The sequence below is a fragment of the Oryctolagus cuniculus genome, chromosome 12, assembly GCF_051225735.1.
Source record: "Oryctolagus cuniculus isolate XC-2025 breed Fujian yellow rabbit chromosome 12, ASM5122573v1, whole genome shotgun sequence".
In the NCBI taxonomy this organism is placed as follows: Eukaryota; Metazoa; Chordata; class Mammalia; order Lagomorpha; family Leporidae; genus Oryctolagus; species Oryctolagus cuniculus.
The window spans coordinates 93507305-93795662 of NC_142878.1; the positions used below are offsets into that span (position 1 = coordinate 93507305).

Here is a 288358-nt window from a genome sequence, read left to right on the forward strand (position 1 = left end):
CATGAGCTGCCAAGGCTATGGGAGCCTTTTGAGTTCACTGACTCTGATCATATTTAGGCAAGGTCGTAGTCAGAAAGGAAGTTCTCTCCTCCCTTCAGAGAAAGGTACCTCCTTCTTTGATGACCTGTTCTTTCCACTGGGTACTCACTCATGAAGATCTTTCATTTAGGTCATTTTTTTGCTAGAGTGTCTTGGCTTTCCATGCCTGACATACTCTCATGGGCTTTTCAGCCAGATTCGCATGCTGTAAGGGCTGATTCTGAGGCCAGAGTGCTGTTTAGGACATCTGCCATTCTATGGGTCTGCTGTGTATCTCACTTTCCATGTTGGATCATTCTCTCCCTTTTTTATTCTATCAGCTAGTATTTGCAGTCACTAGTCTTGTTTATGTGATCCCTTGGGCTCTTAGTCCTATTATTATGATCAATTGTGAACAGAAATAATTGATCACTTGGAATAGTGAGATGGCATTGGTACATGCCACCTTGATGGGATTGAATTGAAATACCCTGGTATGTTTCTAACCCTACCGCTGAGGTATGTCAGCTTGAGCACATCCTGAATTGTACATCTCTTCCTTCTCTTATTCCCACTCTCATATTTAACAGTGATCACTTTTCAGTTAAGTTTCAACACTTAAGTATAACTGTGTATTGATTACAGTATTCAACCAAAAGTATTAAGTAGAACAAGCAAAAAAAATACTAAAAGGGATAACATATTAAGTTGCTCATCAACAGTCAGGGTGAGGGCTGATCAAGTCACCGTTTCTCATAGTGTTCATTTCACTTTAACACGTTTCCTTTTTGGCGCTCAGTTAGTTGTCACCTATCAAGGAGAACAAGTGGTATTTGTCCCTTTGGGATTGGCTTATTTCACTCAGCATAATGTTTTCCAAATTCCTAAAAGGGATCACTTTTCAGTTAAAATTTAAACACCTGAGAATAAATTGTGTGTTAATTACAGATTTCAGCCAATTGTACTAGAACAAAAAAAATACTAAAATGGATAAAGTATTACATTGTACATCAACAGTCAGGACAAGAGCTGATCAAGTCACTGTTGGTGCTCTTTCAAGGAGGTCTTCTTTGGCCCTTGTCATGTGTTACTACTGAGGGAAGATGATTGGTCTTTTTTTCTACAGCTAATGAATTTGGTATTTTGCATTCTCTTCTATCATGATATTGCTCTGAGTCTAGGAGCAAATCACACCAGTTGTCTCACATTTCCATTTTTCTTCTCATCCAGGTACAGTCCTAATGCCCACTACATGTTTCCAAGACCAAAGAAAATGAACACACCACCAGTAAGTTGTTTATTTTTGTTTACATTATATTGTGATATAGCAGCTTTATGAGTGTATTTTATTAAAATCATAAAATAAATATTTGACAACAAAATTGTCATGATCATAAAGCATTAGGAATATCAAACCTGATATCAAATTTGTTTCCAGTCTCTGTGATGCTATAACAGTAACATGCTTATCATGTTATTCACATTGGAACATAGAATGTCCTAAATTATTATAAAATATAAAGCCTGAATTTGTATTTATTGGTCTTATTGATGATATAGTAGAGGTGGTTTAGTACCAACATAGTAATATACACTGAACTAGTAAAAAGCTGGGGTCAGCACTGTGGCACAGTGGGTTATTGCCCTGGCCTGAAGTGCTGGCATCTCAAATGTGTGCCGGTTTGAGACCCAGCTGTTCCACTTCTTTTTGTTTATTTTTTGTTTGCTTGTTTGTTTTTTTAAACTTTTATTTAGTAAAAAAGTACAGCTTATGGATTACAATGGCTTCCCCCGCCATAACTTCACTCCCAACTTCACCCCTCCCATATCCTGCTCCCTCTCCCATTCCATTCACATCAAGATTCATTTTAATTTCTCTTTATATACAGGAGATCAATTTAGTATATATTAAGTAAAGATTTCAACAGTTTGCACCCACATAGAAACACAAAGTGAAAAATACTGTTTGAGTACTAGTTATAGCATTAAATCACAATGTACAGCCCATTAAGACAGAGATCCTACATGGGGAGTGAGTGCACAGTGATTCCTGTTGTTGACTTAACAAATTGACACTCTTGTTTATGGCATAGTAATCTCCCTAGGCCCTTGTCATGAGCTGCCAAGGTTATGGAAGCCTTTTGAGTTCAACAACTCCAATCTTATTTAGCAAGGTCATAGTCAAAGCGGAAGTTCACTCCTCCCTTAAAAGAAAGGCACCTCTTCTTTGATGGCCTGTTCTTTCTACTGCGATTGCACTGGCAGAGATCTTTCATTTATGCCCCCCCCCTTTTTTTTGCTAGATTGTCTTGGCTTTCCATGCCTAAAATACTCTCATGGGCTCTTCAGCCAGATCCAAATGTCTTATTGGTTGATTCTGAGGCCAGAGTTTTGTTTAGGACATCTGCCATTCTATAAGTCTCCTGTGTATCCCGCTTCCCATATAGGATCCTTCTCTCCCTTTTTTATTCTATCAGTTAGTATTAGCAGACATTAGTCTTTTTAACTTTTATTTAATGAATATAAATTTGTGAAGTTCAGCTTATGGAGTACAATGACTCCCCCCCCATAACTTCCCTCCCACCCACAACCCTCCCCTTTCCCGCTCCCTCTCCCCTGCCATTCACATCAAGATTGATTTTCAATTCTCTTTATATACAGAAGGTCAGTTTAGAATATATTAAGTAAAGGTTTCAACAATTTGCACCCACAGAAACACAAAGTGAAAAATACTCTTTGAGTACTAGTTATAGCATTAAATCACACTGTACAGCACATTAAGGACAGAGATCCTACATGATGAGTAAGTGCACGGTGACACCTGCTGCTGACTTAACAAATTAAAACTCTTGTTTATGGCATCAGTAATCACCCTAGGCTCTTGTCATGAGCTGCCAAGGCTATGGGAGCCTTTTGAGTTCACTGACTCTGATCATATTTAGGCAAGGTCGTAGTCAGAAAGGAAGTTCTCTCCTCCCTTCAGAGAAAGGTACCTCCTTCTTTGATGACCTGTTCTTTCCACTGGGTACTCACTCATGAAGATCTTTCATTTAGGTCATTTTTTTGCTAGAGTGTCTTGGCTTTCCATGCCTGACATACTCTCATGGGCTTTTCAGCCAGATTCGCATGCTGTAAGGGCTGATTCTGAGGCCAGAGTGCTGTTTAGGACATCTGCCATTCTATGAGTCTGCTGTGTATCTTGCCTCCCATGTTGGATCATTCTCTCCCTTTTTTATTCTATCAGCTTGTATTTGCAGACATTAGTCTTTTTTATGTGATCTCTTGGGCTTTAGTCCTATTATTATGATCAATTGTGAACAGAAATAATTGATCCCTTGGACTAGTGAGATGGCATTGGTACATGCCACCTTGATGGGACTGAATTGGAATCCCCTGGTATGTTTCTAACTCCACCTTTTGGGGGCAATTCAGCTTGAGCATGTCCCGAATTGCACATCTCTTCCCTCTCTTATTCCCACTCTTATATTTAACAGTAATCACTTTTCAGTTAAGTTTCAACACTTAAGTATAACTGTGTATTGATTACAGTATTCAAACAAAAATGTTAAGTAGAACAAACAAAAAATTACTAAGAGGGATAACGTATTAAGTTGTTCATCAACAGTCAGGGTGAGGGCGAATCAAGTCACCAATTCTCATAATGTTCATTTCACTTTAACAGGTTTCCTTTTTGGTGCTCAGTTAGTTGTCACCGATCAGGGAGAACATAAGATATTTGTCCCTTTGGGACTGGGTTATTTCACTTAGCATAATGTTTTCCAAATTCCTAACAGGGATCAATTTTCAGTTGAAATTGAAACACCTGAGAATAATTGTGTGTTAATTATAGAGTTCAACCAATTGTACTACAACAAAAAATACTAAAATGGATAAAGTATTACATTGTACATCAACAGTCAGGACAAAGCTGATCAAGTCACTGTTTCTCATAGTGTCCATTTAATTCAACAGGTTTCCCCTTTGCTGCTCAGTTGGTTCTCACCAATCAGGGAGAACATATGATATTTGTCCCTTTGGGACTGGCTTAATTCACTCAGCAGGATGTTTTCCAAATTCCTCCATCTTGTTGCAAATGACCAAGTTTCGTTGTTTTTGACTGCTGTATAGTATTCGAAAGAGTACATGTCCCATAATTTCTTTATCCAGTCTACTGTTGATGGGCATTTGGGTTGGTTCCAGGTCTTAGCTATTGTGAACTGAGCTGCAATAAACATTAGGGTGCAGACCGCTTTTTTGTTTGCCAATTTAAACTCCTTTGGATAAATTCCAAGGAGTGGGATGGCTGGGTTGAATGGTAGGGTTATCTTCAGGTTTCTGAGGAATCTCCAGACTGACTTCCATAGTGGCTTGACCTGTTTGCATTCCCACCAACAGTGGGTTAGTGTCCCTTTTTCCCCACATCCTCTCCAGCATCTATTGTTGGTAGATTTCTGAATGTGAACCATTCTAACCGGGGTGAAGTGAAACCTCATTGTGGTTTTGATTTGCATTTCCCTGATTGCTAGCGACCTTGAACATTTTTTCATGTGCCTGTTGGCCATTTGGATTTCCTCTTTTGAAAAATGTCTATTGAGGTCCTTGGCCCATCTCATAAGTGGGTTGTTTGTTTTGATGTTGTGGAGTTTCTGATCTCATTGTAGATTCTGGTTATCAACCTTTTATCTGTTGCATAGTTTGCAAATATATTTTCCCATTCTGTTGGTTGCCTCGTAATTCTGTTGACTGTTTCTTTTGCAGTACAGAAACTTCTCAATTTGATGCAATCCCAAATGTTAATTTTGGCTTTGACTGCCTGTGGTTCTCGGGTATTTTCCAGGAAGTCTTTTTTTTTAACTTTTATTTAATGAATATAAATTTCCAAAGTACAGCTTATGGATTACAATGGCCTCCCCCACATAACATCCCTCCCACCCGCAACCCTCCCCTTTCCCCCTCCCTCTCCCCTTCCATTCACATCAAGATTCATTTTCATTTCTCTTTATATACAGAAGATCAGTTTAGCATACATTAAGTAAAGATTTCAACAGTTTGCTCCCACACAGAAGCATAAAGTAAAAAATAATAGTGATTTTTTAAATGATGATGAAATCAGATCAGACCTATTGTCATGTTTAATCCCAGTGAGAGTCAAGTTGGGAATTGATAATTTCATTTTTTTTACAGAAAATATCTTTAGTATACATTAAGTAAAGATTTCAACAGTTTGCACCCCCATAGAAACACAAAGTGAAATATACTGTTTGAGTACTCGTTATAGCATTAAATCTCAATGTACAGCACACTAAGGACAGAGATCCTACATGAGGAGTAAGTGCACAGTGACTCCTGTTGTTGACTTTACCAATTGACACTCCTGTCTATGGCATCAGTAGTCTCCCTACGCTCCAGTCATGAGTTTCCAAGGCTATGGAAGCCCCTTGAGTTCTCCGACTCTTATCTTGTTTAGACAAGGTCATAGTCAAAGTGGAGGTTCTCTCTGACCTTCAGAGGAAGGTACCTCCTTCTTTGAAGACCTGTCCTTTCCACTGGGATCTCACTCACAGAGATCTTTCATTTAGGTCTTTTTTTTTTCCCAGAGTGTCTTGGCTTTCCATGCTTGAAATACTCTCATGGGCTTTTCAGCCAGATCGGAATGCCTTTAGGGCTGATTCTGAGGCCAGAGTGCTGCTTAGGACATCCGCCATTCTATGAGTCTGCTGAGTATCTCGCTTCCCATGTTGGATCACTCTCCCCTTTATTTATCCTATCGGTTAGTATTAGCAGGTACTAGACTTGTTTATGTGCTCCCTTTGACTCTTAGTCCTTTCATTATGATCAATTGTGAACTGAAATTGATCACTTGGAATAGTGAGATGGCATTGGTACATGCCACCTTGATGGGATTGAATTGGAGTCCCCTGGTATGTTTCTAACTCTACCATTTGGGGCAAGTCAGATTGAGCATCTCCAAAATTGTACATCTCTTCCCTCTCTTATTCCCACTCTTATGTTTAACAGGGATCACATTTCAGTTAAATTTCAACACTGAATAATAACTGTGTATTAATTGCAGAATTAAACCAGTCATATTAAGTAGAACAGACAAAAAAAACTACTAAGAGGGATAATGAATTAAGTTATTCATTAACAGTCAGGACTATGCTGATCAAGTCACCGATTCTCATAGTGCCCATTTCACTTCAACAGGTTTCCTTTTTGGTGTTCAGTCAGTTGTCACCGATCAGGGAGAACATATGGTATTTGTCCCTTTGGGACTGGCTTATTTCACTCAGCATGATGTGTTCCAGATTCCTCCATGTTGTTGCAAATGACTGGATTTCGTTGTTTCTTACTGCGGTATAGTATTCTAAAGAGTACATATCCCATAATTTCTTTATCCATTCTCCCGTTGATGGGCATTTAGGTTGGTTCCAGGTCTTAGCTATTATTGTGAATTGAGCTGCAATAAACATTACGATGCAGACAGCTTGTTTGTTTGCCAATTTCATTTCCTTTGGATAAATTCCATGGAGAGGGATGGCTGGGTTGAATGCTAGGGTTATAGTGAGGTTTCTGAGGAATCTCCAGACTGACTTCCATAGTGGCTTAACCAGTTTGCATTTCCACCAACAGTGGGTTAGTGTCCCTTTTTCCCCACATCCTCGCCAGCATCTGTTGTTGGTAGATGTCTGTATGTGAGCCATTCTCACCGGGGTGAGGTGAAAGCTCATTGTGGTTTTGATTTGCATTTCCCTGATTGCTAGTGATCTTGAACATTTTTTCATGTGCCTGTTGGCCATTTGGATTTCCTCTTTTGAAAAATGTCTATTGAGGTCCTTGGCCCATCTCTTAAGTGGGTTGTTTGTTTTGATGTTGTGGAGTTTCTTGATTTCTCTGTAGATTCTGGTTGTTGCATTCTATTGGCCAGAATTTTATTGAGGATTTTTGCATCTATGTTCATCAGGGATATTGGTCTGTAATTCTCTTTCAATGCTGCATCTTTTTCCGGCTTAGGAATTAAGGTGATGCTGGCTTCATAGAAAGAATTGGGAGGATTCCCTCTTTTTCGATTGTTCTGAATAGTTTGAGAAGAATTGGAGTCAGTTCTTCTTTAAATGTCTGGTAGAATTCAGCAGTGAATCCATCTGCTCCTGGGCTTTCCTTTGTTGGGAGGGCCTTTATTACTGTTTCAATTTCTGTCTCAGTTATGGGCCTGTTTTGGTTTTCTATGTCTTCCTGGTTCAATTTAGGTAGGTTGCATGTGTCCAGGAATCTATCCATTTCTGATAGGTTTCCCTGTTTGCTGGCGTACAAGTCCTTATAGTAATTTCTGATGATTCTTTTTATTTCTGTGGTGTCTATTGTTACGTTTCCTTTTTCACCTCATTTTATTGATTCGGGTCTTTTCTCTTCTTTTTTTAGTGACCTTCTGTATATAAAGAGAATTGAAAATGAATCTTGATGTGAATGGAAGGAGAGAGGGAGCGGGAAAGGGGAGGGTTGTGGGTGGGAGGGAAGTTACAGGGGGGGAAGTCATTGTACTCCATAAGCTGTACTTTGGAAATTTATATTCATTAAATAAAAGTTAAAAAAAAGAGCACCAACAATTATACTGATTGGCAGTGATAAGGCACAAGTAATCCTTATGTTAAAAGAAACATGTACTTGCTACTTAATTTGTTTAAAATGTTACTGCCAAGAAGCAATTGGTTATTTTAAGAATGCTTGTGAGTCAAGTTGCAAAATACCACAGAAAGAAATAAATGATGTCACTAACATCTACCCTATAGAAAAATACTTGGGTGATGTTAACTATTGTTCTGTTGCTACAAATATACTTCATGGTACTTCATATTGTTAGTTTCACTAGAACATATTTTGATGTTATACACTGAAAATTCTATAGAATATATTCTTCTTGTAACCAGGGCATTTGTGTCCACAGCTGTGTACAAAAATGGATATAATACACATTTATTATACTATATCTTTATAGTAATTATTGCAAAAGACACCTCCCAGTTTCCAAATATTCATGTAGTTCTTCCCTAAAATGCTTCTTGGCATTCAGTGAATATAACACCAACATGATTTGAAAAGTTTTATTATGAAGAAGCCTCAGAACTTCCTGTTGGAGATACAGGGCCCAGGCAAAATTTCATAGCAAACCATCAGACTTGGGAATGTTAAATGTTGTGATGCAAGTTAGTCTGCTGCTTGGGAAATACCATATTTATTACCAACATGCCCAGTTGCATGATTGATATTCTGCATATTCAAGGCAGCATCCTGGTAAGATGTCTATGAGGCAGTAGTTGGTGCATAAGCACGTGCATTCTTACCACCCACACATTAATAAAGGATGGAGTCCTGTACCTGAGCATATATGTTAATTTCTTCTGATTTACCTTTGCATGGAATTAAATTCTTCCCTTCTCATCAAGGTTACTAACATTTGATGTTGAACAAATCCACAGATACGTGTAAGCTCTCCTCCATTAGAAAACAATAATAGGGATCAGGGGCAAGATTGCAGAGTAGGGAGGGAGCTTGCTGCGCTATTCTTGGGGAAGATAGTTTTTAAAAAAATGGAAAGAGTGCAGATTCAGGCAAGAGTTCTGGATAAAAAAGCAGAGGAAGCTCTACACATTGGAGGGACAAAGTGGACCTACATGGAGGGATTCACAACTCAGAACTCCAGCAGCCAAGAGCCTCCACATCAGAGAGGAGAGTGTGGTGAGACCAGACTGCATAAGCCAAATCCATGGGTGAAAAAGCTGCAGGAATAGCCTAGAGAGGATCTGACTTGGAGCCAATTGGGGGATAATGTACCTGCCAAACTAGAGGAGAAAAAAAAAGAGGGGGCACATTTTCTCTGTCCATAGCACCCTGCAACTGCAACATGTAAGAAAGTGATATAGAACAAGTGCCATTTTGACACATATGACAGCTGTGCTAGCTTGTGTCAGCATCTTGAAAGCAGCCAAGCTGAGAATCCTGATCTGGTGGGGAGATCAGGCAGGGGGGTATGCTGCTTGAGACTGTGTGAGGCTTCTGTGCTAGGACTGTGTAAATACTGAGGTTGTGTGGGAGTATTCAGGGTGTCACCGGGACTTTGAGCAGTCACTGTGGGAGGCTCCACACAATCAGCATTCCCTGGTTACCAGGCAAGGGTCATTGCTGGAGAATCCAAACTTATACTGAAAATGGCACAGATCCTTTGTGTGGTCCTTGTGGCAGTGCCAACAAATAATATACCCTCCGGGGCTAGCACCCAGGCACTGGTCTCATTTGAGGAGAGGAGCTCAGATGAATCTACACCAACAGACAAGAAGAAACCTCCCCTCTAATAAAAAAAGAGATTTAAGATGCCAAAATTGGTGTGTCACTTCAGACACACCCTTCACTCTGAAGCAATGAACAGAGCTCCCTGGCTACAATCACCACATGCCTTTAGGTATTTCCTGAAAGCAGACAAACTGATAATGAACACAGACATTGTCCACAGATAAAAGCTGTCACAGCAAAAAACAAACAAACAAACAAAAACAATGAGTATCTCCACAAATACTAAATAACAAATGCACCAAACAAGAATAAGGAAGACAAAATGATGCCCCCCCCAAAGAACACAATACTACAATAATAGATTGTGAAGATGATGAGATTAAAAAATATCTGGAAATAGAATTCAAAATATTGATCACAGGATTGCTTAAAAGTAATCAGAAGAAAATGCATGAACTAATAAAATCTATACATGACATGAAAGAAATTTTCTCCCATGAAATGGAGAACTTAAGGAGAAATCAAAATGAAATCTTGGAAATGAAGAAGTCAATAGAGCAAATTAGAAAATGCAGTGGAAAGCCTTAACAAAAGAATCTGTGAATCAAAAGAAAGAATATCTGACTTAGAAGACAAAAAAAGGAAAGAGATCAAACATAAGAAGAAATTAGAATTTAAAACACACTGTTGGTAAATTTTAGATACTCTCAAATGACCCAACATAAAAGTTCTAGGAATTTCTGAAGTTTTGGAAAGATGGGATGGATTACAAGGCCTTTTCAGTGAAATAATAACAGAAAACTTCCCTAATTTGGAGAAATAAAGGGACATTTAAGTACTAGGAGCACATAGAACTCCTAAAATATATGACCAGAAACTGTATTCAACATGATAGATTATAATCAAACTTTCCACAGTAAAACATAAAGAAAAGATTCTAAAATCTTCACAAGAAAAACACTAGATTTATTTCAGGGATCTCCAGTTAGACTCAGAGTGGACTTCTCATCAGAAATCCTACAGGCTAGGAGGGTATATCACTATTATAAATGCATATGCACCTAATAACAGGGCACCTGACTATTTAACACAAACGTTAAAGGAACAAAAGGGAGACATAGATTCAAACATAATAGTAATGGGCGACTTCAATACCCCACATTCAGGAATGGACAGATCCACCAGACAGAAATTCAGCAAGGAAACAGCAGAGGTAATCAACACTATAGACCAAATGGATCTAATAGATATCTACAGAAATTTTCATCTTACAGTTCCAGAATACGTATTATTCTCAGGAGTGTATGGAACTTTTTCTAGGATTGACCACATACTAGGCCATAAAACAAACATCAGCAAATTCTAAAAAAAAAAAAATCAAAATCATACTACGCTTCTTCTCACATCACAGTGGAATGATGCTGGAAATCAGCAACTTAATCTCTGAAACATATGCAAACATATGGAGACTGAGCAACATGCTCCTGAATAAACAGTGGGTCACAGAAGAAATTAAAATTGAAATGAAACTTTCCTCTTAACACTGCTTTTGCTGTATCCCATAAGTTTTGGCATGTTGTGCTGTTATTCTCATTTACTTCCAGAAAAAAAATTTGATTTCTCTTTTAATTTCTTCTATGATCCATTGTTCATTCAGGAGCATGTTGTTCAATCTCCATGTGTTTGCGTATGCTCAAGGGATTTCTGAGTTTCTAATTTCCAACTTCATTCCACTGTGGTCTGAGAAGCTGCATGGTATGATTCTAATTCTTTTGAATTTGCTGAGACTTGCTTTATGGCCTAGTATGTGGTCAATCCTAGAGAAGGTTCCATGTACTGCTGAGAAGAATGTAAAATCTTTAGCTGTAGGATTGAAAGTTCTGTAGATATCTGTTAGATCCATTTGGCCCATAGTGTCATTTAAATCTACTGTATCCTTGTTGATCTTCTGTCCTGTTGATCTGTCTATTTCTGAGAGTGGAGTATTGAAGTCCCCCAGTACTATTGTATTGGGGTCTAAGTCTCCCTTTAAGTCCCTTAACAAATCTTTTAGATAAACCGGTGCCCTGTAGTTAGGTGCATATACATTGATAATTGTTATATCTTCCGGTTGAATTGATCCCTTAATCATCATATACTGCCCCTCTTTGTCTCTCTTAACATTTTTGTGGTAAAGTTTATGTTGTCCGATATTAAGATGGCTACGCCCGCTCTTTTTTCATTTCTGTTGGCATGGTATATCTTCTTCCAGCCTTTCACTTTCAGTCTGTATGGATCTTTGTTGGAAAGCTGTGTTTCTTGTAGGCAGCAAATAGATGCGTTTAATTAAAAAATTTCTGGAAACAAATGAAGCAAGAACAAAATATGAAAACTTATGGTGTACAGCAAAAGCAATGTTAAGAGGAAAGTTTGTAACAATTGGTGCCTATATCAAGAAACTGGAAATACACCAAATAAATGAGCTTCAATGCATCTCAAGGATCTAGAAAATGAGCAAACCAAACCCAAAACTAATAGGAGAAAATAAATATCAAAATTAGAGAGGAAATTTAAAAAATGAATCCAAAAACAATATAAAATATCAGCAAAATAAAGAGCTGTGGCCGGCACCGTGGCTCAATAGGCTAATCCTCAGCCTTGCAGTGCCAGCACACCAGGTTCTAGTCCCGGTCGGGGTGCTGGATACTGTCCCGATTACCCCTCTTCCAGGCCAGCTCTCTGCTGTGGCCAGGGAGTGCAGTGGAAGATGGCCCAAGTCCTTGGGCCCTGCACCCCATGGGAGACCAAGATAAGCACCTGGCTCCTGCCTTCGGATCAGCGCAGTGCGCCAGCTGCAGCACGCTGGCCACGGCGGCCATTGGAGGGCAAACCAACGGCAAAGGAAGACCTTTCTCTCTGTCTCTCTCTCTCACTGTCCACTCTACCTGTAAAAAAAAAAGAGTTGAATTTTTAAAAAATAAAATTGACACATAATTGGGCAACTAACCAAAAAAAGATGCAAATTAATAAAACTAGAGATGAAAAAGGAAATGTAACAAAAGACATCATAAAGTGAATAACAAGAAATTAATACAAAGAGCTGCATGTCAGCAAACTTAAATGAAACGGACAGGTTCCTGGAAACAAACAACCTAGCTACATTGAGCAATGAATACATAGAAAACCTAAACAGACAAATTTCCAAGATGAAAATTGAATCAGTAATAAAGACCCTCTCAATAAAGAAAAGCTGAGGTCCCGATGGCTTCACTGCTGAATTTTAACAGAAATTTAAAGAGAACTAATATCAATTCTTCTCAAGTTATTCAAAACAATTGAAAGAGAGGGAATTTTCACAAAATCTTTCCATGAAGCCAGCATCACCTTAATTTCTACACACGGAAAAAGACACAATAGAGAAAGAGAACTACACACCAATTTCCCTAAATCAAATAGATGCAAAAATCCTTAATAAAATTCTAGTCAATGGAATCCAACAACACATCTAAAGATCATTCACCCAGACCAAGTGGAATTTATCCTTGGTATGCATGGATGGTTCAATATTTGCAAATCAACTTCTAAGATCAATCCCATTCACAATAGCTACAAAAACAATCAAATACCTTGGAATAAACTTTACCAAAGACGTTAAAGATCTCTACGATGAAAATTACAAAACCTTAAAGAAAGAAATAGAAGAGGATACCAACAAATGGAAAAATCTTCCATGCTCATGGATTGGAAGAATCAATATCATCAAAATGTCCATTCTCCCAAAAGCAATTTATAAATTCAATGCAATACCAATCAAGATACCGAAGACCTTCTTCTCAGATCTGGAAAAAATGGTGCTGAAATTTATATGGAGGCACAAGAGACCTCGAATAGCTAAAGCAATCTTGTACAACAAAAACAAAGCCGGAGGCATCACAATACCAGATTTCAGGACATACTACAGGGCAGTTGTAATTAAAACAACATGGTACTGGTACAGAAACAGATGGATAGACCAATGGAACAGAATTGAAACACCAGAAATCAACCCAAACATCTACAGCCAACTTATATTTGACCAAGGATCTAAAACTAATTCCTGGAGCAAGGACAGTCTATTCAATAAATGGTGCTTGGAAAATTGGATTTCCACGTGCAGAATCATGAAGCAAGACCCCTACCTTACACCTTACACAAAAATCCACTCCACATGTATTAAAGACCTAAATCTACGACCTGACACCATCAAGTTACTAGAGAACATTGGAGAAACCCTTCAAGATATTGGCACAGGCAAAGAATTTCTGGAAAAGACCCGGGAGGCACAGGCAGTCAAAGCCAAAATCAACTATTGGGATTGCATCAAATTGAGAAGTTTCTGTACTGCAAAAGAAACAGTCAGGAGAGTGAAAAGACAACCGACAGAATGGGAAAAAATATTTGCAAACTATGCAACAGACAAAGGGTTAATAACCAGAATCTACAAAGAGATCAAGAAACTCCACAAAAACAAAACCAACAACCCACTTAAGAGATGGGCCAAGGACCTCAATAGACATTTTTCAAAAGAGGAAATCCAAATGGCCAACAGGCACATGAAAAAATGTTCAAGGTCATTGGCAATCAGGGAAATGCAAATCAAAACCACAATGAGGTTTCACCTCACCCCGGTTAGAATGGCTCACATGCAGAAATCTACCAACAACAGATGCTGGCGAGGATATGGGGAAAAAGGGACACTAACCCACTGTTGGTGGGAATGCAAACAGGTCAAGCCACTATGGAAGTCAGTCTGGAGATTCCTCAGAAACCTGAAGATAACCCTACCGTTCGACCCAGCCATCCCACTCCTTGGAATTTACCCAAAGGAATTTAAATTGGCAAACAAAAAAGAGGTCTGCACCCTAATGTTTATTGCAGCTCAATTCACAATAGCTAAGACCTGGAACCAACCTAAATGCCCATCAACGGGAGAATGGATAAAGAAATTATGGGATATGTACTCTTTAGAATACTATACCGCAGTAAGAAACAACGAAATCCAGTCATTTGCAACAAAATGGAGGAATCTGGAACACATCATGCTGAGTGAAATAAGCCAGTCCCAAAGGGACAAATACCATATGTTCTCCCTGATCGGTGACGACTGACTGAACACCAAGAGGGAAACCTGTTGGAGTGAGGTGGACACTATGGGAAATGGTGACTTGATCAGCATAGCCCTGACTGTTAATGAACAACTAAATACATTATCCCTCTTAGTAGTTTTTTTATCTGTTCTACTTAATATGACTGGTTTAGATCTGTAATTGATGCACAGTTATTCTTAAGTGTTGAAAATTAACTGAAATGTGATCCCTGTTGAACATGGTGGTGGGAATGGGAGAGGGAAGAGATGTATAATTTGGGACATGCTCAGGCTGACTTGCCCCAAGTGGTGGAGTTGGAAGCATACCAGGGGATTCCAATTCAATCCCATCAAGGTGGCATGTACCAATGCCATCTCACTATTCCAGGTGATCAGTTTCAGTTCACAGTTGGTCATGGTGAAGGGACTGGGAATCAAAGGGAGCACATAGACAAGTCTAGTATCTGCTAACACTAACTGATGGAGTAAATAAAGGGGAGAGTGATCCAACATGGGAAGTGAGATACTCAGCAGACTCATAGAATGGCAGATGTCCTAAATAGCACTCTGGCTTCAGAATCAGCCCTAAAGGCATTCGGAGCTGGCTGAAAAGCTCATGAGAGTATTTCAGGCATGGAAAGCCAAGACACTCTGGCAAAAGATCTCTGCGAGTGAGATCCCAGTGGAAAGAACAGGTCATCAAAGAAGGAGGTACCTTTCTCTGAAGGGAGGAGAGAACCTCCACTTTGACTATGACCTTGTCTAAACAAGATAAGAGTCGGAGAACTCAGAGGGCTTCCATAGCCTTGGAAACTCATGACTGGAGCATAGGGAGATTACTGATGCCATAGACAGGAGTGTCAATTGGTAAAGTCAACAAAAGGAGTCACTGTGCACTTACTCCTCATGTAGGATCTCTGTCCTTGATGTGCTGTACATTGAGATTTAATGCTATAACGAGTACTCAAACAATATATTTCACTTTGTGTTTCTATGGGGGTGCAAACTGTTGAAATCCTTACTTAATGCATACTAAACTGATCCTCTGTAAAAAAAAAAAAAAGAAAGAAAGAAATTATCAATTCCCAACTTGACTCTCACTGGGATTAAACATGACAATAGGTCTGCTCTGATTTCATCATCATTTAAAAAAATCATCTATTATTTTTCACTTTATGTTTCTGTGTGGGAGCAAACTGTTGAAATCCATACTTAATGTATACTAAGCTGATCTTCTGTATATTAAGATAATCGAAAATGAATCTTGATGTGAATGGAAGGGGAGAGGGAGTGGGAAAGGGGAGGGTTGTGGGTGGGAGGGACGGTATGGGGGGAAAGCCATTGTAATCCATAAGTCGTACTTTGGAAATTTATATGCATTAAATAAAAGTTTAAAAAAAAAGAACCATAAAAAAAATATTTGCAAATCAATCAATGTGATACATCACATTAACAAATTTAAGAACAAAAACCAAATGATTATCTCTATATGCAGAGAAAGCATTTGATAAAATACAACACCCTTTCATGATGAAAACTGAGCAAATTGAGTATAGAGGAAAAACTCTTGACACAATCAAGGAAATTTATGACAAAAATATAGTCAGCATCCCATTGAATGAGGAAAAGTTAGAAGCATTCCCACTAAGATCTGGAACTAGACAAGGATGCCCACGCTCAACATTGCTATTCAGTATAATCCTGGAAGATTTAACCAGAGACATTAGCCAGAAAAAGAAATCAAGGAGTTACAAATTGGTAAAGAGAAAGTCAAACTATCTCTATTTGCAGATGACATCTCTATTTGCAGATGGATCCAAAAAACTCGTCCAAGAGATTATGTGAACTCATGGAAGAGTTTGGTAATGTAGGAGGGTATACAACCAATACACAGAAATTAAAACAGCCTTTGTATACACAGATGGTATACACAATGGCATGTTTTAGAAAGAACTTCTCAGATCATTCCCATTCACAATAACATGGAGTAAATTTAACCAACAATGCCAAAGATCTTTATGATGTGAATTATAAAACATTAAAAAAGAAATAGAAGGTAAAAAATGGAAAAAAATCCATGTTCAGGAATTATAAGAAGCAATATCATCAAAATGTCCATTATTCTAAAAGCAATTTACAAATTCAATGTGATACCAATCAAAATAGCAAAGACATTCTTCTAAGATCTAGAAAAATGATGAAGAAACACAGGAGACCTTGCATAGCTAAAGCAATATTATAGAGCAAAAACAAAGTCAGAGGCATCACAATACAAGGTCTCAAGACATGCTTCAAGGCAGTTATAATAAAAGCAGCCTAGTAATGGTGAAAAAAAGATGGATAGACAAAATGAACAAACAAACAAACCAAAAAAACCACCAGAAGTCAATCCAAGCATCTTCAACCAACTTATATTCAACCAAAGAGCATAAACACATCCCTGGAGTAAGGACAGTCTCTTCAGCAAGTGATGCTGGGAAAACTAGATTTCCACATGCAAAAATATGAAGCAAAACCCCTACTTTACACCATACACAAAAATCCATTCAAAATGATCAAAGACATAAATCTATGAGCTGATAACACCATATTATTAAAGAACATTGGGAAAAGTCAGCAAGATAATTGGCTCAGGCAAAGAGTCCTTAGAAAAGAAACCAGGAGCACTGGCAATCAAAGCCATAATTAACAATGGGATTACACTCAGAAAGTGAAGAGACAACTTATAGAATGGGAGAAATTATTTGTAAACTATGCAGCTGATGGAAGATTTATAACCAGGATATATAAAGAGATCAAGAAACTCCACAACAATGAAAGAAACAACCCAGTGAAAAATGGGCCAAGCATTTAAATAGATATTTTTCAAAACAGGAATACAGATGGCCAAGAGACAAATAAAAAAAAATATCTGGAATCACTAGCCATCAAGGAAATGCAAATTAAAACCACAGTGATGTGGCTGGCACTGTGGTGCAGTGGGTTAAATCCCTGGCCTAAGTGCAGGCATCCCATGTGGGTGCCAGTTCTAGTCCCAGCTGCTCCTCTTCCTATACAGCTCTCTGCTATGGCCTGGGAAAAATAGAATATGGCCTAAGTCCTTGGGAACCTGCACCCATGTGGGAGACCCTGAAGAAGTTCCTGGCTTCGGATCAGCACAGCTCTAGGCATAGCAGCCATCTGGGGAGTGAACCATCAGGTGGAAGACCTCTATCTCTCTCTCTAACTCTCTCTGTAACTCTGTCTTTCAAATAAATTCAATAAATCTTTAAAAACACAGTGAGGTTTCACCTCATTCCATTTAGAATTGCTTTCATACATAAATCAACAAGCAGCAAATGCTGATGTGAATGTGAGGCAAAAGGTACCCCAACCCATTGCTGGTGGGAATGTAAACTTGTAAAGCCACTATGAAAGACTGTTTGGAGATACCTCAGAAATCTGAATATAGACCTACCATAGGACCCAGCCATTTCACTCCTGGAAATTTACCGAACAGAAATGAAATCAGCAAATGAAAAATGTTATCTGTACCTCAATGTTTATTAAAGCTGCATTCACAATAGCTAAGACATGGAATTGACGTAAATGCCCTTCAACTAAAGACTGGATAAGGAAATTATGGGATATATACTCTATTGTATACTACACAATGGACAAAAACAATGAAATCCATTCATTTGCAACAAAATGAATGAATCTGGAAGACATACTGAGTGAAATAAGACAGTCCCAATATACTAATACCATATTTTTCCTTGATCTGTGATAACTAACAGAGCACCTAAAAGAAAATGCGTAAAACTGAGATTGACACTTTGAGAAGCAATGACTTGAACAGCTTTGGTCTTGACTGTTGAGAGAGTTTTTGTTTTTTCTTCTATGCATCATACTATTTGTTGAACTCTTTCTTAACATTGAGTTAATCATGTGTTTTTTTATTTAATAAATGTGAATTTACAAAGTGCAACTTTTGTATTGTAGTGGCTTCCCCCCAAACTTCCCTCCCTCCTGTGACCCTCCCCTCTCCCACTTCCTCTCCCATCCTGCTCTTCATCGAGTTTCACTTTCAATTACCTTCATATAGAGAAATCAACTTAGTATATACTAAGCAAGGATTTCAACAGACTGCCTTCACACAATCACACAAAGTATAGGGTATTGTTCAACTAGTAATGTTGTCTTTAAGTTTCATAGTAAAACACATTAAGGACAGAGATCCTACATGAGGAGCTTGTACCCAGTGACTCCCATTGTTGATTTAATAACTGGCATTCTTATTTATGATGTCAGCAATCACCTGAGGATCTTGCCATGAGCTGTCTAGGCTATGGGAGCCCCTTGAGTTCACCAACTCTGAACTTGTTTAGTCAAGGCTATATCACAGTGGAGGTTTATAAAGTCAATTGAAAATAGACCTCATTAAGCATAATGTTTGGAATAACACAGGAAGGAGGAATTTTGTAACTGTGAAGCTCTATTGTCCAGTATACTTTCCTACAGATTACTTCTAAGGGTACAGTTTAAAATCTTGGTATGGGACCTCAAATCCCATCAAACTGGATAGTAAAAAATGTCATCTTAATTGTTAAAGTGAACATATTAAGTGGTAAATTGATAATATAGATAGGATTACATGTTAAATGGATCATATAAATAATATGAAATGTCTGGTAATAATAAGCAGAATTAAAAAGGAGAGAATATTCCAACATGGGAAGCAGTACACAGAGCAGACACATAGAATGAGAATCACATTAAATAACACTCTGTCCTCAGAATCATCCCATAAGGCATTCTGGTCAGGTTAAAGTCACATGAGAGCAATTCAAGCATCAAAAGCCAAGACAATGAGGTAAAAAAATTTCTACATGAAGGATCTCTGTGAGAGAGATCCCAGTGGAAAGAAGTGGCCATAAAAGAAGGATGCACTTTTGTCTGACAGGTGAAGAGTACTTCAACTTTGCTTGAGGACTTGTCTAGATACTGATACAGATTTTGGATACAACTATAGCCTTTGTAGCTTCTATAACGTAGACAGCTCATGACAAGAGTTTTGGGTGATCACTGATAGTGGTATTTGCTAAATTAACAACAGGAGTCACTGTGCACATACTCTCCATAAAGGACTTCTGTCTGCAATGAATTGTATTATGAGAATTAACTGTAAAACTAGTTCTCGGTTTGTGTGTGTGTTTGTCTGTGCTTGTTCGTATGTGTAAATTGTTGAAATCTACTTTGTAAAAGTTGGTCTTCTATGTATAAAGTTCAATAAAATGTATCTTAAAGGATAATGGAACTTGGAATGAGCAAGGGAGGAGGAGTGGGGTGAGAGTGGAGGAGGGAGGGCAGCATAGTGAGAAGAATCACTATATTCCTAAAGTTGTACTGATGAGATTTGTACTCATTAAATAAAATGTTTCTTTGAGATACAAAAAGAAACAAGAAGAGTGATTTGTATGTTTCCTGAGTAATCGCTTCACTCACAAGACAAAATGCATGATGCAAAAGAATTCATCTTCAACCACACACTAATGAAGTGGAACTCTAGTGGTTAAATTTTAGGGTTTCAAACTCATATTTGAAAGGCATGTGTTAAAAATAGATGAATTCTTATTTCAGCTCAATTCAGAATAGCTAGAACCTGGAATCAACCAAAATGCCCATCAACAGCAGACTGGATAAAGAAATTATGGGGCATGTCCTCTATAGAATACTATACAGCAGTAAAAAACAATGAACTGTGGTGATTTGCAGCAAAATGGAGGAATCTGGAAAACATCATGTTCAGTGAATTAAGCAAGTCCCAAAGGGACAAATATCATATGTTCTCCCTGATTGGTGACAACTAACCGAGCACCAAAAGGGAAACATGGTGAAGTGAAATGGATACTATAAGAAACAGTGACTTGATAAGCCCTTGTCCTTACTGTTGATCTGTAAGTTAAAACTTTATCACTTTTAGTATTTTTTTGTTCTACTTAAAACTATTGGTTGAACTCTGTAATTAACACACAACTATTCTTAGGTATTTAAATTCAACTGAAAAGTAATCTCTGTTAAATGTAAGAGTGGGAATAAGAGAGGTAGGAGATGTACAAATTGGGACATCCTCAATTGGATTTGCCTCAAATGGTGGAGTTAGAAACATTCCACAGGATTCCAATTCAATCCCATCAAGGTGACATGTACGAATGCCATCTCACTAGTCCAAGTAATCAACTTCAGTTTATAATTGATCATACTGATAGGCCTACGAGTCAAAAGTATCACAGAAACAAGACTAGAGTCTGCTAATAATAACTGATAGAATTAAAAAGGGAGAGAACGATCCAACATGAGAAGCGGGATACACAGCAGACTCATAGAAAGGCAGATGTCCTAAACAGCACCCTGGCCTCAGAATCAGCCCTTAAGGCATTCAGACCTGGCTGAAGAGCCCATGAGAGTATTTCAGGCATGGAAAACCAAGACACTCTGGCAAAAAAAAAACCCTAAAGGAAAGATCTCTGTGAGTGAGATCCCAGTGGAAAGAACGGGGCCATCAAAGAAGGAGGTACCTTTCTCTGAAGGGAGGAGAGAACCTCCACTTTGACTATGACCTTGTTGACATAAGATCGAAGTCAGTGAACTCAAAATGCTACCGTAGCCTTGGCAACTCATGACTAGAGCCTAGGGAGAGTACTGATGCCTTACACAAGAGTGTCCATTTGTTAAGTTAACAACAGGAGTCACTGTGTAGTTACTCCTCATGTAGATCTCTGTCCTTAATGTGTTGTTCAATGTGAATTAATGCTATAATTAGTACTCAAACAGTATTTTACACTTAATTGGTCTGTGTGGGTGCAAACTGTTGAAATCTTTAATTAATATAGACTAAATTGATCTGTACATAAAGATAATTGAAAATGAATCTTGATGTGAATGGAATGGGAGAGGCAGCAGGAGATGGGAGGGTTGTGGGTGGGTGGGAATTTATTAGGGGGGAGCCATTGTGATCCATAAACTGTACTTTAGAAATTTATATTTAATAAATAAAAGTTAAAAATGGATAAATTCAAATGTGGGAACAGGTTTTATGATGATTATTATTTGCTTTCCCTTTGTTTTCACTTCTGATAATTATACTGTATTTCTTTTTTTTATCTTTTATTTAATGAATATAAATTTCCAAAGTACGACTTATGGATTACAATGGCTTCCCCCCCATACTGTCCCTCCCACCCACAATCCTCCCCTTTCCCACTCCCTCTCCCCTTCCATTCACATCAAGATTCATTTTTGATTATCTTAATATACAGAAGATCAGCTTAGTATACATTAAGTAAGGATTTCAACAGTTTGTTCCCACACAGAAACATAAAGTGAAAAATAATAGATGATTTTTTTAAGTGATGATGAAATCAGATCAGACCTATTGTCATGTTTAATCCCAGTGAGAGTCAAGTTGGGAATTGATAATTTCTTTTTTTTCTACAGAAGATCAGTTTAGTATACATTAAAGATTTCAACAGTTTGCACCCCCACAGAAACACAAAGTGAAATATACTGTTTGAGTACTCATTATAGCATTAAGCCTCAATGTACAGCACATTAAGGACAGAGATCCTACATGAGGAGTAAGTGCACCGTGACTCCTGTTGTTGACTTTACAAATTGACACTCCTGTTTATGGCAACAGTAATCTCCCTATGCACCAGTCATGAGTTTCCAAGGCTATGGAAGCCCCTTGAGTTCTCTGACTCTTATCTTGTTTAGACAAGGTCATAGTCAAAGTGGAGGTTCTCTCCGACCTTCAGAGAAAGGTACCTCCTTCTTTGAAGACCTGTTCTTTCCACTGGGATCTCACTCACAGAGATCTTTTTGCCAGAGTGTCTTGGCTTTCCATGCCTGAAATACTCTCATGGGCTTTTCAGCCAGATCCGAGTGCCTTTAGGGCTGATTCTGAGACCAGAGTGCTGTTTAGGACATCTGCCATTCTATGAGTCTGCTGAGTATCTCACTTCCCATGTTGGATCACTCTCCCCTTTATTTATTCTATGGTTAGTGTTAGCAGGTACTAGACTTGTTTATGTGCTCCCTTTGACTCTTAGTCCTTTCATTATGATCAATTGTGAACTGAAGTTGATCACTTGGACTAGTGAGATGGCATTGGTACATGCCACCTTGATGGGATTGAATTGGAATCCCCTGGTATGTTTCTAACTCTACCATTTGGGGCAAGTCAGCTTGAGCATGTCCCAAATTATACATCTCTTCCCTCTCTTATTCCCACTCTTAAGTTTAACAGGGATCACATTTCAGTTAATTTTCAACACTTAAGAATAACTGTGTGATAATTACAGAATTAAACCAGTCATATTAAGTAGAACAGACAAAACAAACTACTAAGAGGGATAATGTATTAAGTTGTTCGTTTACAGTCAGGGCTATGCTGATCAAGTCACCATTTATCATAGTGTCCATTTCACTTCAGGAGGTTTCCTTTTTGGTGTTCAGTCAGCTGTCACTGATCAGGGAGAACATATGGTATTTGTCCCTTTGGGACTGGCTTACTTCACTCAGCATGATGTGTTCCAGATTCCTCCATTTTGTTGCAAATGACTGGATTTCGTTGTTTCTTACTGTAGTATACTATTCTAAAGAATAATTTCTTTATCCATTCTCCCGTTGATGGGCATTTAGGTTGGTTCCAGGTCTTGGCTATTGTGAATTGTGCTGCAATAAACATTAGGGTGCAGACCGCTTTTTTGTTTGCCAATTTAAACTCCTTTGGGTAAATTCCAAGGAGTGGGATGGCTGGATCAAACGGTAGGGTTATCTTCAGGTTTCTGAGGAATCTGCAGACTGACTTCCATAGTGGCTTGACCTGTTTGCATTCCCACCAACAGTGGGTTAGTGTCCCTTTTTCCCCACATCCTCACCAGCATCTGTTGTTGGTAGATTTCTGAATGTGAGCCATTCTAACCGGGGTGAGGTGAAAGCTCATTGTGGTTTTGATTTGCATTTCCCTGATTGCTAGTGATCTTGAACATTTTTTCATGTGCCTGTTGGCCATTTGGATTTCCTCTTTTGAAAAATGTCTATTGAGGTCCTTGGCCCATCTCTTAAGTGGGTTGTTGGTTTTGTTTTTGTGGAGTTTCTTGATCTCTTTGTAGATTCTGGTTATTAACCCTTTATCAGTTGCATAGTTTGCAAATATTTTTTCCCATTCTGTCGGTTGTCTCTTCACTCTCCTGACTGTTTCTTTTGCAGTACAGAAACTTCTCAATTTGATGCAATCCTGAATGTTAATTTTTGCTTTGACTGCCTGTGCCTCCCGGGTCTTTTCCAGAAATTCTTTGCCTGTGCCAATATCTTGAAGGGTTTCTCCAATGTTCTCTAATAACTTAACGATGTCAGGACGTAGATTTAGGTCTTTAATCCACGTTGAGTGCATTTTTGTGTAAGGTGTAAGGTAGGGGTCTTGCTTCATGCTTCTGCACATGGAAATCCAGTTTTCCCAGCACCATTTATTGAATAGACTGTCCTTGCTCCAGGAATTGGTTTTAGATCCTTGGTCAAATATAAGTTGGCTGTAGATGTTTGGGTTGATTTCTGGTGTTTCAATTCTGTGCCATTGGTCTATCCATCTGTTTCTGTACCAGTACCATGCTGTTTTGATTACAACTGCCCTGTAGTATGTCCTGAAATCTGGTATTGTGATGCCTCCGGCTTTGTTTTTGTTGTACAAGATTGGTTTAGGTATTCGAGGTCTCTTGTGCCTCCATATAAATTTCAGCATCATTTTTTCCAGATCTGAGAAGAAGGTCTTCGGTATCTTGATTAGTATTGTCTTGAATCTATAAATTGCTTTTGGGAGAATGGACATTTTGATGATATTGATTCTTCCAATCCATGAGCATGGAAGATTTTTCCATTTGTTGGTATCCTCTTCTATTTCTTTCTTTAAGGTTTTGTAATTCTCATCATAGAGATCTTTAACATCCTTTGTTAAGTTTATTCCAAGGTATTTGATTGTTTTTGTAGCTATTGTGAATGGGATTGATCTTAGCAGTTGTTTCTCAGCCATGGCATTGCTTGTGTATACAAAGGCTGTTGATTTTTGTGCATTGATTTTATATCCTGCCACTTTGCCAAACTCCTCTATGAGTTCCAATAGTCTCTTAGTAGAGCTCTTTGGATCCTCTAAGTACAGAATCATATCGTCTGCAAAGAGGGATAGTTTGACTTCTTCCTTCTCGATTTGTATTCCTTTGATTTCTTTTTCTTGTCTGATGGCTCTGGCTAAAACTTCCAGAACTATGTTAAATAGCAGTGGTGAGAGTGGGCATCCCTGCCTGGTGCCAGATTTCAGTGGAAATGCTTCCAAATTTTCCCCATTCAATAGGATGCTGGCTGTGGGTTTTTTATAAATTGCTTTGATTATATTGAGGAATGTTCCTTCTATACCCAATTTGCTTAGAGTTTTCATCATGAAAGGGTGTGGAATTTTATCAAATGCTTTCTCTGCATCAATTGAGATAATCATATGGTTTTTCTTTTGCAGTCTGTTAATGTGGTGAATCACATTGATTGATTTGCGAATGTTGAACCATCCCTGCATACCAGGGATGAATCCCACTTGGTCTGGGTGGATGATTTTCTTGATGTGTTGTTGTACTCTATTGGCCAGAATTTTATTGAGGATTTTTGCGTCTATGTTCATCAGGGATATTGGTCTGTAGTTTTCTTTCAGTGCTGCATCTTTCTCTGGCTTAGGGATTAAGGTGATGCTGGCTTCAGAGAAAGAATTTGGGAGGATTCCCTCTTTTTCGATTGTTCTGAATAGTTTGAGAAGAAATGGGATTAGTTCTTCTTTAAATGTCTGGTAGAATTCAGCAGTGAATCCATCTGGTCCTGGGCTTTTCTTTGTTGGGAGGGCCTTGATTACTGTTTCAATTTCTGTTTCAGTTATGGGTCTGTTTTGGTTTTCTATGTCTTCATGGTTCAATTTTGGTAGATTGCATGTGTCCAGGAATCTATCCATTTCTGATAGGTTTTCCTGTTTGCTGGCATACAGGTCCTTGTAGTAATTTCTGATGATTCTTTTTATTTCTGTGGTGTCTGTTGTTACGTTTCCTTTTTCATCTCTGATTTTATTGATTTGGGTCTTTTCTCTTCTTTTTTTAGTTAGTTGGGCCAATGGGGTGTCAATTTTGTTTATTTTTTCAAAAAACCAGCTTCTCGCTTGGCTGATTTTTTGTAGTGTTTTTTGATTCAATCCTGTTAATTTCTTCTCTGGTTTTAATTATTTCTCTTCTCCTACTAGATTTGGGTTTGGTTTGCTGCAGTTTTTCTAGGTTCTTGAGATGCGCTGAAAGCTCATTTATTTGGTACCTTTCCAATTTCTTGATATAGGCACCTATTGCTATAAATTTGCCTCTCAATACTGCTTTTGCTGTATCCCATAAGTTTTGATATGTTGTGTTGTTGTCTTCATTTACTTCCAGAAAAAAAATTTGATTTCTCTTTAAATTTCTTCTATGACCCATTGTTCATTCAGGAGCATGTTGTTCAATCTCCATGTGTTTGCATACTTTCTGGGGCTTCCTGAGTTGCTAATTTCCAGCTTCCTTCCGCTGTGGTCTGAGAAGCTGCATGGTATGATTCTAATTCTTTTAAATTTGCTGAGACTTGCTTTATGGCCTAGTATGTAATCAATCCTAGAGAAGGTTCCATGCACTGCTGAGAAGAATGTGAAGTCTGTAGATGTAGGGTTGAAAGTTCTGTAGATATCTGTTAGATCCATTTGGGCAATAGTGTCAATTAAATCTGCTGTTTCCTTGTTGATCTTCTGTCCTGTTGATCTGTCTATTTCTGAGAGTGGAGTATTGAAGTCCCCCAGTACTATTGTATTGGAATCTAAATCTCCCTTTAAGTCCCTTAACATATCTTTTAAATAGACCGGTGCCCTTATACTGTATTTCTAAACACACATCTGCTTGTTATAGATACATGTATAAATATGGAAAACATGATGCTGTTCTACTTTAAGATACTTAAACAAGAAGCTAATATTCCTATGGCAACTTATATCTAAATCATCAAAAGATATTTGCTGTGACCTAATCAAATAATTAGTGTGTTATTCATGGGTAATATTCCAGAATTCATAAAACTACTATAGTACATTTACCAGAATAAAATAATGAGTCTTACTGTGGGTGCATTTAAATTCATTGCACAAAACAAAAGTTCCAGTCTCTGGGAATTAATTCAAAACTCTTGAAATTCATTTCTCTATACATTCATTTGATGATCTATCAAATCTTTATTTATAGGTCTGAGAGTCAGATCTTAACTTTCTCTGTTCGCTAGTTTCTTCTATAACTCATGCAAGATATCAACACAAGAATTACATAGAGCCTCTACTGCCACTGTTGTTCTTGTCTAACAGGGAATGGCCATGGCTAATGTGAACTTCAGTGGGAGTAAGAGAGTGTACTGGTTTTAGGCCCACAGCCTCTCCCTGGTTTCCTTTATTGCACAGATATGATTTTCCCTGTTCAAATTCCTGTGTTTTTTCTATACTGCCATTGTCCTAAGTGATATTCTACAAATGTGGGAACCTTAAACTTGAGCTTCCAAGCCTAGGTTCCCTCATCTCAGAGCTCAGAAACTAGTACATGATGAAAAAATAGGTCCCAATTTCATATTGCTTGAGATAAAAATGAAATTTCAGGGATGAATGAGCTAGCTCAGCACCATGGACTTTGTGAGTTTATATGTCCTTTTCCTGGAATTGCTCTCTTTGTTCATCACACACCTCTGCCAATAGGAGTTGTTCCTTCTGGGAATGGACATATAGTTTCCAAGGGATACTCCAAAATGAGAAAAATTGTGAACATCATACTCACCAAAAAATTGGCTAATCATAAGCCACTCCTTTGACTCTTCTGAGTCAATAAGGAAGCTATAGTGATTAATTTGTCCTGAATACAGAAGATTATATAGTCCAAGTGGTATAAATAAAGGGAGTGATGAGCAAAGAGTGAGTCTAGCTAATTAAAATAACCTCAAGGATTATTAACTGAATTCAGCCTTTTCTTTTTAAATATTTAATTATTTGAAAGGCAGAGAAATGAAAGACAAAAACAGAGACACAGACACATGAAGCATCTTTTTCTTGGCTCACTTCCCAAGATGCTAAAATAAACAGGTTTTGGCGAGGACAGAGCCAGGAGCAAATAATTTTATTTACATCTGCTATATGGGCACATTCCAAAGCATTTGGGTCATGTTCCATTGCCTTCCCAGGTTCATTAATAGAATATACACAAAATAACACTACAACATAGGAGGCCAGCATTGCAAGCAGTGGCCAATCCCATTGCAAAATAATGTGTGCCACAAACACTAGTCATTTCAGATCCATCATTAAAAATATTTAGTCATATACCTCTGTTGCCTCATCATGTATTTTTCTATTAATTCAGTTTTTTTGTTTTTTTATTTTATTGTTTAAAAAGACAAACAATATACACCTTGAAGTTTTAGACATAACCATTTGATAAGAAGAGGAAATCAAAGGGATACAAATTAAAAAGTGGGAATTCAGATTATTCCTATTTGAAAATGACATGGTTCTCAATGTAGGGAAGCCAAAAGAGTCCACTAGTAGATGATTAGAATTCATAAAAAAACTTTGTTAAAGTAGCAGAATATAATATTAACACACAAAAGTCAATAGCCTTTCTATACACAGACATTGCCATGGCCAAACATCTAAACAGAAAGATTTCCAATCAACAACCTAAGTATCCATCTCAAGAGTCCTAGAAAACAAGAATAAGCCAAATACAAGATGAAATTAATAGCATAGGTCATAAATGGAATGTTAACATTAAAGATAAGCAAAATAAAGATTTTATTTTTAATAGAAGAAACAATCCTTTCGCTAGGTTTTAAAAACTAGGTTCAAGTAAATAAAATCAAAGAAGGGGAAACTATCACAGATATAATAGGCATCACTAATTTATATTAACAAGGATAAATGAAAAAATGTAAAAAATTGTTTATCTGTGGATACATATAACCTACCAAAACTGATCCAAGTAGATATAACATATCTGAGAATCCAGGTCTCCCATGGGGTTGCGGCTTTGGGTGATGATCATTGTGAATGTTGTTCTTTAGCCACAGCCAACATGCTCTCCATGCAGGATGTTGGTCATAGAGGAAGCCACCTGCTAGCAGGAGGTAGGAAGTACACAGTGACCTTACTTTCTGCTTGCTGTCGCTGCCAATCTACAAATGCCCTTTAGAAGAAGCCTATTGGCAAGCCAGTGGTGGTTACAAGATAGCAGAATAGGGAGGGAGCTTATTTCTCTAGCCCAGGGGAAAATAGTTTTAAAAAGGTGGTAGTCTTGGGGAAGAGTTATGAAAAAAAGGCAGAGGAAACTCTACTACTTGGAGGGCATGGGCACCCATGGCTCAGGACTCCGATATCCAAGAGCCTATGCACCATCGCTGCAAAGTGAGGTGAAACAAGATGGCAGAAGCCTGAGACTCTGGTGAAAAAGCAGAAGGAAGACCCTAGAGGAAGTGAGGTTTGAAGCTATGTGAGGGAAAGTGCACCAGCCTAACTAGAGGAGAGAAAAAAAAGAGGGTATGAACACATTTCTCTCTGATCACCTTACAAAGCCATACAAGCCAATAGAGCAGGCCAATTTGGACATACATAACAGCTGCACCAGCTCATTTCTGTGCCTGGCAATCAGCCGACTGGAGATTCCTGACTCCAGTGGGGAGAAATAACAGGAGGTTAGAAGCTTGTGAATGTGTGAAGCTTCAGAACCAGGACTGTGGAAAAAATGAGTGTGTGTGTGGAAGAACTCATGGTGTGGATGAGACTTTGAGCAGTCTCAGAGGGACACCACAAGCTCCAGAAGTCCTGGACACCTGGTGAGAGATTTGCTGGAAAATCTTAACTTATACTGAGGATTGCACAGATCCTTTGTGTGGTCCTTGGGACAGAGCAGAGGAATATTATATCCACTTTGGCTAGTGGTCAGGCACTGGACTCCATCAAGGAGAAGGGCTCAGCTGAGCAGAAATAATTCCCTTCTGATTAAAAAAAGAGAGTGAAGATTTACCATGTCAAACCGGAGAGTATCAACTTAGGCATGCCCTTAACTCTAGAGAACTGAACAGAGCTCTCTGGCTACATCCACTACAAGCCTCTAGACATTCACTGAAAGCAGACATTCCACTTATCTATAGAGTCATAGTACAATGATAAAAGCTGCCAAAGTGGGGGGAAAAAGAAGAAACCAACGAGTACCTCCACAAATGCTGAACAACAAATGCAACAACCCAAGAGACAAGAATAAGGAAGACAACATCATGCTCCCAAAAAAACAGAACACTTGAATACAAGATTATGAAGATGAGACAGAAGAAATGCAAGAAATAGAATTCCAAATATTGATGATAAGATTGTACAGAAGTAATCAAAAGCAAAAGCATGCACTACTAAAATCCATGGAGAACATGAAAGAAAATCTCTCATGAAATTAAAATCCTTTTTTTATTTTTTTATTTAGTAAATATAAATTACCAAAGTACAGATAATGGATTACATAGGCTTCCCCCCATAATTTCCCACCCACTCACACCCCTCCCATCTCCCGCTCCCTCTCCCATTCCATTCACATCAAGATTCACTTTCAATTATCTTTATATACAGAAGATCGATTCAGTATATATTAAGTAAAGATTTCATCAGTTTACACCCACACAGAAACACAAAGTGTAAAAATACAGTTTCAGCACTAGTTATAGCATTACTTCACATTGGACAACACACTAAGGACAGATCCCACATGAGAAGTAAGTACACAGTGACTCCTGTTGTTGACTTAACAATTTGACACTCTTGTTTATGGCGTCAGTAATCTCCCTAGGCTCTAGTCATGAGTTGCCAAGGCTATGGAAGCATTTTGGGTTCACCGACTTCGATCTTATTCTGACAGGGTCATAGTCAAAGTGGAAGTTCTCTCCTCCCTTCAGAGAAAGGTACCTCCTTCTTTGATGGCCCCGTTCTTTCCACTGGGATCTCACTCGAGCAGATCTTTCATTTCGGTCTTCTTTTTTTCCCAGAGTGTCTTGGCTTTCCATGCCTAAAATACTCTCATGGGCTCTTCAGCCAGGTCTGAATGCCTTAAGGGCTGATTTTGAGGCCAGAGTGCTGTTTAGGACATCTGCCATTCTATGCATCTGCTGTGTATCCCGCTTCTCATGTTGGATCGTTCTCTCCCTTTTTGATTCTGTCAGCTAGTATTAGCAGACACTAGTCTTGTTTGTGTTGTCCCTTTGACTCTTAGACCTATCAGTGTGATCAATTGTGAACTGAAGTTGATCATTTGGACTAGTGAGATGGCATTGGTACATGCCACCTTGATGGGATTGTACTGGAATCCCGTGGCATGTTTCTAACTCCACCATTTGGGGCAAATCCGATTGAGCATGTCCCAAATTGTACATCTCCTCCCTCTCTTATGCCCACTCTTATATTTAACAGAGATCACTTTTCAGTTAAAATTTAAACACCTAAGAATAGTTGTGTGTTAATTACAGAGTTCAACCAGTAGTACTAGAACAAAAAAAATACTAAAATGGATGAAGTATTACATTGTACATCAACAGTCAGGACAACAGCTGATCAAGTCACTGTTTCTCTGAGTGTCCATTTCACGTCAAGAGGTTTCCCCTTTGCTGCTCAGTTAGTTGTCGCCGATCAGGGAGAACATATGATATTTGTCCCTTTGGGCCTGGCTTAATTCACTCAGCATAATATTTTCCAGATTCCTCCATTTTGTTGCAAATGACCGGATTTCATTGTTTTTGACTGCTGTATAGTATTCAATAGAGTACATGACCCTTAATTTCTTTATCCAGTCTACTCTTGATGGGCGTTTGGGTTGGTTCCAGGTCTTGGCTATTGTGAATTGAGCTGCAATAAACATTAAGGTGCAGACAGCTTTTTTGTTTGCCTATTTACTTTATAAGGAGGAATAAAAATGAAATTAAAAACTCAATAGAACATGAAATCGAGATATTGAAGAGAAAACAAAATGAAAATGAAGAATTCAATGGAACAAATAAAAAATGCATTTGAGAACCTTAAAATCCAAATCAGGCAGAAGAGAGAATATCAGACTTAGAAGACAGAGCACAGAAAAGTATACAGTCTAGCTAAAGTCTGCAAGAGAAAATTAGAAATCTAAAACATATTGTTGAGAATCTATAGGGTACAATATAAAAAAAAAAAACAAGATCTTGTGTTCTACTAGTTTCTGAAGTTATGGAGAGGGAGAAAGTGTTAGAAGGCCTTTTATTAAGCAAAATATTAGCGAACTTCCAACAGACATGACCAGAAAAGATCATCAACACAACACATTGTAATCAAACTCACCACAGCGAAGTATAGGAAAAAGATTCTAAAATGTGCAAGAGAGAAATGCCTGATTACTTTCAAGGATCTCCAATTAGATTCACATCAGACTTCTAATCAGAAACCCTGCAAGCTGGGAGAGAATGGTGAGATATAGCCCAAGACTTAGAGAAAATACAGTCATCCTATTCTATTATACCCTGCAAAGGTCTCATTTGGGAATAAAGATGAAATAAAAGCCTTTCATAACAAACAGAATGAATTTGTCACCACTCATCCATCCCTGCAAAGGATGCTGAAGATGTTTTACAAACAGAAACACAGAAACACAATCATCAACAGAAAGAGGGTAAAGGAAGAAAACCTTGCAGTAAGGGATCACAGGAAGTTCAAACTATATATTAGAAATATCTTTGGGAACATGGCAGGGCAAAGTCACTACTTATCAGTAGCTGCACTGAAAGTAAATGGCCTCAACTCTCTAGAGATCCCAGTGGAAAGAACAGGTCATCAAAGAAGGAGGTACCTTTCTCTGAAGGGAGGAGAGAACTTCCACTTTGACTATGACCTTGTCTAAATAGTATCAGAGTCGGACAACTGAAAAGGCCTCCAGAGCCTTGCCAACTCATGACAAGAGCCTAGGGTGATTACTAATGCCATGAACAACAATTGCAATTTGTTAAGTCAACAACAGAAGTCACTGTGCACTTACTCATCATGTAGGATCTCTGTCCTAAATGTGCTGTACATTTTGATTTAATGCTATAACTAGTGCTCAAACAGTATTTTACACATTGTATTTCTGTGTGGGTGTAAACTGTTGAAATCTTTATTTAATATATGCTAAATTGATCTTCTGCATATAAAGATAATTGAAAATTAATCTTGATGTGAATGGAAGGGGAGAGGGAGTAGGGGAGAGGAGGGTTGCCGGTGGGAGGAAAGTTATGGGGGGTACCATTGTAATCCATAAGCTGTACTTCAGCAATTTATATTCATTAAATAAAAGTTTAAAATAAAAGACACAGACTGGCTGAATGGATTAAAAAACAAAACCCATCTATTTGCTGCTTAGAAGAAACACATCTTTCCAACAAAGATGCATGCAGACTGAAAGTGAAAGGTTGGAAAAAGATATTCCATGCCAAAAGAAACCAAAAAAGAGCTGATGTAGCCACCTTAATATCAGAAAAATAGAGTTTAACACAAAAAATGTTAAGAGAGACAAAGAGAGGCACTATATAATGATTAAGGTATCAATTCAACAGGAAGATGTAACTATTATAAATGTATATGCACCTAATTACAGGGCACCAGTTTATTTAAAAGATATGTTAAGGAACTTAAAGGGAGACTTAGACTCCAATACAATAATATTGGGGGGCTTCAATGCTCCACTTTTAGCAATGGACAGATCAACCAGACAGAAATCAACAAGGAAACAGCAGATTTACTTGACACTAGAGAACAAACAGATCTAAGAGATATGTACAGAAATATTCATCCTAATGTTACAGAATACACATTCTTCTCACTAGTGTATGGGACTTTCTCTAGGATAGACCCCATATTAGGCCATAAAGCAAGTCTCAGCAAATTTAAAACAAATCAAAATCAAACCATACATCTCAGACCACAATGGAATGAAGCTGGAAATCAGCAACTCAGGATTCTCTAGAGCATAAGTAAACACATGGAGAATGTCAGCATGCTCCTGAATGAACACTGGGTCATAGAAGAAATCAAAAGAGAAATCAAAAACCCTCAGGAAGCAAATGCAGATAACAACACAACATATCAAAACGTATGGGATACAGCAAAAGCAGTGTTAAGAGAAAAGTTTATAGCAATAGGTGCCTACATCAAGAAATTGGAAAGGCACCAAATAAATGAGCTATCAATGCATCTCAAAGATCTAGAAAAACTACAGCAAACCAAACCCAAAACTAGTAGGACAAAAGAAATAATTAAGATTAGAGAGAAAATCAACAAAATTGAATCCAAAAAATTACAAAAGAGAAGCAAAATGTTGAAAGGATTTTTTGAAAAATAAATAAACAAAATTGACTCACCATTGGCCCAACTAACCAAATAAAGGAGAGAGAAGACACAAATCAATAAAATTAGACATGAAAAGGAAATGTAACAACAGACACCACAGAAATGACAAGAGTCATTATGAATTACTGCAAAGAGTTGTATGCCAGCAATCAGGGAAATCTGTCAGGAATTGATAGATTCCTGGACATATACGATCTACAAAAATTGAAGCAAGAAACATAGAAAACCAAAAAAGACCCATAAAAAAGTCAGAAATTGATTCAGTAATAAAGGCCCTCCCAACAGAGAAAAGCCCAGGACAAGAGAGATTCACTGCTGAATTCTATCAGGCATTTACAGAAGAAATAACTCCAATTCTTCTCAAGCTATTCAAAACGATTGAAAGAGAGGGAATCCTCCCAAATTCTTTCTACAAAGCCAGTATCACTTAATTCCTAAACCTGAAAAAGATGTAGCAGAGAAAGAGAATTACACACCAATTTCTCTAAAGAACATACAACAAATACTCAACAAAATTCAAGCCAAAATAATCCAACAACAAATTAGAAAGATCATCCAACCCGACCAAGTGGGATTTATCCTTGTATGCAGGGATGGTTCAACATTCACAAATCAATCAATGTGATACACCACATTAACAAACTGCAGAAGAAACATCATATATCCTCCCAATAGATGCAGAAAATGCATTTGATAAATTACAAAACCATTTCATGATGAAAACTCTAACCAAATTGTGTATAGAAGGAAAATTCCTCAACACAATTAAGGCAATTTATGAAAAACCCGCGGCCAGCAACCTATTGAATGGGGAATAGTTGGAAGCATTTCCACTGAGATCCAGTTCCAGACAGGGATGCCAAATCTCACCATTGCTATTCAATATAGCACTAGAAGTTCTAGCCAAGCCATTAGTCAAGAAAAAGAAATTAAAAGGGGTACAAAAAGGGAAGGAAAATGTCAAACTATCCATCTTTGCAGACAACGTGACTCTTTATTTAAGGGATCCAAAGAACTCCACAAGAGACTGTTGGAACTCATAGACGAGTTTGGCAAAGTAGCAGGATATAAAATCAATACATAAAAATCAACAGTCTTTGTATACAGACACTGCCAGAACTGAGAAATAACTTCTAAGGTCAATCCCATTCACAACAGCTACCAGAAAAAACCAAATACCTTGGAAAAAACTTAACCAAGGATGTCAAATATTTCTATAATGAGAATTACAAAATCTTAAAGAACTAGAAGAGGATACCAAAAAATGGAAAAATATTCCATGCTCACTGATTGGAAGAATCAATATCATCAAAATGTCCATTCTTCTTCCAAAAGCAATTTACAGATTCAGTGTGATACCAATGAAAATATCAAACACATTCTTATCAGACCTAGAAAAAATGATGCTGATATTCATATAGAAACATATATTTAGGTGCAGAAGACCTCAAATAGATAAACGAGTCTTATACAACAAATACAGAGCTGGAGGCATCAGAATACCAGATTTCAAGACTTACTACAGGGCAATTATAATCGAAACAGCATGGTACTGTACAGAAACAGATGGATAGGCAATAGAACAGAATAGGAACACCAGGAATCAATCCAAACATCTACAACCAATTTATATTTGATCAAGGAGCTAAAACCAAGTCCTGGAGCAAGGAGAGTCTTTTAAACAAATATTGTTGGGGAAACAGGATTTCCACATGCAGAAGTATGAAGCAAGATACCTATGTTACACCTTACACAAAAATCCACCCAACATAGATCTAAATCTATGACTCAACATCATAAAATTATTACAGAACATTGGAGAAAGTCTGCAAGATATAGGCACAGGCAAGACTTCTTGGAAAAATCTCCAGTGGCATAGGCAGTCAAAGCCAAAATTAACAACAGGGATTACATCAAATTGAAAAGTTTCTGTACTGCAAAAAAAGTCAGCAAAGTGAAGAGGCAACTGAAAAAATGGGAGAAAATCTTTGCAAATTATGCAACTGATAAAGGATTAATAACCAAAATCTGGCAGGTACCTCAGCTCACTTGGCTAATCTTCTGCCTGTGGAGCTGGCATCCTGGGTTATAGTCCCTGTTGGGGTGCCGGGTACTGTCCCAGTTGCTCCTCTTCCAGTCCAGCTCCCTGCTGTGGCCTGGGAAGGCAGTGAAGGATGTCCCAAGTGGTTGGGCCCTGCACCCACATGGGGGACAAGGAGGAAGCATCTGGCTCCTTGCTTTGGATCGGCACAGTGCGCCAGTGTAGCAGCCATTTGGGGGGTGAACCGAAGGAAAAGGAAGACTTTTCTCTCTGTCTCTCTCTCTCTCACTGTCTAACTCTGCCTGTAAAAAAAATAACCAGAATCTACGAAGAGATCAAGAAACTTCACAACAGCAAAACAAACAACCCACTTAAGTGATGGGCCAAGAGCCTAAAAGACATTTTTCAAGAGGAAATCCAAATGGCCAACAGGCACATGAAAAAATGTTCAGGATCACTAGCCATCAGGGAAATGCAAATCAAAACCACAATGAGGTTTCACCTCACTCCTGTTAGAATGGCTTTCATACAGAAATCAACTAACAACAGATGATGGTGAGGTGGTGGGGGCAAAGGCACAATAACCCACTGTTGGTGGGAATGCAGACTGGTAAAGCCACTATGGATACAGTTTGGAGATACCTCAGAAATCTGAATGTATCCCTACCACATGACCCAGCAATTCCATTCTTTGGAATTTACCCAAGGATAATTAAATTGGCAAATAAAAGAGCTGTCTACACCTCAATGTTTATTGCAGCACAATTCAGAATGGCTAAGACATGGAAACAACCTAAATGCCCATCAACAGAAGACTGGATAAAGAAGTTAAGTGAGATGTATTCTACAGAATACTACACAGTGGTAAAAGAAATGAAATCTGGTCATTTGCAACAAAATGGAGGAATCTGGAAAACATCATACTGAGTGAAATAAGCCAGTTCCAAAGGGACAACTATCATATGTTCTCCCTGATATGTGACAACTGAGCGCCTAAAAGGAAAACTGTAGAAGTGAAACTGACACTATGAGAAGCAATGACTTGATCAGCCCTTGTGATGACTGTCAAGGAACAGCTTACTATTTTATTCATTGTAGTATTTTCTTCTTCTACTTAATACCATTGGTTGAGCTTTTTACTTAACACAGAATTATTCTTAGGTGCTTAAATCAAATTGAAATAAAAAATAAGAGTTGGAATAAGAGATGGAGGGGATATACAGTTTGGCACATGCTCCCAGGTATTTACCCCTAAGGGTAAAGCTTAAAACTTGCCATGGGACTCGAAATACTAAGAATTGGCATGTACCAATGCCACCTTACTAATGAAAGTGATCAGTTTAAGTCCATAACTGATCATAAAGAGGATTAAGTGTCAAGGGAGCACACAAATAAGACCAGTGTCTGCTAATAATTGCAGAATTAAAAAGGAGAGAACAATCCAGGATGGGAAGCAGGTCACAGAGCAGACTCTTAGAACGACAAATGCTGTAAACAGAACTCTGGCCTCAGAATCACACCTTAAAGCATTTGGATCTGGCTACAAAGCACATGAGAGTAGTTCAGGCATGGAAACACAGGACATTGTGGCAAAAATGACCTTAAAGAAAGACATCTGTGAGTGAGATTCCAGCAGAAAGAAGCGGACATTAAAGAATGAGGTACCTTTCTCTGAAGGGAGGAGAGAACTTCCAGTTTGATTATGACCTTGTATAAATAATGTTGGACTTTGTGAACTCAAGAGGCTTCCATAGCCTTGGCAGCTCATGAAAAGAGCCTCAGGTGATTACTGACATCATGAATAAAAGTCTGAACTGTTAAATCATCAACAGGAGTCACTGTGCACTTGCTCCCTATATTGGGACCTGTGTACTTAACGTTTTTTACTATCAGAATTAACACTATAACTAGTTCTCAAACCATGCTTTATACTTTGTCTTTCTGTGTGGGTGCAACCTGTTGAAATCTTTACTTAGTATAGAGTTGATCTTCTGTATATAAAGATATTTAAAATGAACCTTAATGAAGAATGGGATAGGAGAGGGAGTAGGAGATGGGATGGTTGTGGGTGGAAGGGTGGTTATAGAGCAAAGAATCACTATAATCCAAAAGCTGTACTTTTGAAATTTACATTTATTAAATAAAAGTTTTCTATAATTATAACATATCTGAATAGAGCAATACTGAGTAAGAACACTAATCAGGAATAATGTGTTCAAATGAAAGATTAGCAACAAATATCTTCATTAATAAAATCTACAAAATTAAAAAAAATAACACCAATCTTTTGAAAAGTTAGAGAGGTAACTTTTCCAAACTCATCATATGAGGCCAGCTGGTAAAGCCATTATGGAAGTCTGTTTGGAGATTCCTCAGAAACCTGAATATAACCCTACCATAAAACCCAGCCATCCCATCCCTTGGAATTTACCCAAAGGAAATTAAGTTGGCAAATAAAAGAGCTGTCTATATCTAATGTGTATTGCAGCTCAATTCACAATAGCTAAGACCTGGAATCAACCTAAATGCCCATCAACAAAAGACTGGATAAAGAAATTATGGGATATGCACTCTATAGAATACTATACAGCATTAAAAAATGAAATCTGTTCATTTGAAACAAAATGGAGGAATCTGGAATACATCATGCTGAGTGAACTAATCCAGTCCCAAAGGGACAAATATCATACGTTCTTGAACGGTGACAACTGACTGAGCACCTAAGAGGAAACCTGTTGAAGTGAAATGTACACTATGAGAAAAAATGACTTGATCAGCCCTTGTCCTGACTGTTGAAGAACAACTTACTATTTTGTTCCTTTTAGTATTTTTGTTCTACTTAATGCCAGTGGTTGAACTCATTAATTAACATGCAATTATTCTTAGGTGTTTAAATTTAACTGAAAAGTGATCTCTGTTAAATATAAGAGTGGAAATAAGAGGGTGGGGGGATGTACAGTATGGCCCATGCTCATCAGACATACCCCTAGTGGTAGAGTTAGAAACATGCCAGGGGATTCCAATTCAATCCCATTAAGGTGGCATGTACCAATGCCAGCTCACTAGTCAAAGTGATCAGTTTCAATTCATAATTGATCATAATGATAGGATTGAGAGTCAAAGGGATCACCTAAACAAGACTAGTATCTGTTAATACTAACTGATAGAATTAAAAAGGAGAGAACACCTAAGAATAATTGTGTGTTAATTACAGAGTTCAACCAATGGTACTAGAACAAAAAAATACTAAAATGGATAAAGTATTAGATTGTACATCAACCGTGTGGACAAGAGCTGATCAAGTCACTGTTTCTCATAGTGTCCATTTCACTTCAAGAGGTTTCCCCTTTGCTGCTCAGTTGGTTCTCACCAATCAGGGAGAACATATGATATTTGTCCCTTTGGGACTGGCTTAATTCACTCAGCAGGATGTTTTCCAAATTCCTGAATCTTGTTGCAAATGACTGAGTTTCATTGTTTTTGACTGCTGTATAGTATTCGAAAGAGTACATGTCCCATAATTTCTTTATCCAGTCTACTGTTGATGGGCATTTGGGTTGGTTTCAGGTCTTAGCTATTATTGTGAATTGAGCTGCAATAAACATTAAAGTGCAGACAGCTTGTTTGTTTGCCAATTTCATTTCCTTTGGATAAATTCCAAGGAGTGGGATGGCTGGGTTGAATGCTAGGGTTATCTTCAGGTTTCTGAGGAATCTGCAGACTGACTTCCATAGTGGCTTGACCTGTTTGCATTCCCACCAACAGTGGGTTAGTGTCCCTTTTTCCCCACATCCTCACCAGCATCTGTTGTTGGTAGATTTCTGAATGTGAGCCATTCTAACCGGGGTGAGGTGAAAGCTCATTGTGGTTTTGATTTGCATTTCCCTGATTGCTAGTGATCTTGAACATGGTTTCATGTGCCTGTTGGCCATTTGGATTTCCTCTTTTGAAAAATGTCTATTGAGGTCCTTGGCCCATCTCTTAAGGGGGTTGTTTGTTTTGTTTTTGTGGAGTTTCTTGATCTCTTTGTAGATTCTGGTTATTAACCCTTTATCAGTTGCATAGTTTGCAAATATATTTTCCCATTCTGTTGGTTGCCTCTTCACTTTCCTGATGTTTCTTTTGAAGTACAGAAACTTCTCAATTTGATGCAATCCCAAATGTTAATTTTGGCTTTGACTGGCTGTGCTTCTGGGGTGTTTTCCAAGAAGTCATTGCTGGTACCTATATCTTGCAGTGTTTTTCCAATGCTCTCTAATAATTTGATGGTGTCAGGTTGTAGATTTAAGTCTTTAATCCATGTTGAGTGAATTTTTGTGTATGGTGCAAGGTAGGGGTCTTGCTTCATGATTCTGCACATGGAAATCCAATTTTCCCAACACCATTTATTGAATAGACTGTCCTTACTCCAGGGATTGGTTTTGGATCCTTGATCAAATATGAGTTGGCTGTAGATGTTTGGGTTGATTTCTGGTGTTTCAATTCTGTTCCATTGGTCTATCCATCTGTTTCTGTACCAGTACCATGCTGTTTTGATAACAACTGCCCTGTAGTATGTCCTGAAATCTGGTATTGTCATGCCTCCAGCTTTGTTTTTGTTGTACAAGATTGCTTTAGCTATTCGAGCTGACTTACCTCAAACGGTAGAGATAGAAACATACCAGGGGATTCCAATTCAATCCCATCAAGGTGGCATATACCAATGCCTTCTCACTAGTCCCAGTGATCAATTTCTGTTCGCAATTGATCATAAGGATAGGACTAAGAACCAAAGGGATCACATAAACAAGAATAGTGTCTGCAAATACTAGCTGATAGAAAAAAAAGGGAGAGAATGATCCATCATGGGAAGTGAGATACACCACAGACCCACAGAATGGAAGATGTCCTAAACAGCACTCTGACCTCAGAATCAGCCCTTAAGGCATGCGGATCCGGCTGAAAAGCCCATGAGAGTATTTCAGGCATGGAAAGCCAAGACACTCTGGGGGGGGAACCTAAAAAAAAGATCTCCGCAAGTGAGATCCCAGTGGAAAGAACAGGTCATCAAAGAAGGAGGTACCTTTCTCTGAAGGGAGGAGAGAACTTCCACTTTGACCATGGCCTTGTCTAAATATGATCAGAGTCGGTGAAGTCAGGGGGCTTCCATAGCCTTGGCAGCTCATGACAAGAGCCTAGGGTGATTACTGAGGCCATAAACAAGAGTGTCAATTTGTTAAGTCAACAACAGGAGTACACTGTACACTTACTCCTCATGTTGGATCTCTGTCCTTAGTGTGCTGTACATTGAGATTGAATGCTATAACTAGTACTCAAACAGTATTTTTCACTTTATGTTTCTGTGTGGGAGCAAACTGTTGAAATCTTTACTTAATGTATGCTAAACTGATCTTCTGTATATAAAGAGAATCGAAAATGAATCTTGATGTGAATGGAAGGGGAGAGGGAGTGGATAAGGGGAGGGCTGCGGGTGGGAGGGATGTTATGGGGGGAAGCCATTGTAATCCATAAGCTGTACTTTGGAAATTTATATTCATTAAATAAAAGTTAAAAAGAAAAAGAAAAGCATGTATTTGATTTTCTGGCTCCAGTCAAAATTACGAAGTTATCCAGAGATCCCCTTTAAAGCTATCTTATTTGCATGAGCTTAGCTATGGCCTGAAATTTGTGTATTAGACAGAATCATAGCCACTCATATTGCCCATGAAATATCTGAGTCTTAAAATCAAAGGTACAGGAATTGAGGAGAAAAGAATTTTTTTCTTTTACCAGTCACAAATGAACTCTCAAATTTATAAACCATTTTATAGCCAGCAGAATCTGATATTCTGAGATATTCTCAAATGCTACAAGCTATCATTTGACTAAACCAAATTTGGATGCATAATGAAACTACTGTGTGTTCAACAGTTTATTTGATTCTCAGTTCTCACACCAGTTAGCTTGGGGTTGGGGAGTGAAGAATGATTGGCCTTTACAAAGATTTTACTCTCCACACAAGGGTGTGAAGGCATTTAATCCCAATTAGGAGAGATTAATCATTGGGAACAGGTGGGACCCTAATGACGTGATTAGGTTAAATCAATTCATGTGATTATTGAGTGACTGCTTATTCCCAGGTGTGTGCTATAGAAACTACTTCATATTTGAACCTCCTGCAATTTCATTATTTGGTCATATGGTCTCTGTGCCACCCAAACCTCTGCCAACAAGATGACCATCAACAGATACTGCCCTCCGACCTTGGACCCAACCCATGAGACAAATACCATTTCTTTCTAAATTACTGAGTCTGTACTATTCTGTTATTAGCATCAAACAAAACCTGACTCAGAACCTAGGAAGAGCCGTGCTGACAGGACTGAATTGTAAACTAGTGACCTCGTTTCTCAACCAAAGGATATCAGATCACATGTGGAAGTTCATTTCTCCATGTGGATTCTGTAATCACCATCAATTTGGAAAGCTGTGCGGCCCCACGGCTCACACAAACCCTTTTCCTTTAGACACAGGACAGGACACCAGGGTCCTGGCTACTGGCCCAGCTCACCTCCTGTGACCATAGAATACTGGTCTCTGACACTCACCACTTTCCAGCTTCCAACGAGTCCCAGCATCCTCCTGAGGGCTCCTGAGAGTGGTGAGGGAAGTTCACAGAGCAGCAATGGGTGAAACACCTGAGACCTCTCTCAGGAACAAACCCAGAAAGCCTAACATTGGGATGCCAGAAAAGAAGATGCTGTGTGGTTCAGCAGTGTTGCCTTTGAACACCTGATTTTAAAGTCTGCCCTAACAATGAGCATGCATAACATCAGAGAACACACAGCCAATCCAAATGCTCCTAGCTTGAGGGCCGTAGCTTGGGGTTGTGGCAGGTGGGGGCAGAGAGGAACTCTGCTTGGTCTCAGGTCTGAAACTGCCTCATCTTTGCAGCTTGATCCTCCCAACAGCAGGGGCCGCTCTCACCTCCCTGATGATCATGACATCAGAGCACTGTCCCTCCCTCCTTTTGCCAGGACCCTATTAAAATCTTGTGACCCTTGGACTTTCAATAATGGCCTCATGTGTAACAGAATGCTGAATCTTTCCGGTATTCTGGGTCTTTATCTGGGTTTTTATATTATTTATATTCTTGGCTCTTTTTTAAGGTCATTTGACTTTTTTTTTTAAAAAATTGACTCCAGGACTATTTTAAGATACTAAAAAAATACATTACATAGATTGACCTCTCTTTCTCTTGTTTCCATTACAGATATTCACTTGTAGTTCTGTATTCTGTAATTTAATATTGTTGTCTGTTTCATTCTTACTGGCATGTCATAACACATTGGGTTTATATATTGATCTTATACACAGTAATCCTGCATAATTCTCTGGTCAGTTTTTATTTGTTTTGAATTTTAAGGGATTATCTCCGTATATAATAGTTTAATTAACATTTATTGATGGTTTTGCTGCTTAAAAGCATATCCTTATACATAAAATTTTCTCTTTTTTAAATTTCCTAACTGCACATCTAGGACATTATTGAAGACAGAAAATAAAAGGAGAGCGTCTTGTACAGCTGTGTTCCAAGGGAAATAGCTTTCAGTGTTCTATGACAATTATGCTTTATATTATAGGTGCATTGCAGTCCATCTTAGTTATAATATGCAATAACTATTTTTACTGCTTTACTCACGGTTTATTTTTGTGATTAGATGCTTAATTTTATTCGAAACTTTTCATCTTTTAATTGCAGTTACCATGTGATTTTTTTGTGTTTCTCTTCCACATGAATTATTTACATGACTTATTTTGGAATGTTAAACACCTTGGCATCTTTGACTCTATCTTGCTTTTTTATTGATCTCTTGTGATTTCATATTTTGCTCTATATTAACATTTTGCTTAAAATATTTGTACCTCTTTTTATAAAGATATGTTCTTTTTTTTGAGGGTCTTAAACAACTAAAATTTATTTTCTCACTGCTCTGGAGGCTGAAAGTTCAAAATTGAAGTGTAGGCAGAGTTGGATTCCTCTGAGGCCTCTCTTTCCTTAGCTTGCAGAGGATGCCTCTCTCACTGCCTTCTTTTTTTTTTAACTTTTATTTAATGCGAGGAGTGCCTGTGGGGTTTCAGACCCAGTATGCCAGTGGGCCTATCACTGGTGACTATCTGGTGACTATATGGGTGGATGAGCCTCATCAGTGTCAAGGAAGGTCCAGAGGAACCCATGAGATTTCCCTGAAATCCATCAACTTAGGAGCCCCCTCAGCACAGCATCAAGTAGAGAGTATTCTGCTTTTGTTGTGGATGGCCAGATTGGGTACTAGCCGGTGGATAATGGATAAAGGGAAGTCAGGTAGAACATCACATGGTGGTACACTCAGTAGTGTGTCAGGAAGCTGCTGCTGTGCACGCTTCTTGGATGTTTGTGCTTGGGGATTTTCCAGGTCAGTTTGATAGTGAGAGCCTAATTTCAGGGGCTATTAGACATCAGAGCCAGGAGATTTGGTTTGACCTGAGGGTCAAATATATACTTATATTCAAAATCCAATATTTAAATAGGTTATATTTTGAATATCTATTCTGCACAGTTGTCTCATTCAATAATAAGTGGTTTCTGTTTCCTTGTTGCAGGGCAGGCATTGTTCATGGTTATGCCATTTGTGTGTAACATTAGCATTTTGTTTTGAAAAATCTGAAAGGACACTGCAGCTGTACTGATAGCGAATATCTGTGTGATTTCTCAACTGATTGATTGTGATATGAAATCACAAGAGATCAATAAAAAAGCAAGATAGAGTCAAAGATGCCAAGGTGTTTAACATTCCAAAATAAGTCATGTAAATAATTCATGTGGAAGAGAAACACAAAAAAATCACATGGTAACTGCAATTAAAAGATGAAAAGTTTCGAATAAAATTAAGCATCTAATCACAAAAATAAACCGTGAGTAAAGCAGTAAAAATAGTTATTGCATATTATAACTAAGATGGACTGCAATGCACCTATAATATAAAGCATAATTGTCATAGAACACTGAAAGCTATTTCCCTTGGAACACAGCTGTACAAGACGCTCTCCTTTTATTTTCTGTCTTCAATAATGTCCTAGATGTGCAGTTAGGAAATTTAAAAAAGAGAAAATTTTATGTATAAGGATATGCTTTTAAGCAGCAAAACCATCAATAAATGTTAATTAAACTATTATATACGGAGATAATCCCTTAAAATTCAAAACAAATAAAAACTGACCAGAGAATTATGCAGGATTACTGTGTATAAGATCAATATATAAACCCAATGTGTTATGACATGCCAGTAAGAATGAAACAGACAACAATATTAAATTACAGAATACAGAACTACAAGTGAATATCTGTAATGGAAACAAGAGAAAGAGAGGTCAATCTATGTAATGTATTTTTTTAGTATCTTAAAATAGTCCTGGAGTCAATTTTTTAAAAAAAAAAAGTCAAATGACCTTAAAAAAGAGCCAAGAATATAAATAATATAAAAACCCAGATAAAGACCCAGAATACCGGAAAGATTCAGCATTCTGTTACACATGAGGCCATTATTGAAAGTCCAAGGGTCACAAGATTTTAATAGGGTCCTGGCAAAAGGAGGGAGGGACAGTGCTCTGATGTCATGATCATCAGGGAGGTGAGAGCGGCCCCTGCTGTTGGGAGGATCAAGCTGCAAAGATGAGGCAGTTTCAGACCTGAGACCAAGCAGAGTTCCTCTCTGCCCCCACCTGCCACAACCCCAAGCTACGGCCCTCAAGCTAGGAGCATTTGGATTGGCTGTGTGTTCTCTGATGTTATGCATGCTCATTGTTAGGGCAGACTTTAAAATCAGGTGTTCAAAGGCAACACTGCTGAACCACACAGCATCTTCTTTTCTGGCATCCCAATGTTAGGCTTTCTGGGTTTGTTCCTGAGAGAGGTCTCAGGTGTTTCACCCATTGCTGCTCTGTGAACTTCCCTCACCACTCTCAGGAGCCCTCAGGAGGATGCTGGGACTCGTTGGAAGCTGGAAAGTGGTGAGTGTCAGAGACCAGTATTCTATGGTCACAGGAGGTGAGCTGGGCCAGTAGCCAGGACCCTGGTGTCCTGTCCTGTGTCTAAAGGAAAAGGGTTTGTGTGAGCCGTGGGGCCGCACAGCTTTCCAAATTGATGGTGATTACAGAATCCACATGGAGAAATGAACTTCCACATGTGATCTGATATCCTTTGGTTGAGAAACGAGGTCACTAGTTTACAATTCAGTCCTGTCAGCACGGCTCTTCCTAGGTTCTGAGTCAGGTTTTGTTTGATGCTAATAACAGAATAGTACAGACTCAGTAATTTAGAAAGAAATGGTATTTGTCTCATGGGTTGGGTCCAAGGTCGGAGGGCAGTATCTGTTGATGGTCATCTTGTTGGCAGAGGTTTGGGTGGCACAGAGACCATATGACCAAATAATGAAATTGCAGGAGGTTCAAATATGAAGTAGTTTCTATAGCACACACCTGGGAATAAGCAGTCACTCAATAATCACATGAATTGATTTAACCTAATCACGTCATTAGGGTCCCACCTGTTCCCAATGATTAATCTCTCCTAATTGGGATTAAATGCCTTCACACCCTTGTGTGGAGAGTAAAATCTTTGTAAAGGCCAATCATTCTTCACTCCCCAACCCCAAGCTAACTGGTGTGAGAACTGAGAATCAAATAAACTGTTGAACACACAGTAGTTTCATTATGCATCCAAATTTGGTTTAGTCAAATGATAGCTTGTAGCATTTGAGAATATCTCAGAATATCAGATTCTGCTGGCTATAAAATGGTTTATAAATTTGAGAGTTCATTTGTGACTGGTAAAAGAAAAAAATTCTTTTCTCCTCAATTCCTGTACCTTTGATTTTAAGACTCAGATATTTCATGGGCAATATGAGTGGCTATGATTCTGTCTAATACACAAATTTCAGGCCATAGCTAAGCTCATGCAAATAAGATAGCTTTAAAGGGGATCTCTGGATAACTTCGTAATTTTGACTGGAGCCAGAAAATCAAATACATGCTTTTCTTTTTCTTTTTAACTTTTATTTAATGAATATAAATTTCCAAAGTACAGCTTATGGATTACAATGGCTTCCCCCCATAACATCCCTCCCACCCGCAGCCCTCCCCTTATCCACTCCCTCTCCCCTTCCATTCACATCAAGATTCATTTTCGATTCTCTTTATATACAGAAGATCAGTTTAGCATACATTAAGTAAAGATTTCAACAGTTTGCTCCCACACAGAAACATAAAGTGAAAAATACTGTTTGAGTACTAACGCATTCAATCTCAATGTACAGCACACTAAGGACAGAGATCCTACATGAGGAGTAAGTGCACAGTGACTCCTGTTGTTGATTTAACAAATTGACACTCTTGTTTATGGCCTCAGTAATCACCCTAGGCTCTTGTCATGAGCTGCCAAGGCTATGGAAGCCCCCTGACTTCACCGACTCTGATCATATTTAGACAAGGCCATGGTCAAAGTGGAAGTTCTCTCCTCCCTTCAGAGAAAGGTACCTCCTTCTTTGATGACCCATTCTTTCCACTGGGATCTCACTCGTGGAGATCTTTCATTTAGGTTTTTTTTTCCCCCAGAGTGTCTTGGCTTTCCATGCCTGAAATACTCTCATGGGCATTTCAGCCGGATCCTCATGCCTTAAGGGCTGATTCTGAGGCCAGAGTGCTGTTAGGACATTTGCCATTCTATGGGTCTGCTGTGTATCTCACTTCCCATGTTGGATCATTCTCTCCCTTTTTGATTCTATCAGCTAGTATTTGCAGACACTAGTCTTGTTTATGTGATCCCTTTGGTTCTTAGTCCTATCATTACGATCAATTGTGAACAGAAATTGATCACTGGGACTAGTGAGATGGCATTGGTACATGTACAAATACATGCTTTTCATTGGTATATGCCTGGGATGTGTTGACGCTAAAATCGTCATCCATTATGTCTACTAACTCTATATAATGTCAGAATTGAACTGTTGGTAAGTCATAGGTGTTATAGATGTGTTGTTTGATATTAAGCAAACAACACACATTTGGTGTTAGTGATCACGAAAATGACTGCACAGGTCACAGACTTAAACTGATTTTAAGTGTTTGGTTTCTGGTGAGGATTAAGACCTTGGAGGAGGGAGCCAATGCAAACTGTTGGGAGGGAAAAGTAAAAAGTGTAGAACTCTCGGAATTAAATGTTCTGGCTGCTGAGGATTGTCTTAGTTCCTGAGAGTGAATCCCCTTAGTCTGCATCTCCTGAGAGTGATCCCCAAAGTCTGGGAACCTGAGTTTGGTGTCCCTTGATACTGTGGGATAAATAGGTTGCTTCCTTTCAATTGCACTTAGTACACCAGTTTAGAAATTATGTGCCATGATTTCATGTTAGACATATATACTCTTGCATAGATCCCTAATATACAGTAATAAAACCTGAAAGGAAGACAATTGTTGACATCTTTGTTTTCTGCTAAATTTGAATAAGAATGTTAACATCCATAGAACTAATATTCAGGAAAATATAGGGGCCTTGGTCAGTTCAGGTATTTTCCCAATCTCTTCTACTTCTGCCCCCAAGAGGGAAGTCCTGGTTCTTTGATGTTTTTGTTTGCTTACTTTCTGTTTCTCTAAACCATGAGTTTTGCTAGCTTTGTTTGGTATTTGTGACAATATCTTTCTTGATTTTTGTTCCTCATCTGCTAATTCTTGGCCTTTTTTGTTACATTATGGCAAAATGCTGTCATGTTATAGATTGTGTATAGACTGTGCTTCTGTAGGAAACATTGATAGTTAAAATGGATTGTCTATCTTTTCTTCCATTTGTACTGATTTTTGTGCTTTTTCAACACTTGAAGTGACCTTATTTATTTATTTTCTCCATCTAGTGTTAGCTGATGTACCTGCACAATGACATATGGATAACTATTAATTACCCCTGGTTGGGTATTTATGCCATTGTATTTATTTGTTCTGATAAACACTGGGCAATCCTTGCAGTTTTGTAAGCATTTTTCTTAAATATTCTGATGCTCTATCTATGAACACTGATATGAAACACTGTACTATCCTCATAGAAAATGATCTGCTCATCTCACTGTGTAACCCTTTTAAATTTTCTGACACAAATCCTGATTAACCTGAAGTGCATATTGCTTTTCCAGGCTTCAATGTAATGGTGTTATAATGGACCATGTTTCTGCATATTTTCTATTTAATCATTTTATATCTTCATTCTATTTTACTTTTGAAATCTGTACATATGTATCTTAAGTTCACAAAAATGTAATGTATTTAGCACATAAAATTGGTTTGGAACACTATTTCTTTGGAAGCTCAGATATCTTATAAAAGAATGTTCTCAACTCTTTACTCCTATTGTTTATATAATTTCTGTCATTATTTTTAATGATCAGAAACTGTAACAACACTGTTTATTGTTAAGCTTTTATTAAAATGATAATATTATCTGTTAGGTTACATTGGAATAAAGAATATAAATATTTTGCTATACCTCCATTTGCTTTCAGTCTTTTCTTTACTTGGATGACTTCCAAGACTATGTTGCTCTTTATGTCTAATGAATTATTTTCTAAAATTGACTTGATAGAAAACAAGAGACAATGAATGAGAGAAAGAGCTCCTATTCACAAGTTCACTTTGCAAATGTTCACATCTTCCAGGGAGGGATCAGATCTAAACCTGAGAGCAGGTAACTCACTTCAGGTTTTCCATGTGGGTGGCACAAACCACATGTCTTGAGACATCATCATGACTTCCCAGGGTCTGCTTTAATTGGAAGCTGGAGTTAGGATCAGAATCAGGAAATGCACCCGGGTCCTCAATTGTGGAATACAGTTTTATTAATCTTAACAGTTACCCTAAGCCTTTTTTTAAACTGAAATACACGGATCCAAGTTTGAACATCATGCCTGTAATTTGACAACAGTATTAAGAATGAATGAAACAGTATAAAGGGATGGGGTCATGAGCAGTGAGTTAAGCCATGACTTGGGATGCCCTCATCTCATATTTATCGTCCTCATTCAGGTCCTGGCCATTCCCCACTTCCAATCCAGATTCTTGCTACAATGTATCTGAGGGGCATTTGATGATGTCTTAAGTACTCATGTACCTTCTGCCTACATTGGAGATACAAAAGGTGTTCCTGGCTCCTAGATTAAACTGGAACCAGTCCCAGGTTTTGCAAACATTGACAAGTGAACTAGTGGATGGAAGATCTATCCACTACTGTCCCTCCTCCTTTCAAGTAAATAAATACATATTAAAACCTTACAACTATTCTTCCATTTAGGTTCAAGTTTAGCTTTGCAACAATGGCATTCATAGAATATCAGAAAGTCATGCAAGGGATGAGCAGAAAGTTCAATGGGAAAGGCAACCTTGATTTTTAGATTTTAAGATTATTTAAATAATCCTTAGCAGGACTGGAGATTATTGCCTTATTACTTCCTTATGCTTTGTAAATGATGTCGTTTGTTAAGCACATATTACAGATAGTTCATTGATAGAATATAGAGACAGTTCTGATTTTTAAAATTTTGCTCAGTCTTTGATTAACACTACTTGTATATTATTACAGGATACAGTGAAGCATTTGAGTACATACACAACATAATTTAATCAATCTAGAAAATGAGGATTTTCCTTGCTTATTTTGTGTTTAAGGCCTACAAGCTCCCCCATTCCAATTTCTTATACAGTGTATCTTATCATGAACTAAAGTCACAACACTGTATTATGGAACACTGCAACTGGTTCGTCCTTTCTAACTCTGTTTCTATATCTGTTATCATACCACCCAGTATCTCCAGTAATGAATCTTCCCATCCTAATTAAAAACATTTATATTTATATCCACCATTTTTTAGAAACCCATATATCAGAGAACATGTGAAATTTATTTCTTCCTATGCCAGTCTTACTTCACTTAAGGATCTCCAGTTCCACCCATTTTGAAGCAAATAATATTTCAATCCTTTTTAATCACTGAATTAGGATTGGAAAACCTGTAACACATTGATAGATTCCTAGGTTGGTTCCAAATATTTACTACTATGAATACTGCTGTAGTCAAAACAGAAAGCAGAAATCTCTTTTGCATGCAGATTGAATTTCCTTTTGATACATACACAATGGTTGGAGAGGTTTATCCATTCTCATTTTTTGAGGGATGGCCATACTAAGTCTTCATAATGCTCAGGCTAACTTGCATTCTTATCAATATCTTATATTTTAAAATATTTATTTATTTGAAAGTCATAGTTACAGATAGAAAGAGAGAGAGAGAGATCTTCCATCCACTGGTTCACTCCCCAAATGGCTGCAATGGCTAGAGCTGGGCCAAAACAAAGCCAGGAACCAGAAGCTTCCTCCTGGGTCTCCCATGTGGGAGCAGAGGCCTAAAGACTTGGGCCACCTTCCACTGATTTCCCAGGCCACAGAAGAGAGCTGGATCAGAAGTGGAGCAACTGGGACTCAAGTCCCCATACGGGATTTTGGCACTGCAGGTGGCGGCTTTAATTGCTACACAACAGTGCAGGCTCCAATAACTTATTAAAGTTTAATTTTCTTCATACCCCACTAGCATTTGTTAGTGAGGTGACACCTAGTGTCTTTTGATTTGCATTTTCCTATATAATAATTATATGGCATGTTTTCCCATTTTTGTTGACCATGGGTATTTCTTTACAGAAATGCCTGTTCAGATCCTTTCCCAATTCTTAGATGTATTTGTGCATAATTTCAGCAGTTTCATATGTATTCTGAATTTCAGTTCTTCATGAAATGCAGAATTGGCAAATACGTTATCCCAGTCTACTGGGGTATTAAAATAATTTTATTCATATAAGGTGAACAAATTTCATGTATTTCATATACACAGACTTAAGAGCATAATATTTCCCACCCTAACCTCCCTCCTGCCCATGCTCTGACCCTCTGTCCTCCTTCCTCTCTTATTGTTTCTTTTTATATCCATAATTGCATAATTTTGATTTATTTTATAATCACAAGCTTAACTCTGCACCAAATAAAGAATTGAATGGAACAAGTAGAAAAATCACTGTTTATCAAGAGTATAGACAAGGATTGTAAGCAATAACCAAAACTCAACATTGCATTTTTGTGCTTTGTTTCTTTGTGCTTTGTTTATTTGTTTATTTTGTGCTGGTTTATTTGACTGAGAATAATGGCTTCCATATGCATATACTTTGTTGTAAAAGACAAGATCTTATTAATTTATATAGCTGAGTAGTTTTACATAGTGTATATATACCACATTTTCTTTAACCATTATTCAGTTGATGAATCTCTAGGTTGATGTCAGATGTTAGCTATTGATCTGCAATAACCATAAGGTGCAGACAAGTCTTCCTTATGCTGATTTCATTCCATTTGGGTAAATTTTTAGGAGTGGGATGGCTGTGTATATGGTAGAACAATTTTCAGATTACTGAAAAATTACCAGACTGTGTTCCATAATGGTTGTACTCTTTTGCAATTTAACCAGCAGTGGATTATAGTATTTTATCACCCATGTATTTGCTAACATTTATTGTTTTATAATTTTTGAAAGATAGCCACTCTAATTGGGGAGAGGTTTCACCCTCATCATCCTTTTGATTTGCATTTCCTGATGGCTAATGATCCTGAGTATTTTTAAATGTTTCTGTTGACCATTTGAATGTCATCCTTCAAAAATATCTGTTTTGTCCTTTGCCCATTGCTTGACAGGATTTTTGTTGTTTTTGTTGTTCTGGATTACTTGAACTCTTTGTAGATTCTGGATATTAGACCTTTAACCATTGCAAGATTTGCAAATATTTTCTCCTGTTCTCTTGGATGCCTCTACAATATGTTGAGCAATTCTTTTGCAGTGCATAAGCATCTTAGCTTAATGCAATCCTATTTGTTTATTTTTGCTTTGATTGCCTATCATTCTGGGGTATTTAACAAGAATTCCGTGTGTATGCCAATGTCTTGCTGAGTTTCCCAATATTTTCATCTAGTAATTTGATGTTATCAGGCTATTGTTTTATATCATTGATCCATCTATAGTTCATTTCTGTATAAATTGTAAGGTGGTGGTCTTGTTTCATACTTCTACATGCAGAATCCAAGTTTTCCAGTAACATTTGTTGAAGAGTACCTTTTTTTCAGGCATTGATTTTGGCTCCTTTGTCAAAGATCGGTTGGTTGTACACGAGTGTATTACATTCTGGAATTTCTACTCCAGTCCATTGGTCTACATGTCTATTTTTGTGCCAGTATTAGGCTTTTTTTGATTCTAACTGACCTGTAGTTGTCATGAAATTTGATATTGCAGTGCCTCTGGCTTTGTTTTATTCTTTAAGTTTGCTCTAGCTATTCAGGATCTCTTGGGCTTCCATATGAATTTTAGCATCATTTTTTCTATCATTTTTTTTCAGAAGAATGTCATTGCTATTTTGATTGGGATCATATTGAACATGTAAATTGCTTTCAGTAGTATGGACATTTTGATTATATTAATTATTCTAATCCATGAACATGACAGATATTTCCGTTTTTATGTTCTCCTATTTATTTTAAAAATGTTTTGTAATTATCATTGTAGAGATATTTGACCTCTTTATTTAAATTTATTCCCATTTGTTTGGCTATTGTGAATTGAACTGATCTTGCATGTCCTTTCTCAGCCATAGCATTGTCTTTTTATACAAATGCTATTGGATTTTGTGTATTGATTTTATCTTGCAAATTTACCAACCTCTCTTGAGTTCCAATAGTCTCTTGGTGGAGTCTTTTGGCTTCCCTATATATAAAATCATATCTTCTGTCAACAGTAATAATTTGACTTCAACCTTTCCAATTTGTATCCCTTTGCTTGGATTTTGCTTGCTGGTGGCTCTCAGTAAGCCTTCTAGAACTATATTGAATAGCAATTATGGGGGTGAGCATCCTTGGAGATCTTAGTGGAAATGCTTCCAATTTACCCACACAATTTGATGGTGGCTCTGTGTTTGTCATAAACTACCTTGAATGTGTTCATGAATATTCCTTCTATTCCCAGTTCAAGGTTTTTATCAAGGACATATTTTATCTAGTGTATTCCCACTTGGTCTGGGTGAGTTATATTTCTAATGTGTTGTTATGTTTGATTAGCAAGTATTTTGAGGATTTTTTGCATCTGTATTTATCAAATATATTGGTCTTAGTTTGCTTTGTGCATATACCTGGTTTTAGAATTAAAGTGATGCTGGTTTTATAGGAGTTAAGAGGGGTTTTATCTTCACTCTGATGTCTTCTTTGTTTGTCTTCTTTGTCTTCTTTGTTGTGAATTATCTTCTTAGTTTGATATAAGGTTTCTCTATTAGTTTTTTATTGCCTGTTCTTAGGGTATCTTATCAAGAAGCCATTGCTTATGTCAATGCCTTATAGTTTTCTCTATATTTTGTAAGTTTGAGTTCTTACATTTACATCCATGACTCACTTTCAGTTGACTTTGTATAGGAAAAGAGGGGTGGTCATCTGGGTTTAGTCATGTCCATATGGATATCCCGTTGCCTCTGGACAATTTACTGAATAGACTATACCTTTTCTAGTGTATTTTTGTTAGCTTTGTAAAAGATCCATTGTCTGTATGTATCTGTATTTCTTTTTGGGAGCCTCTATCCTCTTACACTGGTCTATTCATCAGTTTTTATGCCAGGGTTTACCATACTTCTATGGTATGTATTGAACTCATTTGTTGTAACCCCAGACGTGTTCTGTTTCTCAAGAGTTACTTTTCTATGTGGAACATTTTTTAATATATGTGAAGATATGAGGTTTAGGTTTATTTTTCTAGATACATGATGAATTCCATTGATTTTGATGGAAAACATATTGTGTCTGTAAATTAACTTGGATAATATGGAAATATTAGAAAGTATTTCAATCTGTGAATATGAGCGGTCTTTTGATCTCAGATTCTTTATCATGGCTTTAGAATTGTGGCTGTAGAGGCATTTTACATCACAAGTCAAATTTATCCAGGGTATTTTATTTCTTATTGTGAATTTAATTTCTTCTTTAATTTATTTTTTCAGTGGGTTCACAATAGTATAGGTATATAAAACTTATTCTGATTTTTTGTGCTTACTTTGTATCCTACAAATCTACCAGTCCATTTACCAGTTCAGGTGGCCTGTTGTTGAACTCGTTGCATTTCCATATAAATAGAATAAAATCATCTGGAAAAATAAATAATTTCAATTTCTTCTTTTCTATATCTGTGTCTTTTATTTCCTTCCCTTTTCTTTTTGTTTTGCCTAGACCTTACATTGCAGTATTGAATATAGAAGTAAAAAATGAGCCGGCGCCGTGGCTCAATAGGCTAATCCTCCACCTTGCGGCGCCGGCACACCGGGTTCTAGTCCCGGTTGGGGCGCCGGATTCTGTCCCGGTTGCCCCTCTTCCAGGCCAGCTCTCTGCTATGGCCAGGGAGTGCAGTGGAGGATGGCCCAGGTGCTTGGGCCCTGCACCCCATGGGAGACCAGGAAAAGCACCTGGCTCCTGGCTCCTGCCAGGATCAGCGCGGTGCGCCGGCTGCAGCGGCGGCCATTGGAGGGTGAACCAACGGCAAAGGAAGACCTTTCTCTCTCTGTCTCTCTCTCTCTCACTGTCCACTCTGCCTGTAAAAAAAAAAAAAAAAAAAAAAAAAAAAAAAAAAAAAAAAAAAGAAGTAAAAAATGAAAAATGTGCATCATTTTATGGTTCCAATTATAGGGTAAATGCTTTCATTTTGTTGGCATTCAATAGAATCTGGCTCAGGTTCCTCAAATGCAAGGGTTTTGTAATTGAAGTATATGCAATCTCTAAGTGTTCTGCTCAATTTACTTCTCATAAGTGAATGTATAATTTTATACAAAATGTTTTCTGCATCTAGTTTATTATACTGATGTTTATTTTTGATTGATGTGAATTATTGGAATTATGAATTACATTCATATTTTCCCTGTTTCTATATTACATCTGACTTGATTATGATATCTGACCATTTTATTTATTTATTTATTTTTGGATTCCAAGCTGGATTCAATTACTGTCAAATTTTGCACAGATATTCTAATATAAATTCTATTAGGATGACAGTGTTGCATTATATTCAGCAGGAACTCTGCTTTGTAAGTTTTTATTTGAAAAAAGAGAATCAGAGATAAGCAGAGATCTTGCATCTATCAGGTCACTTTAGGAAAAACTGGCCTCATCTAATAAGTTTGGAAAAGTTGCTCCCTAACAATTTGTATAATAGTTTTCAAAAAATTGGATTTTTTTTGGATTCCAAACTGGATTCAATTACTATCAAATTTTGCACAGATATTCTAATATAAATTCTATTAGGATGACAGTGTTGCATTATATTCAGCAGGGACTCTGCTTTGTAAGTTTTTATTTGAAAAAAGAGAATCAGAGATAAACAGAGATCTTGCATCTAACAGGTCACTTTAGGAAAAACTGGCCTCATATAATGAGTTTGGAAAAGTTACCTCCCTAACAATTTGTATGATACTTTTCAAAAAATTGGTGTTTTTTTTTATTTTATAGATTTTAGCAATGAAGACGTTTGTTGCTGATCTTTCGTTTGAACACATTATTCCTCATTTAATGTTCTTCCTCAGTATTGCTCTATTCAGAGATGTTATTATTATTATAGAAAACTTTTTATAATTTCCTTAATTAAACTTAAGTTTATTTATTTATTTTTAACTTTTATTTCATAAATATAAATGTCCAAAGTACAACTTTTGGATTATAGAGGCTTTCCCTCCCACCCATAACCTCCCTCCCACCCACAACCATCCCATCTCCCACTCCCTCTCCCATTCCATTCACATCAAGATTCATTTTTTCAATTATTTTTATATACAGAAGATCAATTTAGTATATGCTAAGGAGAGATTTCAACAATTTGCACATACACAGAAACACAAAGTATAGAGTACTGTTTTAGTAGTAGTTTTACCATGAATTCACATAGTACAACACATTAAGGACAGAGATCCCACATGCAGAGTAAGTGCACAGTGAATCCTGTTGTTGACTTAACAATTGACAGTCTAATTTATGACGTCAGTAATCACCCGAGGCTCTTGCCATGAGCTGTCAAGGCTATGGAAGCCCCTTGAGTTCACCACCTCTGATTTTATTTAGACAAGGCCATAGTGAAAGTGGAAGTTCTCTCCTCCCTTCAGAGAAAGGTACCTCCTTCTTTGATGACCCCATTCTTTCCACTGGGATCTCACTCACAGAGATCTTTCATTTAGGTCTTTTTTTTTTTTTTGCCAGAGTGTCTTGGCTTTCCATGTCTGAAATACTCTCATGGGCTTTTTAGCCATATCTAAAACCTTAAGGGCTGAGTCTGAGGCCAGAGTGCTGTTTAGGACATCTGCCATTCTATGAGTCTGCTGTGTATCCCACTTCCCATCTTGGGTTGTTCTCTCCTTTTTATTTTATTTTTATTTTATTTTTATTTTTTTAACTTTTGTTTAATGAATATAAATTTCCAAAGTACAGCTTATAGATTACAATGGCTTACCCGCATAATGTCCCTCCCACCCGCATCCCTCCCCTTATCCACTCCCTCTCCCCTTCCATTCACATCAAGATTCATTTTCGATTCTCTTTATATACAGAAGATCAGTTTAGCATACATTAAGTAAAGATTTCAACAGTTTGCTCCCACACAGAAACATAAAGTGAAAAATACTGTTTGAGTACTAGTTATAGCATTCAATCTCAATGTACAGCACACTAAGGACAGAGATCCTACATGAGGAGTAAGTGTACAGTGTACTCCTGTTGTTGACTTAACAAATTGACACTCTTGTTTATGGCCTCAGTAATCACCCTAGGCTCTTGTCATGAGCTGCCAAGGCTATGGAAGCCCCCTGACTTCACCGACTCTGATCATATTTAGACAAGGCCATGGTCAAAGTGGAAGTTCTCTCCTCCCTTCAGAGAAAGGTACCTCCTTCTTTGATGACCTGTTCTTTCCACTGGGATCTCACTTGCGGAGATCTTTTTTTAGGTCCCCCCCCCCCCCAGAGTGTCTTGGCTTTCCATGCCTGAAATACTCTCATGGGCTTTTCAGCCGGATCCGCATGCCTTAAGGGCTGATTCTGAGGTCAGAGTGCTGTTTAGGACATCTTCCATTCTGTGGGTCTGTGGTGTATCTCACTTCCCATGATGGATCATTCTCTCCCTTTTTTTTCTATCAGCTAGTATTTGCAGACACTATTCTTGTTTATGTGATCCCTTTGGTTCTTAGTCCTATCCTTATGATCAATTGCGAACAGAAATTGATCACTGGGACTAGTGAGAAGGCATTGGTATATGCCACCTTGGTGGGATTGAATTGGAATCCCCTGGTATGTTTCTAACTCTACCGTTTGAGGTAAGTCAGCTCGAATAGCTAAAGCAATCTTGTACAACAAAAACAAAGCTGGAGGCATGACAATACCAGATTTCAGGACATACTACAGGGCAGTTGTTATCAAAACAGCATGGTACTGGTACAGAAACAGATGGATAGACCAATGGAACAGAATTGAAACACCAGAAATCAACCCAAACATCTACAGCCAACTCATATTTGATCAAGGATCCAAAACCAATCCCTGGAGTAAGGACAGTCTATTCAATAAATGGTGTTGGGAAAATTGGATTTCCATGTGCAGAATCATGAAGCAAGACCCCTACCTTGCACCATACACAAAAATTCACTCAACATGGATTAAAGACTTAAATCTACAACCTGACACCATCAAATTATTAGAGAGCATTGGAAAAACCCTGCAAGATATAGGTACCGGCAATGACTTCTTGGAAAACACCCCAGAAGCACAGCCAGTCAAAGCCAAAATTAACATTTGGGATTGCATCAAATTGAGAAGTTTCTGTACTTCAAAAGAAACATCAGGAAAGTGAAGAGGCAACCAACAGAATGGGAAAATATATTTGCAAACTATGCAACAGATAAAGGGTTAATAACCAGAATCTACAAAGAGATCAAGAAACTCCACAAAAACAAAACAAACAACCCACTTAAGAGATGGGCCAAGGACCTCAATAGACATTTTTCAAAAGAGGAAATCCAAATGGCCAACAGGCACATGAAAAAATGTTCAAGATCCCTAGCAATCAGGGAAATGCAAATCAAAACCACAATGAGGTTTCACCTCACCCCGGTTAGAATGGCTCACATACAGAAATCTACCAACAACAGATGCTGGTGAGGATGTGGGGAAAAAGGGACACTAACCCACTGTTGGTGGGAATGCAAACAGGTCAAGCCACTATGGAAGTCAGTCTGGAGATTCCTCAGAAACCTGAAGATAACCCTACCATTCAACCCAGCCATCCCACTCCTTGGAATTTATCCAAAGGAAATGAAATTGGCAAACAAACAAGCTGTCTGCACTTTAATGTTTATTGCAGCTCAATTCACAATAATAGCTAAGACCTGGAACCAACCCAAATGCCCATCAACAGTAGACTGGATAAAGAAATTATGGGACATGTACTCTTTCGAATACTATACAGCAGTCAAAAACAACGAAACTCAGTCATTTGCAACAAGATTCAGGAATTTGGAAAACATCCTGCTGAGTGAATTAAGCCAGTCCCAAAGGGACAAATATCATATGTTCTCCCTGATTGGTGAGAACCAACTGAGCAGCAAAGGGGAAACCTCTTGAAGTGAAATGGACACTATGAGAAACAGTGACTTGATCAGCTCTTGTCCACACGGTTGATGTACAATCTAATACTTTATCCATTTTAGTATTTTTTTGTTCTAGTACCATTGGTTGAACTCTGTAATTAACACACAATTATTCTTAGGTGTTCTCTCCTTTTTAATTCTATCAGTTAGTATTAACAGATACTAGTCTTGTTTAGGTGATCCCTTTGACTCTCAATCCTATCATTATGATCAATTATGAATTGAAACTGATCACTTTGACTAGTGAGCTGGCATTGGTACATGCCACCTTAATGGGATTGAATTGGAATCCCCTGGCATGTTTCTAACTCTACCACTAGGGGTATGTCTGATGAGCATGGGCCATACTGTACATCCCCCCACCCTCTTATTTCCACTCTTATATTTAACAGAGATCACTTTTCAGTTAAATTTAAACACCTAAGAATAATTGCATGTTAATTAATGAGTTCAACCACTGGCATTAAGTAGAACAAAAATACTAAAAGGAACAAAATAGTAAGTTGTTCTTCAACAGTCAGGACAAGGGCTGATCAAGTCATTTTTTCTCATAGTGTACATTTCACTTCAACAGGTTTCCTCTTAGGTGCTCAGTCAGTTGTCACCGTTCAAGAACGTATGATATTTGTCCCTTTGGGACTGGATTAGTTCACTCAGCATGATGTATTCCAGATTCCTCCATTTTGTTTCAAATGAACAGATTTCATTTTTTAATGCTGTATAGTATTCTATAGAGTGCATATCCCATAATTTCTTTATCCAGTCTTTTGTTGATGGGCATTTAGGTTGATTCCAGGTCTTAGCTATTGTGAATTGAGCTGCAATACACATTAGATATAGACAGCTCTTTTATTTGCCAACTTAATTTCCTTTGGGTAAATTCCAAGGGATGGGATGGCTGGGTTTTATGGTAGGGTTATATTCAGGTTTCTGAGGAATCTCCAAACAGACTTCCATAATGGCTTTACCAGCTGGCCTCATATGATGAGTTTGGAAAAGTTACCTCTCTAACTTTTCAAAAGATTGGTGTTATTTTTTTTAATTTTGTAGATTTTATTAATGAAGATATTTGTTGCTAATCTTTCATTTGAACACATTATTCCTGATTAGTGTTCTTACTCAGTATTGCTCTATTCAGATATGTTATAATTATAGAAAACTTTTATTTAATAAATGTAAATTTCAAAAGTACAGCTTTTGGATTATAGTGATTCTTTGCTCTATAACCACCCTTCCACCCACAACCATCCCATCTCCTACTCCCTCTCCTATCCCATTCTTCATTAAGGTTCATTTTAAATATCTTTATATACAGAAGATCAACTCTATACTAAGTAAAGATTTCAACAGGTTGCACCCACACAGAAAGACAAAGTATAAAGCATGGTTTGAGAACTAGTTATAGTGTTAATTCTGATAGTAAAAAACGTTAAGTACACAGGTCCCAATATAGGGAGCAAGTGCACAGTGACTCCTGTTGATGATTTAACAGTTCAGACTTTTATTCATGATGTCAGTAATCACCTGAGGCTCTTTTCATGAGCTGCCAAGGCTATGGAAGCCTCTTGAGTTCACAAAGTCCAACATTATTTATACAAGGTCATAATCAAACTGGAAGTTCTCTCCTCCCTTCAGAGAAAGGTACCTCATTCTTTAATGTCCGCTTCTTTCTGCTGGAATCTCACTCACAGATGTCTTTCTTTAAGGTCATTTTTGCCACAATGTCCTGTGTTTCCATGCCTGAACTACTCTCATGTGCTTTGTAGCCAGATCCAAATGCTTTAAGGTGTGATTCTGAGGCCAGAGTTCTGTTTACAGCATTTGTCGTTCTAAGAGTCTGCTCTGTGACCTGCTTCCCATCCTGGATTGTTCTCTCCTTTTTAATTCTGCAATTATTAGCAGACACTGGTCTTATTTGTGTGCTCCCTTGACACTTAATCCTCTTTATGATCAGTTATGGACTTAAACTGATCACTTTCATTAGTAAGGTGGCATTGGTACATGCCAATTCTTAGTATTTCGAGTCCCATGGCAAGTTTTAAGCTTTACCCTTAGGGGTAAATACCTGGGAGCATGTGCCAAACTGTATATCCCCTCCATCTCTTATTCCAACTCTTATTTTTATTTCAATTTGATTTAAGCACCTAAGAATAATTCTGTGTTAAGTAAAAAGCTCAACCAATGGTATTAAGTAGAAGAAGAAAATACTACAATGAATAAAATAGTAAGCTGTTCCTTGACAGTCATCACAAGGGCTGATCAAGTCATTGCTTCTCATAGTGTCAGTTTCACTTCTACAGTTTTCCTTTTAGGCGCTCAGTTGTCACATATCAGGGAGAACATATGATAGTTGTCCCTTTGGAACTGGCTTATTTCACTCAGTATGATGTTTTCCAGATTCCTCCATTTTGTTGCAAATGACCAGATTTCATTTCTTTTACCACTGTGTAGTATTCTGTAGAATACATCTCACTTAACTTCTTTATCCAGTCTTCTGTTGATGGGCATTTAGGTTGTTTCCATGTCTTAGCCATTCTGAATTGTGCTGCAATAAACATTGAGGTGTAGACAGCTCTTTTATTTGCCAATTTAATTATCCTTGGGTAAATTCCAAAGAATGGAATTGCTGGGTCATGTGGTAGGGATACATTCAGATTTCTGAGGTATCTCCAAACTGTATCCATAGTGGCTTTACCAGTCTGCATTCCCACCAACAGTGGGTTATTGTGCCTTTGCCCCCACCACCTCACCATCATCTGTTGTTAGTTGATTTCTGTATGAAAGCCATTCTAACAGGAGTGAGGTGAAACCTCATTGTGGTTTTGATTTGCATTTCCCTGATGGCTAGTGATCCTGAACATTTTTTCATGTGCCTGTTGGCCATTTGGATTTCCTCTTGAAAAATGTCTTTTAGGCTCTTGGCCCATCACTTAAGTGGGTTGTTTGTTTTGCTGTTGTGAAGTTTCTTGATCTCTTCGTAGATTCTGGTTATTTTTTTTACAGGCAGAGTTAGACAGTGAGAGAGAGAGAGACAGAGAGAAAAGTCTTCCTTTTCCTTCGGTTCACCCCCCAAATGGCTGCTACACTGGCGCACTGTGCCGATCCAAAGCAAGGAGCCAGATGCTTCCTCCTTGTCCCCCATGTGGGTGCAGGGCCCAACCACTTGGGACATCCTTCACTGCCTTCCCAGGCCACAGCAGGGAGCTGGACTGGAAGAGGAGCAACTGGGACAGTACCCGGCACCCCAACAGGGACTATAACCCAGGATGCCAGCTCCACAGGCAGAAGATTAGCCAAGTGAGCTGAGGTACCTGCCAGATTTTGGTTATTAATCCTTTATCAGTTGCATAATTTGCAAAGATTTTCTCCCATTTTTTCAGTTGCCTCTTCACTTTGCTGACTTTTTTTGCAGTACAGAAACTTTTCAATTTGATGTAATCCCTGTTGTTAATTTTGGCTTTGACTGCCTATGCCACTGGAGATTTTTCCAAGAAGTCTTGCCTGTGCCTATATCTTGCAGACTTTCTCCAATGTTCTGTAATAATTTTATGATGTTGAGTCATAGATTTAGATCTATGTTGGGTGGATTTTTGTGTAAGGTGTAACATAGGTATCTTGCTTCATACTTCTGCATGTGGAAATCCTGTTTCCCCAACAATATTTGTTTAAAAGACTCTCCTTGCTCCAGGACTTGGTTTTAGCTCCTTGATCAAATATAAATTGGTTGTAGATGTTTGGATTGATTCCTGGTGTTCCTATTCTGTTCTATTGCCTATCCATCTGTTTCTGTACAGTACCATGCTGTTTCGATTATAATTGCCCTGTAGTAAGTCTTGAAATCTGGTATTCTGATGCCTCCAGCTCTGTATTTGTTGTATAAGACTCGTTTATCTATTTGAGGTCTTCTGCACCTAAATATATGTTTCTATATGAATATCAGCATCATTTTTTCTAGGTCTGATAAGAATGTGTTTGATATTTTCATTGGTATCACACTGAATCTGTAAATTGCTTTTGGAAGAAGAATGGACATTTTGATGATATTGATTCTTCCAATCAGTGAGCATGGAATATTTTTCCATTTTTTGGTATCCTCTTCTAGTTCTTTAAGATTTTGTAATTCTCATTATAGAAATATTTGACATCCTTGGTTAAGTTTTTTCCAAGGTATTTGGTTTTTTCTGGTAGCTGTTGTGAATGGGATTGACCTTAGAAGTTATTTCTCAGTTCTGGCAGTGTCTGTATACAAAGACTGTTGATTTTTATGTATTGATTTTATATCCTGCTACTTTGCCAAACTCGTCTATGAGTTCCAACAGTCTCTTGTGGAGTTCTTTGGATCCCTTAAATAAAGAGTCACGTTGTCTGCAAAGATGGATAGTTTGACATTTTCCTTCCCTTTTTGTACCCCTTTTAATTTCTTTTTCTTGACTAATGGCTTGGCTAGAACTTCTAGTGCTATATTGAATAGCAATGGTGAGATTTGGTATCCCTGTCTGGAACTGGATCTCAGTGGAAATGCTTCCAACTATTCCCCATTCAATAGGTTGCTGGCCGCGGGTTTTTCATAAATTGCCTTAATTGTGTTGAGGAATTTTCCTTCTATACACAATTTGGTTAGAGTTTTCATCATGAAATGGTTTTGTAATTTATCAAATGCATTTTCTGCATCTATTGGGAGGATATATGATGTTTCTTCTGCAGTTTGTTAATGTGGTGTATCACATTGATTGATTTGTGAATGTTGAACCATCCCTGCATACAAGGATAAATCCCACTTGGTCGGGTTGGATGATCTTTCTAATTTGTTGTTGGATTATTTTGGCTTGAATTTTGTTGAGTATTTGTTGTATGTTCTTTAGAGAAATTGGTGTGTAATTCTCTTTCTCTGCTACATCTTTTTCAGGTTTAGGAATTAAGTGATACTGGCTTTGTAGAAAGAATTTGGGAGGATTCCCTCTCTTTCAATCGTTTTGAATAGCTTGAGAAGAATTGGAGTTATTTCTTCTGTAAATGCCTGATAGAATTCAGCAGTGAATCTCTCTTGTCCTGGGCTTTTCTCTGTTGGGAGGGCCTTTATTACTGAATCAATTTCTGACTTTTTTATGGGTCTTTTTTGGTTTTCTATGTTTCTTGCTTCAATTTTTGTAGATCGTATATGTCCAGGAATCTATCAATTCCTGACAGATTTCCCTGATTGCTGGCATACAACTCTTTGCAGTAATTCATAATGACTCTTGTCATTTCTGTGGTGTCTGTTGTTACATTTCCTTTTCATGTCTAATTTTATTGATTTGTGTCTTCTCTCTCCTTTATTTGGTTAGTTGGGCCAATGGTGAGTCAATTTTGTTTATTTATTTTTCAAAAAATCCTTTCAACATTTTGCTTCTCTTTTGTAATTTTTTGGATTCAATTTTGTTGATTTTCTCTCTAATCTTAATTATTTCTTTTGTCCTACTAGTTTTGGGTTTGGTTTGCTGTAGTTTTTCTAGATCTTTGAGATGCATTGATAGCTCATTTATTTGGTGCCTTTCCAATTTCTTGATGTAGGCACCTATTGCTATAAACTTTCCTCTTAACACTGCTTTTGCTGTATCCCATACGTTTTGATATGTTGTGTTGTTATCTGCATTTGCTTCCTGAGGGTTTTTGATTTCTCTTTTGATTTCTTCTATGACCCAGTGTTCATTCAGGAGCATGCTGACATTCTCCATGTGTTTACTTATGCTCTAGAGAATCCTGAGTTGCTGATTTCCAGCTTCATTCCATTGTGGTCTGAGATGTATGGTTTGATTTTGATTTGTTTTAAATTTGCTGAGACTTGCTTTATGGCCTAATATGGGGTCTATCCTAGAGAAAGTCCCATACACTAGTGAGAAGAATGTGTATTCTGTAACATTAGGATGAATATTTCTGTACATATCTCTTAGATCTGTTTGTTCTCTAGTGTCAAGTAAATCTGCTGTTTCCTTGTTGATTTCTGTCTGGTTGATCTGTCCATTGCTAAAAGTGGAGCATTGAAGCCCCCCAATATTATTGTATTGGAGTCTAAGTCTCCCTTTAAGTTCCTTAACATATCTTTTAAATAAACTGGTGCCCTGTAATTAGGTGCATATACATTTATAATAGTTACATCTTCCTGTTGAATTGATACCTTAATCATTATATAGTGCCTCTCTTTGTCTCTCTTAACATTTTTTGTGTTAAACTCTATTTTTCTGATATTAAGGTGGCTACATCAGCTCTTTTTTGGTTTCTTTTGGCATGGAATATCTTTTTCCAACCTTTCACTTTCAGTCTGCATGCATCTTTGTTGGAAAGATGTGTTTCTTCTAAGCAGCAAATAGATGGGTTTTGTTTTTTAATCCATTCAGCCAGTCTGTGTCTTTTATTTTAAACTTTTATTTAATGAATATAAATTGCTGAAGTACAGCTTATGGATTACAATGGTACCCCCCATAACTTTCCTCCCACCGGCAACCCTCCTCTCCCCTACTCCCTCTCCCCTTCCATTCACATCAAGATTCATTTTCAATTATCTTTATATGCAGAAGATCAATTTAGCATATATTAAATAAAGATTTCAACAGTTTACACCCACACAGAAATACAATGTGTAAAATACTGTTTGAGCACTAGTTATAGCATTAAATCAAAATGTACAGCACATTTAGGACAGAGATCCTACATGATGAGTAAGTGCACAGTGACTTCTGTTGTTGACTTAACAAATTGCAATTGTTGTTCATGGCATTAGTAATCACCCTAGGCTCTTGTCATGAGTTGGCAAGGCTCTGGAGGCCTTTTCAGTTGTCCGACTCTGATACTATTTAGACAAGGTCATAGTCAAAGTGGAAGTTCTCTCCTCCCTTCAGAGAAAGGTACCTCCTTCTTTGATGACCTGTTCTTTCCACTGGGATCTCTAGAGAGTTGAGGCCATTTACTTTCAGTGCAGCTACTGATAAGTAGTGACTTTGCCCTGCCATGTTCCCAAAGATATTTCTAATATATAGTTTGAACTTCCTGTGATCCCTTACTGCAAGGTTTTCTTCCTTTACCCTCTTTCTGTTGATGATTGTGTTTCTGTGTTTCTGTTTGTAAAACATCTTCAGCATCCTTTGCAGGGATGGATGAGTGGTGACAAATTCATTCTGTTTGTTATGAAAGGCTTTTATTTCATCTTTATTCCCAAATGAGACCTTTGCAGGGTATAATAGAATAGGATGACTGTATTTTCTCTAAGTCTTGGGCTATATCTCACCATTCTCTCCCAGCTTGCAGGGTTTCTGATTAGAAGTCTGATGTGAATCTAATTGGAGATCCTTGAAAGTAATCAGGCATTTCTCTCTTGCACATTTTAGAATCTTTTTCCTATACTTCGCTGTGGTGAGTTTGATTACAATGTGTTGTGTTGATGATCTTTTCTGGTCATGTCTGTTGGAAGTTCGCTAATATTTTGCTTAATAAAAGGCCTTCTAACACTTTCTCCCTCTCCATAACTTCAGAAACTAGTAGAACACAAGATCTTGTTTTTTTTTTTTATATTGTACCCTATAGATTCTCAACAATATGTTTTAGATTTCTAATTTTCTCTTGCAGACTTTAGCTAGACTGTATACTTTTCTGTGCTCTGTCTTCTAAGTCTGATATTCTCTCTTCTGCCTGATTTGGATTTTAAGGTTCTCAAATGCATTTTTTATTTGTTCCATTGAATTCTTCATTTTCATTTTGTTTTCTCTTCAATATCTCGATTTCATGTTCTATTGAGTTTTTAATTTCATTTTTATTCCTCCTTATAAATTAAATAGGCAAACAAAAAAGCTGTCTGCACCTTAATGTTTATTGCAGCTCAATTCACAATAGCCAAGACCTGGAACCAACCCAAATGCCCATCAAGAGTAGACTGGATAAAGAAATTAAGGGTCATGTACTCTATTGAATACTATACAGCAGTCAAAAACAATGAAATCCGGTCATTTGCAACAAAATGGAGGAATCTGGAAAATATTATGCTGAGTGAATTAAGCCAGGCCCAAAGGGACAAATATCATATGTTCTCCCTGATCGGCGACAACTAACTGAGCAGCAAAGGGGAAACCTCTTGACGTGAAATGGACACTCAGAGAAACAGTGACTTGATCAGCTGTTGTCCTGACTGTTGATGTACAATGTAATACTTCATCCATTTTAGTATTTTTTTTGTTCTAGTACTACTGGTTGAACTCTGTAATTAACACACAACTATTCTTAGGTGTTTAAATTTTAACTGAAAAGTGATCTCTGTTAAATATAAGAGTGGGCATAAGAGAGGGAGGAGATGTACAATTTGGGACATGCTCAATCGGATTTGCCCCAAATGGTGGAGTTAGAAACATGCCACGGGATTCCAGTACAATCCCATCAAGGTGGCATGTACCAATGCCATCTCACTAGTCCAAATGATCAACTTCAGTTCACAATTGATCACACTGATAGGTCTAAGAGTCAAAGGGACAACACAAACAAGACTAGTGTCTGCTAATACTAGCTGACAGAATCAAAAAGGGAGAGAACGATCCAACATGAGAAGCGGGATACACAGCAGATGCATAGAATGGCAGATGTCCTAAACAGCACTCTGGCCTCAAAATCAGCCCTTAAGGCATTCAGACCTGGCTGAAGAGCCCATGAGAGTATTTTAGGCATGGAAAGCCAAGACACTCTGGGAAAAAAAGAAGACCGAAATGAAAGATCTGCTCGAGTGAGATCCCAGTGGAAAGAACGGGGCCATCAAAGAAGGAGGTACCTTTCTCTGAAGGGAGGAGAGAACTTCCACTTTGACTATGACCCTGTCAGAATAAGATCGAAGTCGGTGAACCCAAAATGCTTCCATAGCCTTGGCAACTCATGACTAGAGCCTAGGGAGATTACTGACGCCATAAACAAGAGTGTCAAATTGTTAAGTCAACAACAGGAGTCACTGTGTACTTACTTCTCATGTGGGATCTGTCCTTAGTGTGTTGTCCAATGTGAAGTAATGCTATAACTAGTGCTGAAACTGTATTTTTACACTTTGTGTTTCTGTGTGGGTGTAAACTGATGAAATCTTTACTTAATATATACTGAATCGATCTTCTGTATATAAAGATAATTGAAAGTGAATCTTGATGTGAATGGAATGGGAGAGGGAGCGGGAGATGGGAGGGGTGTGAGTGGGTGGGAAATTATGGGGGGAAGCCTATGTAATCCATTATCTGTACTTTGGTAATTTATATTTACTAAATAAAAAAATAAAAAAAGGATTTTAATTTCATGAGAGATTTTCTTTCATGTTCTCCATGGATTTTAGTAGTGCATGCTTTTGCTTTTGATTACTTCTGTACAATCTTATCATCAATATTTGGAATTCTATTTCTTGCATTTCTTCTGTCTCATCTTCATAATCTTGTATTCAAGTGTTCTGTTTTTTTGGGAGCATGATGTTGTCTTCCTTATTCTTGTCTCTTGGGTTGTTGCATTTGTTGTTCAGCATTTGTGGAGGTACTCGTTGGTTTCTTCTTTTTCCCCCCACTTTGGCAGCTTTTATCATTGTACTATGACTCTATAGATAAGTGGAATGTCTGCTTTCAGTGAATGTCTAGAGGCTTGTAGTGGATGTAGCCAGAGAGCTCTGTTCAGTTCTCTAGAGTTAAGGGCATGCCTAAGTTGATACTCTCCGGTTTGACATGGTAAATCTTCACTCTCTTTTTTTAATCAGAAGGGAATTATTTCTGCTCAGCTGAGCCCTTCTCCTTGATGGAGTCCAGTGCCTGACCACTAGCCAAAGTGGATATAATATTCCTCTGCTCTGTCCCAAGGACCACACAAAGGATCTGTGCAATCCTCAGTATAAGTTAAGATTTTCCAGCAAATCTCTCACCAGGTGTCCAGGACTTCTGGAGCTTGTGGTGTCCCTCTGAGACTGCTCAAAGTCTCATCCACACCATGAGTTCTTCCACACACACACTCATTTTTTCCACAGTCCTGGTTCTGAAGCTTCACACATTCACAAGCTTCTAACCTCCTGTTATTTCTCCCCACTGGAGTCAGGAATCTCCAGTCGGCTGATTGCCAGGCACAGAAATGAGCTGGTGCAGCTGTTATGTATGTCCAAATTGGCCTGCTCTATTGGCTTGTATGGCTTTGTAAGGTGATCAGAGAGAAATGTGTTCATACCCTCTTTTTTTTCTCTCCTCTAGTTAGGCTGGTGCACTTTCCCTCACATAGCTTCAAACCTCACTTCCTCTAGGGTCTTCCTTCTGCTTTTTCACCAGAGTCTCAGGCTTCTGCCATCTTGTTTCACCTCACTTTGCAGCGATGGTGCATAGGCTCTTGGATATCGGAGTCCTGAGCCATGGGTGCCCATGCCCTCCAAGTAGTAGAGTTTCCTCTGCCTTTTTTTCATAACTCTTCCCCAAGACTACCACCTTTTTAAAACTATTTTCCCCTGGGCTAGAGAAATAAGCTCCCTCCCTATTCTGCTATCTTGTAACCACCACTGGCTTGCCAATAGGCTTCTTCTAAAGGGCATTTGTAGATTGGCAGCGACAGCAAGCAGAAAGTAAGGTCACTGTGTACTTCCTACCTCCTGCTAGCAGGTGGCTTCCTCTATGACCAACATCCTGCATGGAGAGCATGTTGGCTGTGGCTAAAGAACAACATTCACAATGATCATCACCCAAAGCCGCAACCCCATGGGAGACCTGGATTCTCAGATATGTTATATCTACTTGGATCAGTTTTGGTAGGTTATATGTATCCACAGATAAACAATTTTTTACATTTTTTCATTTATCCTTGTTAATATAAATTAGTGATGCCTATTATATCTGTGATATGCATTGTAGTTTCCCCTTCTTTGATTTTATTTACTTGAACCTAGTTTTTAAAACCTAGCGAAAGGATTGTTTCTTCTATTAAAAATAAAATCTTTATTTTGCTTATCTTTAATGTTAACATTCCATTTATGACCTATGCTATTAATTTCATCTTGTATTTGGCTTATTCTTGTTTTCTAGGACTCTTGAGATGGATACTTAGGTTGTTGATTGGAAATCTTTCTGTTTAGATGTTTGGCCATGGCAATGTCTGTGTATAGAAAGGCTATTGACTTTTGTGTGTTAATATTATATTCTGCTACTTTAACAAAATTTTTTTATGAATTCTAATCATCTACTAGTGGACTCTTTTGGCTTCCCTACATTGAGAACCATGTCATTTTCAAATAGGAATAATCTGAATTCCCACTTTTTAATTTGTATCCCTTTGATTTCCTCTTCTTATCAAATGGTTATGTCTAAAACTTCAAGGTGTATATTGTTTGTCTTTTTAAACAATAAAATAAAAAAACAAAAAAACTGAATTAATAGAAAAATACATGATGAGGCAACAGAGGTATATGACTAAATATTTTTAATGATGGATCTGAAATGACTAGTGTTTGTGGCACACATTATTTTGCAATGGGATTGGCCACTGCTTGCAATGCTGGCCTCCTATGTTGTAGTGTTATTTTGTGTATATTCTATTAATGAACCTGGGAAGGCAATGGAACATGACCCAAATGCTTTGGAATGTGCCCATATAGCAGATGTAAATAAAATTATTTGCTCCTGGCTCTGTCCTCGCCAAAACCTGTTTATTTTAGCATCTTGGGAAGTGAGCCAAGAAAAAGATGCTTCATGTGTCTGTGTCTCTGTTTTTGTCTTTCATTTCTCTGCCTTTCAAATAATTAAATATTTAAAAAGAAAAGGCTGAATTCAGTTAATAATCCTTGAGGTTATTTTAATTAGCTAGACTCACTCTTTGCTCATCACTCCCTTTATTTATACCACTTGGACTATATAATCTTCTGTATTCAGGACAAATTAATCACTATAGCTTCCTTATTGACTCAGAAGAGTCAAAGGAGTGGCTTATGATTAGCCAATTTTTTGGTGAGTATGATGTTCACAATTTTTCTCATTTTGGAGTATCCCTTGGAAACTATATGTCCATTCCCAGAAGGAACAACTCCTATTGGCAGAGGTGTGTGATGAACAAAGAGAGCAATTCCAGGAAAAGGACATATAAACTCACAAAGTCCATGGTGCTGAGCTAGCTCATTCATCCCTGAAATTTCATTTTTATCTCAAGCAATATGAAATTGGGACCTATTTTTTCATCATGTACTAGTTTCTGAGCTCTGAGATGAGGGAACCTAGGCTTGGAAGCTCAAGTTTAAGGTTCCCACATTTGTAGAATATCACTTAGGACAATGGCAGTATAGAAAAAACACAGGAATTTGAACAGGGAAAATCATATCTGTGCAATAAAGGAAACCAGGGAGAGGCTGTGGGCCTAAAACCAGTACACTCTCTTACTCCCACTGAAGTTCACATTAGCCATGGCCATTCCCTGTTAGACAAGAACAACAGTGGCAGTAGAGGCTCTATGTAATTCTTGTGTTGATATCTTGCATGAGTTATAGAAGAAACTAGCGAACAGAGAAAGTTAAGATCTGACTCTCAGACCTATAAATAAAGATTTGATAGATCATCAAATGAATGTATAGAGAAATGAATTTCAAGAGTTTTGAATTAATTCCCAGAGACTGGAACTTTTGTTTTGTGCAATGAATTTAAATGCACCCACAGTAAGACTCATTATTTTATTCTGGTAAATGTACTATAGTAGTTTTATGAATTCTGGAATATTACCCATGAATAACACACTAATTATTTGATTAGGTCACAGCAAATATCTTTTGATGATTTAGATATAAGTTGCCATAGGAATATTAGCTTCTTGGTTAAGTATCTTAAAGTAGAACAGCATCATGTTTTCCATATTTATACATGTATCTATAACAAGCAGATGTGTGTTTAGAAATACAGTATAAGGGCACCGGTCTATTTAAAAGATATGTTAAGGGACTTAAAGGGAGATTTAGATTCCAATACAATAGTACTGGGGGACTTCAATACTCCACTCTCAGAAATAGACAGATCATCCGGACAGAAGATCAACAAGGAAACAGCAGATTTAATTGACACTATTGCCCAAATGGATCTAACAGATATCTACAGAACTTTCAACCCTACATCTACAGACTTCACATTCTTCTCAGCAGTGCATGGAACCTTCTCTAGGATTGATCACATACTAGGCCATAAAGCAAGTCTCAGCAAATTTAAAAGAATTAGAATCATACCATGCAGCTTCTCAGACCACAGCGGAAGGAAGCTGGAAATTAGCAACTCAGGAAGCCCCAGAAAGTATGCAAACACATGGAGATTGAACAACATGCTCCTGAATGAACAATGGGTCATAGAAGAAATTTAAAGAGAAATCAAATTTTTTTTCTGGAAGTAAATGAAGACAACAACACAACATATCAAAACTTATGGGATACAGCAAAAGCAGTATTGAGAGGCAAATTTATAGCAATAGGTGCCTATATCAAGAAATTGGAAAGGTACCAAATAAATGAGCTTTCAGCGCATCTCAAGGACCTAGAAAAACTGCAGCAAACCAAACCCAAATCTAGTAGAAGAGAAATAATTAAAACCAGAGAAGAAATTAACAGGATTGAATCAAAAAACACTACAAAAAATCAGCCAAGCGAGAAGCTGGTTTTTTGAAAAAATAAACAAAATTGACACCCCATTGGCCCAACTAACTAAAAAAAGAAGAGAAAAGACCCAAATCAATAAAATCAGAGCTGAAAAAGGAAACGTAACAACAGACACCACAGAAATAAAAAGAATCATCAGAAATTACTACAAGGACCTGTATGCCAGCAAACAGGAAAACCTATCAGAAATGGATAGATTCCTGGACAATGCAATCTACCAAAATTGAACCATGAAGACATAGAAAACCAAAACAGACCCATAACTGAAACAGAAATTGAAACAGTAATCAAGGCCCTCCCAACAAAGAAAAGCCCAGGACCAGATGGATTCACTGCTGAATTCTACCAGACATTCTTTTTTGGGGGGGGGATTTTTTTTAAACTTTTATTTAATGCATATAAATTTCCAAAGTACGACTTATGGATTACAATGGCTTCCCCCCCATACCGTCCCTCCCACCCACAACCCTCCCCTTTCCCACTCTCTCTCCCCTTCCATTCACATCAAGATTCATTTTTGATTATCTTAATATACAGAAGATCAGCTTAGTATACATCAAGTATGGATTTCAACAGTTTGCTCCCACACAGAAACGTAAAGTGAAAAATAATAGATGATTTTTTTTAAGTGATGATGAAATCAGAGCAGACCTATTGTCATGTTTAATCCCAGTGAGAGTCAAGTTGGGAATTGATAATTTCTTTTTTTTTTTTTTACAGAGGATCAGTTTAGCATGCATTAAGTAAGGATTTCAACAGTTTGCACCCCCATAGAAACACAAAGTGAAATATATTGTTTGAGTACTCATTATAGCATTAAATCTCAATGTACAGCACATTAAGGATAGAGATCCTACATGAGGAGTAAGTGCACCGTGACCCTGTTGCTGACTTTACCAATTGACACTCCTGTCTATGGCATCAGTAATCTCCCTATGCTCCAGTCATGAGTTTCCAAGGCTATGGAAGCCCTCTGAGTTCTCCGACTCTTATCTTGTTTAGACAAGGTCATAGTCAAAGTGGAGGTTCTCTCCTCCCTTCAGAGAAAGGTACCTCCTTCTTTGATGACCTGTTCTTTCCACTGGGATCTCACTCGCAGAGATCTTTTGCCAGAGTGTCTTGGCTTTCCATGCCTGAAATACTCTCATGAGCTTTTCAACCAGCTCCGAATGCCTTTAGGGCTGATTCTGAGGCCAGAGTGCTGCTTAGGACATCCGCCATTCTATGAGTCTGCTGAGTATCTCACTTCCCATGTTGGATCACTCTCCCCTTTATTTATCCTATCGGTTAGCATTAGCAGGTACTAGACTTGTCTATGTGCTCCCTTTGACTCCCAGTCCCTCCACCATGACCAACTGTGAACTGAAACTGATCACCTGGAACAGTGAGATGGCATTGGTACATGCCACCTCGATGGGATTGAATTGGAATCCCCTGGTATGTTTCTAACTCTACCATTTGGGGCAAGTCAGCCTGAGCATGTCCCAAATTATACATCTCTTCCCTCTCCCATTCCCACTCTTAAGTTTAACAGGGATCACATTTCAGTTAATTTTCAACACTTAAGAATAACTGTGCATCAATTACAGATCTAAACCAGTCATATTAAGTAGAACAGACAAAAAAACTACTAAGAGGGATAATGTATTAAGTTGTTCATTAACAGTCAGGGCTATGCTGATCAAGCCACCGTTTCCCATAGTGTCCACCTCACTCCAACAGGTTTCCCTCTTGGTGTTCAGTCAGTCGTCACCGATCAGGGAGAACATATGGTATTTGTCCCTTTGGGACTGGCTTACTTCACTCAGCATGATGTGTTCCAGATTCCTCCATTTTGTGGCAAATGACTGGATTTCATTGTTTCTTACTGCGGTATAGTATTCTAAAGAGTACATATCCCATAATTTCTTTATCCAATCTGTCGTTGATGGGCATTTAGGTTGGTTCCAGGTCTTAGCTATTGTGAATTGAGCTGCAATAAACATTAGGGTGTAGACCTCTTTTTTGTTTGCCAATTTAAATTCCTTTGCGTAAATCCCAAGGAGTGGGATGGCTGGGTCGAACGGTAGGGTTATCTTCAGGTTTCTGAGGAATCTCCAGACTGACTTCCATAGTGGCTTGACCAGTTTGCATTCCCACCAACAGTGGGTTAGTGTCCCTTTTTCCCCACATCCTCACCAGCATCTGTTGTTGGTAGATTTCTGTATGTGAGCCATTCTAACCGGGGTGAGGTGAAACCTCATTGTGGTTTTGATTTGCATTTCCCTGATTGCTAGGGATCTTGAACATTTTTTCATGTGCCTGTTGGCCATTTGGATTTCCTCTTTCGAAAAATGTCTATTGAGGTCCTTGCCCATCTCTTAAGTGGGTTGTTGGTTTTGTTTTTGTGGAGTTTCTTGATCTCTTTGTAGATTCTGGTTATTAACCCTTTATCTGTTGCATAGTTTGCAAATATTTTTTCCCATTCTGTCGGTTGTCTTTTCACTCTCCTGACTGTTTCTTTTGCAGTACGGAAACTTGTCAATTTGATGCAATCCCAATAGTTGATTTTGGCTTTGACTGCCTGTGCCTCCCGGCTCTTTTCCAGAAATTCTTTGCCTGTGCCAATATCTTGAAGGGTTTCTCCAATGTTCTCTAGTAACTTGATGGTGTCAGGTCATAGATTTAGGTCTTTAATCCACGTTGAGTGGATTTTTGTGTAAGGTGTAAGGTAGGGGTCTTGCTTCATGCTTCTGCACGTGGAAATCCAATTTTCCCAGCACCATTTATTGAATAGACTGTCCTTGCTCCAGGAATTAGCTTTAGATCCTTGATCAAATATAAGTTGGCTGTAGATGTTTGGGTTGATTTCTGGTGTTTCAATTCTGTTCCATTGGTCTATCCATCTGTTTCTGTACCAGTACCATGCTGTTTTGATTACAACTGCCCTGTAGTATGTCCTGAAATCTGGTATTGTGATGCCTCCGGCTTTGTTTTTGTTGTACAAGATTGGTTTAGCTATTCGAGGTCTCTTGTGCCTCCATATAAATTTCAGCACCATTTTTTCCAGATCTGAGAAGGTCTTCGGTATCTTGATTGGTATTGCATTGAATCTGTAAATTGCTTTTGGGAGAATGGACATTTTGATGATATTGATTCTTCCAATCCATGAGCATGGAAGATTTTTCCATTTCTTGGTATCCTCTTCTATTTCTTTCTTTAAGGTTTTGTAATTTTCATTGTAGAGATCTTTAACGTCTTTGGTAAAGTTTATTCCAAGGTATTTGATTGTTTTTGTAGCTATTGTGAATGGGATTGATCTTAGAAGTTCTTCCTCAGCCATGGCATTGTCTGTGTATACAAAGGCTGTTGATTTTTGTGCATTGATTTTATACCCTGCTACTTTGCCAAACTCTTTTATGAGTTCCAATAGTCTCTTAGTAGAGTTCTTTGGGTCCCCTAAATACAGAATCATGTCATCTGCAAAGAGGGATAGTTCTGTGTTACACACAGAAACACAGAAACACGGTCATCAATATGAAAGAAGGTAAAGGAAGGAAACCAAGGAAGGAAACCTCACAGCAAAAGATCACAGGGAATTCAAAGCATATATTAGAACTTATCTTTGGCAAATGGCAGGGCAAAGTTACCACTTATCATTAGTCACTTTGAACGTGAATGGCCTGAACTGTCCAGTTAAAAGACACCGATTGGCTGATTGGGTTAAGGAACAAAACCCATCTATTTGCTGTTTACAAGAAACACAGCTTTCCAACAAAGATCCATACAGACTGAAAGTGAAAGCCTGGAAAAAGATATACCATGCCAACAGAAATGAAAAAAGAGCGGGCGTAGCCATCTTAATATCGGACAACATAAACTTTACCACAAAAACTGTTAAGAGAGACAAAGAGGGACACTATATCATGATTAAGGGATCAATTCAACAGGAAGATATAACAATTATCAATGTATATGCACCTAACTACAGGGCACCAGTTTATCTAAAAGATTTGTTAACGGACTTAAAGGGAGACTTAGACCCCAATACAGTAGTACTGGGGGACTTCAATACTCCACTCTCAGAAATAGACAGATCATCCGGTCAGAAGATCAACAAGGATACAGTAGATTTAAATGACACTATAGCCCAAATGGATCTAACAGATATCTACAGAACTTTCAATCCTACAGCTAAAGATTTTACATTCTTCTCAGCAGTACATGGAACCTTCTCTAGGATTGACCACATACTAGGCCATAAAGCAAGTCTCAGCAAATTCAAAAGAATTAGAATCATACCATGCAGCTTCTCAGACCATAAAGGAATGAAGTTGGAAATTAGCAACTCAGGAATGCCTAGAGCATACCAAACACATGGAGATTGAACAACATGCTCCTGAATGAACAATGGGTCATAGAAGAAATCAAAAGAGAAATCAATTTTTTTTTCTGGAAGTAAATGAGAATAACAGCACAACATACCAAAACTTATGGGACGCAGCAAAAGCAGTGTTAAGAGGAAAGTTTATATCAATAGGTGCCTACATCAAGAAATTGGAAAGACATCAAATAGATGAGCTTTCAATTCACCTCAAGGATCTAGAAAACCTACAGCAAACCAGACCCAAATCTAGTAGGAGAAGAGAAATAATTAAAATCAGAGAAGAAATCAACAGGATTGAATCAAGAAAAACATTACAAAAAATCAGCCAAACGAAGAGCTGGTTTTTTGAAAAAATAAACAAAATTGACACCCCATTGGCCCAACTAACTAAAAAAAGAAGAGAAAAGACCCAAATCAATAAAATCAGAGATGAAAAAGGAAATGTAACAACAGACACCACAGAAATAAAAAGAATCATCAGAAATTACTACAAGGACTTGTATGCCAGCAAACAGGGAAACCTATCAGAAATGGATAGATTCCTGGACACATGCAACCTGCCTAAATTGAACCAGGAAGACATCGAAAACCTAAACAGACCCATAACTGAGACAGAAATTGAAACAGTAATAAAGGCCCTCCCAACAAAGAAAAGCCCAGGACCAGATGGATTCACTGCTGAATTCTACCAGACGTTTAAAGAAGAACTAATCCCATTTCTTCTCAAACTCTTCAGAACAATCGAAGAAGAGGGAGTCCTCCCAAATTCTTTCTATGAAGCCAGCATCACCTTAATTCCTAAGCCAGAGAAAGATGCAGCACTGAAAGAGAATTACAGACCAATATCCCTGATGAACATAGATGCAAAAATCCTCAATAAAATTCTCGCCAATAGAATGCAACAACACATCAGGAAAATCATCCACCCAGACCAAGTGGGATTCATCCCTGGTATGCAGGGATGGTTCAACATTCGTAAATCAATCAATGTGATTCACCACATTAACAGACTGCAAAAGAAAAACCATATGATTATCTCAATTGATGCAGAGAAAGCATTTGATAAAATTCCACACCCTTTCATGATGAAAACTCTAAGCAAATTGGGTATAGAAGGAACATTCCTCAATATAATCAAAGCAATTTATAAAAAACCCACAGCCAGCATCCTATTGAATGGGGAAAATTTGGAAGCATTTCCACTGAAATCTGGCACCAGGCAGGGATGCCCACTCTCACCACTGCTATTTAACATAGTTCTGGAAGTTTTAGCCAGAGCCATCAGACAAGAAAAAGAAATCAAAGGAATACAAATCGAGAAGGAAGAAGTCAAACTATCCCTCTTTGCAGACGATATGATTCTGTACTTAGAGGATCCAAAGAGCTCTACTAAGAGACTATTGGAACTCATAGAGGAGTTTGGCAAAGTGGCAGGATATAAAATCAATGCACAAAAATCAACAGCCTTTGTATACACAAGCAATGCCATGGCTGAGAAACAACTGCTAAGATCAATCCCATTCACAATAGCTACAAAAACAATCAAATACCTTGGAATAAACTTAACAAAGGATGTTAAAGATCTCTATGATGAGAATTACAAAACCTTAAAGAAAGAAATAGAAGAGGATACCAACAAATGGAAAAATCTTCCATGCTCATGGATTGGAAGAATCAATATCATCAAAATGTCCATTCTCCCAAAAGCAATTTATAGATTCAAGACAATACTAATCAAGATACCGAAGACCTTCTTCTCAGATCTGGAAAAAATGATGCTGAAATTTATATGGAGGCACAAGAGACCTCGAATAGCTAAACCAATCTTGTACAACAAAAACAAAGCCGGAGGCATCACAATACCAGATTTCAGGACATACTACAGGGCAGTTGTAATCAAAACAGCATGGTACTGGTACAGAAACAGATGGATAGACCAATGGAACAGAATTGAAACACCAGAAATCAACCCAAACATCTACAGCCAACTTATATTTGACCAAGGATCTAAAACCAATTCCTGGAGCAAGGACAGTCTATTCAATAAATGGTGCTGGGAAAATTGGATTTCCACGTGCAGAAGCATGAAGCAAGACCCCTACCTTACACCTTACACAAAAATGCACTCAACGTGGATTAAAGACCTAAATCTACGTCCTGACATCATTAAGTTATTAGAGAACATTGGAGAAACCCTTCAAGATATTGGCACAGGCAAAGAATTTCTGGAAAAGACCCGGGAGGCACAGGCAGTCAAAGCCAAAATCAACTATTGGGATTGCATCAAATTGACAAGTTTCCGTACTGCAAAAGAAACAGTCAGGAGAGTGAAGAGACAACCGACAGAATGGGAAAAAATATTTGCAAACTATGCAACAGATAAAGGGTTAATAACCAGAATCTACAAAGAGATCAAGAAACTCCACAAAAACAAAACCAACAACCCACTTAAGAGATGGGCCAAGGACCTCAATAGACATTTTTCAAAAGAGGAAATCCAAATGGCCAACAGGCACATGAAAAAATGTTCAAGGTCGCTAGCAATCAGGGAATGCAAATCAAAACCACAATGAGGTTTCACCTCAGCCCAGTTAGAATGGCTCACATACAGAAATCTACCAACAACAGATGCTGGTGAGGATGTGGGGAAAAAGGGACACTAACCCACTGTTGGTGGGAATGCAAACAGGTCAAGCCACTATGGAAGTCAGTCTGCAGATTCCTCAGAAACCTGAAGATAACCCTACCATTTGATCCAGCCATCCCACTCCTTGGAATTTACCCAAAGGAATTTAAATTGGCAAACAAAAAAGAGGTCTGCACCCTAATGTTTATTGCAGCACAATTCACAATAGCCAAGACCTGGAACCAACCTAAATGCCCATCAACGGTAGACTGGATAAAGAAATTATGGGATATGTACTCTTTAGAATACTATACCGCAGTAAGAAACAACGAAATCCAGTCATTTGCAACAAAATGGAGGAATCTGGAACACATCATGCTGAGTGAAGTAAGCCAGTCCCAAAGGGACAAATACCATATGTTCTCCCTGATCGGTGACAACTGACTGAACACCAAAAAGGAAACCTCCTGAAGTGAAATGGACACTATGAGAAATGGTGACTTGATCAGCATAGCCCTGACTGTTAATGAACAACTTAATACATTATCCCACTTAGTAGTTTTTTTGTCTGTTCTACTTAATATGACTGGTTTAGATCTGTAATTGATGCACAGTTATTCTTAAGTGTTGAAAATTAACTGAAATGTGATCCCTGTTAAACTTAAGAGTGGGAATAAGAGAGGGAAGAGATGTATAATTTGGGACATTCTCAAGCTGACTTGCCCCAAATGGTAGAGTTAGAAACATACCAGGGGATTCCAATTCAATCCCATCAAGGTGGCATGTACCAATGCCATCTCACTAGTCCAAGTGATCAATTTCAGTTCACAATTGATCATAATGAAAGGACTGAGAGTCAAAGGGAGCACATAAACAAGTCTAGTACCTGCTAACACTAACCGATAGAATAAATAAAGGGGAGAGTGATCCAACATGGGAAGTGAGATACTCAGCAGACTCATAGAATGGCAGATGTCCTAAATAGCACTCTGGCCTCAGAATCAGTCCTAACAGCACTCGGATCTGGCTGAAAAGACCATGAGAGTATTTCAGGCATGGAAAGCCAAGACACTCTGGCAAAAAGATCTCTGTGAGTGAGATCCCAGTGGAAAGAACAGGTCTTCAAAGAAGGAGGTACCTTTCTCTGAAGGGAGGAGAGAACCTCCACTTTGACTATGACCTTGTCTAAACAAGATAAGAGTCAGAGAACTCAAGGGGCTTCCATAGCCTTGGAAACTCATGACTGGTGCATAGGGAGATTACTGTTGCCATAAACAGGAGTGTCAATTTGTAAAGTCAACAACAGGAGTCACGGTGCACTTACTCCTCATGTAGGATCTCTGTTCTTAATGTGCTGTACATTGAGGCTTAATGCTATAATGAGTACTCAAACAGTATATTTCACTTTGTGTTTCTGTGGGGGTGCAAACTGTTGAAATCTTTAATGTATACTAAACTGATCTTCTGTAGAAAAAAAAAAGAAATTATCAATTCCCAACTTGACTCTCACTGGGATTAAACATGACAATAGGTCTGATCTGATTTCATCATCACTTAAAAAAAATCATCTATTATTTTTCACTTTATGTTTCTGTGTGGGAGCAAACTGTTGAAATCCTTACTTAATGTATACTAAGCTGATCTTCTGTATATTAAGATAATCAAAAATTAATCTTGATGTGAATGGAAGGGGAGAGGGAGTGGGAAAGGGGAGGATTGTGGGTGGGAGGGACGGTATGGGGGGGAAACCATTGTAATCCATAAGTCGTACTTTGGAAATTTATATTCATTAAATAAAAGATAAAAAAAAGAAATACAGTATAATTATCAGAAGTGAAAACAAAGGGAAAGCAAATAATAATCATCATAAAACCTGTTCCCACATTTGAATTTATCCATTTTTAACTTTTATTTATTAAATATAAATTTCTAAAGTACAGTTTATGGATCACAATGGCTCCCCCCTAATAAATTCCCACCCACCCACAACCCTCCCATCTCCTGCTGCCTCTCCCATTCCATTCACATCAAGATTCATTTTCAATTATCTTTATGTACAGATCAATTTAGTCTATATTAAGTAAAGATTTCAACAGTTTGCACCCACACAGACCAATTAAGTGTAAAATACTGTTTGAGTACTAATTATAGCATTAATTCACATTGAACAACACATTAAGGACAGAGATCTACATGAGGAGTAACTACACAGTGACTCCTGTTGTTAACTTAACAAATGGACACTCTTGTGTAAGGCATCAGTACTCTCCCTAGGCTCTAGTCATGAGTTGCCAAGGCTATGGAAGCATTTTGAGTTCACTGACTTCAATCTTATGTCAACAAGGTCATAGTCAAAGTGGAAGTTCTCTCCTCCCTTCAGAGAAAGGTACCTCCTTCTTTGATGGCCCCGTTCTTTCCACTGGGATCTCACTCACAGAGATCTTTCCTTTAGGGTTTTTTTTTTTTTTGCCAGAGTGTCTTGACTTTCCATGCCTGAAATACTCTCATGGGCTCTTCAGCCAGGTCCGAATGCCTTAAGGGCTGATTCTGAGGCCAGGGTGCTGTTTAGGACATCTGCCTTTCTATGATTCTGCTGTGTATCCCGCTTCTCGTGTTGGATCGTTCTCTCCATTTTTAATTCTATCAGTTATTATTAGCAGACTCTAGTCTTGTTTCTGTGATACCTTTGACTCGTAGGCCTATCAGTATGATCAATTATAAACTGAAGTTGATTACTTGGACTAGTGAGATGGCATTCGTACATGTCACCTTGATGGGATTGAATTGGAATCCTGTGGAATGTTTCTAACTCCACCATTTGAGGCAAATCCAATTGAGGATGTCCCAATTTGTACATCTCCTACCTCTCTTACTCCCACTCTTACATTTAACAGAGATTACTTTTCAGTTGAATTTAAATACCTAAGAATAGTTGTGTGTTAATTACAGAGTTCAACCAATAGTTTTAAGTAGAACAAAAAAATACTAAAAGTGATAAAGTTTTAACTTACAGATCAACAGTAAGGACAAGGGCTTATCAAGTCACTGTTTCTTATAGTATCCATTTCACTTCACCATGTTTCCCTTTTGGTGCTCGGTTAGTTGTCACCAATCAGGGAGAACATATGATATTTGTCCCTTTGGGACTTGCTTAATTCACTGAACATGATGTTTTCCAGATTCCTCCATTTTGCTGCAAATCACCACAGTTCATTGTTTTTTACTGCTGTATAGTATTCTATGGAGGACATGCCCCATAATTTCTTTATCCAGTCTGCTGTTGATGGGCATTTTGGTTGATTCCAGGTTCTAGCTATTCTGAATTGAGCTGAAATAAGAATTCATCTATTTTTAACACATGCCTTTCAAATATGAGTTTGAAACCCTAAAATTTAACCACTAGAGTTCCACTTCATTAGTGTGTGGTTGAAGATGAATTCTTTTGCATCATGCATTTTGTCTTGCGAGTGAAGTGATTACTCAGGAAACATACAAATCACTCTTCTTGTTTCTTTTTGTATCTCAAAGAAACATTTTATTTAATGAGTACAAATCTCATCAGTACAACTTTAGGAATATAGTGATTCTTCTCACTATGCTGCACTCCCTCCTCCACTCTCACCCCACTCCTCCTCCCTTGCTCATTCCAAGTTCCCTTATCCTTTAAGATACATTTTATTGAACTTTACACATAGAAGACCAACTTTTACAAAGTAGATTTCAACAATTTACACATACGAACAAGCACAGACAAACACACACACAAACCGAGAACTAGTTTTACAGTTAATTCTCATAATACAATTCATTGCAGACAGAAGTCCTTTATGGAGAGTATGTGCACAGTGACTCCTGTTGTTAATTTAGCAAATACCACTCTTATGTATGATATCAGTGATCACCCAAAACTCTTGTCATGAGCTGTCTACGTTATAGAAGCTACAAAGGCTATAGTTGTATCCAAAATCTGTATCAGTATCTAGACAAGTCCTCAAGCAAAGTTGAAGCACTCTTCACCTGTCAGACAAAAGTGCATCCTTCTTTTATGGCCACTTCTTTCCACTGGGATCTCTCTCACAGAGATCCTTCATGTAGAAATTTTTTTACCACATTGTCTTGGCTTTTGATGCTTGAATTGCTCTCATGTGACTTTAACCTGACCAGAATGCCTTATGGGCTGATTCTGAGGACAGAGTGTTATTTAATGTGATTCTCATTCTATGTGTCTGCTCTGTGTACTGCTTCCCATGTTGGAATATTCTCTCCTTTTTAATTCTGTTTATTATTACCAGACATTTCATATTATTTATATGATCCATTTAACATGTAATCCTATCTATATTATCAATTTAACACTTAATATGTTCACTTTAACAATTAAGATGACATTTTTTACTATCCAGTTTGATGGGATTTGAGGTCCCATACCAAGATTTTAAACTGTACCCTTAGAAGTAATCTGTAGGAAAGTATACTGGACAATAGAGCTTCACAGTTACAAAATTCCTTCTTCCTGTGTTATTCCAAACATTATGCTTAATGAGATCTATTTTCAATTGACTTTATAAACCTCCACTGTGATATAGCCTTGACTAAACAAGTTCAGAGTTGGTGAACTCAAGGGGCTCCCATAGCCTAGACAGCTCATGGCAAGATCCTCAGGTGATTGCTGACATCATAAATAAGAGTGCCAGTTATTAAACCAACAATGGGAGTCACTGGGTACAGGCTCCTCATGTAGGATCTCTGTCCTCAACGTGTTTTACTATGAAACATAAAGACAACATTACTAGTTGAACAATACCCTATACTTTGTGTGATTGTGTGAAGGCAGTCTGTTGAAATCCTTGCTTAGTATATACTAAGTTGATTTCTCTATATGAAGGTAATTGAAAGTGAAACTCGATGAAGAGCAGGATGGGAGAGGAAGTGGGAGAGGGGAGGGTCACAGGAGGGAGGGAAGTTTGGGGGGAAGCCACAACAATACAAAAGTTGCACTTTGTAAATTCACATTTATTAAATTAAAAAAACACATGATTAACTCAATGTTAAGAAAGAGTTCAACAAATAGTATGATGCATAGGAAAAAAAAAAAAAAACTCTCTCTCAACAGTCAAGACCAAAGCTGTTCAAGTCATTGCTTCTCAAAGTGTCAATCTCAGTTTTACGCATTTTCTTTTAGGTGCTCTGTTAGTTATCACAGATCAAGGAAAAATATGGTATTAGTATATTGGGACTGTCTTATTTCACTCAGTATGTCTTCCAGATTCATTCATTTTGTTGCAAATGAATGGATTTCATTGTTTTTGTCCATTGTGTAGTATACAATAGAGTATATATCCCATAATTTCCTTATCCAGTCTTTAGTTGAAGGGCATTTACGTCAATTCCATGTCTTAGCTATTGTGAATGCAGCTTTAATAAACATTGAGGTACAGATAACATTTTTCATTTGCTGATTTCATTTCTGTTCGGTAAATTTCCAGGAGTGAAATGGCTGGGTCCTATGGTAGGTCTATATTCAGATTTCTGAGGTATCTCCAAACAGTCTTTCATAGTGGCTTTACAAGTTTACATTCCCACCAGCAATGGGTTGGGGTACCTTTTGCCTCACATTCACATCAGCATTTGCTGCTTGTTGATTTATGTATGAAAGCAATTCTAAATGGAATGAGGTGAAACCTCACTGTGTTTTTAAAGATTTATTGAATTTATTTGAAAGACAGAGTTACAGAGAGAGTTAGAGAGAGAGATAGAGGTCTTCCACCTGATGGTTCACTCCCCAGATGGCTGCTATGCCTAGAGCTGTGCTGATCCGAAGCCAGGAACTTCTTCAGGGTCTCCCACATGGGTGCAGGTTCCCAAGGACTTAGGCCATATTCTATTTTACCCAGGCCATAGCAGAGAGCTGTATAGGAAGAGGAGCAGCTGGGACTAGAACTGGCACCCACATGGGATGCCTGCACGTCAGGCCAGCGATTTAACCCACTGCACCACAGTGCCAGCCACATCACTGTGGTTTTAATTTGCATTTCCTTGATGGCTAGTGATTCCAGATATTTTTTTTTTATTTGTCTCTTGGCCATCTGTATTCCTGTTTTGAAAAATATCTATTTAAATGCTTGGCCCATTTTTCACTGGGTTGTTTCTTTCATTGTTGTGGAGTTTCTTGATCTCTTTATATATCCTGGTTATAAATCTTTCATCAGCTGCATAGTTTACAAATAATTTCTCCCATTCTATAAGTTGTCTCTTCACTTTCTGAGTGTAATCCCATTGTTAATTATGGCTTTGATTGCCAGTGCTCCTGGTTTCTTTTCTAAGGACTCTTTGCCTGAGCCAATTATCTTGCTGACTTTTCCCAATGTTCTTTAATAATATGGTGTTATCAGCTCATAGATTTATGTCTTTGATCATTTTGAATGGATTTTTGTGTATGGTGTAAAGTAGGGGTTTTGCTTCATATTTTTGCATGTGGAAATCTAGTTTTCCCAGCATCACTTGCTGAAGAGACTGTCCTTACTCCAGGGATGTGTTTATGCTCTTTGGTTGAATATAAGTTGGTTGAAGATGCTTGGATTGACTTCTGGTGGTTTTTTTGGTTTGTTTGTTTGTTCATTTTGTCTATCCATCTTTTTTTCACCATTACTAGGCTGCTTTTATTATAACTGCCTTGAAGCATGTCTTGAGACCTTGTATTGTGATGCCTCTGACTTTGTTTTTGCTCTATAATATTGCTTTAGCTATGCAAGGTCTCCTGTGTTTCTTCATCATTTTTCTAGATCTTAGAAGAATGTCTTTGCTATTTTGATTGGTATCACATTGAATTTGTAAATTGCTTTTAGAATAATGGACATTTTGATGATATTGCTTCTTATAATTCCTGAACATGGATTTTTTTCCATTTTTTACCTTCTATTTCTTTTTTAATGTTTTATAATTCACATCATAAAGATCTTTGGCATTGTTGGTTAAATTTACTCCATGTTATTGTGAATGGGAATGATCTGAGAAGTTCTTTCTAAAACATGCCATTGTGTATACCATCTGTGTATACAAAGGCTGTTTTAATTTCTGTGTATTGGTTGTATATCCTCCTACATTACCAAACTCTTCCATGAGTTCACATAATCTCTTGGACGAGTTTTTTGGATCCATCTGCAAATAGAGATGTCATCTGCAAATAGAGATAGTTTGACTTTCTCTTTACCAATTTGTAACTCCTTGATTTCTTTTTCTGGCTAATGTCTCTGGTTAAATCTTCCAGGATTATACTGAATAGCAATGTTGAGCGTGGGCATCCTTGTCTAGTTCCAGATCTTAGTGGGAATGCTTCTAACTTTTCCTCATTCAATGGGATGCTGACTATATTTTTGTCATAAATTTCCTTGATTGTGTCAAGAGTTTTTCCTCTATACTCAATTTGCTCAGTTTTCATCATGAAAGGGTGTTGTATTTTATCAAATGCTTTCTCTGCATATAGAGATAATCATTTGGTTTTTGTTCTTAAATTTGTTAATGTGATGTATCACATTGATTGATTTGCAAATATTGAACCATCCATGCATACCAAGGATAAATTCCACTTGGTCTGGGTGAATGATCTTTAGATGTGTTGTTGGATTCCATTGACTAGAATTTTATTAAGGATTTTTGCATCTATTTGATTTAGGGAAATTGGTGTGTAGTTCTCTTTCTCTATTGTGTCTTTTTCCGTGTGTAGAAATTAAGGTGATGCTGGCTTCATGGAAAGATTTTGTGAAAATTCCCTCTCTTTCAATTGTTTTGAATAACTTGAGAAGAATTGATATTAGTTCTCTTTAAATTTCTGTTAAAATTCAGCAGTGAAGCCATCGGGACCCCAGCTTTTCTTTAGTGAGAGGGTCTTTATTACTGATTCAATTTTCATCTTGGAAATTTGTCTGTTTAGGTTTTCTATGTATTCATTGCTCAATGTAGCTAGGTTGTTTGTTTCCAGGAACCTGTCCATTTCATTTAAGTTTGCTGACATGCAGCTCTTTGTATTAATTTCTTGTTATTCACTTTATGATGTCTTTTGTTACATTTCCTTTTTCATCTCTAGTTTTATTAATTTGCATCTTTTTTTTGGTTAGTTGCCCAACTATGTGTCAATTTTATTTTTTAAAAAATCAACTCTTTTTTTTTTACAGGTAGAGTGGACAGTGAGAGAGAGAGACAGAGAGAAAGAAGGTCTTCCTTTGCCGTTGGTTTGCCCTCCAATGGCCGCCGTGGCCAGCGTGCTGCAGCTGGCGCACTGCGCTGATCCGAAGGCAGGAGCCAGGTGCTTATCTTGGTCTCCCATGGGGTGCAGGGCCCAAGGACTTGGGCCATCTTCCACTGCACTCCCTGGCCACAGCAGAGAGCTGGCCTGGAAGAGGGGTAATCGGGACAGTATCCAGCACCCTGACCGGGACTAGAACCTGGTGTGCTGGCACTACAAGGCTGAGGATTAGCCTATTGAGCCACGGTGCCGGCCACAGCTCTTTATTTTGCTGATATTTTATATTGTTTTTGGATTCATTTTTTAAATTTCCTCTCTAATTTTGATATTTATTTTCTCCTATTAGTTTTGGGTTTGGTTTGCTCATTTTCTAGATCCTTGAGATGCATTGAAGCTCATTTATTTGGTGTATTTCCAGTTTCTTGATATAGGCACCAATTGTTACAAACTTTCCTCTTAACATTGCTTTTGCTGTACACCATAAGTTTTCTTTTTTTTTTTTTTTTTTTTGACAGGCAGAGTGGACAGTGAGAGAGAGAGACAGAGAGAAAGGTCTTCCTTTTGCCGCTGGTTCACCCTCCAATGGCCGCCGCTGCAGCCGGCGCACCGCGCTGATCCTGGCAGGAGCCAGGAGCCAGGTGCTTTTCCTGGTCTCCCATGGGGTGCAGGGCCCAAGCACCTGGGCCATCCTCCACTGCACTCCCTGGCCATAGCAGAGAGCTGGCCTGGAAGAGGGGCAACCGGGACAGAATCCGGCGCCCCAACCGGGACTAGAACCCGGTGTGCCGGCGCCGCAAGGTGGAGGATTAGCCTATTGAGCCACGGCGCCGGCACCATAAGTTTTCATATTTTGTTCTTGCTTCATTTGTTTCCAGAAATTTTTTAATTAAACGCATCTATTTGCTGCCTACAAGAAACACAGCTTTCCAACAAAGATCCATACAGACTGAAAGTGAAAGGCTGGAAGAAGATATACCATGCCAACAGAAATGAAAAAAGAGCGGGCGTAGCCATCTTAATATCGGACAACATAAACTTTACCACAAAAACTGTTAAGAGAGACAAAGAGGGGTAGTATATGATGATTAAGGGATCAATTCAACCGGAAGATATAACAATTATCAATGTATATGCACCTAACTACAGGGCACCGGTTTATCTAAAAGATTTGTTAAGGGACTTAAAGGGAGACTTAGACCCCAATACAATAGTACTGGGGGACTTCAATACTCCACTCTCAGAAATAGACAGATCAACAGGACAGAAGATCAACAAGGATACAGTAGATTTAAATGACACTATGGGCCAAATGGATCTAACAGATATCTACAGAACTTTCAATCCTACAGCTAAAGATTTTACATTCTTCTCAGCAGTACATGGAACCTTCTCTAGGATTGACCACATACTAGGCCATAAAGCAAGTCTCAGCAAATTCAAAAGAATTAAAATCATACCATGCAGCTTCTCAGACCATAAAGGAATGAAGTTGGAAATTAGCAACTCAGGAATGCCTAGAGCATACCAAACACATGGAGATTGAACAACATGCTCCTGAATGAACAATGGATCATAGAAGAAATTAAAAGAGAAATCAAATTTTTTTTCTGGAAGTAAATGAGAATAACAGCACAACATGCCAAACTTATGGGATACAGCAAAAGCAGTGTTAAGAGGAAAGTTTCATTTCAATTTTAATTTCTTCTGTGACCCACTGTTTATTCAGGAGCATGTTGTTCAGTCTCCATATGTTTGCATATGTTTCAGAGATTAAGTTGCTGATTTCCAGCATCATTCCACTGTGATGTGAGAAGAAGCGTAGTATGATTTTGATTTTTTTTTTTTTTAGAATTTGCTGATGTTTGTTTTATGGCCTAGTATGTGGTCAATCCTAGAAAAAGTTCCATACACTCCTGAGAATAATACGTATTCTGGAACTGTAAGATGAAAATTTCTGTAGATATCTATTAGATCCATTTGGTCTATAGTGTTGATTACCTCTGCTGTTTCCTTGCTGAATTTCTGTCTGGTGGATCTGTCCATTCCTGAATGTGGGGTATTGAAGTCGCCCATTACTATTATGTTTGAATCTATGTCTCCCTTTTGTTCCTTTAACGTTTGTGTTAAATAGTCAGGTGCCCTGTTATTAGGTGCATATGCATTTATAATAGTGATATACCCTCCTAGCCTGTAGGATTTCTGATGAGAAGTCCACTCTGAGTCTAACTGGAGATCCCTGAAATAAATCTAGTGTTTTTCTTGTGAAGATTTTAGAATCTTTTCTTTATGTTTTACTGTGGAAAGTTTGATTATAATCTATCATGTTGAATACAGTTTCTGGTCATATATTTTAGGAGTTCTATGTGCTCCTAGTACTTAAATGTCCCTTTATTTCTCCAAATTAGGGAAGTTTTCTGTTATTATTTCACTGAAAAGGCCTTGTAATCCATCCCATCTTTCCAAAACTTCAGAAATTCCTAGAACTTTTATGTTGGGTCATTTGAGAGTATCTAAAATTTACCAACAGTGTGTTTTAAATTCTAATTTCTTCTTATGTTTGATCTCTTTCCTTTTTTTTGTCTTCTAAGTCAGATATTCTTTCTTTTGATTCACAGATTCTTTTGTTAAGGCTTTCCACTGCATTTTCTAATTTGCTCTATTGACTTCTTCATTTCCAAGATTTCATTTTGATTTCTCCTTAAGTTCTCCATTTCATGGGAGAAAATTTCTTTCATGTCATGTATAGATTTTATTAGTTCATGCATTTTCTTCTGATTACTTTTAAGCAATCCTGTGATCAATATTTTGAATTCTATTTCCAGATATTTTTTAATCTCATCATCTTCACAATCTATTATTGTAGTATTGTGTTCTTTGGGGAGGGGCATCATTTTGTCTTCCTTATTCTTGTTTGGTGCATTTGTTATTTAGTATTTGTGGAGATACTCATTGTTTTTGTTTGTTTGTTTGTTTTTTGCTGTGACAGCTTTTATCTGTGGACAATGTCTGTGTTCATTATCAGTTTGTCTGCTTTCAGGAAATACCTAAAGGCATGTGGTGATTGTAGCCAGGGAGCTCTGTTCATTGCTTCAGAGTGAAGGGTGTGTCTGAAGTGACACACCAATTTTGGCATCTTAAATCTCTTTTTTTATTAGAGGGGAGGTTTCTTCTTGTCTGTTGGTGTAGATTCATCTGAGCTCCTCTCCTCAAATGAGACCAGTGCCTGGGTGCTAGCCCCGGAGGGTATATTATTTGTTGGCACTGCCACAAGGACCACACAAAGGATCTGTGCCATTTTCAGTATCAGTTTGGATTCTCCAGCAATGACCCTTGCCTGGTAACCAGGGAATGCTGATTGTGTGGAGCCTCCCACAGTGACTGCTCAAAGTCCCGGTGACACCCTGAATACTCCCACACAACCTCAGTATTTACACAGTCCTAGCACAGAAGCCTCACACAGTCTCAAGCAGCATACCCCCCTGCCTGATCTCCCCACCAGATCAGGATTCTCAGCTTGGCTGCTTTCAAGATGCTGACACAAGCTAGCACAGCTGTCATATGTGTCAAAATGGCACTTGTTCTATATCACTTTCTTACATGTTGCAGTTGCAGGGTGCTATGGACAGAGAAAATGTGCCCCCTCTTTTTTTTTCTCCACTAGTTTGGCAGGTACATTATCCCCCAATTGGCTCCAAGTCATATCCTCTCTAGGCTCTTCCTGCAGCTTTTTCACCCATGGATTTGGCTTATGCAGTCTGGTCTCACCACACTCTCCTCTCTGATGTGGAGGCTCTTGGCTGCTGGAGTTCTGAGTTGTGAATCCCTCCATGTAGGTCCACTTTGTCCCTCCAATGTGTAGAGCTTCCTCTGCTTTTTTATCCAAAACTCTTGCCTGAATCTGCACTCTTTCCATTTTTTTAAAAACTATCTTCCCCAAGAATAGAGCAGCAAGCTCCCTCCCTACTCTGCAATCTTGCCCCTGATCCCTATTATTGTTTTCTAATGGAGGAAAGCTTACACGTGTCTGTGGATTTGTTCAACATCAAATGTTAATAACCTTGATGAGTAGGGGAGAATTTAATTCCATGCAAAGGTAAATCAGAAGAAATTAACATATATGTTCAGGTACAGGACTCCATCCTTTATTAATGTGTGGGTGGTAGGAACCCAAGTGCTTACACACCAACTACTGCCTCATAGACATCTTACCAGGATGCTGCCTTGAATATGCAGAATATCAATCATGCAACTGGGCATGTTGGTATTAGATATGGTATTTCCCAAGCAGCAGACTAACTTGCATCACAACATTTAACATTCCCAAGTCTGATGGTTTGCTATGAAATTTTGCCTGGGCCCTGTATCTCCAACAGGAAGTTCTGAGGCTTCTTCATAATAAAACTTTTCAAATCATGTTGGTGTTATATTCACTGAATGCCAAGAAGCATTTTAGGGAAGAACTACATGAATATTTGGAAACTGGGAGGTGTTTTTTGCAATAATTACTATAAAGATATAGTATAATAAATGTGTATTATATTCATTTTTCTACACAGCTGTGGACAAAAATACCCTGGTTGCAAGAAGAATATATTCTATAGAACATCAGTGTATAAAATCAAAATATATTCTAGTGAAACTAACAATATGAAGTACCATGAAGTATATTTGTAGTAATAGAACAATAGTTAACATCACCCAAGTATTTTTTCTATAGGGTAGATTTTAGTTTAGTGACAGCATTTGTTTCTTTCTGTGGTATTTTGCAGCTTGACTCACAAGCATTCTTAAAATAACCAATTGCTTCTTGGCAGTAGCATTTTAAACAAATTAAGTAGCAAGTACATGTTTCTTTTAAGATAAGGATTACTTGTGCCTTATCACTGCCAATCAGTATAATTGTTGGTGCTCTTTGAAGGAGGTCTTCCTTGGCCCTTGTCATGTGTAAAGCACTGTTACTACTGAGGGAAGCTGACTTTTTTTCTACAGCTAATGAATTTGGTATTTTGTATTCATGATATTGTTATGAGTACAGGAGCAAATCATACCAGTTCTCTCACATTTCCATTTTTCTTCTCATCCAGGTACAGTCCTAATGCCCACTACATGTTTCCAAGGCCAAAGTAAATGAACACACACCAGTAAGTTGTTTATTTTTGTTTGCATTATATTGTGATATAGCAGCTTTATGAGTGTATTTTATTAAAATCATGAAATAAATATTTGACAACATAAAATTGTCATGATTATAAAGCATTAGAAATATCAAACCTGATATCAAATTTGTTTCCAATCTCTGTGATGCTATAACAGTAACATGCTTATCATGTTATTCAAATTGGAACATAGAATTTCCTAAATTATTGTAAAATATAAAGCCTGAATTTGTATTTATTGGTCTTATTGATGATATAGTAGAGGTGGTTTAGTACCAACATAGTAATATACACTGAACTAGTAAAAAGTTGGGGCCAGCACTGTGGCACAGTGGGTTAATGCCCTGGCCTGAAGTGCTGGCATCTCAAATGGGTGCCTGTTTGAGACCCGGCTGTTCCACTTCTTTTTTTGTTTGTTTGTTTATTTGTTTGACAGGCAGAGTTAGAAGTGAGAATGGTGCTCCAAAGCCAGGAGCCAGGTGCCTCTCCTGGTTTCCCATGCAGGTGCAGGGCCCAAGGACATGGGCCATCCTCCACTGCACTCTCCAGCCACAGCAGAGAGCTAGACAGAATCTGGCACCCTGACTGGGACTAGAACCCAGAGTGCCAGCACCGCAGGTGGAGCATTAGCCTATTGACTCGTGGCACCAGCCTTGGCTGTTCCACTTCTGATCCAGTTCTCTACTTTGTGCTGGGAAATCAGTAGAGTATGGCCCAAGTTCTAGGGCCCCTGCACCTGCGTGGGAGACCCGGAAGAATCTCCTGGCTCTTGGCTTGGGATTGGCACAGCTCCAGCCATTGTGGCCAATTGGGAAGTGAACCAATGGATGGAAGACCTTTCTCTCTCTCTCTCTCTATCTCTCCTTACTCTGTGTAACTCTCGCTTTCACATAAATAAATATTTTTACAAATTAAAAAAAAAAAACTAGGAAAAAGTTACCTAGTGTTAAGAAAACAAATGACTGAATATTATTTTTTTGTGGGTGAATTTCTTGAATAGTGTGGTTCCTAATAGTTTCTTGGAGGTTGAATGGAATTCATGGGCAGGAATAGGAATGTGTAGGGAACAGAATCTGCAGCAGTTAGGTGTTTTTTTAGGATTTATTGCTTTATTTTGAAGGGGACAGAGTTACAAAAATAAAAGAAGGGTAGAATGAATCTGAGAATCTTACATCTGGTGGTTCACTCCCCTAAGAGTCACAATGGCCAAAGTTAAGCAATATTAAAGCCAGGAGGCAAGAGATTCATCTGGGTCTCCCACCCAATGCAATGGCCCATCTCCCAATGCTTTCCCTGGCACATTTTCTAAAGCTTGGATTGTAAGTGGAGTTGCTAGGACTGAAAGCTCCATCCATATGAGATGCCAGCCTTGTGGGTGGTAGCTAAACATGTTATTTCTCAATGCCAGCTCCCATGGAAAGTCCTTAAAGAGCTCTCCATACAATTCTCTCAGCCTGTCTATAGATTCATGTTGCGTTGCTGCCTTTCCAAAATAATATCTTAAGGCAAATCATTCCTTTCTTCATGATTACTTTATGCTACTGAAAATGGTTTTTACTAAATTATTCATCAATACCATAAAGTGTAGTCAAAGAAAAGATTATTTTATATGTTTTCTGTAGTTGAATTTGTTGTGTTTTGTTTTATTATTTATTTGAAAGATAGATTTAGACAGTGAGAGAGAGGGAGAGACAGAGAGAAAGGTCTTCCTTCCCTTGGTTCACTCCTCAGATGGCTGCCACGGCTGACGCTGTGCCAATCTGAAGCTAGAAGCCAGGTACTTCCTCCTGGTCTCCCATGCAGGTGCAGGGGCCAAAGCACTTGGGCAACCCTCCACTGCCCTCCTGGGCCAGAGCAGAGAGCTGGACTGGAAGAGGAGCAACTGGGATTAGAACCCAGTGCCCATATGGGATGCCAGTGCTGCAGGTGGAGGATTAACCAAGTGAGCCTCAGTGCTGGCCCCTGTACTTGAATTTTTTATGCAATAAAGTAAATTATGTATTTGGCAGGTAGAAAGACACAAAGGGAGTAAAGTAAGCTAAGAAAGACAATAGTGGGGACAGCACTCTGGTATAATGGGTTATACCACTGCCTACAATGTGGACACTCCATATTTAGGCTGGTTCAAGTTCTTTCTGCTTTGCTTCCAAACCAGTTTCTTGCTAATATAATTCTACTTTCTTCTCAGTATTACACATCCAAGTATTCCATACACTCTCCCATTCACAACATCTTGTTTACAGATTTGACCCTCTTGGATATGGCATTCCTGCTTCCTTCCCACGGTAGCCTCTCCCACAGGTTTCAGAACATAGCTGCTATTCCCCATTGAATACTTATTTGTAGCTATCCAATGTGAATTTATGCTGAACACATCTAAAATGAAAACCTCATTATTCATTTCCTCATTTACATGTATAAGGTATTACTATGAGCTAGCCTTGGCCAATACATCAAAATGGTTTTTTTTTAAAGGTTCAAAAGCAAGATTTATTAGAGTCAGAGACCTCCAGCCAGAATGGCATGGATGGGGGCCCCAAGCAAAGCAAAATCTGAAGAGACCCATGGTACTGGAGTTTTTTTTTTTAACTTTTATTTAATGAATATAAATTTCCAAAGTACGATTTATGGATTACAATGGCTTCCCCCACATACCGTCCCTCCCACCCACTACCCTCCACTTTCCCACTCCCTCTCCCCTTCCATTCACATCAAGATTCATTTTCGATTATCTTAATATATATATAATGGTTTTTTTTTTCTAAACTCCTCCCACTTTCTCATTTTTAAAGTCATCTGGTTTAAAATCCTAGTACTTTTGCTTTTTTGTTTTGAAATATTTATTTTATATCTGAATATACTCTATAAAAATGGAAGTAATCATATATATATCCTTGTATTCTTAGAATTGTTTTTGAATTACAGTAAATCTATTCTCTTGATATTTGTAAAATAGAATATAAATAATAACTACTGCTTTCAGTTTAAAAATTGAGAATTATTAATTTGGCAAACATCTTGAAGAATGCATTAGCTCAGTGCTGAGCTTTTATCTCTCCTCAGATGGGATGACAGGCTTAGGAGTCAGTAGGGGAATACAATCAGTAGTTAGGACATGCAAGTGAACCAGACTCAAAATCAAGTACATAAATAAAGGAGACATAGAACATGAATAATTTCCTGGTTACTAAGATGGTGAGTGCTTGTCACTAACTTAAGTTGCCATTTTGAATACCCACATACCCTATCAGACTGCCTGATTTCGAGTCTCACTACTCTCCTTTTTCTCCATTTCCTGTGAATATGTGTCCTGAGAGGCAGTAGTTGATGGCTAAAATATTTGACTCCCTCCATGCCAAATGGGTGACCAAATTAAATTTCAGTATCCTGGTATATTTTTGGATGAAGTGATTTTTGGGGGAATTAATTGGAAAATGAAATATTCCCACTCTCCCTCTTCTCTCTCTCCATTTGAATCAAAATGAAAACAAATCAATAAAATTTTAGAAAATATTCCTCTGTCATCACCTGAATTCCATATAGATAGTGTGTGTTTATGTCATGAATCTGCTCCTAATTCCAGCTTCCTGCTAATACAGATGTTAGAAGACTGCAGGTGAGTCTCTGTCATCACCTGAAGATACTCAGCCTGACACAGCCTTCATTGTTTAGGCATTTGTGGAGTAAAGAAGATTATGGGATTTCTATGCTTCTTGTCTATTTCTCTCTCTCTCTCTCTCTCTCTCTCTCTCTCTCTCTCTCCTTCTCTCTTTCTTTCTTTATCTCTCCCTCGCTCTTTCTCTCTCTCTCTCTCCCTCTCTCTCTGTGCATGTGTATGTTTCAAATAAAAGTAAATGAATAAGGATACACTTTCAGATATGCCTTGTACATTTTGCATACACACATGTATATATATGATTCTTTCTGTAATTTGATATAATACAAAATTGTATATTTCTACCCTCTCCTGATAAAATGGCTTGCCATGTTTTCAAGCACTGTTAAATGTTATATCATCATATTTCATTGGTTACATCTAAATTTACATCTAAATTAGCATTAAAATATATGTATGTATGTATAATTGCAAAAGATTATGGAAGAGGACTTGGTTATTAGTTTGTTAAAATCAAGTATTATGTATGATAAAAGTATAACCTATCATTTGACATTTTAAAGTGTGAATGTCTATGTCAGTAAGCCCATACATATTCTTCTGCAATAATCAACACCATCCATCTATCTTTCTTTGATCTCCCCAGGTCAAACTTTGTGCCTCAGAAACTAAATCCCTATGCCCCTCCACCACAGACCATGGAAGTCAATTCTCTATATATCTATGAATTTGTCTCCTCTAGTAACCTCATAGAAGTTGAATCACAAAATAATTATCATTTTGTAATGGCTTATTTCATGTACCAGTATGCCTTTACAATCAGTCCATATTGTACTACATTGTACCATATACTTCAGTGTATGCTGAAATGGTTTGAATATGATTTACTGTGAATAAATCCAACTTGAGACATGAAAAAGGTGGAAATTTAATCTTACAATAGTGTTAAGAGTTAGAGCCTTATCTAGGTGAGTAACGATTAATTGGGGGTAATCCTGTTAGCTCTCAGAATTGCTTGGATATGGACATTTTTAAAAGAAGATGGAGGCCATCAAAACAATTCCACACACTTTCTTTCTGATGTCCTGCACTGCTTCTGAACTTTATGAGTGAGAAAGTGAACACCATCAGCAGGTCTTCAGTACTGTGGGCCATATTATCTGCATCACTTTACATTTGCACCAGTACTGCATGATTTGTTCATTTCTCTGATATTATGGGCACTTGTTTTATAATGGACATTGGATACAAAGTGGTATTTCACTATTATTACTACTAACATTCGCCTAATGATAAGCAATGTTGGCAATCTTGTGTGGTAATTGGCCATTTGTAAATCTTCTTTGTAAGAATGTCTATTTCTTTCTCCATTTTGGAATATGGTTTTATTACTTTTTATTTGTAGGATTTTCTTTCATATCATATATTGCCAATAATACTTTCCAAGCAATATAAATCTTTTTTATTATGTTGATTTCCTTTTTTCTCTTTTTGTGAGTCTTTTGATATACACAAGGTTTTAATTTCATAGTTACTCTTAACACTGTCTTTTGTTACCCATGCTATCTTAAATTCACAATCTACCTTTAGAACACAAAATATCAGTGGCTATTTATTTAAAAACTGATACAGAAATTAAATGTAGGATGTCTGGTAACTTACTATCCTTTGAGTGTAATGACTTTTTAATATTCGTAAAAGTGCCAAATGTTCTTGGATAAGTTCCTAGGACCATACTAAACTGAACTTGCCTTTAGATTCTACCTCAAAGGTGGGAACAGGAGAGAAGTTTGGATGATGACAAACTATCTAAAATGCCATTGTTATGGTACAATTTATCAAATATATTTTTAATTTCTCTTGATCTTTTTTTTTTCTTTCATGGATTCTTTAGGAGAATAGTTATCTCATTTTTAAATATTGAAAGCTCTTTTGTTAATTTAAAAAAGTCTGTACTTAATTCCATGTGTTCAGAGACTACATTATGATTTTAGTCTCTTTAAAAACATATTGTTGTTTCTATGTTATCTCTTGAAACATTACTCTTTTTTCTATATATTTATATATATTTTTGGAAGAGTTTCAGAAAGAGAGGGATAGAGAGAATTATTCCAACCACCAATTTACTTCCCAGATGCCTTTAATGGCCAGGGTTGGGCCAAACTGAAGCCAGGAGCCAGAATTTTTTTTTTCCATTCCTCCATATGGCTATCAGTGTCTCAAACCCTTGGTCCATCTTGTTTTGCCTTTTCAAGCCATTACCAGGGAGCTGGATCAATGCGGAACATCCACAGCATATACCAGAGCCTATATGGGAGGCTGGTGATGCAGGCAATTGATTGACAAACTAAGCAAAATTTCCAGCCCCCTGACTTTAGTCTTGGATGATGGATCAGCAGGTATTCTAACTTAGTTCTATAGAGTGGTGTACATATATTATTTAGATTATTATACTGAAATTTATGCTTATAATTGACTGATTTTTATCAATTCATTTCATCAATTACTATAAAATGAGTATAAATAGTCTAACATTATTTGTAATTTCTTTTAAGTGCCTTTTTTAGTTCTGTGCACTTCGCTTATTATCTTTTGAGACTTTTTTAAGGTACATTAACACTAATTGTATCATTCTGATGTATAATCTAAGCTGTATACACAACTCTTTGTAGGTATCTTTTTACGTCTTTTACTTTGTCTGTTTTTGTCTTGTTTTTTATATGTGGCACTTTCAGATAGCACACTGAGATCTCTTGTTTTGTGATCAAGTTTAAGAACGGCAGCCTTTATTTTTAGTCAGTTTACTTAGAAACAAACTGTTGATATAGCTGAATTTATTTATGCCAATTGCTGACTTATTTTTTGTTTGTTTCATCAGATTTGTTCCTCTGTTTCTCATTAATTACTTTAGTTTTCATTCATGAAAGATTATTAATGACCATTAAGCTATTATTTTATTTGTTCATTGGAATACAGATAAAATGAACCTCCAACAATTGGTTTACTTTCCAAATGTTTGCAATGGCTGGGTGTAGCCTGAGCCTTACTGGAGCTAAGAACTCAGAGCTCAATCCAAGTCTTTATCATAGGTAGCTGAAATCTGGTTTCCTGAGCCATCATCACTGCCTACCAGGGTCCATTCTTACAGGAAGCTTGTGTCAGGATGCAGACATGGGCATCAAATTTAGGTACAAAATTGTAGTACACAGGTATCTTAACTGATATCTTAAGTACTATAGTAAATGAATAAAATATTTTAAGTATTGAATAGTGGCTTTTCTATTGCCTGCTTAACTCAATGTCATAGACTAAATGTGTTCTCCCCAAAATACATATGTGGACACTAAATCCCAATTGACTGTATGTAGGCTAGGATCCTCTCATGGGTAATTAAGTTTAATTGAGGTCCTATATGTAAGCCCCTTCCCAGTTCAACTGGTATCCTTAAGAGAGACACTGGGATGGGAGCACAGAGAATAAAGGCCATGTGAGGACATGGTGAGAAGTTGGCCATCCTAAAACACAAACAAAAGATCACAGGAAAAACTAAACCTCCAAGCAGTTCTTGAACTTTCATTCTGCAGAATTATGAGAAAATAGGTTTATGTTTAAATTGTCCTATCTATAGCATTGCATCTCCATCAAACAATTATACTGCATTTTTCCATTAATTTCCTTTGATTTACAAACAATGATGTGCTTATTTCATTTCTAATTGCTAGAAAAACTTGCTGTATGTATAACATCACTGCACTGTTTCATATACATTATTGGGATTTTTCAATTGATAGTCCTATATATGATTCCTCTACACTGTTCTGTTATAAACTTACATTTAAATAATGATTGAATGTATGCATTTCTCACATAGTGTGATAAGTCTTGCTTCAAAAAGTCATATACCTTGAATAAACTAAGAAAATAAAAGTGTTTATAGTTCTTTATATTTACCTATATATGTGATTACCATTTTTAATGATAATGATTCATTCCTGCAAATGAGGGAGTCAAGGAAATCTAACAGGACTCTTTGATTTCCTTGGGTTTTTTTTCACATCTTTCCTCCTTATCATGGTTTATAATGAATTTTCTGATATGAGCTTTGGTTTTTAGGCTGGAATATGGAGTTCAGGGCACGGGAAGAATGGTCTTTTCCAATAAGGCCACAGATTTTGACTAGTTCCTATTCTTGCTTTCTGTCATTGTTTCGGGTGCCTCAGCCGAGTTTTGGTTTCTTCACCAGCAATTTCCTGAATTTTTTCTGGGTCTGAGTTTGTTTTGCCTTCTTCCTTCCAAAATTTTTATTCTGATGCAATACAAACAAGAATTTAGACAGAGTATCCATTGTGAAATAAAAAAAAAAAATACAACAAATTGGCGTTTCATGCTTAGAAATCTACAGACAACACGACCAAGATGAGTTTTTGTGTTTTGGAAAATGCAATGTAACCCTTTTTATGAGTGGACAGATATTAATTCCCTCCAAATGGAGTGTGACTGGGATTGTATGGTTAATTATATCAGAATTTCACAGCCAGTCGCCTGTGAGTTGTGGATGAATCCTGAAACATCCCATTTGCTTGTGACTAAATCAAGTCCAATATCACTAAGGACTCATTGATTTCTTTACATTTTTTCACATTTTTCTTCTTGATCATGGTTTGTAATGAATTTTCGGATGTGAGCTTTGGTTTTGAGGCTGGAATATGGAGTTCAGGGCTCAGGAGGAATGGTCTTTGTCAATCAGGGCACAGGTTTAGGCTTCCTCCAATTCTGGTTTCTGTCATTGTTTTGGGTGCCTCAGCCGATTTCTGGTTTCTTCAGGGGCAGTTGCCTAAATTTTGTTTGGGTCTGAGTTTGTTTTGCCTTCTTCCTTCCCAAAGTTTGTATTCTAACACAATAGGAACAAGATTTCACAGGGAGTATCCATTATGAAAAAAAAAAAAACTCAACATAATGGTTTTTCATGCTTAGAAATCTACAGGCAACAGGACCAAGATGAGTTTTTGTGTTTTCAAAAATGCAATGTAACCCTTTTGCTGAGGGGACAGATATTAATTCCCTCCAAATTGAGTGTGACTGGGATGTTCAGGTTAATTACATCAGAATTGCACAGCCAGTCAGCTGGGAGGGGTGGATGAATTTGGAAACAGCTGGTTTCCTTGTGACTAAATCAAGTCCAATATCACTAAGGACTCTTTGTTTTCTCTGGGTTTTTTCACATTTTTCTTCTTGATCATGGTTTGCAATGTATTTTCTGATGTGAGCTTTGGTTTTGAGGCTGGAATATGGAGTTCAGGGCATGGGAGGAATGGTCTTTTTCAAACAGGGAACAGGTTTTGCCATTCTACAATTCTGCTTTCTGTCCTTGTTTTGGGAGCCTCAGCTGACTTCTGGTTTCTTGATCTGCAATTTCCTAAATTTTGTCTGGGTCTGAGATTATTTCGCCTTCTTCCTTCCCGAATTTTGTATTCTGACACAATACAAACTGATTAGACAGAGTATCCTTTATAAAATAAAAAACACAACAAACTGGCGTTTCATGCTTAGAAATCTACAGGCAAAGTGACCAAGATGAGTTTTTGTGTTTTGGAAAATGCAATGCAACACTTTTGCTGAGGGGACAGATATTAATTCCCTCCAAATCGAGTGTGACTGGGATGTTTAGGTTAATGAGATCAGAATTTCACAGCCAGTCGGCTGGGAGGGGTGGATGAATCCGGAAACATCCCGTTCACTTGTGACTAAATCAAGCCCAATATCACTAAGGACTCTTTGATTTCTTTGGATTTTTTTCACATTTTTCTTATTGATCATGGTTTGTAATGAATTTTCGGATGTGAGCTTTGGTTTTGAGGCTGTAATATGGAGTTCAGGGCACGGGAGGAATGGTCTTTGTCACACAGGGCACAGGTTTTGGCTTGCTCCAATTCTGGTTTCTGTCCTTACTTTGGGTGCCTCAGCCAAATTCTGGTTTCGGGATCAGCAATTTCCTAAATTTTGTCTGGGTCTGAGTTTGTTTTGCCTTCTTCCTTCCCAAAGTTTGTATTCTAACACAATAGGAACAAGAGTTCAGACTGAGTATCCATTATGAAATAAAAAACTCAACATAATGGAGTTTCATGCTTAGAAATCTAAGGCAACACTACCAAGATGACTTTTGTGTATTGGAAAATGAAATACAACCCTTTTGTTGAGGGGACAGATATTAATTCCCTCCAAATAGAGTGTGACTGGGATGTTCAGGTAAATTCAATCAGAATTTCACAGCCAGTCGGCTGGGAGGGGTGGATGAATCCGGAAACATCCGGTTTACTTGTGACTAAATCAAGCCCAATATCACTAAGGACTCTGATTTCTTTGTTTATTTTTTCACTTTTTTTCTTGATCATGGAATTTAATGAGTTTTCTGATGTGACTTTTGGTTTTGAGGCTGGAATATGGACTTCAAGGCACGGGAGGAATGGTCTTTTTCAATCAGGGAACAGGTTTTGCCATGCTACAATTCTGGCTTTCTGTCATTGTTTGGGTGCCTCAGCTGATTTCTGGTTTCTTGATTGGAAGTTTCCTAAATTTTGTCTGGGTCTGAATTTGTTTTGCCTTCTTCCTTCCCAAATTTTTTTATTCTGACACAATACAAGCTGATTAGACAGAGTATCCGTTACGAAACATAAAACACAACAAATTGGTGATACATGCTTAGAAATCTAAAGGCAACCCGAGCAAGATGAGTTTTTGTGTTTTGGAAAATGCAATGTATCCCTTTTGCTGAGCGTATAGATATTAATGCCCTCCAAATCAAGTGTGACTGGGATTTGTGGTTAATTACATCAGAATTTCACAGCCGCTCAGCTAGGAGATGTGGATGAATCTGGAAACAACTGGTTTCCTTGTGACTACATCAAGTCCAATATCACTAAGGACTCTTTGTTTTCTTTAGATTTTTTTTCACATTTTTCTTCTTGATCATGGTTTGCAATGTATTTTCTGATGTGAGCTTTGGTTTTGAGGATGTAATGTGGAGTTCAGGGCACGGGAAGAATCGTCTTTTTCATTCAGGGCACAGGTTTTGGCTTACTCCAATTCTGGTTTCTTTCATTATTTTGGTTGCCTCAGCCAATTTCTGGTTTCTGGATCAGCAATTTCCTAAATTTTGTCTGGGTCTGGGTTTGTTTTTCTTTCTTGCATCACAAAGTTTGTATTCTGATGCAATACAAACGGATTAGACTGAGTATACCTTATGAAATAAAAAACACAACAAACTGGTGTTTCATGCTTAGAAATCTACAGGCAATGTAACCCTTTTGCTGAAGGGACAGATATTAATTCCCTCCAAATCGAGTGTGAATGGGATGTTCAGGTTAATTCCATGAGAATTCCACAACCATCAGCTGGGATGGTGGATGATTCCAAAAGAGCTGCTTACTTGTGACTAAATCAAGCACAATATCACGAAGGACTTTTGATTTCTTTTTTCACATTTTTCTTCTTGATCATGGTTTGTAATGAATTTTCTGATGTGACTTTTGGTTTTGAGGCTGTGATATGGAGTTCAGGGCACGGAAGGAATTGTCTTTGTCATTCAGGTCACAGGTTTTGGCTTGCTCCAATTCTGGCTTTCTGTCATTGTTTTGGGTGCCTCGGCTGATTTCTGGTTTCTGGGTCATCAATTTCCTAAATTTTGTCTGGGTCTGAGTTTGTTTTCCTTTCTTCCTTCCCAAATTTTGTATTCTGACGCAATACAAAGAAGAGTTCAGACCGAGTATCCCTTATGAAATAAAAAAACACAACAAATTGGCGTTTCATGCTTACAAGTCTGCAGGCAACATGACTAAGATGAGTTTTTGTGTTTTGGAAAATGCAATGTAACCCTTTTTATGAGTGGACAGATATTAATTCCTTCCATATCGAGTGTGACTGGGATTTTGTGGTTAATTACATGAGAATTTCACAGCCAGTCAGCTGGAAGGGGTGGATGAATCTGGAAACATCCCATGTACTTGTGGCTAAATCAAGCACAATATCATTAAGGACTCTTTGATTTCTTTGTATTTTTTTCACATTTTTCTTCTTGATCATGGTTTGTAATGAATTTTCGGATGTGACTTTCGGTTTTTAGAGTGGAATATGGAGTTCAGGGCATGGGAGGAATGGTCTTTTTTTTTATCAGGGCACAGCTTTTGGCTAACTACAATACGGGCTTTAAATCATTGTTTTGGGTGCCTCAGCCAACTTCTGGTTTCTTGATTGGCAATTTCCTAAATTTTATCTGGGTCTGGGTTTGTTTTGTCTTCTCCCTTACCAAAGTTTGTATTCTGACGCAATACAAACAGATTAGACCGAGTAACTCTTATGAAAAAAAAAAAACACCACAAACTGGTGTTTCATGCTTAAATATCTACAAGCAAGATGACCAAGATGAGTTTTTGTGTTTTCAAAAATGCAATGTAACCCTTTTGCTGAGGGGACAGATATTAATGCCCTCCAAATCGAATGTGACTGGGATGTTCAGGTCAATTAAATCAGAATTTCACAGCCAGTCGGCTGGGAGAGGTGGATGAATCTGGAAATAGCTGGTTTACTTGTGACTAAATCAAGCCCATTATCACTAAGGACTCTTTGATTTCTTTAGATTTTTTCACATTTTTTTCTTGATCATGGTATTTAATGAGTTTTCTGATGTGAATTTTGGTTTTGAGGCTGGAATATGGCGTACAGGGGATGGGAAGAATGGTCTTTTTCAATCAGGGCACAGGTTTTGGCTTGCTGCAGTTCTGGTTTCTGTCATTGTTTTCGGTGCCACAGCCGATGTTTTGTTTCTTTAGCAGCAATTTCTTAAATTGCCTCTGCGTCTCAGTTTGTTTTGCCTTCTTCCTTCCAAAATTTTTTATTCTGACGCAATCCAAACAAGAGTTCAGACAGAGTTACCATTAGTAAACAAAAAACACAACAAATTGGCGTTTCGTGCTTAGAAATCTACAGGCAACGCGACCAAGAGGAGTTTTTGTGTTTGGAACAAAGAAATGGAAACCTTTTGCTGAGGGGACAGATATTAATTCCCTCCAAATAGAGTGTGACTGGGATGTATAGATTAATTAATCAGAACTTCACAGCCAGTCAGCTGGGAGGGATGGATGAATCCTGAATCATCCCATTTACTTGTGCCTAAATCAAGACCAATATCACAAAGAACTCTTTGATTTCTTTGGATTTTTTCACATTTTCTTCTTGATCATGGTTTGTAATGAATTTTCTGATGTGACTTTTGGTTTTGAGGCTGTGATATGGAGTTCAGGGCACGGAAGGAATTGTCTTTGTCATTCAGGTCACAGGTTTTGGCTTGCTCCAATTCTGGCTTTCTGTCATTGTTTTGGGTGCCTTGGCTGATTTCTGGTTTCTGGGTCATCAATTTCCTAAATTTCGTCTGTGTCTGAGTTTGTTTTCCTTTCTTCCTTCCCAAATTTTGTATTCTGACGCAATACAAAGAAGAGTTCAGACCGAGTATCCCTTATGAAATAAAAAAAACACAACAAATTGGCGTTTTATGCTTACAAATCTGCAGGCAACATGACTAAGATGAGTTTTTGTGTTTTGGAAAATGCAATATAAACCTTTTTATGAGTGGACAGATATTAATTCCTTCCATATCGAGTGTGACTGGGATTTTGTGGTTAATTACATGAGAATTTCACAGCCAGTCAGCTGGAAGGGGTGGATGAATCTGGAAACATCCCATGTACTTGTGGCTAAATCAAGCACAATATCATTAAGGACTCTTTGATTTCTTTGTATTTTTTTCACATTTTTCTTCTTGATCATGGTTGTAATGAATTTTCGGATGTGACTTTTGGTTTTTAGAGTGGAATATGGAGTTCAGGGCATGGGAGGAATGGTCTTTTTTTAATCAGGGCACAGCTTTTGGCTAACTACAATACGGGCTTTAAATCATTGTTTTGGGTGCCTCAGCCAACTTCTGGTTTCTTGATTGGCAATTTCCTAAATTTTGTCTGGGTCTGGGTTTGTTTTGCCTTCTCCCTTACCAAAGTTTGTATTCTGACGCAATACAAACAGATTAGACCGAGTAACCCTTATAAAAAAAAAAACACAACAAACTGGTGTTTCATGCTTAAATATCTACAAGCAAGATGACCAAGATGAGTTTTTGTGTTTTCAAAAATGCAATGTAACCCTTTTGCTGAGGGGACAGATATTAATGCCCTCCAAATCGAATGTGACTGGGATGTTCAGGTCAATTAAATCAGAATTTCACAGCCAGTCGGCTGGGGGAGGTGGATGAATCTCTAAATAGCTGGTTTACTTGTGACTAAATCAAGCCCATTATCACTAAGGACTCTTTGATTTCTTTAGATTTTTTTTTCACATTTTTTTCTTGATCATGGTATTTAATGAGTTTTCTGATGTGAATTTTGGTTTTGAGGCTGGAATATGGCGTACAGGGGATGGGAAGAATGGTCTTTTTCAATCAGGGCACAGGTTTTGGCTTGCTCCAGTTCTGGCTTTCTGTCATTGTTTTCGGTGCCACAGCCGATGTTTTGTTTCTTTAGCAGCAATTTCTTAAATTGCCTCTGCGTCTCAGTTTGTTTTGCCTTCTTCCTTCCAAAATTTTTTATTCTGACGCAATACAAACAAGAGTTCAGACAGAGTTACCATTAGTAAACAAAAAACACAACAAATTGGCGTTTCGTGCTTAGAAATCTACAGGCAACGCGACCAAGAGGAGTTTTTGTGTTTGGAACAAAGAAATGGAAACCTTTTGCTGAGGGGACAGATATTAATTCCCTCCAAATAGAGTGTGACTGGGATGTATAGATTAATTAATCAGAATGTCACAGCCAGTCAGCTGGGAGGGGTGGATGAATCCTGAATCATCCCATTTGCTTGTGACTAAATCAAGCCCAATATCACTAAGGACTCTTGGTTTTCTTTGCATTTTTTCACATTTTCTTCTTGATCATGGTTTGTAATGAATTTTCTGATGTGACTTTTGGTTTTGAGGCTGTGATATGGAGTTCAGGGCATGGGAGTAATGATCTTTTTAAATCAGGGCACAGGTTTGGGCTAACTACAATACTGGCTTTCTATCATTGTTTTGGGTGCCTCAGCCAACTTCTGGTTTCTGGACTGGCAATTTTCTAAATTTTGTCTGGGTCTGGGTTTGTTTTGCCTTCTTCCTTCCCAAAGTTTGTATTCTGACGCAATACAAACAGATTAGACCGAGTAACCCTTATGAAAAAAAAAAAAAAACTGGTGTTTCATGCTTAAATATCTACAAGCACCACGACCAAGGTGAGTTTTTGTGTTTTGGAAAATGTCCCCCTTTTGCTGAGGGGACAGATGTTAATGCCCTCCAAATCGAATGTGACTGGGATGTTCAGGTAAATTAAATCAGAATTTCACAGCCCGTCTGCCTGGAGGGGTGGATGAATCCGGAAATAGCTGGTTGACTTGTGACTAAATCAAGCCCAATATCAGTAAGGACTCTTTGATTTCTTTAGATTTTTTCACATTTTTCAATCAGGTCACAGGTTTGGCTTGCTCCAATTTTGGATTTCTTTCATCGTTTTGGGTGCCTCAGCCGATTTTTGGTTTCTTGGTTGGCAATTTCCTAATTTTTGTCTGGGTCTGAGTTTGTTTTGCCTTCTTCCTTCCCATATTTTGTATTCTGACGCAATACATGCTGATTAGACTGAGTATCCATTATGAAACAAAAAACAAAACACATTGGTTTTTCATGCTTACAAATCTACAGGCAACACCAATAAGATTAGATTTTGCGTTTTGGAAAATGCAATGTAACCCTTTTGCTGAGGGGACAGATATTAATTCCCTCCAAACCAAGTGGGCCTGGGATGTTCAGCTTAATTCAATCAGATTTCCACAATCATTTGGCTGGGAGGGGTGCGTGAATCCAGAAACATCCCATTTACTTGTGCCTAAATCAAGCCCAATATCACAAAGAACTCTTTGATTTCTTTGGATTTTTTCACAATTTTCTTCTTGATCATGGGTTGTATTGAGTTTTCTGATGTGGCTTTTGGTTTTGAGGCTGGAATATGGAGTTCAGGGCATGGGAGGAATGGTCTTTGTCACACAGGGCACAGGTTTTGGCTTGCTCCAATTCTGGCTTTCTGTCATTATTTTGGGTGCCTCAGGCGATTTCTGGTTTCTTGATCAGCAATTTCCTAAATTTTGTCTGGGTCTGGGTTTGTTTTGCCTTTTTCCTTCCCAAATTTTGTATTCTGACTCAATACATGCTTATTACACAGAGTATCCATTATGAAACAAAAACACAACAAATTGGTGTTTCATCCTGGGAAATCTACAGGCAACACCACCAAGATGAGATTTTGCGTTTTGGAAAATGCAATGTAACCCTTTTGCTGAAGGGACAGATATTAATTCCTTTCAAATCGAGTGTGACTTGGATGTTCAGGTAATCACATCAGAATTTCACAGCAATTCGGCTAGGAGGGGTGCGTGAATCCGGAAACATCCCGTTGACTTGTAACTAAATCAAGCCCATATCACTAAGGACTCTGATTTCTTTAGATTTTTCACATTTTTCTTCTTGATCATGGTTTGTAATGAATTTTCTGATGTGACTTTTGGTTTTGAGGCTGTGATATGGAGTCCAGGGCACGGGAGGAATTGTCTTTGTCATTCAGGTCACAGGTTTTGGCTTGCTCCAATTCTGGCTTTCTGTCATTGTTTTGGGTGCCTCGGCTGATTTCTGGTTTCTGGGTCATCAATTTCCTAAATTTTGTCTGGGTCTGAGTTTGTTTTCCTTTCTTCCTTCCCAAATTTTGTATTCTGACGCAATACAAAGAAGAGTTCAGACCGAGTATCCCTTATGAAATAAAAAAACACAACAAATTGGCGTTTCATGCTTACAAGTCTGCAGGCAACATGACTAAGATGAGTTTCTGTGTTTTGGAAAATGCAATGTAACCCTTTTTATGAGTGGACAGATATTAATTCCTTCCATATCGAGTGTGACTGGGATTTTGTGGTTAATTACATGAGAATTTCACAGCCAGTCAGCTGGAAGGGGTGGATGAATCTGGAAACATCCCATGTACTTGTGGCTAAATCAAGCACAATATCATTAAGGACTCTTTGATTTCTTTGTATTTTTTTCACATTTTTCTTCTTGATCATGGTTTGTAATGAATTTTCGGATGTGGCTTTTGGTTTTTAGAGTGGAATATGGAGTTCAGGGCATGGGAGGAAGGGTCTTTTTTTAATCAGGGCACAGCTTTTGGCTAACTACAATACGGGCTTTAAATCATTGTTTTGGGTGCCTCAGCCAACTTCTGGTTTCTTGATTGGCAATTTCCTAAATTTTGTCTGGGTCTGGGTTTGTTTTGCCTTCTTCCTTCCCAAAGTTTGTATTCTGATGTAATACGAACAAGAGTAGACCTAGTATCCATTATGAAAAAAAAAAAAACCCACAAACTGGTGTTTCATGCTTAAATATCTACAAGCAAGATGACCAAGATGAGTTTTTGTGTTTTCAAAAATGCAATGTAACCCTTTTGCTGAGGGGACAGATATTAATGCCCTCCAAATCGAATGTGACTGGGATGTTCAGGTCAATTAAATCAGAATTTCACAGCAGTCGGCTGGGAGAGGTGGATGAATCTGGAAATAGCTGGTTTACTTGTGACTAAATCAAGCCCATTATCACTAAGGACTCTTTGATTTCTTTAGATTTTTTTTCACATTTTTTTCTTGATCATGGTATTTAATGAGTTTTCTGATGTGAATTTTGGTTTTGAGGCTGGAATATGGAGTACAGGGGATGGGAAGAATGGTCTTTTTCAATCAGGGCACAGGTTTTGGCTTGCTCCAGTTCTGGCTTTCTGTCATTGTTTTCGGTGCCACAGCCGATGTTTTGTTTCTTTAGCAGCAATTTCTTAAATTGCCTCTGCGTCTCAGTTTGTTTTGCCTTCTTCCTTCCAAAATTTTTTATTCTGACGCAATCCAAACAAGAGTTCAGACAGAGTTACCATTAGTAAACAAAAAACACAACAAATTGGCGTTTCGTGCTTAGAAATCTACAGGCAACGCGACCAAGAGGAGTTTTTGTGTTTGGAACAAAGAAATGGAAACCTTTTGCTGAGGGGACAGATATTAATTCCCTCCAAATAGAGTGTGACTGGGATGTATAGATTAATTAATCAGAATGTCACAGCCAGTCAGCTGGGAGGGGTGGATGAATCCTGAATCATCCCATTTGCTTGTGACTAAATCAAGCCCAATATCACTAAGGACTCTTGGTTTTCTTTGCATTTTTTCACATTTTCTTCTTGATCATGGTTTGTAATGAATTTTCTGATGTGACTTTTGGTTTTGAGGCTGTGATATGGAGTTCAGGGCATGGGAGTAATGATCTTTTTAAATCAGGGCACAGGTTTGGGCTAACTACAATACTGGCTTTCTATCATTGTTTTGGGTGCCTCAGCCAACTTCTGGTTTCTGGACTGGCAATTTTCTAAATTTTGTCTGGGTCTGGGTTTGTTTTGCCTTCTTCCTTCCCAAAGTTTGTATTCTGACGCAATACAAACAGATTAGACCGAGTAACCCTTATGAAAAAAAAAAAAAAAACTGGTGTTTCATGCTTAAATATCTACAAGCACCACGACCAAGGTGAGTTTTTGTGTTTTGGAAAATGTCCCCCTTTTGCTGAGGGGACAGATGTTAATGCCCTCCAAATCGAATGTGACTGGGATGTTCAGGTAAATTAAATCAGAATTTCACAGCCCGTCTGCCTGGAGGGGTGGATGAATCCGGAAATAGCTGGTTGACTTGTGACTAAATCAAGCCCAATATCAGTAAGGACTCTTTGATTTCTTTAGATTTTTTCACATTTTTCAATCAGGTCACAGGTTTGGCTTGCTCCAATTTTGGATTTCTTTCATCGTTTTGGGTGCCTCAGCCGATTTTTGGTTTCTTGGTTGGCAATTTCCTAATTTTTGTCTGGGTCTGAGTTTGTTTTGCCTTCTTCCTTCCCATATTTTGTATTCTGACGCAATACATGCTGATTAGACTGAGTATCCATTATGAAACAAAAAACAAAACACATTGGTTTTTCATGCTTACAAATCTACAGGCAACACCAATAAGATTAGATTTTGCGTTTTGGAAAATGCAATGTAACCCTTTTGCTGAGGGGACAGATATTAATTCCCTCCAAACCAAGTGGGCCTGGGATGTTCAGCTTAATTCAATCAGATTTCCACAATCATTTGGCTGGGAGGGGTGCGTGAATCCAGAAACATCCCATTTACTTGTGCCTAAATCAAGCCCAATATCACAAAGAACTCTTTGATTTCTTTGGATTTTTTCACAATTTTCTTCTTGATCATGGGTTGTATTGAGTTTTCTGATGTGGCTTTTGGTTTTGAGGCTGGAATATGGAGTTCAGGGCATGGGAGGAATGGTCTTTGTCACACAGGGCACAGGTTTTGGCTTGCTCCAATTCTGGCTTTCTGTCATTATTTTGGGTGCCTCAGGCGATTTCTGGTTTCTTGATCAGCAATTTCCTAAATTTTGTCTGGGTCTGGGTTTGTTTTGCCTTTTTCCTTCCCAAATTTTGTATTCTGACTCAATACATGCTTATTACACAGAGTATCCATTATGAAACAAAAACACAACAAATTGGTGTTTCATCCTGGGAAATCTACAGGCAACACCACCAAGATGAGATTTTGCGTTTTGGAAAATGCAATGTAACCCTTTTGCTGAAGGGACAGATATTAATTCCTTTCAAATCGAGTGTGACTTGGATGTTCAGGTAATCACATCAGAATTTCACAGCAATTCGGCTAGGAGGGGTGCGTGAATCCGGAAACATCCCGTTGACTTGTAACTAAATCAAGTCCATATCACTAAGGACTCTGATTTCTTTAGATTTTTCACATTTTTCTTCTTGATCATGGTTTGTAATGAATTTTCTGATGTGACTTTTGGTTTTGAGGCTGTGATATGGAGTCCAGGGCACGGGAGGAATTGTCTTTGTCATTCAGGTCACAGGTTTTGGCTTGCTCCAATTCTGGCTTTCTGTCATTGTTTTGGGTGCCTCGGCTGATTTCTGGTTTCTGGGTCATCAATTTCCTAAATTTTGTCTGGGTCTGAGTTTGTTTTCCTTTCTTCCTTCCCAAATTTTGTATTCTGACGCAATACAAAGAAGAGTTCAGACCGAGTATCCCTTATGAAATAAAAAAACACAACAAATTGGCGTTTCATGCTTACAAGTCTGCAGGCAACATGACTAAGATGAGTTTCTGTGTTTTGGAAAATGCAATGTAACCCTTTTTATGAGTGGACAGATATTAATTCCTTCCATATCGAGTGTGACTGGGATTTTGTGGTTAATTACATGAGAATTTCACAGCCAGTCAGCTGGAAGGGGTGGATGAATCTGGAAACATCCCATGTACTTGTGGCTAAATCAAGCACAATATCATTAAGGACTCTGATTTCTTTGGATTTTTTTCACATTTTTCTTCTTGATCATGGTTTGTAATGAATTTTCGGATGTGACTTTCGGTTTTTAGAGTGGAATATGGAGTTCAGGGCATGGGAGGAAGGGTCTTTTTTTAATCAGGGCACAGCTTTTGGCTAACTACAATACGGGCTTTAAATCATTGTTTTGGGTGCCTCAGCCAACTTCTGGTTTCTTGATTGGCAATTTCCTAAATTTTGTCTGGGTCTGGGTTTGTTTTGCCTTGTCCCTTCTCAACGTTTGTATTCTGATGTAATACGAACAAGAGTAGACCTAGTATCCATTATGGAAAAAAAAAACCCACAAACTGGTGTTTCATGCTTAAATATCTACAAGCAAGATGACCAAGATGAGTTTTTGTGTTTTCAAAAATGCAATGTAACCCTTTTGCTGAGGGGACAGATATTAATGCCCTCCAAATCGAATGTGACTGGGATGTTCAGGTCAATTAAATCAGAATTTCACAGCCAGTCGGCTGGGGGAGGTGGATGAATCTCTAAATAGCTGGTTTACTTGTGACTAAATCAAGCCCATTATCACTAAGGACTCTTTGATTTCTTTAGATTTTTTTTCACATTTTTTTCTTGATCATGGTATTTAATGAGTTTTCTGATGTGAATTTTGGTTTTGAGGCTGGAATATGGAGTACAGGGGATGGGAAGAATGGTCTTTTTCAATCAGGGCACAGGTTTTGGCTTGCTCCAGTTCTGGCTTTCTGTCATTGTTTTCGGTGCCACAGCCGATGTTTTGTTTCTTTAGCAGCAATTTCTTAAATTGCCTCTGCGTCTCAGTTTGTTTTGCCTTCTTCCTTCCAAAATTTTTTATTCTGACGCAATACAAACAAGAGTTCAGACAGAGTTACCATTAGTAAACAAAAAACACAACAAATTGGCGTTTCGTGCTTAGAAATCTACAGGCAACGCGACCAAGAGGAGTTTTTGTGTTTGGAACAAAGAAATGGAAACCTTTTGCTGAGGGGACAGATATTAATTCCCTCCAAATAGAGTGTGACTGGGATGTATAGATTAATTAATCAGAATGTCACAGCCAGTCAGCTGGGAGGGGTGGATGAATCCTGAATCATCCCATTTGCTTGTGACTAAATCAAGCCCAATATCACTAAGGACTCTTGGTTTTCTTTGCATTTTTTCACATTTTCTTCTTGATCATGGTTTGTAATGAATTTTCTGATGTGACTTTTGGTTTTGAGGCTGGAATATGGAGTTCAGGGCACTGGAGGTATGGTCTCTTTAACCAAGTTACAGGGTTTGGCTTGTTCCAGTTCTGGCTTTCTGTCTTTGTTTTGCATGCCTCAGCCCATATCTGGTTTCTTGATTTGCAATTTCCTAAATTTTGTCTGGATCTGAGTTTGTTTTGCCTTCTTCCTTCCCAAAGTTTGTATTCTGATGCAATACAAACAGATTAGACCGAGTAACCCTTATGAAAAAAAAAAAAAACTGGTGTTTCATGCTTAAATATCTACAAGCACCACGACCAAGGTGAGTTTTTGTGTTTTGGAAAATGTCCCCCTTTTGCTGAGGGGACAGATGTTAATGCCCTCCAAATCGAATGTGACTGGGATGTTCAGGTAAATTAAATCAGAATTTCACAGCCCGTCTGCCTGGAGGGGTGGATGAATCCGGAAATAGCTGGTTGACTTGTGACTAAATCAAGCCCAATATCAGTAAGGACTCTTTGATTTCTTTAGATTTTTTCACATTTTTCAATCAGGTCACAGGTTTGGCTTGCTCCAATTTTGGATTTCTTTCATCGTTTTGGGTGCCTCAGCCGATTTTTGGTTTCTTGGTTGGCAATTTCCTAATTTTTGTCTGGGTCTGAGTTTGTTTTGCCTTCTTCCTTCCCATATTTTGTATTCTGACGCAATACATGCTGATTAGACTGAGTATCCATTATGAAACAAAAAACAAAACACATTGGTTTTTCATGCTTACAAATCTACAGGCAACACCAATAAGATTAGATTTTGCGTTTTGGAAAATGCAATGTAACCCTTTTGCTGAGGGGACAGATATTAATTCCCTCCAAATCAAGTGGGCCTGGGATGTTCAGCTTAATTCAATCAGATTTCCACAATCATTTGGCTGGGAGGGGTGCATGAATCCAGAAACATCCCATTTACTTGTGCCTAAATCAAGCCCAATATCACAAAGAACTCTTTGATTTCTTTGGATTTTTTCACAATTTTCTTCTTGATCATGGGTTGTATTGAGTTTTCTGATGTGGCTTTTGGTTTTGAGGCTGGAATATGGAGTTCAGGGCATGGGAGGAATGGTCTTTGTCACACAGGGCACAGGTTTTGGCTTGCTCCAATTCTGGCTTTCTGTCATTATTTTGGGTGCCTCAGGCGATTTCTGGTTTCTTGATCAGCAATTTCCTAAATTTTGTCTGGGTCTGGGTTTGTTTTGCCTTCTTCCTTCCCAAATTTTGTATTCTGACTCAATACATGCTTATTACACAGAGTATCCATTATGAAACAAAAACACAACAAATTGGTGTTTCATCCTGGGAAATCTACAGGCAACACCACCAAGATGAGATTTTGCGTTTTGGAAAATGCAATGTAACCCTTTTGCTGAAGGGACAGATATTAATTCCTTTCAAATCGAGTGTGACTTGGATGTTCAGGTAATCACATCAGAATTTCACAGCAATTCGGCTAGGAGGGGTGCGTGAATCCGGAAACATCCCGTTGACTTGTAACTAAATCAAGCCCATATCACTAAGGACTCTGATTTCTTTAGATTTTTCACATTTTTCTTCTTGATCATGGTTTGTAATGAATTTTCTGATGTGACTTTTGGTTTTGAGGCTGTGATATGGAGTTCAGGGCATGGGAGGACTGGTCTTTGTCAATCAGGGCACAGATTTTGGCTTGCTCCAATTCTGGCTTTCTGTCATTGTTTTGGGTGCCTCAGCCGATTTCTGTTTCTTGATCGGCAATTTCCTAATTTTTATCTGGGTCTGAGTTTGTTTTGCCTTCTTCCTTCCCAAATTTTGTATTCTGACTCAATATATACTGATTACACAGAGTATCCCTTTTGAAATAAAAAACACAACAAATTGGCGTTTCATGCTTACAAGTCTGCAGGCATCATGACTAAGATGAGTTTTTGTGTTTTGGAAAATGCAATGTAACCCTTTTTATGAGTGGACAGATATTAATTCCTTCCATATTGAGTGTTACTGGGATGTTCATGTTTATTACATCAGAATTTCACAGCCAGTCAGCTGGGAGGGGTAGATGAATCCAGAAACATTCTTTTTACTTGTGGCTAAATCAAGCACAATATCACTAAGTCCTCTTTGATTTCTTTGGATTTTTCAACATTTTTCTTATTGATCATGGTTTATAATGATTTTTATGATGTAACTTTTTGTTTTTGAGGCTGGAATACATATTTCAGGGCACGGAAGTAATGGCCTTTGTCATTCAGGGCACAGGTTTTGGCTTACTCCAATTCTGGCTATCTTTCATTCTTTTGGGTGCCTCACCCCATTTTTAGTTTCCTTATCGGCAATTTCCTAATTTTTTTCTGTGTCTGAGTTTGTTTTGCCTTCTTCCTTCCCAAATTTTTTTATTTTGACACAATACAAACAAGAGTTCAGACAGAGTATCCATTAGTAAATAAAAAACACAAGAAATTGGCATTTCATGCTTAGAAATCTACAGGCAACACGACCAAGATGAGTTTTTGTGTTTGGAAAAATGAAATGCAACCCTTTTGCTGAGGGGACAGATTTTAATTCCCCCAAAATCAACTGTGACTGGAATATCAGGAGAATTCAATGAGAATTCCACAGCCAGTCAGATGGGAAGGGTAGATGAATTCAGAAACAGCTGGTTTACTTGTGACTAAATCAAGCCCAATATAACTAAGGACTCTTGATTTTCTTTGGTTTTTATTTTTTCAGGATTTTCTTATTGATCATGGTTTGTAATTAATTTCTGATGTGACTTTTGGTTTTGAGGCTGGAATATGGAGTTCAGGGTACGGGAGGACTGGTCTTTGTCAATCAGGGCACAGGTTTTGGCTTGATCCAATTCTGGCTTTTGGTCATTGTTTTGGGTGCCTCAACCGATTTCTGGTTTCTGGGTCAGCAATTTCCTAAATTTTGTCTGGATCTGGGTTTGTTTAGCCTCTTCCTTCACAAAGTTTGTATTCTGACGCAATACAAACAGATTAGACAGGGTATCCCTTATGAAATAAAAACACAACAAACAGGTGTTTCATGCTTAGAAATCTACAGGCAGCACGACCAAGATGATTTTTTGTGTTTTGGAAAATGCAATGTGACCCATTTACTGAGGGTTAGATATTAATTCCATCCAAATTGAGTATGACTGGGATTTTGTGGTTAATTACATCAGAATTTCACAGCCAGTCAGCTGGGAGGGGTAGATGAATCCGGAAACATCCCATTTACTTGTGACTAAATCAAGCCCGATATCACTAAGGACTCTTGGATTTCTTCAGTTTTTTTTTTTTTCACATTTTTCTTATCGATCATCATTTGTAATGAATTTTCTGATGTGACTTTTGGTTTTGAGGCTGGAATATGGAGTTCATGGCACAGAAGCAATGGTCTTTGTCACATAGGTCACAGGTTTTGGCTTATTCCAATTCTGGCTCTCTTTGATTCTTTTGGGTGCCTGAGCCAATTTCTGGTTTCTTGATTGGCAATTTCCTAAATTTTGTCTGGGTCTCAGTTTGTTTTGCCTTCTTCCTTCTCAAAGTTTGTATTCTGATGCAATACAAATAGATTAGACCGAGCATCCCTTATGAAATAAAACCACAACCAACTGGTGTTTCATGCTTAGAAATCTAAAGGCAACACGACCAAGATGAATTTTTGTGTTTTGGAAAATGCAGTGTAACCCTTTTGCAGAGGGTACAGATATTAATTCCCTCCAAATCAGCTGTGACTGGGATGTTCAGCTTAATTCAATCAGAATTCCACAGGCATTCAGCTGGGACGGGTGGATGAACCCAGAAATCACTGGTTTACTTGTGACTAAATCAAGCCCATACGCTAAGGACATTTTGATTTTTTTTAACGTTTTTCTTATTGATCATGGTTTGTAATGAATTTTCTGATGTGACTTTTGTTTTTGAGGCTGGAATATGGAGTTCAGGGCACTGGAGGTATGGTCTCTTTAACCAAGTTACAGGGTTTGGCTTGTTCCAGTTCTGGCTTTCTGTCTTTGTTTTGCGTGCCTCAGCCCATATCTGGTTTCTTGATTGGCAATTTCCTAAATTTTGTCTGGATCTGAGTTTGTTTTGCCTTCTTCCTTCCCAAAGTTTGTATTCTGATGCAATACAAACAGATTAGAACGAGTATCCCTTATGAAATAAAAAAACACAACAAACTGATGTTTCATGCTGAGAAATCTACAGGCAACATGACGAAGATGAATTTTTGTGTTTTGGAAAATGCAATGTAATCCATACAGTGTGACTGGGATGTTCAGGTTAATTCCATGAGAGTTCCACAGCCAGTCAGATGGGAGGGGTGGATGAATCTGGAAACAGCTGGTTTACTTGTGACTAAATCAAGCCCAATATCACTAAGGACACTTGGTGTTTTTCGTTTTTATTTTTTTCACATTTCTCTTATTGATCATAGTTTGTAATGATTTTTCTGATATGACTTTTGGTTTTGAGGCTGGAATATGGAGTTCAGGGCACAGGAGGATTGGTCTTTTTCAATCAGGGCACAGCTGTTGGCTTGCTCCAATTCTGGCTTTCTGTCATTGTTTTGGGTGCCTCAACGGATTTCTGGTTTCTTGATCAGCAATTTACTAAATTTTGTCTGGGTCTGAGTTTGTTTTATCTTCTTTCTTCCCAAATGTTGTATTCTCAGGCCATAGAAACAGATTACACAGAGTATCCATTATGAAATAAAAAACACAACAAATTGGTGTTTCTTGCTTAGAAATCTACAGGCAAACATGTCAAGATGAGTTTTTGTGTTTTGGAAAATGCAATGTAACACTTTTCAGAGGGGACAGATATTAATTCCCCCCAAATCGAGTGTGACTGGGATTTTGTGGTTAATGCAATGAGAGTTCCACAGCTAGTCAGCTTGGAGAGTGGATGAATCCAGAAACAGCTGGTTATTTGTGACAAAATCAAGCCCAGTATCACTAAGGACACTTTGATTTCTTTTTTTTTCCTCACATTTTTCTTCTTGATCATGGTTTGTAATGAATTTTCTGATGTGACTTTCGGTTTTTAGGCTGCAATATGGAGTTCAGGGCCCAGGAAGAATGGTCTTTGTCATACAGGTCACAGGGTTTGGCTTACTCCAATTCTGGATTTCTTTCATTGTTGTGGGTGCCTCAGCCAGTTTCTGGTTTTTTGATCAGCAATTTCCATGCAGCACAGGCTCACCGGGTTCTAGTCCTGGTGGGGGCGCCAGTTTCTATCCTAGTTGCCCCTTTTCCAGGCCAGCTCCCAGCTGTGGCCAAGGAGTGTAGTGCAGGATGGCCCAAGTGCTTGTGCCCTGCACCCTGGGAGACAAGGATAAGCACTTGGCTCCTGCCATCAGATCAGCACGGCTTAATGCCACAGTGTGCCAACCGTGACGGCCATTGGAGGGTGAACCAAAGGCAAAGGACGATATTTCTCTCTGCTCTCTTTCTCACTGTCCACTCTGCCAGTCAAAAAAAAAGGAAAATGCATCAAAACAAACAACCCACTTAAGAGATGGGCCAAGGACCTCAATAGACATTTTTCAAAAGAGGAAATCCAAATGGCCAACAGGCACATGAAAAATGTTCAAGATCAATAGCAATTAGGGAAATGCAAATCAAAACCACAATGAGGTTTCACCTCACTCCAGTTAGAATGGCTCACATTCAGAAATCTACCAACAATAGATGCTGAAGAAGATGTGGGGAAAAAGGGACACTAACCCACTGTTGGTGGGAATGCAAATTGGTTAAGCCACTATGGAAGTCAGTCTGGAGATTCCTCAGAAACCTCACTATAACCCTGCCATTCAACCCAGCCATCCCACTCCTTGGAATTTACCCAAAGGAAATGAAATTGGCAAACAAACAAGCTGTCTGCACGTTAATGTTTATTGCAGCTCAATTCACAATAGCTAAGACCTAAAACCAACCCAAATGCCCATCAACAGTAGACTGGATAAAGAAATTATGGGACATGTACTCTATAGAATACTATACAGCAGTCAAAAACAATGAAACCTGGTCATTTGCAACAAGATGGAGGAATTTGGAAAACATCATGCTGAGTGAACTAATCCAGTCCCAAAGGGACAAATATATGTTCTCCCTGATCGGTGACAACTAACTGAGTAGCAAAGGGGAAACTTGTTGAAGTGAAATGGACACTATGAGAAACAGTGACTTGATCAGCTCTTGTCCACACGGTTGATGTACAATGTAATACTTTATCCATTTTAGTATTTTTTTGTTCTAGTACCATTGGTTGAACTCTGTAATTAACACACAATTATTCTTAGGTGTTTAAATTTTAACTGAAAAGTGATCCCTTTTAGGAATTTGGAAAACATTATGCTGAGTGAAATAAGCCAATCCCAAAGGGACAAATACCATATGTTCTCCCTGATCGGTGACAACTGAGCACCAAAAAGGAAACGTGTTAAAGTGAAATGAACACTATGAGAAACAGTGACTTGAACAGCCCTCACCCTCACTGTTGATGAGCAACTTAATATGTTATCCCTCTTAGTATTTTTTGTTTGTTTGTTCTACTTAATACTTTTGGTTGAATACTGTAATCAATACACAATTATTGCAAAGTGCTGAAACTCAACTGAAAAGTGATCGCTGTTAAAGATAAGAGTGGGAATAAGAGAGGGAAGAGATGTGCAATTCAGAACATGCTCAAGCTGACTTACCTCAAGTGGTAGAATTAGAAACATACCAGAAAACAATCCCATCAAGGTGGCATGTACCAATGCCATCTCACTTGTCCCAGTGATCAATTTCTGTTCACAATTGATCATAAGGATAGGACTAACAAAGGGATCATATAAACAAGAATAGTGTCTGCAAATACTAGCTGATAGAATCAAAAAGGGAGATAATGATCCAACATGTGAAGTGAGATACACAGCAGACCCATAGAATGGCAGATGTCTTAAACAGCACTCTGGCCTAAGAATCACCCCTTAAGGCATGCAGATCTGGCTGAAAAGCCCATGAGAGTATTTCAGGCATGGAAAGCCAAGACACTCTGGGGGAAAAAAAACCTAAATGAAAGATCTCCATGAGTGAGATCCCAGTGGAAAGAATGGGTCATCAAAGAAGGAGGTACCTTTCTCTGAAGGGAGGAGAGAACTTCCACTTTGACCATGGCCTTGTCTAAATATGATTGGAATCGGTGAACTCAGGGGCTTCCATAGCCTTGGCAGCTCATGACAAGAGCCTAGGGTGATTACTGAGGCCATAAACAAGAGTGTCAATTTGCTAAGTCAACAACAGGAGTCACTGTGCACATACTCCTCATGTAGGGATCTCTGTCCTTAGTGTGCTATACATTGTGATTTAATGCTATAACTAGTACTCAAACAGTATTTTTCACTTTATGTTTCTGTGTGGGAGCAAACTGTTGAAATCTTTAGTTAATGTATGCTAAACTGATCTTCTGTATATAAAGAGAATCTAAAATGAATCTTGATGTGAATGGAAGTGGAGAGGGAGTGGGAAAGGAGAGCGTTCGGGTGGGAGGAACATCATGGGGGGGAAGCTGTACTTTGGAAATTTATATTCATTAAATAAAAGTGAAAAAAATGAAAAATGAAAAAAAAGAAAATGCAATGTAACACTTTTGCTGAGGGGACAGATATTAATTCCCTCCAAATTGAGTGTCACTGGGATGTTCAGATTAATTACATCAGAATTTAACAGCCAGTCAGCTAAAAGGGGTGGATGAATCAATCAGGAAACATCCTGTTTACTTGGGACTAAATCAAGCCCAATATCACTAAGGACTTTTTGATTTCTTTGAATTTTTTTTACTTTTTTTAACTTTTATTTAATGAATATAAATTTCCAAAGTACGATTTATGGATTACAATGGCTTCCCCCCATACCGTCCCTCCCACCCACAGCCCTCCCCTTTCCCACTCCCTCTCCCCCTCCATTCACATCAAGATTCATTTTCGATTATCTTAATATAGAGAAGATCAGCTCAGTATACATTAAGTAAGGATTTCAACAGTTTGCTCCCACACAGAAACATAAAGTGAGGAATAATAGATGATTTTTTTAAATGATGATGAAATCAGATCAGACCTATTGTCATGTTTAATCCCAGTGAGAGTCAAGTTGGGAGTTGATAATTTTTTTTTTTTACAGAGGATCAGTTTAGTATGCATTAAGTAAAGATTTCAACAGTTTGCACCCCCATAGAAACACAAAGTGAAATATATTGTTTGAGTACTCATTATAGCATTAAATCTCAATGCACAGCACATTAAGGACAGAGATTCTACATGAGGAGTAAGTGCACAGTGACTCCTGTTGTTGACTTTACCCATTGACACTCCTGTCTATGGCATCAGTAGTCTCCCTATGCTCCAGTCATGAGTTTCCAAGGCTATGGAAGCCCTCTGAGTTCTCCGACTCTTATCTTGTTTAGACAAGGTCATAGTCAAAGTGGAGGTTCTCTCCGACCTTCAGAGAAAGGTACCTCCTTCTTTGAAGACCTGTTCTTTCCACTGGGATCTCACTCGCAGAGATCTTTTGCCAGAGTGTCTTGGCTTTCCATGCCTGAAATACTCTCATGGGCTTTTCAGCCAGATCCGAATGCCTTTAGGGCTGATTCTGAGGCCAGAGTGCTATTTAGGACATCTGCCATTCTATGAGTCTGCTGAGTATCTCGCTTCCCATGTTGGATCACTCTCCCCTTTATTTATTCCATCGGTTAGTGTTAGCAGGTACTAGACTTGTTTATGTGCTCCCTTTGACTCTTAGTCCTTTCATTATGATCAATTGTGAACTGAAATTGATCACTTGGACTAGTGAGATGGCATTGGTACATGCCACCTTGATGGGATTGAATTGGAATCCCCTGGTATGTTTCTAACTCTACCATTTGGGGCAAGTCAGCTTGAGCATGTCCCAAATTGTACATCTCTTCCCTCTCTTATTCACACTCTTATGTTTAACAGGTGTCACATTTCAGTTAATTTTCAACACTTAAGAATAACTGTGTATTAATTACAGAATTAAACCAGTCATATTAAGTAGAACAGACAAAAAAACTACTAAGAGGGATAATGTATTAAGTTGTTCATTAACAGTCAGGGCTATGCTGATCAAGTCACCATTTCCCATAGTGTCCATTTCACTTCAACAGGTTTCCTTTTTCTATTCAGTCAGTTGTCACCGATCAGGGAGAACATATGGTATTTGTCCCTTTGGGACTGGCTTATTTCACTCAGCATGATGTGTTCCAGATTCCTCCATTTTGTTGCAAATGACTGGATTTCATTGTTTCTTACTGCGGTATAGTATTCTAAAGAGTACATATCCCATAATTTCTTTATCCAGTCTACCGTTGATGGGCATTTAGGTTGGTTCCAGGTCTTAGCTATTGTGAATTGAGCTGCAATAAACATTAGGCTGCAGACTGCTTTTTTGTTTGCCAATTTAAATTCCTTTGGGTAAATTCCAAGGAGTGGGATGGCTGGGTCGAACGGTAGGGTTATCTTCAGGTTTCTGAGGAATCTCCAGACTGACTTCCATAGTGGCTTGACCAGTTTGCATTCCCAACAAGAGTGGGTTAGTGTCCCTTTTTCCCCACATCCTCGCCAGCATCTGTTGTTGGTAGATTTCTGCATGTGAGCCATTCTAACAGGGGTGAGAGCTATTAGGCAAGAAAAAGAAATTAAAGGGATACAAATTGGGAAGGAAGAACTCAAACTATCCCTCTTTGCAGATGACATGATTCTTTATTTAGGGGACCCAAAGAACTCTACTAAGAGACTATTGGAACTCATAGAAGTTTTTGGCAAAGTAGCAGGGTATAAAATCAATGCACAAAAATCAACAGCCTTTGTATACACAGACAATGCCATGGCTGAGGAAGAACTTCTAAGATCAATCCCATTCACAATAGCTACAAAAACAATCAAATACCTTGGAATAAACTTAACCAAGGACGTTAAAGATCTCTACGATGAAAATTACAAAACCTTAATGAAAGAAATAGAAGAGGATACCAAGAAATGGAAAAATCTTCCATGCTCATGGATTGGAAGAATCAATATCATCAACATGTCCATTCTGCAAAAAGCAATTTATAGATTCAATGCAATCCCAATCAAGATACCAAAGACATTCTTCTCAGATCTGGAAAAAATGATGCTGAAATTCATATGGAGACACAGGAGACCTCGAATAGCTAAAGCAATCTTGTACAACAAAAGGAAAGCCGGAGGCATGACAATACCAGGTTTTAGGACATAGTACAGGGCAGTTGTAATCAAAACAGCATGGTACTGGTACAGAAACAGATGGATAGACCAATGGAACAGAATTCTAACACCAGAAATCAACCCAAACATCTACAGCCAACTTATATTGGATCAAGGATCTAAAACTAATTCCTGAAGCAAGGACAGTCTATTCAATAAATGGTGCTAGGAAAGTTGGATGTCCACGTGCAGAATCATGAAGCAAGACCCCTACCTTACACCTTACACAAAAATCCACTCAACATTGATTATACACCTAAATCTATGACCTGACACCATCAAGTTACTAGAGAACATTGGAGAAACCCTTCAAGATATTGGCACAGGCAAAGAATTTCTGGAAAAGAGCCGGGAGGCACAGGCAGTCAAAGCCAAAATCAACTATTGGGATTGCATCAAATTGAGAAGTTTCCGTACTGCAAAAGAAACAGTCAGGAGAGTGAAGAGACAACCGACAGAATGGGAAAAAATATTTGCAAACTATGCAACAGATAAAGGGTTAATAACTAGAATCTACAAAGAGATCAAGAAACTCCACAAAAACAAAACCAACAACCCACTTAAGAGATGGGCCAAGGACCTCAATAGACATTTTTCAAAAGAGGAAATCCAAATGGCCAACAGGCACATGAAAAAATGTTCAAGGTCATTAGCAATCAGGGAAATGCAAATCAAAACCACAATGAATTTTTTTAACTTTTTTCTTTTGCTCATGCTTTGTAATGAATTTTCTGATGTGACTTTTGGTTTTGAGACTGGAATATGGTTTCAGGGTACAGGAGGAATGGTCATTTTCAATCAGGGCACAAGTTTTATATTGTTCCAATTTCACTTTCTTTCATTGTTTTGGGTGCCTCAGATGATTTCTAGTTTTGTGATTGGCAATTTCCTAAATTTTGTCTGGGTCTGAGTTCCTTTTGCCTTCTTCCTTCCAAAAGTTTTTATTCTGACAAAATACAAGCTGATTAGACAAAGTATCCATAATGAAATAAAAAAGACAACAAATTGGTGTTTCATGCTTAGAAATCTACAGGCAACACCACCAAGAATGGTTTTTGTGCTTTGCAAAATGCAATATAACACATTGGATGAGGGGACAGATATTAATTCCCTCCAAATCCAGTGTGACTGGGATGTTCATGTAAATTCAATCACAATTCAACAGCCAGTGAGATGGGGGGGTGGTTGAATCCGGAAACATCCGGTTTACTTGTGACTAAATCAAGCCCAATATCACTAAGGACTCTGATTTCTTTGGATTTTGTCACATTTTTCTTCATGATCATGGTTTGTAATGAATTTTCTGATGTGACTTTTGGGTTTGAGGCTGGAATACGGAGTTCAGGGCACGGGAGGAATAGTCTTTTTCAATCAGGGCACAGGTTTTGGCTTGCTCCAATACTAGATTTCTTTCATTCTTTTTGATGCCTCAGCCGATTTCCGGTTTCTTGATCGGAAGTTTCCTGAATTTTATCTGGGTCTGAGTTTGTTTTGCCTTCTTCCTTCCCAAACTTTGTATTCTCATACAATAGAAAAAGATATGACAGAGTATCCACTATGAAATAAAAAACACAACAAATTGGCATTTCTTGCTTAGAAATCTACAGGTAACACGACCAAGATGAGTTTTTGTGTTTTGGAAAATGCAATGCAACCCTTTTGCTGAGGGGACAGATATTAATTCCCTCCAAATCGAGTGGGACTGCAATTGTCAGGTTAATTCAATCAGAATTCCAGCACAGTTGGCTGGGAGGGTGCATAAATCTGGAAATAGCTGGTTTCCTTGTGACTAAATCAAGCCCAATATTGCTAAGGACTCTTGGATTTCTCTATTTTTTTACATTTTTCTTATTGATCATGGTTTTTAATGAATTTTCTGGTGTGTGCTTTTGTTTTCAGGCTGCTTCATGGAGTTCAGGTCACAGGAGGAATGGTCTTTTGCAATCAGTGCACAGGTTTTGGCTTGCTCCAATTCTGGCCTTCTCTCATTGTTTGAGCGCCTCAGCTGATGTTTCGCTTTCTTCATCTGCAATTGCCTAAATTTTGTCTTGGTCTCAGTTTGTTTTGCCTTGTTCCTTCCCAAAGTTTGTATTCTGACGGAAAACAAACAAGAGTTTAGGCAGAGCACCCATTATGTAATAAAAAAAAAAAACACAACAAATTGGTGTTTCATGCTTAGAAATCTACATGCAAGACGACTAAGAAGAGTTTTTGTGTTTTGGAAAATGAAATGCAACCCTTTTGCTGACGGGACAAATATTAATTCCCTACAAATCTGGTGTGACTGCGATGTACATGTGCATTCAATCAGAATTCCATAGCCAGTCAGCTGGGAGGGGTAGATGAATCCGAAAACAACCAGTTTACTTGTGACTAATATCACTAGGACTCTTGGATTTCTTTGGGTTTTTTCAAATTTTTCTTATTCATCATGGTGTTCAACGAATTTTCTTGTGTGTGCTTTGGTTTTGAGGCAATTACATGGAGTTCAGGGCATGGGAGGAATGGTCTTTTTCAATCAGTTCACAGGTTTTGGCTTGCTCCTATTGTGGTTTCCGTTATTGTTTTGGGTGCCTCAGCCAAGTTTCAGTTTTTTGATCGGCAAATTTTTAAATTGTTTCTGGGTCTGAGCTTGTTTTGCCTTGTTCCTTCCCGGAGTTTGTATTCTGATGCAACAAAAACAAGACTTTAGACCGTGCATCAATAATGAAATAAAAAACACAACAAATAGGCATTTAATGCTTAAAAATCTACATGCAAGAGGACCAAGATGAGCTTTCATGTTTTCTAAAATGAAATGCAACCCTTTTGCTGAGGGGACAGATATTAATTCGCTCCAAATCACGTGTGACTGCAATTCTCAGGTTAATTTAATCAGAATTCCACAGCCAGTCAGCTGGAATCTGGAAACAGCCAGTTTACTTGTGACTAAATCAAGCCCAATATCACTAAGGACTCTTGGATTTCTCTGTTTTTTTTCACATTTTTCTTATTGATTATTGTTTCTATGAATTTTCTGATGTGAGCTTTGGTTTTCAGGCTGGTACATGGAGTTCAGGGCAGGGAAAAATGGTCTTTTTCGATCAGGGCACAAGTTTTGGCTTGCTCCAATTCTACCTTTCTGTCATGATTTTGGCTGCCTCAGCCGAGTTTCGGTTTCTTGATCGGCAATTTCCTAATTTGTTTCTGGGTCTGAGTTTGTTTTGCTTTTCTTCCTTCCCAAAGTTTGTATTCTGATGCAATACAAACGAGTTTAGACAGAGGATCCATGATAAAATGACAAACCAACAAATTGGCATTTCATGCTTAGAAATCTGCAGGCTACATGATCTAGAAGAGTTTTTGTGTTTTGGAAAATGAATTGCAACCCTTTTGCTGAGGGGACATGTGGGGAGCAACTCGGACTAAACTACGTTACTGGAATTAAGACTTATTCTATGCATCTGCTCTCCCACAATATGGCGCTGAGAGAAAGAAACCAAACAACTTCTATGCAGCTGCCCCCAGTTCGACCAATAACCTGCAGGAACTGATCCTGCTCCTGATTGGAGGAGAGCAGCATGCTCGGCATGTGGGTAGCAGAGTTGGGATTGGTGGAAGAGGACTATAAAGGAGGAGAGAGACAACATGCACCAGGAACATCCGGATAACATCTGAGCAGCACCCAAGAGAGCCGGCCGGCAGTGTGCCGCTCCCCTGCGGAAGTGGGGAAAGTGGCAGGGGGAGCCGCCCCTCCACGGAGGTGGAGGGGTCAGCAGCCAACCTGGGAAGGACCAGCAGCAAACCCGCAAAGGGCCGAGCAGACAAAAGAACAACACAGGGTCTTGTGTCGTTCCTCCGCGAATGGGGGAGTGACAGGGACAGATATTAATTCCCTCAAAATCGAATGTCACTGCAATTCTCAGGTTAATTCAATGAGAATTCCATAGCCTGTCAGCTGGGAGGGGTGGATGAATCCAGAAACAGCTGGTTGACTTGTGACTAAATCAAGCCCAATATCACTAAGGACTCGTGGATTTCTCTCTTTTTTTCACATTTTTCTTATTAATTATGGTTTCTATGAATGTTCTGATGTGAGCTTTGGTTTTCAGGCTGGTACATGGAGTTCAGGGCAGGGAAAAATGGTCTTTTTCGATCAGGGCACAAGTTTTGGCTTGCTCCAATTCTGCCTTTCTGTCATGATTTTGGCTGCCTCAGCTGAGTTTCAGTGTCTTGATCGGCAATTTCCTAATTTGTTTCTGGGTCTGATTTTGTTTTGCCTTGTTCCTTCCCAAAGTTTGTATTCTGATGCAATACAAACAAGAGTTTAGACATAGCATCAATTATGAAATGAAAAACCAACAAATTGGCGTTTCATGCTTAGAAATCTGCAGGCTACATGATCAAGAAGAGTTTTTGTGTTTTGGAAAATGAATTGCAACTCTTTTGCTGAGGGGACAGATATTAATTCCCTCAAAATTGACTCAAGGATTCCTTTATTTTTTTCATATTTTTCTTATTGATCATGGTTTTCAACGAATTTTCTGGTGTGTGCTTTGGTTTTGAGGCTGGTACATGGAGTCCAGGGGACGGGAGGAATGGTCTTTTTCAATCAGTGCACAGGTTTTGGCTTGCTCCTATTCTAGTTTCTGTCATTGTTTTGGGTGCCTCAGCCAAGTTTGGTTTCTTCATCAGCAATTTCCTAAATTTTGTCTGGGTCTGAGTTTGTTTTGCTTTGTCCCTTTCCAAAGTTTGTATTCTGACGCAATAAAACAAGAGTTTAGACAGAGTATCCATTATGAAATAAGAAACACAACAAATTGGTTTTTCATACTTAGAAATCTACAGGCAACATGACCAAGATGAGTTTTTCAGTTTTGGAAAGTGAAATACAACCCTTTTGCTGAGGGGACAGATATTAATTCCCTCCAAATCGAGTGTGACTGCAATTCTCAGGTTAATTCAATCAGAATTCCACAGCCAGTCAGCTGGGAGTGCTGCATGAATCTCGTAACAGTCGGTTAACTTGTCACTAGATCAAGCCCAATATCACGAAAGACTCCTGGATTTCTTCATTTTTTTCACATTTTTCTTATTGATCTTGGCTTGTAATGTTATTCTGGTGTGTGCTTTGGTTTTGAGGCCAGTACATGGAGTTCAGAGAACAGCAGAAATGGTCTTTTTCAATCAGGGCACAGGTTTTGGCTGTTCAATTCTAGTTTCTGTCATTGTTTTGGGTGCCTCAGCTGAGTTTCGGCTTCTTTATCAGCAATTTCATAAATTACTGCTTGGTCTGAGGTTCTTTTGCCTTTTTCCTTGACAGATTATGTATTGCAATACAAACAAGACTTTAGACAGAGTATCCATTATGAAATACAAAATACAACACATTGACATTTCCTGCTTAGAAATCTACAGGCAACACGACCAAGATGAGTTTTTGTGTTTTGGAAAATGCAATGCAACCCTTTTGCTGAGGGGACAGATATTAATTCCCTCCAAATTGAGTGTGACTGCAATTATCAGGGTAATTTGATCACAAATCCACAGCCAGTCAGCTGGGAGGGGTGGATGAATCTGGAAACAGCCAGTTTACTTGTGACTAAATCAAGGCCAATATCACTAAGGACTCTTGGATTTCTTTGTTTTTTTTCACATTTTTCTTATTGATCATGGTTTTAAGAATTTTCTGATGTAAGTTTTGGTGTTCAGGCTGGCACATGGAGTTCAGGGCATGGGAGAAATGGTCTTTTTCAATCAGGGCACAGGTTTTGCTTCCTCCAATTTTGTCTTTCTGTCATTGATTTGGGTGCCTCAGTCGAAATTAGGTTTTTTGATTGGCAATTTCCTAAATTTTTTCTGAGTCTGAGTTTGTTTTGCTTGTTGCTTCCTGAAGTTTGTGTTCTGACGCAATACAAACAAGACTTTAGACAGAGTATCCATTATGAATTAAGAAACACAATAAATTGGCATTTCATGCTTAAAAATCTACATGCAAGATGACCAAGATGAGATTTTGTGTTTTGGTCTATCCATCTGTTTCTGTACCAGTACCATGCTGTTTTGATTACAACTGCCCTGTAGTATGTCCTGAAATCTGGTATAGTGATGCCTCCAGCATTGTTTTTGTTGTACAAGATTGCTTTAGCTATTCGAGGTCTCTTGTGCCTCCATATGAATTTCAGCATCATTTTTTCTAGATCTGAGAAGAATGTCTTCGGTATTTTGATTGGGATTGCATTGAATCTATAAATTGCTTTTGGGAGAATGGACATTTTGATGATGTTGATTCTTCCAATCCATGAACATGGAACATTTTTCCATTTTTTGGTATCCTTTTCTATTTCTTTCATTAAGGTTTTGTAATTTTCATCGTAGAGATCCTTAACATCCTTGGTTAAGTTTATTCCAAGGTATTTGATTGTTTTTGTAGCTATTGTGAATGGGATTGATCTTAGAAGTTCTTTCTCAGCCTTGGCATTGCCTCTGTATACAAAGACTGTTGATTTTTGTGCATTGATTTTATATCCTGCCACTTTGCCAAACTCCTCTATGAGTTCCAATAGTCTCTTAGTAGAGTTCTTTGGATCCTCTAAGTAAAGAATCATATCGTCTGCAAAGAGGGATAGTTTGACTTCTTCCTTCTCAATTTGTATCCCTTTAATTTCTTTTTCTTGCCTAATAGCTCTGGCTAAAACTTCCAGAACTATGTTGAATAGCAGTGGCGAGAGTGGGCATTCCTGTCTGGTACCAGATCTCAGTGGAAATGCTTCCAACTTTTCCCCATTCAATAGGATGCTGGCCGTGGGTTTTTCATAAATTGCTTTGATTATATTGAAGAATGTTCCTTCTATACCCAATTTGCTTAGAGTTTTCATCATGAAAGGGTGTTGAATTTTATCGAATGCTTTCTCTGCATCAGTTGATATAATCATATGGTTTTTCTTTTGCAGTCTGTTAATGTGGTGAATCACATTAATTGATTTACGAATGTTGAACCATCCCTGCATACCAGGGATGAATCCAATTTGGTCTGGGTGGGTGATTTTCCTGATGTGTTGTTGTATTCTATTGGCGAGAATTTTATTGAGGATTTTTGCGTCTATGTTCATCAGGGATATTGGTCTATAATTTTCTTTCAGTGCTGCATCTTTCTCTGGCTTAGGGATTAAGGTGATGCTGGCTTCATAGAAAGAATTTGGGAGGATTCCCTCTTTTTCGATTGTTCTGAAGAGTTTGAGAAGAAATGGGATTAGTTCTTCTTTAAACGTCTGGTAGAATTCAGCAGTGAATCCATCTGGTCCTGGGCTTTTCTTTGTTGGGAGGGCCTTTATTACTGTTTCAATTTCTGTTTCAGTTATGGTTCTATTTAGGTTTTCTATGTCTTCATGGTTAAATTTAGGTAGATTGCATGTGTCCAGGAATCTATCCATTTCTGGGAGATTTTCCTGTTTGCTGGCATACAAGTCCTTGTAGTAATTTCTGATGATTCTTTTTATTTCTGTGGTGTCTGTTGTTACGTTTCCTTTTTCATCTCATTTTATTGATTTGGGTCTTTTCTTCTCTTTTTTTAGTTAGTTGGGCCAATGGGGTATCAATTTTGTTTATTTTTTCAATAAACCAGCTCTTCGCTTGGCTGATTTTTTGTAATGTTTTTTTGGATTCAATCCTGTTGATTTCTTCTCTGATTTTAATTATTTCTCTTCTCCTACTAGATTTGGGTCTGGTTTGCTGCAGTTTTTCTAGGTCCTTGAGATGCGCTGAAAGCTCATTTATTTGGTGTCTTTAGGATCTTTTCTTTATGTTTCACTGTGGTAAGTTTAATTACCACGTGTCGTGGTGAGGATCTCTTTTGGTCATGTTTATTGGGGGTTCTATGAGCTTCCTGTACTAGGATGTCTCTGTCCTTCTCCAAACCCGGAAAGTTCTCTGCTAGTATCTCACTAAAAAGGCCTTCTAATCCTTTCTCTCTCTCCATGCCTTCAGGAACTCCTAGAACTCGAATGTTGGGTTTTTTTTAATAATATCCTGTAGATTCCCAACAATATTTTTTAGATTTCTAATTTACTCTTCTTTTCTTTGGTTTGACTGTATCCTTTCCTGTTCTCTGTCTTCTAAGTCCGATATTCTCTCTTCTGCTTCACCCATTCTGTTTGTAAGGCTCTCTAATGTGTTTGTCATTTGATCTATTGAGCTCTTCATTTCATTTTGATTTCTCTTCACTATCACACTTTCCTGTTCTACTAGTTTCTGCATTTCATTTTGATTCTTCCTTAAAATTTCATTTTCACGAGAGAGATTTTCAATCCTGTCCATTAAGGATTTCTGTAGTTCAAGGATTTGCTTTTGAAAACTTCTAAATGTTCTTATCATAAATTTTTTGAAATCTGTAGCTTGCATTTCTTCTATCTCATCATCTTCATAATCTTGGCTTGGGGTGTTTTGTTTCTTTGGAGGCATCATACTGTCATCGTTGATCTTGTTCCCTCGATTTTTGTGTTTGTTGCTTCACATAGTTCATTCTTCTTTTGTCACTGTGCATTTTTTTTTAATTTATACTATGTCTGTGTTAAGTGGACTGCCTGCTCTTGGAGGAGCCTTGGAGGCTTGAGATGGGTGTGGCCTGAGAGCTCTGCTTGGTTCTTCCAGGTTACGGGTGTGCAAAGGTGACACCCTCAGGTTATGCATCATAAATCTCTATTTATTTATTTATTTATTTAATTCAGGAGGTAAGTAATACCACACTGTATGGCTGTGCAGAATTGATGGTATTTAGCTTCTGATTTCTGGCTTCTACCCAAAGAGTCTGTGCCGGTTCTGTTTCTCCTCTGGACTCCCACTGGGTTGCCTGGGCTACTGAATTGTAGTGACTCAGTTCCTTAGCTCTCCCCTGTTGTTATGTAAATCCAGAATAGAGGCCTGTTCTTTGTCTCTTGCAAACCTTGCAACCTAGCAACCTTTGCAAGGTTGGCAGAGAGAGAAACTCATCTGTACCTGTACCCCCCGATGTTTTTTCCTTCTCTCCTGTAGTCAGTCTGGTGAACTTTCCCCCTCCCTTCTAGATTCTGACCGCCGTTTCCCCACCAATGTCTTGGGTTACTGAGCTCACCTCCCCTTCCAGCGCCGATGAGTGAACTTGGAGCCCTGGGTGTCCCTGCTATCCCCGCTGGTGTCTGTGTGACATCCACTCTGTTTAGACAGAGTATCCATTATTAAATAAGAAACACAACAAATTGATGTTTCATGCTTAAAAATCTACAGGCAACATACCAAGATGAGTTTTTCTCTTTTGGAAAATGAAATGCAACCGTTTTGCTGAGGGGACAGATATTAATTCCCTCCAAATCGAGTGTGACTGCAATTCTCAGGTTAATTCAATCAGAATTCTAAAGCCAATAAGCTGGGAGGGGTGGATGAATCTGGAAACAGCTGGTTTCCTTGTGACTAAATCAAGCCCAATATCGCTAAGGACGCTTGGATTTCTTTTTATACACATTTTTCTTATGCATCATGGTTTTTAATGAATTTTCGGGTGTGTGCTTTTGTTTTCAGGCTGCTTCATGGAGTTCAGTGCATGGGAGGAATGGTCTTTTTCAATCAGGATGCAGGTTTTGGCTTGCTTCAAATCTGGATTTCTTTCCTTGTTTTGGGTGCCTCAGCCGAGTTTTGCTTTCTAGATCGGCAATTTCCTAATTTGTTTCTGGATCTGAGCTTATTTTGCCTTGTTCCTTCCAAAACTTTGTATTCTGATGCAATACAAACAAGACCTTAGACAGAGTATCCATTAAGAAATAAAAAACACAACACTTTGGCATTTCATGCTTAGAAATCTACAGGCAACATGACCAAGATGAGTTTTTGTGTTTTGGAAAATGAAATGAAAGCCTTTTGCTGAGGGGACAGATATTCATTCTCTCCAAATCGATTGTGACTTAATTCTCAGGTTAATTCAATCAGAATGCTCAGATAGTTGGCTGGGAAATGTTGATAAATCCGGAAATAGCTGGTTTACTTGTGACTAAATCAAGCCGAATATCACTGAGGGCTCTTGGATTTCTTTATTTTTTTCACATTTTTCTTATTGATCATGATTTGTAATGAATTTTCTGGTGTGAATGTTGGTTTTGAGTCTGGTACATGGAGTTCAGGGCACGGGAGGAATGGTCTTTTTCAATCAGGGCACAAGTTTTGGCTTGCTCCAATTCTGGTTGCTGCCATTGTTTTGGATGCCTCAGCCAAGTTTTGGTTTCTTGATTGGCAATTTCTAAATTTTGTCTTGGTCTGAGTTTGTTTTGCCTTGTTCCTTTCCAACGTTTGTATTCTGACGCAATACAAACAAAAGTTTAAACAGAGTATCCATTATGAAATAAGAAACACAACAAATTGTCATCTCATACTTAGCAATCTACAGACAACACGACCAAGATGAGTTTTTGAGTTTTGGAAAATGAAATGCAACCTTTTTCTGAGGGAACAGATATTAATTCCCCCCAAGTCGAGTGTGACTGCAATTCTCAGGTTAATTTAATCAGAATTCCCATCCATTTAGCTAAGAGGGGTGGATGAATCCGGAAACAGCCAGTTTACTTGTGACTAAATCATGCCGTATATCACTAAGGACTCTTGGATTCCTTTGGTTTCTCAAATTTTTGTTTTTGATCATGGTGTTTAATGAATTTTCTGGTGTGTGCTTTGGTATTGAGGCTGTTACATGGAGTTCAGGGCACAGCAGGAATGGTCTTTTTCAATCAGTGCACAGGTTTTGGCTTGCTCCAATTCCGGCTTTCTGTCATTGTTTGGGTGCCTCAGCTGAATTTTGGTTTCTTGATCGGCAATTTACTAAATTTTGTCTGGGTCTGAGTTTGTTTTGCCTTGTTCCTTCCCAAAGTTTCTATTCTGATGCAATACAAACTAGAGTTTAGACAGAGTATCCATTATGAAATAAGAAACACAACAAATTGGCATTTCATGCTTAGAAATCTACAGGTGACATTACCAAGATGCGTTTTTGTGTTTTGGAAAATGAAATGCAACCCTTTTGCTGAGGGGACAGATATTCATTCCCTCCAAATCGAGTGTGACTGCAAGTATCAGGTTAATTCCATCAGAATTCCACGACAGTAGGCTGGTTGGGGAGTTAAATCTGGAAATGCTGTTTTACTTGAGACTAAATCAAGCCGAATATCACTAAGGACTCTTGGTTTTCTTTATTTTTTTCACATTTTTCTTATTGATCATGGTTTTCAATGAATTTTCTTGTGTGTGCTTTGTTTTGAGGCTGGTACATGGAGTTCAGGGCACGGGAGGAATGGTCTTTTTCAATCAGGACACAGGTTTTGGCTTGCTCCAATTCTCGCTTTCTGTCCTTCTTTTGGGTGCCTCAGCCGAGTTTTGGTTTCTTGATTGTCAATAACCTAAATTGTTTCTGGGTCTGAGTTTGTTTTGCTTTTCTTCCTTCCCAACGTTTGTATTCTGATGCAATACAAACAAGACTTTAGACCGAATATCCATTATGAAATAAAAAACACAAAAGCAGTTTGTTTTGCCTTGTTCCTTCCCAAAGTTTGTATTCTGATGCAACAAAAACAAGACTTTATACCTAGCATCAGTTATGGAATAAAAAAACACAACAAATTGGCGTTTCATGCTTATAAATCTACAGGTAACATTACCAAGATGTTTCTGGGTCTGAGTTTGTTTTGTCTTGTCCTTCCTAATGTTTGTATTCTGACTCAACAAAAACAAGACTTTAGACAGAGCATCAATTATGAAATAAAAAGAACAACAAATTTATGTTTCATTCTTAGAAATCAACATGCAGGAAAACCAAGATGAGTTTTTGTGTTTTGGAAAATGAAATGCAACCCTTTTACTGAGGGGACTGATATTAATTCCCTACAAATCGAGTGTGACTGCAATCCTCAGGTTAATTCAATCAGAATTCCACAGGCAGTCAGCTAGGAGGGTTGGATGAATCTGGAAACAGCCAGTTTACTTGTGACTAAATCAAGCCCAATATCACTAAGGACTCTTGGATTTCTCTTTTTTTTCAAATTTTTCTTATTTATCATGGTTTTTAATGAATTTTCTAGTGTGTTCTTTGGTTTTGAGGCTGTTACATGGAGTTCAGGGCATGTGAAGAATGGTCTTTTTCAATCAGGACACAGGTTTTGGCTTGCTCCAATTCGGGTTTTATGTCCTTGTTTTGGGTGCCTCAGCCAAGTTTTGGTTTCTTGATGGGGAATTTTCAAATTTTTCTCTGGGTCTGAGTTTGTTTTGCCTTGTTCCTTCCCAAAGTTTGTATTCTGATGCAATACAAACTAGAGTTTAGACAGAGTATCCATTATGAAATAAAAAACACAGCAATTGGTGTTTCAAGCTTAAAAATCTACAGGCAACATGACCAAGATGAGTTTTTGTGTTTTGGAAAATGCAATGCAACCCTTTTCTTCAGGGGACAGATATTAATTCCCTCCAAATCGAGTGTGACTGCAATACTCAGGTTAATTCAATGAGAATTCCCCAGTCAGTCAGTTGGGGGGGTGGATGAATCCAGAAACAGCCGGTTTACTTGTTTCTAAATCAAGCCATATATCACTAAGCACTCTGGGATGCCTTTGTTGTGGTGGTTTTTTTTTTTTTCAAATTTTTCTTTTTGAGCATGGTTTTTAACGAATTTTCTGGTGTGTGCTTTGGTTTTGAGGCTGCTCTATGGAGTTCAGAGCATGGGAGCAATGGTCTTTTTCAATCAGGATACAGCTTTTGCCGTGCTCCAATTCTGGCTTTCTTTCCTTGTTTTGGGTGCCTCAGCCAAGTTTTGGTTTCTTGATCGGCAATTTCCTAATTTGTTTCTGGGTGAGTTTGTTTTGCCTTGTTCTTTCCCAAAGTTTGTATTCTCATGCAATACAAACAAGGCTTTAGACAGAGCATCAATTATGAAATAAAAAACAAAACAAATTGGTGTTTCATGCTTAGAAATCGACATGCAAGACGACCATGATGTGTTTTTGTGTTTTTTAAAATGAAATGCAACCCTTTTGCAGAGAGCACAGATATTAATTCCCTACAAATTGAGTGTGACTGCAATCCTCAGCTTAATTCAATCAGATTTCCACAGCCAGACAGATGGGAGGGATGGATGAATCTGGAAACAGCCGGTTTACTTGTGACTAAATCAAGCCGAATATCACTTAGGACTCTTGGATTTCTTTTTTTCACATTTTTCTTATTGATCATGGTGTTTAACGAATTTTCTGGTGTGTGCTTTGGTTTTCTGGCTGGTTCATTGAGTTCAGGGCATGGGAGCAATGGTCTTTTTCAATCAGGGCACAGGTTTTGGCTTCCTCCAATTCTGGCTTTCTGTCCTTGTTTTGGGTGCCTCACCCGAGTTTCGGTTTCTTGATCAGCAATTTCCTAAATTACTGCTTGGTCTGAGTTTGTTTTGCCTTGTTCCTTCCCAAAGTTTGTATTCTGACGCAATTCAAACAAGTGTTTAGACAGAGTATTCATTATGAAATGAGAAACACAACGAATTGGTGGTTCATGCTTAGAAATCTACAGGCAACACGGCCAAGATGAGTTTTTGTGTTTTGGAAAATGCAATGCAACCCTTTTGCTGAGGGGACAGATATTAATTCCCTCCAAATCAAGTGTGACTGCAATTCTCAGGGTAATTCAATGAGAATTCCCCAGCCAGTCAGCTGGGAGGGGTGGATGAATCCGTAAATAGCCAGTTTACTTTCACTAAATCAAGCCGTATATCACTAAGGACTCTTGGATTCCTTTAGTTGTTTTTTGTCAAAATTTTCTTATTGGTCATAGTTTTTAACGAATTTTCTGGTGTGTGCTTTGGTTTTGAGGCTGCTTCATGGAGTTCAGTGCATGGGAGGAATGGTCTTTTTCAATCAGACACAGGTTTTGGCTTCCTCCAATTCTTGCTTTCTTTCCTTGTTTTAGGTGCCTCAGCTGAGTTTCGGTTTCCTGACCAGCAGTTTCCTAATTTGTTTCTGGGTGAGTTTGTTTTGCCTTGTTCCTTCCCAAAGTTTGTATTCTGATGCTATAAAAACTAGAATTTAGACAGAGTAACCATTATGAAATAAAAAACACAGCAAATTGGTGTTTCAAGCTTAGAAATCTACAGGCAACATGGCCAAGATGAGTTTTTGTGTTTTGGAAAATGCAATGCAATACTTTTGCTGAGAGGACAGATATTAATTCCCTACAAATTGAGTGTGACTGCAATCCTCAGCTTAATTCAATCAGATTTCCACAGCCAGACAGATGGGAGGGATGGATGAATCTGGAAACAGCCGGTTTACTTGTGACTAAATCAAGCCGAATATCACTTAGGACTCTTGGATTTCTTTTTTTCACATTTTTCTTATTGATCATGGTGTTTAACGAATTTTCTGGTGTGTGCTTTGGTTTTCTGGCTGGTTCATTGAGTTCAGGGCATGGGAGCAATGGTCTTTTTCAATCAGGGCACAGGTTTTGGCTTCCTCCAATTCTGGCTTTCTGTCCTTGTTTTGGGTGCCTCACCCGAGTTTCGGTTTCTTGATCAGCAATTTCCTAAATTACTGCTTGGTCTGAGTTTGTTTTGCCTTGTTCCTTCCCAAAGTTTGTATTCTGACGCAATTCAAACAAGTGTTTAGACAGAGTATTCATTATGAAATGAGAAACACAACGAATTGGTGGTTCATGCTTAGAAATCTACAGGCAACACGGCCAAGATGAGTTTTTGTGTTTTGGAAAATGCAATGCAACCCTTTTGCTGAGGGGACAGAATTAATTCCCTCCAAAACTAGGGTGACTGCAATCCTCAGGTTAATTCAATCAGAACTCACAGCCAGTCAGCTGGGAGGGGGGATGAATGTGGAAACAGCCGGTTTACTTGTGACTAAATCAACCCCAATATCACTAAAGACTCTTGGGTTTCTTTGGTTCTTTACACATTTTTCTAATTCATCATGGTTTGCAATGAATTTTCTGATGTGAGCTTTGGTTTTCAGGCTGCTCCATAGAGCTCAGGGAATGGGAGGTATGGTCTTTTTCAATCAGGACACAGGTTTTTGCTTCCTCCAATTCTGGATTTCTGTCCTTTTTTTTGGGTGCCTCAGCTGACTTTTGGTTTCTTTATTGGCAATTTCCTAAATTTTGTCTGGGTCTGAGTTTGTTTTGCCTTGTTCTTTGCCAAAGTTTGTATTCTGATGCAATACAAACAAGAGTTTAGACAGAGTATCCAGTATAAAATAAAAAACACAACAAATTGGCATTTCATGCTTAGAAATCTACAAGCAACACCACCAAGATGAGCTTTTGTGTTTTGGAAAATGCAGTGCAACCCTTTTGCTGAGGGGCAGATATTCATTCCCTCCAAATCGAGTGTGACTGCAATTCTCAGGTTAATTCAATCAGAATTCCACAGTCAGTCATCTGGTAGGGGTGGATGAATCCGAAAAAAGCCGGTTTACTTGTGACTCAATCAAGCCCAATATCACTGAGAACTCTTGGATTTCTTTGGGTTTTTTCACATTTTTTTTTATTGATCAAGGGTTGTAATGAATTTTCTGATGTGAGCGTTGGTTTTGAGGCTGGCACATGGAGTTCCGGGCACAGGAGGAATGGTCTTTTTCACTCAGGGCACAGCTGTTGGCTTGCTCTGATTCTTTCCTTCTGTCATTGTTTTGGGTGCCTCAGCCGGATTTTGGTTTCTTGATTGGCATTATTCTAAATTTTTCTGGGTCTGAGTCTCTTTTGCCTTGTTCCTTCCCAAATTTTGGTATTCTGACACAATACAAACAAGAATTTAGACAGAATATCCATTATGAAATACAAGACACAACAAATTGGCATTTCACGCTTAGAAATCCACAGGCACCACGACCAAGATGAGTTTTTGTGCTTTGGAAAGTGAAATGCAAAATAAATAGTGAACAAAGTGGCAGGCAAGATTGCAGAATAGAAAGGGAGCACACTGATAGTCCGGGGAGAGACAGTTTAATAAAAGTGGAGATACTGCAGATTCAAAAAAGAGCAAGGGAAGAAACAGCAGAAGAAAATCTTCTGGAACGAGTGATTCACACTGGACCTGCATGGAGAGTGTGGGAGCCCACAGTTCAGGACACCAGCAGCAGACTCAACACACCAGTGCTGGAACATGAGGTGAGCCAAACCTCAATAATCCGAGACACCGGCAGGCAAGTGGAAAGAGGAGACTAGAGGGAATGACCTCAGGGGGAAAAGTTCACCAGGCTAACTAGAAGATTGAGAAAAGAAAAAGTGACCGATAGGGACACTGGTTTCTCTCTCTCCACTCACCTCTCAAATGCGAGCATTCAAAGAGCAGGTGCCATCTTGGACATACGTCATAAGCAGAGCAACCTCAGCTCTGCACCAACCCTAAGCCTAGCAGAAAAACCTGACTCTGGGCGGGGGGTGAATTAACAGGAGATTAGGACCTAGTGAATTTGTGGTGCTACTGAACTGAGACTGTGAAAAAAGAGATGGTGGGGGAGAGAACTCACGGAATTCACATGAGTACTCTCCAGAGATGCTACAATTCCATAACTTTGGCAACCCAGTGGGAGACTGAAGGAAAATTTGAGCCCACTCTGAGGGCAGAACAGATTTCCTGTGTGGTCCTTGGGAAAGAGCTTCCGATCTCTGGCTCCTATGGGTATATCATTTGCCTGCTAACTACCTCCAACTTCATTCAGCTGTGTGGAATTACTTCCCTTTTGAATCAAAAAAAGAAAGAAAGAAAGAGAGAGAGGTCTACCACGCCTAACCTGGGAGTGTCACCTTTGACACACCAGAGCTCTCAGGCCACACCCATCTCAAGCCTCTAAGGCTCCATCAAAAACAGACAGTTCACTTAAACTAGAGTAATACTATAATAAGAAAAAACACCACAGTGAAGAAACCAAATATCTCCAATATGCCAAATAACAAATGCAAAAACCGAGGTAATAAAAACAAGGAAGTCACCATGACACCCTCAAATGGAAAAGACACCCAATTCAAGATTATGAAGATGATGAGATAGAAGAAATGCAAGAAGCAGATCTCAAAAAATTGATAAGAACATTAAGAAGTTCTCAAAAACAAATTCTAGAACTACACAAATCCTTAATGGACAAGATAGAAAATCTTTCTCACGAAAATGAAATATTAAGGGGGAATCAAAATGAAATGAAACAACTAGTAGAACATGAAACTGTGATAGTGATGAGAAATCATAATGAAATGAAGAATTCAATAGGTCAAATGAAAAAAACACATTAGAGAGCCTTACAAACAGAATGGGTGAAGCAGAAGAGAGAATATCGGACTTAGAAGACAGAGAACAGGAAAGGATACAATCAGACCAAATAAAAGAAGAGGAAATTAGAAATCTAAAGCATATTGTCGGGAATCTTCAGGATACTATTAAAAAACCCAACATTCAGGTTCTAGGAGTTCCTGAAGGCATGGAGAGGGAGAAAGGATTAGAAGGCCTTTTTAGTGAGATATTAGCAGAAAATTTCCCAGGTTTGGAGAAGGACAGAGAAATCCTAGTACAGGAAGCAAACAGAACCCCTAATAAACACAACCAAAAGAGATCCTCACCACGACACGTTGTAATTAAACTCTCCACAGTGAAACATAAAGAAAAGATCCTAAAATGTACAAGAGAGAAATGTCAGATTACTCTCAGAGGATCTCCAATCAGACTCACAGCTGACTTCTCATCAGAAACCCTACAAGCTAGAAGGGAATGGTGAGATATAGCCCAGGTACGAAGAGAGAAAAATTGCCAGCCCAGAATATTATATCCTGCAAAGCTCTCATTTATGAATCAAGGTGAAATAAAGACTTTTCATAGCAAACAGAATTTGAAAGAATTTTTCGCCACTCGACCAGCCCTGCAAAAGATGCTTAAAGATATCTTGCACACCGAAACACAGAAACACGGTCATCAATATGAAAGAAGGTACAGGAAGGAAACCTCACAGCAAAAGATCACAGGGAATTCAAACCATATATTAGAACTTATCTTTGACAAATGGCAGGGCAAAGTTACCACTTATCATTAGTCACATGGAACATTAATGGTCTGAACTGTCCAGTTAAAAGACACCGATGGGCTGATTGGCTTAAGGAACAAAACCCATCTATTTGCTGCTTACAAGAAACACAGCTTTCCAACAAAGATGCATGCAGACTGAAAGTGAAAGGCTGGAAAAAGATATACCATGCCAACAGAAAGCAAAAAAAGTTGGTGTAGCCATTTTAATATCAGACAACATAAACTTTAACAGAAAAACTGTTAAGAGAGACAAAGAGGGGTACTATATAATGATTAAGGGGTCAATTCAACAGGAAGATATAACAATTATTGATGTATATGCACCTAATTACATGGCACTGGTTTATTTAAAAGATTTGTTAAGGGACTTAAAGGGAGACTTAGACCCCAATACAATAGTACTGGGGGACTTCAATACTCCACTCTCAGAAACAGACAGATCAACAGGACAGAAGATCAACAAGGAGACAGTAGATTTAAATGACACTATAGCCCAAATGGATCTAACAGATATATACAGAACTTTCAATCCTACAGCTAAAGATTTTACATTCTTCTCAGCAGTACATGGAAACTTCTCTAGGATTGACCACATACTAGGCCATAAAGCAAGTCTCGGCAAATTCAAAAGAATTAGAATCATACCATGCAGCTTCTCAGACCACAGTGGAATGAAGTTGGAAATTAGCAACTCAGAAATCACTTGAATATGAAAACACATGGAGATTGAACAACATGCTCCTGAATGAACAATGGGTCATAGAAGAAATCAAAATAGTAATCAAAAACTTTCTGGAAGTAAATGGGGATAACAGCACAACATACCAAAACTTATAGGATGCAGTAAAAGCGGTGTTAAGAGGAAAGTTTATATCAACATGTGCCTACATCAAGAAATTGGAAAGGCACCAAATAGATGAGCTTTCAATTCACCTCAAGGATCTAGAAAACCTACAGCAAACCAGACCAAAATCTAGTAGGAGAATAGAAATAATTAAAATCAGAGAAGAAATCAACAGGATTGAATCCAAAAAAAAAATTGCAAAAAATCAGCCAAAAGAGGAGCTGGTTTTTTGAAAAAATAAACAAAATTGACACCCCATTGGCCCAACTAACTAAAAAAAGAAGAGAAAAGCCCCAAATCAATTAAATCAGAGATGAAAAAGGAAACATAACGACAGACACCACAGAAATAAAAAGAATCATCAGAAATTACTACAAGGACTTGTATGCCAGCAAACAGGGAAACCTATCAGAAATGGATAGATTCCTGGACACATGCAACCGACCTAAATTTAACCAGGAAGACATAGAAAACCTGAACAGACCCATAACTGAGACAGAAATTGAAACGGTAATAAAGGCCCTCCCAACAAAGAAAAGCCCAGGACCAGATGGATTCACTGCTGAATTCTACCAGACATTTAAAGAAGAAATGACTCCAATTCTACTCAAACTATTCAGAACAATCGAAAAAGAGGGAATCCTCCCAAATTCTTTCTATGAAGCCAGCATAACCTTAATTCCTAAGCCTGAAAAAGATGCAGCACTGAAAGAGAATTACAGGCCAATATCCCTGATGAACATAGATGCAAAAATCCTCAATAAAATTCTCGCCAATAGAATGCAACAACACATCAGAAAGATCATCCACCCAGAACAAGTGGGATTTATCCCTGGTATGCAGGGATGGTTTAATGAGCGCAAAACAATCAACATGATACACCACATTAACAGACTGCAGAAGAAAAACCATATGATTATCTCAATAGACGCCGAGAAAGCATTTGATAAAATGCAACACCCTTTAAGGAAGAAAACTCTAAGCAAACTGGGTATAGAAGGAACATTCCTCAATACAATCAAAGCAATCTATGAAAAACCCACAGCCAACATCCTATTGAATGGGGAAAAGTTGGAAGCATTTCCACTGAGATCTGGTACCAGACAGGGATGCCCACTCTCACCACTGCTATTCAACATAGTTCTGGAAGTTTTAGCCAGAACTATTAGGCAAGAAAAAGAAATTAAAGGGATACAAATTGGGAAGGAAGAACTCAAACTATCCCTCTTTGCAGATGACATGATTCTCTACTTAGAGGACCCAAAGAACTCTACTAAGAGACTATTGGAACACATAGAAGAGTTTGGCAAAGTAGCAGGGTATAAAATCAATGCACAAAAATCAACAGCCTTTGTATACACAGGCAATGCCACGGCTGAGGAAGAACTACTAAGATCAATCCCATTCACAATTGCTACGAAAACAATCAAATACCTTGGAATAAACTTAACCAAGGAAGTTAAGGATCTTTACGATGAAAATTACAAAACCTTAATGAAAGAAATAGAAGAGGATACCAAACAATAAAAAATCTTCCATGCTCATGAATTGGAAGAATCAATATTATCAAAATGTCCATTCTCCAAAAAGCAATTTACAGATTCAATGCAATAGCAATCAAGATAACAAAGGCATTCTTCTCAGATCTGGAAAAAATGATGCTGAAATTCATATGGAGACACAGGAGACCTTGAATAGTGAAAGCACTCTTGTACAACAAAAACAAAGCTGGAGGCATCACAATACCAGATTTCAGGATATACTACAGGGCAGTTGTAATCAAAACGGCATGGTACTGGTACATGAACAGATGGATACACCCAGGGAACAGAATTGAAACACCAGAAATCAATCCAAACATCTACAGCCAACTCATATTTGACAAGGATCCAAAACCAATCACTGGAATAAGGACAATCCATTCAATAAATGGTGCTGGGAAAACTGGATTTCCACATGCAGAAGCATGAATCAAGACCCCTAACTTTCACCTTACACAAAAATTCACTCAACATGGATTAAAGAATTAAATCTATGACCTGACACCATCAAATTATTAGAGAGCATTGGAAAAACCCTGCAAGATATAGGTACTGGCAATGACTTCTTGGAAAACACCCCAGAAGCACAGCCAGTCAAAGCCAAAATTAGCATTTGGGATTGCATCAAATTGAGAAGTTTCTGTACTGCAAAAGAAACAGTCAGGAAAGTGAAGAGGCAACCAACAGAATGGGAAAATATATTTGCAAACTATGCAACTGATAAAGGATTGATCATCAGAATCTACAAAGAAATCAAGAAACTCCACAACATCAAACCAAACAACCCACTTAAGAGATGGGCCAAGGACCTCAATAGACATTTTTCAAAAGAGGAAATCCAAATGGCCAACAGGCACATGAAAAAATGTTCAAGGTCACTAGCAATCAGGGAAATGCAAATCAAAACCACAATGAGGTTTCACCTCACCCCGGTTAGATTGGCTCACATACAGAAATCTACCAACAATAGATGCTGGCGAGGATGTGGGGAAAAAAGGACACTATCCCACTGTTGGTGGGAATGCAAACTGGTCAAGCCACTATGGAAGTCAGTCTGGAGATTCCTCAGAAACCTCACTATAACCCTACCATTCAACCCGGCCATCCCACTCCTTGGAATTTACCCAAAGGAAATGAAATTGGCAAACATAAAAGCGGTCTGCACCCTAATGTTTATCGCAGCACAATTCACAATAGCCAAGACCTGGAACCAACCTAAATGCCCATCAACGGGAGAATGGATAAAGAAATTATGGGATATGTACTCTTTAGAATACTATACCGCCAGCGCCACGGCTCACTAGGCTAATCCTCCGCCTAGCGGCGCCGGCACACCGGGTTCTAGTCCCGGTTGGGGTGCCAGATTCTGTCCCGGTTGCCCCTCTTCCAGGCCAGTTCTCTGCTGTGGCCAGGGAGTGCAGTGGAGGATGGCCCAGGTGCTTGGGCCCTGCACCCACATGGGAGACCAGGAGAAGCACCTGGCTCCTGGCTCCTGCCATCGGATCAGCGTGGTGCGCCGGCCACAGCGCGCCGGCCAAGGCGGCCATTGGAGGGTGAACCAACGGCAAAAGGAAGACCTTTCTCTCTGTCTCTCTCTCTCTCACTGTCCACTCTGCCTGTCAAAAAAAAAAAAAAAGAATACTATACCGCAGTAAGAAACAACGAAATCCAGTCATTTTCAACAACATGGAGGAATTTGGAACACATCATGCTGAGTGAAATAAGCCAGTCCCAAAGGGACAAATACCATATGTTCTCCCTGATCGGTGACAACTGACTGAATACCAAAAAGGAAACCTGTTGAAGTGAAATGGACACTATGAGAAACGGTGACTTGATCAGCATAGCCCTGACTGTTAATGAACAACTTAATACATTATCCCTTTTAGTATTTTTTGTCTGTTCTACTTAATATGACTGGTTTAATTCTGTAATTAATACACAGTTATTCTTAAGTATTGAAAATTAACTGAAATGTGATCCCTGTTAAACATAAGAGTGGGAATAAGAGAGGGAAGAGATGTACAATTTGGGACATGCTCAAAGCTGACTTGCCCCAAATGGTAGAGTTAGAAACATACCAGGGGATTCCAATTCAATCCCATCAAGGTGGCATGTACCAATGCCATCTCACTAGTCCAAGTGATCAATTTCAGTTCACAATTGATCATAATGAAAGGACTAAGAGTCAAAGGGAGCACATAAACAAGTCTAGTACCTGCTAATACTAACCGATAGAATAAATAAAGGGGAGAGTGATCCAACATGGGAAGCGAGATACTCAGCAGACTCATAGAATGGCAGATGTCCTAAATAGCACTCTGGCCTCAGAATCAGCCCTAAAGGCACTCGGATCTGGCTGAAAAGCCCATGAGAGTATTTCAGGCATGGAAAGCCAAGACACTCTGGCAAAAGATCTCTGCGAGTGAGATCCCAGTGGAAAGAACAGGTCTTCAAAGAAGGAGGTACCTTTCTCTGAAGGTCGGAGAGAACCTCCACTTTGACTATGACCTTGTCTAAACAAGACAAGAGTCGGAGTACTCCGGCCAGCGCTGCGGCTCAATAGGCTAATCCTCTGCCTTGCGGCACCGGCACACCAGGTTCTAGTCCCAGTCAGGGCCCAGATTTTGTCCCGGTTGCCCCTCTTCCAGGCCAGCTCTCTGCTGTGGCCAGGGAGTGCAGTGGAGGATAGCCCAAGCCCTGAGCCCTGCACCTGTATGGGAGAGCAAGAGAATCACCTGGCTCCTGCCTTCGGATCAGCGTGGTGCGCCAGCCGCAGCACGCTGGCCGCAGCGGCCATTGGAGGGTGAACCAATGGCAAAGGAAGACCTTACTCTCTGTCTCTCTCTCTCTCACTGTCCATTCTGCCTGTCCAAAAAAAAAAAAAGAGCCAGAGATCTCAGAGGCCTTCCATAGCCTTGGAAACTCATGACTGAAGCATAGGGAGATTACTGATGCCATAAACAGGAGTGTCAATTTGTAAAGTCAACAACAGGAGTCACTGTGCACTTACTCCTCATGTAGGATATCTGTCCTTAATGTACTGTACATTGAGATTTAATGCTATAACGAGTACTCAAACAGTATATTTCACTTTGTGTTTCTATGGGGGTGCAAACTGTTGAAATCTTTTCTTAATGGATAATAACTTATCTTTTGTAAAAAAAAAAAAAAAGAAATTATCAATTCCCAACTTGACTCTCACTGGGATTAAACATGACAATAGGTCTGATCTGATTTCATCATCATTTAAAAAATCATCTATTATTTTTTACTTTATGTTTCTGTGTGGGAGCAAACTGTTGAAATCTTTACTTAATGTATACTAAGCTGATCTTCTGTATATTAAGATAATCAAAAATGATTTTTGATGTGAATGGAAGGGGAGAGGGAGTGGGAAAGGGGAGGGTTGCGGGTGGGAGGGACGTTTAGAGGGGAAGCCATTGTAATCCATAAGTCGTACTTTGGAAATTTATATTCATTAAATAAAAGTTTAAAAAATTAAAAAAAAGAAATGTGCCAGGGGATTCCAATTCAATCCCATCATGGTGGCATGTACCAATGCCATCTCACTAGCCAAGTGATCAATTTCAGTTCACAATTGATCATAATGATAGGATTAAGAATCAAAGGGATCACATAAACAAGACTAGTGTCTGCTAATACTAATTGATAGAACCAAAAAAGGGAGAGAACGATCCAACATGGGAAGCAGGATACAGAGCAGACTCATAGAATGGCAGATGTCCTAAACAGCACTCTGGCCTCAGAATCAGCCCTTAAGGCATTTGGATCTGGCTGAAGAGCCTATGAGAGTATTTTAGGCATGGAAAGCCAAGACACTCGGGCAAAAAAAAAAAATGAAATGACCTAAATGAAAGATCTCTGCAAGTGAGATCCCAGTAGAAAGAACGGGGCCATCAAAGAAGGAGGTACCTTTCTCTGAAGGGAGGAGAGAACTTCCACTTTGACTATGACCTTGTCTAAATAAGATCAATGTCTGCAAACTCAAAAGGCTTCCATAGCCTTGGCAACTCATGGCAAGAGCCTAGGGAGATTACTGATGCCATAAACAAGAGTGTCAATTTGTTAAGTCAACAACAGGAGTCATGTGCATTTACTCCTCATGTAGGATCTCTGTCCCTAATGTGTTGTCCAATTTGAAGTAATGCTATAACTAGTACTCAAACACTAGTACTCAAACAGTATTTTACACTTTATGTTCTATGTGGGTGCAAACTGTTGAAATCTTTACTTAATACATACTAAATTGATCTTCTGTATATAAAGATAATTGAAAATGAATCTTGATGTGAATGGAATGGGAGAGGGAGCATGAGTTGGGAGGGTTGTGGGTGGGAGGGAAGTTATGGGGGGGAGCCATTGTGGATTACAATGGATTATAAGCTGTAATTTGGACATTTATATTTACTAAATAAAAGTTAAAAAAATTCTAAAAAAAAAAAAACAGCATGGTACTGGTACAGAAACAGATGCATAGACCAATGGAACAGAAGAGAAACACCAGAAATCAATCCAAACATCTACAGCCAACTTATATTTGATCAAATATCCAAAACCAATCACTGGAATAAGGACAATCCATTCAATAAATGGTGCTGGGAAAACTGGATTTCCACATGCAGAAGCATGAATCAAGACCCCTAACTTTCACCTTACACAAAAATTCACTCAACATGGATTAAAGAATTAAATCTAAGACCTGACACCATCAAATTATTAGAGAGCATTGGAAAAACCCTGCAAGATATAGGTACTGGCAGTGACTTCTTGGAAAACACCCCAGAAGCACAGCCAGTCAAAGCCAAAATTAGCATTTGGGATTGCATCAAATTGAGAAGTTTCTGTACTGCAAAAGAAACAGTCAGGAAAGTGAAGAGGCAACTAACAGAATGGGAAAATATATTTGCAAACTATGCAACTGATAAAGGGTTGATCATCAGAATCTACAAAGAAATCAAGAAACTCCACAACATCAAACCAAACAACCCACTTAAGAGATGGGCCAAGGACCTCAATAGACATTTTTCAAAAGAGGAAATCCAAATGGCCAACAGGCACATGAAAAATGTTCAAGATCACTAGCAATCAGGGAAATGCAAATCAAAACCACAATGAGGTTTCACCTCACCCCGGTTAGAATGACTCACATTCAAAAATCTACCAACAATAGATGCTGGCGAGGATGTGGGTGAAAAGACACACTATCCCATTGTTGGTGGGAATGCAAATTGGTTAAGCCACTATGGAAGTCAGTCTGGAGATTCCTCAGAAACCTCACTATAACCCTACCGTACAACCCAGCCATCCCACTCCTTGGAATTTACCCAAAGGAAATGAAATTGGCAAACAAACAAGCTGTCTGCACCTTAATGTTTATTGCAGCTCAATTCACAATAGCTAAGACCTAAAACCAACCTAAATTCCCATCAACAGTAGACTGGATAAAGAAATTATGGGACATGTACTCTATAGAATACTATACAGAAGTCAAAAACAACGAAACCCGGTCATTTGCAACAAGATGGAGGAATTTGGAAAACATCATGCTGAGTGAACTAAGCCAGTCCCAAAGGGACAAACATCATATGTTCTCCCTGATCGGTGACAACTAACTGAGCACCAAAGGGCAAACTTGTTAAGTGAAATGGACACTATGAGAAACAGTGACTTGATCAGCCCTTGTCCTGATGGTTGATGTACAATGTAATACTTTATCCATTTTAGTATTTTTTTGTTCTAGTACCATTGGTTGAACTCTGTAATTAACACACAATTATTCTTAGGTGTTTAAATTTTAACTGAAAAGTGATCCCTTTTAGGAATTTGGAAAACATTATGCTGAGTGAAATAAGCCAGTCCCAAAGGGACAAATACCACTTGTTCTCCTTGATAGGTGACAACTAACTGAGCACCAAAAAGGAAACCTGTTAAAGTGAAATGAACACTATGAGAAATGGTGACTTGATCAGCCCTCACCCTGACTGTTGATGAGCAGCTTAATATGTTATCCCTCTTAGTATTTTTTTTGCTTGTTCTACTTAATACTTTTGGTTGAATATTGTAATCAATACACAATTCTTCTTCAGTGCTGAAACTTAACTGAAAAGTGATCACTGTTAAATACAAGAGTGGGAATAAGAGAGGGAAGAGATGTGTGATTCGGGACATGCTCAAGCTGACTTACCTCAAACAGTAGAGTTAGAAACATACCAGGGGATTCTAATTCAATCCCATCAAGGTGGCATGTACCAATGCCATCTCACTAGTCCCAGTGATCAATTTCTGTTCACAATTGATCATGATAGGACTAAGAACCAAAGGAATCACATAAACAAGACTAGTGTCTGCAAATACTAGCTGATAGAATAAAAAAGGCAGAGAACGATCCAACATGGAAAGAGATACACAGCAGACCCATAGAATGGCAGATGTCTTAACAGCACTCTGGCCTCAGAATCAGCCCTTAAGGCATGCAGATCTGGCTGAAAAGTCCATGAGAGTATTCCAGGCATGGAAAGCCAAGACCCTCTGTTGAAAAAAAAACTAAATGAAAGATCTCTGTGACATCCCAGTGGAAAGAATGGGTCATCAAAGAAGGAGGTACCTTTCTCTGAAGGGAGGAGAGAACTTCCACTTTGACTATGGCCTTCTCTAAATATGATCAGAGTCAGTGAACTCAGGGGGCTTCCATAGCCTTGGCAGCTCATGACAAGAGCCTAGGGTTATTACTGAGGCCATAAACAAGCGTGTCAATTTGTTAAGTCAACAACAGGAGTCACTGTGCACTTACTCCTCACGTAGGAACTTTGTCCTTAGTGTGCTGTACATTGAGATTTAATGCTATAACTAGTACTCAAACAGTATTTTTCACTTTATGTTTCTGTGTGGCAGCAAACTGTTGAAATCTTTACTTAATGTATGCTAAACTGATCTGTATATAAAGAGAATTGCAAATAAATCTTGATGTGAATGGGTGGGGAGAGGGAGTGGGAAAGGGGAGGGTTGTGGGTGGGAGGGACATTATGGGGGGGGGAAGCCATTGTAATCCATAAGCTGTACTTTGGAAATTTATATTCATTAAAGTTAAAAATTAAAAAAATGAAAATGAAATGCAACCCTTTTGCTGAGGGGACAGATATTAAACCCTCCAAATCGAGTGTGACTGCCATTCTCAGTTTAATTCAATCAGAATTCCAGGCCAGTCAGCTGGGAGGGGTGGATGAATCTAGAAACAACCGGTTGACTTGTGACTAAATCAAGAGCAATATCACTAAGGACTCTTGGATTTCTTTTTTTTTTCTCAAATTTTCTTATTGATCATGGTTTGTAATGAATTTTCTCATGTGAGCATTGGTTTTGATGCTGGTACTACTCCATAGTTCAGGGCACGGGAGGAGCAGTCTTTTTCAATCACGGCACAGGTTTCTGCTTCCTCCAATTCTGGCTTTCTGTCCTTGTTTTGGGTGCCTCAGCCAAGTTTTGGTTTCTTGATCAGCAATTTCCTAAATTTTGTCTGGGTCTGAGTTTGTTTTGCCTTGTTCCTTCCCAAAGTTTCTATTCTGACACAATACAAAGTAGAGTTTAGACAGAGTATCCATTATGAAATAAGAAACACAACAAATTGGAATTTCATGCTTAGAAATCTACAGGTAACACGACCAAGATGAGTTTTTGTGTTTTAGAAAATGAAATGCAACCCTTTTCTTCAGGGGACAGATATTAATTCCCTCCAAATCGAGTGTGACTGCAATTCTCAGGTTAATTCAATCAGAATTCCACAGCCAGTCACCTGGGTGGGGTGGATGAATCTGGAAACAGCCAGTTTACTTGTCACTAAATCAAGCCCAATGTCACTAAGGACTCTTGGATTTCTTTGGTTCTTTTCACATTTTTCTTATTGATCATGGTTTGCAATGAATTTTCTGATGTGAGCTTTGGTTTTCAGGCTGGAATATGGAGTTCAGGGAATGGGAGGAATGGTCTTTTTCAATCAGGGCACAGGTTTTGGCTTCCTCCAATTCTGGCTTTCTGTTCTTGTTTTGGGTGCCTCACCCGATTTTCAGTTTCCTGATTGGCAATTTCCTAAATTTTTTCTTGGTTTGAGTTTGTTTTGCCTTGTTCCTTCCCCGAGTTTGTATTTTGCAGCAATATAAACAAGACTTTAGACATCATGAAATACAAAACACAACACATTGGCATTTCATGCTTAGAAGTCTTCAGGCAACACCACCAAGATGAGTTTTTGTGTTTTGGAAAATGAAATGCAACCCTTTTGCTGAGGGGACAGATATTAATTCCCACCAAATCAAGTGTGACTGCAATTCTCAGGTTAATTCAATCAGAATTCCACAGCCAGTCTGCTGGGAGTGGTGGATGAATACAGAAACAGCCAGTTTACTTCTGACTAAATCAAGCTGCACCATTCAGAGGAAGAAAAGATCCCAGTGTCTCTCCTCCAAATTGCCCAAGGCTCATGCAGTGTGTAGCATCATGCAGCAGATGCGCACTTTTGTAGCTGCCAGTCATGCCAGTAAATGCAGGCAGCATTTCCAAATATTAAGGACAGTCCCTTCAAAGAACCCACCTAAATGTAAGACTGCAAGCAAAAAACATACCTTGCAAAGTTGTGTCATCAAACAGGCGGAGATGTGAGTGAAACAGTGGCAGAAGTGGAAAAGAAAGTGGGTGCTCAGTTTATGACTTTTCTGTTCCTACCTCAGAGACAGTCATGCGTAGATATCAGCCATCCCATGTCCTCAGGACAAAAGCTGATAATAGGTTCTCAGGTGCCCAAAGCGGCTGTCATATCTCTTGTACCTCAGTGCATTGAGCAAAGTCCATAGCTGCCAATGGTGAGCCCAGATGGTACCAGGTTCCCCCATTGCCCTCATTGCTGGTTTTTACCCTTTAACAGCTAAAGTCTTTCCTTAGATTGACTCTTCCAGAATAAGAAGTCCCATCTGTAGCCATCCAGGATGTGTCAAGATCTACTTTAAAATTTCTCATGTGGGGCCACAGCTGTGCTTCTCTGCCACAGCCTGCATCATCTATAGGTGCCAGTTCAAGCCCTGGCTGCTCCACTTTGGATCCAGCTCCCTGCTAATGTACCTGGGAAAGCAGTGGAAGATAGCCCCAGTACTTGGGCTTCTGTACCCACTTGGGAGACCCAGATGAAGATCCTGGCTCCTGGTGTCAGCCTGGCCCAGCGCTGACCATTGTGGACATTTAGGGTATGTACCAGTGGATGGAAGATCTCTATCTCACACTTGCTTTCTGTAATTTTGACTTTCAAACAAATAAATTAATGAATCTTTAAAAAATTTTCATGCGATAGTCCCCAGGAGAACACACACAGGGAAAAACACTTTTAGCTGTAGGTGGAGAGGTTGTAAAAGGTGGTTTGCCTTCAGATGAACTGTCCAGATGATGGCAAACTCACACAGGTGAGAAGCAATTTGCCTGCTCCAGGAAGCCTCAGGAGTGAAGGCCCACCCTGGGTTGGACAAGTGCTTTGGTCACAGGCAGGTCACGGAATGGCAGGTTTCAATTCTAATTACATAAGAGAGATGAGAAAACTTGTGTTCCTTTGAATATTTTTGAAGGTTTCAGATGAGGTCAACATAGGTAGTACAGATTTTGAGTTTGTGTGGACTTTTTAAAATGTTTTTGCTGTTTATAATTGAAACCAACTTTTTTTTTAAGGTTTATGTATTTGAAATGTAGAGTTACAGAGAAAGAGAGGGACAGAAAGTTACTGCTTGTTCACCCTCCAAATGGCCTTAACGTCTAGAACTGGGCCAAGAGCTTCATCTGAGTCTCCTAGGGTGCTGGTGCTGGGGCCCAAGAACTTGGGCCCTGTTCTGCTTTTTCAGGTGCAGTAGCAGGGAGCTGGATTGGAAGTGGAGAAGCTGGGACTTTACCTGGCACCAATAGGGCATGTTGGTGTCACAGGTGTAAGTTTTACCTGCTACACCACAATGCTGGCCCCAGTACCAACTCTTCAATATGATTCTTCTCAACTGGTTACAAGAATTTAGACTAGAAATAAATGTTATGGTAAAGAGATATAGTTACAAAATCAGTTTCTATTGTTCCAGATACTGTTATCTTTCCCTAGATTTATCTTGCTTACTGTTTCTAGTAATTCCAATCAACATGGATGTAGTCATTTAATATATCTACAACTATTGTTTTTACACTATTGATATTTGGCATTCAATGACTACATATTGCTAAAGAGGGTTCAGCAATGGAATTCCCACTAATTTGATTGCTCTGAAGTGTGTAGCTACCACTTTGTATTTTTATTTTGAAAAATTTACAGATGATTATGTTCAGGCATTTTGTTGTCATTTGAACTTCAGTTTCCCTGGAGTTTCTTGTGTAGATTTTAAAATATTATGCCAATGTGTTTTCTATGGACTCTAAGATAAACTGCATTTTGTTTAGAAAAAAAAAACTGAACATGAAATATACATTGTAAAGAAGGATATCAAGATAACTCCTTGAAAATAAACAGCTTCTGTCATCAGTTAAATGCCCTTATGTTATGATGATATAAGCTGTGCTTTATTGAATTAGTACATTAGAGAGCATTATTCACAGGTGGACAATGATATCATTTTAACTTATAGGAGGCTTTTTGGGATACAGAAATAAATAGGTAGAAAAATTCGTATATTCACTTATGTTAACAATATTTCTATTCTGTTATATAGCAAGTGATAAACACTGTGGTAAAGAGATAGAGGGATCCTCTAGCTACTGGTTTACTCCTCAAATTCCTGCAACAGCCAGAACTGTGCCAGATTAAAACAAGGGCCCATAACTCAATCCATGTTTCTACATGGGTGGACATAAAGGAAGGACTTGAGTCATCATCTGCTGTTTCTGAGTGTATATTAGCAGGAAGGCTAGATCAGAAGCAGAGTAGCCAGTTCTCAAACTAGTTGCTCTGATATGGAGCACAGGTTTCCCAAATGCTGATTTAAGTTGCTGTGCCACATGCCCATCTCCAGGGAGTCATTCTTTCCTTAGAAACTTAAGGCCCATAAAACTAGGGAGTTTGAGTAGTCCTGAATTTACAGACACTGAAATATGTTGTACAAATTAATGTCTACTGAAGGATCCTGCTGTTTGCAGTTTTTATTGCATGATTTCACCACAGTTTGTGCAATGTCCACTTGTTACATTTTAGTCTGAGATTGCCTGTAATTGGGGTTAATGCATTTCCTACAGAAGGGGCCATTGGGTAGACAATAAATAACTGCTTCCTGGCAGAAAGAATATCAGTTCCTGCCCATTGTCCACTTTAGAGGAAGAGACCCTTACAATATAGAGAGCTATTGAAAATAACAAAAGTGAAAAATTTCAAAAAAAGCAGTCAGGAAATTCAGACATGCGTTTGAGGATACAACACTGAAAACCCAAGCAATGGCCACTTTTCCTAACCCTAAAAACCTGGGACTAAATCATTATCTTTCCAAAAGGGAATTTTGAATTGCAAATAGAACTGAGGATATAAACCGTGAAATAGAGAAATAATCTTGCATTACCCATGTGGATCTGATCAAATATTTGATTGTAAAAGGAGACAGGCACACAGGAGGATTAGCCAGGGATATGTGGCAGGATTCTGTAATTCTCTGTTGCTTCCTTTGAAAAAAGAGGCCCATGATCCATAAAATGCAGTGCTCTCTAGAAGCTGAGGAACAGACCTCCACTTACAGCCAGAGAGAAAATCAGGACTTTGGTGCTAAAACCACAAGAAAATGAATTCTGCCAAAGACCCAGTGAGCAAAAAATGAATGGACTTGTGGAGCATCCAGAATGGAATATGCCTTGCAATTTAGCCTGATAGACTTCTTTTTCTTACACTTTTATTTTAAAAATACAAATTTCCAAAGTACAGTTTATGGATTACAATGGCTTCCCCCCCATAACTTCCCTCTCACCCGCAACCCTCCCATCTCCCACTCCCTCTCCTATTCCATTCACATCCAGATTCATATTCAATTATATTATATACAGAAGATCAATTTAGTATATATTAAGTAAAGATTTCAACAGTTTCTACCCACAAAGAAACACAAAGTGAAAAATAGTGTTTGAGTACTAGTTATAGCATTAATTCACATTGTACAACACATTAAGGAAAGAGATCCTACATGAGGAGTAACTGCACCATGACCTCTGTTGCTGACTAACAAATTGACACTCTTATTTATGGTGTCAGTAATCACCCTAGACTCTTATCATGAGTTGCCAAGGCTATGGAAGCATTTTGAGTTCACCAACTCTGATCTTATTCCGACAGGGTCATAGTCAAAGTGGAAGTTCTCTCCTCCCTTCAGAGAAGAGTAACTCCTTTGATGGCCCGTTCTTTCCACTGGGATCTCACTTGCAGAGATCTTTCATTTAGGGTTTTTGGGGTTTTTTGTTTGTTTGTTTGTTTGCCAGAGTGTCTTGGCTTTCCATGCCTAAAATACTCTCATGGGCTCTTCAGCCAGATCTGAATGCCTTAAGGGCTGATTCTGAGGCCAGAGTGCTGTTTAGGACATCTGCCATTCTATGAGTCTGCTGTGTATCCCACTTCCCATGTTGGATCATTCTCTCCTTAATTCTATCAGATAGTATTAGCAGACACTAGTCTTATTTATGCAATCTCTTTGACTCTTAGACCTATCATTATGATCAATTGTGAACTGAAGTTGATCACTTGCACTAGTGAGATGACAATGGTACATGCCACCTTGATGGGATTGAATTGAAATCCCCTGGCACATTTCTAACCCTACCATTTGGGGCAAGTCAGATTGAGCATGTCCCAAATTGTACATCTCCTCCCTGTCTTATTCCCACTCTTATATTTAACAGAGATCATTTCTCAGTTAAAATTAAACACCTAAGAATAATTGTGTGTTAATTACAGAGTTCAACCAATAGTATTAAGTAGGACAAAAAAATACTAAAGGGGATAAAGTATTAAGTTCTTCATCAACAGTCAGGGTGAGGACTGATCAAGTCACTGTTCCTCATAGTGTCCAATTCACTTCAACAGGTTTCCGTCTTGGTGCATAGTTCGTTGTCACCAATCATGGAGAACCTATGATATTTGTACCTTTGGGACTGGCTTATTTCACTCAGCATGATGTGTTCCAGATTCCTCCATTTTGTTGTAAATGACTGGGTTTCATTGTTTTTGACTGATGTATAGTATTCTATAGAGTACATGTCCCATAATTTCTTTATCCATTCTCCCGTTGATGGGCATTTAGGTTGATTCCAGGTCTTAGCTACTGTGAATTGAGCTGCAATAAACATCACAGTGCAGACAGCTTGTTTGTTTGCCAATTTAATGTCCTTTGGGTAAATTCCAAGGAGTGGGATGGCTGGGTTGTATGGTAGGGTTATATTCAGGTTTCTGAGGAATCTCCAGACTGACTTCCATAGTGGCTTGACCAGTTTGCATACCCACCAACAGTGGGTTAGTGTCCCCTTTTCCCCACATCCTCTCCAGCATCTATTGTTGGTAGATTTCTGTATGTGAGCCATTCTAACCGGGGTGAAGTGAAACCTCATTGTGGTTTTGATTTGCATTTCCCTGATTGCTAGTGATCTTGAACATTTTTCATGTGCCTGTTGGCCATTTGGATTTCCTCTTTTGAAAAATGTCTATTGAGGTCCTTGGCCCATCTTTTAAGTGGGTTGTTTGGTTTGATGTTGTGGAGTTTCTTGATTTCTTTGTAGATTCTGGTGATTAAACCTTTATCTATTGCATAGTTTGCAAATATTTTTCCCATTCTGTTGGTTGCCTCTTCACTTTCCTGACTGTTTCTTTTGCAGTACAGAAACTTCTAAATTTGATGTAATCCCAATTGTTAATTTTGGCTTTGACTGCCAGTGCTTCCAGGGTCCTTTCCAAGAAGTCTTTGCCAGTGCCTATATCTTGCAGGGTTTCTCCAATATTCTGTAATAATTTGATGGTGTTGATTCATAGATTTATATCTTTAATCCATGTTGAGTGGATGTTTGTGTAAGGTGTAAAGTAGGGATCATTCTACATGTTTCTGCATGTGGAAATCCAATTTTCCCAGCACCATTTATTGAATAGACTGTGCTTACCCTAGGAATTGGTTTCAGATCCTTGATCAAATATGAGTTGGCTGTAGATGTTTGGATTGATTTCTGGTGTTTCTCTTCTGTTCCATTGGTCTATCCATCTGTTTCTGTACCAGTACCATGCTGTTTTGATTACAACTGCCCTGTAGTATGTCCTGAAATCTGGTATTGTGATACCTCCGGCTTTGTTTTTGTTGTACAAGATTGCTTTAGCTATTTGAGGTCTCTTGTGTCTCCATATGAATTTCAGCATCATTTTTTTCAGATCTGAGAAGAATGTCTTCGGTATCTTGATTGCTATCGCATTGAATCTGTAAATTGCTTTTTGCAGAATGGACATGTTGATGATATTGATTCTTCCAATCCATGAGCATGGAAGATTTTTCCATTTCATGGTATCCTCTTCTATTTCTCTCTTTAAGATTTTGTAATTTTCATTGTAGAGATCTTTAACGTCCTTGGTTAAGTTTATTCCAAGGTATTTGATTGCTTTTGTAGCTATTGTGAATGGGATTGATCTTAGAAGTTCTTCCTCAAGGTACCTTTCTCTGAAGGGAGGAGAGAACTTCCAGTTTGACCATGGACTTGTCTAAATATGATCAGAGTCAGTGAACTCAGGGGGCTTCCATAGCCTTGGCAGCTCATGACAAGAGCCTAGGGTTATTACTGAGGCCATAAACAAGAGTGTCATTTTGTTAAGTCAACAACAGGAGTCACTGTGCACTCACTCCTCATGTAGGATCTTTGTCCTTAGTGTGCTGTACATTGAGATTAAATGCTATAACTAGTACTCAAACAGTATTTTTCACTTTATGTTTCTGTGTGGCAGCAAACTGTTGAAATCTTTACTTAATGTATGCTAAACTGATCTTCTGTATATAAAGAGAATTGCAAATGAATCTTGATGTGAATGGAAGGGGAGAGGGAGTGCAAAAGGAGAGGTTTGCAGGTGGGAGGGACGTTATGGGGGGGAAGCCATTGTAATCCATAAGCTGTACTTTAAAAATTTATATTCATTAAATAAAAGTTTGAAAGCAAAAAAAAAAAAAAGAAGAAGAAGTTCTTCCTCAGCCGTGGCATTGCCTGTGTATACAAAGGCTGTTGATTTTTGTGCATTGATTTTATATTCTGCTACTTTGCCAAAGTCTTCTATGAGTTCCAATAGTCTCTTAGTAGAGATCTTTGGATCCCCTAAATGAAGAATCAAATCATCTGCAATGAGGGATAGTTTGACTTCCTCCTTCCCACTTCATATCCCTTTTATTTCTTTTTCTTGCCTAATAGCTCTGGCTAAAACTTCCAGAACTATATTGCATAGCATTGGTGAGAGTGGGCATCCCTGTCTGGTACCAGATCTCAGTGGAAATGCTTCCAACTTTTCCAATTCCATAGGATGTTGACTGTGGGTTTTTCATAAATTGCTTTGATTTTATTGAGGAATGTTCCTTCCATACCCAGTTTGCTTAGAGTTTTCATCATGAAAGGGTGTTGTATTTTATCAAATGCTTTCTCGGCATCTATTAAAATAATCATATTGTTTTTCTTCTGCAGTCTGTTAATGTGGTGTATCCCGTTGAATGATTTGCGCACATTGAACCACCCCTGCATGCCAGGGATAAATCCCACTTGGTCTGGGTGGATGACCTTTCTGATGTGTTGCTGCATTCTATTGGCAAGAATTTTATTGAGGATTTTTGCATCTATGTTCATCAGGGATAATGGTCTGTAATTTTCTTTCAAAGCTGCATCTTCTTCTGGATTAGGATTAAGGTGATGCTGGCTTCATAGAAAGAATTTGGGAGGATTCCCTCTTTTTCACTTGTTCTGAATAGTTTGAGAAGATTTGGAGTTAGTTCTTCTTTAAATGTCTGGTAGAATTCAGCAGTGAATCCATCTGGTCCTGGGCTTTTCTTTGTTGGGAGGGCCTTTATTACTGTTTCAATTTCTGTTTCAGTTATGGGTCTATTTAGGTTTTCTTGTCTTCATGGTTCAATTTAGGTAGGTTGCATGTGTCCAGGAATCTATCCATATCAGATAGATTTTCCTGTTTGCTGGCATACATCTCTTTATAGTAATTTCTGATGATTCTTTTTATTTCTGTGGTGTCTGTTGTTACGTTTCCTTTTTCATCTCTGATTTTATTGATTTGGGTCTTTTCTCTCCTTTTTTGGTTAGTTGGACAAACGGGGTGTCAATTTTGTTTATTTTTTCAAAAAACCAGCTCCTCTTTTGGCTGATTTTTTGTAATTTTTTTTTTTTTGGATTCAATCCTGTTGATTTCTTCACTGATTTAATTATTTCTCTTCTCCTACTAGATTTCGGTCTGGTTTGCTGCAGTTTTTCTAAATCATTGAGATGCATTGGAAGTTCATTTTTGGTGCCTTTCCAATTTCTTGATGTAGGCACCTATTGATATAAAATTTCCTCTTAACACTGCTTTTGCTGTATCCCATAGTTTTGATATGTTGTGTTGTTATCCTCATTTACTTCCAGAAAGTTTTTGATTTCTCTTTTGATTTCTTCTATGACCAGTGTTCATTCAGGAGCATATTGTTCAGTCTCCATGTGTTTACACGTGCTCTACGGATTCCTAAGTTGCTAGTTTCCAGCTTCATTCCACTGTGGTCTGACAAGCTGCATGGTATGATTCTAATTCTTTTGAATTTGCTGAGACTTACTTTATGGCCTAGTATGTGGTCATTCCTAGAGAAGGTTCCATGTACTGCTGAGAAGAATGTAAAATCTTTAGCTGTAGGATTGAAAGTTCTGTATATATCTGTTAGATCCATTTGGGCTATAGTGTCATTTAAATCTACTGTCTCCTTGTTGATCTTCTGTCCTATTGATCTATCTATTTCTGAGAGTGGAGTATTGAAGTCCCCCAGTACTATTGTATTGGGGTCTAAGTCTCCCTTTAAGTCTCTTAACAAATCTTTTAAATAGACCGGTGCCCTGTAATTAGGTGCATATACATTGATAATCATTATATCTTCCTGTTGAATTGATCACTTAATCATTATATAGTGCCCCTCTTTGTCTCTCTTAACAGTTTTTCTGTTAAAGTTTATGTTGTCTGATATTAAAATGGCTACACCAACTTTTTTTGCTTTCTGTTGGCATGGTATATCTTTTTCCAGCCTTTCACTTTCAGTCTGCATGCATCTTTGTTGGAAAGATGTGTTTCTTGTAAGCAGCAAATAGATGGGTTTTGTTTCTTAATGCATTCAGCCAGTCTGTCTCTTTTAACTGGAGAGTTGAGGCCATTATCTTTCAATGTGACTATTGATAAGTAGTAAGTTTGCCCTGCCATTTTCCCGGAGATCTTTTCCAATATATGCTTTGAACTTCCTGTGATCTTTTACTGGGATGTTTTCTTCTTTTACCTTCTTTCATATTGATGACCGTGTTTCTGTGTTTCTGTATGTAACACATCTTTAAGCATCTTTTGCAGGGCTGGACAAGTGGCGACAAATTCTTTCAATTTCTGTTTGCTATGAAAGGTCTTTATTTTACCTTCATTCATAAATGAGAGCTTTGCAGGATATAATATTCTGGGCTGGCAGTTTTTCTCTCTTAGTACCTGGGCTATATCTCACCATTCCCTTCTAGCCTGTAGGGTTTCTGATAAACTTCTGACATACAGAATTTCAGAATGCAAATTTGTGCTGCTCTAAGACACTAAGTCTGCAGATATTTGCTATTTTAATCATAGAAAATGAATACACAGGCAAGCAATTTAGTTGGAGGTGGAGAAGATAGAATGTTTGAAAATAGAATTCAAAAATCATTTTTATTTGGTGATGCAGATATCAAGATAAGTGTGTAAATAGATAATTATTTTGAAACAGGTAAATCCTGTAATAACACTCAAGTTCAACTATGGTGTTGTTCATTACTTTCATTTGTGCTTAGAATCACACCTGCCTTTAATTGTTACATCACATGTGAAAAATCTGATTTGGATTAATGTAGGAAATAATCCATGGAATTCAAAGTTAAAATATCACTTTATCCATCATGAATCAGTTCCAGTGAGAACTGACAATAGGATTAGGGTTATGCTGGAGGTAAGACAGAGGATACTTATTGAGGAAGTTTGGTATGCTTACGAGTTTCATGGTGTCCTCAATTCATGAAAGTCAAGAAAGATCTGGCCCAATGGCCAGCTGTATTATAAAAGATTTTGTCAGATTTTATAGGTAGTGCAATTAAAACAGCCTCCAGTGTACAGTTACAATTTACATTTTTCCTACGTTAAGCAGCAGAGCTATGTTCACAGGAAGTAGGATGAGGGAGAGAGAAAAAGGAAAAATAGAGCTTTCTTGTTCTATTACTTAATTTTTTTTGCTTTAGGAGTCCTAGATTGGGTCCAGCATTTTAGTGCAGCAGGTAAAGCCACCACTTACAATGCCAGTCTCCCATATGAGCACCAGTTTGTGTTCCAGGTGCCCCACTTCCAATCCAGCTCTCTGCTAATGCAACTGGCAAGGCAGGACAAGATGGCCCAAGTGCTTGATCCCCTGCCACACATGGGAGACCCAAATGGAATTCTGGGTTCCTGGATTCAGCCTGGACCAGTCCTGATCTTTGCATCCTTTTGTGGAATGAATCAACAAATGGAAGATTTGTGTTCTCTCTTTGCATGTGTGTGTATGTGTGTGTGTTTGTGTTTGTGTGTGTGTATGTGTATGTATGTATGTATGTATCCCTCACTCTTTTTTTATCCCTCACTCTTTGTAACTTTGCTTTTTAAATAAAAATTTTCTTAAGAAATAAACAAGAGGTCCTGGCATGTGCTTATAAACTGCTATTTGAAGGCATCCAAGATCCTCCTACAGAATAATAAATCCATACTTCACTATAAAACTTAGCATCCCAACCCAAACTTCAAAAGTGAAATTGCATGCATTCTTTAATTTTATGTCTATAGCTTTCTCCCAAGAGGAATTCTTCTGTAAAAACATCTGGAAGGTGATTATCTAGTACAATTTATCTAACCTGACAGGAAAAGAAGAAAAATAAAAACACAAGGTCATCTAAAGATTGCAAAGATTTGGAAACACACAGATTAATATAATTACATTTTAGTATTTTATTTTTCATAGTTTATATGGAAAGCAAGTTCCTAGGAAATTTAGTTTATGTTGCTAAGATATTTTTCTCAGTGCATAACCTCCTTTTGTAGTACAAATATATTATTTGACCACCAAATTGAAGAATTAACTTTTTAGAGGCTGGCGCTGCAGCTCAATAGCCTAATCCTCTGCCTTGCAGCACCGGCACACTGGGTTCTAGTCCCAGTCAGGGCACTGGATTCTGTCCCAGTTGCCCCTCTTCCACAGCTCTCTATTGTGGCCCGGGAGTGCAGTGGAGGATGGCCTAAGTCCATGGGCCCTGCACCCGCATGGGAGACCAGGAGAAGCACCTGGCTCCTGGCTTCAGATCAGCATGGTGCACTGGCCACAGCACGCCATCTGCAGCGGCCATTGGAGGGTGAACCAGTGGAAGAAAGGAAGACCTTTCTCTCTGTCTCTCTCTCACTGTCCACTCTGCCTGTCAAAAAAAAAGAATTATTTTTTTAGGTTTATTTATATATTTGAGAGACAGAATCACAGACAGAGAGAGGGAGAGAGAGAGAAAGGTCTTATATCTGCTGGTTCACTTCCCAAATGGCACAATGGCTGGAGCTGGGCAGATCCAAAGCCATGAGCCAAGAGCTTCTGCATCTCCTATGTGGGTGCAGGGGTCCAAGCACTTGGGTCATCTTCCACTGATTTCCCAGGCCATAGCAGAAAGCTGGATTGGAATAGGAGCAGCTGGGACACAAACTGGCACCCAAATATGGGATGCAGGTGCCACAGATAGAGGCTTAGCCTACACCACAGTATATAAGAAGAGATTTGGAAAATCATTTGTACATCTCCACCCATGCTCTTGATCTTTTATCATGGCCATAACCATATGCCTGAGCAAGCCTTCTAGAGCTTAAAAATCATGACTGTATTCTTTGGAGTCTGTTAATATGGAGTCACATGTAGAGCCCAGGTGCCCTACTCAGGAAAGCAGGAAAGCTGAGGCCATCCTAGGTTATCTGTCATCCAGATGAATTCCAGATATATAAGTGAGCCCCAGTGAAACTGGTTGAGTCTAGCCCAAGTGAACTGCACCTCACAAACACATGCCCTAATTATGTATTTCTTGCTGTAGATCACTGAATGTTTGGTATTGTTAGAATATATACTGATATAATATCTTCATATTAATATCAAGAAAATGCAACTTTAAATTTCATTAGATTTACCGGTGTGTTTGTGACATTTCAAATATACCAAGAAATATATTAATGACATATAAGTGTTGTTTAATTTTACTTATCCCAGTAAAGGACTAGTGTTAGCAAGTGGGCATTAAGACTTGTTCAAGGGACTTGCCCCAAATGGTGGAATTAGAAACGTGCCAGGGGATTCCTATACAGTCCCATCAAGGTGGCATGTACCAATGCCATCTCACTAGTCCCAGTGATCAATTTCAGTTCACAGTTGATCACACTGATAGGTCTAGGAGTCAAAGGGATCACACAAACAAGACTAGTGTCTGCTAATACTAACTGATAGAATCAAAAAGGGAGAGAAAGATCCATCATGGGAAGCAGGATACACAGCAGACTCATAGAATGGCAGATGTCCTAAATAGCACTCTGGCCTCAGAATCAGCCCTTAAGGCATGCGGATATGGCTGAAGAGCCCATGAGAGTGTTTTAGGCATGGAAAGCCAAGACACTCTGGGAAAAAAATAAAAAAGAAGACCTAAATGAAAGATCTCTGCAAGTGAGATCCCAGTGGAAAGAACAGGGCCATCAAAGAAGGAGGTACCTTTCTCTGAAGGGAGGAGAGAACTTCCACTTTGACTATGACCCTGTCGGAATAAGATCAAAGTCAGAAAACTCAAAAGGCTTCCATAGCCTTGGCAACTCATGACTAGAGCCTAGGGAGATTACTGATGCCATAAACAAGAGTGTCAAATTGTTAAGTCAACAACAGGAGTCACTGTGTACTTACTTCTCATGTGGGATCTGTCCTTAATGTGTTGTCCAATGTGAAGTAATGCTATAACTAGTACTGAAACAGTATTTTACACTTTGTGTTTCTGTGTGGGTGCAAACTGAGGAAATTCTTACTTAATATATACTAAATCAATCTTCTGTATATAAAGATAATTGAAAATGAATCTTGATGTTAATGGAATGGGAGAGGGAACGGGAGATGGGAGAGGTGCGAGTGGGAGGGAAATTATGGGGGGGTGGAAGCCATTGTAATCCATAAACTGTACTTTGAAAATTCATATTTACTAAATAAAAAAAGACTTGTTCAAAGGGCTGGCACTCTGGTATAGAAGGTTAAGCCACCACATTCAGTGCCAGCATTCCACAGGGGCACCAGTTTGAATCCCAGCTGCTCTACTTCTCATCCAGCTCTCCGCTAGTGCTCCTGGGAAAGCAGTGGAAGATGGTCCAATTCTTATTGGGCCTCCTCCACCCACATGGGAAACCCAGAAGCAGCTGCTGGATATTGGCTTTGGCCTGGCCCAGCCCCAGCTGTTGCAGCCATTTGGGGAGTGAACAAGTGGATGGAGGTGTTTTTTTCTCTCTTGCTCTCACTCTTTATCTCTCCTCTTTTCCCTCTCTCCCCTCTAACTCTGCCTTTCAAAAAATGAATAAATCTTTTTAAGAGTTTTTCAGAATTTCCTGAAAAGTTCATTTTCTCATCAGGGAAAAAAATCACTAATCTCTCTTAACTCAAGAGCAGGTTTCCTTAAAACTTGCCAATTGGTCACATTTCTTCTTTTCACTTGATATGGGATAAAGACTTTTACTTATAAACATATTTGAAATGACTTTTTCAATCTCCTTTCCCCCTTATAAACATTCCCATTGCATAAGGCCACTATAGACCTTAGCCTGCTGAACTTCCTATAGCTCCCCACCTCTCTTCTGTGCTGGACCTTGGACATCTGCCTTTAAATTCTGCACTTTGATTACATTCCCTTTATAATCAATACTCATGATTCCCAGCGCAATCATTTTGAATCTGCAGATATTTTCTCTGCATATTTCTATTGGGAAAGTTTGTCATAGGATTCATAGCTTGTCTCTCTCCTTAAAGTCAGTGAAAGAGCATTTAGCTATCATAATTTTAATTCTAGTTCAAGATTCATTTCAGAATTTTAGAAAATCAGTTGATACCTTTCATCTTCCTTTGCGATTGGCCTAAAAATAAGTCATGGTCCTTTGGTAAATTCTGTCATGATGTTTCCATGTTTGGAAAAAATAAATCTTTTTCACAAGTGTTTTTCTTGGGAATCATTATTCTGAAAATGTATTTTTCCTTATGTATTTTTTAAAAGCTTTATTTATTTGAAAGACAGAGTTACAGAGAGAGAACTCTTCCAATCTACTGGTTCACTCCCCAGATGGCAGCAACATCCAGAACTGCACTGATCCGAAGCCAAGAGCTTCTTCTGGGTCTCCCATGCAGGTGGAGGGGTCCAAGCACCTGGGCCATTTTCTACTGCTTTCCCAGGCCATAGTAGAGAGGTGGATTGGAAGGGGAGCAGCTGGGACTTGAACCGGTGCCCATTTGGGGTGCTGGCACTGCAGGTGGCAGCTTTACCTGCTATGCCACAGTGCAGGCCCCTCCCTATGTATTGAAAGCATGTAGTGTATTCTCATTTATAACCAACTTATCATAATATAACTCTAATTCTAAACAATTTCTTGTATCCTGTCATTTAATTTTTAAGTTTTTCAGCATGTAAATGAATACAGAAAGCAAATTTTGCTAACAGTTATTTATTGATTGATTGATTTTATTTGTTTAGCACCAGTGCTTATTTCAGGGAAATGGTCTCAAGGGCTGGGTGTGTCCAGTGGAGTCCCAGGGTCTCCTGTTTCTCACATGGCCTTCAGGTTAATGGAACTTTTTTAAAAGATTTATTTATTTGAAAGTCACAGTTACACACACAGAGAAGAGAGGCAGAGAAAGAGAGGTCTTCAATCTGCTGGTTCATTCCCCCAATTGGCTGCAACAGCTGGGGCTGTGCTAATCTGAAGCCAGGAGCCAGGAGCTTCCTCCAGGTCTTCCACATGGGTGCAGGGGCCCAAGGACTTGGACCATCTTCTACTGCTCTCCCAGGCCACAGCAGAGAGCTGGATTGGAAGTGGAGCAGCCGGGACTCAAACTGGTGCCCATATGGGATGCCAGCACTGCAAGTGGTAGCTTTACCTCAATCCTCATGAGTTTTTTATGTTTGGCCATATGCTCCAAGCGGCAGGGTTCACCAGTCTTGATGTGTCCTGTGAGAGCCCCACCACAAGGTCGGTGATGAATGTGTGCTGTGTCTTTCCTGAGTGTGGCTCACAGTCACCCCCCAGCCATTAAACTGAGTCAGTTTACAGGCCTGAGTGGGTTGGTTACTGGACCAGTCTAGCTGCCCTTTAGCAGCAGTTCCACTTCAGGCCTTCTTCTCCACAGCCTGGGCAGTCCTCCTGGGGTTGTGACCATGAGGTCATGCTGCATGATCCAGATGTCGATGTCCAAAAGGAATGAAGGCCAAGTGGCCAGTCATTCTGGTTAAAGGGGTTTTCAATGGAAACCACAGGATAGTTCTTTTATTTAAAAAAAAGATTTATTTTAAAAGCAGCATTAAAGAGGGAGAGAGAGAGAAACCATCTGCTGATTCACTCACCAAATGGCCACAATGGCCAGAGGTGGGCCAATCTGAAGCCAGGAGTCCATCAACTGATAACTAATTAATGAGATTGTGAGATGCACACACACACACAATGGAATGCTACTCAGTCATTAAAAAATTAAATCCTTTTTTTTGCAAGAAACTAGATGCAACTGGAGATTATTATGCTGAAATAATCCAGCCCCATAAAAGTAAATAGCATATGTCTCCCTGATTTATTATGGTTAATATACAGAGTAAGAAATGTAGTGCACATGATGAAAATTGAGATTTTTACATTTGACATTTTTAGCCCTGGTCTATACTCTTGAGAAACAGTGGGGGTTTTTTGTTTGGTTGGTTGGTTGATTTTTTTTGTTTGCTTTTTACTGAATTACAGCTTGTTACTGGTTGAATTCTTTATTTAGTGGAGGGTTAAGCTTGTGTATAAAGTAAATTAAAAGTATGTCATTGTAAAAATTAAGAGGAAAATAATAAAGGAAGGAGGAGGGAGGGAGAGAGAGAGGGTAGAGTGGGAAGTATCATTATTCTCTTAAAACCATATATGCAAAATACATTAAATTTGTTCCATTCATTTAATTTTTTTAAGATTTTTTTTATTTATTTCAAGGAGATACAGAGAGGAAGATGCAGAGAGAGAGGGAGAGAGAGAGAGAAAGGTGTCTTGCACCTGCTGTTTCACTCCCCAATGGGCCACAACAGTTGGGGCTTCTTCCAGGTCTCCTAGAGGGGTACAGGGGCCCAAGGACTTGGGCCATCTTCTAATGCTTTCCCAGACCACAGCAGGGAACTGGATTGGAAATGGAGAAGCCAGGTCTTGAACCAACACTGCCGGCACTGCAGGTGGCAGTGTTACCTGCTATGCCACAGTGCTGGGCCCTCCATTCATTTATATATAATTAACCTCAAGCTTAGTAATTCAAATTTACACAAAGCAGTCTAATCTTAAAAATCAGACATATGAATAATGAGTCATATGAAGGGTGTTTACTATAATTATTCATCATAGAAAATTGTTAAAAATTAAGCTGTCAAAAGGAGAGGTTAATTTTTTCAGCCAATTAAAATTACGACCTTTAAAAAGAATAGTTAAAAACCTGAAAGGAAAAACGCATACACACTGTTGACTAGGAAAAGTAGACTACAAAGTAGCATGTCTATTTTGGTCATGGTTTTGTTTTTAAAAGTATACATGTATATGCATGTATCTGTGTGTAAATATTAAGTGACTGAATATAGAGGAGATTTGATCTCTTCCCATATGCTATATTAAATTTTCCAAATGTTCTATGATATGCACATTAATGCATACATATAAACAGAGACACATTTTAGAATGAAGTTAAGGAATTTTCAAACTATTTATATATTTTAAAGGCAGTTATAGAGACAGTGAGGGAGATAGATCTTCCGTCTGATGGTCCACTCTCCAAATGGCCACGATGGCCAGGACTGGGCCATACTGAAGCCAGGAGCCAGGAACTCTATCCACTCTAATATATTAGGCTATTTTTTGACAGGCAGAGTTAGACAGTGAGAGAGAGAGAGAGAGAGAGAGAGAGAGAGAAAGGTCTTCCTTCCATTAGTTCACCCCCCCCAATGGCTGCTATGGCTGGTGCACTGTGACTGGCATGCTGCACCAATCTGAATCCAGGAGCCAGGTGCTTCCTCCTGGTCTCCCATGCGGGTGCAAGGCCCAAGCACTTGGGCCAACCTCCACTGCACTTCTGGGCCACAGCAGAGAGCTGGACTGGAAGAGGAGCAACCGGGACAGAATCTGGTGCCCCAACCAGCACTAGAAGCTGGGTACCGGTGCCGCAGGTGGAGGATTAGCCAAGTGAGCTGCAGTGCCAGCCATATTAGGCTATTTTAACATGAGAAAATAGGACTTCTTTCTGATCTCCTAGATAAGAATGATAATCAAAATAAAAGTATCTACAATGTCTCACTACTTTGTTTTAAATATGTGTCAAATTGTACATTTAAATATTTGCCAAATTGGTGTTTTTAAACAGATGCAATATGGCTTGTATACACAATTTTAAGAACATAATGATATACCCATCCTCTCTCCCAGACTTCTTCCTTGTATTTTTTAGTTTTTGAGATAACATTTTAAATACACTTTACAGTAAAAAAGTCTTAATATTTCACCAAAAAAAGTTTAACGAGTACAATGCAAAAAGACCCTAGTTTAGTGGGAACATAGTCAATGGCTATAAACAATATTTGAAAATGGAGACATTAAGTGAGAAACCAATATGTGTCCTAATTCCTTTACAAAAAGTCTCATGGGAAATCTTTCATTATTTACCAAATATCAGTGCAAAAACATCTATTTATATGATCTCTATAAAAATGGATTGTGTGTAATAACATAGAACTTTTTTCAAGTTTTCTTGACAGTCTCACATAAAAACTGTTTGATAAATATAAACAGTTTCAACCGCCTTATAAATTTTAGAAATCATTAGGCATTCTACACTATGTTTTGTTAATAATTACACATACTAAAACAAATGGGGTATTTCCCAGAAAGCTACGCAGAAAGGCCAGGTCCTGGAACTGAGACCCTATTTCCCACATGAGAAGAAAGTAGGAACTGAAGACCTCACAGATGACAACTCTTCATGTGCATGAACCCCATACACACAGCACTGCTTCTCCCTAGTGACCACTCCATCCACACTTCACAGTCAGAGGAGAATTGGGGCTGCTCAGCTCACCACAGATGGCTCTGGGCCCAAGACTTCTCCACTAACAGGGATGGGGCAGGGTTCCTGGGTCCAGGGTGCCAGTCCAGGCCCCACCCTGTAGACCACAAGGAACCCAGGGAGGTGCTGTGCGGGCAGTGAGATGGGGCCCAAGGTTCCAGAGATGACCTCTGGGATCCAGCGTCCTGCCATCAGGTACCCCCAGCTACACCTTCCCCGACTCTGGACGCCTGGCCCCACACACTCACCATTCCCGGGCATCCAGGATGGGCCATGTTGAGTGGAAAAAGTCAGAGAACAGCAGATGCTGTACTAGCTCCGGAGTCTCACAGCGGCAGACTGCTCTTTGGACCTCTCTCCCCCTTGAAATTGGAACACTCTTATGATGTCACAAACCAGTGATTATGTGGCAGTGACACCATGACACCTGATTGGACAGCTTGCATAGCCATCAGCACGCAGGACCCTGAAGACACAACAAATCAGCATCGTTTACATCAGGGATGGGAACTCCAGGCCGTTCCAGATAGGCAGAGAGGTGAGGCCTGGGTTTAGGTGCCAAGGGCCTCCTCTAGGGCTGCACCTTTTCACCAGTGGGATCCTGCCACCTGCTGGGACCCTCCTGCCTCCGCATGGGTCTTCCTGGGAGAATGCTGTCTGGAGGCTGCAGTAACCTGCTTAGGGTGAGTTAGAGAGCATTGGCTATTTATTGGCTTTGATCTTTTTCATTTTCTTCATATTTCTGATTCATTTCTCTATGGGATTTTTCATATTGATTTTAAGAATGCTTACAGATACTGCACAATTCTATCCTTTTTTTCTTTCATCTCTCTTGTAGATATTTGTTTTCTAGTCTGCCCCTTGCCCTTTTATTTTCTGTTTGTTTCTCGCTGGTACTTAGTAATTAGTGGATTTTATGCATTAATTTTTCCAGTAATATTGTTTATCAGTTGTATTGCTTTTTAGATTTTATGAATTACCTATGTATTTTAGTGACATCCTATGTAATTGCGAGTGTGTATACACACAATTTTATTCCTGAGAAATTGAACTTTACATGTTTATGCCATTTTATTTCCCTGATTGCCCTTACAGTAGAAAGTTGAAAAGAAACAGTGGTGGCATCTGGGTGTAGGCTTACTTCCAGGGAAAAGCTTTCAATGATCCTGTTTTAGTTGTGTTGGTTGTTGTAGGTTTCTTTTAATCTTGATCAGATTGAAGAAGTTACTTTCTGTTTGTTTTTACTGATAGTAAGGCTTTTTTCATTAGATGTTGACTTTTATTAAATGTTTTCAACATGTAATATAAACAATCATGTGATTGTCTTTTCGCATTTTTCACCTATTTGGATGGCTGTTTTTGGAATCTTGACAACTCTTGTATTTTTTATCTCTTGGTTGTGATCAATCTATTATGTTTTCCTATATCATTTCATTTATTATGATAATACTTTGCTTAGAATATTTGTATCTGTTTATGAAAGGTATGCTTTTGAAAATTATTTCAAGTCCTGGTACATTTGCATCATCATCGACGTAATGCTGGTTTTTCAAAAGAAATTAAAAAGTATTCTCTGCTTATTTCCACTGTGCACAGATTTGAGAAACAGGTTTCTTTTTTCTTCCTTAGAAGTTGGGAATATACCTGTAAGTATGGTTCTGAAATTTTGATTGTTTAACTTTTTTTCTTGGTTGGTTGTAGCTTTCAAAATGCGATTCAACTTACTTGGTTTATGTAGGAATTTTTCTATTTTATGTTATATTTGTGTTTTGGGAATTTTATTTTCAAAGTATGATAGATTTTGATCTGTTTTGTCAGAATTTTACTCCTAAGGATTTCACACATTTCTCTAAGTAGGTTGGTAAAAGCTATAATTTCTAAAAAAGAATGATTGTTTAAATTCCTGAAATAGGTTATTTGTGTGACTTTTCCTTTTCTTTACTTAATCACTTTTAATAATCTTTTATTAACTTTGCTAACATTCTGTTTTGTTTTGGTTTTGGTTTTTGGTAACATTTCTTAAAAATTGTATTCTTGTTTATTTGCTTGTACTTTTTTACAGCATTTCATTATGCCTGTCATTATCTTTTGTCTTATTTAATTCCATATTCTTTGAGTTTTTTTTCTTTATAATTCTTGACAAGAAAGCTGTAATGATTGCTTTTTGGTGTTTTATTCTAACATAATCATTGAAGGGTATAAATTATCTCTAAGTACTGATTTACTGCATCCTCTTTATTCCCTTCTATGTTTTCAACCCCTTTATGTGCAGGCCCTGTCTGTCTCCCAGTGTCCTCAATATCATATACCTGCAGCCATCACAGGCTACATGTGCTTTCATTTCTGTACCTGGAACTCATGTTCTGATTGGTAAATTAGTGGTTGATCCATTAGAGACCCATTCTTTACAAGTGTATATGCATGTAATCACAGCACAGCAACCACCCCTTCCATGACTGCAAAATGGCCATGGCCCCTCAGGATATATCACATTCTCATAGAGCAATATATCTCCTGATTTCTTTTAGAAAAGCAGTAAAATTCCCAGACATAGCAAGTCTCTTATGTATTGTCAACTGCATGTTTTTGTCCACTTCTAAATCAATTTTTCAAAACAAACAGGACTACTGTGATTGTCTGAATTTTTACTTTATGGGCTTGCCTGTTAATTGCCAGCATGTGTTGATGCAAAAGAGATTCATGTACCTTATTTTTCTATTAATTCACTACACATTTAGAAGTGGCCTGAATTGCAGGACTCTTCAATCATAGAGCGTATTTTAAAAAGGTGGTACAGACAATATATTTTTAAGTAAAAATAGTTTAAGTTTTTTTAATGCTCTGGGGAAAAAAAGACATTATAATTCAATATATCCTAGCCCAGGAGAAAAAGGTTGCTTTAGATCAAATAGTTTGAAAGGTTTCATTAATGGGAAATATTTTAGCTTAAAACATAATAATGAGGTTTAATGTTCAATAAGGAAGCAAGGGAGAGAACATTTAAGATGAGGAAGCAAACAGAAAAATTAAGGATCTTTATGAGGGGAAGAAAAGGTAAGTGTGTAATTAAAGGATGGAAGTTGCTACTTTTTAATTGTTGAATATTATGGTTAGTGACATATTAAGACTGTGATTACAGAGTGGATTGAAAATATATTTTTGCAAAAATTGAGAGAAAAGAGAGCAAGGAAGAAAGGGGCTTGAAAAAGGGGGGGAGGATGGGTGGTAGGGAACCATGCATATCTTTAGAATTTAATATGGAAATACATGAAATCTAATAAAATTAATACAAAATTTTTAATACTTATTTGACTTGTAAGATGGAGAAAAGAAGTGAAACATGGTGAATATAGTAAATAATAATGAATTATATTTTCCAAAAAGATGAGAAAATAGATTTAAGTAGTTCTAACTCAAAATATATGCAAGGTGATATGTATATTAAGTCCCTTTCTTTATCCATTCCAGAGTTCATACATATTTCTAAAACAATATTTACAGTGGTACTGCAAAAATTTTTGTAAAATGAAACATTATTTTGGTTCAGAAAAACTTGAAATTTATATATAGATTTTTATAACATATTTTTAATGAGTTTGTAAAGACTCTCTTATATGCCTGTCTTTCAAGTTTTCATGTACCAAATAAATGTACTTCTAAATTCCATTTTCTTCAAACTTTTTGAAATATCTATTGTACATAATAAATGAATATATAATGTCCATATTTTAATTTTTAATTAAAATGTTTTGTCCAATGAATAAATAATAAAATCAGAAAATTTTGGTAGATCTTAAGCCTGGAGATCTTTTTTGTGGCTGGTGCTTTAAAGAGTTCACTCATCTTGAGGAGACTGGATAGTAGAGGGGTAAGAATTAATGGTAAGATCCAGTTGGAAAACTAATTTTGTTGGAAGTTCCATCACTGACTCAGCTAATCATTTTCTGATGGCATTGTGAATGTTGTCCTCCATTTTTCCTATTTATTTGTTGATTGATTGCTATTACAAGCAACACTGTGAGGAGCACCCTGTGCAGATTTCTTTGTGGTCTATTCCTTTTGTTTCCTTGGAATAAACCCCCAGAAATGAAATTACTTTGTCAAAAGGTATAGTCCTCTCTCTGTGTAACTCTTTCAAATAAATAAATAAATCCTTAAAAATAGTCTTAGATTAGCCCTGTATATAATTCACGTTCACCAATATGCATACAAGCTCAGCTCTAAAATAAACCTTAAAGCCACACTTGCATATTTTCTTACGTTCAAATTTTTCTATGCTTTGAATCTTATTTTAAGAACAAATCTTTTGAAGGCCTAAACTCATTCTATTGTGTGTTTATTATTTATGGTTCTCACCACATTCAGAATTTTCAGATCTCCCTTTGAGCAGTTTTTTAATGCCTTCTCATCCAAGTTAGCTGGAAATGTCACTATAAGCTCCAAACTCAATTTTTCCCATTTATGGTTTCTGGTCTCAAAGATTTTGCTGCTTTTTTTTTTAATAACTTAGGTTTCATCCTAGCATCCAGAATTTTTTATTTTATTTTTATTTGTATTTATTTTCATTTTACCTGAAAGGCAGAAACAGAAGAGAAACAAAAAGATCTCCTATCAGCTGGTACACTCCCCAAATACTCCTAACAGCCAGGGATGAATAAAACCTCAGTCAGGGACTTGAAACTATCTCGGTCTTCAAGTGGGTGGCAAAGATCCAGGTACTTTAGTGATCACCTGCTGCTTCCCAGGGTGCACATTAGCATGGTGTGGGATAGAAAGCAAAGGAGCTGGGACTCAAACCTTGTATTCTAATATGGCATACACGTATAAAAGTGGCATCTTAACTGCCATGCCAATTACCTGCCCAAAATCCTTTAAAAATATATTGAACTGAGGCTGGCACTGTGGAATAGTAGGTAGAGCCACTGCCTACAGTGCTGTCACCCCATATGGGTGCCAGTTCATGTCTTGGCTGCTCCACTTCTGATGCAGGCTCTGCTATGACCTGGGAAAGCATTAGAAGATGGCCCAAGTACTTGGGCCCTTCACCCACATGGGAGACCCAGAAGACACTCCTGGCTCCTGGGTTTGGATTGGTGCAGCTCCAGCCATTGCTGCCAATTGGGGAGTGAACCAGCAGATGGAAGATCTCTCTCTCTCTTTCTCTCTTTCTCTCTTTCTCTCTCCCTCTTCCTCTCTCTCTCCCTTCCTCCCTCCCTCCCTCTCTCTGCCTCTCCTTCTCTCTCTGTGTAACTCTGACTTTCAAGTAAATAAATAAATCCTTAAAAAATATATTGAACTAACTGGTGAGCTTACTCAAGGGAAAATGCATATTTGAATTTACAAACACTGAGTAAAGGAGACTATTGCATGTGCTTTAAGTGATAAATATAGGGGTTCGGTATATGATAGCAAAAAATTCTTACTGCCTGTATGCAGGTGTTTGTCACTGTGTATTTGGGTACCTTTTTGAACAAACAGGAAAAGTATATTTCCAATTATACATTATAGTTTCATTTGAGCCATGTGGCTGAGTGCTGGTAAATAGGATGTGGTCAAAGGTAATCAATTCTGAATTTGATATTTCAAAGATGTAATGCTTTCTTCTTTGTCTTGTAACCAAGGAAGCTATTTGGTAGATAAGCCACAGATGCTTATGCAGTAGAAGCAACTTTGAGGTTGGATCTACTGTCTGGATGGGAACATCAGTTATGGCTGCCCTACAATGCAGTGGGTGAGACATGAGGGAACTTCAGAAAATTCATGGAAAGTGAATTAAAAGTATGAGTTTATTTTAAGGTAGATTTTTTTGCAAAAAAAGACATTTTTGTAATATATGGAAAGTACGTAAGATGAAAAATACATTTTTATGAATTTCAAATTATTATTGAACCAAAATAAAACTATATTTAATTCTGTTTTATGAACCTTTAAAAATGTTTTTATATTTGTTTATTTGAAAGTTAAAGCAACAAAGAGAGCTACCTTCCATCCTCTGGATCATACCCCAGATGCTTGCAACAGCCAGGGCTAGGCTATTCTGAATTCAAGACTAAGAAACTCCATCTGGGTCTCCCATGTGGGTGGCAGTAATCCAACCACTTAGGACATCATCTTCTGCCTCCCAGTAGAATTAGTATGAAGATGCTCAAGAAGCAGAGGTAGGACTTGATCCCAAGCACTCTGCTGTGACATCTCAAATGGTGTTTCAACCTGTTGCACCCTAAACCAGCTATTCTTTGAATGATTTGAAGTACTCGCATACTTTTATTTTACCAAGTCTCTGATATTCCAGATGTGACTTACTACCTCCACAGTGTCTACTTTCTTCTGTCCAGCAAAGAATATCATGAAAAGAGGATTATGAAAAAAAAATATTAGCAAAGACAAAACAAATCTTCAAACATGAAGATTAATAAGGATTTCACAGGATTGAAATTTGAGATGGTTTTTCTAGCAGGGGCAAATATTTGGTAAAATGCTTAATTAGTAGCTAGACATTGTGTGAGAGCAGATGATTCCATGAAATAATTGTAAGACAATAGTGTTCAGCAATGTGATGATTTCTAAGATGGGAAAATTTGTTTTCAAGCCTCAATCATGAAGCAGCCAATTTACTGAGACTTTGACAATGAAAATTGAGTAAGACGTTTTAAGAAAATAGTATGCTAACATTTAAAGACCACATTGAAGGAAAGGATTTTTTTACTATTATTTTCCCACTGTTCCAAGGACATTTCCTTTAATTTGAGATGAAGAATCATGAACAGGAGAGAAGTAATAAAAATGTGGTTCATATCTGTCATGAAAATTACTTCTAACAAGGTACTGTTTGGAATCAAAGTGACAAAAGGCCCACTGAGTTTTTGAAGATTTTGTTTAATAAACCATGGGCCTTAATTTACTTGTCATTACCAAAAACCTTGATGAGGCTTGGGTCATGGCAGAATTTGTGTAAGGTGGTATCAAGATCACTATTTCAAAGTGGTTTTGCTATATCAGGAACTATCTCCTCAAAAGATGGAGGTATAAGCATTTTACCAAATATTTGCCCCTGCAAGAAAAACCATCTCAAAAGGACTAAATAACTACAGTGCCTATACGTATAACCACAAAAATATTTTTTAAAAAGTGAGAAATAGTCCAGGACCAAAATCTCTAACAAAAGTGAAGTCTTCATCCAGCCATTAGGAGAAAAGCTGAAAGGGAGAATGTAGTAAAGAGTTGCAGGTTTTCTGGAAGGTATAATGATGCTGATGGGGCCTAGGAAGTAACTCACGAAAGTTACCAGTTCATGCACTTATTTCAGAGCAGAGAAATACAATGAAGAAGATCCACTGGGAAGAGAATCCAGTATGAATGCGAGCAAAACTAAAAGCAAAGTAAAGAAAGTTCAAATATATGATGAAAAGAATAAGAGAATGGAAGCTTCCAGAAAAGAGAGAAGCCATGCTTTAGTACAATTTGTAAACAAAATGAAAAAACCTTAGAATCATGATGCTAGAAGATTCTCCCTTGTCTGTCCACTAACAACCTGCATAGAAGCCTCCCCACAAAAGAGCATAAAAGCCATTGTCCTCCAACATGAACGTGGAACAGACACAGTAGAAACTCTTATTACTTGCCTCTTATTATTATACTTACCTCTTATTATACTTGCCTCTGATTACTAAGCATTTTCTCAAGAAAATAGCTCTTATACAATTTTGTTAGGTAGCTAAATTACTGCTGCCTTTTCTGTATGGAAAGTTAGCATTATTTATCATAGTTCTTAAAGTGTCCCTACTCTGGGACCCCATAATTAATCTCAAGCCTAGAGTGCAGGAAGGGGAGTCGATGTGAAACAGACACCAGCGGGGAGAGGAGGGACACCCAGGGCTCCGAGTCCACACATCGGTGCTGGAAGCAGAGGTGAGCTCAGCAACCGGAGACATTGGCGGGGAAACAGCAGACAGAATTTTAGAGGGAAGCAGGCTTTGAAACAGGAAAGTTCAACAGACTACAGGAGAGAAGGGAAAAAAAAAGGTGGGGCGTACTGGTACAGACAAGGTCCTCTCTCCACCAACCTTGCAAAAGGGAGCAAGAGACAAAGAGCTGGGATATACAAGAGGCAAGTTTATAGCAATAGGGGCCTATACCAAGAAATTGGAAAGACACCAAATAAATGAGCTTTCAGCACATCTCAAGGACCTAGAAAAACTGCAGCAAACCAGACCGAAATCTAGTAGGAGAAGAGAAATAATTAAAATCAGAGAAGAAATCAACAGGATTGAATCCAAAAAAAATTACAAAAAATCAGCCAAGCGAAGAGCTGGTTTTTTGAAAAAATAAACAAAATTGACACCCCATTGGCCAAACTAACTAAAAAAAGAGAAGAAAAGACCCAAATCAATAAAATGAGATGAAAAAGGAAACGTAACAACAGACACCACAGAAATAAAAAGAATCATCAGAAATTACTACAAGGACTTGTATGCCAGCAAACAAGAAAATCTATCAGAAATGGATAGATTCCTGGACACATGCAACCTACCTAAATTGAACCATGAAGACATAGAAAACCTAAATAGACCCATAACTGAGACAGAAATTGAAACGGTAATAAAGGCCCTCCCAACAAAGAAAAGCCCAGGACCAGATGGATTCACTGCTGAATTCTACCAGACATTTAAAGAAGAACTAACTCCAAATCTTCTCAAACTATTCAGAGCAGGTAAAAAAGAGGGAATCCTCCCAAATTCTTTCTATGAAGCCAGCATCACCTTAATTCCTAAGCCAGAAAAAGATGCAGCACTGAAAGAGTATTACAGACCAATATCCCTGATGAACATAGATGCAAAAATCCTCAATAAAATTCTTGCCAATAGAATGCAACAACACATCAGGAAAATCATCCACGTAGACCATATGGGATTTATCCTTGGTATGCAGGGATGGTTAAATATTCGCAAATCAATCAATGTGATTCACCACATTAACAGACTGCAGAAGAAAAACTATATGATTATCCCAATTGATGCAGAGAAAGCATTCAATAAAATGCAACACCCTTTAAGGAAGAAAACTCTAAGCAAACTGGGTTTGGAAGGAACATTCCTCAATATAATCAAAGCAATTTATGAAAAACCCACGGCCAGCATGCTATTGAATGGGGAAAAGTTGGAAGCATTTCCACTGAGATCTGGTACCAGACAGGAATGCCCACTCTCGCCACTGCTATTCAACATAGTTCTGGAAGTTTTAGCCAGAGCTATTAGGCAAGAAAAAGAAATTAAAGGAATACAAATTGAGAAGGAAGAAGTCAAACTATCCCTCTTTGCAGACGATATGATTCTTTACTTAGAGGATCCAAAGAACTCTACTAAGAGACTATTAGAACTCATAGAGGAGTTTGGCAAAGTGGCAGGATATAAAATCAATGCACAAAAATAAACAGCCTTTGTATACACAAGCAATGCCACGGCTGAGAAAGAACTGCTAAGATCAATCCCATTCACAATAGCTACAAAAACAAATACCTTGGAATAAACTTAACCTGGGACGTTAAGGATCTCTATGATGAAAATTACAAAATCTTAAAGAAAGAAATAGAAGAGGATACCAAGAAATGGAAAAATCTTCCATGCTCATGGATTGGAAGAATCAACATGATCAAAATGTCCATTCTCCCAAAAGCAATTTATAGATTTAATGCAATCCCAATCAAGATACCAAAGACATTCTTCTCAGATCTAGAAAAAATGATGCTGAAATTCATATGGAGGCACAAGAGACCTCGAATAGCTAAAGCAATCTTCTACAACAAAAACAAAGCTGGAGGCATCACAATACCAGATTTCAGGACATACTACAGGGCAGTTGTAATCAAAACAGCATGGTACTGGTACAGAAACAGATGGATAGACCAATGACACAGAATTGAAACACCAGAAATCAACCCAAACATCTACAGCCACCTTATATTTGATCAAGGATCTAAAACCAATTCCTGGAGCAAGGACAGTCTATTCAATAAATGGTGCTGGGAAAACTGGATTTCCACGTGAAGAAGCATGAAGCAAGACCTCTACTTTACACCTTACACAAAAATCCACTCAACATGGATGAAAGATCTAAATTTACAACCTGACACCATCAAGTTACTAGAGAACATTGGAGAAACCCTTCAAGATATTGGCACAGAAAAGAATTTCTGGAAAAGACCCGGGAGGCACAGGCAGTCAAAGCCAAAATCAACTATTGGGATTGCATCAAATTGAGAAGTTTCTGTACTGCAAAAGAAACAGTCAGGAGAGTGAAGAGACAACCGACAGAATGGGAAAAAATATTTGCAAACTATGCAACAGATAAAGGGTTAATAACCAGAATCTACAAAGAGATCAGGAAACTCCACAAAAACAAAACAAGCAACCCACTTAAGAGATGGGCCAAAGACCTCAATAGACATTTTTCAAAAGAGGAAATCCAAATGGCCAACAGGCACATGAAAAAATGTTCAAGGTCATTAGCAATCAGGGAAATGCAAATCAAAACCACAATGAGGTTTCACCTCACCCCGGTTAGAATGGCTCACATACAGAAATCTACCAACAACAGATGCTGGCGAGGGTGTGGTGAAAAAGGGACATTAACCCACTGTTAGTGGGAATGCAAACAGGTCAAACCACTGTGGAAGTCAGTCTGGAGATTCCTCAGAAACCTGAATATAACCCTACCATACAACCCAGCCACCCCACTCCTTGGAATTTACCCAAAGGAATTTAAATTGGCAAACAAAAAAGCGGTCTGCACCCTAATGTTTATTGCATCACAATTCACAATAGCCAAGACCTGGAACCAACCTAAATGCCCATCAACGGGAGAATGGATAAAGAAATTATGGGATATGTACTCTTTAGAATACTATACTGCAGTAAGATACAACAAAATCCAGTCATTTTCAACAACATGGAGGAATCTGGAACACATCATGCTGAGTGAAATTAGCCAGTCCCAAAGGGACAAATATCATATGTTCTCCCTGATTGGTGACAACTGACTGAACACCAAAAAGGAAACCTGTTGAAGTGAAATGGACATTATGAGAAACGGTGACTTGGTCAGCATAGCCCTGACTGTTAATGAACAACTTAATTCATTATCCCTCTTAGTAGTTTTTTTTGTCTGTTCTACTTAATATGACTGGTTTAATTCTGTAATTAATACACAGTTATTATTCAGTGTTGAAAATTAACTGAAATGTGATCCCTGTTAAACATAAGAGTGGGAATAAGAGAGGGAAGAGATGTACAATTTGGGACATGCTCAAAGCTGACTTGCCCCAAATGGTAGAGTTAGAAACATACCAGGGGATTCCAATTCAATCCCATCAAGGTGGCATGTACCAATGCCATCTCACTAGTCCAAGTGATCAATTTCAGTTCACAATTGATCATAATGAAAGGACTAAGAGTCAAAGGGAGCACATAAACAAGTCTAGTACCTGCTAATACTAACCGATAGAATAAATAAAGGGGAGAGTGATCCAACATGGGAAGCGAGATACTCAGCAGACTCATAGAATGGTGGATGTCCTAAACAGCACTCTGGCCTCAGAATCAGCCCTAAAGGCATTACGATCTGGCTGAAAAGCCCATGAGAGTATTTCAGGCATGGAATGCCAAGACACTCTGGCAAAACAAAGACCTAAATGAAAGATCTCTGTGAGTGAGATCCCAGTGGAAAGAACAGGTCTTCAAAGAAGCAGGTACCTTTCTCTGAAGGTCGGAGAGAACCTCCACTTTGACTATGACCTTGTCTAAACAAGATAAGAGTCAGAGAACTCAAGGGGCTTCCATAGCCTTAGAAACTCATGACTGGAGCATGGGGAGATTACTGATGCCATAGGCAGGAGTGTCAATTTGTAAAGTCAACAACAGGAGTCACTGTGCACTTACTCCTCATGTAGGATCTCTGTCCTTAATGTGCTGTACATTGAGACTTAACGCTATAACGAGTACTCAAACAGTATATTTCACTTTGTGTTTCTATGGGGGTGCAAACTGTTGAAATCTTTACTTAATGTATACTAAACTGATGTTCTGTAAAAAAGAAGAAGAAGAAGAAATTATCCTTTCCCAACTTGACTCTCACTGGGATTAAACATGACAATAGGTCTGATCTGATTTCATCATCATTTAAAAAAATCATCTATTATTTTTCACTTTATGTTTCTGTGTGGGAGCAAACTGTTGAAATCTTTACTTAATGTATGCTAAACTGATCTTCTGTATATAAAGAGAATCGAAAATGAATTTTGATGTGAATGGAAGGGGAGAGGGAGTGGGAAAGGGGAGGGTTGCGGGTGGGAGGGACGTTTGGGGGGGTAGCCATTGTAATCCATAAGTCGTACTTTGGAAATTTATATTCATTAAATAAAAGTTAAAAAAAATCTCAAGCCTAGTATTTCAATTTATACAAAGCAGTCTAAACTTAAAAATCAGACATATGCATAATGACTTACATGAAGACTGTTTACTATAATTATTCATCATACAAAATTGTTAAAACTTAAGTGGTCAAAAGGAGAGGTTAATATTTTCAGCCAATTAAAATTACAACCTTTAAAAAGAATAGTTAACAACATGAAGGGAAAAATCTCATTACACACTGTTGAGTAGGAAAAGTAGACAGCAAAGTAGCATAGTTTTGTTTGTAAAAGTATACATGTGTGTAAATGTTAAGTGACTGAATATAGAAGGTGATTTTATCTCTTCCCATAGCCTATATTAAATTTCCAAATGTTCTGTGATGTACATATAATGCATACATGTAAACAGAGACACATCACATTTTTAGAATGAAGTTTGAAATATTTATATACTTTAAAGGCAGTTATAGAGACAGGGAGATAAAGATCTTCCATCTGATGGTCCACTTTCCAAATGGTCATGATGGCCAGGACTTGGCCATGCTGAAGCCAGGAGCCAAGAACTCTACCCAGGTCTCCTACATGGGTGGTAGGAGTCCAAATACTTTGCCCTCCTGCTGCTTTGCTAGGGTGTTTTAAGAGGGAGCTGGATCAGAAGTAGAGCAGCCAGGACTTGAACCAATGCTCAAAGCTAGTGGCTTAACCCATTGCACCACAATGCTGGCCTCCAGAAATATTTTTAAAACAGGATTCTGGAAAGAAGTTTACAGAAAAGCAAAGGGAGATGGCTAAGATAATTCTTGTGGACAAGGATTGGAGTTGGAGACAACAATAAGAACAGTTAGCTTAAGGTTGATAAATAAAGTATAGGAATATTTATAAATACGTATATACACAGAGTCATATGCATACATTTCCTTGCTCTGGCAGCTGATAGGGCTTGGAAGTAACAACAGCCCAGGAGCATTGAATATACACAGTGTCCTGATCTTGATTTCTAAAGAAATTCTCAAATTAAAGGATCCAGGGCTCTTTGGAAAAATGGCTGAGTCTCAGTCTTAGGCAAGGAGATATACAAATATGAGCCTGGGTCATCTTCCAGTGCCAGAGAATAAGATATGTCCCTATTGACTAAATGATCCCATGATGAGGGGGCATGACAATGGAACCAGATGAAAAATTTCCAGTGGCCAAAACAGGAATAATTTAAGGAATAATATAAACAAATTAGTATAGGAACTTGAAAATTTTGTGGTAAATTGAATTAAGATATATTTGTTTTGGTTCAATATTTTGAAATCTATATATAGGTTTCTTTTTTCATAATGTATATTTTCTGTGAAATCTTTGAAGGCCCCTACTATTGGATAATATTCAAAGTATAAGGTAAATATTCCTGAATCAACAGTGACATGAATGATTGATTGAATACATAAATAAATGAGGAGACAATTTTTCCAGGCAAAGAATCCCAAATAAATTCCACCCTCAAGGATATGTGTCTAACTCTCTACTCCTTAAGCATGGTCTATACATAGTGACCTACTTCAAAAGAGTAGAGTATGGAAAAGGGCTTGAGGTAGGCACAGAGTAGCTTCACATTAGTGAAACCTGAAAAATACTACTTACCACCAGGTGTCCAGACCAACATCAGCAGTGATTTCATGTTGACAGTGACTTATTCTTGTGCTGCAATAAAAATCATGGCTCTACTCTCAAAAACCCAGAAACCCAGTCTAGCCATGAAGGAAAAAAAATCACATGAATCTCCAGTTAAGAATAGTCTATGAAGATCCAAGGAAACCATTGGGAAAGTCACACAAATCTAAATTTTGGGTCCAGACTTACAGAATACTCAAAACTTTTTAGGGAGAAAAGACAAATCTAAGTTTCCCAGATGTACCCCAAATGGAAATAAGCATACAATATTTTAAAATTTCTTTTGGGACTCCAGCTTCTCTCAGCCAGTCAGAACCTGCCCTGCTGGGCCTGGTGCCTACAAAAGTTCATTCTCCTGCCCCAACGGTCATTGTGACCAACTGCCTCGCCTGTCTGGCAGCATAACCCACCTCTCTTCTCCTCTCTGGCTTCCTTCAACCCCGTCTCACTCCCACCTGGAAGTATTGGCTTCCTGCTGCCACCGCCTCCTTGTCTTCTGCCCAACCAAGTGGCCCACCCTACTGCAGCAATGTGTGACAAAGAGTTCACGTGGGCCCTGAAAAACAGAGACTTGGGTGATGTGAAAGAGTATGTGGCCAAGGGAAAAGATGTCAACAGGACACTAGAAGGTTGAAGGAAGCCTCTTCATAATCCAGCATATTGTGGGCAGCTTGAAGTCCTGGAATTTTTGCTGCTGAAAGGAGCATATATCAATGTCCAGATAAACACCATATTGCCCCTCTTCTGTCTGCTGTCTATGGAGGTCATATTTCCTGTGTGAAATTACTTCTGTCAAAGGGTACAGATAAGACTGTGAAAGGTCCAGTTGGACTGACTGCCCTTGAAGCCACTGACAACCAGGCAATCAAAGCTCTTCTCCAATGATGGATAGATGGACTGATAATTCAGATGAATGACTCTCCTGTGGCCTCACACTGCTGCCTATCACTCTCTATCTGCCAGCTTGTTCAGCTAAATACTTCATGAGGGGTGAGGGGCAAGATAAATGCATAACAAGGAAAAAGTAAAAGGAAACATGTTTTGGAGGAGAGGGAAGAAAGCATGATCAGGCTTTTCTAGGATTCCTGATCAAGTCAGCCTCTTTTCCATTTCTAATGAACTACACAGTTTACAACCCCAAAGAGAGCAAAGATAAAATATACCAGGAACATTTGACCTTTTCAGCTCCCCAGCTAGTTTGTTTTTATTAGTTTTAATTAGTTTGTGTTGGAAGTCTGATTGTACAAAGGCCAACTCCACATGTTTGGTAGCCCTAGCTGTAAGCAGTGGTGGCTGCTGTGATGTAAACTTAGGGTGCTGAGATAAGCAATTAGCTATAGCTTTCTGCCTTAAGAATGCACTCTCCTGGGGACTCCCTCGCACTGTTAAGAGCACTGCCTGTGGTTCGTGACCACATCTTTCCTCAACGATCTCCTGCTTTATGTGAAAGCTCAGTTAAGGTGAGGTGGACAAACTCCTAAATTGCTGAGTGACTGAACTTTGGATTTTCTTTCCCCTTTCACATGAATTTCATGTCTCTTTCAATAAAACTGACTAGTTTTATTTATAAAATCCTAAATTTATAAAATCCTAAAGGAGAACTCATTCTAGTATGCATATTTTTTCTCCTCTAGATTCAGACATTTATATAACATTGAAACACTTTCAAACTCATGCTAGTAGTTAAAGGGGATTTAAAAATAGAATCCTAGCCATATGCGTGTTAATATCATATAAAGAGAGCAGTTGTGTTAGTACCTTATGGATTTTCTTTATTTTATATTTGAATGGATTGACCTCAGTTATTTTGGAGAATCAAGGAACATTGTTTGGAATGCCTGTCTCAGACCTATCTTGGATGCTGATTATTTAGTGTGCCAAAGCTATCACTGGGGTAAGATTTACTGTTTGGACAAATTTAACCTCATCCCTTCAAAAATGTGGTTGTTACCAGGTTCCGCTGAGTTGGTGATAGGTTTCTGCTGAACATATGCCAACCTACCTACATATATTTATTGGCTTTTTTATAAATCATACATTGCATAAAATGAGACAACTTCAAAATATATTGTGTTCTTAGAGTGCAGTGCCCTAAAATGATATTCTTATGACCTTCCTGGAGAAAATTTATACATATCTCCAGATATTTATTTCATAGGCGTACCCTTATATTTATTATCTTGAATTTAAAATATTAAGATTCCTTTGCCATGTAAACTTATTGAGAATACTGTAGTTTTTCCTTAAGGCCAACTCATGCAATATACCTCAAATTTTTAAAGAAGGGGGAAGGAGGATACATTTAGGGACTTACATTTAGATTGTTGATAATAAAGAATTAATGATTTTTAAAGCAATGTAGCATTCATTCTACAGTAGGGTTAAACCATGAACAAAAATGTTCAGTTTGGCTAATAACAAGTTCTGCTGATCAGTTACTAATTGGTTGGCATGTGTGGGTGTGGGTGTGGGTGTGGGTAAGTATGTGTGGGTTTTCTCCCATGAATCCTTTTTTAATCCTGTGGCTTTTTCACTTAAACTAGCCTAACCCTGTAATTTTCTTACATCCAAGAATACAATCACAAAAGGGTGGTTTAAATACTTTGATATATATAGCTAGTTCTGATAACTTAATGCAGCCTATTAGAGTTGGACATCCTCATTGAACCTGGAGGGCATTCTATCAGTCTACAACTATCAACATAGTACACCACGGTATCTTTGTTCCACCTCTTGGCATAATGCTATTCAAAAGGCTTGAGTTTTGCCCATTACTTTCCAAGTGTTTTCTTGTGTTTGGCTATTGTAAATAGTGTGTTGTCCTATCATTCCTAAACTTGGTCTGCTTTCTATGTAATTATGGTAGAGAAACCATTGGCATTCTTCATACATTTTGTCCTGATCTGATGTTCTTGTAATGCAGAAGAGGCTATCTTGCCCTCCCTCTTCTATTTCAGCCATTTTGTAAACCCCATAATTATGCAGCAATTGCCTGAGGAAATAATGTATAAAGATAGAATAGTATAGACTGACCAAGGTTGTTTACAATTTTTATGTAGGTTATTTATAATATATTTCTAAACCACTTGGCAGAGAAATTCACAACACTTAATGTTCATATTTTGAGTAAAGGAAGCTAAAGCTGTCTGCTTTTTGGTACTACATGCAGTAGCAAAAGGTTAAGTTTTGTTCTCCACTAAAATATTGTTCAACATCTCAGAAAAGATCTTGCATGTTCTGTAGTTTTGTTTTAAATCAGTCATTTCATATGCACTATCTCAAGTAAAAACGTGATTTACCCTGTTTACTGTAGTGTACTAACAAGGTTCCTCTTGCAATTATAGTTCATTGACAACACCTGAGTATCCCAAGTAATTGCTAACCTTTCTGAACCCTTTTGGGCATAAAAATAAATAATAGGTAGATGCAGCAGGTGAAAGCTGCAAACAAGTAAGCCCTTCATTCATTGATTATTTTTCCCCACAGATAATGGATTTTTAAATCCATTTTTTAAAAATCTATTTTTTAGAATCCATTTTTTAAAAATCTATTTGATTTTTTTCCCTAACACTTCAACTGAGCTACTGTTTTCTTCCATGCAATATCGTATACTCAATTTGTGTATAGTAGAAGCTGGAAAGAGTGCCCTCATAAATAAATAAACAATTACAGTGTTTTGCATGCAAAATTTAAAAAAATTTAAATTTTCCTTATTCTATTTTGTAAATGGGGAAACAATCATCTTTCTAAGCAGTAATGGAGGAAGACTAGTGCTTTGTGCATTTTGATTTATTTGAGTTCATTTTTTCATAACATCATACTTTTGACACAATTGGGTCTTTCATGAGTATCCTAGTTCCTGTGCATCTGAATGCTAAATAATACTGTGTTAAAGTTTTGTGTTGCAAGAAAAAATGGAATAAATTTGAATTGTGCTACAAAAAAATAAAATAAAATTTGTTTTGGAAAATCAGTATTACATAGATAATGATATAGGTTTACTACAACTTGAAATAAAAAGTTTCTTAAAAGTATCCCTTTCATAAACTTAGCTAAAAGTATCCTAAACAAAATATTAATAAATAAAACCACATATAAAACATAAAAAATCAGTAGCAAGCAATATATAATAAAAAATGCAAGAGTGGTTAAGATTCCTTACAAGTCACCCAGGCAGGTAAAAAAACTACAAGAAGAAAATCCATGCTTTCTTTGGTTACATGTTTAAAAGCATTTAATAAAGTTCAGCATGCAATTTAAAAAAAAAACTGAGAAAAGACCAACAAACAAAACACAACAACAATGTAGTGAGTTTTGTAATCTAGTCAATAGAGAAAGGAACCTACAACAAACACAGCTAATACAGAGTCATTTAAATCTTTTTCCTTGAGAGTAAACCTAGACATCAGCCAGCCCAGCAATGGGAGAGGGTGCCATGATTGGTTGGCGCTGGAGTGGTGGGCCATGGAGGGCCCTGGCGAGTCTGGGTTTCAATCCAGGGCTGGACTTTTTCCTTCCATGTTTCAAGGCCATGAGGGGCTGCAAAGGGTGGGGAGTTGGCTTGGGGGAAACCTCAACTTGGTTCTAAGAGCTGTGAGTTTGGAGAAGGGGTGACTAGAAGTGATCTTGGGCTGACCAGAAGCAAGGCCTGGTGGGGAAAGAGTGGGTCCCCTGAGGGAGGATATTTTCCAGAAGAAGGGGGTGAGGGAAAAGGTGGAAGATGACATAGGAGCATCGGGCTTGCTGTGGGTGGCTGCTGATGGTCTGAGAGGAAAGCGACAAGCGGCTGCTGGGAGCTCGGGGGTAGCCCATGGGGAGGGAACATGGGAGTTTGGTGTGGGATAGTTGAGTAGGGAGGCTTCAGGCTCCAGAGAGCTGGCCAGGGGGTATCCTTGGCAGTCAGGGCATCCAAGAGGGAGGAGCCAAGGGTATGGGCAATTTGTTGTGCAAGTTGGGCTCGAGGTGGGCTCTGCACTGGGAGCTCTCGGTTTGGAGTTTCCTCGCTGTCTTGGCACATTGAGTAGAACCACGCTCCATGCCTTTGTACAAGAAATGGTGTCTCCTGAGGTGCAGAGGGAGCCAGAATGCCCTGGGCTCTGAAGCTGCCTCTGGCCAATGAGGTGATGGAATCCAGACTGGTGCAGGACTTCGATGCTAGCCTGTCCGGGATGGGCCAGGAACTGGGTGCTGGAGCCTATAGCATGGGTGATGTCCTTGCATTGCCCATTTTTAAGCAAAAAGAGTAAGTTTGCCTCCTGATAATGAGAATAAAATCCTACCTTTCCAGTATGTGCTTTGTGCTGCCACCTCACCTGCAGTGAAAGTCCATGATGAAACCCTGACATATATCAGTCAAGGACAGTCTTATAAAATTCGAATGGTAGACAATAGAAATATTGGCGAACTTCCAGAAATTAATGGCAAATTGGTTAAGAGTAAATTCCGCATAGTGGTCCATGACAGAAGGCTACAGTACATTGAACATCAGCAGCTGGAGGGCTGAAGGTGGAACCGACCTGGAGACATATTTCTTGACATAGATATTCCAATGTCTGTAGGTATAATCAAGCTTGAGCTAATCCAGACCAGCTAAATACAGTAGAGTTCCTGTGGGACCCTGCAAAGAGGACATCCATTGTACATGCTCAAGGCTAACTAAACTGTCCAATCAGGAGCGGTGGCATAAATGCTACATAATCACTCAGGATCTTGATGCCATAATCGCTGTTCAGTTCTGTGGCAGAGGTATGAGGAGGGGGCTATACTGCTGGGAGGTTCGTCCCCTGTTCTCCGAGGGTCTTTCCCTACAGGATTCCACACCCCTCAGGAGCCGTGAGAAGGTAAGTGTAGGGCGGGCGTGCAGAGATGAGGAAGGTGGTGAGGGTTCTGGAGTCTGTGGCCCCATATCCTTTCTTGTTCTCTGTCTTCTACGTCCGATATTCTCTCTTCTGCTTCACCCATTCTGTTTGTAAGCCTCTCTAATGTGTTTGTCATTTGATCTATTGAGTTCTTCATTTCATTATGATTTCTCATCACTATCACAGTTTCATGTTCTACTAGTTGTTTCATTTCATTTTGATTCCTCCTTAATATTTCATTTTCATGAGAAAGATTTTCTATCTTGTCCATTAAGGATTTCTGTAGTTCAAGAATTTATTTTTGAGAACTTCTAATGTTCTTATCAATTTTTTTTTGAGATCCACTTCTTGCATTTCTTCTATCTCATCATCTTCATAATCTTGAATTGGGGTGTCTTTTTCATTTGGGGGCGTCATAGTGTCTTCCTTGTTCTTATTACCTCGGTTTTTGCATTTGTTGTTTGGCATATTGGACATATTCTTTTGTTTCTACACTGTGGTGTTTTTCCTTGTTAAAGTATGACTCTAGATTAAGTGGACTGTTTTTGATGGAGCCTTAGAGGCTTGAGATGGTTGTGGCCTGAGAGCTCTGTTTGGTTCCTCAGGGTTAAGGGTGTGCCAAAGGTGACACTCCCAGGTTAGGCGTGGTAAATCTCTCTCTCTCTTTCTTTTTTGATTCAAAAGGGAAGTAATTCTTCACAGCTGAATGGAATTGGAGGTAGCTATCAGTCAAATGATATACTCACAGGAGCCAGAGATCAGAAGCTCTTTCCAAGGACCACACAGGGAAACTGTCTTGCCCTCAGTGTGGGCTGAAATTCTCCTGTAGTCTCCCAATGGGTTGCCAAGGTTACCAAATTGTAGCATCTTGGGAGAGTACTCATGTGAATTCTGTGAGTTCTTGTGGGGAGCAAACCGGACTAGACTGAGTTACTGGAATTAAGACTTATTCTATGCATCTGCTCTCCCACAATATGGCGCTGGGAGAGAAGTAAACAGCTTCCGCACAGCTGCCTCCAGTTCAACTAATAAACTGTAGGACTTGCTCCTGATTGGAGGAGAGCGGCGTGCTCGGCGTGTGGGCAGCCGAGTTAGGATTGGCGGAGGAGGACTATAAAGGAGGAGAGAGACGGCATGCACCGGGAACATCTATGGGGAACATCTAAGGGAACCCGTGCAGCCCCCGAGAAAGCCGGCCGGCGGTGTGCCGCTCCCCTGCGGAAGTGGGGAATGCGGCCAGGGGGAACTGCCCTTCCACGGAGGTGGAAGGGATAGTAGCCAACCTGGGAAGAACCAGCAGCAAACCCGGGGAGGGCCGAGCAGACGAAAGAACAGTGCAGGGTCCTGTGTTGCTCCTCCACGAAGAGGGGGAGCGACATAATGGTGCCGTGACTCGGATAGGAAACCTAGCTTGGATAGGAAACTTAGGACGGATATGAAACTTAGGAGGGAAGAAACGGGAAGAACTGGGAAAATACCGGAGAGAGAGACTAGCAAACAGCCTAGGGAAAAGCCGGACGAAAAGGGTGCCGGAAGAAGCTATTGAAAGCCTAGGCATAGACTCGGATACGGACTACGGGGGGAAGCTGGGAGAAATCTCTAAGGTTGAAAGCGAAAGTGAAAGCTAGAACAAACAGACTCAGATGCGGACTGTGGGGAGAGGCCAGGAGAAATGAGGGAGGAATATCGTTGGAGGAAAGCTTGGGGAAACATACCGGGTAGAGAAAAATGTTAGGGAAATTGAAGCCGTGGGGGGCAGGCCAAGGCGGACACGAAAGCCACTTTGGGATTCTCAAGTTAGCCCGGGAATAGGGGGCGAAAAGTTGAAACCAGAAGCTGAAACGTGAGCCTGGTTGGGATCCGTCTGATTAGCCCGGGGAGCAAAGGACGGGAAGCCAAACTGTGGGGCGGAGACATACGCTGGGTTGAATTCGCCAGGCTAGCCCGGGGAACTTAGATTGAATGCTAGTGGCGGACACATAAGCTATGCTGTGTTACTCGCGGAAGCCGCCGCGTGCAGAGAGCACGGGACGTGAATAGATAGGGAACGGGGCTGGCGCGAGGCTGTGGTTCAGACGCGAAAGGGTTAAGCGTGGAGACCGCGGAGCGCGCGAAGCCGAGCCGCGCAAAGCCGGGAAGCTGCGCAGATGAGAGAGGCGCGCGGGCTGAAGCGGCGCAGAGCCGGGAACCCGCCGGCGGGGCGAGGTGCCGGAAAGCCGCAGGGATAAGAGAAACAGAAGTTTAGAAGTAAAGTGAGAGAAATAGGAATGTTGGCAGACAGAAGTAAAATGGGAGAAATAGGAATGCCCGGAGATAGAGAAATAGAGAAAAATAAGGCCTCCCCTCAACATGGCAATGAGAAAGCTTGGATTCGGTCTGCCTGATTAAGTGAGGCGATGAGCACGATGAGCACCTGCGGCGGCTAGCAGCTTATGCACCGCAGGTCACCGAAGACAGGCACGAATTAACATCAGTAAAGCTTCCCCACAATGCAACAATTAGGAGGCTTGGATTCGGTCTGCCTGATTTAAGGCGGTAAGCGCCAGCAAGCAGCTCGACCAGAGTATGAGCTGCAGGTCACCGAAGATAGGCACGAACCAACACTAATAAGTCTCCCCCACAAAAAGGCAATGAGAAGGCTTGGATTCGGTTTGCCTGATAGGTTTTGTAAGCCCCTGCGGGCAGAGCAGAGCATGCACTGCAGGGCACCGAACACAGGCACGCATCAGCGCCTAAAAACCTCCTCACAACATGGCGAAGAGAGGACCCGGATTCGGTTTGCCTGATGGATAGGACTTGTAAGAGCCTGTGGCAACTCTAGCAAGTAGAGCAGAGTGTGTGCCGCGGGACACCGAAGACAGGCGCGTATCAACGCCAAAAAATAAAAAGAAAGGGGGATCTGTGGGGAGCAAACCGGACTAGACTGAGTTACTGGAATTAAGACTTATTCTATGCATCTGCTCTCCCACAATATGGCGCTGGGAGAGAAGTAAACAGCTTCCGCACAGCTGCCTCCAGTTCAACTAATAAACTGTAGGACTTGCTCCTGATTGGAGGAGAGCGGCGTGCTCGGCGTGTGGGCAGCCGAGTTAGGATTGGCGGAGGAGGACTATAAAGGAGGAGAGAGACGGCATGCACCGGGAACATCTATGGGGAACATCTAAGGGAACCCGTGCAGCCCCCGAGAAAGCCGGCTGGCGGTGTGCCACTCCCCTGCGGAAGTGGGGAATGCGGCCAGGGGGAACTGCCCTTCCACGGAGGTGGAAGGGATAGTAGCCAACCTGGGAAGAACCAGCAGCAAACCCGGGGAGGGCCGAGCAGACGAAAGAACAGTGCAGGGTCCTGTGTTGCTCCTCCACGAAGAGGGGGAGCGACAGTTCTCTCCCCCACCGTCTCTTTTTTCACAGTCTCAGTTCAGTAGCACCACACATTCACTAGGTTCTAATCTCCTGTTAATTCACCCCCCGCCCAGAGTCAGGTTTTTCTGCTAGGCTCAGGGCCGGTGCAGAGCTGAGGTCACCCTGCTTATGATGTATGTCCAAGATGGTGCCTGCTTTTTGTCTTGCTCGCCTTTGAGAGGTGAGCGGAGAGAGAGAAACTCGTGTCCGTATCGGTCACTTTTTCTCTCTCTCTCTCTTCTAGTTAGCCTGGTGAACTTTTCCCCCCTGGGTGTTGTTCCCTCTAGTCTCCTCTTTCTGCTTGCCTGCTGGTGTCTCGGACTACTGAGGTTTGGCTCAACTCACATTCCAGCACTGGTGTGTTGAGTCTGCCGCTGGTGTCCCGAACTGTGGGCTCCCACGCTCTCCACGCAGGTCCACTGTGAATCACTAGTTCTGGAAGAGTTTCCTCTGCTGTTTCTTCCCCTACTCTTCCTTGAACCTGCAGTGTCTCCACTTTTATTAAACTGCTTCTCCCCGGACTATCAGTGTGCTCTCTTGCTATTCCGCCATCTTGCCGCTCTCCCTTTCCTTTCTACTTTTAATAAAACATAATTTTGTTGCATAACAGTGAACATAACACTTTAGCAGGATATCTTGGAGGTACTAAATAATATTGGAAATCCATCAAAAGGACTTGTACCTACTCCCCACCCTCCAAAAAATCTGCAATCTTTACAAATAGACAATGTTTGACCTAAATGAAATCTATAATATGGGTAAAATTAAGTCATTATATTACATCTTAAAGAGTAAATGCTTTTATCTATATTCTTTCATTAAAAAGGGATTATATTTATTATCCCTGGTAGGCAATAATTTAGGATGAATGTAAAATTTCTTATGTATATGTTAATACTCTGAATGTACACTATATAGTGCTAAGCACTTTGTCAGTGGACTCTACAGAAATAAAGCTACCTACTGTTGATTTTGTACCAGACTATTATTAAAACATGCTTTAAAATATTTCAGGGTCATGCATTTTGCATTGTAGTTAAAACACCATTTGGATGCCTATATCTCAGATCCAAATTCCTTGAGTTCAAGTCCCAGCTTCATTTTTAATACAGTATCCCGCTGACACACACCCTGGCAGGCAACAGATAGTGAATGAAGTACTTGGGTTCCTGCCTCCAAAATGGCAGAACCAACTTGGGCTCAGACTCCTGGCTTTGGCCTCAATCAGCCCACAGGCATTTCAAGATTGTAGCAGATGAATGATATATCTCTCTCACTGTTTCTCTGTGTTTGTCTGTGTGTCTTTCCAATAAATACATAACTAAATAAAAGCCTTTAAAATATATTCTATTGGGAATTCAAATTTGCTATATGTACCCAGAAATTAAATTCTATTTTTAATTAGAAAGGCAAAAATTTGAGATGTATTTCTGAACTACATTTGTGCCATGAAACAACACAAACTAGAAAATCATAATCTTTGTTTCAACTGTGTAAAATATAGCATAATACAAATGGTCCAGATGATAATAAAATTGTTTTTCACCTGTACAAACTACAGCTGAAATCTCTCTGTATGTGTGCATGCTAGATGGGGTTCCTGACTCCTGGCTTTGGAGTGGCCCAGCCCCTGCTATTGTGGTCATCTCAGGAGTGAAACAGATGGAAGATCTCTTTATCTCTTCCTCTGCCTTTCTCTGTTACTATGCCTTTCAGACAATTAAACAAATCTTTAAAAATAAATCCATGAGCATATTAATATATTTTCAAATGTGTATCATTAAAAAATTTCACTTAGTAAATATTTCTCAGGCTAAATGATACAAAATGAAATGAAAATTCTACCTAAAAAGATTCTGTAATCCAACTGGAAAAGGTTGTTTTATCAATTGTGGTACTGAGAATGAGCTAAGGGAACTAAATAGCATTTAAATAGAAATCCGTGCATATTAACATTGATAGTAAGAAGCAAAAATGTCCCTATAGATCTTCAACTATGATTACCAGAAGCCCATGTAGAGGCCTCTATTGCCAGGTCAATATTCTAGGAGGCTAAGGCAAAATATGAGTGAGTACAATCTTAGATCCCTTAAACAGACTACAGAGCCTATTCACTTTTGAGGGTCCTATGAGGAAAATCATAACAAGCTCCATCTGGCTCTGTCAAACACATCTAGAATCACTAATCACATTTTCAATAGTGAGCCACATTAACATTGGTAATGGTGAGAGTTCTTATTCAAACATCATGAAGATTTACAGGAGCTACAGCTCTAACACTGGCCCATGACCTAACATCAATATTATTCTATCTTGCAAACTCTATCACAGGCGAACTTCACTATTGGCCCAAGGACTACAAAACAATTTCACCTCTAGCAGCAACATGATGAAACCTAGCAGACCTAACTAACTCAGCCTCAGGGCCAATCATTAATTTAATCAGGTGGATGTTCACACTGTCATCATTCTCATGGTTCAAACTTACTACCATCCTAACAGAGACTAACCAGTGAATTAGCACTGAACTCGGTCTACCTACTAATCACAACACACCAAGGAAAACTTACATATCATATCACTAATATCCCTCTTTGATGCACATGAAGAAATAACCCATTCTCCATCACCTTCTTCCCTACTATCACTGAATCCTCAAATCATTTTAGAACACACACATTTTAAACAGTTTAAAGAACATTAGGTTACAAATGTAAAAACAGAAACTTAAGTCTCCTTATTCACTGAAGAAGTATGCAAAAACCACTAACTCATGCTCAGTAATATAATATGGCTTGTTTAATTAATTAATTTATTTTGACAGGCAGAGTTAGTGAGAGAGAGAGAAAGGTCTTCCTTCCATTGTTTCACCCCCGAAATGGCTGCTACGGCCAGTGCTGCACCGATCCGAAGCCAGGAGCCATGTGCTTCCTCCTGGTCTCCCATGCAGGTGCAGAGCCCAAGCACTTGGGCCATCCTCCACTCCCCTCCCGGGCCACAGCAGAGAGCTGGACTGGAAGAGGAGCAACCGGGACAGAATCTGGAGCCCCAACTGGGACTAGAACCAGGGGTGTCAGCGCCACAAGCAGAGGATTAGCCAAGTGAGCCATGGTGCTGGCCAGCTTGCTTAATTTATAAAGGATAGAAACAATCCATTGGTTTTAGGAATCAAGAAATTAGTGTAACTGCAACTAAAATAACATATCTATTTTCTTCCTCTATATCTTGATGAATTTTAGTAGGTCACCAATATTTATGAAGAAATTGCTTTTTAAATCTCTAATGTGCCTGATTTATTTATTTAATTTTATCTGAGAAACAGGGCCACATTCTTATCTGCTGGTTCACTACCAACATGTGTGGTGCCAAAAATTCCACGTGGGTGGCAGCCACCCAACTACTGCTATTTCCCAAGATATGCATTAGTGGGCAGAGTCAGAAGCCAGAGTCAGGTCTCATGCTCAGGTACTCCAACACGGGACACGGACACCTGAATCAGCATCGTAACCTCCTGCCAAAATACTGGACCTGTACTGGGGGCAACTTAGGAATTTTCCATGTGGGAAGTATATTTAAAAACGAATAGAAAACATAGGGGTTGATATAATCTGTGTTTTCAGGGATCGCTTGCGGGTCTTAGAATTTGACCTCCAGAGAGAGGGGAGGGCAGCTCAGATTTGTTATCCTTAAGTGAAAACTAGTAGGAAGCACAACCCTAAAGCCTGGGAATAACACCAGACACACCCCAAGGAGAGCCCTGGACGGCGGGAGGATTCCCAGCATGGGGCATGCATCCTAACCCCCACTCAACAGAAGAATGAGACCCAGCAGGGCAACCGCCCCTTCCCCCACCACCACATAGGTGCTTCCTCCAGGGTCTACCTGATCACACCAGGCACCCTCAGTGCGCACACCCTGTGGGGACCGCCCGGACCCCGGGGCCATGAGGGGCTTTGGGGCTGCTCTGCCTCCCTTTCTCAAAGGCCGAGGCCACCAGGCGGCATCTCCGCAGGAGCCCTGCCCAGCCGGGGCTGTTCCGAGAGGAGCCCCGCAGACCTCAGTACGACGCACGCATGCCCAGATTCCTCGCTCTCCCTTCCTGGCTGCCCACTCCGGGACGGGGTCAGGGCCCAGATGGTGCCACTCCGGCCATGGACACCAGGACTCGCCAGGCCTGAGGAGCTGGTGAGGACGGCGCCGCGCAGATGCAGGAAAGCTTCTCTGGCCCGGGCCGAACCCGTGCCCTCACCTGGCACACAACCCGCGGGTCTGCCCTTCCTGCCTGTATCCCCCACTGTCACTCACAGCCCAGTCCGGGGATCGGGACTGGAGCCCTGGATGCCCGTCAGGTAACCGCACAACCCCTAGCAGAAGAGCAGAAAGCTGGGCCTCGTGGAAAAAATGGTGGAGAGAGCAGAGCCCCTTTTATAGCCCTAGTAGTGGGGTGGGGACTCCTGGGAGACAAACTCTGATTGGACAGCAATCAAGGGCACCAACCAATCAAAGAACGAAGGCTATTAAAAGACAGCCAGGAACCAGGAAGCATTTGGTGGTGCTCAGGCCAGGCAAGCAACGGTGAAATGCAGTGTGGAACACAATGTCATGATCATTGAAGGTCTTGACCTTGATGGAATGTGAGGAGGGGCGAGTGTTACCCACGGGCTCTGTCTTCCATTGCTCTGGAGGATGAAGCCACAGTGGGAAAGATGGTGCATAGGGGAAATCAAAATTTGTCCTTTGGCCGAGTGACTGTCAGGGGTTCCATAAGGACCCAGGTTCTCAGGGCCAGCATCTGACACAGGATAACCCCATGCAAGTACAGAGGTGGGGGGACTCCCCTGGTGGGGCTGAGATGGGTGGAGTGGAGGAGATGCTGAGAACCGACCATCAATCAGACGCAGTTCTGGGGGTGGAATGCAGAGAGGAGGGTGCACTGGGGAGTGTGGGTTAGGAGATCCTTTCTGTTCCTCATCAACCACCCAGATATTTGTGCAGGGACCCACAGGAGCCCTGGAGGCATTCAAACAACACAAAGCTGCTCACCTGTGCCTCTGCCCCTCACTAGAGGGAAGCAAGTACAGGTATCAGCCTAGGCTCCTGGGGTTGCTCTGTGGGGTGGAGGTTGTAGATAAGGTGTAAGATGCTGGAGACCAGGACTGACCCCATGTGAGGGGGGCACTTATGACACAGGGGATGAAGAGCAGGCAGGCAAGGGTGGGTGGGAAGGGTCCTGGCCCAGGTGGAGGGTGGGTTTTTTGGGGGGAGAGGTGATGCTTGATGCACAGACACGGGGTGTCCACACTGAGCTCAGCCCCGAGCTGAACGACTTCTGAGCTTCTCCGTAATTCTGGAGAAGGGGATGCCCCAGCTCAGGCAGAGGGCAAATTGGTCATTTCACACTTGAGATCCTGGAAGGGAGAGGGGGACAAGCACAGAGAACAAAGATGAAAATTCCTGATTGGTCACCCTCAGGACACTCAGGGTTCCTTTACTTTGAACTTCAGGACTCCATCACCCACCTGACACCCTACCCTGCACCCAAAAAATGAGTGTCAGCTCTAACCCTCTGACAGGTGCCCAGCCCCCAGCTGCCCCCTGCCCCGTCCCATCCCTTCTGGCACCTTCATGCCTGGCCTCCGAGTCGCTCCTGTGGGATATGAAAGCGGCCGCCAGGTGGCGCCCTGCACCCAGCGTGGAAGTCGCCCAGCCTCTGGCCTCTGTGCATCACAGGTTGACAGGGGCGCAGCGCCCGTGGGTCAGAGCCCAGACTTACCTGAGTCCTGCTGGCTCCTTTCCACCTGCACTACCTGGCCACATGGGAAGGGTGGCAGTCCCCCGGGCAGCCGAAGGGGCCTCGGAAGGCCCCTTGCTGCAGCAGTCGCACCCTGGCCACTTCTGCACACACCCCAGCTGCCCATGCTCCTGTGGATCCGTAAGTTCCTGTGGCCAGAATCCCTGCGCCGCCGTGGTGCCTTCGTGGGGCGGGCAGGTGTCTGCGTTTCCGTCACAGCAGATTCAGCAGCAGTGACACAGACCCACAACGATGCCCACCGCGCTTACCTGTGCACCCAGCTCAGATCCGTGTCTGGAACCTCTGTATCCCACAGTATTCATAGACACTGGAATAACTTGCTTACAATGTAACTGTGCATCAGGATTTTCATTATCACATAATTATTTTCATTATTATCTGTGCATGCCCGTGCACACATGCACCGCACACCAGCTGCCCCTCCTGCATTCGGCTCCAGGTACATGCCACCTGCTGTTCCTGTGGAGATCTCAGCAGAGTGGTGGTGCCACGGGACACTGGGTTAACCCTCTGTCTCCTCATCAAGGCTTTGCACATCTCACGGCCCCTCTCTCAGGTGGGCAGATGACATCTGTCCACTCCCGGGACTGCCGCACAACCTGGCCGGGCCATGTGCGAACTTTGAGAGGGGCCCTAGGTGAGGCCCCACTTCCTGCTTGCGAGCAGCCGACGACACCCGTGTGTCCACTTTGCGGCCTCCTGCCCCACTCCTGGGGTGCAAGGAACGGGACTCAGGGACAGTGGAGGCCAACTCATGCATGGGACTGCGCAGCTGGGGCAGAACCCGGGGCCACTGCACACGCTTCCAGGTCAGACCCAGCCATGCAAAACCGCAGGCGCAGGCTCGAAAATGCATGGAAGCCCCCATTAACGGCCCCAGTCTCCCTAACATGGAGCCTGGCCACTGCCTCCCCTGGGGCAGGACTCAGAAATGCCGGTGTCCCAGGAAGGTTGGCGTCCGGGTGTGGGATGGCCTGGCTCTCACTTTCAGGGTGCCCAGCTCCTAGGGTTCCCGCACAACCCGGGAGCCAGGAGGTGGGATCTGCAGCCACAGCACAAGTCCAATCTCCAGCGAACAGGTGCGGTGCTCAATCTCTGGCAGGGATGGCCCGATCCTGCAGGTGCTGCCAGGCTCCTGGAACTGCTCCCAGGGCATTGTGATCAGAGCTCATCTGTCTCCAAATCCCAAGCTCTGGAGGGGGAAAAAATAGAAGCATCCACCAAGGGGCGCCCAACAGCAGCGCCAAGGTTGGTGGTGCAGACCCAGACCACGCCTGACCTAGGCCTATCCGCACTCCTCTGAGCGACTCTCTGGTTCTGGGGTTGCCGAAGCTCCTCCGCCTCTGCCTTTCTAATAAATATTAGTATAGAATTTCAAATACTGAAAGACACAAGTCTCACATGAGTTGATGCACTGGGTGACGCGAGGTGGACAGAGGGGGGGGTCTCTTGACTGAGGTGATGCAGGGGCTCCAGGCAGCTCAGCAGGGACACGCAAAATTCCATTTGTAGTTTTAGGGTCAAGAAGCATCTGCCACCCAAGGAACGACTCCAAGAGGCACTCTCATACAATCAGCAAGGGGTTTATTGATCCAGCATGCTGGGGCTCTCTGAACACGCAGGAACAGAGCAGCCCCGAGAAGTCAAGGGTCAGGGTTTTTATAGGGCTTTCAGAGACATTCCACACACCATGGTACCATTTAGCAAATCATCCTAGGTCTAGGGTTAGGGTTAGGGTTAGAGCTAGGGTAGGGTTAGTGTTAAGGCTAGGGTTAGAGTTAGGGTTAGCTTTAAGGCTAGGGTTAGGATTAGGGTTAGGCCTAGGGTTAGGGTTAGGGTTAGTGTTAGGTCTCGGTTTAGGGTTAGGGTTATGGTTACGGTTAGGACTAGTGTAATGATTAGGACTAGGGTTAGGATTAGGGTTAGGGCTATTGCTACGGTTAGGGTTAAGTTTAGGGTTAAGGTTTGTGTTAGGGTTAGAATTAGTGTTATGATTATGGCTAGGGTTAGGGTTAGGGTTTGTGTTAAGGTTAGGACCAATGTTAGTGTTTGGCCTAAGTTTAGGGTTAGGGTAAGTGCTAGGTTTAGTGTTAGTGTTAGGGCTAGGGTTAGGGTTAGGGCTACGGTTAGGGTTAGTGTTTGGGCTAGTTTTAGAGTTACAGTTAGCCCTAGATCACGGGCTAGGACTTGATTTAGGGTTAGGACTAGGGCTAAGTCTAGTGTCAGGGTTAGAGTTAATGCTTGGGTTTCTGTTAGGTCCAGGGGTAGTTCTAGGTCTAGGGCTAGGGTGAGGGTTAATGTTAGGATTAGGGATAGGGTTAGAGTTAGGGTTAGTGTTAGGGCTAGTGATCGGGTTAGGGTTATGGCTAGGGTTAGGGTTAGTGTTAGGGTTAGGGCTGGTTTAGGGTTATGGTTAAGGCTCGGGTTGGGGTTAGGATTAGGGCTAGGGTTAGGGCTTGGGCTGGTGTTAGGGTTAGGGTTATTGCTAGGGTCAGGGTAGGGTTAAGCCTAGTGCTAGGGCTAGTGATAGGCTTAGGTTTGGGGTTAGGGTTGGTTTACGGTAAGGGTTATGGTTAGGGTTTGTGTTAGGTTTAGGGCTAGTGTTTGGGTTAGGGCTAGTGTTAGGGTTAGAGCTAGGGTTAGGGTTAGGGCTAGTGTTATGATTAGGGCTAGGCATAGGGTTAGTTTTAAAGTTATTGTTAGGGTTAGTTCTAGTGTTAGGATTAGGGCTAGGCATAGTGTTGAGGTTATTGTTAATGTTAGGGTTAGTATTAGGGTTAGGGCTAAATTTGGGTTAGGGTTAGGGCTATGGTTAGGGTTAGGGTTGGGCTAGGGTTAGTGTTTTAATGTTAGGTCTAGGGTTAGGGTTAGGGTTAGCGTTTTGGCTATTTTTAGGGTTAGGGCTAGGGTTAGGTGCAATGTTAGGGTTAGGGTTAGTGTTAGTGTTAGGGTTAGTTAGGTTAGGGTTAGGGTTAGTGTTAGTGTTAGGGTTAGTTAGGTTAGGGTTAGGGTTAGGATTAGGGCTAGTTTTAGAGTTAGGGTTTGGGCTAGAGCTAGGGCTAGGACTAGGTTTAGTGTTAGGACTATGGCTAGGTCTAGTGTCAGGGTTAGTGTTAATGCTTGGGTTTGGGTTAGGTCCAGGGGTAGTTCTAGGACTAGGGCTAGGGCAAGTGTTGATGTTAGGGTAGTGCTAGGATTAGGGTGAGGTTTAGCGTTAGGGATAGGGTTTTGTGCTAGGGTTAGGGATAGGGTTAGTGTTAGGGTTAGGGCTAGTGTTAGTGTTAGGTCTATGTTTAGGGTTATGGTTAGGTCTAGGGTTTGAGTCACGGTTATGGCTAGGTTTAGGGTTGGGGTTAGGGCTTGGGCTATGGTTAGGGTTAGGATTAGGGCTAGGTCTAGTCTTAGGGTTGGGTTGGGGTTAGGGCTAGTGTTAGGGTTAGGGCTAGGGTTAGAGTTAGGTCTAGGTCTATGTCTAAGGCTAGGGTTTTGATTATGGCTAAGGCTAATTCTGGGGTAGGGATAGACTTAGGGTTGGGGTTAAGCTTGGTTTAGGGTTAAGGTTAGGGTTAGGGCTGGTTAGGGCTAGGGTTTGGCTGGGTTTAAGGATAGTGTTAGGGTTAGGGTTAAGGTTAGCATTAGTGCTAGGATTAGGATTGGGGTTAGTGCTAGAATTAGGGTTAGGGCTAGTTTAGGGTTATGGTTAGGGTTAGGGCTAGATTTAGGGTTGGGGTTATGGCTATGGTTAGGGTTAGGGCTAAGTCTAGGTTTAGGGTTAGGGCTAGGTTTAGTATTAGTGTTAGGGCTAGGGCTAGGGTTAGAGTTAGGGTTAGCCTTAAGGCTAGGGTTAGGATTAGGGTTAGGCCTAGGGTTAGGGTTAGCTTTAGGTCTCGTTTTAGGGTTAGGGCTAGGGTTAGGGTTATGGTTAGTTTTAGGGCTAGTGTTATGATTAGGGTTAGGTTTAGGATAAGGGTTAGGGCTAGGACTAGGGTTAGGGTTAAGGTTGTGTTAAGGTTAGATCAAGTGTTATGATTACAGCTATGGTTATGTTTACGGTTTGTGTTAGGGTTAAGGCCAATGTTAGTGTTAGGGCTAAGTTTAGTGTTAGGATTAGGGCTAGGTTTAGTATTAGGGTTAGGGCTAGAGTTAGGTTTAGGGCTAGGGTTAGGGTTCGGGTTGTACTTTAGGGTAGATCTAGGGTTATGGTTAGGGTTAGGGTTAGGGCTAGGATTAGGGTTAGTGTTAGTGCTGGGGTTAGAGTTAGGTTTAGCCTTAAGGCTATTGTTAGGATTAGGGCTAAGTCTAGGGTTATGGTTAGCGTTAGGTCTAGGTTTAGGTTTTGGGCTAGGGTTATAGTTACGGTTTGGATTAGGGCTAGGGTTATGATTAGGGTTAGGGTTAGTGCTAGGGTTAGGGTTAGTGTTAGTGTTAATGTTTGTGTTAGGGTTATATCTAGTGTTATGATTATGGCTATGGTTAGGGTTAGGGTTTGTGTTAAGGTTAGGACTAATGTTAGTGTTAGTGCTAAGTTCAGGGTTATGGTTAGGACTAGGTTTAGTGTTAGGGCTAGGTTTAGGGTTAGTGTTAGGGCTAGGATTAGGTTTGGGTTTAGGTTTAGGGTTGGGCTAGTGTTAGGGTTAGAGCTATATTTAAGCCTAGTGCTAGGGCTAGTGATAGGCTTAGGTTTGGGGTTAGGGTTGGTTTACGGTAAGGGTTATGGTAGGGTTTGGGTTAGGTTAAGGCCAGTTTTTTGGTTAGGGCTAGTGTTCATGTTAGAGCTAGGTTTAGGTTTAGTGCTTGTTATATGATTAAGGCTAGGCTTAGGGTTAGGGTTTAAGTTAGTGTTAGGGTTAGTGTTAAGGTTAGGGCTAGTGTTAGGGTTAGGGTTAAATTTGGGTTAGGGTTAGGGCTATGGTTAGGGTTAAGTTTGGGCTAGAGTTAGTGTTAATGTTGTGTCTAGGGTTAGGGTTAGGGTTAGCATTTCAGCTATGGTTAGGGTTAGGTTTAGGTGCAGGGTTAGGGTTAGGGTAGGGCTAGGGTTAGGGTTAGGGTTAGGGCTAGTTTTAGAGTTAGGGTTTGGCTAGAGCTAGGGCTAGCACTAGGATTCAGGTAAGGACTATGGCTAGGTCTAGTGTTAGGGTTAGTGTTAGGTCCAGGGGCAGTTCTAGGGCTAGGGCTAGGGTGAGGGTTAATGTTTGGGTTAGGGCTGGGGTTAGCGTTAGGGTTAGGGTTAGGGTTAGGGTTAGGGTTAGGGTTAGGGATAGGGTTAGTGTTAGGGTTAGGGCTAGTGTTAGTGTTAGGGCTATGTTTAGGGTTATGGTTAGGTCTAGGCTTAGGGTTATGGTTAGGTCTAGTGTTATGGTTAGGGCTAGGGATAGGTTAGGGTTAAAATTATTGTTAGGTTTAGGTTTAGGGTTAGGGTTTAGGTTATGGCTAGTGTTAGGGTTAGGGCTAAATTTGGGTTAGGTTTAGGGTTAGGTTTAGGGCTATGGTTAGGGTTAGGGTTAGCGTTAGGGTTAGGGATAGTGTTATGATTAGGGCTAGGGTGAGTGTTAGGATTAGGGTTAAGTTTAGTTTTATGGTTAGGGTTAGGGTTAGGATTAGAGCTAGGTTTAGAGTAAGGGTTCGGTTATGGCTAGGTTAGTTTTAGGGCTAGGTTTAGGATTAGGGTGTGGGTTATTGCTAGGGTTAGCATTATGTCTAGTGTTAGGTTTAGAGTTAGGGTTAGGGCTAGTGCTAGGGTAAGGGTTAGTGTTATGATTATGGCTAGGGTAAGGGTTAGGTTTAGGGCTAGGTTTAGATTTAGGGTTTGGGTTAGGGCTAGGGTTAATGTTAGGGCTAGTGTTATGATTACGGCTTGGGCAAGGTTAGGGTTAGGGTTAAGATTAGTGTTAGGGTTAGGTCTAGTATTAGGATTAGGGTTAGGGTTAGGGTTAGGTTTTATGTTAGGGTTAGAACTAGTGTTAGTGTTAGGGCTAGGTTTATGGTTAGAGTTAGTGCTAGAGCTTGGGTTAGTGTTAGGGCTAGGGCTAGGGTTAGGGCTAGAGTTAGGGTTAGTGTTAGGGCTAGGGTAAGGGTCAGCATTAGTGTTATGGCTAGGGTCAGGTTTAGGGTTGGGCTTAGTTTATGGTTAGGGTTTAGGTTTAGGGCTAGATTTTAGGTTAGGGCTAGGGTTAGGGTTAGTGTTAGGGTTAGGTTAGGGCTACGGTTACATCTAGTGTTAAGGCTATGGTTAGGGTTAGTGTTAGGATTAGGGCTAGTTTTAGAGTTAGGGTTTGGGCTAGAGCTAGGGTTAGGACGAGGTTTAGTGTTAGGACTATGGCTAGGTCTAGTATCAGGGTTAGTGTTAATGCTTGAGTTTGGGTTAGGTCCAGGGGTAGTTCTAGGACTAGGGCTAGGGCGAGGGTTAATGTTATGGTTAGGGCTAGGGTTATGGTTAGGTTAGCTTTAGGGGTAGGGTTTGGTGTTAGGGTTAGGGATAGGGTTAGTGTCAGTGTTAGGGTTAGGGCTACTGTTAGTGTTAGGGCTGTATTTAGGTTTATGGTTAGGTCTAGGGTTAGGGTTATGGTTAGGGTTAGTGTTAGTGTTAAAGTTAGGGCTACCGTTAGTGTTAGGGCTGTATTTAGGTTTATGGTTAAGTCTAGGGTTAGGGTTATGGTTAGGGTTAGGGCTAGGGATAGGTCTAGGGTTAGGGTTAATGTTATGGCTAGTGTTAGTATTAGGGTTAACATTAAGGCTAGTTGTAGGTTTATGGTTAAATCTAGGGTTAGGGTTAGGGTTAGGTCTAGGTTTATGGCCAGGGCTAGGGTTTGGGTTAGGGTTACTGTTAATGTTTGTATTAGGGTTAGGGTTAGCATTAGGGTTAGGGCTAGTTTTAGAGTTATGGTTTGGGCTAGATCACGGCCTAGGACTAGGTTTTGGGTTAGGACTACGGCTAAGTCTAGTGTCAGGTTTAGGGTTAATGCTTAGTTTTCTTTTATGTCCAGGGGTAGTTCCAGGACTAGGGCTAGGCTGAGGGTTAATGTTAGGGTTAGGGCTAGGGTTAGAGTTAGGGCTAGGGTTAGGTCTAGGGTTAGGGTTAGGGTTAGGGCTAGGGTTAGGGTTAGTGTTAGGGTTAGGGATAGTGTTAGTGTTAGGGCTAGGTTTAGAGTTATGGTTTGAGGTAGGATTATGGTTATGGTTAGGTCTAGGGTTAGGTTTAGGGTTATGGCTTGGGCTAGTGTTAAGGTTAGGTTTATTGCTAGGGTTAGGGTTAGGACTAAGCCTAGTGTTAGCGCTAGTGATAGGCTTAGGTTTAGGGTTGGGCTTAGTTTATGGTTAGGGTTTAGGTTTAGGGCTAGATTTTAGGTTAGGGCTAGGTTTAGGGTTAGGGGTAGTGTTATGACTAGGGCTAGGCTTATGTGTATGATTGAAATTAGTGTTAGCGTTAGATCTAGTGTTTGGATTAGGGCTAGGGTTAGGGTTAGAGTTAGGGCTAAATTTGGGTTAGGGTTAGGCATAGGGCTATGGTTAGGGTTAGGGTTGGGCTAGGGTTAGTGTTAATGTTAGGTCTAGAGTTAGGGTTAGGGTTATTAGGTGCAGGGTTAGGGTTAGTATTACTGCTAGTTTTAGAGTTAGGGTTTGGGCTAGAGCTATGGCTAGGACTAGGGTTAGGGTTAGGACTAGGGCTAGGTCTAGTGTCAGTGTTAGTGTTAATGCTTGGGTTTGTGTTAGGTCCAGGGGTAGTTCTAGGACTAGGTCTAAAGCAAGGGTTAATGTTTGGGTTAGGGCTAGGGTTAGGGTTAGCATTAGGGGTAGGGTTAGGGTTAAGGTTAGGGATAGGTTTAGTGTTAGTGTTAGGGTTATGGCTAGTGTTAGTGTTAGGGCTATGTTTAGGGTTATGGTTAGGTCTAGGGTTAAGGTTAGGGTTAGGGTTGGGGTTGGCTCTAGGGTTAGGGTTCGTGTTATGGTTAGTGCTATAGTTAGGGTTAGGTTAGGTGTTTAGGCTAGTGTTATGATTAGGGCTAAGTCTAATGCTAGGGCTAGTGATAAAGTTAGGGTTGGGGTTAGGGTTGGTTTAGGGTTAGTTTGGGTTAGGGCTAGGGTTAGGTTTAGGTTAGGTCTTGGGTTAGGTTTAGTGTTAGGGCTAGGGTTAGGATTAGTGTTAGCGTTAAGGCTAGCATTAGGTTTAGGGTTAAGTCTAGGGTTAGGGTTAGGGTTAGGTCTCGGTTTAGGGTTAGGTATAGGGTTAGGGTTAGGGTTAGGGTTAGGGCTAGTGTTATGATTAGGGTTAGGGTTAGGATTAGGGTTAGGGTTAGGGCTAGGGTTAGGATTAGGATTAGGGTTAGGGTTAGGGCTAGGGTTAGGATTAGGACTAGGGTTAAGGTTTGTGTTAGGGTTAGATCTAGTGTTATGATTAAGGCTAGGGTTAGGTTTAGGTTTTCTGTTACGGTTAAGGCTAATGTTAGGATTAGGGCTGGGTTTAGGGTTAGGGTTAGGGCTATGATTAGGGTTAGTGTTAGGGCTAGTTTTAGAGTTACGGTTTGGGCTAGATTTAGGGCTAAGACTAGTTTTAGGGTTAGGACTAGGTCTAAGTCTAGTGTCAGCATTATGGTTAATGCTTGTGTTTCTGTTAGGTCATGGGTAGTTCTAGGACTAGGGCTAGGGCAAGGGTTAATGTTATGGTTAGGCTAGGGTTAGAATTATGGTTAGCGTTAGGGTTAGGGTTAGGGTTAGGGCTAGGGTTAGGGCTAGGGCTAGGGCTAAGTCTAAGGCTTGGTTTAAGATTAACTCTAAGCCCAATGCTAGGGCTAGGATAGGTTTAGGATTGAGGTTAGGGTTTGGTTAGGGTTAGGTGTAGGGCTAGGGCTAGGACTATGGATAGGTAGTTCTCACGGGTGTTCTGTAACTGCAGTGTTGGAGATGCAGCTTAGGGGATTTTTGTAAACTGGGTTAGAGAGTCACAGTGTACAGGAGTTCTGTAGCTTGGGAATAGGAGACGCAGTATACAGGAGTTTTGTAACCTGGGTGTAGAGAGATGCAATTTATGGGAACTATGTAGCTTGGGAGTAAAGAGACATAGTATAAAGCAGTTCTGTAGCCTGGGAGTAGGGAGACACAGTATACGGTAGTTCTGTGACCTGGGTGTGCAGAGATGCAGTTTATGGGATTTCTGTAGCCTCAGCCTAAGGGACACTGTTTAAGGGTGTTCTGTAACCTGGGTGTAGACACTCAGTTTCTGTGAGAGCTATAGCCTGGTTGTAGAGAGAAGCAGATTGCTGGAGTTCCTTAGCCTGAGAGTAGACATACACAGCATACAGGATTTCTGTAGCCTGGGTTTAGAGAAATGCAGAGTATGGGAGTTCTGTCCCTCAATGTTGGCGATGCAGCTTACAGTAGCTTTGTTAACTGGGTGCAGAGAGATGCAGTGTATGAGAGTTCTGTAGCCTGAGACGCATTTTAGGGGAGTTCTCTGGCTTGGGAATACAAGAGTATACAAGAGTTGAGTAACCTGAGTTTAGAGAGATGTAGTTTATGGGATATCTATAGCCTGGGAGTAGACACAGATTTTATGGGAGTTCTGTAGCCTGGGCATAGGAGACACAGTTTAAAGGGGGTTCTGTAGCCTGGGTGTGGAGACACAGTTTACCTGAGATCTGTAGCCTGGGTGTAGAGAGAAGCAGTTTACTGGAGTTCCTTAGTCTGGGAGTAGGCATACCCAGGATTCCTGTAGCCTGGGTTTAGAGAGAAGGAGTGTGTGGAATTTCTGTAGCCTGTCAGTAGTTATAGGCAGTTTATTGAGTTCTGTAGCCTGAGCCTAGGAGACGCAGTTTAAAGGTGCTCTGTAGCCAGGGTGTAGAGACATAGTTTACCTGAGATCTGTAGCCAGGGTGTAGAAAGAAACAGTTTACTGGAGTTCCATAGACTTGGCGTAAGCATATGCAGCATACAAGATTTCAATAATGCGGGTTTAGAGAGAAGCAGCTTATGGGAGTTCTATAACCTGGGTGTGGAGAGATGCAGTTTATGGGAATTGTGGAAGCAGGTTATAGAGAGAAACAGTTTACAGAGTTCTGTAGCGTGAGAGTAGCAATGTGCAATATGCAGGTTTTCTATAACCTGAATATGGGAGATGCAGCTCATGTGCTTGTTGTTACGTTGGAGTACAGAGATGCAGTTTACCAGAATTCTGTATCCTGGGTGCAGCATGAAGACGTTTACAAGAGTTCTGTAGCCTGGGACTAGCAGTACACGATATGTGGGTTTGCTATGAGCTGTAGAATGAATGCGTGGGAGTAGGCATTCACACTGTAAAAGATTTCTGTTACCTAGGTGTAGAGAGAAGCAGCTTATGGAAGTTCTGTAACCTGGGTGTTGAGAGAAGCAGTTTGCACGAATTGTGTAAGCTAGGTAGAAGGACTTTACATAATTATGTAGCAGGAGAGCAGCGATACACACTATGCAGGTTTTCTAAAATCCGAGTGTGGGAGACATAGCTTCCTGGCATAATGTAACCTGGGTGAAGGGAAATGCAGTTTCCGGGAGTTGTGTATCCTGTGTGTAGAGAGAAGCAGTTTACAAGAGTTCTGTAACCTGGGAGTAGGCATTCGCAATATCAGGGATATCTGTAGTCTATAGTTTGTAGCAGACACAGCTTGTGGTGTTTCTGTATCCTGGGTCTAGAGAGAAGCAGGTTACAAGAGTTCTGTAGCCTGGATGTACAGAGAAGCACTTTACATGATTATGTAGCATGAGAGTGCAATCCACAACATGCGGGTTTTCTATAACCTGAGTGCGGGAGACGCAGCAATGGGCATTCTATACCTTGGGTGAAGAGAAATGCAGTTTACAGGAGTTCCGTACGCTGGGTGTAGACAGAAGCACTTTATAGAGTTCTGAATCATGGAAGTAGCAATCCATGATGTGCGGGTTTTCTATATCCCAGCGTGGGACGCAGCTCACGGGCGTTCTGTAACCTGGGTGCAGGGAAATGCAGTTTACGGGTGTTCTGTAAGCTGAGTGCAGAGAGAAGCACTTTACAGAGTTCTGTAGCATGGGAGAAGCAATACACAATATGCGGGATTTCTATAACCTGAGCGTGGGAGACACAGCTAACGGGCATTTTGTAAATGGTGTTAAGGGAAATGCAGTTTATGGGAGTTCTGTTTCCCTGGTATATAGAAAAGCCATATACAGCGTTCTGTAGGGTAGGAGTAGCACTACGCAACATGCGGGTTTGCTATAAGCTGTAGAAGGAATGTCTGGGAGTAGGCATTCGCACTGTACAAGATTTCTGTTATCTGGGTGTAGAGAGAAACAGCTTACAGGATTTCTGTAACCGGGGTGTTGAGAGGAGCAGTTTACAAGAGTTCTGTAGCCTGGATGTACAGAGAAGTACTTTACAGAGTTCTGTAGCATGGAAGTAGCAATCCACAATATGCGGGTTTTCTATAGCCCGTGTGTGGGAGACGCAGCTAACGGGCGTTCTGTAACCTGGGTGCAGGGAAATGCAGTTTACGGGAGTTCTTGTAAGCTGAGTGTAGAGAGAAGCACTTTACAGAGTTCTGTAGCCTGGGAGTAGGCATTCGCAATATCTGGGATATCTGTAGCCTGAGTGTAGCAGACACAGCTTACGGGATTTCTTTATCCTGGATCTAGAGAGAAGCAGTTTACAAGAGTTCTTTAAGCTGGATAGAGAGAAGCACTTTACATAATTATGCAGCGTGAGAATAGCAATACGCGCTACGCGGGTTTTCTATAAACTGAGTGTGAGAGATGCAGCTCATGTGCTTGTTGTCATGTTGGGCTAGAGAGGTATAGTTTACCAGAATTCTGTATCCTGGGTGTAGCATGAAGGCGTTTACAAGAGTCCTGCAGCCTGGGAGTAGCAATACCCAATATTGCTATAAGCTGTAGAAGGAATGCCTGGAGTAGACATTCGCACTGTACAGGATTTCTGTTACCTGGGTGTAGAGAGAAGCAGCTTACAGAAGTTCTGTAACCTGGGTGTTTAGAGAAGCAGTTTGCACGAGTTCTGTAGCCTGGGAGTAGGCATTTACAACATCTGGGATATCTGTAGTCTATAGTCTGTAGCAGACACAGCTTATGGGATTTCTCTATCCTGGGTCTAGAGAGAAGCAGTTTGCACGATTCTGTAAGCTGGGTAGAGAAAAGCACTTTACATAATTATGTAGCATGAGAGTGCAATCCACAATATGCGGGTTTTCTATAACCTGAGTGCGGGAGACGCAGCAACGGGCATTCTATACCTTGGGTGAAGAGAAATGCAGTTTACGGGAGTTCCGTACGCTGGGTGTAGACAGAAGCACTTTATAGAGTTAATTCTTTTTATGAAGTCTTTTATTAGTTTCTCATTGCTATAACTTAATACATGAGGTAGGCTATTTATTAATAAAGAAAAAGAGCTAGCAGTTTTGGAAGGTCAATGTTTTTTTTCAATTCTCTTTATATACAGAAGATCAGTTTAGCATACATTAATTAAAGATTTCAACAGTTTGCTCCCACACAGAAACATAAAGTGAAAAATACTGTTTGAGTACTAGTTATAGCATTAAATCTCAATGTACAGCACACTAAGGACAAAGATCCTACATGAGGAGGAAGTGCACAGTGACTCCTGTTGTTGACTTAACAAATTGACACTCTTGTTCATGGCCTCAGTAATCACGCTAGGCTCTTGTCATGAGCTTCCAAGGCTATGGAAGCCCCCTGAGTTCACTGACTCTGATCATTTTTAGACAAGGCCATGGAGTCCTGAATCATGGAAGTAGCAATCCACAATGTGTGGGTTTTCTATATCCCAGCGTGGGACACAGCTCACAGGTGTTCTGTAACCTGGGTGCAGGGAAATGCAGTTTACGGGTGTTCTGTAAGCTGAGTGTAGAGAGAAGCACTTTACAGAGTTCTGTAGCATGGGAGTAGCAATACACTATATGCGGGATTTCTGTAACCTCAGTGTGGGAGACACAGCTAACGGGCATTTTGTAAATGGTGTTAAGGGAAATGCAGTTTATGGGAGTTCTGTTTCCCTGGTATATAGAAAAGCCATATACAGCATTCTGTAGGGTAGGAGTAGCACTACGCAACATGCGGGTTTGCTATAAGCTGTAGAAGGAATGTCTGGGAGTAGGCATTCGCACTGTACAAGATTTCTGTTATCTGGGTGTAGAGAGAAACAGCTTACAGGATTTCTGTAACCGGGGTGTTGAGAGGAGCAGTTTACAAGAGTTCTGTAGCCTGGATGTACAGAGAAGTACTTTACAGAGTTCTGTAGCATGGAAGTAGCAATCCACAATATGCGGGTTTTCTATAGCCCGTGTGTGGGAGACGCAGCTAACGGGCGTTCTGTAACCTGGGTGCAGGGAAATGCAGTTTACGGGAGTTCTTGTAAGCTGGATAGAGAGAAGCACTTTACATAATTATGCAGCGTGAGAATAGCAATACGCGCTATGTGGGTTTTCTATAAGCTGAGTGTGAGAGATGCAGCTCATGTGCTTGTTGTTATGTTGGGCTAGAGAGGTATAGTTTACCAGAATTCTGTATCCTGGGTGTAGCATGAAGGCGTTTACAAGAGTCCTGCAGCCTGGGAGTAGTAATACGCAATATGCGGATTTTCTATAGGCCGTGTGTGGAGATGCACCTAACAGGCATTTTGTAACCTGGGTGCAGGGAAATGCAGTTTATGGGAGTTCTGTAAGCTGAGTGTAGAGAGAATAACTTTACAGAGTTCTGTAGCCTGGGAGTAGGCATTTGCAATAACTGGGATGTCTGTAGCCTGAGTATAGCAGACACAGCTTACAGGATTTCTGGGTCTAAAGAGAAGTAGTTTACAAGAGTTCTGTAAGCTGGATAGAGAGAAGCACTTTACATAATTACGTAGCTTGAGAGTAGCAATACACCAACGTGGGTTTTCTATAAGCTGAGTGTGGGATACAGCTAACGGGTGTTTTGTATACTGGGTGAAGGGAAATGCAGTTTAAGGGAGTTCTCTTTCCCTGGTATATGAGAGAGCATAGAGAGTTCTGTGGCATGTTAGTAGCAATACGCAATTTTTGATTTTTATGCAGCTTAACTGTAGGAAATACAGCTTGAGGGAGTTCAGTAAGCTGGGTGGTGAGAGATGCAGTTTATGGGAGTTCTGTATGCTGGGTGTAGAGAGAGATGCAGTTTACAGAGTTCTATAGCCTGGGAGTAGCAATACGCAATATGCGTGATTTCTATAACCTGAGTGTGGGAGACACAACTCCCTGGCATAATGTAGCCTGGGTGAAGGGAAATGCTTTTCTGGGAGTTGTGTATCCTGTATGTAGAGAGAAGCAGTTTGGGAGTTCTGTTTCCCTGGTATATGGAAAAGCAGTATACAGCATTCAGTTGCGTGGGAATAGCCATATGCAAATTGTTGTTTTTATGTGGATTAACTGTAGGGGATGCAGCTTATGGAAGTCTCTAAGCTGGGTGTGGAGTGATGCAGTTTATGGGAATTGTGGAAGCTGCTTATATAGAGAAACAGTTTACAGAGTTCTGTAGCATGGGAGTAGCAATACGTAATATGCAGGTTTTCTATAATCTGAATGTGGGAGATGCAGTTAATGTGCTTTTTGTACGTTGGGGTAAAGAGAAGCAGATTACCAGAATTCTGTATCCTGGGTGTAGAATGAAGGAATTTACAAGAGTCCTGCAGCCTGTGAGTAGCAATACACAATATGCGGGTTTGCTATAAGCTGTAGAATGAATGCCTGGGAGAAAGCATTCGCACTGTACATTATTTCTGTCACCTGGGTGTATAGAGAAGCATCTTATGGGAGTTCTGTAACCTGGGTGCTGAGAGAAGCAGTTTGCACGAGTTCTGTAGCCTGGGAGTAGTCATTTGCAATATCCAGGATATCTGTATCTAAAGTATAGCAGACACAGCTTGTGGTGTTTCTCTATCCTGGGTCTAGAGAGAAGCAGTTTACAAGAGTTCTGTAGCCTGGGTGTAAGGAGAAGTACTTTACAGAGTTCTGAATCATGGAAGTAGCAATTTACAAAATGGGGGTTTTCTATAACCTGAGTGTGGGAGATGCAGCTAACGGGCTTTCTGTAACCTGGGTGCAGGGAAATGCAGTTTATCGGAGTTCTGTAAGTGGAGTGTAGAGAGAAGCACTTTACAGAGTTCTGTAGCTGGGGAGTAGGTATTTGCAATATCTGGGATATTGCCTAAGTGTAGCAGACACAGCTTGCGGTATTTCTGTATCCTGAGTCTACAGAGAAACATTTGACAAAAGTTCTGTATCCTGGGTTTACAGAGAAGTACTTTACAGAGTTCTGAATCATCAAAGTAGCAATCCACAATATGTGTGTTTTCTACAACCTGAGTGCGGGAGACGCAGCTAATGAGCGTCCTATACCCTGGGTGAAGAGAAATGCAGTTTACAGGAGTTCTGCATGCTGGGTATAAAGAGAAGCACTTTACAGAGTTCTGTAACCTGGGAGTAGGCATTTGCAATATGTGTGATATCTGTAGCCTGAGTATAGCAGACACAGCTTACAGGATTACTCTATTCTGGGTCTAGAGATAAGTAGTTTACAAGAGTTATCTAGGCTGGGTAGAGAGAAGCACTTTATATAATTATGTAACCTGAGAGTAGCATACGCCAATGCGGGTTTTCTATAAGCTGAGTGTGGGATACAGTTAACGGGCATTTTGTATACTGGGTGAAGGGAAATGCAGTTTATGGGGGTTCTCTTTCCCTTGTATATGAAAGAGTATACAGCGTTCTGTAGCATGGGAGTAGCAATAGGCAATTTGTGGTTTTTATGTAGCTTAACTGTAGGAGATGCAGCTTATGGGATTTCAGTAAGCTTGGTGGTGAGTGATGCAGTTTATTGGAGTTCTGTAAGCTGGGTGTAGAGAGAAACAGTTTACAGAGTTCTATAGCCTGGGAGTAGCAATACGCAATATGCAGGTTTTCTATAACCCGAGTGTGGGAGACATAGCTTCCTGGCATAATGTAACCTGGGTGAAGGGAAATGCAGTTTCCAGGAGTTGTGTATCCTGTGTGTAGAGAGAAGCAGTTTACAAGAGTTCTGTAACCTGGGAGTAGGCATTCGCAATATCCAGGATATCTATAGCCTGAGTGTAGGAGACACAGCTTGTGGTATTTCTGTATCCTGGGTCTACAGAGAAGGAGTTGACAAGAGTTCTGTAGCTTGGAAGTACAGAGAAGCACTTTACAGAGTTCTGTATCATGGAAATACCAATCCACAAAATAGGGTATTCTACAACCTGAGTGTGGGAGATGCAGCTAATGGGCGTCCTGTATCCAGGATGAAGAGAAATGCAGTTTACGGGGGTTCTGCACGCTGGGTGTAAAGAGAAGCACTTTAAGGAGTTCTGTAGTTTGGGAGCAGCAATACGCAATATGTGGGTTTTCTATAGCTCTTGCATGGGAAATGCAGCTAAGGGACTTTCTGTAACCTGAGTGCAGTGAAATGCAGTTTACTGGAGTTCTGTAAGCTGAGTGTAGAGAGAAGCACTTTACAGAGTTCTGTAGCCTGGGAGTAGGCATTTGCAATATCTCAGATATCTGTAGCCTGATTATAGAAGACACAGTTTACGGGATTGCTCTATTCTGGGTCTAGAGAGAAGTGGTTTACAAGCGTTCTCTAAGCTGGGTAGAGAGAAGCACTTTATATAATTATGTAACCTGAGAGTAGCATACGCCAATGCGGGTTTTCTATAAACTGAGTGTGGGATACAGATAACGGGCGTTTGTTAACATGAAGAGAAATGCAGTTTGCGGGAGTTCTCTTCCCCTGGTATATGAGAGAGTATACAGCGTTTTGTAGCATGGGAGTAGCAATACACAATTTACTGTTTTGATGTGGATTACAGAACGCTGTATGCTGCTTTTCTATATACCAGGGAAACAGAACACTCATAAACTACATTGCCCTTCACCAATGTTACAGAACACCCGATACTGCATCTCCCACACTCATGTTATAGAAAACCCGCATATTGTGCATTGCTACTTCCATGCTACAGAACTCTGTAAAGTACTTCTCTGTACATCCAGGCTACAGAACTCTTATAAACTGCTTCTCTCTAGACCCAGGATACAGAATTCTGGTAAACTGCATCTCTCTACCAAACCTAACAACAAGCACATGAGCTGAATCTACCACATTCAGGTTATAGGAAACCCACATATTGCATATTGCTACTCCCACGCATGGGCTAGTGAATGTGTGGTGCTACTGAACTGAGACTCTGAAAAAAGAGGCGGTGGGGGAGAGAACTCACAAAATTCACATGAGTACTCTCCCGAGATGCTACAGTTCGGTAACCTTGGCAACCCAATGGGAGACTACAGGAGAATTTCAGCCCACACTGAGGGCAAGACAGTTTCCCTGTGTGGTCCTTGGGAAAGAGCTTCTGATCTCTGGCTCCTGTGAGTATATCATTTGACTGATAGCTACCTCCAATTCCATTCAGCTGTGAAGAATTACTTCCCTTTTGAATCAAAAAAGAAAGAGAGAGAGAGATTTACCACGCCTAACCTGGGAGTGTCACCTTTGGCACACCATTAACCCTGAGGAACCAAACAGAGCACTCAGGCCACAACCATCTCAAGCCTATAAGGCACATCAAAAACAGTCCACTTAATCTAGAGTCATACTATAACAAGGAAAAACACCACAGTGTAGAAACAAAAGAATATGTCCAATATGCCAAACAACAAATGCAAAAACCGAGGTAATAAGAACAAGGAAGACACTATGACGCCCCCAAATGAAAAAGACACCCCAATTCAAGATTATGAAGATGATGAGATAGAAGAAATGCAAGAAGTGGATCTCAAAAAAAAATTGATAAGAACATTAGAAGTTCTCAAAAATAAATTCTTGAACTACAGAAATCCTTAATGGACAAGATAGAAAATCTTTCTCATGAAAATGAAATATTAAGGAGGAATCAAAATGAAATGAAACAACTAGTAGAACATGAAACTGTGATAGTGATGAGAAATCATAATGAAATGAAGAACTCAATAGATCAAATGACAAACACATTAGAGAGGCTTACAAACAGAATGGGTGAAGCAGAAGAGAGAATATCGGACGTAGAAGACAGAGAACAAGGATATGGGGCCACAGACTCCAGAACCCTCACCACCTTCCTCATCTCTGCACGCCCGCCCTACACTTACCTTCTCACGGCTCCTGAGGGGTGTGGAATCCTGTGGGGAAAGACCCTCGGAGAACAGGGGACGAACCTCCCAGCAGTATAGCCCCCTCCTCATACCTCTGCCACAGAACTGAACAGCGATTATGGCATCAAGATCCTGAGTGATTATGTAGCATTTATGCCACCGCTCCTGATTGGACAGTTTAGTTAGCCTTGACCATGTACAATGGATGTCCTCTTTGCAGGGTCCCACAGGAACTCTACTGTATTTAGCTGATTTGGATTAGCTCAAGCTTGATTATACCTACAGACATTGGAATATCTATGTCAAGAAATATGTCTCCAGGTCGGTTCCACCTTCAACCCTCCAGCTGCTGATGTTCAATGTACTGTAGCCTCCTGTCATGGACCACTATACGGAATTTACTCAACCAATTTTCCATTAATTTCTGGAAGTTCTCCAATCTTTTTCTATATACCAGGGAAACAGAACTCTCATAAACTACATTGCCCTTCACCAAAGTCACAGAAACCCCATTACCTCGTCTCCCTCGCTCGTGTTATAGAAAACCCGCATATTGTGCATTGCTACTTCCATGCTACAGAACTCTGTAAAGTACTTCTCTGTACATCCAGACTACAGAACTCTTGTACACTGCTTCTCTCTAGACCAAGGATACAGAAATACCACAAGCTGTGTCTGCTACACTCACGCTACAGATATTTCAGATATTGCGTACTCCTACTCCCAGGCTGCAGAACTCTTGTAAACTGCTTCTCTCCAAACCCAGGATACTGAAATACCACAAGCTGTGTCTTCTACACTAAAGCCACAGGTATCCCAGATATTGGGAATGCCTACTCCCAAGCTACAGAACTGGTGCAAACTGCTTCTCTCAACACCCAGGTTACAGAAATCCTGTACAGTGCGAACGCCTACCCCCAGGCATTCATTCTACAGCTCATAGCAAACCCGCATATTGCGTATTGCTAGTCCCAGGCTCCAGAACTCTTGTAAACGCCTTCATTCTACACCCAGGATACAGAATTCTGGTAAACTGCATCTCTCTACCCAACCTAACAACAAGCACATGAGCTGCATCTCCCACATTCAGGTTATAGGAAACCCACATATTGCATATTGCTACTCCCCTGCATGGGCTATAGAAAACCTGCAGAGTGCGTATGCAACTCCCACACTACAGAACTCTGTAAAGTGCTTCTAACTACACCGAGCATACAGAATCCCATAAACTGCATCTCTCACCACCCAGCTTACTGAACTCCCGTAAGCTGCGTCTCCTACAGTTAAGCTAAACAAAAACCGCAAATCGCGTATTGCTACTCCCAAGCTACACAACACTGTATACTGCTTTTCCATATACCAGGGAAACAGAACTCTCATCAACTGCATTGCCCTTCACCAATGTTACAGAACGCCCGTTACTGCATCTCCCTCACTCGTGCTATAGAAAACCCGCATATTGTGCATTGCTACTTCCATGCTACAGAACTCTGTAAAGTACTTCTCTGTACATCCAGGCTACAGAACTCTTGCAAACTGCTTCTCTCTAGACCCAGGATACAGAAATACTGCAAGCTGTGTCTGCTACACTCACGCTACGGATATCCCAGATATAGCATACTCCAACTCCCAGGCTACAGAACTCTTGTAAACTGCTTCTCTCTAGACCCAGGATACAGAACTCTGTTAAACTGCATCTCTCTACCCCAACGTCACAAAAAGCACGTGAGCTGCATCTCCTACACTCAGGCTGTAGATATCCCGGATATTGCGAATGCCAAATCCCAGGTTACAGGAATCTTGTAAATTCTCTACACACAGGATACCGAACTCCCGGAAACTGCATTTCCCTTCATCGAGGTTATGGTACTCCCGTCAGCTATGTCTCCCACCCTTGGGCTATAGAAAACACGCATATTGCATATTGCGGCTCCCAGAACTTTGTAAACTACTTTTCTCTAACCCAGGTTACAGAACTCCCATAAACTGCAGCTCTCACCACCCAGCTTATAGAACTCCCGTAAGCTGCATTTCCCTGCACCCAGGTTACAGAACACCCGTTAACTGCGTCTCCCACACACGGGCTATAGAAAACCTGCAGAGTGCGTATTGGCTACTTCCACACTACAGAACTCTGTAAAGTGCTTCTAACTACACCGAGCGTACAGAATCCCAAAAACTGCATCTCTCACCACCCAGCTTACTGAACTCCAGTAAGCTGCGTCTCCTACAGTTAAGCTGCACCAAAACCGCAAATCGCGTATTGCTACTCCCAAGCTACACAACACTGTATACTGCTTTTCTATATACCAGGGAAACAGAACTCTCATCAACTACATTGCCCTTCACCAATGTTACAAAACAAACGTTGCTGCATCTCCCACACTCGTGTTATGGAAAACCTGCATATTGTGCATTGCTACTTCCATGCTACAGAACTCTGTAAAGTACTTCTCTGTACATCCAGGCTACAGAACTCTTGCAAACTGCTTCTCTCTAGACCCAGGATACAGAAATACTGCAAGCTGTGTCTGCTACACTCACGCTACGGATATCCCAGATATAGCATACTCCAACTCCCAGGCTACAGAACTCTTGTAAACTGCTTCATTCTACACCCAGGATACGGAACTCTGTTAAACTGCATCTCTCTACCCCAATGTCACAAAAAGCACGTGAGCTGCATCTCCTACACTCAGGCTATAGAAATCCCACTTATTTCGAATGTCTACTCCCAGGCTACAGAACTCTTGTAAACTTCTTTCTAGACCTAGGATACAGAAATACGGTAAGCTGTGTCTGCTGCACCAAGGCTACAGATATCCCAGATATTGCGAATGCCTACTCCCAGGCTACAGAACTCATGCAAACTGCTTCTCTCAATACCCAGGTTACAGAAATCCTGTACAGTGCGAATGCCTACTCCCAGGCATTCATTCTACAGCTCATAGCAAACCCGCATATTGCGTATTGCTAGTCCCAGGCTCCAGAACTCTTGTAAACGCCTTCATTCTACACCCAGGATACAGAATTCTGGTAAACTGCATCTCTCTACCCAACCTAACAACAAGCACATGAGCTGCATCTCCACATTCAGGTTATAGGAAACCCACATATTGTGTATTGCTACTCCCACGCTACAGAACTCGGTAAACTGTTTCTCTCTGTAAGCAGCTTCCACAATTCCCATAAACTGCATCTCTCCACACCCAGCTTATAAAACTCCCGTAAGCTGCATTTCCCTGCAACCAGGTTACAGAACACCCATTAGCTGCGTCTCCCACACACGGGCTATAGAAAACCTGCAGAGTGCATATTGCTACTTCCACACTACAGAACTCTGTAAAGTGCTTCTAACTACACCGAGCGTACAGAATCCCATAAACTGCATCTCTCACCACCCAGCTTACTGAACTCCCCTAAGCTGCGTCTCCTACAGTTAAGCTACACAAAAACCGCAAATCGCGTATTGCTACTCCCAAGCTACACAACACTGTATACTGCTTTTCTATATACCAGGGAAACAGAACTCTCATCAACTACATTGCCCTTCACCAATGTCACAAAACCCCCGTTACCTTGTCTCCCTCACTCGTGTTACGGAAAACCCGGTTATTGTGCATTGCTACTTCCATGCTACAGAACTCTGTAAAGTACTTCTCTGTACATCCAGACTACAGAACTCTTGTACACTGCTTCTCTCTAGACCAAGCATACAGAAATACCGCAAGCTGTGTCTGCTATACTCACGCTACAGATGTTCCAGATATTGCGTACTCCTACTCCCAGGCTACAGAACTCTTGTAAACTGCTTCTCTCTAGACCCAGGATACAGAACTCTGTTAAACTGCATCTCTCTACCCCAATGTCACAAAAAGCACGTGAGCTGCATCTCCTACACTCAGGCTGTAGATATCCCGGATATTGCGAATGCCAAATCCCAGGTTACAGGAATCTTGTAAATTCTCTACACACAGGATACCGAACTCCCGGAAACTGCATTTCCCTTCATCGAGGTTACAGTACTCCCGTCAGCTATGTCTCCCACACTTGGGCTATAGAAAACACGCATATTGCATATTGCGGCTCCCAGAACTTTGTAAACTACTTTTCTCTAACCCAGGTTACAGAACTCCCATAAACTGCAGCTCTCACCACCCAGCTTATAGAACTCCCGTAAGCTGCATTTCCCTGCACCCAGGTTACAGAACACCCGTTAACTGCGTCTCCCACACACGGGCTATAGAAAACCTGCAGAGTGCGTATTGGCTACTTCCACACTACAGAACTCTGTAAAGTGCTTCTAACTACACCGAGCGTACAGAATCCCATAAACTGCATCTCTCACCACCCAGCTTACTGAACTCCCCTAAGCTGCGTCTCCTACAGTTAAGCTACACAAAAACCGCAAATCGCGTATTGCTACTCCCAAGCTACACAACACTGTATACTGCTTTTCTATATACCAGGGAAACAGAACTCTCATCAACTACATTGCCCTTCACCAATGTCACAAAACCCTCGTTACCTCGTCTCCCTCACTCGTGTTACAGAAAACCCGGTTATTGTGCATTGCTACTTCCATGCTACAGAACTCTGTAAAGTACTTCTCTGTACATCCAGGCTACAGAACTCTTGCAAACTGCTTCTCTCTAGACCCAGGATACAGAAATACCGCAAGCTGTGTCTGCTACACTCACGCTACGGATATCCCAGATATAGCGTACTCCAACTCCCAGGCTACAGAACTCTTGTAAACTGCTTCATTCTACACCCAGGATACGGAACTCTGTTAAACTGCATCTCTCTACCCCACCGTCACAAAAAGCACGTGAGCTGCATCTCCTACACTCAGGCTATAGAAATCCCACTTATTTCGAATGTCTACTCCCAGGCTACAGAACTCTTGTAAACTTCTTCTTTCTAGACCTAGGATACAGAAATACGGTAAGCTGTGTCTGCTGCACCAAGGCTACAGATATCCCAGATATTGCGAATGCCTACTCCCAGGCTACAGAACTCATGCAAACTGCTTCTCTCAATACCCAGGTTACAGAAATCCTGTACAGTGCGAATGCCTACTCCCAGGCATTCATTCTACAGCTCATAGCAAACCCGCATATTGCGTATTGCTAGTCCCAGGCTCCAGAACTCTTGTAAACGCCTTCATTCTACACCCAGGATACAGAATTCTGGTAAACTGCATCTCTCTACCCAACCTAACAACAAGCACATGAGCTGCATCTCCCACATTCAGGTTATAGGAAACCCACATATTGTGTATTGCTACTCCCACGCTACAGAACTCGGTAAACTGTTTCTCTCTGTAAGCAGCTTCCACAATTCCCATAAACTGCATCTCTCCACACCCAGCTTATAAAACTCCCGTAAGCTGCATTTCCCTGCAACCAGGTTACAGAACACCCATTAGCTGCGTCTCCCACACACGGGCTATAGAAAACCTGCAGAGTGCATATTGCTACTTCCACACTACAGAACTCTGTAAAGTGCTTCTAACTACACCGAGCGTACAGAATCCCATAAACTGCATCTCTCACCACCCAGCTTACTGAACTCCCCTAAGCTGCGTCTCCTACAGTTAAGCTACACAAAAACCGCAAATCGCGTATTGCTACTCCCAAGCTACACAACACTGTATACTGCTTTTCTATATACCAGGGAAACAGAACTCTCATCAACTACATTGCCCTTCACCAATGTCACAAAACCCCCGTTACCTTGTCTCCCTCACTCGTGTTACGGAAAACCTGCATATTGTGCATTGCTACTTCCATGCTACAGAACTCTGTAAAGTACTTCTCTGTACATCCAGACTACAGAACTCTTGTACACTGCTTCTCTCTAGACCAAGCATACAGAAATACCGCAAGCTGTGTCTGCTATACTCACGCCACAGATGTTCCAGATATTGCGTACTCCTACTCCCAGGCTACAGAACTCTTGTAAACTGCTTCTCTCTAGACCCAGGATACAGAACTCTGTTAAACTGCATCTCTCTACCCCAATGTCACAAAAAGCACGTGAGCTGCATCTCCTACACTCAGGCTGTAGATATCCCGGATATTGCGAATGCCAAATCCCAGGTTACAGGAATCTTGTAAATTCTCTACACACAGGATACCGAACTCCCGGAAACTGCATTTCCCTTCATCGAGGTTACGGTACTCCCGTCAGCTATGTCTCCCACACTTGGGCTATAGAAAATACGCATATTGCATATTGCGGCTCCCAGAACTTTGTAAACTACTTTTCTCTAACCCAGGTTACAGAACTCCCATAAACTGCAGCTCTCACCACCCAGCTTATAGAACTCCCGTAAGCTGCATTTCCCTGCACCCAGGTTACAGAACACCCGTTAACTGCGTCTCCCACACACGGGCTATAGAAAACCTGCAGAGTGCGTATTGGCTACTTCCACACTACAGAACTCTGTAAAGTGCTTCTAACTACACCGAGCGTACAGAATCCCATAAACTGCATCTCTCACCACCCAGCTTACTGAACTCCCCTAAGCTGCGTCTCCTACAGTTAAGCTACACAAAAACCGCAAATCGCGTATTGCTACTCCCAAGCTACACAACACTGTATACTGCTTTTCTATATACCAGGGAAACAGAACTCTCATCAACTACATTGCCCTTCACCAATGTCACAAAACCCTCGTTACCTCGTCTCCCTCACTCGTGTTACAGAAAACCCAGTTATTGTGCATTGCTACTTCCATGCTACAGAACTCTGTAAAGTACTTCTCTGTACATCCAGGCTACAGAACTCTTGCAAACTGCTTCTCTCTAGACCCAGGATACAGAAATACTGCAAGCTGTGTCTGCTACACTCACGCTACGGATATCCCAGATATAGCGTACTCCAACTCCCAGGCTACAGAACTCTTGTAAACTGCTTCATTCTACACCCAGGATACGGAACTCTGTTAAACTGCATCTCTCTACCCCACCGTCACAAAAAGCACGTGAGCTGCATCTCCTACACTCAGGCTATAGAAATCCCACTTATTTCGAATGTCTACTCCCAGGCTACAGAACTCTTGTAAACTTCTTTCTAGACCTAGGATACAGAAATACGGTAAGCTGTGTCTGCTGCACCAAGGCTACAGATATCCCAGATATTGCGAATGCCTACTCCCAGGCTACAGAACTCATGCAAACTGCTTCTCTCAATACCCAGGTTACAGAAATCCTGTACAGTGCGAATGCCTACTCCCAGGCATTCATTCTACAGCTCATAGCAAACCCGCATATTGCGTATTGCTAGTCCCAGGCTCCAGAACTCTTGTAAACGCCTTCATTCTACACCCAGGATACAGAATTCTGGTAAACTGCATCTCTCTACCCAACCTAACAACAAGCACATGAGCTGCATCTCCCACATTCAGGTTATAGGAAACCCACATATTGTGTATTGCTACTCCCACGCTACAGAACTCGGTAAACTGTTTCTTTCTGTAAGCAGCTTCCACAATTCCCATAAACTGCATCTCTCCACACCCAGCTTATAAAACTCCCGTAAGCTGCATTTCCCTGCAACCAGGTTACAGAACACCCATTAGCTGCGTCTCCCACACACGGGCTATAGAAAACCTGCAGAGTGCGTATTGGCTACTTCCACACTACAGAACTCTGTAAAGTGCTTCTAACTACACCGAGCGTACAGAATCCCATAAACTGCATCTCTCACCACCCAGCTTACTGAACTCCCCTAAGCTGCGTCTCCTACAGTTAAGCTACACAAAAACCGCAAATCGCGTATTGCTACTCCCAAGCTACACAACACTGTATACTGCTTTTCTATATACCAGGGAAACAGAACTCTCATCAACTACATTGCCCTTCACCAATGTCACAAAACCCCCGTTACCTTGTCTCCCTCACTCGTGTTACGGAAAACCTGCATATTGTGCATTGCTACTTCCATGCTACAGAACTCTGTAAAGTACTTCTCTGTACATCCAGACTACAGAACTCTTGTACACTGCTTCTCTCTAGACCAAGCATACAGAAATACCGCAAGCTGTGTCTGCTATACTCACGCCACAGATGTTCCAGATATTGCGTACTCCTACTCCCAGGCTACAGAACTCTTGTAAACTGCTTCTCTCTAGACCCAGGATACAGAACTCTGTTAAACTGCATCTCTCTACCCCAATGTCACAAAAAGCACGTGAGCTGCATCTCCTACACTCAGGCTGTAGATATCCCGGATATTGCGAATGCCAAATCCCAGGTTACAGGAATCTTGTAAATTCTCTACACACAGGATACCGAACTCCCGGAAACTGCATTTCCCTTCATCGAGGTTACGGTACTCCCGTCAGCTATGTCTCCCACACTTGGGCTATAGAAAACACGCATATTGCATATTGCGGCTCCCAGAACTTTGTAAACTACTTTTCTCTAACCCAGGTTACAGAACTCCCATAAACTGCAGCTCTCACCACCCAGCTTATAGAACACCCGTAAGCTGCATTTCCCTGCACCCAGGTTACAGAACACCCGTTAACTGCGTCTCCCACACACGGGCTATAGAAAACCTGCAGAGTGCGTATTGGCTACTTCCACACTACAGAACTCTGTAAAGTGCTTCTAACTACACCGAGCGTACAGAATCCCATAAACTGCATCTCTCACCACCCAGCTTACTGAACTCCCCTAAGCTGCGTCTCCTACAGTTAAGCTACACAAAAACCGCAAATCGCGTATTGCTACTCCCAAGCTACACAACACTGTATACTGCTTTTCTATATACCAGGGAAACAGAACTCTCATCAACTACATTGCCCTTCACCAATGTCACAAAACCCTCGTTACCTCGTCTCCCTCACTCGTGTTACAGAAAACCCGGTTATTGTGCATTGCTACTTCCATGCTACAGAACTCTGTAAAGTACTTCTCTGTACATCCAGGCTACAGAACTCTTGCAAACTGCTTCTCTCTAGACCCAGGATACAGAAATACTGCAAGCTGTGTCTGCTACACTCACGCTACGGATATCCCAGATATAGCGTACTCCAACTCCCAGGCTACAGAACTCTTGTAAACTGCTTCATTCTACACCCAGGATACGGAACTCTGTTAAACTGCATCTCTCTACCCCACCGTCACAAAAAGCACGTGAGCTGCATCTCCTACACTCAGGCTATAGAAATCCCACTTATTTCGAATGTCTACTCCCAGGCTACAGAACTCTTGTAAACTTCTTTCTAGACCTAGGATACAGAAATACGGTAAGCTGTGTCTGCTGCACCAAGGCTACAGATATCCCAGATATTGCGAATGCCTACTCCCAGGCTACAGAACTCATGCAAACTGCTTCTCTCAATACCCAGGTTACAGAAATCCTGTACAGTGCGAATGCCTACTCCCAGGCATTCATTCTACAGCTCATAGCAAACCCGCATATTGCGTATTGCTAGTCCCAGGCTCCAGAACTCTTGTAAACGCCTTCATTCTACACCCAGGATACAGAATTCTGGTAAACTGCATCTCTCTACCCAACCTAACAACAAGCACATGAGCTGCATCTCCCACATTCAGGTTATAGGAAACCCACATATTGTGTATTGCTACTCCCACGCTACAGAACTCGGTAAACTGTTTCTCTCTGTAAGCAGCTTCCACAATTCCCACAAACTGCATCTCTCCACACCCAGCTTATAGAACTCCCGTAAGCTGCATTTCCCTGCAACCAGGTTACAGAACACCCATTAGCTGCATCTCCCACACACGGGCTATAGAAAACCTGCAGAGTGCATATTGCTACTCCCACACTACAGAACTCTGTAAAGTGCTTCTAACTACACCGAGCGTACAGAATCCCATAAACTGCATCTCTCACCACCCAGCTTACTGAACTCCAGTAAGCTGCGTCTCCTACAGTTAAGCTGCACCAAAACCGCAAATCGCGTATTGCTACTCCCAAGCTACACAACACTGTATACTGCTTTTCTATATACCAGGGAAACAGAACTCTCATCAACTACATTGCCCTTCACCAATGTTACAAAACAAACGTTGCTGCATCTCCCACACTCGTGTTATGGAAAACCTGCATATTGTGCATTGCTACTTCCATGCTACAGAACTCTGTAAAGTACTTCTCTGTACATCCAGGCTACAGAACTCTTGCAAACTGCTTCTCTCTAGACCCAGGATACAGAAATACTGCAAGCTGTGTCTGCTACACTCACGCTACGGATATCCCAGATATAGCATACTCCAACTCCCAGGCTACAGAACTCTTGTAAACTGCTTCATTCTACACCCAGGATACGGAACTCTGTTAAACTGCATCTCTCTACCCCAATGTCACAAAAAGCACGTGAGCTGCATCTCCTACACTCAGGCTATAGAAATCCCACTTATTTCGAATGTCTACTCCCAGGCTACAGAACTCTTGTAAACTTCTTTCTAGACCTAGGATACAGAAATACGGTAAGCTGTGTCTGCTGCACCAAGGCTACAGATATCCCAGATATTGCGAATGCCTACTCCCAGGCTACAGAACTCATGCAAACTGCTTCTCTCAATACCCAGGTTACAGAAATCCTGTACAGTGCGAATGCCTACTCCCAGGCATTCATTCTACAGCTCATAGCAAACCCGCATATTGCGTATTGCTAGTCCCAGGCTCCAGAACTCTTGTAAACGCCTTCATTCTACACCCAGGATACAGAATTCTGGTAAACTGCATCTCTCTACCCAACCTAACAACAAGCACATGAGCTGCATCTCCCACATTCAGGTTATAGGAAACCCACATATTGTGTATTGCTACTCCCACGCTACAGAACTCGGTAAACTGTTTCTCTCTGTAAGCAGCTTCCACAATTCCCATAAACTGCATCTCTCCACACCCAGCTTATAAAACTCCCGTAAGCTGCATTTCCCTGCAACCAGGTTACAGAACACCCATTAGCTGCGTCTCCCACACACGGGCTATAGAAAACCTGCAGAGTGCATATTGCTACTTCCACACTACAGAACTCTGTAAAGTGCTTCTAACTACACCGAGCGTACAGAATCCCATAAACTGCATCTCTCACCACCCAGCTTACTGAACTCCCCTAAGCTGCGTCTCCTACAGTTAAGCTACACAAAAACCGCAAATCGCGTATTGCTACTCCCAAGCTACACAACACTGTATACTGCTTTTCCATATACCAGGGAAACAGAACTCTCATCAACTACATTGCCCTTCACCAATGTCACAAAACCCCCGTTACCTTGTCTCCCTCACTCGTGTTATGGAAAACCTGCATATTGTGCATTGCTACTTCCATGCTACAGAACTCTGTAAAGTACTTCTCTGTACATCCAGACTACAGAACTCTTGTACACTGCTTCTCTCTAGACCAAGCATACAGAAATACCGCAAGCTGTGTCTGCTATACTCACGCCACAGATGTTCCAGATATTGCGTACTCCTACTCCCAGGCTACAGAACTCTTGTAAACTGCTTCTCTCTAGACCCAGGATACAGAACTCTGTTAAACTGCATCTCTCTACCCCAATGTCACAAAAAGCACGTGAGCTGCATCTCCTACACTCAGGCTGTAGATATCCCGGATATTGCGAATGCCAAATCCCAGGTTACAGGAATCTTGTAAATTCTCTACACACAGGATACCGAACTCCCGGAAACTGCATTTCCCTTCATCGAGGTTACGGTACTCCCGTCAGCTATGTCTCCCACACTTGGGCTATAGAAAACACGCATATTGCATATTGCGGCTCCCAGAACTTTGTAAACTACTTTTCTCTAACCCAGGTTACAGAACTCCCATAAACTGCAGCTCTCACCACCCAGCTTATAGAACACCCGTAAGCTGCATTTCCCTGCACCCAGGTTACAGAACACCCGTTAACTGCGTCTCCCACACACGGGCTATAGAAAACCTGCAGAGTGCGTATTGGCTACTTCCACACTACAGAACTCTGTAAAGTGCTTCTAACTACACCGAGCGTACAGAATCCCATAAACTGCATCTCTCACCACCCAGCTTACTGAACTCCCCTAAGCTGCGTCTCCTACAGTTAAGCTACACAAAAACCGCAAATCGCGTATTGCTACTCCCAAGCTACACAACACTGTATACTGCTTTTCTATATACCAGGGAAACAGAACTCTCATCAACTACATTGCCCTTCACCAATGTCACAAAACCCTCGTTACCTCGTCTCCCTCACTCGTGTTACAGAAAACCCGGTTATTGTGCATTGCTACTTCCATGCTACAGAACTCTGTAAAGTACTTCTCTGTACATCCAGGCTACAGAACTCTTGCAAACTGCTTCTCTCTAGACCCAGGATACAGAAATACTGCAAGCTGTGTCTGCTACACTCACGCTACGGATATCCCAGATATAGCGTACTCCAACTCCCAGGCTACAGAACTCTTGTAAACTGCTTCATTCTACACCCAGGATACGGAACTCTGTTAAACTGCATCTCTCTACCCCACCGTCACAAAAAGCACGTGAGCTGCATCTCCTACACTCAGGCTATAGAAATCCCACTTATTTCGAATGTCTACTCCCAGGCTACAGAACTCTTGTAAACTTCTTTCTAGACCTAGGATACAGAAATACGGTAAGCTGTGTCTGCTGCACCAAGGCTACAGATATCCCAGATATTGCGAATGCCTACTCCCAGGCTACAGAACTCATGCAAACTGCTTCTCTCAATACCCAGGTTACAGAAATCCTGTACAGTGCGAATGCCTACTCCCAGGCATTCATTCTACAGCTCATAGCAAACCCGCATATTGCGTATTGCTAGTCCCAGGCTCCAGAACTCTTGTAAACGCCTTCATTCTACACCCAGGATACAGAATTCTGGTAAACTGCATCTCTCTACCCAACCTAACAACAAGCACATGAGCTGCATCTCCCACATTCAGGTTATAGGAAACCCACATATTGTGTATTGCTACTCCCACGCTACAGAACTCGGTAAACTGTTTCTCTCTGTAAGCAGCTTCCACAATTCCCACAAACTGCATCTCTCCACACCCAGCTTATAGAACTCCCGTAAGCTGCATTTCCCTGCAACCAGGTTACAGAACACCCATTAGCTGCATCTCCCACACACGGGCTATAGAAAACCTGCAGAGTGCATATTGCTACTCCCACACTACAGAACTCTGTAAAGTGCTTCTAACTACACCGAGCGTACAGAATCCCATAAACTGCATCTCTCACCACCCAGCTTACTGAACTCCCCTAAGCTGCGTCTCCTACAGTTAAGCTGCACCAAAACCGCAAATCGCGTATTGCTACTCCCAAGCTACACAACACTGTATACTGCTTTTCCATATACCAGGGAAACAGAACTCTCATCAACTACATTGCCCTTCACCAATGTCACAAAACCCCCTTACCTTGTCTCCCTCACTCGTGTTATGGAAAACCTGCATATTGTGCATTGCTACTTCCATGCTACAGAACTCTGTAAAGTACTTCTCTGTACATCCAGACTACAGAACTCTTGTACACTGCTTCTCTCTAGACCAAGGATACAGAAATACCGCAAGCTGTGTCTGCTATACTCACGCTACAGATGTTCCAGATATTGCGTACTCCTACTCCCAGGCTACAGAACTCTTGTACACTGCATATCCCAAGACCCAGGATACTGAAATACCACAAGCTGTGTCTTCTACACATAAGCCACAGGTATCCCAGATATTGGGAATGCCTACTGCCAGGCTACAGAACTGGTGCAAACTGCTTCTCTCAACACTCAGGTTACTGAAATCCTTTACAGTGCGAACGCCTACCCCCAGGCATTCATTCTACAGCTCATAGCAAACCCGCATATTGCGTATTGCTAGTCCCAGGCTCCAGAACTCTTGTAAACGCCTTCATTCAACACCCAGGATACAGAATTCTGGTAAACTGCATCTCTCTACCCAACCTAACAACAAGCACATGAGCTGCATCTCCCACATTCAGGTTATAGGAAACCCACATATTGCATATTGCTACTCCCCCGCATGGGCTATAGAAAACCTGCAGAGTGCGTATGCAACTCCCACACTACAGAACTCTGTAAAGTGCTTCTAACTACACCGAGCGTACAGAATCCCATAAACTGCATCTCTCACCACCCAGCTTACTGAACTCCAGTAAGCTGCGTCTCCTACAGTTAAGCTACACCAAAACCGCAAATCGCGTATTGCTACTCCCAAGCTACACAACACTGTATACTGCTTTTCTATATACCAGGGAAACAGAACTCTCATCAACTACATTGCCCTTCACCAATGTTACAAAACAACCGTTGCTGCATCTCCCACACTCGTGTTATGGAAAACCTGCATATTGTGCATTGCTACTTCCATGCTACAGAACTCTGTAAAGTACTTCTCTGTACATCCAGGCTACAGAACTCTTGTAAACTGCTTCTCTCTAGACCCAGGATACAGAAATACTGCAAGCTGCGTTTGCTACACTCACGCTACGGATATCCCAGATATAGCGTACTCCAACTCCCAGGCTACAGAACTCTTGTAAACTGCTTCATTCTACACCCAGGATACGGAACTCTGTTAAACTGCATCTCTCTACCCCAATGTCACAAAAAGCACGTGAGCTGCATCTCCTACACTCAGGCTATAGAAATCCCACTTATTTCGAATGTCTACTCCCAGGCTACAGAACTCTTGTAAGCTTCTTCTTTCTAGACCTAGGATACAGAAATACGGTAAGCTGTGTCTGCTGCACCAAGGCTACAGATATCCCAGATATTGCGAATGCCTACTCCCAGGCTACAGAACTGGTGCAAACTGCTTCTCTCAATACCCAGGTTACAGAAATCCTGTACAGTGCGAATGCCTACTCCCAGGCATTCATTCTACAGCTCATAGCAAACCCGCATATTGCATATTGCTAGTCCCAGGCTCCAGAACTCTTGTAAACGCCTTCATTCTACACCCAGGATACAGAATTCTGGTAAACTGCATCTCTCTACCCAACCTAACAACAAGCACATGAGCTGCATCTCCCACATTCAGGTTATAGGAAACCCACATATTGTGTATTGCTACTCCCACGCTACAGAACTCGGTAAACTGTTTCTTTCTGTAAGCAGCTTCCACAATTCCCATAAACTGCATCTCTCCACACCCAGCTTATAGAACTCCCGTAAGCTGCATTTCCCTGCAACCAGGTTACAGAACACCCATTAGCTGCGTCTCCCACACACGGGCTATAGAAAACCTGCAGAGTGCGTATTGGCTACTTCCACACTACAGAACTCTGTAAAGTGCTTCTAACTACACCGAGCGTACAGAATCCCATAAACTGCATCTCTCACCACCCAGCTTACTGAACTCCCCTAAGCTGCGTCTCCTACAGTTAAGCTACACAAAAACCGCAAATCGCGTATTGCTACTCCCAAGCTACACAACACTGTATACTGTTTTTCCATATACCAGGGAAACAGAACTCTCATCAACTACATTGCCCTTCACCAATGTCACAAAACCCCCGTTACCTTGTCTCCCTCACTCGTGTTACAGAAAACCCGCTTATTGTGCATTGCTACTTCCATGCTACAGAACTCTGTAAAGTACTTCTCTGTACATCCAGACTACAGAACCCTTGTACACTGCATATCCCAAGACCCAGGATACTGAAATACCACAAGCTGTGTCTTCTACACATAAGCCACAGGTATCCCAGATATTGGGAATGCCTACTCCCAGGCTACAGAACTGGTGCAAACTGCTTCTCTCAACACTCAGGTTACTGAAATCCTTTACAGTGCGAACGCCTACCCCCAGGCATTCATTCTACAGCTCATAGCAAACCCGCATATTGCGTATTGCTAGTCCCAGGCTCCAGAACTCTTGTAAACGCCTTCATTCTACACCCAGGATACAGAATTCTGGTAAACTGCATCTCTCTACCCAACCTAACAACAAGCACATGAGCTGCATCTCCCACATTCAGGTTATAGGAAACCCACATATTGCATATTGCTACTCCCCCACATGGGCTATAGAAAACCTGCAGAGTGCGTATTGGCTACTCCCACACTACAGAACTCTGTAAAGTGCTTCTAACTACACCGAGCGTACAGAATCCCATAAACTGCATCTCTCACCACCCAGCTTACTGAACTCCCGTAAGCTGCGTCTCCTACAGTTAAGCTACACCAAAACCGCAAATCGCGTATTGCTACTCCCAAGCTACAGAACACTGTATACTGCTTTTCCATATACCAGGGAAACAGAACTCTCATCAACTACATTGCCCTTCACCAATGTTACAAAACAACCGTTGCTGCATCTCCCTCACTCCTGCTATAGAAAACGCGCATATTGTGCATTGCTACTTCCATGCTACAGAACTCTGTAAAGTACATCTCTGTACATCCAGGCTACAGAACTCTTGCAAACTGCTTCTCTCTAGACCCAGGATACAGAAATACCGCAAGCTGTGTCTCCTACACTCACGCTACAGATATCCCAGATATAGCGTACTCCAACTCCCAGGCTACAGAACTCTTGTAAACTGCTTCATTCTACACCCAGGATACGGAACTCTGTTAAACTGCATCTCTCTACCCCAATGTCACAAAAAGCACGTGAGCTGCATCTCCTACACTCAGGCTATAGAAATCCCACTTATTTCGAATGTCTACTCCCAGGCTACAGAACTCTTGTAAACTTCTTCTTTCTAGACCTAGGATACAGAAATACGGTAAGCTGTGTCTGCTGCACCAAGGCTACAGATATCCCAGATATTGCGAATGCCTACTCCCAGGCTACAGAACTGGTGCAAACTGCTTCTCTCAATACCCAGGTTACAGAAATCCTGTACAGTGCGAATGCCGACTCCCAGGCACTCATTCTACAGCTCATAGCAAACCCGCATATTGCGTATTGCTAGTCCCAGGCTCCAGAACTCTTGTAAACGCCTTCATTCTACACCCAGGATACAGAATTCTGGTAAACTGCATCTCTCTACCCAACCTAACAACAAGCACATGAGCTGCATCTCCCACATTCAGGTTATAGGAAACCCACATATTGTGTATTGCTACTCCCACGCTACAGAACTCGGTAAACTGTTTCTCTCTGTAAGCAGCTTCCACAATTCCCACAAACTGCATCTCTCCACACCCAGCTTATAGAACTCCCGTAAGCTGCATTTCCCTGCAACCAGGTTACAGAACACCCATTAGCTGCATCTCCCACACACGGGCTATAGAAAACCTGCAGAGTGCATATTGCTACTCCCACACTACAGAACTCTGTAAAGTGCTTCTAACTACACCGAGCGTACAGAATCCCATAAACTGCATCTCTCACCACCCAGCTTACTGAACTCCCCTAAGCTGCGTCTCCTACAGTTAAGCTACACAAAAACCGCAAATCGCGTATTGCTACTCCCAAGCTACACAACACTGTATACTGCTTTTCCATATACCAGGGAAACAGAACTCTCATCAACTACATTGCCCTTCACCAATGTCACAAAACCCCCGTTACCTTGTCTCCCTCACTCGTGTTATGGAAAACCTGCATATGGTGCATTGCTACTTCCATGCTACAGAACTCTGTAAAGTACTTCTCTGTACATCCAGACTACAGAACTCTTGTACACTGCTTCTCTCTAGACCAAGGATACAGAAATACCGCAAGCTGTGTCTGCTATACTCACGCTACAGATGTTCCAGATATTGCGTACTCCTACTCCCAGGCTACAGAACTCTTGTACACTGCATATCCCAAGACCCAGGATACTGAAATACCACAAGCTGTGTCTTCTACACATAAGCCACAGGTATCCCAGATATTGGGAATGCCTACTGCCAGGCTACAGAACTGGTGCAAACTGCTTCTCTCAACACTCAGGTTACTGAAATCCTTTACAGTGCGAACGCCTACCCCCAGGCATTCATTCTACAGCTCATAGCAAACCCGCATATTGCGTATTGCTAGTCCCAGGCTCCAGAACTCTTGTAAACGCCTTCATTCAACACCCAGGATACAGAATTCTGGTAAACTGCATCTCTCTACCCAACCTAACAACAAGCACATGAGCTGCATCTCCCACATTCAGGTTATAGGAAACCCACATATTGCATATTGCTACTCCCCCGCATGGGCTATAGAAAACCTGCAGAGTGCGTATGCAACTCCCACACTACAGAACTCTGTAAAGTGCTTCTAACTACACCGAGCGTACAGAATCCCATAAACTGCATCTCTCACCACCCAGCTTACTGAACTCCAGTAAGCTGCGTCTCCTACAGTTAAGCTACACCAAAACCGCAAATCGCGTATTGCTACTCCCAAGCTACACAACACTGTATACTGCTTTTCTATATACCAGGGAAACAGAACTCTCATCAACTACATTGCCCTTCACCAATGTTACAAAACAACCGTTGCTGCATCTCCCACACTCGTGTTATGGAAAACCTGCATATTGTGCATTGCTACTTCCATGCTACAGAACTCTGTAAAGTACTTCTCTGTACATCCAGGCTACAGAACTCTTGTAAACTGCTTCTCTCTAGACCCAGGATACAGAAATACTGCAAGCTGCGTTTGCTACACTCACGCTACGGATATCCCAGATATAGCGTACTCCAACTCCCAGGCTACAGAACTCTTGTAAACTGCTTCATTCTACACCCAGGATACGGAACTCTGTTAAACTGCATCTCTCTACCCCAATGTCACAAAAAGCACGTGAGCTGCATCTCCTACACTCAGGCTATAGAAATCCCACTTATTTCGAATGTCTACTCCCAGGCTACAGAACTCTTGTAAGCTTCTTCTTTCTAGACCTAGGATACAGAAATACGGTAAGCTGTGTCTGCTGCACCAAGGCTACAGATATCCCAGATATTGCGAATGCCTACTCCCAGGCTACAGAACTGGTGCAAACTGCTTCTCTCAATACCCAGGTTACAGAAATCCTGTACAGTGCGAATGCCGACTCCCAGGCACTCATTCTACAGCTCATAGCAAACCCGCATATTGCATATTGCTAGTCCCAGGCTCCAGAACTCTTGTAAACGCCTTCATTCTACACCCAGGATACAGAATTCTGGTAAACTGCATCTCTCTACCCAACCTAACAACAAGCACATGAGCTGCATCTCCCACATTCAGGTTATAGGAAACCCACATATTGTGTATTGCTACTCCCACGCTACAGAACTCGGTAAACTGTTTCTTTCTGTAAGCAGCTTCCACAATTCCCATAAACTGCATCTCTCCACACCCAGCTTATAGAACTCCCGTAAGCTGCATTTCCCTGCAACCAGGTTACAGAACACCCATTAGCTGCGTCTCCCACACACGGGCTATAGAAAACCTGCAGAGTGCGTATTGGCTACTTCCACACTACAGAACTCTGTAAAGTGCTTCTAACTACACCGAGCGTACAGAATCCCATAAACTGCATCTCTCACCACCCAGCTTACTGAACTCCCCTAAGCTGCGTCTCCTACAGTTAAGCTACACAAAAACCGCAAATCGCGTATTGCTACTCCCAAGCTACACAACACTGTATACTGTTTTTCCATATACCAGGGAAACAGAACTCTCATCAACTACATTGCCCTTCACCAATGTCACAAAACCCCCGTTACCTTGTCTCCCTCACTCGTGTTACAGAAAACCCGCTTATTGTGCATTGCTACTTCCATGCTACAGAACTCTGTAAAGTACTTCTCTGTACATCCAGACTACAGAACCCTTGTACACTGCATATCCCAAGACCCAGGATACTGAAATACCACAAGCTGTGTCTTCTACACATAAGCCACAGGTATCCCAGATATTGGGAATGCCTACTCCCAGGCTACAGAACTGGTGCAAACTGCTTCTCTCAACACTCAGGTTACTGAAATCCTTTACAGTGCGAACGCCTACCCCCAGGCATTCATTCTACAGCTCATAGCAAACCCGCATATTGCGTATTGCTAGTCCCAGGCTCCAGAACTCTTGTAAACGCCTTCATTCTACACCCAGGATACAGAATTCTGGTAAACTGCATCTCTCTACCCAACCTAACAACAAGCACATGAGCTGCATCTCCCACATTCAGGTTATAGGAAACCCACATATTGCATATTGCTACTCCCCCACATGGGCTATAGAAAACCTGCAGAGTGCGTATTGGCTACTCCCACACTACAGAACTCTGTAAAGTGCTTCTAACTACACCGAGCGTACAGAATCCCATAAACTGCATCTCTCACCACCCAGCTTACTGAACTCCCCTAAGCTGCGTCTCCTACAGTTAAGCTACACCAAAACCGCAAATCGCGTATTGCTACTCCCAAGCTACACAACACTGTATACTGCTTTTCCATATACCAGGGAAACAGAACTCTCATCAACTACATTGCCCTTCACCAATGTTACAGAACGCCCGTTACTGCATCTCCCTCACTCGTGCTATAGAAAACGCGCATATTGTGCATTGCTACTTCCATGCTACAGAACTCTGTAAAGTACATCTCTGTACATCCAGGCTACAGAACTCTTGCAAACTGCTTCTCTCTAGACCCAGGATACAGAAATACCGCAAGCTGTGTCTCCTACACTCACGCTACAGATATCCCAGATATAGCGTACTCCAACTCCCAGGCTACAGAACTCTTGTAAACTGCTTCATTCTACACCCAGGATACGGAACTCTGTTAAACTGCATCTCTCTACCCCAATGTCACAAAAAGCACGTGAGCTGCATCTCCTACACTCAGGCTATAGAAATCCCACTTATTTCGAATGTCTACTCCCAGGCTACAGAACTCTTGTAAACTTCTTCTTTCTAGACCTAGGATACAGAAATACGGTAAGCTGTGTCTGCTGCACCAAGGCTACAGATATCCCAGATATTGCGAATGCCTACTCCCAGGCTACAGAACTGGTGCAAACTGCTTCTCTCAATACCCAGGTTACAGAAATCCTGTACAGTGCGAATGCCGACTCCCAGGCACTCATTCTACAGCTCATAGCAAACCCGCATATTGCGTATTGCTAGTCCCAGGCTCCAGAACTCTTGTAAACGCCTTCATTCTACACCCAGGATACAGAATTCTGGTAAACTGCATCTCTCTACCCAACCTAACAACAAGCACATGAGCTGCATCTCCCACATTCAGGTTATAGGAAACCCACATATTGTGTATTGCTACTCCCACGCTACAGAACTCGGTAAACTGTTTCTCTCTGTAAGCAGCTTCCACAATTCCCATAAACTGCATCTCTCCACACCCAGCTTATAGAACTCCCGTAAGCTGCATTTCCCTGCAACCAGGTTACAGAACACCCATTAGCTGCATCTCCCACACACGGGCTATAGAAAACCTGCAGAGTGCATATTGCTACTCCCACACTACAGAACTCTGTAAAGTGCTTCTAACTACACCGAGCGTACAGAATCCCATAAACTGCATCTCTCACCACCCAGCTTACTGAACTCCCCTAAGCTGCGTCTCCTACAGTTAAGCTACACCAAAACCGCAAATCGCGTATTGCTACTCCCAAGCTACACAACACTGTATACTGCTTTTCCATATACCAGGGAAACAGAACTCTCATCAACTACATTGCCCTTCACCAATGTCACAAAACCCCCGTTACCTTGTCTCCCTCACTCGTGTTATGGAAAACCTGCATATTGTGCATTGCTACTTCCATGCTACAGAACTCTGTAAAGTACTTCTCTGTACATCCAGACTACAGAACTCTTGTACACTGCTTCTCTCTAGACCAAGGATACAGAAATACCGCAAGCTGTGTCTGCTATACTCACGCTACAGATGTTCCAGATATTGCGTACTCCTACTCCCAGGCTACAGAACTCTTGTACACTGCATATCCCAAGACCCAGGATACTGAAATACCACAAGCTGTGTCTTCTACACATAAGCCACAGGTATCCCAGATATTGGGAATGCCTACTGCCAGGCTACAGAACTGGTGCAAACTGCTTCTCTCAACACTCAGGTTACTGAAATCCTTTACAGTGCGAACGCCTACCCCCAGGCATTCATTCTACAGCTCATAGCAAACCCGCATATTGCGTATTGCTAGTCCCAGGCTCCAGAACTCTTGTAAACGCCTTCATTCAACACCCAGGATACAGAATTCTGGTAAACTGCATCTCTCTACCCAACCTAACAACAAGCACATGAGCTGCATCTCCCACATTCAGGTTATAGGAAACCCACATATTGCATATTGCTACTCCCCCGCATGGGCTATAGAAAACCTGCAGAGTGCGTATGCAACTCCCACACTACAGAACTCTGTAAAGTGCTTCTAACTACACCGAGCGTACAGAATCCCATAAACTGCATCTCTCACCACCCAGCTTACTGAACTCCAGTAAGCTGCGTCTCCTACAGTTAAGCTACACCAAAACCGCAAATCGCGTATTGCTACTCCCAAGCTACACAACACTGTATACTGCTTTTCTATATACCAGGGAAACAGAACTCTCATCAACTACATTGCCCTTCACCAATGTTACAAAACAACCGTTGCTGCATCTCCCACACTCGTGTTATGGAAAACCTGCATATTGTGCATTGCTACTTCCATGCTACAGAACTCTGTAAAGTACTTCTCTGTACATCCAGGCTACAGAACTCTTGTAAACTGCTTCTCTCTAGACCCAGGATACAGAAATACTGCAAGCTGCGTTTGCTACACCCACGCTACGGATATCCCAGATATAGCGTACTCCAACTCCCAGGCTACAGAACTCTTGTAAACTGCTTCATTCTACACCCAGGATACGGAACTCTGTTAAACTGCATCTCTCTACCCCAATGTCACAAAAAGCACGTGAGCTGCATCTCCTACACTCAGGCTATAGAAATCCCACTTATTTCGAATGTCTACTCCCAGGCTACAGAACTCTTGTAAGCTTCTTCTTTCTAGACCTAGGATACAGAAATACGGTAAGCTGTGTCTGCTGCACCAAGGCTACAGATATCCCAGATATTGCGAATGCCTACTCCCAGGCTACAGAACTCATGCAAACTGCTTCTCTCAATACCCAGGTTACAGAAATCCTGTACAGTGCGAATGCCTACTCCCAGGCATTCATTCTACAGCTCATAGCAAACCCGCATATTGCGTATTGCTAGTCCCAGGCTCCAGAACTCTTGTAAACGCCTTCATTCTACACCCAGGATACAGAATTCTGGTAAACTGCATCTCTCTACCCAACCTAACAACAAGCACATGAGCTGCATCTCCCACATTCAGGTTATAGGAAACCCACATATTGTGTATTGCTACTCCCACGCTACAGAACTCGGTAAACTGTTTCTCTCTGTAAGCAGCTTCCACAATTCCCATAAACTGCATCTCTCCACACCCAGCTTATAGAACTCCCGGAGGCTGCATTTCCCTGCAACCACGTTACAGAACACCCATTAGCTGCATCTCCCACACACGGGCTATAGAAAACCTGCAGAGTGCATATTGCTACTCCCACACTACAGAACTCTGTAAAGTGCTTCTAACTACACCGAGCGTACAGAATCCCATAAACTGCATCTCTCACCACCCAGCTTACTGAACTCCCCTAAGCTGCGTCTCCTACAGTTAAGCTACACCAAAACCGCAAATCGCGTATTGCTACTCCCAAGCTACACAACACTGTATACTGCTTTTCCATATACCAGGGAAACAGAACTCTCATCAACTACATTGCCCTTCACCAATGTCACAAAACCCCCGTTACCTTGTCTCCCTCACTCGTGTCATGGAAAACCTGCATATTGTGCATTGTTACTTCCATGCTACAGAACTCTGTAAAGTACTTCTCTGTACATCCAGACTACAGAACTCTTGTACACTGCTTCTCTCTAGACCAAGGATACAGAAATACCGCAAGCTGTGTCTGCTATACTCACGCTACAGATGTTCCAGATATTGCGTACTCCTACTCCCAGGCTACAGAACTCTTGTACACTGCATATCCCAAGACCCAGGATACTGAAATACCACAAGCTGTGTCTTCTACACATAAGCCACAGGTATCCCAGATATTGGAAATGCCTACTGCCAGGCTACAGAACTGGTGCAAACTGCTTCTCTCAACACTCAGGTTACTGAAATCCTTTACAGTGCGAACGCCTACCCCCAGGCATTCATTCTACAGCTCATAGCAAACCCGCATATTGCGTATTGCTAGTCCCAGGCTCCAGAACTCTTGTAAACGCCTTCATTCTACACCCAGGATACAGAATTCTGGTAAACTGCATCTCTCTACCCAACCTAACAACAAGCACATGAGCTGCATCTCCCACATTCAGGTTATAGGAAACCCACATATTGCATATTGCTACTCCCCCGCATGGGCTATAGAAAACCTGCAGAGTGCGTATGCAACTCCCACACTACAGAACTCTGTAAAGTGCTTCTAACTACACCGAGCGTACAGAATCCCATAAACTGCATCTCTCACCACCCAGCTTACTGAACTCCCCTAAGCTGCGTCTCCTACAGTTAAGCTACACCAAAACCGCAAATCGCGTATTGCTACTCCCAAGCTACACAACACTGTATACTGCTTTTCTATATACCAGGGAAACAGAACTCTCATCAACTACATTGCCCTTCACCAATGTTACAAAACAACCGTTGCTGCATCTCCCACACTCGTGTTATGGAAAACCTGCATATTGTGCATTGCTACTTCCATGCTACAGAACTCTGTAAAGTACTTCTCTGTACATCCAGGCTACAGAACTCTTGTAAACTGCTTCTCTCTAGACCCAGGATACAGAAATACTGCAAGCTGCGTTTGCTACACTCACGCTACGGATATCCCAGATATAGCGTACTCCAACTCCCAGGCTACAGAACTCTTGTAAACTGCTTCATTCTACACCCAGGATACGGAACTCTGTTAAACTGCATCTCTCTACCCCAATGTCACAAAAAGCACGTGAGCTGCATCTCCTACACTCAGGCTATAGAAATCCCACTTATTTCGAATGTCTACTCCCAGGCTACAGAACTCTTGTAAGCTTCTTCTTTCTAGACCTAGGATACAGAAATACGGTAAGCTGTGTCTGCTGCACCAAGGCTACAGATATCCCAGATATTGCGAATGCCTACTCCCAGGCTACAGAACTCATGCAAACTGCTTCTCTCAATACCCAGGTTACAGAAATCCTGTACAGTGCGAATGCCTACTCCCAGGCATTCATTCTACAGCTCATAGCAAACCCGCATATTGCGTATTGCTAGTCCCAGGCTCCAGAACTCTTGTAAACGCCTTCATTCTACACCCAGGATACAGAATTCTGGTAAACTGCATCTCTCTACCCAACCTAACAACAAGCACATGAGCTGCATCTCCCACATTCAGGTTATAGGAAACCCACATATTGTGTATTGCTACTCCCACGCTACAGAACTCGGTAAACTGTTTCTCTCTGTAAGCAGCTTCCACAATTCCCATAAACTGCATCTCTCCACACCCAGCTTATAGAACTCCCGGAGGCTGCATTTCCCTGCAACCACGTTACAGAACACCCATTAGCTGCATCTCCCACACACGGGCTATAGAAAACCTGCAGAGTGCATATTGCTACTCCCACACTACAGAACTCTGTAAAGTGCTTCTAACTACACCGAGCGTACAGAATCCCATAAACTGCATCTCTCACCACCCAGCTTACTGAACTCCCCTAAGCTGCGTCTCCTACAGTTAAGCTACACCAAAACCGCAAATCGCGTATTGCTACTCCCAAGCTACACAACACTGTATACTGCTTTTCCATATACCAGGGAAACAGAACTCTCATCAACTACATTGCCCTTCACCAATGTCACAAAACCCCCGTTACCTTGTCTCCCTCACTCGTGTCATGGAAAACCTGCATATTGTGCATTGTTACTTCCATGCTACAGAACTCTGTAAAGTACTTCTCTGTACATCCAGACTACAGAACTCTTGTACACTGCTTCTCTCTAGACCAAGGATACAGAAATACCGCAAGCTGTGTCTGCTATACTCACGCTACAGATGTTCCAGATATTGCGTACTCCTACTCCCAGGCTACAGAACTCTTGTACACTGCATATCCCAAGACCCAGGATACTGAAATACCACAAGCTGTGTCTTCTACACATAAGCCACAGGTATCCCAGATATTGGGAATGCCTACTGCCAGGCTACAGAACTGGTGCAAACTGCTTCTCTCAACACTCAGGTTACTGAAATCCTTTACAGTGCGAACGCCTACCCCAGGCATTCATTCTACAGCTCATAGCAAACCCGCATATTGCGTATTGCTAGTCCCAGGCTCCAGAACTCTTGTAAACGCCTTCATTCAACACCCAGGATACAGAATTCTGGTAAACTGCATCTCTCTACCCAACCTAACAACAAGCACATGAGCTGCATCTCCCACATTCAGGTTATAGGAAACCCACATATTGCATATTGCTACTCCCCCGCATGGGCTATAGAAAACCTGCAGAGTGCGTATGCAACTCCCACACTACAGAACTCTGTAAAGTGCTTCTAACTACACCGAGCGTACAGAATCCCATAAACTGCATCTCTCACCACCCAGCTTACTGAACTCCAGTAAGCTGCGTCTCCTACAGTTAAGCTACACCAAAACCGCAAATCGCGTATTGCTACTCCCAAGCTACACAACACTGTATACTGCTTTTCTATATACCAGGGAAACAGAACTCTCATCAACTACATTGCCCTTCACCAATGTTACAAAACAACCGTTGCTGCATCTCCCACACTCGTGTTATGGAAAACCTGCATATTGTGCATTGCTACTTCCATGCTACAGAACTCTGTAAAGTACTTCTCTGTACATCCAGGCTACAGAACTCTTGTAAACTGCTTCTCTCTAGACCCAGGATACAGAAATACTGCAAGCTGCGTTTGCTACACTCACGCTACGGATATCCCAGATATAGCGTACTCCAACTCCCAGGCTACAGAACTCTTGTAAACTGCTTCATTCTACACCCAGGATACGGAACTCTGTTAAACTGCATCTCTCTACCCCAATGTCACAAAAAGCACGTGAGCTGCATCTCCTACACTCAGGCTATAGAAATCCCACTTATTTCGAATGTCTACTCCCAGGCTACAGAACTCTTGTAAGCTTCTTCTTTCTAGACCTAGGATACAGAAATACGGTAAGCTGTGTCTGCTGCACCAAGGCTACAGATATCCCAGATATTGCGAATGCCTACTCCCAGGCTACAGAACTGGTGCAAACTGCTTCTCTCAATACCCAGGTTACAGAAATCCTGTACAGTGCGAATGCCTACTCCCAGGCATTCATTCTACAGCTCATAGCAAACCCGCATATTGCGTATTGCTAGTCCCAGGCTCCAGAACTCTTGTAAACGCCTTCATTCTACACCCAGGATACAGAATTCTGGTAAACTGCATCTCTCTACCCAACCTAACAACAAGCACATGAGCTGCATCTCCCACATTCAGGTTATAGGAAACCCACATATTGCATATTGCTACTCCCCCGCATGGGCTATAGAAAACCTGCAGAGTGCGTATGCAACTCCCACACTACAGAACTCTGTAAAGTGCTTCTAACTACACCGAGCGTACAGAATCCCATAAACTGCATCTCTCACCACCCAGCTTACTGAACTCCCCTAAGCTGCGTCTCCTACAGTTAAGCTACACCAAAACCGCAAATCGCGTATTGCTACTCCCAAGCTACACAACACTGTATACTGCTTTTCCATATACCAGGGAAACAGAACTCTCATCAACTACATTGCCCTTCACCAATGTCACAAAACCCCCGTTACCTTGTCTCCCTCACTCGTGTCATGGAAAACCTGCATATTGTGCATTGTTACTTCCATGCTACAGAACTCTGTAAAGTACTTCTCTGTACATCCAGACTACAGAACTCTTGTACACTGCTTCTCTCTAGACCAAGGATACAGAAATACCGCAAGCTGTGTCTGCTATACTCACGCTACAGATGTTCCAGATATTGCGTACTCCTACTCCCAGGCTACAGAACTCTTGTACACTGCATATCCCAAGACCCAGGATACTGAAATACCACAAGCTGTGTCTTCTACACATAAGCCACAGGTATCCCAGATATTGGGAATGCCTACTGCCAGGCTACAGAACTGGTGCAAACTGCTTCTCTCAACACTCAGGTTACTGAAATCCTTTACAGTGCGAACGCCTACCCCCAGGCATTCATTCTACAGCTCATAGCAAACCCGCATATTGCGTATTGCTAGTCCCAGGCTCCAGAACTCTTGTAAACGCCTTCATTCTACACCCAGGATACAGAATTCTGGTAAACTGCATCTCTCTACCCAACCTAACAACAAGCACATGAGCTGCATCTCCCACATTCAGGTTATAGGAAACCCACATATTGCATATTGCTACTCCCCCGCATGGGCTATAGAAAACCTGCAGAGTGCGTATGCAACTCCCACACTACAGAACTCTGTAAAGTGCTTCTAACTACACCGAGCGTACAGAATCCCATAAACTGCATCTCTCACCACCCAGCTTACTGAACTCCCCTAAGCTGCGTCTCCTACAGTTAAGCTACACCAAAACCGCAAATCGCGTATTGCTACTCCCAAGCTACACAACACTGTATACTGCTTTTCTATATACCAGGGAAACAGAACTCTCATCAACTACATTGCCCTTCACCAATGTTACAAAACAACCGTTGCTGCATCTCCCACACTCGTGTTATGGAAAACCTGCATATTGTGCATTGCTACTTCCATGCTACAGAACTCTGTAAAGTACTTCTCTGTACATCCAGGCTACAGAACTCTTGTAAACTGCTTCTCTCTAGACCCAGGATACAGAAATACTGCAAGCTGCGTTTGCTACACTCACGCTACGGATATCCCAGATATAGCGTACTCCAACTCCCAGGCTACAGAACTCTTGTAAACTGCTTCATTCTACACCCAGGATACGGAACTCTGTTAAACTGCATCTCTCTACCCCAATGTCACAAAAAGCACGTGAGCTGCATCTCCTACACTCAGGCTATAGAAATCCCACTTATTTCGAATGTCTACTCCCAGGCTACAGAACTCTTGTAAGCTTCTTCTTTCTAGACCTAGGATACAGAAATACGGTAAGCTGTGTCTGCTGCACCAAGGCTACAGATATCCCAGATATTGCGAATGCCTACTCCCAGGCTACAGAACTGGTGCAAACTGCTTCTCTCAATACCCAGGTTACAGAAATCCTGTACAGTGCGAATGCCTACTCCCAGGCATTCATTCTACAGCTCATAGCAAACCCGCATATTGCGTATTGCTAGTCCCAGGCTCCAGAACTCTTGTAAACGCCTTCATTCTACACCCAGGATACAGAATTCTGGTAAACTGCATCTCTCTACCCAACCTAACAACAAGCACATGAGCTGCATCTCCCACATTCAGGTTATAGGAAACCCACATATTGTGTATTGCTACTCCCACGCTACAGAACTCGGTAAACTGTTTCTCTCTGTAAGCAGCTTCCACAATTCCCATAAACTGCATCTCTCCACACCCAGCTTATAGAACTCCCGGAGGCTGCATTTCCCTGCAACCACGTTACAGAACACCCATTAGCTGCATCTCCCACACACGGGCTATAGAAAACCTGCAGAGTGCATATTGCTACTCCCACACTACAGAACTCTGTAAAGTGCTTCTAACTACACCGAGCGTACAGAATCCCATAAACTGCATCTCTCACCACCCAGCTTACTGAACTCCCCTAAGCTGCGTCTCCTACAGTTAAGCTACACCAAAACCGCAAATCGCGTATTGCTACTCCCAAGCTACACAACACTGTATACTGCTTTTCCATATACCAGGGAAACAGAACTCTCATCAACTACATTGCCCTTCACCAATGTCACAAAACCCCCGTTACCTTGTCTCCCTCACTCGTGTTATGGAAAACCTGCATATTGTGCATTGTTACTTCCATGCTACAGAACTCTGTAAAGTACTTCTCTGTACATCCAGACTACAGAACTCTTGTACACTGCTTCTCTCTAGACCAAGGATACAGAAATACCGCAAGCTGTGTCTGCTATACTCACGCTACAGATGTTCCAGATATTGCGTACTCCTACTCCCAGGCTACAGAACTCTTGTACACTGCATATCCCAAGACCCAGGATACTGAAATACCACAAGCTGTGTCTTCTACACATAAGCCACAGGTATCCCAGATATTGGGAATGCCTACTGCCAGGCTACAGAACTGGTGCAAACTGCTTCTCTCAACACTCAGGTTACTGAAATCCTTTACAGTGCGAACGCCTACCCCAGGCATTCATTCTACAGCTCATAGCAAACCCGCATATTGCGTATTGCTAGTCCCAGGCTCCAGAACTCTTGTAAACGCCTTCATTCAACACCCAGGATACAGAATTCTGGTAAACTGCATCTCTCTACCCAACCTAACAACAAGCACATGAGCTGCATCTCCCACATTCAGGTTATAGGAAACCCACATATTGCATATTGCTACTCCCCCGCATGGGCTATAGAAAACCTGCAGAGTGCGTATGCAACTCCCACACTACAGAACTCTGTAAAGTGCTTCTAACTACACCGAGCGTACAGAATCCCATAAACTGCATCTCTCACCACCCAGCTTACTGAACTCCAGTAAGCTGCGTCTCCTACAGTTAAGCTACACCAAAACCGCAAATCGCGTATTGCTACTCCCAAGCTACACAACACTGTATACTGCTTTTCTATATACCAGGGAAACAGAACTCTCATCAACTACATTGCCCTTCACCAATGTTACAAAACAACCGTTGCTGCATCTCCCACACTCGTGTTATGGAAAACCTGCATATTGTGCATTGCTACTTCCATGCTACAGAACTCTGTAAAGTACTTCTCTGTACATCCAGGCTACAGAACTCTTGTAAACTGCTTCTCTCTAGACCCAGGATACAGAAATACTGCAAGCTGCGTTTGCTACACTCACGCTACGGATATCCCAGATATAGCGTACTCCAACTCCCAGGCTACAGAACTCTTGTAAACTGCTTCATTCTACACCCAGGATACGGAACTCTGTTAAACTGCATCTCTCTACCCCAATGTCACAAAAAGCACGTGAGCTGCATCTCCTACACTCAGGCTATAGAAATCCCACTTATTTCGAATGTCTACTCCCAGGCTACAGAACTCTTGTAAGCTTCTTCTTTCTAGACCTAGGATACAGAAATACGGTAAGCTGTGTCTGCTGCACCAAGGCTACAGATATCCCAGATATTGCGAATGCCTACTCCCAGGCTACAGAACTGGTGCAAACTGCTTCTCTCAATACCCAGGTTACAGAAATCCTGTACAGTGCGAATGCCTACTCCCAGGCATTCATTCTACAGCTCATAGCAAACCCGCATATTGCGTATTGCTAGTCCCAGGCTCCAGAACTCTTGTAAACGCCTTCATTCTACACCCAGGATACAGAATTCTGGTAAACTGCATCTCTCTACCCAACCTAACAACAAGCACATGAGCTGCATCTCCCACATTCAGGTTATAGGAAACCCACATATTGCATATTGCTACTCCCCCGCATGGGCTATAGAAAACCTGCAGAGTGCGTATGCAACTCCCACACTACAGAACTCTGTAAAGTGCTTCTAACTACACCGAGCGTACAGAATCCCATAAACTGCATCTCTCACCACCCAGCTTACTGAACTCCCCTAAGCTGCGTCTCCTACAGTTAAGCTACACCAAAACCGCAAATCGCGTATTGCTACTCCCAAGCTACACAACACTGTATACTGCTTTTCCATATACCAGGGAAACAGAACTCTCATCAACTACATTGCCCTTCACCAATGTCACAAAACCCCCGTTACCTTGTCTCCCTCACTCGTGTTATGGAAAACCTGCATATTGTGCATTGTTACTTCCATGCTACAGAACTCTGTAAAGTACTTCTCTGTACATCCAGACTACAGAACTCTTGTACACTGCTTCTCTCTAGACCAAGGATACAGAAATACCGCAAGCTGTGTCTGCTATACTCACGCTACAGATGTTCCAGATATTGCGTACTCCTACTCCCAGGCTACAGAACTCTTGTACACTGCATATCCCAAGACCCAGGATACTGAAATACCACAAGCTGTGTCTTCTACACATAAGCCACAGGTATCCCAGATATTGGGAATGCCTACTGCCAGGCTACAGAACTGGTGCAAACTGCTTCTCTCAACACTCAGGTTACTGAAATCCTTTACAGTGCGAACGCCTACCCCCAGGCATTCATTCTACAGCTCATAGCAAACCCGCATATTGCGTATTGCTAGTCCCAGGCTCCAGAACTCTTGTAAACGCCTTCATTCAACACCCAGGATACAGAATTCTGGTAAACTGCATCTCTCTACCCAACCTAACAACAAGCACATGAGCTGCATCTCCCACATTCAGGTTATAGGAAACCCACATATTGCATATTGCTACTCCCCCGCATGGGCTATAGAAAACCTGCAGAGTGCGTATGCAACTCCCACACTACAGAACTCTGTAAAGTGCTTCTAACTACACCGAGCGTACAGAATCCCATAAACTGCATCTCTCACCACCCAGCTTACTGAACTCCAGTAAGCTGCGTCTCCTACAGTTAAGCTACACCAAAACCGCAAATCGCGTATTGCTACTCCCAAGCTACACAACACTGTATACTGCTTTTCTATATACCAGGGAAACAGAACTCTCATCAACTACATTGCCCTTCACCAATGTTACAAAACAACCGTTGCTGCATCTCCCACACTCGTGTTATGGAAAACCTGCATATTGTGCATTGCTACTTCCATGCTACAGAACTCTGTAAAGTACTTCTCTGTACATCCAGGCTACAGAACTCTTGTAAACTGCTTCTCTCTAGACCCAGGATACAGAAATACTGCAAGCTGCGTTTGCTACACTCACGCTACGGATATCCCAGATATAGCGTACTCCAACTCCCAGGCTACAGAACTCTTGTAAACTGCTTCATTCTACACCCAGGATACGGAACTCTGTTAAACTGCATCTCTCTACCCCAATGTCACAAAAAGCACGTGAGCTGCATCTCCTACACTCAGGCTATAGAAATCCCACTTATTTCGAATGTCTACTCCCAGGCTACAGAACTCTTGTAAGCTTCTTCTTTCTAGACCTAGGATACAGAAATACGGTAAGCTGTGTCTGCTGCACCAAGGCTACAGATATCCCAGATATTGCGAATGCCTACTCCCAGGCTACAGAACTGGTGCAAACTGCTTCTCTCAATACCCAGGTTACAGAAATCCTGTACAGTGCGAATGCCTACTCCCAGGCATTCATTCTACAGCTCATAGCAAACCCGCATATTGCGTATTGCTAGTCCCAGGCTCCAGAACTCTTGTAAACGCCTTCATTCTACACCCAGGATACAGAATTCTGGTAAACTGCATCTCTCTACCCAACCTAACAACAAGCACATGAGCTGCATCTCCCACATTCAGGTTATAGGAAACCCACATATTGTGTATTGCTACTCCCACGCTACAGAACTCGGTAAACTGTTTCTCTCTGTAAGCAGCTTCCACAATTCCCATAAACTGCATCTCTCCACACCCAGCTTATAGAACTCCCGGAGGCTGCATTTCCCTGCAACCACGTTACAGAACACCCATTAGCTGCATCTCCCACACACGGGCTATAGAAAACCTGCAGAGTGCATATTGCTACTCCCACACTACAGAACTCTGTAAAGTGCTTCTAACTACACCGAGCGTACAGAATCCCATAAACTGCATCTCTCACCACCCAGCTTACTGAACTCCCCTAAGCTGCGTCTCCTACAGTTAAGCTACACCAAAACCGCAAATCGCGTATTGCTACTCCCAAGCTACACAACACTGTATACTGCTTTTCCATATACCAGGGAAACAGAACTCTCATCAACTACATTGCCCTTCACCAATGTCACAAAACCCCCGTTACCTTGTCTCCCTCACTCGTGTCATGGAAAACCTGCATATTGTGCATTGTTACTTCCATGCTACAGAACTCTGTAAAGTACTTCTCTGTACATCCAGACTACAGAACTCTTGTACACTGCTTCTCTCTAGACCAAGGATACAGAAATACCGCAAGCTGTGTCTGCTATACTCACGCTACAGATGTTCCAGATATTGCGTACTCCTACTCCCAGGCTACAGAACTCTTGTAAGCTTCTTCTTTCTAGACCTAGGATACAGAAATACGGTAAGCTGTGTCTGCTGCACCAAGGCTACAGATATCCCAGATATTGCGAATGCCTACTCCCAGGCTACAGAACTGGTGCAAACTGCTTCTCTCAATACCCAGGTTACAGAAATCCTGTACAGTGCGAATGCCTACTCCCAGGCATTCATTCTACAGCTCATAGCAAACCCGCATATTGCGTATTGCTAGTCCCAGGCTCCAGAACTCTTGTAAACGCCTTCATTCTACACCCAGGATACAGAATTCTGGTAAACTGCATCTCTCTACCCAACCTAACAACAAGCACATGAGCTGCATCTCCCACATTCAGGTTATAGGAAACCCACATATTGCATATTGCTACTCCCCCGCATGGGCTATAGAAAACCTGCAGAGTGCGTATGCAACTCCCACACTACAGAACTCTGTAAAGTGCTTCTAACTACACCGAGCGTACAGAATCCCATAAACTGCATCTCTCACCACCCAGCTTACTGAACTCCCCTAAGCTGCGTCTCCTACAGTTAAGCTACACCAAAACCGCAAATCGCGTATTGCTACTCCCAAGCTACACAACACTGTATACTGCTTTTCTATATACCAGGGAAACAGAACTCTCATCAACTACATTGCCCTTCACCAATGTTACAAAACAACCGTTGCTGCATCTCCCACACTCGTGTTATGGAAAACCTGCATATTGTGCATTGCTACTTCCATGCTACAGAACTCTGTAAAGTACTTCTCTGTACATCCAGGCTACAGAACTCTTGTAAACTGCTTCTCTCTAGACCCAGGATACAGAAATACTGCAAGCTGCGTTTGCTACACTCACGCTACGGATATCCCAGATATAGCGTACTCCAACTCCCAGGCTACAGAACTCTTGTAAACTGCTTCATTCTACACCCAGGATACGGAACTCTGTTAAACTGCATCTCTCTACCCCAATGTCACAAAAAGCACGTGAGCTGCATCTCCTACACTCAGGCTATAGAAATCCCACTTATTTCGAATGTCTACTCCCAGGCTACAGAACTCTTGTAAGCTTCTTCTTTCTAGACCTAGGATACAGAAATACGGTAAGCTGTGTCTGCTGCACCAAGGCTACAGATATCCCAGATATTGCGAATGCCTACTCCCAGGCTACAGAACTGGTGCAAACTGCTTCTCTCAATACCCAGGTTACAGAAATCCTGTACAGTGCGAATGCCTACTCCCAGGCATTCATTCTACAGCTCATAGCAAACCCGCATATTGCGTATTGCTAGTCCCAGGCTCCAGAACTCTTGTAAACGCCTTCATTCTACACCCAGGATACAGAATTCTGGTAAACTGCATCTCTCTACCCAACCTAACAACAAGCACATGAGCTGCATCTCCCACATTCAGGTTATAGGAAACCCACATATTGCATATTGCTACTCCCCCGCATGGGCTATAGAAAACCTGCAGAGTGCGTATGCAACTCCCACACTACAGAACTCTGTAAAGTGCTTCTAACTACACCGAGCGTACAGAATCCCATAAACTGCATCTCTCACCACCCAGCTTACTGAACTCCCCTAAGCTGCGTCTCCTACAGTTAAGCTACACCAAAACCGCAAATCGCGTATTGCTACTCCCAAGCTACACAACACTGTATACTGCTTTTCCATATACCAGGGAAACAGAACTCTCATCAACTACATTGCCCTTCACCAATGTCACAAAACCCCCGTTACCTTGTCTCCCTCACTCGTGTTATGGAAAACCTGCATATTGTGCATTGTTACTTCCATGCTACAGAACTCTGTAAAGTACTTCTCTGTACATCCAGACTACAGAACTCTTGTACACTGCTTCTCTCTAGACCAAGGATACAGAAATACTGCAAGCTGCGTTTGCTACACTCACGCTACGGATATCCCAGATATAGCGTACTCCAACTCCCAGGCTACAGAACTCTTGTACACTGCATATCCCAAGACCCAGGATACTGAAATACCACAAGCTGTGTCTTCTACACATAAGCCACAGGTATCCCAGATATTGGGAATGCCTACTGCCAGGCTACAGAACTGGTGCAAACTGCTTCTCTCAACACTCAGGTTACTGAAATCCTTTACAGTGCGAACGCCTACCCCCAGGCATTCATTCTACAGCTCATAGCAAACCCGCATATTGCGTATTGCTAGTCCCAGGCTCCAGAACTCTTGTAAACGCCTTCATTCAACACCCAGGATACAGAATTCTGGTAAACTGCATCTCTCTACCCAACCTAACAACAAGCACATGAGCTGCATCTCCCACATTCAGGTTATAGGAAACCCACATATTGCATATTGCTACTCCCCCGCATGGGCTATAGAAAACCTGCAGAGTGCGTATGCAACTCCCACACTACAGAACTCTGTAAAGTGCTTCTAACTACACCGAGCGTACAGAATCCCATAAACTGCATCTCTCACCACCCAGCTTACTGAACTCCAGTAAGCTGCGTCTCCTACAGTTAAGCTACACCAAAACCGCAAATCGCGTATTGCTACTCCCAAGCTACACAACACTGTATACTGCTTTTCTATATACCAGGGAAACAGAACTCTCATCAACTACATTGCCCTTCACCAATGTTACAAAACAACTGTTGCTGCATCTCCCACACTCGTGTTATGGAAAACCTGCATATTGTGCATTGCTACTTCCATGCTACAGAACTCTGTAAAGTACTTCTCTGTACATCCAGGCTACAGAACTCTTGTAAACTGCTTCTCTCTAGACCCAGGATACAGAAATACTGCAAGCTGCGTTTGCTACACTCACGCTACGGATATCCCAGATATAGCGTACTCCAACTCCCAGGCTACAGAACTCTTGTAAACTGCTTCATTCTACACCCAGGATACGGAACTCTGTTAAACTGCATCTCTCTACCCCAATGTCACAAAAAGCACGTGAGCTGCATCTCCTACACTCAGGCTATAGAAATCCCACTTATTTCGAATGTCTACTCCCAGGCTACAGAACTCTTGTAAGCTTCTTCTTTCTAGACCTAGGATACAGAAATACGGTAAGCTGTGTCTGCTGCACCAAGGCTACAGATATCCCAGATATTGCGAATGCCTACTCCCAGGCTACAGAACTGGTGCAAACTGCTTCTCTCAATATCCAGGTTACAGAAATCCTGTACAGTGCGAATGCCTACTCCCAGGCATTCATTCTACAGCTCATAGCAAACCCGCATATTGCGTATTGCTAGTCCCAGGCTCCAGAACTCTTGTAAACGCCTTCATTCTACACCCAGGATACAGAATTCTGGTAAACTGCATCTCTCTACCCAACCTAACAACAAGCACATGAGCTGCATCTCCCACATTCAGGTTATAGGAAACCCACATATTGTGTATTGCTACTCCCACGCTACAGAACTCGGTAAACTGTTTCTCTCTGTAAGCAGCTTCCACAATTCCCATAAACTGCATCTCTCCACACCCAGCTTATAGAACTCCCGGAGGCTGCATTTCCCTGCAACCACGTTACAGAACACCCATTAGCTGCATCTCCCACACACGGGCTATAGAAAACCTGCAGAGTGCATATTGCTACTCCCACACTACAGAACTCTGTAAAGTGCTTCTAACTACACCGAGCGTACAGAATCCCATAAACTGCATCTCTCACCACCCAGCTTACTGAACTCCCCTAAGCTGCGTCTCCTACAGTTAAGCTACACCAAAACCGCAAATCGCGTATTGCTACTCCCAAGCTACACAACACTGTATACTGCTTTTCCATATACCAGGGAAACAGAACTCTCATCAACTACATTGCCCTTCACCAATGTCACAAAACCCCCGTTACCTTGTCTCCCTCACTCGTGTCATGGAAAACCTGCATATTGTGCATTGTTACTTCCATGCTACAGAACTCTGTAAAGTACTTCTCTGTACATCCAGACTACAGAACTCTTGTACACTGCTTCTCTCTAGACCAAGGATACAGAAATACCGCAAGCTGTGTCTGCTATACTCACGCTACAGATGTTCCAGATATTGCGTACTCCTACTCCCAGGCTACAGAACTCTTGTAAGCTTCTTCTTTCTAGACCTAGGATACAGAAATACGGTAAGCTGTGTCTGCTGCACCAAGGCTACAGATATCCCAGATATTGCGAATGCCTACTCCCAGGCTACAGAACTGGTGCAAACTGCTTCTCTCAATACCCAGGTTACAGAAATCCTGTACAGTGCGAATGCCTACTCCCAGGCATTCATTCTACAGCTCATAGCAAACCCGCATATTGCGTATTGCTAGTCCCAGGCTCCAGAACTCTTGTAAACGCCTTCATTCTACACCCAGGATACAGAATTCTGGTAAACTGCATCTCTCTACCCAACCTAACAACAAGCACATGAGCTGCATCTCCCACATTCAGGTTATAGGAAACCCACATATTGCATATTGCTACTCCCCCGCATGGGCTATAGAAAACCTGCAGAGTGCGTATGCAACTCCCACACTACAGAACTCTGTAAAGTGCTTCTAACTACACCGAGCGTACAGAATCCCATAAACTGCATCTCTCACCACCCAGCTTACTGAACTCCAGTAAGCTGCGTCTCCTACAGTTAAGCTACACCAAAACCGCAAATCGCGTATTGCTACTCCCAAGCTACACAACACTGTATACTGCTTTTCTATATACCAGGGAAACAGAACTCTCATCAACTACATTGCCCTTCACCAATGTTACAAAACAACTGTTGCTGCATCTCCCACACTCGTGTTATGGAAAACCTGCATATTGTGCATTGCTACTTCCATGCTACAGAACTCTGTAAAGTACTTCTCTGTACATCCAGGCTACAGAACTCTTGTAAACTGCTTCTCTCTAGACCCAGGATACAGAAATACTGCAAGCTGCGTTTGCTACACTCACGCTACGGATATCCCAGATATAGCGTACTCCAACTCCCAGGCTACAGAACTCTTGTAAACTGCTTCATTCTACACCCAGGATACGGAACTCTGTTAAACTGCATCTCTCTACCCCAATGTCACAAAAAGCACGTGAGCTGCATCTCCTACACTCAGGCTATAGAAATCCCACTTATTTCGAATGTCTACTCCCAGGCTACAGAACTCTTGTAAGCTTCTTCTTTCTAGACCTAGGATACAGAAATACGGTAAGCTGTGTCTGCTGCACCAAGGCTACAGATATCCCAGATATTGCGAATGCCTACTCCCAGGCTACAGAACTGGTGCAAACTGCTTCTCTCAATACCCAGGTTACAGAAATCCTGTACAGTGCGAATGCCTACTCCCAGGCATTCATTCTACAGCTCATAGCAAACCCGCATATTGCGTATTGCTAGTCCCAGGCTCCAGAACTCTTGTAAACGCCTTCATTCTACACCCAGGATACAGAATTCTGGTAAACTGCATCTCTCTACCCAACCTAACAACAAGCACATGAGCTGCATCTCCCACATTCAGGTTATAGGAAACCCACATATTGTGTATTGCTACTCCCACGCTACAGAACTCGGTAAACTGTTTCTCTCTGTAAGCAGCTTCCACAATTCCCATAAACTGCATCTCTCCACACCCAGCTTATAGAACTCCCGGAGGCTGCATTTCCCTGCAACCACGTTACAGAACACCCATTAGCTGCATCTCCCACACACGGGCTATAGAAAACCTGCAGAGTGCATATTGCTACTCCCACACTACAGAACTCTGTAAAGTGCTTCTAACTACACCGAGCGTACAGAATCCCATAAACTGCATCTCTCACCACCCAGCTTACTGAACTCCCCTAAGCTGCGTCTCCTACAGTTAAGCTACACCAAAACCGCAAATCGCGTATTGCTACTCCCAAGCTACACAACACTGTATACTGCTTTTCCATATACCAGGGAAACAGAACTCTCATCAACTACATTGCCCTTCACCAATGTCACAAAACCCCCGTTACCTTGTCTCCCTCACTCGTGTCATGGAAAACCTGCATATTGTGCATTGTTACTTCCATGCTACAGAACTCTGTAAAGTACTTCTCTGTACATCCAGACTACAGAACTCTTGTACACTGCTTCTCTCTAGACCAAGGATACAGAAATACCGCAAGCTGTGTCTGCTATACTCACGCTACAGATGTTCCAGATATTGCGTACTCCTACTCCCAGGCTACAGAACTCTTGTAAGCTTCTTCTTTCTAGACCTAGGATACAGAAATACGGTAAGCTGTGTCTGCTGCACCAAGGCTACAGATATCCCAGATATTGCGAATGCCTACTCCCAGGCTACAGAACTGGTGCAAACTGCTTCTCTCAATACCCAGGTTACAGAAATCCTGTACAGTGCGAATGCCTACTCCCAGGCATTCATTCTACAGCTCATAGCAAACCCGCATATTGCGTATTGCTAGTCCCAGGCTCCAGAACTCTTGTAAACGCCTTCATTCTACACCCAGGATACAGAATTCTGGTAAACTGCATCTCTCTACCCAACCTAACAACAAGCACATGAGCTGCATCTCCCACATTCAGGTTATAGGAAACCCACATATTGCATATTGCTACTCCCCCGCATGGGCTATAGAAAACCTGCAGAGTGCGTATGCAACTCCCACACTACAGAACTCTGTAAAGTGCTTCTAACTACACCGAGCGTACAGAATCCCATAAACTGCATCTCTCACCACCCAGCTTACTGAACTCCCCTAAGCTGCGTCTCCTACAGTTAAGCTACACCAAAACCGCAAATCGCGTATTGCTACTCCCAAGCTACACAACACTGTATACTGCTTTTCCATATACCAGGGAAACAGAACTCTCATCAACTACATTGCCCTTCACCAATGTCACAAAACCCCCGTTACCTTGTCTCCCTCACTCGTGTTATGGAAAACCTGCATATTGTGCATTGCTACTTCCATGCTACAGAACTCTGTAAAGTACTTCTCTGTACATCCAGACTACAGAACTCTTGTACACTGCTTCTCTCTAGACCAAGGATACAGAAATACCGCAAGCTGTGTCTGCTATACTCACGCTACAGATGTTCCAGATATTGCGTACTCCTACTCCCAGGCTACAGAACTCTTGTAAGCTTCTTCTTTCTAGACCTAGGATACAGAAATACGGTAAGCTGTGTCTGCTGCACCAAGGCTACAGATATCCCAGATATTGCGAATGCCTACTCCCAGGCTACAGAACTGGTGCAAACTGCTTCTCTCAATACCCAGGTTACAGAAATCCTGTACAGTGCGAATGCCTACTCCCAGGCATTCATTCTACAGCTCATAGCAAACCCGCATATTGCGTATTGCTAGTCCCAGGCTCCAGAACTCTTGTAAACGCCTTCATTCTACACCCAGGATACAGAATTCTGGTAAACTGCATCTCTCTACCCAACCTAACAACAAGCACATGAGCTGCATCTCCCACATTCAGGTTATAGGAAACCCACATATTGCATATTGCTACTCCCCCGCATGGGCTATAGAAAACCTGCAGAGTGCGTATGCAACTCCCACACTACAGAACTCTGTAAAGTGCTTCTAACTACACCGAGCGTACAGAATCCCATAAACTGCATCTCTCACCACCCAGCTTACTGAACTCCAGTAAGCTGCGTCTCCTACAGTTAAGCTACACCAAAACCGCAAATCGCGTATTGCTACTCCCAAGCTACACAACACTGTATACTGCTTTTCTATATACCAGGGAAACAGAACTCTCATCAACTACATTGCCCTTCACCAATGTTACAAAACAACTGTTGCTGCATCTCCCACACTCGTGTTATGGAAAACCTGCATATTGTGCATTGCTACTTCCATGCTACAGAACTCTGTAAAGTACTTCTCTGTACATCCAGGCTACAGAACTCTTGTAAACTGCTTCTCTCTAGACCCAGGATACAGAAATACTGCAAGCTGCGTTTGCTACACTCACGCTACGGATATCCCAGATATAGCGTACTCCAACTCCCAGGCTACAGAACTCTTGTAAACTGCTTCATTCTACACCCAGGATACGGAACTCTGTTAAACTGCATCTCTCTACCCCAATGTCACAAAAAGCACGTGAGCTGCATCTCCTACACTCAGGCTATAGAAATCCCACTTATTTCGAATGTCTACTCCCAGGCTACAGAACTCTTGTAAGCTTCTTCTTTCTAGACCTAGGATACAGAAATACGGTAAGCTGTGTCTGCTGCACCAAGGCTACAGATATCCCAGATATTGCGAATGCCTACTCCCAGGCTACAGAACTGGTGCAAACTGCTTCTCTCAATACCCAGGTTACAGAAATCCTGTACAGTGCGAATGCCTACTCCCAGGCATTCATTCTACAGCTCATAGCAAACCCGCATATTGCGTATTGCTAGTCCCAGGCTCCAGAACTCTTGTAAACGCCTTCATTCTACACCCAGGATACAGAATTCTGGTAAACTGCATCTCTCTACCCAACCTAACAACAAGCACATGAGCTGCATCTCCCACATTCAGGTTATAGGAAACCCACATATTGTGTATTGCTACTCCCACGCTACAGAACTCGGTAAACTGTTTCTCTCTGTAAGCAGCTTCCACAATTCCCATAAACTGCATCTCTCCACACCCAGCTTATAGAACTCCCGGAGGCTGCATTTCCCTGCAACCACGTTACAGAACACCCATTAGCTGCATCTCCCACACACGGGCTATAGAAAACCTGCAGAGTGCATATTGCTACTCCCACACTACAGAACTCTGTAAAGTGCTTCTAACTACACCGAGCGTACAGAATCCCATAAACTGCATCTCTCACCACCCAGCTTACTGAACTCCCCTAAGCTGCGTCTCCTACAGTTAAGCTACACCAAAACCGCAAATCGCGTATTGCTACTCCCAAGCTACACAACACTGTATACTGCTTTTCCATATACCAGGGAAACAGAACTCTCATCAACTACATTGCCCTTCACCAATGTCACAAAACCCCCGTTACCTTGTCTCCCTCACTCGTGTCATGGAAAACCTGCATATTGTGCATTGTTACTTCCATGCTACAGAACTCTGTAAAGTACTTCTCTGTACATCCAGACTACAGAACTCTTGTACACTGCTTCTCTCTAGACCAAGGATACAGAAATACCGCAAGCTGTGTCTGCTATACTCACGCTACAGATGTTCCAGATATTGCGTACTCCTACTCCCAGGCTACAGAACTCTTGTAAGCTTCTTCTTTCTAGACCTAGGATACAGAAATACGGTAAGCTGTGTCTGCTGCACCAAGGCTACAGATATCCCAGATATTGCGAATGCCTACTCCCAGGCTACAGAACTGGTGCAAACTGCTTCTCTCAATACCCAGGTTACAGAAATCCTGTACAGTGCGAATGCCTACTCCCAGGCATTCATTCTACAGCTCATAGCAAACCCGCATATTGCGTATTGCTAGTCCCAGGCTCCAGAACTCTTGTAAACGCCTTCATTCTACACCCAGGATACAGAATTCTGGTAAACTGCATCTCTCTACCCAACCTAACAACAAGCACATGAGCTGCATCTCCCACATTCAGGTTATAGGAAACCCACATATTGCATATTGCTACTCCCCCGCATGGGCTATAGAAAACCTGCAGAGTGCGTATGCAACTCCCACACTACAGAACTCTGTAAAGTGCTTCTAACTACACCGAGCGTACAGAATCCCATAAACTGCATCTCTCACCACCCAGCTTACTGAACTCCCCTAAGCTGCGTCTCCTACAGTTAAGCTACACCAAAACCGCAAATCGCGTATTGCTACTCCCAAGCTACACAACACTGTATACTGCTTTTCTATATACCAGGGAAACAGAACTCTCATCAACTACATTGCCCTTCACCAATGTTACAAAACAACCGTTGCTGCATCTCCCACACTCGTGTTATGGAAAACCTGCATATTGTGCATTGCTACTTCCATGCTACAGAACTCTGTAAAGTACTTCTCTGTACATCCAGGCTACAGAACTCTTGTAAACTGCTTCTCTCTAGACCCAGGATACAGAAATACTGCAAGCTGCGTTTGCTACACTCACGCTACGGATATCCCAGATATAGCGTACTCCAACTCCCAGGCTACAGAACTCTTGTAAACTGCTTCATTCTACACCCAGGATACGGAACTCTGTTAAACTGCATCTCTCTACCCCAATGTCACAAAAAGCACGTGAGCTGCATCTCCTACACTCAGGCTATAGAAATCCCACTTATTTCGAATGTCTACTCCCAGGCTACAGAACTCTTGTAAGCTTCTTCTTTCTAGACCTAGGATACAGAAATACGGTAAGCTGTGTCTGCTGCACCAAGGCTACAGATATCCCAGATATTGCGAATGCCTACTCCCAGGCTACAGAACTGGTGCAAACTGCTTCTCTCAATACCCAGGTTACAGAAATCCTGTACAGTGCGAATGCCTACTCCCAGGCATTCATTCTACAGCTCATAGCAAACCCGCATATTGCGTATTGCTAGTCCCAGGCTCCAGAACTCTTGTAAACGCCTTCATTCTACACCCAGGATACAGAATTCTGGTAAACTGCATCTCTCTACCCAACCTAACAACAAGCACATGAGCTGCATCTCCCACATTCAGGTTATAGGAAACCCACATATTGTGTATTGCTACTCCCACGCTACAGAACTCGGTAAACTGTTTCTCTCTGTAAGCAGCTTCCACAATTCCCATAAACTGCATCTCTCCACACCCAGCTTATAGAACTCCCGGAGGCTGCATTTCCCTGCAACCACGTTACAGAACACCCATTAGCTGCATCTCCCACACACGGGCTATAGAAAACCTGCAGAGTGCATATTGCTACTCCCACACTACAGAACTCTGTAAAGTGCTTCTAACTACACCGAGCGTACAGAATCCCATAAACTGCATCTCTCACCACCCAGCTTACTGAACTCCCCTAAGCTGCGTCTCCTACAGTTAAGCTACACCAAAACCGCAAATCGCGTATTGCTACTCCCAAGCTACACAACACTGTATACTGCTTTTCCATATACCAGGGAAACAGAACTCTCATCAACTACATTGCCCTTCACCAATGTCACAAAACCCCCGTTACCTTGTCTCCCTCACTCGTGTCATGGAAAACCTGCATATTGTGCATTGTTACTTCCATGCTACAGAACTCTGTAAAGTACTTCTCTGTACATCCAGACTACAGAACTCTTGTACACTGCTTCTCTCTAGACCAAGGATACAGAAATACCGCAAGCTGTGTCTGCTATACTCACGCTACAGATGTTCCAGATATTGCGTACTCCTACTCCCAGGCTACAGAACTCTTGTAAGCTTCTTCTTTCTAGACCTAGGATACAGAAATACGGTAAGCTGTGTCTGCTGCACCAAGGCTACAGATATCCCAGATATTGCGAATGCCTACTCCCAGGCTACAGAACTGGTGCAAACTGCTTCTCTCAATACCCAGGTTACAGAAATCCTGTACAGTGCGAATGCCTACTCCCAGGCATTCATTCTACAGCTCATAGCAAACCCGCATATTGCGTATTGCTAGTCCCAGGCTCCAGAACTCTTGTAAACGCCTTCATTCTACACCCAGGATACAGAATTCTGGTAAACTGCATCTCTCTACCCAACCTAACAACAAGCACATGAGCTGCATCTCCCACATTCAGGTTATAGGAAACCCACATATTGCATATTGCTACTCCCCCGCATGGGCTATAGAAAACCTGCAGAGTGCGTATGCAACTCCCACACTACAGAACTCTGTAAAGTGCTTCTAACTACACCGAGCGTACAGAATCCCATAAACTGCATCTCTCACCACCCAGCTTACTGAACTCCCCTAAGCTGCGTCTCCTACAGTTAAGCTACACCAAAACCGCAAATCGCGTATTGCTACTCCCAAGCTACACAACACTGTATACTGCTTTTCTATATACCAGGGAAACAGAACTCTCATCAACTACATTGCCCTTCACCAATGTTACAAAACAACCGTTGCTGCATCTCCCACACTCGTGTTATGGAAAACCTGCATATTGTGCATTGCTACTTCCATGCTACAGAACTCTGTAAAGTACTTCTCTGTACATCCAGGCTACAGAACTCTTGTAAACTGCTTCTCTCTAGACCCAGGATACAGAAATACTGCAAGCTGCGTTTGCTACACTCACGCTACGGATATCCCAGATATAGCGTACTCCAACTCCCAGGCTACAGAACTCTTGTAAACTGCTTCATTCTACACCCAGGATACGGAACTCTGTTAAACTGCATCTCTCTACCCCAATGTCACAAAAAGCACGTGAGCTGCATCTCCTACACTCAGGCTATAGAAATCCCACTTATTTCGAATGTCTACTCCCAGGCTACAGAACTCTTGTAAGCTTCTTCTTTCTAGACCTAGGATACAGAAATACGGTAAGCTGTGTCTGCTGCACCAAGGCTACAGATATCCCAGATATTGCGAATGCCTACTCCCAGGCTACAGAACTGGTGCAAACTGCTTCTCTCAATACCCAGGTTACAGAAATCCTGTACAGTGCGAATGCCTACTCCCAGGCATTCATTCTACAGCTCATAGCAAACCCGCATATTGCGTATTGCTAGTCCCAGGCTCCAGAACTCTTGTAAACGCCTTCATTCTACACCCAGGATACAGAATTCTGGTAAACTGCATCTCTCTACCCAACCTAACAACAAGCACATGAGCTGCATCTCCCACATTCAGGTTATAGGAAACCCACATATTGTGTATTGCTACTCCCACGCTACAGAACTCGGTAAACTGTTTCTCTCTGTAAGCAGCTTCCACAATTCCCATAAACTGCATCTCTCCACACCCAGCTTATAGAACTCCCGGAGGCTGCATTTCCCTGCAACCACGTTACAGAACACCCATTAGCTGCATCTCCCACACACGGGCTATAGAAAACCTGCAGAGTGCATATTGCTACTCCCACACTACAGAACTCTGTAAAGTGCTTCTAACTACACCGAGCGTACAGAATCCCATAAACTGCATCTCTCACCACCCAGCTTACTGAACTCCCCTAAGCTGCGTCTCCTACAGTTAAGCTACACCAAAACCGCAAATCGCGTATTGCTACTCCCAAGCTACACAACACTGTATACTGCTTTTCCATATACCAGGGAAACAGAACTCTCATCAACTACATTGCCCTTCACCAATGTCACAAAACCCCCGTTACCTTGTCTCCCTCACTCGTGTCATGGAAAACCTGCATATTGTGCATTGTTACTTCCATGCTACAGAACTCTGTAAAGTACTTCTCTGTACATCCAGACTACAGAACTCTTGTACACTGCTTCTCTCTAGACCAAGGATACAGAAATACCGCAAGCTGTGTCTGCTATACTCACGCTACAGATGTTCCAGATATTGCGTACTCCTACTCCCAGGCTACAGAACTCTTGTAAGCTTCTTCTTTCTAGACCTAGGATACAGAAATACGGTAAGCTGTGTCTGCTGCACCAAGGCTACAGATATCCCAGATATTGCGAATGCCTACTCCCAGGCTACAGAACTGGTGCAAACTGCTTCTCTCAATACCCAGGTTACAGAAATCCTGTACAGTGCGAATGCCTACTCCCAGGCATTCATTCTACAGCTCATAGCAAACCCGCATATTGCGTATTGCTAGTCCCAGGCTCCAGAACTCTTGTAAACGCCTTCATTCTACACCCAGGATACAGAATTCTGGTAAACTGCATCTCTCTACCCAACCTAACAACAAGCACATGAGCTGCATCTCCCACATTCAGGTTATAGGAAACCCACATATTGCATATTGCTACTCCCCCGCATGGGCTATAGAAAACCTGCAGAGTGCGTATGCAACTCCCACACTACAGAACTCTGTAAAGTGCTTCTAACTACACCGAGCGTACAGAATCCCATAAACTGCATCTCTCACCACCCAGCTTACTGAACTCCAGTAAGCTGCGTCTCCTACAGTTAAGCTACACCAAAACCGCAAATCGCGTATTGCTACTCCCAAGCTACACAACACTGTATACTGCTTTTCTATATACCAGGGAAACAGAACTCTCATCAACTACATTGCCCTTCACCAATGTTACAAAACAACTGTTGCTGCATCTCCCACACTCGTGTTATGGAAAACCTGCATATTGTGCATTGCTACTTCCATGCTACAGAACTCTGTAAAGTACTTCTCTGTACATCCAGGCTACAGAACTCTTGTAAACTGCTTCTCTCTAGACCCAGGATACAGAAATACTGCAAGCTGCGTTTGCTACACTCACGCTACGGATATCCCAGATATAGCGTACTCCAACTCCCAGGCTACAGAACTCTTGTAAACTGCTTCATTCTACACCCAGGATACGGAACTCTGTTAAACTGCATCTCTCTACCCCAATGTCACAAAAAGCACGTGAGCTGCATCTCCTACACTCAGGCTATAGAAATCCCACTTATTTCGAATGTCTACTCCCAGGCTACAGAACTCTTGTAAGCTTCTTCTTTCTAGACCTAGGATACAGAAATACGGTAAGCTGTGTCTGCTGCACCAAGGCTACAGATATCCCAGATATTGCGAATGCCTACTCCCAGGCTACAGAACTGGTGCAAACTGCTTCTCTCAATATCCAGGTTACAGAAATCCTGTACAGTGCGAATGCCTACTCCCAGGCATTCATTCTACAGCTCATAGCAAACCCGCATATTGCGTATTGCTAGTCCCAGGCTCCAGAACTCTTGTAAACGCCTTCATTCTACACCCAGGATACAGAATTCTGGTAAACTGCATCTCTCTACCCAACCTAACAACAAGCACATGAGCTGCATCTCCCACATTCAGGTTATAGGAAACCCACATATTGTGTATTGCTACTCCCACGCTACAGAACTCGGTAAACTGTTTCTCTCTGTAAGCAGCTTCCACAATTCCCATAAACTGCATCTCTCCACACCCAGCTTATAGAACTCCCGGAGGCTGCATTTCCCTGCAACCACGTTACAGAACACCCATTAGCTGCATCTCCCACACACGGGCTATAGAAAACCTGCAGAGTGCATATTGCTACTCCCACACTACAGAACTCTGTAAAGTGCTTCTAACTACACCGAGCGTACAGAATCCCATAAACTGCATCTCTCACCACCCAGCTTACTGAACTCCCCTAAGCTGCGTCTCCTACAGTTAAGCTACACCAAAACCGCAAATCGCGTATTGCTACTCCCAAGCTACACAACACTGTATACTGCTTTTCCATATACCAGGGAAACAGAACTCTCATCAACTACATTGCCCTTCACCAATGTCACAAAACCCCCGTTACCTTGTCTCCCTCACTCGTGTCATGGAAAACCTGCATATTGTGCATTGTTACTTCCATGCTACAGAACTCTGTAAAGTACTTCTCTGTACATCCAGACTACAGAACTCTTGTACACTGCTTCTCTCTAGACCAAGGATACAGAAATACCGCAAGCTGTGTCTGCTATACTCACGCTACAGATGTTCCAGATATTGCGTACTCCTACTCCCAGGCTACAGAACTCTTGTAAGCTTCTTCTTTCTAGACCTAGGATACAGAAATACGGTAAGCTGTGTCTGCTGCACCAAGGCTACAGATATCCCAGATATTGCGAATGCCTACTCCCAGGCTACAGAACTGGTGCAAACTGCTTCTCTCAATACCCAGGTTACAGAAATCCTGTACAGTGCGAATGCCTACTCCCAGGCATTCATTCTACAGCTCATAGCAAACCCGCATATTGCGTATTGCTAGTCCCAGGCTCCAGAACTCTTGTAAACGCCTTCATTCTACACCCAGGATACAGAATTCTGGTAAACTGCATCTCTCTACCCAACCTAACAACAAGCACATGAGCTGCATCTCCCACATTCAGGTTATAGGAAACCCACATATTGCATATTGCTACTCCCCCGCATGGGCTATAGAAAACCTGCAGAGTGCGTATGCAACTCCCACACTACAGAACTCTGTAAAGTGCTTCTAACTACACCGAGCGTACAGAATCCCATAAACTGCATCTCTCACCACCCAGCTTACTGAACTCCCCTAAGCTGCGTCTCCTACAGTTAAGCTACACCAAAACCGCAAATCGCGTATTGCTACTCCCAAGCTACACAACACTGTATACTGCTTTTCTATATACCAGGGAAACAGAACTCTCATCAACTACATTGCCCTTCACCAATGTTACAAAACAACCGTTGCTGCATCTCCCACACTCGTGTTATGGAAAACCTGCATATTGTGCATTGCTACTTCCATGCTACAGAACTCTGTAAAGTACTTCTCTGTACATCCAGGCTACAGAACTCTTGTAAACTGCTTCTCTCTAGACCCAGGATACAGAAATACTGCAAGCTGCGTTTGCTACACTCACGCTACGGATATCCCAGATATAGCGTACTCCAACTCCCAGGCTACAGAACTCTTGTAAACTGCTTCATTCTACACCCAGGATACGGAACTCTGTTAAACTGCATCTCTCTACCCCAATGTCACAAAAAGCACGTGAGCTGCATCTCCTACACTCAGGCTATAGAAATCCCACTTATTTCGAATGTCTACTCCCAGGCTACAGAACTCTTGTAAGCTTCTTCTTTCTAGACCTAGGATACAGAAATACAGTAAGCTGTGTCTGCTGCACCAAGGCTACAGATATCCCAGATATTGCGAATGCCTACTCCCAGGCTACAGAACTGGTGCAAACTGCTTCTCTCAATACCCAGGTTACAGAAATCCTGTACAGTGCGAATGCCTACTCCCAGGCATTCATTCTACAGCTCATAGCAAACCCGCATATTGCGTATTGCTAGTCCCAGGCTCCAGAACTCTTGTAAACGCCTTCATTCTACACCCAGGATACAGAATTCTGGTAAACTGCATCTCTCTACCCAACCTAACAACAAGCACATGAGCTGCATCTCCCACATTCAGGTTATAGGAAACCCACATATTGTGTATTGCTACTCCCACGCTACAGAACTCGGTAAACTGTTTCTCTCTGTAAGCAGCTTCCACAATTCCCATAAACTGCATCTCTCCACACCCAGCTTATAGAACTCCCGGAGGCTGCATTTCCCTGCAACCACGTTACAGAACACCCATTAGCTGCATCTCCCACACACGGGCTATAGAAAACCTGCAGAGTGCATATTGCTACTCCCACACTACAGAACTCTGTAAAGTGCTTCTAACTACACCGAGCGTACAGAATCCCATAAACTGCATCTCTCACCACCCAGCTTACTGAACTCCCCTAAGCTGCGTCTCCTACAGTTAAGCTACACCAAAACCGCAAATCGCGTATTGCTACTCCCAAGCTACACAACACTGTATACTGCTTTTCCATATACCAGGGAAACAGAACTCTCATCAACTACATTGCCCTTCACCAATGTCACAAAACCCCCGTTACCTTGTCTCCCTCACTCGTGTCATGGAAAACCTGCATATTGTGCATTGTTACTTCCATGCTACAGAACTCTGTAAAGTACTTCTCTGTACATCCAGACTACAGAACTCTTGTACACTGCTTCTCTCTAGACCAAGGATACAGAAATACCGCAAGCTGTGTCTGCTATACTCACGCTACAGATGTTCCAGATATTGCGTACTCCTACTCCCAGGCTACAGAACTCTTGTAAGCTTCTTCTTTCTAGACCTAGGATACAGAAATACGGTAAGCTGTGTCTGCTGCACCAAGGCTACAGATATCCCAGATATTGCGAATGCCTACTCCCAGGCTACAGAACTGGTGCAAACTGCTTCTCTCAATACCCAGGTTACAGAAATCCTGTACAGTGCGAATGCCTACTCCCAGGCATTCATTCTACAGCTCATAGCAAACCCGCATATTGCGTATTGCTAGTCCCAGGCTCCAGAACTCTTGTAAACGCCTTCATTCTACACCCAGGATACAGAATTCTGGTAAACTGCATCTCTCTACCCAACCTAACAACAAGCACATGAGCTGCATCTCCCACATTCAGGTTATAGGAAACCCACATATTGCATATTGCTACTCCCCCGCATGGGCTATAGAAAACCTGCAGAGTGCGTATGCAACTCCCACACTACAGAACTCTGTAAAGTGCTTCTAACTACACCGAGCGTACAGAATCCCATAAACTGCATCTCTCACCACCCAGCTTACTGAACTCCAGTAAGCTGCGTCTCCTACAGTTAAGCTACACCAAAACCGCAAATCGCGTATTGCTACTCCCAAGCTACACAACACTGTATACTGCTTTTCTATATACCAGGGAAACAGAACTCTCATCAACTACATTGCCCTTCACCAATGTTACAAAACAACCGTTGCTGCATCTCCCACACTCGTGTTATGGAAAACCTGCATATTGTGCATTGCTACTTCCATGCTACAGAACTCTGTAAAGTACTTCTCTGTACATCCAGGCTACAGAACTCTTGTAAACTGCTTCTCTCTAGACCCAGGATACAGAAATACTGCAAGCTGCGTTTGCTACACTCACGCTACGGATATCCCAGATATAGCGTACTCCAACTCCCAGGCTACAGAACTCTTGTAAACTGCTTCATTCTACACCCAGGATACGGAACTCTGTTAAACTGCATCTCTCTACCCCAATGTCACAAAAAGCACGTGAGCTGCATCTCCTACACTCAGGCTATAGAAATCCCACTTATTTCGAATGTCTACTCCCAGGCTACAGAACTCTTGTAAGCTTCTTCTTTCTAGACCTAGGATACAGAAATACGGTAAGCTGTGTCTGCTGCACCAAGGCTACAGATATCCCAGATATTGCGAATGCCTACTCCCAGGCTACAGAACTGGTGCAAACTGCTTCTCTCAATACCCAGGTTACAGAAATCCTGTACAGTGCGAATGCCTACTCCCAGGCATTCATTCTACAGCTCATAGCAAACCCGCATATTGCGTATTGCTAGTCCCAGGCTCCAGAACTCTTGTAAACGCCTTCATTCTACACCCAGGATACAGAATTCTGGTAAACTGCATCTCTCTACCCAACCTAACAACAAGCACATGAGCTGCATCTCCCACATTCAGGTTATAGGAAACCCACATATTGTGTATTGCTACTCCCACGCTACAGAACTCGGTAAACTGTTTCTCTCTGTAAGCAGCTTCCACAATTCCCATAAACTGCATCTCTCCACACCCAGCTTATAGAACTCCCGGAGGCTGCATTTCCCTGCAACCACGTTACAGAACACCCATTAGCTGCATCTCCCACACACGGGCTATAGAAAACCTGCAGAGTGCATATTGCTACTCCCACACTACAGAACTCTGTAAAGTGCTTCTAACTACACCGAGCGTACAGAATCCCATAAACTGCATCTCTCACCACCCAGCTTACTGAACTCCCCTAAGCTGCGTCTCCTACAGTTAAGCTACACCAAAACCGCAAATCGCGTATTGCTACTCCCAAGCTACACAACACTGTATACTGCTTTTCCATATACCAGGGAAACAGAACTCTCATCAACTACATTGCCCTTCACCAATGTCACAAAACCCCCGTTACCTTGTCTCCCTCACTCGTGTCATGGAAAACCTGCATATTGTGCATTGTTACTTCCATGCTACAGAACTCTGTAAAGTACTTCTCTGTACATCCAGACTACAGAACTCTTGTACACTGCTTCTCTCTAGACCAAGGATACAGAAATACCGCAAGCTGTGTCTGCTATACTCACGCTACAGATGTTCCAGATATTGCGTACTCCTACTCCCAGGCTACAGAACTCTTGTACACTGCATATCCCAAGACCCAGGATACTGAAATACCACAAGCTGTGTCTTCTACACATAAGCCACAGGTATCCCAGATATTGGGAATGCCTACTGCCAGGCTACAGAACTGGTGCAAACTGCTTCTCTCAACACTCAGGTTACTGAAATCCTTTACAGTGCGAACGCCTACCCCCAGGCATTCATTCTACAGCTCATAGCAAACCCGCATATTGCGTATTGCTAGTCCCAGGCTCCAGAACTCTTGTAAACGCCTTCATTCAACACCCAGGATACAGAATTCTGGTAAACTGCATCTCTCTACCCAACCTAACAACAAGCACATGAGCTGCATCTCCCACATTCAGGTTATAGGAAACCCACATATTGCATATTGCTACTCCCCCGCATGGGCTATAGAAAACCTGCAGAGTGCGTATGCAACTCCCACACTACAGAACTCTGTAAAGTGCTTCTAACTACACCGAGCGTACAGAATCCCATAAACTGCATCTCTCACCACCCAGCTTACTGAACTCCAGTAAGCTGCGTCTCCTACAGTTAAGCTACACCAAAACCGCAAATCGCGTATTGCTACTCCCAAGCTACACAACACTGTATACTGCTTTTCTATATACCAGGGAAACAGAACTCTCATCAACTACATTGCCCTTCACCAATGTTACAAAACAACCGTTGCTGCATCTCCCACACTCGTGTTATGGAAAACCTGCATATTGTGCATTGCTACTTCCATGCTACAGAACTCTGTAAAGTACTTCTCTGTACATCCAGGCTACAGAACTCTTGTAAACTGCTTCTCTCTAGACCCAGGATACAGAAATACTGCAAGCTGCGTTTGCTACACTCACGCTACGGATATCCCAGATATAGCGTACTCCAACTCCCAGGCTACAGAACTCTTGTAAACTGCTTCATTCTACACCCAGGATACGGAACTCTGTTAAACTGCATCTCTCTACCCCAATGTCACAAAAAGCACGTGAGCTGCATCTCCTACACTCAGGCTATAGAAATCCCACTTATTTCGAATGTCTACTCCCAGGCTACAGAACTCTTGTAAGCTTCTTCTTTCTAGACCTAGGATACAGAAATACGGTAAGCTGTGTCTGCTGCACCAAGGCTACAGATATCCCAGATATTGCGAATGCCTACTCCCAGGCTACAGAACTGGTGCAAACTGCTTCTCTCAATACCCAGGTTACAGAAATCCTGTACAGTGCGAATGCCTACTCCCAGGCATTCATTCTACAGCTCATAGCAAACCCGCATATTGCGTATTGCTAGTCCCAGGCTCCAGAACTCTTGTAAACGCCTTCATTCTACACCCAGGATACAGAATTCTGGTAAACTGCATCTCTCTACCCAACCTAACAACAAGCACATGAGCTGCATCTCCCACATTCAGGTTATAGGAAACCCACATATTGTGTATTGCTACTCCCACGCTACAGAACTCGGTAAACTGTTTCTCTCTGTAAGCAGCTTCCACAATTCCCATAAACTGCATCTCTCCACACCCAGCTTATAGAACTCCCGGAGGCTGCATTTCCCTGCAACCACGTTACAGAACACCCATTAGCTGCATCTCCCACACACGGGCTATAGAAAACCTGCAGAGTGCATATTGCTACTCCCACACTACAGAACTCTGTAAAGTGCTTCTAACTACACCGAGCGTACAGAATCCCATAAACTGCATCTCTCACCACCCAGCTTACTGAACTCCCCTAAGCTGCGTCTCCTACAGTTAAGCTACACCAAAACCGCAAATCGCGTATTGCTACTCCCAAGCTACACAACACTGTATACTGCTTTTCCATATACCAGGGAAACAGAACTCTCATCAACTACATTGCCCTTCACCAATGTCACAAAACCCCCGTTACCTTGTCTCCCTCACTCGTGTCATGGAAAACCTGCATATTGTGCATTGTTACTTCCATGCTACAGAACTCTGTAAAGTACTTCTCTGTACATCCAGACTACAGAACTCTTGTACACTGCTTCTCTCTAGACCAAGGATACAGAAATACCGCAAGCTGTGTCTGCTATACTCACGCTACAGATGTTCCAGATATTGCGTACTCCTACTCCCAGGCTACAGAACTCTTGTAAGCTTCTTCTTTCTAGACCTAGGATACAGAAATACGGTAAGCTGTGTCTGCTGCACCAAGGCTACAGATATCCCAGATATTGGGAATGCCTACTCCCAGGCTACAGAACTGGTGCAAACTGCTTCTCTCAATACCCAGGTTACAGAAATCCTGTACAGTGCGAATGCCTACTCCCAGGCATTCATTCTACAGCTCATAGCAAACCCGCATATTGCGTATTGCTAGTCCCAGGCTCCAGAACTCTTGTAAACGCCTTCATTCTACACCCAGGATACAGAATTCTGGTAAACTGCATCTCTCTACCCAACCTAACAACAAGCACATGAGCTGCATCTCCCACATTCAGGTTATAGGAAACCCACATATTGCATATTGCTACTCCCCCGCATGGGCTATAGAAAACCTGCAGAGTGCGTATGCAACTCCCACACTACAGAACTCTGTAAAGTGCTTCTAACTACACCGAGCGTACAGAATCCCATAAACTGCATCTCTCACCACCCAGCTTACTGAACTCCCCTAAGCTGCGTCTCCTACAGTTAAGCTACACCAAAACCGCAAATCGCGTATTGCTACTCCCAAGCTACACAACACTGTATACTGCTTTTCTATATACCAGGGAAACAGAACTCTCATCAACTACATTGCCCTTCACCAATGTTACAAAACAACCGTTGCTGCATCTCCCACACTCGTGTTATGGAAAACCTGCATATTGTGCATTGCTACTTCCATGCTACAGAACTCTGTAAAGTACTTCTCTGTACATCCAGGCTACAGAACTCTTGTAAACTGCTTCTCTCTAGACCCAGGATACAGAAATACTGCAAGCTGCGTTTGCTACACTCACGCTACGGATATCCCAGATATAGCGTACTCCAACTCCCAGGCTACAGAACTCTTGTAAACTGCTTCATTCTACACCCAGGATACGGAACTCTGTTAAACTGCATCTCTCTACCCCAATGTCACAAAAAGCACGTGAGCTGCATCTCCTACACTCAGGCTATAGAAATCCCACTTATTTCGAATGTCTACTCCCAGGCTACAGAACTCTTGTAAGCTTCTTCTTTCTAGACCTAGGATACAGAAATACGGTAAGCTGTGTCTGCTGCACCAAGGCTACAGATATCCCAGATATTGCGAATGCCTACTCCCAGGCTACAGAACTGGTGCAAACTGCTTCTCTCAATACCCAGGTTACAGAAATCCTGTACAGTGCGAATGCCTACTCCCAGGCATTCATTCTACAGCTCATAGCAAACCCGCATATTGCGTATTGCTAGTCCCAGGCTCCAGAACTCTTGTAAACGCCTTCATTCTACACCCAGGATACAGAATTCTGGTAAACTGCATCTCTCTACCCAACCTAACAACAAGTACATGAGCTGCATCTCCCACATTCAGGTTATAGGAAACCCACATATTGCATATTGCTACTCCCCCGCATGGGCTATAGAAAACCTGCAGAGTGCGTATGCAACTCCCACACTACAGAACTCTGTAAAGTGCTTCTAACTACACCGAGCGTACAGAATCCCATAAACTGCATCTCTCACCACCCAGCTTACTGAACTCCCCTAAGCTGCGTCTCCTACAGTTAAGCTACACCAAAACCGCAAATCGCGTATTGCTACTCCCAAGCTACACAACACTGTATACTGCTTTTCCATATACCAGGGAAACAGAACTCTCATCAACTACATTGCCCTTCACCAATGTCACAAAACCCCCGTTACCTTGTCTCCCTCACTCGTGTTATGGAAAACCTGCATATTGTGCATTGTTACTTCCATGCTACAGAACTCTGTAAAGTACTTCTCTGTACATCCAGACTACAGAACTCTTGTACACTGCTTCTCTCTAGACCAAGGATACAGAAATACCGCAAGCTGTGTCTGCTATACTCACGCTACAGATGTTCCAGATATTGCGTACTCCTACTCCCAGGCTACAGAACTCTTGTACACTGCATATCCCAAGACCCAGGATACTGAAATACCACAAGCTGTGTCTTCTACACATAAGCCACAGGTATCCCAGATATTGGGAATGCCTACTGCCAGGCTACAGAACTGGTGCAAACTGCTTCTCTCAACACTCAGGTTACTGAAATCCTTTACAGTGCGAACGCCTACCCCCAGGCATTCATTCTACAGCTCATAGCAAACCCGCATATTGCGTATTGCTAGTCCCAGGCTCCAGAACTCTTGTAAACGCCTTCATTCAACACCCAGGATACAGAATTCTGGTAAACTGCATCTCTCTACCCAACCTAACAACAAGCACATGAGCTGCATCTCCCACATTCAGGTTATAGGAAACCCACATATTGCATATTGCTACTCCCCCGCATGGGCTATAGAAAACCTGCAGAGTGCGTATGCAACTCCCACACTACAGAACTCTGTAAAGTGCTTCTAACTACACCGAGCGTACAGAATCCCATAAACTGCATCTCTCACCACCCAGCTTACTGAACTCCAGTAAGCTGCGTCTCCTACAGTTAAGCTACACCAAAACCGCAAATCGCGTATTGCTACTCCCAAGCTACACAACACTGTATACTGCTTTTCTATATACCAGGGAAACAGAACTCTCATCAACTACATTGCCCTTCACCAATGTTACAAAACAACCGTTGCTGCATCTCCCACACTCGTGTTATGGAAAACCTGCATATTGTGCATTGCTACTTCCATGCTACAGAACTCTGTAAAGTACTTCTCTGTACATCCAGGCTACAGAACTCTTGTAAACTGCTTCTCTCTAGACCCAGGATACAGAAATACTGCAAGCTGCGTTTGCTACACTCACGCTACGGATATCCCAGATATAGCGTACTCCAACTCCCAGGCTACAGAACTCTTGTAAACTGCTTCATTCTACACCCAGGATACGGAACTCTGTTAAACTGCATCTCTCTACCCCAATGTCACAAAAAGCACGTGAGCTGCATCTCCTACACTCAGGCTATAGAAATCCCACTTATTTCGAATGTCTACTCCCAGGCTACAGAACTCTTGTAAGCTTCTTCTTTCTAGACCTAGGATACAGAAATACGGTAAGCTGTGTCTGCTGCACCAAGGCTACAGATATCCCAGATATTGCGAATGCCTACTCCCAGGCTACAGAACTGGTGCAAACTGCTTCTCTCAATACCCAGGTTACAGAAATCCTGTACAGTGCGAATGCCTACTCCCAGGCATTCATTCTACAGCTCATAGCAAACCCGCATATTGCGTATTGCTAGTCCCAGGCTCCAGAACTCTTGTAAACGCCTTCATTCTACACCCAGGATACAGAATTCTGGTAAACTGCATCTCTCTACCCAACCTAACAACAAGCACATGAGCTGCATCTCCCACATTCAGGTTATAGGAAACCCACATATTGTGTATTGCTACTCCCACGCTACAGAACTCGGTAAACTGTTTCTCTCTGTAAGCAGCTTCCACAATTCCCATAAACTGCATCTCTCCACACCCAGCTTATAGAACTCCCGGAGGCTGCATTTCCCTGCAACCACGTTACAGAACACCCATTAGCTGCATCTCCCACACACGGGCTATAGAAAACCTGCAGAGTGCATATTGCTACTCCCACACTACAGAACTCTGTAAAGTGCTTCTAACTACACCGAGCGTACAGAATCCCATAAACTGCATCTCTCACCACCCAGCTTACTGAACTCCCCTAAGCTGCGTCTCCTACAGTTAAGCTACACCAAAACCGCAAATCGCGTATTGCTACTCCCAAGCTACACAACACTGTATACTGCTTTTCCATATACCAGGGAAACAGAACTCTCATCAACTACATTGCCCTTCACCAATGTCACAAAACCCCCGTTACCTTGTCTCCCTCACTCGTGTCATGGAAAACCTGCATATTGTGCATTGTTACTTCCATGCTACAGAACTCTGTAAAGTACTTCTCTGTACATCCAGACTACAGAACTCTTGTACACTGCTTCTCTCTAGACCAAGGATACAGAAATACCGCAAGCTGTGTCTGCTATACTCACGCTACAGATGTTCCAGATATTGCGTACTCCTACTCCCAGGCTACAGAACTCTTGTAAGCTTCTTCTTTCTAGACCTAGGATACAGAAATACGGTAAGCTGTGTCTGCTGCACCAAGGCTACAGATATCCCAGATATTGCGAATGCCTACTCCCAGGCTACAGAACTGGTGCAAACTGCTTCTCTCAATACCCAGGTTACAGAAATCCTGTACAGTGCGAATGCCTACTCCCAGGCATTCATTCTACAGCTCATAGCAAACCCGCATATTGCGTATTGCTAGTCCCAGGCTCCAGAACTCTTGTAAACGCCTTCATTCTACACCCAGGATACAGAATTCTGGTAAACTGCATCTCTCTACCCAACCTAACAACAAGCACATGAGCTGCATCTCCCACATTCAGGTTATAGGAAACCCACATATTGCATATTGCTACTCCCCCGCATGGGCTATAGAAAACCTGCAGAGTGCGTATGCAACTCCCACACTACAGAACTCTGTAAAGTGCTTCTAACTACACCGAGCGTACAGAATCCCATAAACTGCATCTCTCACCACCCAGCTTACTGAACTCCCCTAAGCTGCGTCTCCTACAGTTAAGCTACACCAAAACCGCAAATCGCGTATTGCTACTCCCAAGCTACACAACACTGTATACTGCTTTTCTATATACCAGGGAAACAGAACTCTCATCAACTACATTGCCCTTCACCAATGTTACAAAACAACCGTTGCTGCATCTCCCACACTCGTGTTATGGAAAACCTGCATATTGTGCATTGCTACTTCCATGCTACAGAACTCTGTAAAGTACTTCTCTGTACATCCAGGCTACAGAACTCTTGTAAACTGCTTCTCTCTAGACCCAGGATACAGAAATACTGCAAGCTGCGTTTGCTACACTCACGCTACGGATATCCCAGATATAGCGTACTCCAACTCCCAGGCTACAGAACTCTTGTAAACTGCTTCATTCTACACCCAGGATACGGAACTCTGTTAAACTGCATCTCTCTACCCCAATGTCACAAAAAGCACGTGAGCTGCATCTCCTACACTCAGGCTATAGAAATCCCACTTATTTCGAATGTCTACTCCCAGGCTACAGAACTCTTGTAAGCTTCTTCTTTCTAGACCTAGGATACAGAAATACGGTAAGCTGTGTCTGCTGCACCAAGGCTACAGATATCCCAGATATTGCGAATGCCTACTCCCAGGCTACAGAACTGGTGCAAACTGCTTCTCTCAATACCCAGGTTACAGAAATCCTGTACAGTGCGAATGCCTACTCCCAGGCATTCATTCTACAGCTCATAGCAAACCCGCATATTGCATATTGCTAGTCCCAGGCTCCAGAACTCTTGTAAACGCCTTCATTCTACACCCAGGATACAGAATTCTGGTAAACTGCATCTCTCTACCCAACCTAACAACAAGCACATGAGCTGCATCTCCCACATTCAGGTTATAGGAAACCCACATATTGCATATTGCTACTCCCCCGCATGGGCTATAGAAAACCTGCAGAGTGCGTATGCAACTCCCACACTACAGAACTCTGTAAAGTGCTTCTAACTACACCGAGCGTACAGAATCCCATAAACTGCATCTCTCACCACCCAGCTTACTGAACTCCCCTAAGCTGCGTCTCCTACAGTTAAGCTACACCAAAACCGCAAATCGCGTATTGCTACTCCCAAGCTACACAACACTGTATACTGCTTTTCTATATACCAGGGAAACAGAACTCTCATCAACTACATTGCCCTTCACCAATGTTACAAAACAACCGTTGCTGCATCTCCCACACTCGTGTTATGGAAAACCTGCATATTGTGCATTGCTACTTCCATGCTACAGAACTCTGTAAAGTACTTCTCTGTACATCCAGGCTACAGAACTCTTGTAAACTGCTTCTCTCTAGACCCAGGATACAGAAATACTGCAAGCTGCGTTTGCTACACTCACGCTACGGATATCCCAGATATAGCGTACTCCAACTCCCAGGCTACAGAACTCTTGTAAACTGCTTCATTCTACACCCAGGATACGGAACTCTGTTAAACTGCATCTCTCTACCCCAATGTCACAAAAAGCACGTGAGCTGCATCTCCTACACTCAGGCTATAGAAATCCCACTTATTTCGAATGTCTACTCCCAGGCTACAGAACTCTTGTAAGCTTCTTCTTTCTAGACCTAGGATACAGAAATACGGTAAGCTGTGTCTGCTGCACCAAGGCTACAGATATCCCAGATATTGCGAATGCCTACTCCCAGGCTACAGAACTGGTGCAAACTGCTTCTCTCAATACCCAGGTTACAGAAATCCTGTACAGTGCGAATGCCTACTCCCAGGCATTCATTCTACAGCTCATAGCAAACCCGCATATTGCGTATTGCTAGTCCCAGGCTCCAGAACTCTTGTAAACGCCTTCATTCTACACCCAGGATACAGAATTCTGGTAAACTGCATCTCTCTACCCAACCTAACAACAAGCACATGAGCTGCATCTCCCACATTCAGGTTATAGGAAACCCACATATTGTGTATTGCTACTCCCACGCTACAGAACTCGGTAAACTGTTTCTCTCTGTAAGCAGCTTCCACAATTCCCATAAACTGCATCTCTCCACACCCAGCTTATAGAACTCCCGGAGGCTGCATTTCCCTGCAACCACGTTACAGAACACCCATTAGCTGCATCTCCCACACACGGGCTATAGAAAACCTGCAGAGTGCATATTGCTACTCCCACACTACAGAACTCTGTAAAGTGCTTCTAACTACACCGAGCGTACAGAATCCCATAAACTGCATCTCTCACCACCCAGCTTACTGAACTCCCCTAAGCTGCGTCTCCTACAGTTAAGCTACACCAAAACCGCAAATCGCGTATTGCTACTCCCAAGCTACACAACACTGTATACTGCTTTTCCATATACCAGGGAAACAGAACTCTCATCAACTACATTGCCCTTCACCAATGTCACAAAACCCCCGTTACCTTGTCTCCCTCACTCGTGTTATGGAAAACCTGCATATTGTGCATTGTTACTTCCATGCTACAGAACTCTGTAAAGTACTTCTCTGTACATCCAGACTACAGAACTCTTGTACACTGCTTCTCTCTAGACCAAGGATACAGAAATACCGCAAGCTGTGTCTGCTATACTCACGCTACAGATGTTCCAGATATTGCGTACTCCTACTCCCAGGCTACAGAACTCTTGTACACTGCATATCCCAAGACCCAGGATACTGAAATACCACAAGCTGTGTCTTCTACACATAAGCCACAGGTATCCCAGATATTGGGAATGCCTACTCCCAGGCTACAGAACTGGTGCAAACTGCTTCTCTCAACACTCAGGTTACTGAAATCCTTTACAGTGCGAACGCCTACCCCCAGGCATTCATTCTACAGCTCATAGCAAACCCGCATATTGCGTATTGCTAGTCCCAGGCTCCAGAACTCTTGTAAACGCCTTCATTCAACACCCAGGATACAGAATTCTGGTAAACTGCATCTCTCTACCCAACCTAACAACAAGCACATGAGCTGCATCTCCCACATTCAGGTTATAGGAAACCCACATATTGCATATTGCTACTCCCCCGCATGGGCTATAGAAAACCTGCAGAGTGCGTATGCAACTCCCACACTACAGAACTCTGTAAAGTGCTTCTAACTACACCGAGCGTACAGAATCCCATAAACTGCATCTCTCACCACCCAGCTTACTGAACTCCAGTAAGCTGCGTCTCCTACAGTTAAGCTACACCAAAACCGCAAATCGCGTATTGCTACTCCCAAGCTACACAACACTGTATACTGCTTTTCTATATACCAGGGAAACAGAACTCTCATCAACTACATTGCCCTTCACCAATGTTACAAAACAACCGTTGCTGCATCTCCCACACTCGTGTTATGGAAAACCTGCATATTGTGCATTGCTACTTCCATGCTACAGAACTCTGTAAAGTACTTCTCTGTACATCCAGGCTACAGAACTCTTGTAAACTGCTTCTCTCTAGACCCAGGATACAGAAATACTGCAAGCTGCGTTTGCTACACTCACGCTACGGATATCCCAGATATAGCGTACTCCAACTCCCAGGCTACAGAACTCTTGTAAACTGCTTCATTCTACACCCAGGATACGGAACTCTGTTAAACTGCATCTCTCTACCCCAATGTCACAAAAAGCACGTGAGCTGCATCTCCTACACTCAGGCTATAGAAATCCCACTTATTTCGAATGTCTACTCCCAGGCTACAGAACGCTTGTAAGCTTCTTCTTTCTAGACCTAGGATACAGAAATACGGTAAGCTGTGTCTGCTGCACCAAGGCTACAGATATCCCAGATATTGCGAATGCCTACTCCCAGGCTACAGAACTGGTGCAAACTGCTTCTCTCAATACCCAGGTTACAGAAATCCTGTACAGTGCGAATGCCTACTCCCAGGCATTCATTCTACAGCTCATAGCAAACCCGCATATTGCGTATTGCTAGTCCCAGGCTCCAGAACTCTTGTAAACGCCTTCATTCTACACCCAGGATACAGAATTCTGGTAAACTGCATCTCTCTACCCAACCTAACAACAAGCACATGAGCTGCATCTCCCACATTCAGGTTATAGGAAACCCACATATTGTGTATTGCTACTCCCACGCTACAGAACTCGGTAAACTGTTTCTCTCTGTAAGCAGCTTCCACAATTCCCATAAACTGCATCTCTCCACACCCAGCTTATAGAACTCCCGGAGGCTGCATTTCCCTGCAACCACGTTACAGAACACCCATTAGCTGCATCTCCCACACACGGGCTATAGAAAACCTGCAGAGTGCATATTGCTACTCCCACACTACAGAACTCTGTAAAGTGCTTCTAACTACACCGAGCGTACAGAATCCCATAAACTGCATCTCTCACCACCCAGCTTACTGAACTCCCCTAAGCTGCGTCTCCTACAGTTAAGCTACACCAAAACCGCAAATCACGTATTGCTACTCCCAAGCTACACAACACTGTATACTGCTTTTCCATATACCAGGGAAACAGAACTCTCATCAACTACATTGCCCTTCACCAATGTCACAAAACCCCCGTTACCTTGTCTCCCTCACTCGTGTTATGGAAAACCTGCATATTGTGCATTGTTACTTCCATGCTACAGAACTCTGTAAAGTACTTCTCTGTACATCCAGACTACAGAACTCTTGTACACTGCTTCTCTCTAGACCAAGGATACAGAAATACCGCAAGCTGTGTCTGCTATACTCACGCTACAGATGTTCCAGATATTGCGTACTCCTACTCCCAGGCTACAGAACTCTTGTACACTGCATATCCCAAGACCCAGGATACTGAAATACCACAAGCTGTGTCTTCTACACATAAGCCACAGGTATCCCAGATATTGGGAATGCCTACTGCCAGGCTACAGAACTGGTGCAAACTGCTTCTCTCAACACTCAGGTTACTGAAATCCTTTACAGTGCGAACGCCTACCCCCAGGCATTCATTCTACAGCTCATAGCAAACCCGCATATTGCGTATTGCTAGTCCCAGGCTCCAGAACTCTTGTAAACGCCTTCATTCAACACCCAGGATACAGAATTCTGGTAAACTGCATCTCTCTACCCAACCTAACAACAAGCACATGAGCTGCATCTCCCACATTCAGGTTATAGGAAACCCACATATTGCATATTGCTACTCCCCCGCATGGGCTATAGAAAACCTGCAGAGTGCGTATGCAACTCCCACACTACAGAACTCTGTAAAGTGCTTCTAACTACACCGAGCGTACAGAATCCCATAAACTGCATCTCTCACCACCCAGCTTACTGAACTCCAGTAAGCTGCGTCTCCTACAGTTAAGCTACACCAAAACCGCAAATCGCGTATTGCTACTCCCAAGCTACACAACACTGTATACTGCTTTTCTATATACCAGGGAAACAGAACTCTCATCAACTACATTGCCCTTCACCAATGTTACAAAACAACCGTTGCTGCATCTCCCACACTCGTGTTATGGAAAACCTGCATATTGTGCATTGCTACTTCCATGCTACAGAACTCTGTAAAGTACTTCTCTGTACATCCAGGCTACAGAACTCTTGTAAACTGCTTCTCTCTAGACCCAGGATACAGAAATACTGCAAGCTGCGTTTGCTACACTCACGCTACGGATATCCCAGATATAGCGTACTCCAACTCCCAGGCTACAGAACTCTTGTAAACTGCTTCATTCTACACCCAGGATACGGAACTCTGTTAAACTGCATCTCTCTACCCCAATGTCACAAAAAGCACGTGAGCTGCATCTCCTACACTCAGGCTATAGAAATCCCACTTATTTCGAATGTCTACTCCCAGGCTACAGAACTCTTGTAAGCTTCTTCTTTCTAGACCTAGGATACAGAAATACGGTAAGCTGTGTCTGCTGCACCAAGGCTACAGATATCCCAGATATTGCGAATGCCTACTCCCAGGCTACAGAACTGGTGCAAACTGCTTCTCTCAATACCCAGGTTACAGAAATCCTGTACAGTGCGAATGCCTACTCCCAGGCATTCATTCTACAGCTCATAGCAAACCCGCATATTGCGTATTGCTAGTCCCAGGCTCCAGAACTCTTGTAAACGCCTTCATTCTACACCCAGGATACAGAATTCTGGTAAACTGCATCTCTCTACCCAACCTAACAACAAGCACATGAGCTGCATCTCCCACATTCAGGTTATAGGAAACCCACATATTGTGTATTGCTACTCCCACGCTACAGAACTCGGTAAACTGTTTCTCTCTGTAAGCAGCTTCCACAATTCCCATAAACTGCATCTCTCCACACCCAGCTTATAGAACTCCCGGAGGCTGCATTTCCCTGCAACCACGTTACAGAACACCCATTAGCTGCATCTCCCACACACGGGCTATAGAAAACCTGCAGAGTGCATATTGCTACTCCCACACTACAGAACTCTGTAAAGTGCTTCTAACTACACCGAGCGTACAGAATCCCATAAACTGCATCTCTCACCACCCAGCTTACTGAACTCCCCTAAGCTGCGTCTCCTACAGTTAAGCTACACCAAAACCGCAAATCGCGTATTGCTACTCCCAAGCTACACAACACTGTATACTGCTTTTCCATATACCAGGGAAACAGAACTCTCATCAACTACATTGCCCTTCACCAATGTCACAAAACCCCCGTTACCTTGTCTCCCTCACTCGTGTTATGGAAAACCTGCATATTGTGCATTGTTACTTCCATGCTACAGAACTCTGTAAAGTACTTCTCTGTACATCCAGACTACAGAACTCTTGTACACTGCTTCTCTCTAGACCAAGGATACAGAAATACCGCAAGCTGTGTCTGCTATACTCACGCTACAGATGTTCCAGATATTGCGTACTCCTACTCCCAGGCTACAGAACTCTTGTACACTGCATATCCCAAGACCCAGGATACTGAAATACCACAAGCTGTGTCTTCTACACATAAGCCACAGGTATCCCAGATATTGGGAATGCCTACTGCCAGGCTACAGAACTGGTGCAAACTGCTTCTCTCAACACTCAGGTTACTGAAATCCTTTACAGTGCGAACGCCTACCCCCAGGCATTCATTCTACAGCTCATAGCAAACCCGCATATTGCGTATTGCTAGTCCCAGGCTCCAGAACTCTTGTAAACGCCTTCATTCAACACCCAGGATACAGAATTCTGGTAAACTGCATCTCTCTACCCAACCTAACAACAAGCACATGAGCTGCATCTCCCACATTCAGGTTATAGGAAACCCACATATTGCATATTGCTACTCCCCCGCATGGGCTATAGAAAACCTGCAGAGTGCGTATGCAACTCCCACACTACAGAACTCTGTAAAGTGCTTCTAACTACACCGAGCGTACAGAATCCCATAAACTGCATCTCTCACCACCCAGCTTACTGAACTCCAGTAAGCTGCGTCTCCTACAGTTAAGCTACACCAAAACCGCAAATCGCGTATTGCTACTCCCAAGCTACACAACACTGTATACTGCTTTTCTATATACCAGGGAAACAGAACTCTCATCAACTACATTGCCCTTCACCAATGTTACAAAACAACCGTTGCTGCATCTCCCACACTCGTGTTATGGAAAACCTGCATATTGTGCATTGCTACTTCCATGCTACAGAACTCTGTAAAGTACTTCTCTGTACATCCAGGCTACAGAACTCTTGTAAACTGCTTCTCTCTAGACCCAGGATACAGAAATACTGCAAGCTGCGTTTGCTACACTCACGCTACGGATATCCCAGATATAGCGTACTCCAACTCCCAGGCTACA

At 41.0% G+C, this 288358-nt stretch overlaps 1 long non-coding RNA gene and 1 pseudogene across 7 annotated transcripts; both read left to right on the top strand.

Annotated features, from left to right (window-relative positions):
* The first annotated feature begins 45567 nt into the window (after positions 1-45567).
* LOC149123167 (uncharacterized) lies at positions 45568-164715 on the top strand. 7 transcript variants are annotated; one of them, XR_016218567.1, is made up of 5 exons: positions 45568-45978; positions 93701-93757; positions 97356-97388; positions 139348-139401; positions 164434-164715. It is a non-coding gene; the product is annotated as an uncharacterized LOC149123167 (long non-coding RNA). The 7 variants fall into 7 exon arrangements; XR_016218569.1 differs by lacking the exon at positions 164434-164715 and adding an exon at positions 164342-164361; XR_016218570.1 differs by lacking the exon at positions 164434-164715 and adding an exon at positions 154799-155138.
* Positions 164716-187046: 22331 nt separating this feature from the next.
* LOC149123168 (myotrophin pseudogene) lies at positions 187047-187406 on the top strand (annotated as a pseudogene).
* Positions 187407-288358: the final 100952 nt, after the last annotated feature.